This window comes from Hermetia illucens, chromosome 5 (assembly GCF_905115235.1).
Source record: "Hermetia illucens chromosome 5, iHerIll2.2.curated.20191125, whole genome shotgun sequence".
NCBI classification, from domain to species: domain Eukaryota; kingdom Metazoa; phylum Arthropoda; class Insecta; order Diptera; family Stratiomyidae; genus Hermetia; species Hermetia illucens.
The window spans coordinates 84,098,630-84,386,987 of NC_051853.1; the positions used below are offsets into that span (position 1 = coordinate 84,098,630).

General features: G+C 43.1%; 5 protein-coding genes and 1 long non-coding RNA gene across 13 annotated transcripts; 3 read left to right on the forward strand and 3 right to left on the reverse strand.

Annotated features, from left to right (window-relative positions):
• Positions 1 to 9,702: 9,702 nt before the first annotated feature.
• Positions 9,703 to 18,154, reverse strand: LOC119656599 (protein ALP1-like). Its single transcript, XM_038063026.1, has 3 exons — positions 18,066 to 18,154; positions 17,575 to 17,989; positions 9,703 to 10,712 (listed from the first exon to the last, which is right to left on the reverse strand). The coding sequence occupies exons 2-3, from the start codon at positions 17,959 to 17,961 to the stop codon at positions 9,858 to 9,860; spliced, it is 1,242 nt and encodes a 413-aa protein (XP_037918954.1). The 5' UTR covers positions 17,962 to 17,989; positions 18,066 to 18,154; the 3' UTR covers positions 9,703 to 9,857.
• Positions 18,131 to 38,992, forward strand: LOC119656600 (double-stranded RNA-specific editase 1-like). Of its 4 annotated transcripts, none has more exons than XM_038063028.1 (4): positions 18,131 to 18,321; positions 37,058 to 37,655; positions 37,716 to 38,008; positions 38,067 to 38,992. In XM_038063028.1, exons 1-4 carry the CDS (start codon positions 18,268 to 18,270, stop codon positions 38,253 to 38,255), a joined length of 1,134 nt encoding a protein of 377 aa, XP_037918956.1. In that variant the 5' UTR covers positions 18,131 to 18,267; the 3' UTR covers positions 38,256 to 38,992. The 4 variants fall into 4 exon arrangements, with proteins under 4 accessions (XP_037918956.1, XP_037918957.1, XP_037918955.1 ...); XM_038063029.1 differs by lacking the exon at positions 18,131 to 18,321 and adding an exon at positions 28,572 to 28,903; XM_038063027.1 differs by lacking the exon at positions 18,131 to 18,321 and adding an exon at positions 36,765 to 36,910.
• A 4,709-nt stretch (positions 38,993 to 43,701) lies between these two features.
• On the reverse strand, positions 43,702 to 44,248 carry LOC119657849. The gene is made up of 3 exons (XR_005250176.1): positions 44,045 to 44,248; positions 43,856 to 43,966; positions 43,702 to 43,790 (listed from the first exon to the last, which is right to left on the reverse strand). It is a non-coding gene; the product is annotated as an uncharacterized LOC119657849 (long non-coding RNA).
• Positions 44,249 to 46,344: 2,096 nt separating this feature from the next.
• Positions 46,345 to 53,613, forward strand: LOC119657134 (probable ATP-dependent RNA helicase DDX52). Its single transcript, XM_038063905.1, has 6 exons — positions 46,345 to 46,471; positions 46,527 to 46,943; positions 47,000 to 47,328; positions 47,389 to 47,722; positions 52,920 to 53,230; positions 53,291 to 53,613. Exons 1-6 carry the CDS (start codon positions 46,391 to 46,393, stop codon positions 53,607 to 53,609), a joined length of 1,791 nt encoding a protein of 596 aa, XP_037919833.1. The 5' UTR covers positions 46,345 to 46,390; the 3' UTR covers positions 53,610 to 53,613.
• On the reverse strand, positions 53,601 to 99,145 carry LOC119657135 (protein halfway). The gene is made up of 7 exons (XM_038063906.1): positions 98,703 to 99,145; positions 68,068 to 68,720; positions 67,540 to 67,774; positions 67,353 to 67,475; positions 54,363 to 54,524; positions 54,196 to 54,309; positions 53,601 to 54,126 (listed from the first exon to the last, which is right to left on the reverse strand). The coding sequence occupies exons 1-7, from the start codon at positions 98,718 to 98,720 to the stop codon at positions 53,845 to 53,847; spliced, it is 1,587 nt and encodes a 528-aa protein (XP_037919834.1). The 5' UTR covers positions 98,721 to 99,145; the 3' UTR covers positions 53,601 to 53,844.
• Positions 99,146 to 107,036: 7,891 nt separating this feature from the next.
• LOC119657192 (BTB/POZ domain-containing protein 9) lies at positions 107,037 to 118,461 on the forward strand. 5 transcript variants are annotated; one of them, XR_005250121.1, is made up of 12 exons: positions 107,037 to 107,505; positions 107,572 to 107,799; positions 107,920 to 108,076; positions 116,163 to 116,262; positions 116,323 to 116,581; positions 116,642 to 116,749; positions 116,896 to 117,164; positions 117,226 to 117,457; positions 117,556 to 117,770; positions 117,835 to 118,051; positions 118,109 to 118,156; positions 118,296 to 118,461. XR_005250121.1 is itself a non-coding variant. In XM_038063997.1 (11 exons), exons 1-10 carry the CDS (start codon positions 107,436 to 107,438, stop codon positions 118,003 to 118,005), a joined length of 1,809 nt encoding a protein of 602 aa, XP_037919925.1. In that variant the 5' UTR covers positions 107,037 to 107,435; the 3' UTR covers positions 118,006 to 118,037; positions 118,296 to 118,461. The 5 variants fall into 5 exon arrangements, 3 of the variants coding, with proteins under 3 accessions (XP_037919925.1, XP_037919924.1, XP_037919923.1); XM_038063997.1 differs by lacking the exon at positions 118,109 to 118,156 and having other exon boundaries at positions 117,835 to 118,037; XM_038063996.1 differs by having other exon boundaries at positions 118,109 to 118,407.
• The last annotated feature ends 169,897 nt before the right edge of the window (positions 118,462 to 288,358 follow it).

Genomic DNA, 288,358 nt, shown 5'->3' on the forward strand with positions numbered 1-288,358 from the left:
CGTGCTATCAGCGATATTAGTGTTGTGCTCTTCCTTTTCTTCTAGACTAATTAATTCCGGCAAATGGTCTTTGCTTAATTCAAAATATCTTCCTGTCTGAATTTTTTCTAATATTACCGCGTCTTAATCCGTTTTCTCCATTTTCACTACTGCATTCCCTTTGTCCGCTTTTCAATAAAGTACCATACCACTTATACCCCTTTTTCTTCCCTCGATCACTCTGGCGAGTTGTAATGGGAGCTGTATGCCATGAAAGTAACCCCGGCCAGCTGCCATGGAGATATTTGAGCACATTGCTCCACAATGATCCTGTTGGTAGATCTGTTTAATAATCGCGATTTAGCGCAAATACAAGTAATGCTGCGCTATTGCGATGGCATTGCTCCCCATCTACCAAAATCGTAGTCTGGTCTTAGGTAATAATCCTAGCTGTCCAACGTGTAGGCTTTCATTACCGAGTGCATCGTGCCATATGGCCACTGGGATACCGTCAGACATCCTCCTACTCTTATTATTCCGTCGTTTTCTATGAATGATGCAATAGTGGTCTGCGAGCTGTTTTTCGCTAGTTCATTTGTTGTTCGATATCGCAGATAACTCGGTACGAGGAATTGTCTACTTCTTAAGAGATGATGCGGGACCTTGCACATAAACTGCATAACTGGTTGACATCTTCTTGACCAACATATATCTTGGAATGTAAGTATTGCTTGACTGTTTTTTTAATTAGAAATTGTAGAACTTTTATGTAGAATATATTCGAAATATATAGATATGTATAGTATATATAGGAAGGCTTAGTGTTTAGAGCGCTGGACTGCCGTAGTGCAAGTTTGCGGTTCAAATCCTAACAAGACCTAACAAGTGGCAAGGCAGTGACATTTTCAATGGTTTTAGAAGATACCACCTTTGAGGGTAAAGGATAATATTAATCGAAAAACAGCGAAAGGCTTTTTACAAGTCTTTTAATCTGACAGCATACGTATTGAATGATCTTATTCTAACTTATCGAATATAGAGAAAATTTACAATGATTTACTTAGAACAAAATTTAAAACTAGAACACAAAAAGACATGAATCAATCGCTAGAATCAATTTTAGGGCCCGCGACTCATCAATAAAACTCGAACGATCATCCACCCCCACAACTTGGCCACGCATAGAATTACTTAATTAAAAATCAGGAATTTTCTGCATCTAGCGGTTTGTAAAATGCAAATGATTAAAATGAGATTAAAAACTGATTTAATGACAATTGAATCGATGTGTATATTGTATAAACTTATTGATCTAACCTATGTAAGGTTAAATCTAAATGTACGTTAAATAAGTTTAACACCACGGCTGATCCCAAACCAATATTCATCAAAAGAGTAATTAATGGAGGAAACGTGAAGTAATTCGTCAAAAATGAAAGGATTTGTGGGCAAACAACTCATGGATTTTCCTCCACGATAACGCAACCGATACCATCTAACAGTCACAGGATTCACCTAATTTAGCTACATGGCATTTCTGCCGACTGAATCAAGTCGAAAGCTCCTATGGGGAACACATTTCAGTAGTCGAGGGGAGGTAAAGAAGAAGTAGAAAATTGAATGAATATCAAAAATATTTCGAAGATCGAAGCGTGGACATAGGTACAATGCAATCAACTGTGATTATTTCGAAACGGACAATGACAAATAATCTTGTATTTTTCATTTTCTGAACAAATTCCATTAACTTTTCGATCGAGGTAGTGAAGTAAAGTATACCACCAAGGAGTGGAGTATATTCCTTATCAGTTGTCTCACACGAGCTATCTACCGAAACCAGCATCTTTCGTCTACTTTTGTGACCTTGGTGGCGCCGATATGAAAGCAAAGATGATTAGTGTAACTCGTTATAGTCAGATCTGCTGCCCATACATTACCGCGACGACTGTAAAGAAATTACAAAAGAAACTTAATACGATCACTTCGTTTATGCTTAACTCAGTGGATCCACAGAATAGGAAATCGTTTGACATGCTAAACAGCATTTCAAAAATCGCTTGGCGCTATCAGAAGAAGTAGCAATTTCGATCCGGATGAGCCGACCGAGTGTGGATCATGGAAAATTATAAAAAAAAAAACAATAACGAACTTAAGGAAGGGAGGCCGAGCGTGAACTAAAAGTCCAGCGTAGGGTAAACGGAAGTTTTTTCCAACCCATAGTTTTTTTGATATTGTACGTAGTGTAGCCCTAAGTTCCTTTCTCGCACCCGTCTCTTTTGGTTTTTGCACTGGTGTGTTCTTATTTTTCCGCGTGTTTTTGTCTAACTGGTTTTTCCTTTGTTTCTAAGTCGTCCGCGGTGACTTTTAACGGAATGCTGAAGCCTGTGCCTGTGCAGACTTCGTGTTTTTTTTTCAACAAGTGCGAATCCGTGAGTTCCCCTAACTGCACACGAGTCACTTTTCTTTCTGTCCTAATAGTGTTCTCCACTGGCTGGAGTCTTGAGGCGGCTTTCCTCGCTCCGGCAGCATGGGAGATGCAGAAGGCGTCCCTCCTGGAGGCCCCCACAGAACATGCAGATGCACGAGGTTGGAGTAAATCTCTTTGCCCCTCAACAAATCAATTTTTATCAAGGTGAAACCTAAAAGTAGATCAATCAGAGTCAGATCTACTTCCCCAAACCACATGCTACCAAAACCCAAACACATACTGGCCCAGAAAAAATAATGTCCCATACTTAAAGGCGATTTTCCTAATATAATAATAATCGTTGGCGGAACAATCCATATTGGATCAGGGCCTTGAAGTGTGTTAGAGCACTTCATTCAAGACCGTAACGGTACACTAGGAGGCAATGTGGTCAGCATTGCGCTCGTCCCTAAGGTTTCAGCTAATAGTACACCCGAAGTCACCCTCTACGACCTAGATATGCCCAGGAAAAACTTCCCTGTTCTAGTTGGTAGAATTGCTCTGGAAAATAATAGAAAGTTGAACCTTGACGGTTTAAAGTAAGCCCGTGTGAAAGCGCTGTTTAACAAGGCAGATCACGCGAATTCCTTTGTCCAAAACACTAAAGTTAACGCTCCTTAAGCCATTCATCCCACAAAACTTTGTATATAGATTTTACATCATAAAAAGAGTGCCTATAGCTTCAACGGAAGAAGAGATCCAGGAGAACGCTGCCTCAGAGGTCAATATTGCCAGGGTTACGAGACTGAACAGAAGAAACCCAAATAACCGCCAAGAATTCATCCACTCACATTTCATGGATCCGGTCTTCCACAACACATTATGTTTGGTTACACCCGCGTGCCGGTGGAATACCTCATACTTAAACCTATAATATGCTTTAAATGTGGCGGCCTAGACCACACCACAAAATTATGCAAAGCCACTGTTGAACGATGCCTGAATTTTGGAAAAGCGGGCAAGTGCGTAAAGACATTTGGTCCAACTGGCCGCCGATCAGAACACTTCAACACACGAAGTAAACAAGTCCTTCACAAACTATTTCAAGCAACTTAACTCAGACGAATCACTTGACTCCCTTTACGGTCGACAACCTGTAGAGGGGTTAAAAACTCTCTCAAATTCTCAGGGGTGCCAAAACATACTCGCATATAATTTCTGCAAAACTCCCGTAGTACTTCGAATAACACTTCACAAAACTAAATTCTTTCGCCAATCTTCGATAATCTGCTCAGACTTCTCAGATAGCCAAGATATACGGAAGTGGCTAACATTCGCAAGGGTAACTTTAATACACTCAATATAAACAGTGATCTGCACTTTGTCAACTTAACCAATGGTCCGGATTCTCCAGTACAACATTCAAAGTCTTCTAAAGAATAAGTCCTCTCTTGAATTTTTTGTTAACTCAAATAATATTGACATCCTCACCCTCCAAGAGACTTTTAGAATCAACCCTCACTCCAGTCACACTTGCCTGTTAAGACATAATCTCATAGCAAAAACCAGGAATGATGGATACGGAGTCGCATTACACTTGGTAAGGGGATCCGTTTCCGTAGAATTCTTTATCCATCTGATATGGACATCATTATTACTGAAACAGCCAACCTAAAATGGAATGGTATATTTTCCCCCTTCGTAAGACAGAAGAGTTTTTTAAACGGAGCTCAACAAGCTTGTCGCGCCACATCGGATGCACGAACCACGAACGCATCGTCGTGATGAATTCGCCTCTGCCGACGCGGTGAGCTGCCGCCGACACGCCGCCCCCCTGACAGCTGCTGACGGGAAAAGTGAAGAGGAACACTTTCTCGATTTGACGGCTGGCGCGACCGGCTCATTTTACGTTGTGTTAGGTGTCTAAGTATGTGAATAATATGATAATTTGGATTTTTTTATGAATATTCCTATTATATATTGGAAATATAGAATAATAAAGAAAAAGTACTTTAGTATAATGAAGAAAATTTTCCAAAAGCTGACCAATTTTCTCGAGGGCAGGCACAATATTCTTCTTACTTACGACCCAGGCCTGTGCCCTCGAGGAGGTTCTTAGCAACTCCAATTTTTGTCTGCTCAACAATGGTAAACCGACCTTTTCCAAATTCCTTGCCGGGCCAAACCCCACAGATTGTCCCTGACATCACAATTTCAAACTCAGTAGAAACCAACTGGTTGTGGGATGCTCTGTAGGGAGAGATCTGAAGCAGACATCGCCGACCTATCTTCATTCAAAACAAACTGTGGGTCCAAAATATGACACATATCTCAGACTCTCAAATATCACCCTCCTCCTAACATTAAAAAAATAGCTGAAGTTATCAGAAAATCAAGTCACTCTTTCCACTTTCAAGTCTAACAGTAGTGGATCAGTTCAGAGACACTTGTGATCTGCATACCTGAAACCTTTCTTCCGGGCAAAACAACAAGCTTTCAGGAACTTTGGAACAATGGCGAATCAGAAAAACTTCAAAACCTTTATCGAGGCAAAATATAACTGATTCCGAGCTATGAGGAAGGCCAAGAGGAAATCCTGGCATAGTACGTAGATGAACATCTCAGACTGCAAATCTACTAAAGATTTGGAGTCGGATCAACTGACATAAACCATTCAGGATTCAAAGGAGCACCTCGATGCTTGGGATGAGAGCAAGTGTCTTCAGTTTCTGAACCTTCTAAAAAGACACTACAACAATGGCCTCGTATCCTTCCCTTTGGTTCAGGCAATCCCTTCGCCTCTCAGTTCCAGAAGGTTTTTGACTGAATCAATCGGCACGAGAAGTTCTTCTGGAAGTGTTCAATGATGTATAGCTAGCTCAAAACACACCAATAACTCACCAGATGATTGGCGTGAGGGGAATTTAGTCCCAATCCCTAAGTTGAATAAATTTCTCCCTCTTCAACATTTTCTCTGAACTAACAAATGCCATGGTTAAATTCAGGCCTGTGCTAGCTCTTGAGATCCTCCCCCTGCTCCCAGAGAAGAGCTTTGCTTATAGGAGACAGAGGTCCACCTCTGCTTGTCTCAATCACTTGCTGCTTCACATCGTCATTGAGAAGAGCTACAAAAAGCATGCCCTTGGCCTATCCCAAGACATCATAAAGCCTACGTAAGGGTGGACTTATCGTTCGTCATAGGAATCATGACTGAAATGAATTTTTCCCCTGACATCATCCTATGGGTATGGAACATCATGCGCAATAGGAAGTTAAGCATCATGTCCTGACAAACAACCGCATTCCCCAAGGGTGTGCCATTAGTCGTTGATGCGACCTCCCTTCACACGAAATGTTCCAGCAAAATGGAAATTTTTCAATATGTCGATAACTTCCCAATTATAGCCTCTGGTACCTCCTGGGAGGATACAGAAAACACCCTAGTACTACAGGCTAATCGCAGTGTAACTTCCTGAAAATTCCTGTTAACCTAGAGAAAGCATGCATGATTGCTTTTGATCATTCTCGGTTCGATGTATTTAGTCTCAATATCAATAACATTTATTTTGAGCATAAAAATTCAATCACCTTCTTGGGAAGAGTCATCGCTGCTTCTCTCACAGCCAAGGAGCACATTGAATACATCTCGGACAAGGCCAAGAAGGCAACCAGGGCTATAAACTTTGCCGCAAGGACCAACTAGGGACTCCGCTCTAGAGGAGTTCTCAAGCTACTTAGAGCGATTATCACACCAATCCTTGACTACGCCTCTTTCTCAGTATTCGCTCCCAATTACAATATCTTGAAAGGAATATTGAAACTCTCACTGCATCTCCCTGAGACGTCATCTTGGCCTCATGGCGAACCTCCTCTTATAGGAAAACCTTACTAGTAGTCAGGAAGATTCTCAAAGCCAAAACGTACAACCCCTCCTTTTATGCCCTCATCAGGGACAATTGCATCACATCTAACACAAAAAACAAAACGCATGTGCAAATCAAACCCCCATTCCATTCAAGCACTTTTCCATATTAAACCTCTATGAGCGTAACGACTCCCCCTCCAAAGCGGAACTTGTATCACATGGTGAAATCAAAACTCAAAAATGGGAAGCTCTTGGATGTGCGGTAGTCTCAAAGGTGCAACAACTCTGTACTATGCCCACGACAGCCACAACCTCTGTTCTTTCAGCTGAGCTTCTAGCCATTGTCCAAGAAATCAAATTGTCAAGTACAGCCAAGCTAAAGCAAATCCCCATTCGTCATTGACTCAATTCAGGCCATTCAAGCTCTAATTAATAAGTCAATTACCTGGCTGCCGGGCCCACGATGAAATGAGAAAAGCTCGAAAGTGTAGAAAGTTTTTTCTACCGTATTCAAATTATAGCCCGACGTGGATCTCTGTCAGACACAGCTATAATAATAATCGTTGGCGCAACAATCCATATTGGGTCAGGGCCTTGAAGTGTGTAAGAGCACTTCATTCAAGGCCGTAACGGTACACCATAGTACACTGTGGGAGGCAATGCGGTCAGCATTGCGCTCGCACGAGATTGTTACCCTCATTTGACTGAGGTACTCATTCACAGCTGAGTCGACTGGCATCCGACGTCAAATCACGATACAAATTCCACTCCCACCAGTGAGATTTGAACCGGACACGTAATATATGCATATATTATGTAAAAATATCCACTTTGAAGTGACTGAGATTCAAAATTTGCACAGAAGCGACAGCTTTGACCAAGTATAACTTTGTTAGTAATAGTGCGATTTTCACCAAATTAGGCAGAATCGTGGTCTATGCTGTAGCTTACATTTCGTGATTCAAGACTGAACTTAAGGGTATTTTGGCGTCCAGGCACCATATAGTGGCAGCCTCTTGATTTTTTCAGATTTTTCGGTGGAGTAGCTTCTGAGACAGGGTTCGTTAAAGAAGTTATCAATTTCAAAATTAAGACTGGCTTCGAGAAGTACTAACCGAGACCTTTAATTTGATACCCCACATGGCTATATTTGATGAAAATTATATCCCCCTTCTGCATGTATGGAGACCCCCCTTAAATTCGACCTAAAAGAATGTAACTCACTGTATGCGTGAGCGTTCACAGTTCTCACACAAAACCTTAAAAATGAGCGAGGAGTCTTGTAAATATACAGGGTAATCTATAGAGGACCACTTTGAGGTATTGAATGGAGTCCTTCTATTAATGGCCGATAATTTATTGAATTCCTTCGTTCAACGACTAGCTATTTTCGTAATAAATAAGTGGTAAAAACTTAAACTTGCAGTTTTTTAGTAATCATGTCCACAGCAAAAACACTTTTAGGAAAACACGATTTTGAGATACGCGTTTAAAGTGTCAAGTTTGTGTTTTTCATTTTAAAAATTAGCTTATTTATTTACATAAAACACTACGCTTACAAGAAAATGTTAAGGATCTTTGGTATAATGACGTTGATTTAAAATCCATGATTAGAAATTTTATTCGCAGTATACTTGATCACATGAGAGATGCAATTAAAATTGGGGGCGGGGCTGCAAAGTATTGAAGTATTAATTCAATAATAATGCATACATATGTTACTCAAGTGATAAAATCGTGTTTTGTTTATCTAAATTGAAAACTTTTGTTTTTATTCCTACTTAAAGTTGAAATTTTGCATATTTTCATAGCGTTCATAATTCAATGGGCAAATGGAATGGGGAAACACACAAAAGGAAACCATCTAAGCGTCATTGACATACCAATACATTAACCACATGGGTAATGGGCCAATTAGCTACCTTGTTCCTACCCCAAAGATATACAATGGTATTCCGTACCCCTTTGGCATTGGATTTGCTCCTCCTATATACAGTCTTCGGTATTCGGATGGCTCAAGTGGTTAGCAAGCTGGATTGTCGTAGCCGAAGGTCGCGGTTTAAATCTCACTAGTAGCAGAGGGATTTCTTATCATGTCTACTAATGAAAAATATAAAAATGGAAATGAACTTGACGAAATAAAATGACGAATCCAGCTCGTAAATAGAACCTTCTGCACGGTCCTAGCGATTTTAAAAGTCAGCTGCATACACAGGAAAGCAAGACTCCGAGCATTCAAAATTATAATAAGACCTGTGATATGCTACAAATGTGAAACATGGTCTCTAACACAAACTCCCAAAAAACTGGTCAATACCTTCGAGAGGAGGGTTTTGAGAAGAATAATAATATGAGCTAGAGGACAACTAATAACGGATCAGATACACCATGAGATGTACCAAATATTTGAAGACCCTGAAATCTCCAAATTAATTATACTTCGGAAGTTGCAATGGATCAGGTACGTTCATCATATGGACGATACTCGGATACATAAAAGGGTATTTGAACGGAGAGCAGAAGGACGAAGGCCAGTAGGATTTGCAGTCATGTCGGGCTCTGGGAATTAAATAAAGGAGCATTCAACATCTGCGAGCCGCTTCGGTCACGCTGCTCTCAGTGCAGAGGTGAGGCATCGTCTGACGATTTGCCTTTGCTCTGGTCAAAAACCGTGAAGACGTCGTCACCTAATATTTTTTGAAAGATATCCTCAAAAATGTATATTCATTTATATACGAAGCAATTTACTCTAGCATGAAAATTTTAAAAAATTTCGGAAACAAGATCAAAGTGTTATTTTGAAATAGCGGGAAGAGACTAAAACACCTATACCATTACATTCTACTTGATGGACTTGATAATGTGACGCCTACATACAGAGTTTTAAATTTTGGTAAGTATTTATATTATCGCCTCCGGTTATATAATTTTAAATTAAGTTAGTTACTATCAGTCTATCAATGGTTCACGAAAGTTTGTTTTTTTGCTCTAATATCCCCTTCAACCTTTCCTAGCTAGAATTTAAAATTTCTCTATGTAATCTCGAAGCTGAAATTCCCCATATTTTTCTGGAATTTACATACGTCGATTCTCTCCTTCTTGATAAATATTTTGCTCTCAAGGAAAATATTCTCTAACAGTAAAGAACGACGCATTGTTGCGGATATCATACTTTAACTTTTAAACAACCAAACTTGCCACTTTGAATACTTTTTCACCATTGTTTATACATACATATTGCAAAATTTATGCTTAACTGCGCTTACACTTTCATACGCTACGCTAGCTTACGTTACCATTTTAGTTAGTGCTCAGCCTAAGATAAAAAGCGAATAGATGAAGAATCTAAGCAATGAAGTTATTGTTAAGTAAAACTGAAACTAAATTTAACGAATCATGTACTGAGTGTTCAAGAACCTAGTTAAAAGGCAAATATCAAAACGGCTTGTAGTTATACAAGAAACAATTTATTTTACTTTTCAGATTTATTAATGGCAAAAAAACGTTTCATAAGTGAACAAGTCTTAAACCTAATTGAGATCATTGAAAATACTGAAAATAAGGTTACTGGAGCGTAAATCAGTCAACGTGTAGCTTAGTTCAGTCTTATGGGCAAATTATCTCAAGCAATTGCTCTCTCCGCCGGATACCGTTTGGATTCGATTCATCCCCTTTCATTGGTAGTTTCACCTCTTGTACTCCCGACTCTGACAACTTCGGAATACAATTATCGTTGAACCTTCGACAAAAATTGTATAAACCGCAAATAGTCTCAATAGTTTTCTTCATTTCTTGTAAGTCCTTAGCTTCCAATGAATACAATGACTGGAATCGATGCATCATCTGAGTAATCGTATTTTGTACAGATTTAGTTTGCATCTCAATATATTGATTGAATTGAATTTTTCTCTGGTCTTTTGCATCAGAATAAGGTGTTATTAATGATGACATCAACGGGAACTTGCTATCACCAACCAGATAACATCCATTTGGTAAAGGCTCAGACGTTGACGCTAGCTTCTTCAAAATCGGGCTATTGTGACATGAGTACTTCGACGCGAGTTCCAAATAGCAGTCAATGATGATCAAATCACTTGTACATACCAGTTGAAGAATAACATCAACTTCATCGTCTTCACTTTCCAAAAATACATCCAAGTGTTTGGTCCCGATTGCACCAAGCATTTGTGTTTGTTTGTATGTAGTCAAACCAATGATGTGTTGCATGTTGGGCCAGCTTACAAATGTATTGATGAAACTTGAAATTAATCCACAAAAATTTCCTGAGATCTGATGGCATACTTTGGCGGGGATTTTGAATCGTTGGGAAATTTCTTCAAAGTGTTGACTTGTGCTTAGCTTCCATAGTGCTAGCGAAAGAAAAGTATCCTTGGATATAAGTGAGTTGTCGATTTCACGAAGCTGATTTTTCATGAGTGGACTGAGCACTTCGAGTAAAGCCTGCAATAGAAATAAACGATTGCATTCACAATTAGTAAAATGAAATGTACTCTGCGTTACGCAAATATATTAATGTGAGGAGAAGCCATAATACAATATATTGCAATAAATTGGTAGTAAATGAACACATTGAATCGTTGTCCACTATATTCTCAGAACAAGTTTCGAACGGGTAATTTAACTATTATTTCAAAGTAAGTTAGGGAAAACAACTCTAAAGGTTGTTTTCAATGGTGACCGACATGACAATACTCGAAAACTAAAACCAGTGCCACGATTAGCAGCGCTGATTTCTTAAATGAAATGCATCCACTGCCTTGTGCGCTTTCTAAGCGATAAATTTGGTACTGCTTAATGTTAGATTGATATTTACAAGACAGAACATTTTGTTGACGTTCAGAGGTAAACAAATATCTAAGATTTTCAAGCGATGATAGTCTTGATGTGTCGCTCGGAGGGGTACCTCTGGGATAACTTCCTACAACAACTTCTAAAGTTACTTAAAAATGACCGTGACCCTTTTATTACATAAGTTTCTGTCGTACTCAAATACATTTTTAAATATTTGTTGGTTCATATAAATAGAGAAAGTGTGATGAGCCGTCAGACTACTATTGATGTGTATGTTAGCTTCGTTTTGATGCCATACAGAAATTACATAACGATTAAATAACTGAGAATCATAAAAACTTCATGATGAATTAAATTAAATCAGATCCATTCTGTCAATGGTGATCCAGGAGTTCATGCATATAAAGAGGGACGCGCTCCGTCCTCCAACACAAGGCGATTACAAGATGCTGTCGTCGTTCGTTAGGAGGCAAACTATCTCGCTACATAGACGATAAAGATTTTGAACAATCCACCCACGTTTCGCTCTATCAAGTATTTTGTTGATGAACAATTTTATTTCCCCCCGACTTTGAAAGTGGTATCAAGTAAAGGCTTGATTCTATAGCGAACGAATGAATAAGAATCCCTTCGTTCGCCTGTTCAGCAAGGTAGGAGAGAGGAGTACTTTGTATCAATAATCGTTTTTCTCGAAGTAGACGACTGACTCCCTGAAGATACTTTATCGTCTCAACTAGACACAAATTCCTGACTTTCTGGTAGATTTTGAAGTTTTGGCCATCTGCAAAATACCAATTATGCGAAGCCAACAACATAAGTAACCCGTCTTTTCTTGGATTATTTCCAATGCTGTTGTGAACTTATCACTTGCACAGCTTTAAGTGTGACGATAATGGAATTGAAGCGCAGTCTGACTGAAAAATGGAGGAAAAGAAAAAATACTTCAGTAAAGAGTAAATAGGAAGCACTAAAATTTACAATTACCTGGTGTGTTATGAAAGAGACTCATCGATCGCATGATCAAGGTATTTCCCCTGGCAACAAGCACCTTAAGACCCTTCGTGAAAATGAATTTCCATGCCTCTAAAAGAATTCACTGACATCACCTTTCACAAAAAATTACAATTTGTGCACCCAGAAAACGAACATTTTGAAGCGAATTTAGTGAGTTTCAGCTAGTCCTCTCTTCAAACAAGTCGGAATATTAGAAATTCCACGCTCGGGTATAAAGGTTTTGTGTTCAACTTGTAAACGAAACTTTCTGCGCACGTTTTTCTACTCATACAGGGCTAGACATTGAAAACATTACTTGATATGTCTCCAAATTCCAACTCCGCCGTTCATATGAGTTCATTTTATTTGATGATTACGTCATACACATCATGGAGTGCAATAATAACTGAGTAGATATCGTAATAGGAGGTATTTTGAGACCTAGTTTTTGTATAGATATATCACTGTGATTTTTTCAGATTTTTCAGTTGGATAGGTTCTGGGAACGAGAACTATTTCTCTTTTGGGCACACATTTCGAGCCCTCACTCCCCTATCTTTCACCCAACATCAGAAATAGGATTTTTCTTTCTAATACTACCCTTTCACTTCATACCACACAAAATGCGCTTTTACATACTTTTTAATAAGGTTTTGTTACACACAAAATCTTAAAAACGGAAAATAGCGCCTTTGTGCGGACTACCGAAAACAACATTGTTAGAGTACCGAATAACCATTTTGTCACAATTGTATCTTCCGAAAACATTCTTAAAACTTGCGTAATTTGACCATATATTTCTCTTTGCCTCCAAGTCACCAAAGTGACAACAGGTGACTTGAGAGCCATTTTCTAGTTCCCTCGGAAGAGTGCAGCATCAAACCATCGCCGAATGCAATTTGAGTGAGAAAGAAGTGGAAGTGGATCGATAAGAATTTCGACTTATAACTGAGTACGTCGATACCATCGGATATTGCCGCAATACTCAAAATGTCTCCGGTTACAGAAACGGGAAAACCAAATTTCTCCTGAAAGTTCTTCTGTGAATTAACTGAAACGCAAAATCCCCTCCATGATTTCCTAAAAGACATGATTGACAAACATTGATTCTTTGGACACCAGACTCCGAGAAAGTTTTCCAACGTAATCTTAAACATCCAGTGTTTTTTATGGTATTCCGTAGTATATCTTGGGCTGATACAGGGCAGTGTTCACTAGACCACCCTACCCGGTAAGCGTGCTGACATGGACTAGTTCTAATATAATTGTCTATAAACTTCTTTGAGTACGAAAGATTTCAGGCAAATTGGTCTGAAAGATTTAAATAGTAGGGCTACGGGATGTGGGTTCTGAGAGGCAGCTGCAGCACTCCCATTCTTGGTAAATACCCCACCTTCCTTCTTCAGAAACACAGAAGATATCAAGTGCTACCTCGTGAACAGCGTAATAACAACTTCCCTTTCGTCACGGCGCACGATGTGCTGTACTTTCCAAGATTTGTCGCGGTATAGGAACTCACTTTCGATTCCGTTCACAAAGGCAATAAGAGTTTTCAGTTCGTTAGTCTCATCGATCCTTTTTTTTCTGCCGACAAACAAATCGAGCTAAAAAAGTTAATTGTTTACCATTCACCGCTTGATGGAATATGGCGCGTCAACCAAAACTGGATTTGCTGTTGAGATAACTGTATTTCCAAATTATTAATGCGTCGGCCGACATCCAGTTTTGTGCCACCGCTGGCAGAAACCACTAGATGCACTTTGCCTGTTAATTCAAATAGAAAAATTACAATGACCTGTCAGAGCTTTGGTTACCTGGTTTTTATCTTCAGCCCAACTCTACTTGCCTCGCTTCCCAAATTCAAAACTGTTTGTCCAAAGTCCGTGACCCGGTAAGAGAACAAACAGATGTAATCAGCGTAGTCGAGGTGTTTGAGTAAAGATATAATCTTCCGTTGAACTCCTTTACGTCCTCCGGACAGGGTTGCATAAAGAACATCACCGATAACAAGGAGAAATAATGTCGATGACAAGATGCAATGCTGGCGGACTTCACTTTGGCCCTCAAATTCTTCTGAGATTTCACATCGATGCAGCGCGTAGCATTTTACGCCATCATATGTCGTGCTGATAATATAATACTTATAAGTTTCTCCGGAATCCCCCTCCTGCGTAGAGCACGTCAGATACATTCCCTCTTCACACTGTCGATAGCTTTCTCCGAACCGTTGAAGAGTAAGTGAAATGAAAAACTTAAGACCGCGCACTATTCCGAAATGTTCCGTCGACTAAGGTGTGGTCAATGCCGGAGGACCCGGTGCGAATGCTTTTCTCTGTCGATCAAGCTCTTTGACCCGTTCTAGGATTATTTCGGCTATTATCTTCGCAATGGCATGGACCACGCAGATACCCCTTCAATGGTCACACACAAAACGGGTACCCTTCTTTGGAATTTTAAAGATTACCCGCTTCTTCCACTCTCTCTTTCGCGTTCTGCGGCATCTTCAGCTCCCCTGATCAGCCCAATAACAAATCCCCTTTTGTCAAGGTATACACTACGTTTAACTTCCCGGGATTTAGCACAGTATCGGAATTCGAGCGAGACACACCCGCCATCACTCGCAGCCATCAATATAGCTTTCAAACCCTTCCGTTCAGCGATCCGCTCCCTCGATTCCGCAGTCATCCATATTATATGCCGCCCCTATCGACCGATAACTTGGGTAGCACCCGAGAAATAGCATTTTTTATGGTGGTCCAATGTTTATCGATATTCTCACGCGGATTACTCAGCAAAATAGTTGTTATACTGTCGAATGACAGCTGGATCACCCAAGTGGTCGATTTTAGGGGGTCGCAGCTCTTCAATCATGCGAGAAATCGCGGACGAAACATGCAAGCGAACGTAAGCTAACATCAGATGGTGAACCCTTTCGAGACCGAAGTCAGCGCTTCTCTTGTTACGCACATCTAAGAGACAACACCTAAATCTACTAGTCGATCTTATTGCTCGGACGCCACGGTCAGTTGAAACCCAACTGAACTTACTCTGTCCACAAACACTGTGCCACCAATGACGAGGCGGTGGAAATTGCATCCACAAACCTCCTATCATTATGATTACAAGCTGTTGTCAAAACCCACCTTGGTATTTAAATCACCCATCTCGATCACAATGTCACCTTTAGAAAGCCTCTCCTTAATTACTTCTAATTACTCGTGGGAACCATTCTTCTCCTCTATTTCGAAAGTCTCCATTGACGAATAGCATTGTTCAATTGTGGTCCTCCTTAATTTGGACCGCGATTTTGCACTCAGAAGCCTGTTAGTAACAGGTTTCCAGGTCAAGAGAACGCGCCTTGCGGTAGCCATCAGAAACAACCCGACGCCAGATTCATGTCTGCTACAATTTGAATTTCCAGAGGACAAAAGCATATTGCTGCAATAGAAAGAGAAATACTCTCCAGAGGCCCAGAATATACAGCTTATATCGTTGGAATTCCCGCCCGAATTAAAGAAAGCGACCATTCTGGAGACCCTTGATATCGTTGCGGAGGAACGTGCGCAAATTCCGTTTTCGATAGCCAAAGGTCGCAGTCAAGGCGTTTCGTTATCAACAAAGTTTCGAAATTTGCAGGCTGCTAGCCCACGAATTTCTCTTTAAGTCGCCTTTTGCAAATAGGAAGACTTTGAGTATATTTCTAAGCCCCAACACACAGGGTTACCAGAATTTAACTTGCAAATTAAAACGCGGTTTTTATGGCGGCTTGTACACTATTGTTTAACCAACGTGGAATGATAGTTAAATCACGGAGGCGAGCCGTGTTGAGCTTAGAGAGTTGAGGCTATCCACCCTTGCACCTCTCTGTTGCCCACAACCAGAGGCAACTCCCTAACCTATTAATGCTATCGATCTGATCTGTATGCAGCCATCATCCGTTGAAAGTCAATTGACATTATCTCTGCGCTAAGTAATGGGAAACCAATGGTGAAGTAATGGAAGCCGCAGAAAACACAAACCTCTGACCATTGTCATTGCAATTGGCAAGATTGTGTGCCTCTCCCGTAGAGAGCCCCCTCCTCTGCATCAAAAGTCTCACCCGGTCATCGAGGAGCGTTCGCATAGTACCAAATTCAATCTAAATCCGTTGTGGAAAGTAAAAGGTCGTAAACGAAAAATGAGTGCAACCTGCAGCTGTTTGTGAAGCATAGTCATTCTATCCTAAACAAAGTAGTAGTTGCTTATGCTCAGACCAATCAAGGTTGCAAACCGGTGGTTACGGAATTGATATGTACAGAACCGTGGCCATCAGTCAACATAAAAGTATTTTCTGGATTGAGAATTGCAAATCTCTATCCATTTTATTTGGAATTAACGGCATGCGGGGAATACTTTACGTGAATTGTCAATCCGCAACTGACTGAGCAGTCACTACCTCAGTTCCCCCGCCTATATCCTAAGATGTCTTTCAGAGTATATCTAATAGCCAGGACCTACACTCAATGGCGTGGTCCTAACATCCAGCGGTATCTACCTGTGGTTTAGTGCCTATGGTATGCGTGGATATGCTTCCCTAATGCAGTCCCAAGTCCGAGATCACTGTGTGTGGGTAGTACTTATTAGATATACTATTTCAGACGGATATCGGGCAACTTGCCCAAAAATGGAATGATTGCCTCATGCAACACGGTCTCACATTGAATCTAAACAAAACTGAATTTTTGACGACCGAACCCAACGAAACAGGCAGGCTCACTGTCAATGGCAGTGATCTGCCCAGAACAGAGCGATTTAAATACCTAGAGTCAACGCTATCAGTCAATGGAGAACTGCTTTATGAAATTTCTTCACGTATTAACGCAACCTGGATGAAGTGGCGTTCCATAACTGATGTTCTTTGTGATCGACATGTCAACGAATGTCTCAAATCTAAAATTTATCGAAATATCGTCCGTCCTGTCGCTCGCTATGGTGTTGGGTGTTGGGGAACTATAAAAGACAATGAACGGCATCTAGCAGTAATGGAAACGGGGATATTGCATTGAACTAGTCACGTAATACGCCTTGATCCTATCCGAAATGAAGATATCCGCGATCGATATGGAGTTGCACCGATCGTGGAAAAATTGCGAGACAGGCGTCTTCGATAGTATGGTCACGCAATTCGTGCTAACGAGAATTCACTTGCCAAGATTGGTCTGAACATCGAAGTCGATAGTAAACGACCAAAGGGCAGGCCTTAACAACGGTGGCTTGATACGCTGTATGGGGATTTAAAAGCCTCGAGATTGCACCCAGATCAGGCATTCGATAGAACCAAATGGCGAAACCGATCACGACGGGCCGACCCCGCTTGTGAACGGGACAAAGGCTGAAGAAAAATTTCAGACGGAGGAAGGAATCACTCCTACTGAAACGGCTGAAACTTGATTTATATGTCCGGCAGGAGAGCGATGACGACCATATACTTGCATTTTATGAATTAACATCATTCGAAATCTTAACTATTGCTACTTACGTTGAAAGTTCCTTTTTTCATATGAAAATTCCCCTCAAAATCCTTAGGAGGCAAAAGTTGAGAAATTCGCAAATTGACCTCTAATTTCTGCGTCTGGCTTTTAACTAGCGGAACCGGTGTAATTGTGGTGTCTGGCATAGATCTACTCCCTTCGGTAGATTCCGAATCCAAAGGAACTTTGCTCGTTCGGCCATTTCTGCACGTTCGCACCTTCCTTTTCCGCAACATGTTGTACACGAAATAGTCCATTCCTTCGTCATTATCTTCTAAGAAGTTCCAAAACTGCTGCACGGGATATGGAATTGGGCGAAACTTCAAATTTCGATCTAATAACAAATCCTTAGCTAAAATTGTGGCAACGTTCGTTACAACTGCGCTTTCGTCCATTGCTTTAAGCTTGTAAATACAACAAATCCTAAAAATGTCATCACACGATCTTCTTCTTCATTATGTAGGAAACCATTAAGCCTGGAATATGCTTGGTTACTCACTCTTCCGACCACTGAACACAATTTTGACAACTGCACTAGCGAGAGCTGCTGATATTTAGAATTTTGGTGCATCGTGGGGAGCAAGTTTGTCGACCGGCTTTCGCGATTCCGTGGGTGTTTTTGCTAGGATTTGTTGTCGCTTGGTTTATTCAATTCGACTCGTTCGGTTTTCTAGATTTCGAGCAATAAAAGAAAAGCTAAGATGCGTCGCCAAAGAGTGCCAACTACGAATTTCGTCCCCGGCGGTGTTATCAACGTAAGTACGAACTGAATGGTTTTGTTAGGAATTTTGCAAATGCTTTACATGTGGCCGCCATTGTGGCGGCATATTCAGAGAAAATCAATATGAATTGTCCGTTTGGAGGTGATTTGTGATTTTGATAAGAGTTAGTTTTATACTTCTCAGTGATAATAAGAAGCACTTGGAGCCGATGTGAAATACAGTTCATATTTTTTATACGTAGAAGGTGGAAAATAGTGCAGTTAGTGCTCTTATTGATTCCCCACCAATTATGTCAAATTACTAGCTTTGCTAATGCAGCTGAAGATATTCCACCTTCAGTTCGGCCTGCCACCCGGCCCCCAGTTGAACTGAGAGAACCACTCACGTACCGACAAGCTGCAACGTCGTTAGTTCAACTCTGGGAATTTGGTTGACTTGAAACAAGAATTTGAGATATTTTTGTGTGTTGTTCACCATCGATAAAGATGCCAATGAAATTTTCGCCCACAGCCTAAACAAACATGTCTGGCGGGTTGGGAGATTCATTTTTAAATCGATCATTGGCCGCCTGAACAGTTAAAACTGACAGACCAACTGCATCCCATTCACGTTATGGCCATCGGCGGAATGCCGACTCTTTAGGCGTAGCTGACAGGCCGAACTGAATGTGGATGGCGGGCTTGGCACATCATGCGTGCATACTACATTTAGTCCGGATAGTACAGGATTTGTGAGTAATTTTCGTAGTTGCAAACGTTTCGTGCCGGTGAAGCACATTTTAGCAGGTATTTTAGGCAAATCTCAGAATCATCTCTGGTACTAGAATAATCGAAAAATTACTTCCCAAGGACCGTACTGTTTTGCGGTAGTTTATTGTTTTATTTTTGTGGCGAAAATATCGTTGCGGTGTTGCATACTTGGTGTATACAGTGCACGCTTCAATTCCAAGAATCCTAACTAGATCTGAGTGCCACCTTCACAGTATCTTCTTACAAATGTATTTCATTGTTTACCAAATCGGTTGCGCAATTCACCTTCGTTAGTCACTTTAGCGAGAGGTTTGTTTAAGAAAAGTGCCAAGTTGAGCGCGCATTTCGCGCGCACTTTAAAAATTTGAAATTGCATTCAATAACTTTTTATTTCTAATAATTGAATGCTGAGCCAATATTCTGAATCATATTAAAAAATCGCTTGAGCATTGATGAAACTAAATTGTGAGCATCTTCCATCTCTATTTCCACCCAGTTTGTGAAGATTTCGTGTTTGAGTTCGGGAACTGTGGCAAACTGTCGGTTGTTCGCGTAAACTCGCCTTGCTTTTATCTCAATTGAATGCGGGTCTGCTCTCCTTATATATGCGAAAGGGGATGTATTTTTTTTCACGAATATAGTCATGTGGGGTACCAAAATAAGAGTCTCGATTAGTATTTTCCAAATTCAGTATTAGTTTTGACAGTCATTGGAAAGGGGAGGAGAGCGGGGATCCGAAAGAGTCTGTTATTTCAAGGACTCGTTTTCAGAAGCTACCCAATCCAAATATTTGAAAAGAGATATGGTACTCCATGAACTCCCTCCATACCGACACATGTTTAAATCAAATTAATAATAGTATAATACCATATTTTTTAGAAATGGCTTGAGAGCCCCCTTAACTTATCCTATCATCAACTTACAATAATAAAGGCTATACAATTTCCATATTTTGCCAAACCCGAAGATTCACATATGTACATACATACAAATCAACGACATAAACCTAATGTTCACCCTAAATAAGTAAACATTATATTTGGCTTTGACGGTTTCGATCGCAGGGCCGAGGCGATCTCATCAGACGCTGCCTCAGTGCGGGTTTTGAATTCAATAAAAATGACCTAAATGCCACCCGTTGCCGCTTTCGGTCACGGTGCTCTGCAGGGTAGATGCGCTAAGGCAGCGTCTGATGAGATCGCCTCTACCTTGCGATCGAAACCGTCAAAGCCAAATATAATTTTTGAAAGTACTGGGCGCTTGCCCACGAACAGAGCAGTCCGTGCACTTAACAGAAGGAGTAACTTGCTTCTCGACCAAGTGCAGCCCGCCATTAAGTGGATGGTGGGCTCAGGACAACTCATTCCCAAACAAAATTTTCATTTCATAAACAAACATCGTCTATTACCGCGTGAAAATGCATGCATATATGCCCATCTAAATTTTCCCTTTACTCCTTGCACAAAAGCATACATATACATATATGTCAGGTACATAAATTAAAAACCGCTGATAACCTAAACACACATGTCAATATATTATTATTAACTTTATTTATGGAGATATCGGAATGCGATGTATTTTGAGACCTAGATTTCGTTTACGGTACACCATTGTGATGTTATTTTTCGGTTCTGAGAACGAGACTTTTTCCACATTTTGTGCCCTTTCTCCTCTAGGTTTCACCCAATTTCAGAAAAAAGAAGTACTAATTGAGCCCTTTCATTTGATACCCCACATGACCCTGTTCTGTGAAAAAGAAAAAAATTACATCTTGCTTTGGCATGTATGGGGAATCCCCTTGAAAATTCAATACCAAATGGCGCTACTGGCTGCATTTTAAGAGACACACAGACCACATGTTCTCACCAAATTTCGTAACAATTGGTTCAGCCGTTTCTGAATATAAACGTAGATCTGAACCGATTTTAATAAGGCTTTTCGTTTACACAAAACCTTAAAAACACTTTCTTTTAAAACGATTGATTCTGAAGGAAATAAGAAAACACACCAGTCGTACGATGAAACACAGAAAAAAACAATAAAATTCACTCGATTTACCACTTTTCTTGAACAAACCTTTCGCTAGAACGACTGACGAAGGTAAACTGCATTATGAATATGGAAAACAATACAATACAGTAATAAGAAGGTACTGTGGCAATAACATCTGTTAACAATTGTCTAATTCAGAGCGTTTTAAAATAAAATTTTCTGGTGCGCCTATAGGAATTGCGCGTATTTTCTGTAATAAAAGTTTTGAATCATCTGCAAGAGTCGATTAATGCCATTGGTTCCAAGTTATTCAATAGAAAAAGTGGAATCCTGGTCAGGATATCCGTAGCTATCTGTGAAATTTGTGCCTCACTGATAGAGCCACTGTATATTGCGTTACTTTTATTAGTTCTAGATACTCAATCCACTTAACACAGAATCTGTGGCTAGCAAGAATCTATTTCAAAGGCATTCTTTTCATAGTTGCCTTTTGTTTCCATGTATTCCCATCGTTTATAAGCTCCTATTCTTAAACACCTGAAGTGCGGCCAAAGAAGTAACCCTCGCTGTTGTTGATGTAGTGGATTAGTTCATTCTCAGAAGTCCTCCTGTTTAGTTCGATTACTTTTACGGCATGCACTGGCGTTATGGCTTCTTATTCCTTAGCCTTCATCCCGTTCACAGGCGGGGCCGGATCGTCGTGATCGGTGAGACTTTCAAATCACTATTCAGCGTATCAAGCCACTGTTGTTCCGGCTGCGTTTTTGGTCGCTTGCCATCGACTTCGATTTTCAGACCAATCTTGGCAAGTGAATTCTCGTTAGCGCAAATCACATGACCATACCATCGAAGGCCGCAAGATGCGGACTCCGCATAAACCCAAACAAAACGAACTGATGCTATTCACCAACAAGACAAGGGTACTTGAATTCCACCTACCGCAGCTGAATGAACAAAGCTTGGTTTTTTCCTCCAATGTAAAGTATCTGTAATCCTGGATTGAACATAGAATTGAAGGTTAAGAAGGCCTGCATAACCATCTATACTTGCAAAAGAACCTTTGCAAAGAAATGGGGTCTTCGGCCGGGAAGGGGGATAGTTCTCTGGATGTACACCGCTTTGGTCCAATCCTCACATACGGCTCTATTATATGGTGGCATATTTTGAGCAAAAAATACAATAGAGCTAAATTTATTAGGATTAAAAAAATCGGGTGTGCAAGGGGGGGGAGGGCAAATGTACTCCTGCATCGCCTCCGTCTAGACCTCCACATTAAATACATTGTAGCGTGCAATGCCGCCAGGCTAGGTGAGTCCGGATACGGAACAGCGAAGCCCTACGGCAATAATAACATCCTAGACGAAGTATCTGGGGAAATCTAAGTATTCCGCACGGACTATCCCACACCCACGCTGAACTTCACGAGAAACTTTGCTTTGGACTTCAGCCAAAATACAGTGGAAGACCGGCGACGTGTTGCAAGGCTATGACACAGTATTCTTCACCGATGGATCAAAGATGGTCTGTGGAGTCGGTGTACAAATTTCTTTAATAGAGATAGCTTCTCGCGAACCACAATTCTTTTCACACCAATTCCTAAGGCAGCTTTTTCGAGTCTGGATCTTTCCTGGAAATGTTTCCACTTAGGTGATCAACTCGTGTTCATGGTCCCATTAATCTCCAGCTAAAATTTCTAGGGGAAATTATTAGTTATGATATTGCACTCGGCCCAGATTTCACTTTAATAAATATTATATCTTTGTAATTTATTTGATTCAAAGTGTCAGCATGTAACGTTCGTTTCGTGGCTGACAGCAGATACCCGAGTGGCTGTTAGAAGAGAACCAAAATGAAACCCTCCTTAACTTGATCTGGACCATGAGAATGGTGCAATATCTACCAAAAAATGTCATAGGAGGAAAATAAACGTTTCGTGAATTTAGTCAATAAACAGTTTAATCATCCACGTCGGGGTTTGATTAACGTAGCCAATAGGCTCGCGATGGTGATCAGATGAAATTTTCCATGCAATGTCAATTTCCGGATAGCTAACTGATTAGAGCGTAAGGTCGCGATTCAAATTTCACTGGCGGCAGTAGAGTTTGTATCGTGATTTGACGTCGGATCCCAGTCGACTCAGCTGTGAATGAGTACCTGAGTCAAATCAGGGTAACAATCTCTGGCGAGCGCAATGCTGACCACATTACTTCCTACAGGGTACTGTAGTGTATCGTTGCGGTCTTGAATGAAGTGCTCTAAAGGCCCGGATGCAATTAGATTGTTGAATGATTATTATTATTAATGTCCACTTCTCCCTGGTGAACGTACTTGCGCTCATGGAAAATTCTCCAAAACAACTCGCTCTTATTGGCATTGTAAAGCTGCTCAGTTATAAGGCCATGGAACTATGGGATGGACCAACTAAAAAGTGGCGAATTAGCGCGACTTTATAGTAATTGCTTTGAATATGTTGTGGAATACCCCAATCAAACCAAAATCATTTGCTCTACATTCATTTGTTAGACTTTCCAATTCCTCCCTTCTTCCATCGCACTAATGACATGAAAACATTAAATATGAAGTTCAATGGGTGGCTCATATACAATGGAGTTTTTTTTACTTGGTAATTTTAAGTTTGTCAGGAACAGACTTGAAGTGGTCTGAATTGACAAAGCTTTCCGATGTTAATGCTTCGCGATTGTAATGCACCACTAGATTCCATTCGGATATTGATAATCCAGTGTTTTTTAAATTTGACAATTTTGATTTGACTTGCCATTACAATTCGTGGAAGGAACAAAATAGGGACACCAGCTATTTTCTACGTTTAGCTGATTTATGAGGTTCTTCTTGAACCGGTCGACTTTGAAGAAAAGCTATTGGCTGAAGGACGCGTTTGCATGATCCGCATACTCTTCTTACATTGTGAACTCATACTGTTCCATCTTCGCGTGTGGATGCCATGGCAATGCCACCAAGTGGCTATTTCAAAACTTTGCTTCCTTTATGTCAATCATTTTACACCTTAAAAGGTTAGAGCTGATTCTTTTCATTAACATTTCTGGTTGGAACTCATTCAAATATTCTTTTGAACACTGTTTCTAAAATGCCTGCCTGTCACTATTTTTCATTGCATTAAAAGCGAATGCTTTGTTTGTGAAGCATCGGATCCGTCCAGATAGTAACCTACGCTCCGATACCGTTCCAGTCGGTATATATTTATGTTATAGGCTTTCAATACATGAATAATAAAAGCTGTTGGCACACTCTTGAACAACAAATGTTTTGCCGATTCAACCGTTGTTTCCGAGAATCTTTCGAAATGAGGAGCTCTTGAAGGATAGATCAAAACTTGAATCTCTTAATGCTGCACTCTTTCATGATTTTCTCATAGGCTTGCTCTGAATAAGTTATTGTTGAAAGTTCCGAAATTTAGATCTAGCTGAGATGAAGCTATGATGCCCTCCACGGCCAATGAAGGTGTCTATTGTAAGATCTGCAACTTTCTCCAGGTGGGCTGTTTGACGGCAAAACAGCAGAGCACGACGATGCCAATTTTGTGTGGATTTGAACATGAAACTTAAAGTGTACGTAGAAAGGCCTACAAGAATCTACTAAATTTGTATATGGTGTCGACAGTGAGATTTCCTCCGGGCCCGAATTTTCTACATAATTTTCACCCCTGGGACAAAGTGGTCGTTTCTCATCATCCGGGTTTGGTTGGTTCTCTAAACTAAGCGTTTGATGTAAAATTGGTCAACAAACTGGTTTTTACCTTGCAGGCAACTCGTCGGGGAAAAGTAATGAGACTCACATTTGGGGGGAAAGGTCAATTCGCTTAAATTTCCACCAAACAACGCCATTTTCTCGTCCTACGAACCCAGCGCTTTTCAACGTGGGCCATTAATAGCTGTCCTGCAAATCGTAGAAAAAACTTGAAGAGAGAATTGGTGTGTTGTCAATTTCGCGAAAATCATCATCAACGGTGCAACAACCTTTATCCAGTCTAGGCCTGCCTTAACTCTAGATTCCCGGTTTTGCGCCGAGGTCCACTAATTCGATATCCCTAAAGCTGGCTGGCGTCCTGTTCTACGTCGTCGCTCCATCTCAAGCAGGGTCTGCCACGTCTCCTTGTTCTATCATAGATATTGCCCTTATAGACTTTCCGGGATGCATCGTCCTCATCCATGCGGATTAAGTGACCCGCCCACCGCAATCTATTGAGCCGGATTTTATCCACAACCAAACGGGCATGGTATCGTTCATAGATTTCATCGCTATGTGGGCTACGGGATCGTCCATCCTCCGGAGGATTCTTCCCTCGAACGCGATCAAGAGGTCTCGTTGTTGATGTCGAATGGTCTGCAAAGTGATTCTGTTGCTTTTATCTGGCTTCGCAACTGATGATCATATTCCAACAGTTTTTCCATCGCTGGTCGCAGAGAGAAAATCTAATCTAGTACTGTTTTATCTGGAATGGAGTCTTTTTGATATGGGCCAATGAAGTTCTAGGCGTATGGAGCTATCCGACCTAGCAAGATAGCTGAGAATATCTTATAGATGGTAATTAGCGACATGATACCTCTATAATTGGTGCACTACATGATATCTCCCTTTTTATGTATGGGACAGGTAATGTCTCATTGCCAATCGCCAGGCATTGGTTCGCTGTCCCACACCTTGAGTATTAAGTTAATGATTTCATCAATCGAGATATCTGCCTGGCACGCAATATTCTGGCTCAGTGAATTCTTCATTCGTGTTATTGAGGAGAGTTGAAGATCATCTAATTTGCAACAAAGCATGACTATAAAACAACATTCAGAACTGCGGAGCTTCTCACGCAATGCACGCTGCGCCGTTACTCGTTGCAAAGCACCGTAACGAGTATCGCCTCTCTACATTGTGTATTTCTAGACCTAGAGAAGACATTTCATCTTGTACCATACAAACTCATATGGCATGTGCGACAACAATTAATGCCAGAGGAACTTGGGCGATGGGCTAAATTGTTCTATTGCGATTTGAAAAGTAAAGATCGAAGTGTGTGTGGCTGGTATATTCAAAGCGTCTCATGTCATAAACACTGTTACGCGGGATATCCAACGTCCAGCGCCCTCTACATCGCCTTATGCTGACAATGTTTTCTTAGCTTCTAATAATAAAGTTGACTTTGTAAAAGTGACTGAAACGGGCACTATCATTGTTAGTAAAAGTAACTAACCTAGAACTGAGCGATTTACTTATGAATTGGAATTTCTTCACATATCAGAGCAACCTAGATGAAATAGCGTCCCATGACTGGCGTCCTTAGCGCAATCGACGTTTTAATGACCATCTTAAATTCCGGAGTCTGGATAGCTGAGTGGTTAGAGCACATGGCTGTCGTACGGACGATCGACGTCGGATACCAGTCGACTCAGCTGTGAACGAGTTCCTGAGTCAAATCAGGTTAATAATCTCGGGCGAGCGCAATACTGACCACATTGCCTCCTACAGGGTACTGTACCGGGTGGTGTACCGTTACGGTCTTGAATGAAGTGCTCCAATACACTTCAAAGCCCTGATCCAATTGGGTTATTGTGCCTACGATTATTATTATTATCAAATTCAAAATCTATCGCAGTATTGTGATGTGCCACCTTATGTGGTTGTTGCCAGTCGACTTGGCAATCCCTTACTCTTCTTTCTTTGTAAATTAGTTTATGGTTAGTCGGAGCAGCTAAATGCCAAAACTCCAGACTAACCAGCTATGGGAGCAGCAATTGCCTGAACTCCACAATGATCTAGTCAAGCAGTGTAAATTTTGGGAGCAGCAAATTGCCTGGACTCCACAGAATAAAACACGTTAGGCTTGTGTTCGATAGTTCCAACGAACTACATATTTTTAATTCATGTTTCCTATTTTATACAATTTTTACCTATACTTAGTAGGCCGGTACATATGAATTTACAGTATTTTAGAGAAAATATTACATAGTAGGCAATGATAATGTGGATAAGTTTACAGTATTTTAAAGTATCGTACGTCCTGTTACTAAGATCTATGAACGCCACATCGCAGTATTGGTATAAAGATGTCACGATTATTCATTTCTGAAAAAAACTATAAGAGGAGGCTCTGAGTGGTCACAGAATTAGCACTGACGAGCTCACTAGTTAAGTTTGATCTAGAGTTGGTGGGAAAAGGTAGATGGTGATTTGAGAACCATTCGATTTCACCCGAGTCAAGACTATGTGGACGGGCGGACAGCACCACTAAACGGGAGGAAGTTTAAAAATTTGGAAGATATGGAGTATAATGTCAACCCCATTCATATTCTAATGCAATACTCCTCAATAAAGTCAGTTTTTTTCGGCGGATATTGCCACGATAACTGTCTATTGATTCTTTGCAATCATTGAGTAAATACTGGACAACACGCAGATTCCTTTAGTCTTTGATTTTTCAATACTAAGGAGATACTTTCTAAACCCATGGAAGATAATCACGGACTCCTTGGACGTGATCCGTATTTAAAAAATCTAAAGGTATTTACGTCATATGCTGCTTGAAAGAGATCCTAATCTATTTTGAATTACACTTTTGATCGATGCCTTGCTAATGCATACTTCATCGTAAACAGAGCAATATTATTATTCTCAATAGATTGCGAATTTCCTGTAAATATGAAATTCCTCATTCGAGTGACGAAATACGGTTATTACAGTAGAATCCCGATGATTCGTATGTTCAAGGGATTGACGATTTGGTACGAAATATCACAAGCAAAACAATAAAGAAAATTAACTCTTGGGACCGGCAAATTTGTACGAATTAGCTCGAAATATGAATGATCGGGATTCCACTGTATTAATTCCATTATTATCTTAATTTGAGTAGATGAACAACGGGCTGAGTTTCATGATTTTCCTCGTAGGGGTTATCTTGGATCTACCTCGTGTTGACTCAGATTTTTACTTCAATCCATTTTTTAACACGTTTTGGCTATAAATACTCCTTTTACGTAGCTTCTAAATAAAAAAGGACCTTTAATTTGATTGTTTGCATTTATGTTACATATTAGACGAGACGTCTGATGGCAGGTACCGGCAAAGATAACTACAGCATGTACCTATCCAGTGTATATGCGTATATGTCTATACTAGAAACAGAATAATGTCTAGAATATTATTCTGTTCAATATAATTTGAATATTTTTTGGAGTAACATTATTCGGAATTTATACATTTATTATTTCAAAATTAACTTAACAGCGCCTAGTTGGGACATTGCAAATGATTTGTTTCAGGAAAAAAACATGCCAGGCTTGATTACGCTAATCTGTATACACTAAGTTTGACAGATTGCACATAATAACACGGGGAACTTTTATGTACACTCTACCAGAGATTGTCCAAATTGACGATATTCAAGCCATATCAATTCAGAACAAGATATCTTTCGATCGTACGTTGATTGCGATTGTTATGAAATAGAATTTCGCAATGAAGACATTCATCTTTGTGTCTTAAAATTTTCTTTAGTGTTTACCAAGCATTGTGGCTGCTGAAGATTAAAATTTGTTCTTTTCCATGAAAGCAATGCATAAGATTTTTCACATGAGTGCAATCTTGTGGATGTAGTTAAATGAATTGCAGATCGCATCTATTTTGAGAATCCATAAGTGCGGTGCCATTCCTACGTACTACGTATTTGTATTTTGTTGTGTAATAATTTGAAGAAATTAGACCAGTGATATCAACAGGATTTAAATAACGCAACCAGCAATTTTGGGCATCAGTTTCGTGTTTGAAGTTGTATAGTTTGAACGAAAATGGCAAAACCATTCGGGAAAAATGCAGCTCCGGCTTGCCAATGTTTGAATCAGGTAATTCAAATATGAACTATGTTTCTAGCCATTGCAGGACGGATATAAGTGGGCAGTGCATGGTAGTTGAAGGATACCATGGTACCGGCTTTTGTTCTTTGTTATTTGTTAGTTTCTAAACATTTTCTAAGCAGCTTATATTCTTATAATGTTGCATCGGATTCGGGAAGAAGACAAAATTGTTTAAACGATTATTATTGTTTACCGACATAACTCCTCTGTGAATATTTAAAGGAAATTTATTAGAAATCGGGAGAAGTTATTTTTATTTTATTTTAGAGTGTTTGACTTGGCTTGTGCAAGCGCTTGCCATCGATCCGATCTAGTATCGGTTTTTTGGACAAATCTGCGGGAATTTGCTTGCCTGCTCAGAAAACACTAACGCACTTGCAAACGTGTGGATTGATCTGTTTAGTCCACCAATAGTTTTTGGAAGTTTGTAGTTTGCAGCAATCGGCAAAAATATGTGGAATCGGCATTAGAAACCGGCTGCATTATCATCTTTACGGCATACCTGGTTTAACTTGAGCCAGACACGAAGCTCACCTTTGCAAATATGTTTTCGCTTCAGTCCTTTGTGGAGTATAGGGCAACCACACAGCCTGTTTTTCTGATTGTTATTTTCGGCAGCATGAGATAAGCAGTGTAATTTCAATTTGTTTAACTCATCTAATATACTTGACACTACAGAAAAACTTTGGGTCGCAAATTAATTTACGTGTGGTTTGTTATATATATCATTGGGGCTACACTTTATGGTGGCGGATCTAAACAGGTTTTTTTTTTTAAGTTTTTCTTTTTGCGAGACTAGTATCATTATTCAGATAAGGTGAAACCCCTTGACAACTTCCCTGTCCAATGAGTCATATATAACTCATTTCATTACCAATATTCGTACGTAGTTTCTAAAATCAAAATGGTGCAGTGCTTCAGTTTTTAAGGTTTTGTTTACATAAATCTGTAGCAACAATTCTTCTATTGTGAAGGTTGGGTAATTTATCTTTATTTTATTCGCATTTGGCCTATCCTATACAAAAGCAAGTGGTATATGGCATATAATGACGGGGGACGTTGGGTGGCAAGCAATGGGAAATATATTGTGTGTTGAATAGTGTCGAAATTGCGTTTATCTGAAAAAATACATATAATATGGCAATGGTTTAATATGACTGCTGTTTCCTCATTTTAGAATCTTTTAAAATTTATTACACATTATGCCGAATCCCATGACCGATTATGATTAAACGGGATGATAATGAAATTGAAACGAATTTTTAAGAAAAGTGGAGAAGGAACAAAAACAATATGAAATATGCTTTACAAAGAAGTTAACATAAAGCTGTCTGACACAAAATTTGAAAATAAAGTGATCGCAATTACATTCTGTGCATACAGTATTTCCAACCAACTACCACAATTCTCATCCTAGTCCAGAGACTCACTTCAAAGGCACTTTTCACACTCAGAGCCCAATTAGTAGTGTTTTCAAAATTGTGACATCTCATAAACGAAATTACACATTGAAAAGGAAAGTGTAAATGCAGTTTTGTTTAGAACGCTTGTAGTTATGACCCAAACTAAAACTATCGAGATCAGGTGAAACAGAGTTTTGGCAGCTTTTAAAAAATTAAATTTCAAAATCGCATAAATTGTTTTAACCTAAAACATAAAACAAAGAAAGAATCAACCAAATTGAATATTAGCTCGACCAATCTCAAAAAATATCCGGAAAAACCTAGTGCCACAAACCCAATTTATATGAAAAATGTGCTGTTTTGTGTTCTTGTTAGTGACTGGTATGAAATTCCGTAACTTCACAAACAAAATTCAAATAAAATTATTGTTGGACATGTTTTTCAGATTTTGATAACACCCCATACAGCGCCGTATACTTGTCTTTAAGTTTTGCATAGAAAAGTTTTCGTTTTCTGGTGAAAACTGGGGGGCCTGTGATTACTATGTGGTTTTTGTATTGATTGAGGATATGAGCCCTTCGTTTACTATAAAATGTATTAAGTAGTCTGCGACCAATATTTCGATTTTCTTTAACCCTGAGTAGGTGAACCGCTCGACCAGAGAGCCAAAATAAAGTGGAGGAACGTTTCCTTGACTTCTCTACGAGCTGAGCGTAGGGTCGCCTTGTAAATCAGACCATCCCTATTGAGATATGGAAAAGTGGACTTATGCAATTTTATTCCCACGAACATGAGCGAATAGCATAGCTGGGGCCGTTTTTCGTCATCAAGTTCTCTGAACATGGTTTCAACTTTCTCCTTCTATGATTCATCGAAATGTTGGACAAGTCAGGCTTTTAGCGCTAGATACCTGCTTACTGGGAGCGGGCAGGTATGAGTTTAATAGCCACACTGTCCAGACCGCCTACAGTTAAGGGAACATTCCTATATGGCGCTCTATATTTCTACCTATTTTTAGATTTTTTAGGCAATAAAAAACGTGCAATCTTTTTATCGTTGGGTTTTTTATGTGATTTATTTGTGCCTAGAAAGCGGCCTCCATTTCATACAACCATAAATGTGTTCTGTCTTCTGATGAAGATTTTTGGTCGATCGGCATGCGACCTGTTGACGAGGTCTTAAGTTTGTGCAAAGTAAACAATAACAGTTTGCATTTGTCGCTGCAAATCGACCGGGCGAAATAGGAAGTCGATGTTGCCCAGACGGAATCAACTTTGTCGCCTAAATCGCTTTCTGAGCCGCGTCCCTAAAGTAGAAAGCTTACACGCATTTCTGATAGCGGCGTGGACATTTTAGTCAACAGAGGCTAGTCGTAATCGGTGACCTTTTTGAGAGTGTTTTCTTTGTGACGCATTCAAAGAACGTGTGGGGTTGAGTTAGCTTTGCCCTCGATGTTTATCATGAGCTTCGCATATGATGCTGTTCTTCTCACGCGAGAGGGTAAAAAGAACAGAAACTTCTGATTTGAATCAGAAGTCGGTAAGAAATTTAACTTTTAGATAGTTCTCCACTTCGCTTTCTCGATGCGGGCTAAAAAAGCGTTGTGGGTTAATACTTGTAAATATTTAAATTACGGATTAACGCACTGGCCACAAAAATTAAAATTTTTATTCTCATTGAAAAAGAAATAAAGTTCAAGAATTAGAGATAGAGGGGTGGAAATGAGTATTGCAACTAACGAAATATTTTCCTGTTAGAGAATTAGAGAAGAGGGGCAGGGTTCAAAGTTAAGCGTCTACATGAGTCTTTTGACTCAAACCCTTTCTGCACTCAGCTAAATTTATTCCCTGAAATTATGTACATTTACAGTTACCACACTCATGTGATTTCCTCATACGATAGATGTACCACTAGAACCGATTTATACAATTTATACGAATTTTACATCTAAGCGTGTACGTTTGGTGTACAATTCCCATTCCCCATAAAAATAATCTAATTGACAAAGTTGTCATTTTCACAATTTTCATTGGATGTAGTCCCCTGCTCATTATAAATTCTCAACTTACGGTATAAATCCTCGACAAGAGTACAAGTTAGTCCTCTTCTTAAAAAAATACTTTAAGAATTTAAAAAAATGCAGAATGTTTAACAAACTGAGGGTGCAGCCATATTAGTGTGCTTTTATCTCTTAAAATCAGTAAAACATTACTCATTTTTAGTGAGCTATCTCAGGAAGAATTCCTAGTAAAATTTCCGGACACCTCGCTAAGGCTATCGTATCGGAAGGACACGGTTCAAATCTCATTGATGTCACTCGACTCAGCTGTGAACCGAGTATCTGAGCCAAATCAGGGTGATAATCACGGACGAGCGCAATGTTGATGACATTACCTCCTACAGTGTACTTTTACATTGAATGAAGTGCACGAACACCCTTCAAGACATGAATTGTCGCGTCAACGATTATTATAAAAAATAGTAATCAATATAAAAAGTATTGTATTTAGATTGTCGGTAGAGAAAATGTTCAGTAACCGCTAATTTTTTGCAACAGTTCCCTGAAAATGAAATTTTACGATGTATTTTGATAAGAACTCACATAAAATGTAAAAATCATAGTCATCATATCACAATCTCACATGTCTGCGAAGGAAATATTTACAAACCTCGATAAGGTATCAAACGAAGTGCGGCTACGAATCAACGAAAACAAAACAAAATAGTCACGCAAACGAGTAAAATGGCGCCCATCAAACAAAACATCATAATCGGCGGATTGATATAATATGGACAATGTATACTTTATTTACTTAGGCATAAAAGTGATGAGAAATTTTAGCGAGTTAAACGAAATTAGGGGACAAGTTCAGCTCGCAAATAAAGTATCCTACATTGTGCTGATGATTTTGAAAGCCAGTTGCAAACAGGAGTGCGAAGTTTCGTGTAGACGCGTAGTTGTGCATAGTGGACTGTCGTTCAAGCATTTGAGAAAATGTGCATGTGCATTTTAAAAGAGTCCTGAGAAACGTTAGTCAGAAGTTTCTACGAACATTAAGATACATAATTTATGTTGGGCGTCCGAATGATTGAGACTTTTGGAGGCATTACATTTTGAATGCCAACGCCCGAAAAGGGCTGTAGATTCGTAACAAGGCCGTCGAAAATGAATTGGAAAAGCGTTCTATGGAAATTCAATGTACTATCAAAAATTAAAATGTTAGTTCAAATTCAAGTAAAGAGTACATTTTTTTCATGCCCCAGTATTGGTTTCCAATTTAATTTTTTTTTTGGCAAAATTGATATCGTCGAAATCGTTTGAAGGAAAAGGGTTTCCGATTGTATTTGAATCAAGTATGGTTCTGGTGAATTTTCGCGAAAAAATGTTAATATTTCATACGATTGTTAACTTTGAACAGATATCGGAATTGAACGTAATTTAGATGCTATGTGAAGGTAGATGATTGATGATGATTTTTATCCGATTTTTCGGTCGGCTAGTTTCTATTTAATTCCATTTAATATATTGATATTGATAATTTGGTACGTCCAGCAGTATAAACAGTATATTGTCAGAATGGTGCGACACAATCTTTTCAGTCTTTGTCTCGCTCAGAATCGGGGTCGGCTCGTCTTGATCGATTGCGTCCTTTGTTCTGCCAAAGATCTGATCTGGATACAGTCGCGAGACTAGGATGCAACCCCATATCGATCGCCAATATTCTCAATTGGATGCGGTCCAACGCCACATTTTCGTCTCCATTACCGAGAAACGCCGTTCATTGTCTTTTATAGTCAGCCAACATGCAAAATCATAGAGGCAAATGACACTGGGGTAAATTTTCGACCTGAAATATTCGTTTATACGTCGATCACAAAGAACGTCAGTGGTGGAACGCCTCTTCACTCAGGGTACGCTAATGCGTGAAGCAATTTCATAACCCAGTTCACCATTGGCTGATAGCATTGATAATTAAATCGCTCAGTTCTTAGCAGGTCATTGCCACCAACAGTGATAGTGTTTATTTCATGGAGATTGGTCGGTTATATTCAGATTCAATTTGAAACTGTGTGACATGAGGCGATCATTTCATTTTTGAACAAGTTTCTCAATCTCAGATTTGCTATGCGACGCCAGTGAAACATCGCCTGTATAAATCACTGGGCGCTGAATGTCCTGTACGTTAGTGTCTATAACAAGAACAAAGAGGAGTGATGAAATTGCGCTTTCTTGATGAACACCAACAGAGACACACAGTTTTGATATGCCCGCCACAACCTGCATTTGACTTTTTGGATCGTGGTAGAGAAATTTAACGTAACGTAGGAGTTCTTCTTTTACTAGGTGTTGCCACAGAGCATACCAGATAAGTCGTATGGCACACGGGAAATGCCTACTATAGATCTAGAAATGGAACATAACCGGGGCATGTTTCTTCATGAGTAACCGCGCAACGTGTATTGCGTCAATATTTCCACAGTTCTTGGCAAATCCGGCTTGATTCCAGGCTAATTTCCTCAATAACTAGATTGAAGAACTCACTTAGCCACAATATTGGGTTTCAACTTTTTGCTTTCCGGAGCTCAGATGCGATGTCATCAGTTCGTGTTGCTCATCGAAAAGATCTTTGGCATTTTTGTAAGCTTGCCAATTCGTCACCGTTTTATCGTCGAGACATTTGGGGAAGATGCGTTTCTTTTCAAGCAAGACAACCATCAACGGCCGATGTTTAGGTGCGATGGTCTAATGGGGGGGGGCGATTTTCCAGTCAGCGGCGGTGAAAAAATGCCGGCGTCTATTTTACGTTTATTTTACTGTTTCCACCATAAAATGTAGGAAGAAGAGCCGGTCGTTTGATGAATCATTCACAGGTACAAGGTCATGAGTGTCCGCAAAATCGACTATACGCTCGCCACTCTCATTGCGTGCTTCCAACCCTTTTCCCCCACGGCATCGGTTGGCATTTGCCTTTTCATCGACATGACCATTAAGGTCACCCGCAATGACGATATAGTCAACAGCAGGCACGTTACAGGTCTTTTTCATCAAGAAGTTGCTAGAAGGCATCTTTCTCCGTATCAGATCGAACGGTTTTTGGTGCGTATGCGGTGAAGAAGTGAATCGTACGATCGGTTGATATAATAGTGAGCTTCATCAGCCGGTCATCAAATCGTGCCACTTCTCTAATGGCATCACGGAAACCCTCTGAGGTCGCAATGACGAGATCATATTCAGTGTTGTTTATTGCCATGTCACGTTCAATATAGTAGCTTCTGGCACCGAGTTTCTTGTAGAGTGCAAATATGAATGCAGCTTTTCCGAAGGACACTTGCGAGTTCCTCCGCCTTTCCAGTGAAGGTGACAATATTTAATCACTTCCCCCTGACGCCGTGCATGTATCAGGAACCCTTGCCCATTTCTTGACAGGACCGGGGCCTGTTCTGCTCGTCGGCAGAGATGAACGTCCTAGCATTTCTTGGAGGCTTTGGACATCTCAACGTGATCATTTTTGTTTTTAACGATATTTAATGCGATCGGATTGTCGCAGGACTTGTGTCACCAAGAGTGGTCAGGTAGGATTTAGCATAGTGGAGTAACTCCAACTGTACTTTATCAATTTCCCTGATCTCAGCATTTCATTTTTATTTTACTGAGGATAGTACAAATCATGGTACCTCTAACCCTCCTCCCTCATCTCGACTTGGGACCAGCATATAAAAAAAGCTGAAAAAAATGGAGGACATAACATTCTGGTTCGTAGCGTCTTAAAGAATCCCTTAGCATATGAGAATAAGACTCAGTAAATCAGTCGGCATTCTATTATGAAGAATGGCTATTTTTTATTTGATTTTTTTAATAAGATTTCATTCACTATTTTGATTATCTCAATTGGTATTTTAACTTACAGCATCTGTCTATATGCACCCATGGGCGGATTCCCCCATGTCTTGCTCCCGGAACATGAATTTAAAGATCCCTTTAATGGCAGTTATGTCTACCAATTGACAAATTACCTTCCAATACTCTGAATCAGTATCAGATTTTCCTATTCTTATTGTTCCCGCAAAAAGCATTTGCAAATAGAATTAGATATTAGATATTATTTTGTAATTGCAGTAACTTGTATAAAACTATTTTAACCAAATTAATTTAGTGTTTATCAATATTAATGAGCATATTTTGATTTTAGCAAAAACGGTCGAGTTGGATGCAGTATTCTCTCGTACCAACTTAATTCTTATAGTTATGTTCATTACTTGCGAACCTCTAACGAAATTCCACCAAATATATAATTTTAGGCAGTTATTTACCTAATTAAACGTCCGCTCGAAAAACCATTCCCCCCAACTATTCGTTTTTATTCAATAAAAACCAGTGTTTTATTGAATTTGCATCGAATAGTGAACGAGTATGTGCAATATCGAACGTGTTAATAGGTAAATAAGTTCATAACATTATATGTACTGAACAAACTACGTTCGTTAGGGCATAGCTATAGAAATGTCCATAGCTATTCCTAAGTTCGGCGGCGACAATGACAAAGGTCCCCTATTCGCTTCTCTAGCAGCCGGGCAGAAATGGAGACTGACTGTAAGGGGTAACGGAATGTTTAATTTTAGCTAATGTAAGGTGTTGAGACATATTTCTCCTGTCAAATTGTAATGTGTAAAGTTCAGTCAAAACTCATAATAAATTTAGTGTTGCTGCGAAATTATAATATTCTGTTCATTTTTTAAGAATTCTCCAATGCAAACCAGGAAATCTCAAGCCCAAGGTGTAACTGCACAACCTGTGCAGCGACCGGTTGCTCCGCCTACACCAGTAGCAGCCACTAAAATACCCGAAGCAGTTGCGGCAAATAACACGCAAACACCAACCATTGAAAACGAGAATAATCAACAAACTCAGCAGTCGCAAGCATTGACCCAAAACACAACAGAAAGCGAGCTGATGCAATCAAATGTAAGTGAGTCTGGGGATGATGCAAATAGCGAAGGAAAAGGCAGGAAATTCCGCTGGTTCTCGTCCACTAAAAAGACATCAGTTAGAATCAGAGAACGCAAAATACGTCAAAATCGACGTCTCCGTAAAATTCTGATCCCAAAAAATGCCCTCATGGCTTTGCATGAAGTGAAAGGCATCAAAATGACAGAGTTCTCTATCACCAATCGAACTGAAGGCGGATTTTCCGCAAAAGTCTCCGTCAACAATATTCAGTACGAAGGAATTGGAAATTCTAAAGTGGCTGCCAAAAATGCTGCATGCGAGAAAGCTTTGCGTGACCACATTATATTCAAGATGATGCAGAGCAATACTAAGCCTAAACAAGAAACCGGTTAGTAACTTTCTGCCTCTATAAAAGGTGGTCCAATTTCATCTTTCTATCCAATTTCAGAGAGTGAACCAGTTTCAGAAATGACCCAAAGCGAGGAGGCCGACGTCGAAATGAAGGAAAGCGAAGGCGATAAGACAACTGAGGAGGAGGACGTTCCAATGCTAAATCTAGCATCCTTTGCGCTATACAAACTCTTCTCAGAATGGGAAGATCAAGGATTTGTGATTCCCGAATTTCGCCCCTCAACAAATAACACCAATACGAATGGGGCAACCACACCGCCACCGCCTACTATCAAGCGCGACCTCCCACCGAATTGGACAACTTTACATCCAGCTACACTTTTAAGCATGGTAAGTTAAATGCTTGCCTAGTTGTTGGCAATTTTCAACATTTATCTTTTTATTTTAGATGCGACCTGGAATCCAGTTCACTTATCTTGGAGGTGAGGGCCAACCCCCAAACACAAAACAACGTGTGGGAGTTTGTGTTGATGGTGAGAATTTCATTGGTGAGGGTCGGTCACAAAAGCTGGCACGACGAAATGCCTCTGTGGACGCTTGTAATAAGCTATTCAACACTAATTACACGAAGGAGTAAACTAGGATTCAAAGCGAATATTTTGAATTTTTTTAAGGACTTCGTTCTATTTTATTGAATCTATCAATCACAATCTTTCCCGTAAAATGAGAATTATATTAGGTTTTAGAGCGTAGTGGTATTAAAATAGTGTAGCGGTATCCAATTCAACGTTAAATGAATGACACACAGCTACTGTAGGTTTTATGAAACCCGCAGTAGAACCCGTGCAAATTTTAATACTTAGTCTGTTAAATATTTTAGAATTGTGTGAAGAGCACGAAAGTTTTTCATAAATGTCAGGCAGTGTTGGCATTAATCCATTTCTCTACTTAACCATGATCAATTGTATTCGTTAATTGTTAATTGAAGTCATTCAAATATATGTATTTGAAATTGGTAATTTTTCGGAAGATTTTAGATAGTTGCTTTGTTCAACACGCAATTTCAGTCATCAACTTCTCAACGATAGTCATCATTAAAGTTTGACGACTAAATTGCGATTAACGATCGATGGTTAATATAAGCTAATCGGTCATTGGGGTTAAAACTTAATCCTGATTAGCTTTTTGCCAACACTGTGTTTATACGATCGACGACTGACAAATGGCATCTTTGTCCATAAGCAACCTGATTGCAATTGTATTTTATCTTAGTACACTTTCTGGTGTATAATCTCTTCTAATTTTGCATTATTTCTTGAATTTAGTCTGTAAAGTGCATGTACGCAGTTTTAAAAATATATATTGATGTGTAAATGGTTTTTCATTTAATTAATTCATTTACAGCTTCCTAAATCAGGATGTTCTTGTTGACATGGGACTTGTTGTTTGGCCACAAGTTTCCGTTTAATGTTCGTGTTGTCCAAATTTGAAACGAATTCGTCAGTCTGGGATGCCAGGTGTGGGACGACAGCCCCCTGTCGTTGACAATAAAAGTGCCGGTCTTTACGCGTCGACTTGTTTCATTTTTTTTTCTCAAATTTAGCCACAGCTCTTACCGCTTGAGACTACCATTAAGGCGAGATGCACTAGATTAGCTTTATTGTAATAGCTATGTAGAGCGTTGGCCGTTATGTGTACCACATTGTTCGACAAGAACGAATCCGTTGTGAATACAGACAGAAGCGCAGAGTAGTTTAGTTACATCCTTTGCACTTCGGGCTACACAACTTTAACTTGATGCTGATGTTGTGTACGTGGACTTCCGGATTTTAGACAAAACAGCGGATTCATATCTGGCGCTGTTAATGCGCGAGTTTAGTGCCACAATCACTAGAAAAAAGGCTACCAGAAGAGAATTCATCAACGCTTTCAATGATCTGCGTATTAAGGCAAATACAATACAAATACAAATCTGGAACAGGCAGATCTTATCAGCGAAATTGAAGAATGCTACCGATGGCAGTATAAGATCGCTTTCACTTCTAATTCCTCCAAAATTTTACCGCAATGAAAAACATGAAATTTTGCACAGTGTTTTGTCGCTCTTTCTTTGCAATGCGTCCTGTTGACACTGTCGAAAGTCACCTCGGAACCAGTAAAGAGCAGGTGTAGCGGAAATTTCATATTTACCGTCCATTGCCTTCGACTTCCAATCATCTATCTGCTCCTGGCTTGACTTCACCCCATTCAGAGGATTGAAACATCGACCATTCAAGTTAAGTGGAGTCAGTCCCTAATCTGCCTTACAAACAATCGCATGCAAGGCTCGCCTTCTCTTTGCGGTAAAAATAAGCGTGTACCGAGACTTGGCAGTGATATTGAACCGCAATCAATGACACTCCTGCCTCCGATGTCACGTGACATGTTCACCAGCTTCAGGGCAGAATTTAGGTGGTGCATTCGAAATTTTGAGATCTGTAGTTGTCGCTGGCTTCCTTTCAGACTTCCTAAGTACTTGTAGAAATCTGTATCGGTCATAATTTGGATATAGCTACGACTGGAGATGAGCTTTGCGGATGGCTTGGATTCGACACTTGTATAAATCAAATTCCATCCGAATATGACTTTTACTATACGGAAAAAGCTGCGATGATCAACAGTATCGGCATACAACGATGTCATCTAAATACATCAAGTGTTGCAGCTCCCACTTAGCACGAAGGTTATATTTTATTGCGAAACCATTCCCTTTAGCATCATTCAGTAACAGTGAAAGGCGTTTAGTGCCATACAAAACAGAAGGGCACTCAGCGGATCCCCCTGGAAGATGCCTCTCCGGATGGGCTCTGAGGTGTTGATACCCTCAGATGAATGCGCAAGGTGGTATGCCACCCTTTCATAACTGTTGACAAAAACTTTATTAGTTTCGGATTAAAGCGATGCAGATGTAGGACATCGATTAACCAGGTGTGCAGAATGCTATCAAAAGCCTTGACATAATCGATATAGCAACTAAAGAGATTTCTTTGGCTATTAGTTGCCTGTCCTATAACTATCGAGTCGGTAATGAATTACTGTTTGCCACCCCTTGATCCAAGTCGACAGCCCCTAGGACAGAATGTTTTTGGTCTCGGAAGTGTGTATTGACCCTTCCATTAATAATGGACGTATTGAACTTCGAAGAGGGCTGACAAACAAGTAATCGATCTTATGTTTGCGGAATTCTGTAACCTGTCATTTTTTTCCGATAGGTAATCCGCGCAGTGAGGATATTTATATATTCTTCAAGCCAATTAATAACTTGATTTATGCTACATGTCAACCGACAGTGTATACTGATAAACTTTTTGTACCAGAAATGCTGCACCCGGTCCAGACTAGGCCCCTTCTGATCTTCGATCTGTTTGTGGCTCGTCGAACCGCCTCTTCGGCAATATCCACAAAATTCCTCCCTGACATAAAACCATAGCGGGTGCCTTTGGCGGTGATCCAAACAACATGCTGAGCGGGTAACCTGCGAAGCCCAGATCAATATCCGTCAGTTATCGAAAACTGTACTATCTGGTCGCTCTGTTTGGATACGTTAGTGATCCGAAAAAAATCAGCTGGGTCGTCGCATACGTTCCATTTTAAATACGTCTGGAGTGACTTTCGCCATACCGTCCTAACCAACTGCATTCGATAGATGGTTTCTGATTTAGCGTGTCCAGAATTTCAACTGTGGGTGTCTTACTGGGTTCCGGTAAACCCTTTGCACTTTGTCGCCGCCGACTCTGCTCCCATCGACTCTTGGTCAATAATTCCCGCGATGACCTCCAGTATTGCGGAAAATGCTCGCAGAACCTCTGGTGCAACAGCAGTAAGATGTCCTACCTGCCTCCGCCGTTTTTATTTCGTAATGGGAGCGGATGATAAAGAGGTTCATATCTTCAGTCATCGTGGTGCCTAGATGCCAAACCGCCCCACGATTGGCGGTTTCGACGCCATGCTGTCCATTACGGGAGCCCGACCCACTCACCAAATCAGATCACCCTCGCCGGTTATCCGTACTGCAGCTGCCATTTCTTCTTCTCCTCATTGGATGGGTTTGCATTTTATACTTACTGCTAGGTATGATGAAAGCTTTCTCAGCGAGTAATCTGCAAGACTACATAGTTCCTGCATTTTTCTCACCTACCCCCTGAGACGTTGCGGTGGCCTATAGCCATTCAGACTGAAGCTATCCATCTCTCCTCCTTACACAACCAGGCTTGGGACCGACTACGGTTATTATTATGTAGAATTGGCCAAAGTAACCTTCTGGTGAAATAATTTCACTCTAAGACATAGGATGAGAGTGAATTACTTAATGAATGTTCCCTCCCACTTATGTATAAATGGAACCATCAAAATCCCAATCTTCTTCCTATAAAAACCCACAATCTTCTGGAACCCGACTTGTTTAATAATAATAATGATCGTTGGTGCAACAATCCATATGGAATTAGGGCCTTGAAGTATGTTAGAACATTTCATTCAAGATCGCAACAGTACACTGTAGGAGGCAATGTGGTCAGCATTGCGCTCGCCCGAGATTATTACCCTGATTTGACTCAGGCACTCATTCATAGCTGAGTCGACTGGTATCCGACATCCAGTGAGATTTAAACCGCGACCTTCCGCTACGACAGCCTAGCGCTCTAATCACTTGAGACATCCGGGCACTGATTTGTTTGGAAATTTTTATTTTTTTATTTTATTACAATTATGCCTTTGCCAAGGAACAAATGTTACGGGATTTAAGCATGAAGGATCTTATTAAAATTAAAAGAATGAAGCTGAACTAATTATCTTTAATTTAAGGTCCCTGCCTCTCTACCTTCCCTAGCGAACTCAACTTTTTTAAAGAGGCATCTCCATAGTATAGGGCTGGCAGCTGCTGAAGCGAAGCAAGAATTTCCCGCCTCCCCTAATGCAATGGAAGTGTTGGATAAGAATATAAGCGCAGGTCGATGGGATACTGCAGAGAAATTCCGCTTAGTTTTCGACGGAGCTGCAAGTTTAATTTTCATCACTTTTAAGGTTTTTGGGACAGCTCATCTCTCATGTTGACCCTCCCGTAAATCCGGGTGATCACCTTGGCCGTCCCAACATTGATGTTTATTTCACGTTTCAATGGTGTCTTCACGTTCTCAATGCTGATTTTTGGAAATGTGTCTTATTTTCTTCAGGACCTGAAAAGCCTGCATTTCTCCTCTACTACTTGTCAACCATTCTGAGACAGTGAATTCCTCCGGAAGGGTTAGGCAGCAAAGGAGTTCTCATCCGTTCTTAAAGTATGACCTATTCGTTGCCACTAGTGCCATCTAATCAACACGTCTAAGGGCATCTGGGCAATACCCGGACTGCTATTATTGGGTTAAATGACATCGAGTTCTATGTGACCATCGGCAGAAGCAGCATGACGCAGATATACAAATTGTTCGAAGCGTTCGATGATCTATCCTTTCATAGATATATGGTTGCTATAAAGCCCTATGTAGCGCATGATACGTTCACCAGTTTTGGCAATGTATCCCCCACCCCCTTATTGGCTATCTTCGATTGTTGGGCTCCATTGCATGGTATGGCCCGAAATAGCAGGGTCGTGGAAAAGAAACGGACCCGATGTAAAATTATGCAGACCTTCCAGAAATTTCACAGTTCCAAAATCGGGGGCAATACCCCGTTTTTGTGATAGAGTTACCAACCATTCTTAAAGTGCGTCCTATCCTCTGCGATTACCGTTGTTAATGCGTCGGGGAACATCGAGCCCAATGTCCACATCGGCAGAAATAATGTAACCCACATAGTATATATATAAATGGTACGAAATCTACTATGACCTGGCCATTGAAGACGATAGGAAGACGACATCTAGTTAAAGTAAAAACTTTGGTTTTGTTGGCGATTATCCTCAGTTCGACTCTTTCTGCCCCTTTCAGTTGCAAACAAAATCGCAGAATTCCTCTTTTCCGGCTTACATGGTCATATTATGCGAATTTGAGCTTATGAATAGGTTTTTTCTTTGTTATCTTATTATGAAAATACTTTAAAAAACTCAATTTCGGGTTGCAATTATCAATAAAAATTTTATTGATATTTTCTTGAACATTCATGCATTTTGTGTTCTCCTTATAGTTGCATGGTGCCTCTATAAAGTGATTTAAAAATTAATTCAAATTAACCAATTTTGGTAAATAAATATTTCAAGTTTACCGAAGATCGCCTGTTTCAAATCAGTGTCATCAAAAACTCTTCAGAAAAACAAAATGGCAAACATTTGCTGATAAGTTCCAAACACACGAAATTTGTGGAATACAAGTTGCTCTGTAATGAGAAATTAAAAGTACTTCTAAATATAATTTCCCCTTTTGCTTCTTTGAGAGAGAAGATGCCGTTTGATACCATTCATGATTTGTTAGCGAAATTCAAATCGTTTCACAGCTGACCACTTCCTAAAGCATCCTACATTTCTTTAATCACCTAAAAACTTATTTTCACACTTTCACTACGAAAAATTCTTTATGTCCATTTCACCAAAAACACATTTCAAAAATTTGACATTTCTCTTATAACGAATTATGGGGATAGAATGATCAGAGCAATCATCCTAAGTGGCCGGCAACGACCTAGAGGGCAGAGCTATCCCAGAAACCTAAAAAAAAATGGCTAAGTTGACCGTGCAGGTCCGCCCGCAAAGATTGAAGCTCCATCAAAGTGCTCGCTCGACACTTTCTTGCACGCCTCTGTGCTAGCCAGGCTCGGAAATGTGGGGGGGAGGTTCCTTTGAGAGCTTTGATTCCTAACGCTTCATTACTACCATCAACGTGTCTATTCCGATGCGTGGGTCCGCAACGGCTCAAACGCGCGCGTGGAGCCGTAAGTCGCCGGACCCGAATGCCGCGATCCAGGAGGGGAAGATCCACGACGGATCAAAGTCCCAATTATTGCCTCTTTCGCCTCAGATCTTGAAAGAGGCGCGACCCCTGAGGCTCCCACCCTTCCTTGACATCCTCAGGCCAGTTTGTCATTTTTGAGGATGTCCCTTGAATACAGGTTCTGTGGGAGCAAGGAGGAAAAGAGAGGGAGGAAGTCCTCAAATTACGTCAGACTTATTTGCAATTCATAGTGTATTAAAGATAAAAAAAAAACAAATATATAAATATATAATGAAAACAAAATAGGAAAAAAATTAACTTAAATTAAAGAAATGTAAGGAAAAAGATAAAAAAAAAACTAAAAGAAAAAAAAACAGATAATTTAAAAAAAAACTTACTTCGGCGTCACTCCGAGCTCGAAGGATGCTTCGGTGTTAATACGAATTTCATTACTCTATGATTTGCTATAATCTGAAAAATAAAATAAATTTTAATTAAGTAGTTGGATTGTCTCTTCTTTTTGTTCCCACTTTCCCCGTATCTTCCTTTCCAAATCCTTTCCAAAGCCTCCACAAAAATTTCATCTCCACTGGAGCCGCCTCTTCTCCTTTCTTCTGCTGTTTTCTGATGCAGTCTCGAAGGCTTCCTTTGTCCGGAACAAAGACGACAAAGGGTCCGTGCTATTCACGTCCCCGCAAACAGTTCACAAACAAACAGCCCTCCTGGTCTTAGGCCTCTCCTTTTTGTTTTAAATCACTGTGTATTTATCATTTGTTACTCTTGTCAACGATTTGAACTTATTCTCGGAATCTTTCGTTTAAAATACACTTGAGTTATGGTTCAGCACGATGTAGTGTCAGTTTTCTTGATCGAATTCTTTTTTCTTGTCCCGAAAATCTTCACACATTTTGAAACGATTCCCCACTTCCACCCAAAACTCTCACCTTCTTCCTCTCCAAACAAAAACAACGATCCTCCCACCTTTTTTCCCCAGCACCGCTTCACTTGCCGCTACATTGCCTTGAACTCTGTCTAGTCAATGTTGCGGCAACATGCGCATGCGCCTGTGGATGCGGCAAATCATTCGCCTCTGTCAAGATTAATTCGCCCGAATGCATTCAATAATGTGCAATCTGCGGTGAACATTAGGGTAATTGCATATTATTAAAGGCATTATTTAAGCAAATTAATTAAGAAAGAGCCGAATGAGATTCCGCTCCCGTCGCGCAGCTGGAAAGCGTGTGGAATGTTAACGATAAATGATGCTTGACAAGCAAGTAAATGCTTCCTAGGGACAATATTTGAATATGGACGTGAAGCGCATCCACTTGGCTTTTTAAGAAGCACTTTAGACATTGGTTGGAAGCGCTTTCATTTCACTTTCAAAGGAATCGCTTCCGATTTTTCCTGTTATCAGGAAGTATGACAGGAGTGATGACGTAGATTTAACATATGGCATTTTGCGACATCATACTCCCTCTTCAAACTAATAAACTTTTTGGATGACAAACCGAAGCAGGTGGAACGAGATCTAAAATGCACGCACTTTGTCGACCAAAATTTCCAACTGTTTTCATACAATTCATTTATTTAATATTGGTAAAATCATAACACTCAAAAGTTTAAACATTTCTGTATGTTTTTAATTTCATTAAAACAGTTTGAATATTCTTGCCCCTAAGAAAATTAATAAACTATGGATTTTGAAAAATTAAAATTGCAGACTTTGAAGCTTATCTAGGGTATTAATTTTCTGTAAGAAAATGGATGAGACGCCTTATTTTTTAATATATTCAAGAAGAAGGCATGTAAACAAATGAGGTAACACGTGCCGTGTACGTTCATATGTCAAGAGTGGAATAGCCAAGTCGCGATGGATGCTCACGATATTTTCAAAAAATTAACAAGAGGTGTATATTTTTCAAGGAAAAATGTCAACAATAATGCATTGAAGGTGGGTATTATGTTGTCTTGAAAATGTCTTTTTGTCTAATCGTTTTCTCTAACAGAAAGAAGTTATTGAGGCTCCGGTGCAAAACGATTTGGCGGCGGAATTCTCTCAATCAGATGAAGAAGGCAACGATAGTGATGTGGAACAGGCGAGTGAGGCTGAAAGTGAAGAGGACACTGCAAAGTTTTCATACATTAACGACGATGCAACAAAATCTACAGAACCCAAAAAGAAAAAGAAGAAATTAAACGATTTAGAGGCGAAAAGGAAACTTCTGGAGCAAGAAGAGTTGAATCACTTTCGGAATGTCCAGCGAATATCGGTAACAGGAAAGCGAGTTGCAGACCCCATAAGGACCTTCGATGAACTCGGAGAGAAGTATAAAGTGCCAGACAAACTGGTCGAAAACCTCGCTGTCTGCGGTTATCCGCTCCCAACCCCGATTCAAATGCAGGCCGTTCCCATCATGCTGCAGGTAGTCTTGGGTGCTGGAATTCTTTTCGAATAGCTTTTAATCGCTTGATATTCTAGGGGCGATCATTAATGGCCTGTGCCCCCACTGGTTCCGGCAAGACAGTAGCGTTTCTTCTTCCGGTCCTGCGAGATTTGAAAGGTCCTCAACGGAAAGGATTTCGAGCTATGATTCTGGCGCCAACACGAGAATTGGCACAACAGATTTATCGTGAATGCCTTCGACTTAGCGAGAAGACCGGTCTGAAGATTCATCTGATTAACAAGGTGAGCCAAGCGGAGCAGAAATTCGGGGAGAAAAGCAGTAAAAAGTACGACATTCTCGTATCAACCCCAAATAGGATTTGCTATTTGCTGAGTCGCGATCCACCTGTTTTGGACTTTTCACAGTGAGTGCATATTACAGAAAAACATTGCTTGAATTGTCCCTAAAGCGTCTCAATCTTTAGAATCGAATGGTTTATCGTCGACGAGGCGGATAAGCTAATGGAAGAGGGTGCCAACAGCTTCAAGGAGCAGTTCGACCAGATTTTGGGCGCATGCACCAGCTCCAGTCGGAAGGTTGCATTATTCAGCGCGACGTACACAGTACCTGTGGCCAAATGGGCAATACGAAACCTGAAGGGGTTAGTGCGAGTGACTGTTGGTGAGAGGAATGCAGCAACGGATACCGTACAGCAGGACCTGTTGTTCGTGGGATCGGAATCTGGAAAGTTATTGGCGTTCCGTGATTTGGTGCGAGGTGGACTTCAACCGCCTGTGCTAGTATTCGTGCAGAGTAAAGTAAGTAGAAAATAATGACCGCTAGGTTCGGTTTTCTTTGAGTAAAAATAATTTTGCTTTTTGGTAAAACTCTCTTGAGGGCGTTTTTAAGAAGGAAACAGCAAAGGCGCTGGTAATGTGTCAAGTAATATAAAGTTTGGTGCCAACGCTACCAAGAGAAAGAGAGAAATTTATCGGCGCCTTCAGTGCTCTACCGATTAATATAAGTAGGAAGAGTATGATGATTCACCAGACTGAGACCTTTGGCTTTGTTGATATTTATTTTCAGTTCGATTTTGCTTGTTTCCTCGACTTTCAGAGCAATTTATCTGTTATCTGGGTAAAAGCGTTTCAGATCATTACGTCTTGACGCTAACAAAAGTGTTCTTGAAATCTATGAAGAGCAGGTGAAGTGAAGTGGTGGTCTGAACCCTGCACACTACCCCAAAGTTATCCCAAGGTAGTTGATAGCCTGCTCTCTACCAAGTTGTTCCTTAATGCGTTCGAGGATAATGTTATTATTTTTGCGACGACTGGAAGCACGTAAATATCCTCTAATTGTCCGAAAGTGAAATGTTCCGTCAGCCTCTCGTTTCGAGGATGAGAAGTCGAACAGAATACAAAGTCGGCTTGGAATAAATGTAGCTCAAGGTCAATCAGGACAAGTAATTATCTGGGCAATTTTATTGATAAACTAATATAGAAGTTTCTATCTTACTCAGTTCTGAGTAGAGTGTATCCAGGATTCTGAAAATCTTCAAGGGCATTGCCTCTACCTCATTTTGGAATTTGCCGAAATAAAAGAAAATTCGAAATTACGCTTACATAAATTCCTCCCTATGAACATAATCTCGGTGGAATCTATCAAATTCTTGAAACCGTTTGAAGTACGTAGCAGCTGGTGTCATAAAGAAAATATTTGTGAGAGGAAGCGCTCGTGCAGCCCAAAGAGTATCTTCTTTTAAATTTTATAAGAAGTCATAATATGCAGGAAGTAGCACAGATCAGCTCCGATGGAACTCAATCTCTACCATCCATTCGATCGAATTTACGTGAAGGGTCTGTATAGCTCTATAGCCATTTAATGCTTTATGAGAAAAGAAAAACTTTTTTAGAATCGGTCCTTTGTCTGTCTTTTTTTGCATTATCGGTATATGGAAAGGTTCAAAACCTCCTACTATGCCGGAATGTGAGTCTCTTATTCATTGAAACCGCCTCCTATACTGTTGAACGCAGGGCTATATCAGTTCCCAATTGCGCTTTGTTGTCGTCCCAATCCTTTCTTGTTTTCATGTGGTTCTTAGCCCCCATTGACTTCAGCATGAACTCCATCTTTCTCCAAAATTCAGCCGCTAAGCAATGTAACTTGGTCCATATTCTCATCCGAACAGTATGATGAATCGTCATGAGCAAATTGAGGTATCCTCCATGTCCACTCAAGCATTGTTCCACCCCAGAGTCTATTTCCCTGAAACTTCGTTCAATCCATCTTCGGATATCCTCAATTATGTACTATGTCCTACGACCAGTTGCGTTCCGCATTTTTTGCCATTGTGCGATAGATTTGTATGATGTATTTCTGAATGGTTTGAACTAGATTGTGTGAGAGTTCCAGGACATCAAGGGAATTTAGGTACAATACCTGTAGCTGACAATATTATGGGACCTACAACCACTCGCTCGAGGCGCCAAATTTCTTTGATTTCCCGAGCCAGTTGCTCATGGTTCACCTTCTTCTCCTTGTATTTTCGTTCGATGTTCCTATTATGGGGATAGCAACATCAAAAACATACGCGGAGCGACCCGTTTTGTCAATTAACAGCACGTCAGGCTTAGAACTTACCGGCCCCAATACGTGCTGTAAGCAGAACTATCGAATACTGCTTACGGCTCATATCGGTAAACCGGACATGTTCCCGTGATTAGCTCGTGCTTGTATGCAAGGTTTTGATGGATTACCTTACAAACAGTATTATGCCTGTTCTTGTATTGTATCGGTGCCATAACAGTGCAGTCGGAAATGAGATGGTCCAATATCTCTAACGCCGAACCACACATTCTGCACTGGTCGTTTTCCACTGTACTTACTTGTACAAGTCTGTTTCGGTCACAGCTTGGATGTAGAGACCAACCAATGTTATGTTTGGCATGCAGCTCGTGCTGACTTCTGCGAATGACTTCGATTTGATACTTGTCTAATCCGAATTCCATCCAAATATCACGGCTCAATATGTCTGCTATTCGCAAGAGATTTCTAAGGTGGTCATCAGTACCATCAGATAGCTTGCTGTCGTCTAAGTACATCAAGTGTGTCAATACTTAGAACGATTGCAACACCATGCCCTCAAGCATCATTCAGTAGTCCTGAACGAGGGTTCATACAAAACCAAAAGGGACTCAACAAATAGGGTCTGAGGTGTTGGTACCCTCAGATGGCGGGACAGAGTGGGTAAGCAAGTAGTCGGTCTTTTGTCTGTGGGGTCCTGCATTGTGTTCTTAGGGATAAGGTAGGTAATCCCCGCAGTAAGGAAGGGTGAAAATTCCTTCGGCCGACTTATGATTTGATTTATGCCGTTTGCCAACGAACTATAATATATATGTTGGTGAATTTTTTGTACCAGAAGTTGTGCACCCGATCCAGACTTAGGCCTCTCCAGTTCTTTGAGCTGTTTATGGCTCGTCGAACTTTCTCTTCAGTAACATCTGCAAAATTCATACCCGGCATAATGGCATGACGGGTGCCTTCAGCGATAATCGACTCAGCATGCTCAGCATACTACATGGGTAACCCCCATACTCAACTCCAATATTGTTTTGTTTTATTATCGAAAAATGTACTGGGAATGGCATAATTCCGGTAAACCTTCTGCACTTTATTCTTCATCCATCTGCTGGCACTGTCAGTGCTGATTTGCGTTAGCCTGTCAGTGCCCTGCTTAGTGAGTCCCGTCGGGTTCCAGAAGCATTTTCCATGGTGGAGGTCTTCGGTCGCTTATACTAATAGCGTGAAAGCGAATTTTCTGAACGTCCAATCTGACAGCCATAATATACAAGTGATTGTAGTTGCGGTAGCAACACACAGTCGAGATGCAATCTCATCATTGATTTGAGATAGAATTCCCGGAGTTGCTGGAGATGCATAGATACTAGGAATACCTGGTCTATGCAAAGGATCCATTATTGAGAATTCTACACATGTTCTTTGGAACTCGTCCCGAATCCCAGCGGAGGTTCATTTTCTCAGTCCATTTCATCCGCTGCTTACGCGACCACAGATTGTGGTGAAACAGCTTGAGCAGTCGGAGTCATGCTCCTCGTCATCCTGGCGCCTAGGCGTCGAACTGACCCTCGATTCGACTCCATTCTTCTCACTTTTGGTAGTGCATTTGATAGCTAACTGCTAGGTGTGGTGATAGTTTCCTCAGTGAGTAATCATTCAGATTGAAACTATCCATTCCTTCTCCTTTAACAGCGTAATTGTCCACTTGAAGTCAGATGCGGACTTAGGACTCTTCAATCCAAACACAAAAATTTTCCAGCTACGGTCAAGCTTTGGCCTCATGTGTAGGCTGATTTACGTTCATGTTTTGTTTTGCGAATTATAAAAAGGAACGTATAACACCTGCGAACCCCTTCGGTCATGCTGCTCCCCAGAGGTGAGGCAGAGCGTCTGATGAGTTGTCTCTGCCTTGGTACGAAACTGTCAGCCAGCCGCCTTCGTCCTCTTTTAGCTTCTATAAGGATCACTTGGGAGATGGTCTGAAAATGCAAATCCTGTGCAACTCTTCAAAGGTTGACCGCGAATTAATTTATTTCGCCGTTTTAAGTTTCTATCGCAGTTCTGAGTATTTGGTGCTAGCAGAAATCATGTAGGAAAGGAAGTAAACTTTTCTCTCCCACGAATTGAATTTGAGGCCGTACTCTTTGGCAATGATCTTTCATCCCCGATCAATACTGTTTTTGAGCCTTCTAAAACAATCATACATGAGTAGGATTGTAGAGAGAATATCCGGGCCTGGGAAGAATAGGGGTCCTTCTTTATTACCAAAATATCTATTTTATTAAAGTCTTTATTCCGGACCCAACAAAATTTCGGGCTTGGTGGGGAACTATTCGCTTCCGTCCCCTCTCATTAGGTCTTCAATTTATTCCAGTTGGTAGCTTAGGGAGCCGTGTCCTCACTGAAATGAGAATGCCGGTTTCATTTTTACATGATCCTTAACTCTCTATTTTCTACTCCTCTTACAATGAATGTGGGCCTTGTTAGCTGTCATATACTAAGCCTCAGTCATTGATGAGGCAGCGTTAAATTGTCTAATGCTTCTCCAGCTCCGTCCAATTGCCTCTTTCTTTAAATTTGAAATTCAAACCGAATAAGTCCTGGTCACTTTCCATATGTTGCTCCTATATAGCAGCATAGATTGAACATTGGTCCACAGATATACACACGTACTTGATTTTCTGCTCATTAATGTAAATAGGAAGAGTGGGATGTCCTGTCGAACTGTGAATTTTGGTCTTACTGGTGTACCATGTATCTTCAGTCCGGATCTGCTTGTCTCCCCCACCAAATCCAGAGTTATTTCGCGAAAGTCAATGATTGAGTGACAGAGCAAACAGATGTCGTCAGATCACCTCGAAAACCGTTCAGGAATGTAGAAACCGACTGAACTCTGTTTCAAGATTCAATACGGTGGAGCTATTCTGGGTGCCCAGTCATTGTGGTGTACAGGGAAATGAAATCTCGGAGACCTTAGCAAAAGAAAGGTCAATTTCCACCATGCCAAAACCGGAACCAGCAATTGGAGTGTCAGTAGCATTAGCTAATGTTGCAATCAAGAAGTGGGAACAACCTTCCCATAATGGCAAGGGAGCGGGATCAACGGAATATCTTCTATGTGGGCGCCCTGCCTATGGACGCAGCCACGATATTATTAACGTCGCTATGCTCCAGTTGCAGCGAGTGCAATAAAATTCACTAGCGGAAATGCTGCGATACATAAAAGAATCCGGGATATGCCGTTAGATGGGAAAATCTAGTACACTAGAGTCCGAATGTTCAGAGGCTTTGCCTCTCCTGCATCTCATACTCACATCCACAGCCAAGAGTTTTATTCAGAATGCCGGACTAGCTTGTAATACCCATTGTGTGATCTGACCGGAAGGGCACTAGGTTCTATATTCTGAAATTATTTGATTGATTCTTTATCTCTTGCAGGACAGAGCTAAACAGTTATTCAGCGAACTCATTTACGATGGCATAAATGTGGATGTAATTCACGCCGATCGAACCCAAAAACAGCGAGACAATGTGGTCAAAGCGTTCCGGGAAGGAAAAATTTGGGTATTGATTTGTACCGAGCTTATGGGTCGCGGTATTGATTTCAAAGGCGTCAACCTTGTCGTTAACTATGATTTTCCGCCAACGCCGATATCATACATCCATCGAATCGGTCGAACTGGACGAGCCGGTCGGCCGGGCCGTGCCATCACATATTTCACACAGGACGACACTCCGAATCTGAGGAGGTAAGGCTCATTTTGCCCAGAAGTTTATTGCTGTAAATTTCAAAATTAATCCCCTTCTAGTATTGCACATATAATCAAGAATTCAGGCGGCAAAGTTCCGGACTTCATGCTTACACTAAAGAAGCCGAAAAAGTCAGAAAGGAAAAACCTGGCCAAACGAGCACCAGAACGAGAGGATATATTAACAGTACCCAAATTCCAAATGAAGCGGAAGGAGAAGCTGAAAAAAATGGAAGAACTCAAGAAGCGGAAAGGTAAAGGGGAAAAAGGAAGTGCAGATAAAGCAGAAAATGTTGACGATCCTGTGATATCGACTACTATGAAGAAAAAACCTAAGAAGAAAACTTTTTCGAAGAAAAATAAAAAACCGTTAGCATGATCAATTTCGTTTATTCGTTTCAATATAATCCATGATTGCACAAATGATAAAAATATATATGATGTAGAAATATGCAAATTATCACAATATTCTCCTCTAATCTCCCTTTCAACTTACGAACTAGGTTAGACACAGCTAGAAAAGAGGCACAAAAACGCATGCGTTACAAGTTTCACTTACAAACTAAAGGGAAACGGAGTCTACATAAGAAGGCACAACATCAAGTAATCTCTTATTAGGACTCACATAACCAGTCACATGGCAATTTGGGCATTTTGCTTGCAGGCCAGGGTAGGTAGCCAGCCGTTTTGAATACCCAATAATCATAAGATACTTTTAGAACTAACGCCATCAGAAGCAGCACTTCTGACGCGATTAAATAGTAAATGTAGTCGGTCCAGTCGTGTTGCGATTGACACAATTTCACTTCAGATAACTCGTAGACTTTTTGCGGTAAATTACGACACAAGATTTGATCATAATCCGGTATGTTGTTGTGGCGAGCCAGCAGCCACATCTGAATATGAAATATGAGAGAAAAACGAGTGAAATGATGGTAAAAATTAACTTTTAAGTATCGCATTACCCTTAGGACCTTCGCTGAGTTGCAGTCACAAATCAGTTTATTTCCGCCGAGGTAGAGAACTCTTCCGTCGGGGTTGTTGTCTAATATGTAATTTGACAGTAAATAGTCTGGAATCTGGAAGTAAATATAATGAGAGAACTGTTGGTACCATTGATTACTCGACGTACCTTGTCAATGTTATTTTTACGTAGATGAAGCGCTTCGAATGCTCCGATGAATGTTGATCCCTCGAATTCATCCATTTTAGATATCTGATTGTTATCAGCATAAAAGCGTCGAACTTCGAAATAGCTTGGAACATCTTGGAAGTAATTTGATATGCTTGTTATCTGTAATGACAAGTTAAGAGTTTTATGTTTATCTTCGTCCTGTGAAATAAAAATTCTGTGAGGGGAAACTAAGGGCAACAATTTTTCGTGGATTATAGTAACTTCCCATATATATATAGAGTACTTTTTCCCGTATGTGAGAACTTATTGGGCAGATCGAAAGTCAAGCCCACAAAGAAGTACCTTCCCCTAATGTAACCCAAAATTGTTTATTCGTAATAATTATCTATGGCACAACAATCACAACGCGAATCGTATTAAAGTATTTCAAGATCGTCATGGTGCACTAGAAGTTGGTGGCTTCAGCATTGCGAATTCAGATAGTTTTCGTCCTCTTTACCACTGGGTCAACTAGTATCCGCATTTGGTGACGATACAAATCCTTCTGCCACCGTTGAGATTTACAGCACAATCATTCTTTGCGGCAGTTTAGTGTTCTAAAGAGAACTACTCTTTTATGGTAAGTAAGGAGACAGATTCAGTGGATGGTCCTGTGGAGGACGTTAACGGTTGACTACTCCACGACGACGATCAGTTCAAGAGATGGAAGCAACACTTCATCACGGTTCTTGACAGTATCACCAGATGTGATGTTCCGCCTCTCGTGAATGAAATGGCTAATCACTGTAACATCAATACACTTAAACGGAGTAAAGCGGCTGTGTTTGGATCTCTCTCCGCAGTTATTCATCGTTGCAACTGAAATTTCACATATCGGTAATCCTGGGAATCCAAGACTTTTCCTAGAGAGTGGAAGAAACGGGTAATCGTTAAGATTCCAAAGAAGGGCACATTCCTTCAGTGCGACAATTGGAGGGGTATCTGCGTCCTCCTTGTCGTCGCAAAGATAATAGTTAAAATAGTCCTGGAACACATCAAGAAACGTCAGAATTCACCAGGGATATATCTTATCACTGATATTATTTCTTCTTGTCAGGACATGGAGGGTTTCAATGGACTGCGCTGATGCTTTGCTCTCTCATCAAGTCATGGATATTGGCCAAATGGCTCAGGATTTGGAAAGAAAGGCAAATGGACGGACCAAAGATAAACACCAACAAAATCAAGGTTATTAGGTTAATGGGTTATCGCATTTTCCTTACCAGTAGGATCTAGGAAGCCTGGTTTCTGCCATGTCGCTTTGTCTAAAATCTAGAAATGCAATTATCTCAACACTCAAGTTGAGACTATTCTTTCTGGGTTACTATATAAAAAGTGACCATTTGTTATTATGCAAAACTTCCAGCTTGTCGTCAACACTTATCTGCAACGTTTTATCGTCAGCCCACAGGCCAGTGGCCCGTGGCTATGTTGATCAGGAAGTGGCAATGGATAGGTCAGACATTAATCCACTCTCTCAAGATAGCCGGCGAGTGTATGGCTTTAGGAGTACTTGGCATAGAACGGTAGAAGAGTGTAGTGTCCTCGTGAAGTCCTAACCGTGTACGACAGTGCGTAGGAGCAGTTGACGCGCTATGTCTCACTAAAGGGTAAGTACCAAAGAGATAGATAATTATGCTGTCTTTATTGTTGAATACTATGCCTATAGTTCAAATTAAGCGTTTTGATCAAATATGTTTTGTTCCTTGAGGAAACCAGCCATCACGGAATCAAATTAGCGCATCACCAGCTATTTCCTTATTGAGCTTACTTATAGAGACAGACGTATTCTTTCAAAGGAGATTAATACTTACAACATCAGCAAGGCTCATCCTCATTTTGAGAACCGATACAGGCAGACAGAATATTGACTACAAGTTTCTGGTACGAACTCACTAATATCTCATTAGTAATGTTAAGAATGAGCAGAGATTCCCGATACAGATGAAAAGGAGGCTTTCTATGGGCAATTAATGCGGTCCAGGAGAGGTTATCCAAAGGTGACATTGCAATCTTGATGGACGATCTGAATGTTCAGGTTGGCTCCAATGCTCGGTCATTTAGTGGGGAAACATGCCATTGAGAGCTATAATGAGAGGTTATTGGCTTTCTGCAATTATTGGTGTCATATTGTTTCTGCACAAAGCCTGCTACAAACTCGGATTACAACTAACTGGCAACATACGAACAAATATATCGACTATATTAGGATCATCAGTAGATTTAGGAGCTGTCTTCTGGATATAATTAGCAAGATTCGCTGACATTGACCTTGTCTGCTTGCGTGTTGCGTCTGCTGCATATCACGGGGTTGAAGAACTTGGACACCTAAACTTCCAGATCGGTCGTTTACACAATCCTGCTTTCGTTCGATAGTGGCAAAATTATGTTTCCAATCAGACGGCAGATATCTTGAATAGTCAGTTTGACGGCTGTCGGGGGCCGAGTCTACTCGCACTACCTAGCAGCCGCGGGCCTGAGATGGCGAAGGCTTACAAGCTGTGCCAAATCAAGGAGAATTTGGCCCGCTTATAACATAGCCCGATCACGAGAGCTCCTGTGCCAGACGCGTGCAAATGCATTCAAGATTACGGCGGTCTGCACGGGGACTGGCCCATAGGGGACCATGCCGCTAGGCTCGGCTTACCCTACAACTCGCATTGCCGAAGCTGCGGAGAAGGAAGGGAAACCCTCATGCACTTTCTCTGCGATTGCCCGGCTCTAGCTCGAGTCAGGCTGCGGACACTGGGTAAACCATTCTTTGGGTGAGATTTCTAGTTACAGGGTCGGAGAGCTGCTTTCCTTCGTGAATGCTACGGGCTGGCTCTGAGGATCCGAGCCAGCTGGACTCCGCTTCCCTGTTCCTATAATAACAGTCACGGTCTTGGGAGTTTGTGGCATCAAAACGACGCACCAAAGCGCTAATTGGGCTCCTCGGAGCGGCCACTGATACCTACCCTACCTACCCCAGTTTGAGAATATTAATGATGGGTCGTCCCTGAAATGCCCTTTTACGGATGCTATTCAGCTCATCGGGCACGTCCCGAAGGGATAGTGGAAGCGAATGGATGAACGTAGACAATTGAAGGCTAAATTGATCGGTGTGTGTGCTGAGAAATCTCATGGCATACAGAATAGCGTACCGTAACAAAAGGGAATTTGCTATTTCGCAGATCAGGGAAGCTAACTCTGTCGCAAATTATAACAATTTCAGAGTCATACCCCGCGGCTCTTCTCAGGGAGTGGAAGAAGGGGATAGTCATTAAAATTTTGAAAAATGCATCTATTTTAAGTGGGATAGTTGAAGAGGTATTTGCGTTTTGCCATCGCAAAGATGATAGCCAAAATTATCCTGGATTGCATCATAGACACCTGGAAAGCGCCATCGACAGTGAGCAGGCTCTTTTCCGCTCTGGATTCTATTGCGCTGGTCACATTAGCCTTGCGGATCATTTTGGAGTAGTGCACGCAGCAAGAAAATTTAGACCGATTGATTGGGTTATGATTGTCAGTTAACAACGAAACGAAAGAATGCCGCACATCGGGTAAAGCAATCTCAAAGAGTGTGAGTAGCGCGAATTTCGCCGAGCACAGAAGGGACATCACAGAGAGAAAAAGAAGATTTAAGAAAGCTAACAAGTCTGTGAAACCGAGATATACAAGGAGGCATTTCATAAACCGCAAAAATGTTCGGTGCAATTTATCGATTTAAGAACTATAACTCATCGGGATCCGGTGGAATTACTGCCGAACTTAACGATTGACGCGACCAACTAGTTGTCCTCTTCTTCAATGAGTTTTAGTCTGACCTGCTTATGAACCAGCTTGTCCCTTAAATACCTACCCAGATCTAGGTATTTATTTTATTTATGAGAAATAAAAATTCTTATTCGGCATTTAAAGAAAAATTTAGTCTACTATTTTGTTTTTTCTCACTAAAAGACAAGCCGAACAAAACGACATACATAGCAGCAAAATTAGTCTTCATGTATTCTCCGGAGACTTGGGTTCTTAACTAGAAAAGTCGGGAGTTCTCAGCCGTGTTTAGGAGGATAATTCTAAGAAGCTTTTTTGATCCCTTCCGGGTATCAAGTACATCTACTAGAGCTAACATTATTGTTTAGTTGTGGATAAAATTCGGCTCAATTAGCTGTGTCATCTAATCCGTAAGGGGCAATATCTATGGTAAAAAAAAGACTTCTCTAAGATGGTGCTGCTGGGATATGGAAATTGTGGATATCGGCGTAAAAACCGGCATGCTTGGAATTATTTACTAAGGCATGCCTAGACCGCAGATGAATTTTAAAGAAACGGAAAACTGACTTTTTCTTGCCACCCTGGGAAAACATCGTAGTCCGGAATAAAACAATCGGATGAATTGCACTAACGTTACACTGTATTCCAACGACTATCATCCAAATACCTTTCCTACCTTTTGTAGGAAACAATGGATTACTGAAACTCTGTTGTAGAAATGATTGTTTTCCCATTGGATTCAATTAAATCTTTTTAATGGGTAATTCGTTTAGTTAATTGAACTTGTTATTTAAAATGTCTTCCATTACCTAAAAGATTCTTCTATTTGATGTTAAACCATCCTACTAAAGGGCACAGAAAAGAACTTATAATCGATGCAGTAGTGAAAACATGCATTCAGGAGCGATACCAATCAACCGTGGAATACACCAAGGCGATTCTTTAAGCACGCTGGAGTTTTATTTGGCAATCAATCTGTGCTCTCAAATTTTGCATGAAAGCAAATTAATGAGCCAAGACAAGGACCGAGTTTAAATCTGACCTCAGAAATTGAGCTGTTCGTGAGGGTATATAAAAAAAACAACATTCGTGACCTTTGCATTGTTTCTTTTTCTTGTTACTCTAGACATTGGTAGTATGGTGATAAGTATGAGTAAAATAATGGGACGAATAAACTGTTCTATGTTATTATCTGTATTTGCTGTTTTAAATACAACTTATCCGCTTCTTAGCTTTAATGCTATCTAGTCAGTTATTTTTCAAACGTTCTTTAATGAGCACCTTGCCCAATTTTAGAATTTCCTTATCTGAAATGACTGTTAAGTGTAAATATTACAGGTTAGTTAAGTTTAACTTAGCCTCGAGTGTCTTCAAAATTTGCTTTGTTGAATATTTGACATTGTCCATTGCATAAATGACGGAAAATTTCAGATAATGTAATCTAACAATGATAATGCCCAATTATAACAAACGCCTGAGGGTTACAAGTAATACATTAGTCATTTGCAGTTACTAATTGGAGAATATCCAGCTATGCAGTTGGCGGGAAGATGATATTAGACTATATATTTTCTCACGGTTAAAGGTAGAATCACAATTTATATTAATATTATCGACTGCACGGGTGCACTTCGCAGTGCTATAGGACCAACCCTTGGCTGGAGATTATTGGATCGGGAGTGCACTTCAGCTGCATATACTGACATAACCGAAATGTCAAAAAAAGCGAATGAATAAATGAGGGAATCCGAAACTGTCACGAAGGTCGAAGGATAATAGATGCTATTTTGAAGAAAAGAAAATGTTCATTATTTATGTAAATATCATTTCAATTATGATCAGATCATTCTTCGGTAATAGTCTGTATAAACAAGATCCTGCAATATGAAAAGATTTCTAGCAATCTGGCTACAATACCACAAATACTTGAGCTCTTAAGTCAGATTCTATTTAAAAGTGAAAAAGATCTTGAAGATGCTATCTAAGCATTCAGCACACTTTTGATAGACGCGCCAATTCAGGTAACTCCTTCACTCCGCTTTGAGGTTCACTCAGCATCAAACCCGAGAAGAACTTTGTCCTGAAACGAACATGCAGTGAATGAAAAGAGAAGGTTGCGACGCGGGTTGCAGAAATACAGAGCTCCGTCCTATAAGTTGAAATTATCCGCTGCGATAAAACATTTAAGGGGACTATACAACACAAAATGGATAATACGATGAAAAACTGCATTGCAAACCTGGAACACATTCGAATAATCACTGGTTATAATTGAGAAACTGAAACGCCTCAAGATGATGTCATCCCTTATTCGATTGCTAAATGGAGAGTGGACAAAATGGAACGAAGACCCTTGCGTTCGCTCAACATGTGCAAAGTGGCTTCCAGCCCATTTCTTAAAATTCAATTTTTCATCCACCAAAATTACCGTAAGAAATCAACAAGTCGCTTGTTAACAAGGTCATCTCAACCACAGAAGAGCGTCTATGCGTACAGTCACTGTGTTACTGGTTAAAGAGTTTTTCCACCTTGCTCAAATTCAGTTTTATTCAGATTCAATCTGAGACTTATTGAATGAGGCGATCAGTTCATTTCAAGTTGTTGAGGTCATTATTGTTATGAAACACCAGGAAAACATCATCTGCATAAAACAGTATGTTGGAATAGCTCCAGATGTCGACAATGTTTGTGGAAGTGGAGCATGGACAAATTCTTCCGTTGAAATCTACTCGAAATATTCTGGCCATCTATCCGTCGCGGCTTGTTGAGCAAAGTACCGTTCTTGTCATTAACGCAACGGAAGTGTTTGATGTCCTGCGTGCATTCCTGTCGGCGTTTAAACGTCGATACAGATCTTTCTCGCTCTCCCAAGTGTCCAGTTTATCGTAAAGATGTAATAGCCTGCTCGGGTAACGGCGATCGCTTTCTTTGCTTCCCAGTTGGCGTTCTTGTAAAATTTGCCAATTGTTCGACGTTTTATCGTCGAGAAATTTGTGGTAGTGGCGTTTCTTTTCACGGACCTTTATTTCAACATCGTCATTCCTAAGCCAGATATCTTGGTTGACGAACCACTTACCTGGTTTAATGACCCCAAGGGTTGCGTAGGTTGCTTTGTGGATCGTGTCTTTGACTTAGTTCCGTGATTCTTCCACATTCGTAATTGTTGATAATCGCGTCTTCTTCTTTTTCTTCAGTCTTTGTCCCGTTCACAAGCGGGGTCGGCTCGAATTGTTAATATTTTCATGAAATCGTCACCATGTAAGGCTCGGGGATAGTGCGTTCCTCACGTTATTTCATAGGTGGCTTGATTCGCATTCATCGGCTGATGTGGTGGTCTCATAGCAGTCAGTGGAGGTAAAATGTCGGCGCCTCTATAGTCGCCTTTTACAGTTCCCACTAAAAAATGTAGGAAGATGAGACAATCGTTTGATAATCATATATTCATAATTACCATCATTAGTTTGCCAATGGTCATGACCTTGTAATTATGAAAATATGATGATATGATGCAGTGAAGATATAGTCATCAGCAGGCTTTGCATCGAGAAGTTGCCACACGATCATAACTCTTACTTTTCATAGCTTACTTTCAATATATTTATTGCAGTTTATTTTTGTTCCACCTATTCTATGCTTAACCAGAATACGGACTTTTGCCAACTGTATTATATTTATCTTGAAAATTTTGTGTTTTCATTGATCCTCAAAGGCTTTTAGTGGGATTAAGTTCCGGTGAACGGTCTGTCTAGTGAGAGTGCCAGCACGTGCAGACACATATTTGATTTTTTCGGACTTGCCCATTTTTCGACAGGATCGAGGCCCGTTCTGCCACAATCATTTTGTTAGCCGGCTATAAAAGATAATGGGCGTCTTCTCACAATAATGGAGAGGAAAACTAGATGGGAAACACCAATTGTATTAGAGCAACCTAACACGGTCAGTTTCTCATCAGTAAGCCATAAGTCAGTCCACCAAAAATTAACTGATGAGAAACTGATGGGCTGATTTGTTTAGTATAAATAAGATGACAAAAAAAGAGAAGCGAGCGCTTGGGTTCGTATCCCCTCCAGTGCGTTTAGTATGTTATGTCATTCTCATAGATTAGCAATGTTTTGCTCCCTACAATTCCTTTCGGGGTTGAAGGAGGCACATCTATTTATACAATATATTTCCATCTGGAAGATGCTGGTGTGCTTACCCATTATTTCAAAGTACGTTTGCCTTGGCCCAATTAACCCAGCGCCTGGTCCCTCTGCTGTAAGGGATCCGTCCGAACATCACGTAATCAGTTGCTAATTTATGCCGTATGTCAAGCTATCCTTTCCCAGTTTACCTTGCTGCTCCAACGTATTGCTAATTTCTTATCGAACGGAAATCTTAGTAATTTGCCTCCCCGCCTCACTTGTACTCCTGGACATTCTGACCTGCATCTGTATATGCAGATGAAAAGGATTCAATATCAGAATGACCAACAGGGATGTTGTTGGGCATACCCTCACTGCCCCATTGATACACACGCAAGCCAGTTTTTGAAGTTTTTGTTACTCCTTAGTTGTTGTGCTGAGTTCAATTCTGTCTGCCAAGATAACCGCTCCATAGATAATCTGGCCTTTGTTAAGGTCTATGAGTCGGTGAGAAAGCAAACAGATGTCATCGATATTGTCCGGGTTTTTGAGGCAAAATGTCATTGTCCATTAAAGCCCTCAATGTCCTCCGTTAAAAGACAGCATGAAGGACGTGACCGATATCAAGAACAGATAGTATCGGTGACAATACGATAAAGAGCTGATCTAAATGTCGCGCACTGCTCTAAAATGATCCCCATAATGTTGTTGGGGTCAGTGCGCGGAAACTAACCTGCCCTCTGTCGATCACACTTTTGCTATCTTCCGTTATTAGAAAATGAATATGAGATCCATCTATCACCAATTTATGTGTGAAGTTTCAGGCTTTCTATTAATTCGTTTGCAGCTACAATCATTTGAGTGTCGCTACCTTCGGCTTCGCAAAGGAAATAGAAAACGGAAATATCGAATTTTTTTAATTTTTTTTCTCAACAATCAATGAAATGCTTGAAGAAATGTTATTTCTCATTTGCTCTTTCGAGAACAATAGTTTATCGGGGGTTTTGTGGAATTAAAATAGTTCGAAAAGCACCGATGACACAAGCCCGAAAGAGGCTACGAATGTGAAAATCGTAAAGCAAATGCAGCGAATCGTTTTGAATGATCGTAAAATGAAATTGCGCGAATTGGCTGAGGCCAATATTAATTCGAAAGAATGGTTTGGTTACATTTTGCACAATATTTTGGAAATGGAAAAGCTATCTGTGGATTCATTACTATACACCTGAGTCCAATAGGCAGTACGTAGTAGTTGGAAAGCCACGAAAGCCTACTAAAGTAGGCGAAAGACCAACGCAGTCGTGAAGGTTTTTTGGGGTGCGCATGTCATGATCTCCCTTGATTACTTGCAGAAGAGAAGAACAGCTACTGGAGAGTACTACGTAACGTTATTGGACAAACTGAACGACGAAATAAAGAAATAAGTCGGAATACCGGAAGCTGGACACTTCGGGTATAAAGGTTTTGTGTTCATCTTGTGTGGGAAATTTCCCTTTAACATTTTCCCATTCGCATATACTTCCTATTCAAAATATTCCTTGATATACATATGTATTTCCAAACTCAAACTACGCCGTTCACATGAATTCACTTTATATGATGATGATGGCGTCATAAATTCACATGGAATACGTAATTTTGACCTGCCATAATAATAGTAATAATATTTTTGTCAAACATTCCAAAATTATTCATTATTTTATTACTTATAAACGCACCCAATTTTGTACTTCTCGGATGAACCTAATTGGGGCTTTTCGGGAAAATTTCTGAAATTTGGTAACATAATATTTGATATTTGGATGGGATGTGTTTTGAGGCCTAGATTTCGTATGGATGCACAATTGCAATTTTTTCAGATTTTTTAGTAGGGTAGCTTCTGAGAGCGAGACCTATTACACTGTTTGGGGCACATATTTTGAACCCTCACTCCGCTATGTTTCACCCAGTATCAAGAATATCACCAGTTTCGAAAAATACTAATTGAGCCCTTTCATTCGATGCCCCACAGGACTGTATGCAGTGAAAAAAATTCCACCCCCTTTCACATGTATGGGGAGTCCCCCTTAAACGCAGTGCAAAATAATGCCAACCGTTGTATTTCTCTTATCAAATTTCGAGACAATTGGTTTAGCCGTTTCAGAGTAAATTGGGTGTAACCGAAAGACAGACGGATATCGAATCGAATATAGTGAGGTTTTGTTTTTCACAAAACTTTCAAAACGACCCCAAATATCAGAAAAAAAATTCTGTGCCAAGTTTTTGAAGCGATGGCCAAATTGGACCAATTCCAATTTGAATTGGTTGTTCCCCCGACACATTCATTTAGAGTCTAGAGATTTATCCTTCAACTATGTTGAGGAATAATTCAACTTTTTCATTAAATATTCTGGCACTTTTGAGCTCATGCAGTATTAAATATTTTAAATCCGAAAAACCGAATTAGTTCATTCTTAAAAAGAGCATAACAATTGGTGAAGATCAAAGGCAAAATCAGATTATACATAATATGTAGCTTCATATTTAGGGGACGCTTTGTATTGGATAAAGCTTTGGATATTTAACTGTAGAGTTTTAACCATTAATGGAATTAATTGTATTTAAATCGTCCAAAGTGACAAAATAATTAGCAGCCTTCCTAAGGGAAATGCAATTTCCAAATAGTTCATTGTTGGTTGCACTGATTTACTAGTTGGTAGAATATACCGGGACATTGCTGTTAAAAGAAAAAGCTGGGCTTCTGTGAATTATTTTTTTTTGCAAACGCATGGAGACTGTTTTTCCATAAATGCCCCAAAGTACGACCCACGGCATTTGAGGAGTTTTGCGGAAATTGTATTCCTAAACAGTTGCTCTTCTGAAAAAAATGTCGAATGAGGACTCCGTACCGGAAAACGAAATTTTGGGGCACGGAAGATTTGAAATATCTATTTTTCATTTTATCGTTATAAACAAAAATCTTTATCGGATCAAATAGAACTTTAAATTTCGAAAAACCAAAAAAGTCCGTCGAGCGGAGAAGCGACTTCACAGACGGAAAAAGGAATCCTAGGAGAACCAACAAGTCTGTGAACTCGAAAAGTACAAGGAGCAACCGCACCTGGCGCGCAAGTTTTACCAACAAGTCAGCAGGATGAAGCCTTATACACCTCGATGCTCATCCTGCCGAGACAAAGAGGGAAATCTGATTTCCAACAGAATGGGCATATTGGAGCGATGGGTTGAGTACTTTGATGAGCTACTGAACAACCAGAACATCGGCGAGTTGGAGGTCCCGCCAACTGAAGACGACGTACAAATACAGCCACCACCAAGTATAGGAGAAACAGTTCGTGCAAATCACAAGTCGCCAGGAACCGATGAAATTACAGCCGAATTGGTTAAATATGGAGGCGACCAGTTACACCAAGTGGCTCATCAACTTGTGCTCAAGGTATGGGACAGCGAATCAATGCTTGACGATTGGCATTATCTGTCTCATACATCTCACACAGTGCAGCAATTACAGAGGTATCACGTTGCTGAGTACCATGTATAAGATACTCTCCGCTATCTTGCTAGGCCGGATAGCCCCATACCCCAGAACATCATTGGCCCATACCAAAGAGGCTTCAGTCCAGGCATATCAGCAACAGATCAGATTTTCTCTCTGCAGCAGGCGATGGAAAAACTGTTGCAATATGGACACCAGTTGCACCATCCATCCATCAATTTTAAAGCCGCCTATGATAGCATAGCCAGGATAAAACTGTACACGGCCATGGGAGAATTCGGTATCCCGACGAAATTGATAAGACTGACTAGGCTGACCCTGACCAATGTGCGAGGCCAGATAAAAGCAGCAGGATCACTCTCAAGACCATTCGACATCAACAACGGTCTACGACAAGGAGATGCCCTATCATGCGTCCTCTTTAACTGGCCCTCGAGAAAGTGATCCGTGATTCTGAGGTGAATGCGAGAGGTACGATCCTCTTTAAGTCCACCCAACTACTGGCCTATGCTGACGATATCGACATCATGGGAAGAACGACTCGAGACGTACAAACTGCCTTCATCCAGATCGAGCAGGCGGCGATGAGTGCGAGATTTTGGGCTGCACATCAATAAAGCAAGACAAAATATATGGTGGTAACGTCAGCACCAAAAACCAATCAACCAACAACATCGAACCGCACAGGTCAAACGGGAAGAATAAAGATAGGAGAATACAACTTTGAGACGTTGATAATTTCTCCTATCTAGGGTCGAAAATCACAACCGATAACAGCTATGATGATGAAATCCGCGTACGGTTGTTGCCAGCCAACCGAGCTTTCAAAAACCGTTCCGCTCGAAACGTCTCATCATAGGGTCAAAGCTCTCACTGTACAAGACAATGATCTTGCCAGCCCTCATGTATTCGTCGGAGACTTGGGCTCTTAGCAAGAAGAATTGCTAACTCTTGGCCGCGTTCGAGAGAAGAATCCTCCGAAGAATTTTTGGCCCCCTACATGAGGATGGACGATTCCGTAGCCTACATAACGACGAAATATATGAGCGATACCATAACCGTCAGGTTGTGGAAAAATCCGGCTCAATAGGTTACGATGGGCGGGTCACTTAATTCGTATGGAGGAGGATGATCCAGCCCGGAAAGTCTATAAGGGCGATATCTATGGTAGAAAAAGAAGACGAGGCAGACTCTGCCTAAGATGAAGTGATGGCGTAGGCCAGGACGCCAGATAGGTTTTAGGGATATCGAATTGGTGGACCTCGGCGCAAAACCGGGATGTCTGGAGTTCCTTATTAAAGCAGCAGCCTAGACCGGATACCGGTTGTTGCGCCGTTGATGATGATGAAAAAAGTGGATTGAGATGGAAAATTTTGATTGACAGCATTTCAACTTTGTCAAGCTGAGTTGGTGTTGAAAAGAGTGCCGCCCTAGAAGTAGATAAAGCCAAAGTCACATGGAAATTGGAAGCAAATATCTCCTAATTGTAGGACTATTTATGTATATCAAATTCAGAGATTGTATTGGGGTTTCCTCAATCATCAACTAGGAAAGAGTAAAGTCAGTAGTACTTACATTATTATTCGATACATTCAACATGATCGTGTTTGCTGGGAGTACTTTAGGTAGCTCTGTCAAGCCAAGTCCAGAACAGTCTACCTTAGCACGAAACTTTAGCTTCCCTTCACTGCCTTTCAACTGAAATGAGGTGAAAAAGAAAATCAACAAATTACTAGCGCATGTTGATAGTATGGTAACTTACTTCATATGTCATTTGGTCCTTTTCGCAGGTACACTTGCCATGACCCGGTATAACAGGGCATTCCGAATTCAGCTGCTTCATAGATAACAGTTGGGTCAAAGGCACGTTTTCGGTTGTGTTGAACCATATAAATGATTGGTTCATAAGGCAAGAGGTTGAATCAGGCTCGATATAGGTTAAGGCACTGCGTTCTATTGATTCCAAAACAGATGCGCATAGAACACCTGTATTTCCCCTAGAAGAAAGGAGAACTGACTTTTCATCGTTTGAAGCTACAATAATTATACAATCTGAAGTCGAAGGCAACTCGCCGAAGCCATGTCGGTAAAATGTTGCATAAAAGTATCTAAAATGTTATTTTACGATTTGCTGAAATGCTTTTCTATTAGAAATCGTCCCTGATAAGAAATCAAAATATTTGACATATCAAAAGCAAAATATTATCCAAGTGATCTCTCGACTTAAAAAAATATAAATATTGCAAAATCAATATTTGACCAAGAACAACAACTGTGCGTATATACTTACTTAATATTAACCGTCAAATTCGTCTGCACGCTTAAATTCGGGATCCGAGATAAATTGTTAAAAGATATGTCTAGAACTTGCAACTGTGTTAAATTCGTAAATGCTCTGGGGTAGATTTCAGTTAAGTTGTTATTCGAAACATTGAGGCATTTTGGCATCGAAAACTTCGTAAATTCGTTTGTTATCTTCTTGATATTGCCGTCCGTAATCGACAGCGAACGCAGCAGTTTCCACGCATTATGCGAAACGTCCAATTCGTTGAATGTCGCATTACGGACATGAATATTTTGCCACAATGTGGCATTGGTGTCTTTGGACGGATTCGACGTGCAGGAGACAATCCTTGAGATATCGGTGACATTGCAGCAAACCAGAAAATTTGCAATGCTAGGATGCGGCTGGCACTGGCATGGTGCCTGAGGATCTAAGGTCGCAGCAAGGGCCACGCATAGCTCTTCTTCGGCATACAGACAAGGACTAACCGGCAGCGTGGCGTTGCTTCTCTCTGTCGATGACTCAATTATTGCGGGTGGGGTGGATATAGGAATCGCCTCTTCCGATAGATTCTGCTTCACAGCAAACAGCAGGATAATTAATAATAAAACCCTATGCTTGATAGCTGCCGGCTCCCCTGCCGCTTTAATAATATTTGTCTGGAAAAACAGAAACAATAAAAACAACGTTAACCTTCAGTTGAGCGCAATTTTTCGTGATAAACTGGGAGGAACGAATTAAGGCAGAATCTAGCTTGAGCATGAATTACAAGCCATAATTTTGTTTACCGCCAGCAAATATTTGCTTCGTAAATTAGAGCTTGGAATTGGTTCATTAGTGATAACTGGACTATAAAGCGCTTATTTTCCTAAATAACTTGAAAAGCTTTTATTTACTTTAATAGTTAGATTCCATTTAAGACCGACATGATCTAGAATGCTAGTAGGCTGGCTGCGAGGTTCACTTAGAAGAAAACATTGTAGAAATGTGTGTCGCACAGGTGTAGAGTGATCGTAATGGCGTAATTAGAGCAGCGTTGTGAATTATAATTTAGATACTTACTTTGCACGAAGGTCAGGTGCAGTTTGTATGATAGTTCTACTGCGAAATTATCCACGTATATGCACCAGAAGCTATTTGCGGAAGAGCATGGTGTAAATATTTGAACTGCAAATGACTTCACCAGTGCAAAAGACGAATCCAATTAGTCTGAATATACGAATTGAGTCTTTACGAATGTTTTGCAATTGGCGTGCATATTTAACCTCCCAGTCCACCATTATTCTTCTTATTATAAGATAACAGAATGAATCGTCGAAATTCTTTTGTTCGAGATGATTTCAATGTATGTTAGCCAGCGGAATTGAGTCATAATTGAAACAAGGCGACACGCAGTGTTAACCATGTTTGTATTCGCAAATCTAAATATGAATAAATTCCGAAGATGATTTTCTATGAATACGAACACGAATATATTCGTATTCGCACAAGTGAATATTTCCGTATTTACAAGTGAATACGGATACGGCTGTATTCTTACGTCCGTGATTACTTGATACACTGGCGGATCCTTCACAGCAGAGGGAGCGGGTGGCGGTGTCATTGGTCTAAGGAAAATGCAAGGTCAAGGCACTTAGGTCCAATCAGGTGAACTCTAAACTGGCATAGGAATGCCTTGAGAGACTGAATACGCTCGGCCCATCCAACAAGGTCTGGATACTATGGGCCATGTTGGGTTGGAAGCGGACGAACTACTCAAGAAGGGAGCAGGGACGGCTTTGCACGGGCCAGAACCCTTCTGCGGAATTGGAAATGACATTAAAAAATGGAGAGGAATGGTTGGGGGAACTATACTAGGCGCGCCTACCAGGAATGGTCCAGGGAACTCATGCACACAAAGGATTGCTTAAACCTCACCAAAAAGAACCTCCGAATCACAGTGGGAATCCTCACTGGTCACTGTCGGCTAAACTATCACCTAGGGAAGCTAGAGATATCTACGGACACTGCCTGCAGGTTCAGTGCGGAGTGTGATGAAACCTCTATTCACGCTCTAGGACACTTGTGCAAAGTAAGTCGAGGCATCTGGGAGAACACTTAATACCAGATGCAAAGTTGAAAGATTTGGAAGTAGAGAATATACTAAAGTTCCTGAGGGTTGTAGGCTTGCTTGAGATACTATGATTAATAGGTACCCTATAGTTCTTTAAGGACGAGGTGCGACTTTCCCTTAACAGAATAATAACAATACGTTCAAAAGTGAATGCAGACATATTCGTATTTACAGTTTATTTTACTGGGGGGAGCCGCAGCTCCGAGCACTCAGGCCATTATTAGTACCATTGTACTCTCCCCGTAAATCGCCTATTCAATGGCTTCCCGCCGACGGTGTTCGAAGGCTTTAGCGAATCTGAGAACATTCTCCAGAGGCAGAGAGTGTGCAGACTCTTTATTGAAGAAAACCTTGCCAAGGTGTCTTCGTCTGAGATCTGAGGATGCCGGGCAGCTGCATAAAAGGTGCAGGGTTGTCTCCTCCTCCTCCTCATATTGGCTGCACATAGCCGAAGCCACTACCCCAATCTTTTCTACATGGTAGTTTCAGGAGCAGTGTCCCGTTAAAAGCCCTACTAGGGTATTCATGTCCCATTTCTTAAGGGACAACAAAAATGCCGCTCTAGTGGCCCTAGGCTCTTTCACAAGGATTTTCGCTTGCCGGCAAGAGTCCAAATTTCTCTACTTGGTTGCGTGAATTCTCGCAATTTCACCCTTGACAGCAGATGATCGGATTCCAAGAGTTGGTTCTGGCCCCACCATTGTGGATCCGTATTTACAAGTGTGAATACGAATTCTGTTGGATGAATATTTCCAAGTGCGAATACGAATTTTTTGTATTGAAATGTTAGTATTTCCCTGGTAGCGAATTTTAACTTCTTAATAATGTGATCAAGCTGTACATACAGTGGCGGGAAAATCTTTATGTTATATATGATTTTTTAGCAAATATAGAATTAGATAGAAGAAGATGTGGTTTCGATTTTTGAAAAAAAGTTGTCCTAAAGTAACCACTTTCGTTATTACCATTTTTGTTTATTTTTGGGCGAAAAAAAACATTTGTTCGAGGTTCAGCTCCTCACCTTTTATCGTTAAAATGGTACAAAAAGTTCCAGTCAGAGAGTACTTGCTGTGGAACTCAATATTTCGCAGTCCGATTCCGTAACACGAGCCGCGTTTTAAGAAACAAGGGAAGCGGACACCCGAGGAAATCAACTGAGATCTGGGTTTGCATGTTCGTATTGTGTGAAAAGATCCGTTTAAAATTGTGTCTTCATGTCTCAGATTAGGAAAATTAGTAGAAATTGGGAGTCACGACGGGCACGGCTAGAAATATTTTACGGTGGAAAATGTTATTTGTTTATGTCTTATTTATGTTACATTATTTCGCCGTAGGGCTAGGCAAGCAAAACCGATTGCTTTCCGACCCACTGATTAACATTATAAAAGAACTGTTACGCAAGATTATGATTCGCGAAAGAGCACGTTGAATGGAGTGTCAAGAATTTATACTTCGGCTAACAAAATTCATGTCCTTTGCAACAGAAGGGGTTCGTTATGTTCAACTACCTTTTGGAAAACATTAGGACGTTAAACACCAAGGTCCCGCGGTTAAACATGACGGTGGATCTGTGATGGAGTGTCTTGTTTTTAAGTTTTCGTGTAGAATAAAACCTTATTAAAATCGGTTAACTATCTGTCTGTCCGTTACATGCATTTTTCTCGGAGACGGTTGTAGCGATTGACACCAAATTTGGTGGAAAGGTGGGAACTGTGAACGCTCACGCATACCGGGAGTTACAACATTATAGGTCAAATTTAAGGGGGGTCTCCATATATGCAAAATTCTTTTTTCATGAAATATAGTCATGTGAGGTATCAAATGAAAGGTCTCGATCAGTACTTTCCGAAGCCGGTCTTAATTTTGACATTTCCTGCAAAGGTGGGGAGTGAAGGGGGCTGAAAGTGATCATTTCTTTAACGGGGCTATTCTCAGAAACTAGCCGACGGAAAATTTTTTAAAAAAATCAAGACGGTGTCACTAGGCTCCGAAACACAGTCCATATCCATATCTGTCCAAATAAAGTTAATAATAGTATATTACAATAATTTTCAGTAATTCATCCTTGCACCACGAAATCTTGCAGCAATGTAGGCTAGGATATAGAACATGATCCTACCAAGTTTGAATTGCAGTATTACTAACAAAGTTATAATAGGTGAAAGTTGCCACTTCTTTGCAAATTGAAGACTTTGAGTATCAATATCACTTAAAATTGGATATTCTCACATAATATATGCATATATTAGTGCTACATAGTAATGAGACAAATACACACTCAAATGTCTCTATAAAAGAAATATACAAAACCTTTCATACCTAAAGCGTCCAATTTCCGGTTTCCCGGCTGGTTTCGTGATGCAGTTGGCCCAATGTTTAAGATCGTGGATATAATAACTGCAGCTAGATACTGTACTTTATTACCGGGATCTATGCTACTTCATTCTCGTGGAAAATTTTGAACGATTGGCTTTTGATTCAGGATAATAATCCGAAACTTTCCGCTCGAATGGCGAAGAACATTAATTGATATATTGATAACCATGTGAATGCTCTTCACTGTACTGCACAAACCGCTGAATCTGATCGAACATCTTTGGAAATTCATTGACGAAAAGGTAAGGGAAGGTAATTTCACAAAAATAAACTGACCTATACGCCACCAATGAGTAAGAGCATGTGAGATTTCCAATGGGTCTGATTTCTTGGCTTGTTCACTCCACACTTCACTTATTGCGAAACGGGGGAAAGCAATGGAAAGGTTCCTTGACATACGAGATAATGTAACATAACATCCACCGCAAAGTAATTCTTGCCATACGTGCCGTGACTCCAAAATTCCACCTTTTGTGAAGAGAAAGCACTTGAAAGCAAGGACATCTTCTTCTCTTATTCTGGTGTTAGGTAAATGTCCATTTCAGATAAATGTCGTACTCATAACCACAAATACGTTTGTATTCACTTTCGGATGTAAAAATTTAGCCGTTTATGTATTCACTTGAAACGAAAATACGAAAATACTCACTTTCCTGAATATATTCATATTTGTATTCATAGGAAGTCATCGTATTCGTATTTATAAATACGAATATGCACAACACTGGCGACACGCTAGTGTACAGTGCTCTATAAGGAACGTCCAGAGAATAAGGGTACTCAAGTTGCGTATGCTTAAAAACAATTTATTTAAAGAAGAAGTACATCTATTCCGATGCAGGTGGTGAGACGGGGAATCAATCTTTTGATGCCTTCTCGAAAAAATATAGCGCCAGTTCCTTCACCCACTTGCTCATCTTTCCCCTTCACTTCGTCGTTCGTGAAAACTTATTTCCTCTCATGTGCACCTTTGGTGAAGTGGAGGCATCTGGAGGCACCAAGTGAAACAAAACCTTATAAGAATCGAGTCGATGTCTATCTGTCACACTCGATTTATTCGGAAACGGCTGGACCAATTGTCACGAAAATTGGTGAAAGCATATGGTCTGTTGCTTTCCTTTGCATACAACAAGTGACGCCATTTCGTGGGGCTCCCCATACATCTGAATGGAAGGTGCAACATTTTTTGACAGAATGTGGCCATGTAGGGTATCAAATGAAAGCGCTCGATTAGTACTTTACGAAACTATCTTTCTTTCCCACGTTTTTTTTTAATTTTCACATATGCTATATATACGTAGATAATCGTCGAGCGGCAAGCGATGAAAAAACTCCATCCATTCAAAAATATGGACATCAGTTGCACCATCTCTTCATCGACTTTAAAGCCGCCTATGATAGCATAGCCAGGGTAAAACTGTACACGGCCATGAGAGAATTCGGTATCCCGACAAAATTGATAAAACTGACTAGGCTGACCCTGACCCTACCAGATAAAAGCAGTAAGATCACTCTGAAGACCATTCGACTTCAACAACGGTCTACGACAAGGGGAAGCCCTATTATGCATCCTCTTTAACCGCGCCCTCGAGAAAGTGATCCGTGATGCTGAGGTAAATCCAAGGGGTACGATCCTCTTTAAGTCCACTCAACTACTGGCCTATGCTGACCATATCGACATCATGGGAAAAACGACCCGAGACGGACAAACTGCCTTCATCCAGATCGAGCAATCGGCTCGAGATCTTGGGCTGCACATCAATGAAGGCAAGACAAAGCATATGGTGGCAACGTTAGCACCAAAAACCAACCAACCAACAACATCAAACCGCACTGATCAAACGGGAAGAATACATTTTTGGCACCCTACATGAGGATTGACGATTCCATAGCCTACATAACGACGAAATCTATGAGCGATACTATGGCCGTCAGGTTGTGGATAAAATCCGGCTCAATAGGTTACGGTGGGTGGATCACTTGATACGTATGGATGAGGATGATCCAGCCCGGAAAGTCTATAAGGGCAATATCTATGGTAGAAAAAGAAGGCGAGGCAGACCCTGCCTGAGATGGAACGATGGCGTGGGTCAGGACGCTAGACAGCTTTTAGGGATATCGAATTGGTGGACCTCGGCCCATATTTTTATTCTGGTTACTTGCCTCTATGGTCCAAAGGCCGATTATAATTTTACCTTACTAAAATAGCGGAGTTGTAAAGAAAAAAATTTTACAAATTGCGTCTGTTTGTTATTGAGAGAATAAAAATTAGAAATTATTAACGAAAATACATAACCGTGATTCGGGTAATAACTATCGATGCGTATTGTGTAAAATTTTTCCTGAGAAAGGTCGTGAGATCTTTATTCTGGTTGTCATAACGTGTGTTGATAGGCAGCAGGTACATATATATATCGAAGTTTAATTTTGGGGTGTTTCCAGCGATTACATTATTTGAAATAATTAAGACTTGCTTTTTTCTTATCGCTGTTTGTAAACAAATTAATTAGAATAGTATTATAGACTTAGGATAGTATATAAGTAGTTAATAAACCCACTTAAGAGCAGACTTGTTAGCACTGATGAAGGATTAAGTGGTTTCCGCAAGATCGGTATTTGCAACCATAATAAATATAATAAGCGATTCTTTTTAAGTCTGTGAGCGATTTATTGTTCCAAATGTACTTGGCAACAGGTAGATCTTGCACAAGCAAGCACGATAGGTCTGGCTGATGCAGGCGGTGTGGCGAAAAGGACACATTTGTCAGAAAGACCCGGAATGCATGTTGTGCAAAGATGCAGATTTTGATGATAAAGACCACACCGCAGGAAGCGGAAAATGCCTGCTGTCTAGGGGGGAACATCCATTCTTTGAGCCAGTCAGTCAAAGAGCTCGATGTGCACATGGCGATTATAATCGATCCATATAGAGAAAAAGATAACGTGGTATGGGTCACCGACAAAAATGGAATTTGGACGACAGGACGATACCCAATCGAAAACTAACCGCAATACCGAACAGGTTCGTAAGTTCTAAAATTAAAGGTGTACACGTCTGTAGTTGTTACGCTCCCCCAAGTGCAACAAGCATGCGAATGTTACATGAACTGGCGTTAGATGCAAGTGTACGATCCCCCATTGACATCGTAGGAAATTCCAACGCATGGTCTACCGAGTGGGGAAGCAAGATTTTTAACAACAGGGGGATGATATTGCTGGAAGCCTTTTTTACGTTGGACACTGTCGGAAGGATAGGTTGAGTGATAGATATTACCTTCGTAAGTAGTGCAAATTACCTGATAAATTAGTGAACACTATATGCATCTGAGAGAGAGTTCAAAGATATTTGACCACTTTAACAGGTATAGCGAAAGAAAAATCTGAGCAAATTGTCAGAAGCGTGGTCTTGGGTGTGGTGTGCTGCCAAATACTGTAATTTATTATCGGATCTATAAGATAAAAACATTGACTTGAATTTCATCTAACATCTCTGAGAAATCATTAATGGTAAGATTAGGGAACACAAGCTGACAAAAATAACTGACTTATTCATCCCCAATGAGTAAAAGTGGACGTGACTTCCAATAGATCTGATTTCTTGGCTTGTTGGTTCCATTCTTCATGTACAGTTATTACTGCGAAATGAATTGCGACAAACTAATGAACTTTTAATTCGCATACTTATTAATTTTTTGATCTTTGTTAAGGTTTTTGGTGAAAAAATGGAATTTTAAATGATGAGCACGTTTTTTCTGCTCAAAATTTTCCCAAAACCGGCAATAATAAAAGTGGTTACTTTATGGATACTCTTTTCAAAAATTGAAATTACACATCTTCTTCTATATATATATAATACGCGAATAAAAATAAAAAATACATTTGTTCTCGAATGAAAAGCATCTCTGAAAACTTTTAGTGCCTTTTTTCCGGCACTGTACATGCGATAATTAAGTAATTCGTCAAACATCGAAAATTCTTAGACAAAACTAGGCTGTTAATGGAATGGTTTGCTAGTTTCTTGTGAGTCTTGGCCCGTTACCATGTCAGCAAAACTTAAACTTGCTGGTCACGTTATTCGCATATTTTATTCAAAACGTTCACGTACTTTTCAATTTGATGATACACGAAATATCAACAACATATGCAACTAATTTTTGCGGGTTAGATATTTGGGTAATAGTTGTTATAAAATTAAATAAGAGTTTCTTCATGTATCTAATTTTAGGATTTCGTATGCTCAGAGGAGCAATATATTAAATAGAAGTTGCAGTGGTATACATACATATATGCGTTCTTTTAATCTTATTTATTATATACTCTACAACGTGCCCAGATGTTTTAGGTTGATCATAACAGATAGGTTTATAACAATGTTATGCCAATTGAAAACATAAAAATAACAATGAAGTGATCAATAAGGCCTTTACTCCTTTGTAGACTTTCTGTGTTTCTGTGGTATTTTGACGTATTTCTCTCTAAGCTTCACGGACGACTAATTCCAGCTCGTTGGCCGTAAGAAACTGTTGGACATCATTATAGATGCTCTTACCTTAAAAATCCCAGCCTTTTCTATCGTATTTATATCAGGCGAAATAGCAGCCCATTCCAGAATAGAAATGTTTGACACTGGTTGACTTGTTGCGATAAACTGCTACATTTTTCTGCATAAAATTTAGCCGAGCGGCTCGTAAACATTCGAAATGTGGTTTCGTAATGATCTTGTAGGAAATGCTGGTAGTGTTTTTTCATTTTATTGGAAACCACCGCTACAACCTGCACTAATCATTGATGATCCTCCTCCAAAGCACATTTTGAAAATATGCGAGGTTCACACTGTAGACCTCGCTAGTAAAACCTAAAGTAAAGGCAAAGTTTAGGTGTGTTTCTTCATGGTGAGATTTTAGCGGCGATGCCTTTTGTATTCGCTCTCTAACAGAATAGACGGTTGATTTGCCAATTGTACAACTTCCGCAGCATTAGTAAGAGAACTGTATTGCCAACTGCATCTAAAATCTCCAGACACCGTGCTTTTTAAAGAAAACACCATGTATAAACAGGCGAATGCACACAGTTTTGTAAGTAGGGAATATTTAAAAAGAATAGGCAGTAACTGTGCCCTGTCAGGTAGGGTTTAACAATTAACTCACAGTATACGCCGCTTGTCGTAAAAGGCGAGTAAAGTGCAATCTGCAATTTTTTGAAATTAATTTACTATTGAAAGATCTAGGATGACCTAAATACACGGCGCTGGCTATCGAAAGCGCCTTATGATTGGCTTCAGGAATGTGCACATACTCTTCGAAAATTATATTGAGAGCCTCCAACTTTCTCTTGCGCACCCTGGAAAGTCAACTGGTAGCAGACGGGCGAGAATCCTATGTCGGAATGTTGCTGACGGATGCCGCTGGGTGCGCTTCTTGGCTGCAAGATTCCGGTCCAAGTTACACACCAATGGCGATTTCTATGAGCAATTACACGCACTTCACGAGAGACTTCTTAACGGTGATGGAGGATTTGAATGCGAAGGTGGGCTCCGACAACACCTTACTTGGACATGTGATGGGGTTGCATAGTTTAGGTGTCCGCAACAGCAACTGTGTTTTGTTTGCAAACTTTTGAAACTTTCATTGCCCCTTAATTGGCACCACAATGTTTAAGCACAGGGTTTCGACTAACCTACTAGGAACATCGAATCAAATTAATCATTTAGGAATCAAATTAATCATTTAGGAATTGTCTTCTGAATGTGTATAACAAAAGAAGTGCTGACATAGGCTTCGAAAGGGATTATCACCTGATGGTCGCTTATATTCGCTTGAGTGTCGTTACAAGACTTGATTGATTGCGGAAGCGCAGAGGTGAATCGATTGACGTGAGGAGCAAAGATCTCTGTTAAGGGCTGCAAGCGAAGGAGAGTGCTTTCAAGCGAAAAATTACAAGAAATGCAGCATAGTATACGCCGTGACAAAAGAAGCATGCAGGTGGTGGTAAGTCTTTCGATGATCCTGTGAGATACGTTAACTGTAGGCTTCTCATGGCAAGCAATTGAAGAGTTGGAAGGAGCACTTCACCACAATTCTGAATCAACACGCTTACGCAGAGTAAATCCGCCTTAACAGTATCATTGCGGAACTTCAATTCGGAAGATGGGCACCTGCCATGAGAGCGGCAACTATCAAGATATTAACTAAAATCAATCTGGAACCTATCAGCTTGACCAGTAGAAAGTAGGCTAGTTCCCGTTCAAGATCCTCCTATACCAATTACGCTATTCGGAACATTGTGGAGCAGAGTTTAGATTGCCGCTCCATCTGCTCTTCACCGATGTCGAAAAAGCTTTCGATATCATGAAAAGCGAGCGCATATGGGATGGTCTACACTGGGGGACACATTATGGCCAAAATGTCATATGCGAAGACGAAGTAGTCTCAATTTGAATTTGAAAGCACAGCCCGCTAGGGTTGCATTTTGTCAGCGATACTGTTTCTTCTCGTTATCGGTGACGTTTTTCTTGGTGTCTTGCCGAGAGGACGTGGAGGGGTTGAATGCTGCTTGGATCGTGATCAAATGGCTCGGATTTGGAACAGGAGCAGAGTCGGACTGAAGACAAATTACAACAAAACGAAGGTTCTCAGTTTGTAGGGTTATGATACCCTTCGTATTTTCATTTACGATCGTGCTGATAAATTTGCATATCTATGAAGCTTTGTTTCTGCCGACGATGACACGAAACTTGCTTGCAAAATCCGTTTTTACTAATTTGTGGAAAGAAGAATACTATGTGGAAAGCGACCAAAAGTTCCAAGCTATACATGTCTGCATCTAGTATTCGTGGTGTTCTGGCCTGAGACAATAACTGTCGGCGTATGAGCCAGATACTCAAAAATGTGTTGATTAGAAAGCAAGACTATGTGGATATGTCACACATTAACATTAACTCTATCTCAAGATGGTCGGCGAAGGGGTGCTTTAGAACTACGCGTCGTAGAACAGTGGAGGAGGAGTATATAGCTCACTAGACAGCGATGGCGGCTAGATGTGGTTAACGGGCTTGTTCCACATAGGGATATATGGCCACGATATACTAAAGTCAAGGCGATCATGGAATTCAATGAATTTTAGGCCTTGGTTATAACCACTCAGAAAAATGATGAGAAAATTTTTCAACACGATAAAAGTAAATTCAGCCAACCGTGTCTTGTTAAATATCAATCGAAATACAATCGAACATCTCTAAGTCGAATTATTCTCTAACTCTACCTTTTTAACCTTTCGTTGGCGTCCCCGTAGATCTTCCACAGAAAAATTCAACCTCTAGGTCGAAAATTCTTCTTAGTCGAAAGAAATTTTTGCGACTTTGGAGAAATATTTCATACATTATAATTCATTTAAATCGAAATCGAAGGGTCGATTCTACGGTGCAAATCAGAAATCTTTTTGTATTCATCTATGTAGGTGCATATTCACAAGCCAACATGCAGCACTATTTTCACTTCGTGCGCCGTTTCTGTGCATAATTTGCACCCCAGGCCCAGATTTTCTCCGTATGGTCCAGTATCCCTCATTCTACGAAATATAAGCGTAAAGTGTCTCTATTTAGAGTGTTTTTATCCAAAATATGCACATACACAAGGTGCTAAAACAGGCAAGTCTGTTGTTAATACTTAGTACATTCTTCATTTCCTATTTGGGTAGATAAGGGCAGGAGATTTGGAAGTGCTAGTTCTAGTGGAATTGTTAAAGAGAAGGGAGGGGAACAGAGAAAGCAATCTCGCCATAAGTCGGCCGATATTGGAGGAAGAGGCGCTAGAATTGACCTGCTTTCACAGAACGCGTCGACGGTTAGCCACAGCTGGTTTAAAAATATGTTAGATATGGGATCTATGAAAAAAATATTGCCGGAAAAAGTGCAGCAATCCAGAAGCGATGGATCACTGGCTTAAAGGAATTTCTTCAAATTGTGCTGAAATTCAACTGCTGAAGATATAAACGAAAACGTTATTCTTCACAAGTGCTTACCAAACGACACTTTAGTGCTAAAAGGAGGTAAATGTTTCGTCCGATAGCTTAGCAAAAAAAGGCTAACTTCCTTGATTGGAGCTAACATGAGCGGGTCAAACAAGTTGAAGACTCAAATAATACGAAGAAGTAATAGGTACCATGGTTTTTGACGAATAAATTACCTACTCGTCAATTATATAGCAAACAGACCGTCATGGATGACAGATGATCTTTCTATTAGTTGGTTGATAGGTGAAGACAAGAATATAATGGGTAAAGTTCAACCAAAGGACATAGGAATTATTCAAAATGCACACGTGATTTAAAGAAAGTTCTAAAACTTTTGGAGAATCAAAAAGATTTAAATCGTACTCAACATATGAGGTCTACCATAATTATAATTTGTTTAAAAGAACAGAGATTACTACTACTTCGTTCAGGACAGAGGCAATTCATCAGACGCTTACCTTTACTTTGCGAACAACAAAGATGAGTTAGCTCTAGTGAGTAGCCTCTTCCCTCGAGGAAATCGTAGTCGTCTGTGCTTTTTCAACTTTGGGTGTTAGAATCTAAATAAAAATCAGTTGATTCGCAAGTTGTGTGTGTAGAAATTGAAATTGGTCTGAAATAATAAAAAAACTTGTTGTTTCTTTTTCGTTGGTGTGGATATTTATTCTTGCAAACAGCGATATTTCGGGAACCACTTATTCCCTTCATCAGTGCTAACAAGTTTGGGTGTTGGCCCAAAAAAAGGGCCTATGGATGAAAAACGTGGGAATAAATGTCTGTTCAGTTAACTCAGGGCCTCCTCAGTTTCACATAAAAATTATATTGGAAGTTTGCAGAAATTTGATTGGAATGATAATGATGAACGTATCACAGTTTTTTTTCCAATGTATGGCAGAGAACAACTTTAAAGTTTTTAATGATTCCTTGGTCTAAAGGCTGATAAGAGGCAGTCGTGTTTGGCGAGAGAAAAATTGTTTCTATGTTTGATAACTCAAATCAACTCAAATATGGATGTAAAGAGGCGTTATCCATAAATGAAATAATATTCCTCCCTTGTCGTTGTATTCTGTTATTAAAATTAATCAGCCATTCTAACATAATTTGGCAGGTCATCCACGCTGTTTTATTTGCTTGCCATCTCACCTTAAAAATGTTACCCTTGAAGCATCTGGGCATTTTTCTTTTCTTGTAAAAAGTGGAATTCCCAGCACACTCTTCATGTTTGTGGACAAACAAATTCTGACCATTCCTTCGAAATTTTGCTTTCTTTAAAAGTCTCTGCTTTCAACGCCATAGTTTTGTCTGTTAATGCTCGAAAAAAGGGCGGTTTCATCACACCTTCGATGTCCAATCACCAACTAGAGGAAAATCAACGGAAACGCCCTCACCGCTTAAGGTTCTGGATCTTATTCCATGTCTCATTTTAAATTTGCCCAGCCAACCAACACTAGTTTTAAAATTGTCATTTCCCTAACTTTTTGCATTTTTTAATGCCTTCTCCGCATTAGGCATAGCCAAAAATAAGTAACTTGATCAATCATCAGCTCTCTTTTGCGATTTTTCACGTTCACTCGCGTGTATAATCTCTACTTTTCCTTTAATGGTTAGCTCTTTTTGTTTGGAAGACTTGTTCTCGGATTCAAAGAGAAAGTTCATAAACTGAAAAACAATCATAGCGAAGCGAACACGAACTCGAACTCATCGAATTCGAAAAATTAAGCACAACTGGCGGAGTTCCGTTCGCGGGAATTGTGGCCTACTGTCCGCGTATTGGAAGCTTTTACGTCAAACTATTGATAAAATCGGACCGCGCAAAAATATGCATCATTTTATAAAAAAAGTTGTAATTTGCACTTTTTTAACCTTTTGAAGGGCTGTAAAAATAGAACAAATCAAAATTTTCAAAATCTGGCTCTCTGGCTGAAAAAAAATTATTGAATTCGATAAATATTCCTAGTAGATCAGATGCCCAAAGGCTTACAAAAGGCGACTTTCGGGAAAACGCGTTTAACATGATTGCAGAAACTTACGTTTCAATCTGCAATGGCAGGGTCGGACTCTACGGCCTCTCCTCATTAAGAAAATATTCTCAGTTGGCTGCACTTTCCTCCTTTTTGCAGTGACCCTACTACGTTCGGATCGGTCGATGAATTCCTTGTCTCCCAAAGTAATCCCCAACAAGTCCATGATTTGCAAAATGGAGACGAAGATGTTGCGTTGGATTAGCGGCGTGACACGTTTTGATCACATTTGAAATGAGGATATCCGTGATCGTTATGGGGTTGCACCGATCGTGGAAAAATTGTGAGAGAGGCGTCTTCGATGGTATGGTCGCAATTCGCGCTAACGAGAATTCATTCGCCATGGTTGGTCTGAACCTCGAAGTCGATGGTAAATGACCAAAAGGCAGGCGGAAACAACGGTTGCTTGGTACGCTGCATGGTAATTTAAAAGTCTCGAGGTTGCATCTAGATCAGGCATTTGATAAGAGCCAAATGGCGAAACCGATCACGACGAACCGACCCCACTTGCGAACGGGACAAAGGCTGAAGAAAAAGAAAGAAGATCATTACTGATAAGTGGGTAGCAATTTCAATCACAGGTTTTCCCGAGTGCAAATGTTTTAGACTCAAAATCAAAATACAGCTTCTGACTGATTCGTTGCTGCCTTGAGTATTTGGACCCAACCATCTTTCTAATAAACTATCAGAAAATAGGATCTCGTATATCGGTTTCGGTTTCTGTACAACCTGAGATCGATGGGAATTCTGTCATGCAGAAACCTTGTGAAAGTCCTTTGGTCCGCAGCCTAACGCCATTTGATGAGCGGAGCGGTCGCATGCCAGTAAGCGTTCGAAAAAATTCAGAGCTGTTCATATTCCGCCTCCGAAATACCCATGAAGAAGTGTTTGTTAAAACCAGCCCCTTAAAAAATTTTAAGCATATCGCAAGTGATCTAATGAATCCATTTTAATTTTAGCTTTGATAGGACTATTGCGATATGTGGAAAGGAAAGTATTATTTTGATTGATTTTTCAATAAATAAATTCCTCTGCCAGCTAGACACAAGCCATGAGCCAGAAACTGCTAATTTCGGTCCCGAAGAAGTCATTCGTCTTGAGCGCGGCAATTGAATTGCATGTTTTCTGATATCGTAAAGACAGTAGTCCTGAAGCACATCACTTCGAAAGTCTAATTGATGTGGGAGAGGCTGATTTCCGCTCTCCATCTTGCTGTATTGACACACACCAATACCTTTTGGGTTATTGTGAAATAGTTTGTTGAGTTCCACTTGCACTGCTGGTACTGATGTGGAGTATGGTAGTGGATGAACTCCTGGAGGTGTTAACAAATACTGGAATACAAGTCCAGGATTACACAGACGACATTATTTTAATCTATAGGGGCAAATATGAAGATACCCTATGTGATAGAATCCAAACTGGACTAAGGGTTACTAGTGCCTGGTGCAGGAAGGTGGGACTGCGGATCAACCCAGGCAAAACCACCATAGTACCATTCACGAGGAGGCGTAAGCTTGATCACCTGAGAAACATAACGTAACATGATATGGAGGTGAAACGAGAAACAGAAAATATTTGGGAATTACGCTAGATCAAAAATTACTCTGGAAGACACATGTCGGAAAGCCACGAGGGCTCTGATGACTTGTAGATCCATAGCAGGAAAAAATGGGGTTGCAGCCCGAAGATACTACTTTGGATATATATTGCAATAGTAAGGCCAATGATTACCTATGGAGCGGTAATCTGGGCAGAAACAACCGAACTCAGCGCACAAGCCAGGGAATTACATAAGCTCCAAAGGCTGGCTTGCGAACTTTCCTTTACCAGAATATTTCCATCGATTTTGAGACGGCGTTTGACAGCATCTCCGTGCGTTCTATGTAGCAGGGGCATTCCAGATTCCATTACAAAGTGTCATTTGTTATATGAGTGCAGAACATCGGAAGTTACTGTTACTTGAAAACTCTAAACTTTCATCACCTTCTGCCTGCATTGTGTCATCGGAATACTCATACTCTGACACAATATCCAACGAAGAATTTGGTCTGCGTAGGCTCTAGAGACCTCTAGACTTGGATCAACACAGAATGCGGAAGTTATAATGAGCAGATCACACACTGAGCAAGGTGAATATCTTATTGTTAGTAATGCTTTCTTCGGAGGAGCTAAAGCTCTTTACCGGAAACCTACAACGACAGCATGTGTATAGGTATGGTTAATGCGCTATGCCGCACATAGAGGTTTACAGCGAAGATGAAAGTGGAAAAAAGTAATAACCATTCAATATGGGTTAATAACATTTTCGTGGCTTTATTTTCACTCAGTAGCATCATTCTCAAAAATTCGGTCTTCTGTTTTATATAGATGGTAATTACGTAGTGATCAGTGAAAATTTGAAGGAGTAATAGAGAGGAACTAACTCATTTTTAGCAGCCATAACGATAAACCGAAGGTTAAGTCGTGCGGACCATAAAATATCCAAGCTATTATATTGTTTTTCAACCGGTAGACGGAGAACGGTGCATTTTGCTAATGAAACTACGATTAGTATCCTTTCTAATAAAGTAACAGAAGATATCTTCACCCCGTTCCCTGTCCATCCTCCCTACGATCTTATTTATTTTAACTGCTGTGAACTTGTTGATGCTATTCTAAGGAACTGTGTAGGCTGCCCAATAAATAAAAAAAATTATTACCTTTGATACCCAAGGTTTACCCGCACAATTCTCCACACCTTAATTCTATTGGTAATGCCGGCAGCTTCTTAAAATCAAAACTTTTGTTCTTATTCCTACCCTAGATGTTCTCAAAGAAAATATCATAAATCTGTATATGAGAATCTAATGATGAAATGGGGACAGTTATAAAGTAAACGAGGCCCCACCAACTACTAACATTAAGCAAGAAATTAATAAACAAAGGAAGAATACATAAACTAACATTTAATTTTTTTATTTACCTTCTAAAAATAGTGTTTTAATAAGGAAAAACGAAATCTCGGCAAATCCTTCCTTCATAGTGCTATTTCAATGAACAGGGACTGTACTTAAGTTCTAATGTATATTTTGGTTTACCGATGAGGCGGCCTCAATATATGCGAATATTTCAACAGTTTGCTTTGACTAAGCTCAAACTGAAGTGTAAACAGCGGTTGGAATGTAGGAGATGTACTCAGATACATTAAATGTAGATAACACGTAAGTTAAATTGCAGATTCTGATAACAATCTGAGCTGGCGGAAAGATTGTAGCATCAGAGTTCTTTGTTTATATTAGATTTTAAAAAGCAAATTTAAAAAACGTTGTTAGCTATATATGCAGAATTAAACATAATTGATAAGAGGTAGACCCCACTCGAGTTGTTTATTTGTTTTAGTGAAAAAGAAACAGGTCTTCCTTTTTTGGCCACAATTTACTTTAGTTAAATAAATACGGAATTTCCGGAATTAGTTGTCCCCCTCTCTGATGTTGAAATTTCCGCTAATGGGATTAGAATTTATTATCCGAGTTATCACAATCTCGGCAGATGCCGGATTTGACCTCATACTAGCATTAAGCGCTAAGCATTTAGGTTCGGACGATCCTACCTACTTAAAAGATAAAGGGGCGTTGGTGGTGGTGCTCAGTGGTAGGTTAGTGAGAGAATCCGTCAAGAAATCGTCGCAACATCGAACACGTATGCAGAATGGTATACTTCTGCAAGGGTTGAACCAGACTGTATGAGAGTCCCAGGACATCAAGTGAACAGTGAGGGATTTAGGTACAATAGCTATAGCTGACAATATTGTGGGAACTATAACCACCCGGTCGAGATGCCAAATTTCTTTGATTTTCCGAGCCAGTGGCTGATAGTTCACCTTCTTCTCCTCGTGTTTCCGTTCAAGGTTGCCATTAAGGGGGATACCAACATCAAAAATATATGCGGAGCGACTCGTCTTGCCAACTAACAGCACGTCAGGATTTTTGTGTGGTGTGGCTTATATCGATAAACCGGATATGTTCCCGTAATCAGTCCATGCTTGTATGCAAGGTTTTGGTGATTCACCTTACATACAGCATCGTGCCTGTTCGTGTACTGCACTGATACTATTACAGTGATGCCAGTAATGAGATGGTCCAATGCCTCTAGCGCCGAACCACGCATTTTGCACTGGCCATTCTCCACCCGCTCTGTCACTATGAGCTTTTTAGAAGCGGGTCGCGATCACGCCGTCCTGAATGAATCGTCACATGAGGGATCTGACAGGTTCAATCCCACTTTGAATTTTCCGCTTTAGATCTGCAAATTTAGTAATTATCTGTTGTCCATGTTACGAGCTACTTTTCAATGGATCAACTGAATGTGACATCAAGTTCAAAAAGTTAAAGTGAAAAGCTATAACCTTAACCCAACGACCCTCAGTATAGCGATTACCTCGATATAACAAATTTTTCGAAATCCCCTGGAACTGTCCGTAAGGGGTAGGAGGAGGAAAAGCAGGAGGACTTGCAGATGTATTGTGGACATTCTGACAGGCCATAATTCACTAGCTGGGCATATGTTCAGAATAGGAATAACTCAAGATGATACGTGTCCCTCCTGTAATGAGGAAGCGGATCCTCGCCTAGGGCCGCATCAGGCATCAGATCTTGTGACGGGTAGCATCACATCACGTTAACGAATCCGGAATATTCCGTTAGACGGGGTGGCGAGTACAATGGGCCAACACGGCCTGTTTGCTCAGAAGCTGTAGCTTCTCCCCCACCATACACACACACACATACAAGGGTTAATGCAAAATATACCTTTCTGTTACGAATACGTCAAAAAATCTTTATAATGAATTTTCAATCATTGCTGAATATAAATAGAAAGTGCAATATATGTAATTTACTTCTTGAATTTTTTCATCTTATAATTAATTAATTAATCACACACAATTTCACAAAAACAACAATTTATGTGGGGAAAGGTTCAGATACGTTAAATATTTCGCCACTCATTGTTTGAACTTTGTTAAAACGAACCGTAGACCAACATAGTCTCTATATAACAAACTTCACTATAAGAAGCTTAAATTCCTCCTTTACTGATCTGCGTCCTGTATTCCAGGGGTTACTTACTTTCGGCCATCATGGGGGGTTGCCACTATTCCTTAATGTGTAACCTATTTAACGCCACATCCGCCTTCTGATGAACAACGTTAGACATTGTATCAGGCCAGCCGATGACACATCGCAGACACGTATTGAGGAAGGTTTGGAACTTCTGAGTAAAAATCCTAGTCAGTTTCTATGTGCTGCTCCCATATAGAAACATAGAAAGAACATTAGCACAGAACAGGATGGAGATTAAGATAATTGCATTTCCAGATTTTAGACAAAGCAACGAAGGCGCCGTTAAAGCGTTGAGCGATATCAAGTTCGATGCCCACCGTGGACAGAAAACCTACTTCCTAGATGTAAAAATTAATCACCGCTTTTGATGTTCTGCCCATTAATGCAAATAGGAAGGGTACAATGACCCGTCAGATTGAGGACCTTGGCGTTGATCTTCAGTCCGATTCCACTTGCCTCTGCCAGCGTAGTCTAGGTGTTTGAGGAATATAAACCCTGGTGATAGGTATAAAACACTGTTGGACGCATGCACAGCGTTAGGATGTAAGTAAATTAGCCCCAGCACAATAAATATTGTCTGCACGCTAAATATTGGTACCCTCACTGGACAGACCCGCAAGAGCCCTTCAGCAGAGGCGCACTGATATTTGCGCTTTACAAGAAACATACTCAATATGGTATGGCATGGATGGCATCGCCATCTTTGAGGGTTTCTGCAATGCTCTTAAGGGGGTCATCCCGTGTGAAGGCCGTTTTTTTTGCCTTTCTTTGAAAAATTATTTTGAAGGACTGGATAAAGATAGAAACGTGATTTTTTCACCATATGTTTATTGATATCTCTAGTATATGCGATAAATTTTTCAGCTGGATATCTTAGCTAGCTTTTGGAATACATGTCAATTTATGCACCCATCTCCAAAAAAAGGTGTTTTTCTGCTGCCACGCTGGAGGGCGCTGTGTTCAACTCAGGAAAAAAAAAACTAAGTGGCATTTTAATATGGACAATATTCCACGATCCGCAGACTAGGATAACTAGAAAATATTAAAAGGCAAATTTTTGGTGGGCTTTTAGACTTATTTTTTTGAATTTTGGTGTTTTTTTACGGCTTTTTTTATGAATAAAAAAAAAACTACCCGTCCGATTGCAATTATCCTAGTTTGCGGACCGTAGAAATGTGAATTAAAAAAGTCGTGAAAATTTCAAAGAATTTGGTTGGATAGATTTTGAGCTATGGTGGCAGCCGATTTTCAAGATGCAGTTTCGAGAAAAACGCATTTGAAAATTTAAATGTGATTACCAATAGTAAAATTTTAACTTATCGTTAATCTGCTATACCTGGTCTATAGAGAGCACCCTCCGTTTCTTTAAAAAAGTCTTGTAAGGCCGATTGTTGCTCTCTGGTTTCAATTATGGCTCTTTTAGCGAGGTCAGTCGACCGTCGTTCGGACCGCCAAATTCGCGCTTCATTACGTCGGTCGGTCGACATAAACCTGACATATGTGACCAACTTGACATCCCATTGTCTCTAGGATTTTGAGAATACCATTGAATCCTTCATTGAATATAATTACAGTCAGAAAAGTGGCTATTTCTACGACCTTGGCCCCAGAATGAAGGTGTTTAAGAGCGAAAGTCCAGATCAATGCATTTAGTGACTCATTGTTATCCTGGGTCTCTGCTCCTACACACCTGCTGAGATCATCTCGTAACAAATCTTTGTAGATTGGTTTGATGACTGTTTGAACTTCCTCTGTCAAAGGTGCTTTCTCGTGGTGGAAACTATCCAGTTCTCCTTTAGCTTCCGCTTTGCGCCATTTGCACCAACTCTCTTCGCCTGCTGGACAATTTTGATGCTGAGGATTTTCGTCTGTAGAACATTTATGGAAGAAAGTTGCCCAAATTCCTTGTTTCACTCCTTCTATCGAATTTGCGTGTCGGCGAATAGCTAGCCCAAAAAATGTAGTGAGGTCGTTAATGACCGTATCAGTAAGTTTTCCAGTCCCTTTTCCACCAATGCCTTTGTGATTCTTCTTTGCATTTCTAAGCCGCGTTCCCATTCTTTTCTCGACATGTCCTACGCATTCCTTTTTTACTACTACGTATATTTTATTATTTGCAGAAATTCGCAGAAATACCGAAGGAAATTCCAGCAAAATCCAATATACAATATACAAAACTTGCGCAATTAGAACATCCATATTCATGCTGGTGGTGGCTGGTTGGTGGTCAAAGGGTAGTATAGGTCCCGGGGCGAAACGTGGATTGGTACCCACGATGGAGCATAAAACCTGGGAAATGCCTGCTGAACCAACACCAACAGCTCTACTACCAAACCCTATCTCCACCTCCACGTGGTGACCGCTGGGAGCTCTTTCTTGACGAAAAGCTGCAGACGGAGAAGGATGAAGGCGAGTCTCCCGCGCCTAAAAACGGGACAAATTGTACCAACTGGTCCTCCAGGTTGGGGGTTAGGTAGGGCTGACAACCCTACACGGAAAACAACCGTTACGAAGCCACAACAGGAGCCTCGGATAGGACGGATATTAAAACGACGGACCCGGCAACGACAAAGGAACAACGATTTGCGCATTTTCTCATGGAACGTGCGCTCCCTGTACAGAGATGAAGCTGATAAGCAGCTAGCCGATACCCTGTCACAATATAGGGCTGATGTAACTGCGTTGCAAGAGATGCGATGGACAGGGACCGGTTTCCTGGAGAAGAGCCACTACACCATATATTATAGCGGCCATCCAGTAAACCATGTGCTCGGAGTAGGTTTCTTAGTCAGCCAAAAAATGAAACCTGCTGTTATCGGCTTTGAAAGTATAAGCGAACGGCTATGCACTCTGCGCTTGCGAGGCAAGTTTAGAAATATAAGCCTCATAAACGTTCACGCCCCTACAGAGGAGACTGCAGAGTCGGAGAAGGATACCTTCTACGAGGCAGCAGAAAGAACCCTCGAAGCCTGTCCCAGATATGATATCAAAATCATACTTGGGGATTTTAACAGCCAAGTAGGGAAGGAGCCCGTATTCAGGCGATACGTTGGCTCCCATAGCTTACACGAAAAAACAAATGATAACGGACTGCGGACTATTCAATTAGCAGGGTCACACGAAATGGTTGTTGGAAGTACCTGGTTTGCGCGGAAAGCGGTCCACAAACATACGTGGGCCTCTCCAGACGGGACCACTTTCAACCAAATTGACCACGTGTTGATCGAACGCCGCCACCTCTCAGCCTTGATGAATGTCAGAACATATAGGGGGGCCAATATAGACTCGGATCACTATCTCGTTGGCATGGTGCTCCGAGCTCGAATAACAATACCACCTAGAATCCCCTCTGACAATCAGGTGAGAGTGAACACTGAAGCCATCCACAACACAACCCTCCGCGACACCTATAAGAGGGAAATGGATGCCGCAATAACCGCAGTCAATAGAGGACCTGGAGATGAAGCATCAACTAATGATCTTCACAACCACCTGAAGAACGTTATCATGGATACGGCCACAAATATACTTGGCCCCAGCCGCAAAAGGAGTCGGAACGGCTGGTTTGACGATGAATGTAAGCTAGCAACGGAACGGAAGAATGCCGCATACCGAGTAATGTTGCATTCTCAAAGAACGCGGGCACGCGCAGAGACTTATCACGAACTCCGTCGAGCGGAGAAGCGACTTCACAGACGGAAAAAGGAAGCCTGGGAGAACCAACAAGTCTGTGAACTAGAAAAGTACAGGGAGCAACCGCACCAGGCGCGGAAGTTTTACCAACAAGTCAGCAGGATGAAGCCTTATACACCTCGATGCTCATCTTGCCGAGACAAAGAGGGAAATCTGATTTCCGACAGAATGGGCATATTAGAGCGATGGGTTGAGTACTTTGATGAGCTACTGAACAACTAGAACATCGGCGAGTTGGAGGTCCCGCCAACTGAAGACGACGGACAAATACTGCCACCACCAAGTTTAGGAGAAACAGTCCGTGCAATTCATCGGCTAAAAAATCATAAGTCGCCAGGAGCCGATGGAATTACAGCCGAATTGGTTAAATATGGAGGCGACCAGTTACACCAAGTGGTTCATCAACTTGTGCTCAAGGTATGGGACAGCGAATCAATGCCTGACGATTGGCAGCGAGGCATAATCTGTCTCATACATAAAAAGGGAGATATCACACAGTGCAGCAATTATAGAGGTATCACGTTGCTGAGTACCATCTATAAGGTATTCTCCACTATCTTGCTAGGCCGGATAGCCCCATACGCCCAGAACATCATTGGCCCATACCAAAGAGGCTTCACTCCAGGCAAATCAGCAACAGATCAGATTTTCTCTCTGCGGCAGGCGATGGAAAAACTGTTGGAATATGGACAACAGTTGCACCATCTGTTCATCGACTTTAAAGCCGCCTATGATAGCATAGCCAGGGTAAAACTGTACACGGCCATGGGGGAATTCGGTATCCCGACGAAATTAATAAGACTGACTAGGCTGACCCTGACCAATGTGCGAGGCCAGATAAAAGCAGCAGTGCGAGGCCAGATAAAAGCAGCAGACCATTCGACATCAACAACGGTCTACGACAAGGGGATGCGCTATCATGCGTCCTCTTTAACCTGGCCCTCGAGAAGGTGATCCGTGATGCTGAGGTGAATGCAAGAGGTACGATCCTCTTCAAGTCCACCCAACTACTGGCCTATGCTGACGATATCGACATCATGGGAAGAACCACCCGAGACGTTCAAACTGCCTTCATCCAGATCGAGCAGGCGGCGCGAGATCTTGGGCTGCACATCAATGAAGGCAAGACAAAATACATGGTGGCAACGTCAGCACCGAAGACGAATCAACCAACAACATCAAACCGCACTGGTCAAACACAAACACGAACAAGAATAAGGATAGGGGAATACAACTTTGAGACCGTTGACAATTTCTCCTATCTAGGGTCGAAAATCACAACCGATAACAACTACGATGATGAAATCCGCGCACGGTTGTTGTCAGCCAACAGAGCCTACTTCAGCTTACAAAGACTGTTCCGCTCGAAACGTCTCACCATAGGGTCAAGGCTCTTACTGTACAAGACTATGATCTTGCCAGTCCTCATGTATTCCTCGGAAACTTGGGTTCTTAGCAAGAAAAATTGCGAACTCTTGGCCGCGTTCGAGAGAAGAATCATCCGAAGAATTTTTGGCCCCCTACATGAGGATGGACGATTCCGTAGCCTACACAATGACGAAATCTATGAGCGATACCATGACCGTCCGGTTGTGGATAAAATCCGGCTCAATAGGTTACGGTGGGCGGGTCACTTAATCCGTATGGATGAAGATGATCCCACCCGGAAAGTCTATAAGGGCAATATCTATGGTAGGAAAAGAAGACGAGGCAGACCCTGCCTAAGATGGAGCGATGGCGTGGGCCAGGACGCCAGACAGCTTTTAGGGATATCGAATTGGTGGACCTCGGCGCAAAACCGGGATGTCTGGAGTTCCTTATTAAGGCAGGCCTAGACCGGATACCGGTTATTGCGCCGTTGATGATGATGATATTCATGCTTGCTAAAAGTTTCTTTGCTGATGTTGATGCGAAGTCCTTTTTCTTCTCTGATAAGTATCGATTCCCATGAAATACTCGTTTTTTAGTGCGAGCACGACGTTGAACGTTAAAGCGATCTCCCTTCGTACGATCCATTTAAAAAAATCACTGAACACACAAACAGCACAATACTTACAACAAAATATAACTGAGTATAACTTGAACCCCTTTCAGTGCTCACTCTAGGCTGCATTATCCTTTTTATTCCAAACAGCAAATAAGTTTAGACAATTGATTGGTTTTTTATCTTTTTATATTTATATCTGTGTTCAAATTTATAAGGCTCAGGTAAAAAACTAACAGGTAAAAAAAGATTCGATGCTCTTTCTCATCGAGTATTCTAGCCGCGGCTGCAAACTCTTTACCTGTTTAACCCTGTAATTTCTCAAGGGCTCGGAATATCGGAAAATCCCTTTGCCCACATATTCTCCACTATATATAGATACAATTCATGCAAAAAAATAAAATCGATTTCTCCAACCCGACACACGGGATGACCCCCTTAAATAAGACGAACGATTTAATGACCGCCTGATGTCTGCATCAGTGATGAAGTTCACCATATTATCAGCTGATTGTATGAGGAAGAAATAAAAAGAATAAAATAGGGGAACCTTGACGACATTGCTTTTCATTTTCCAAATATGAAAAGCTGAAATCTAACACTGTGACACAGTGAGTTCTTCAATCGGGTTATTAAGGAAGATAGAATGCTATCTGACAGGCAAGGAGGCACCCTGTTCACAAGCGGGGTCGATTCGCTGATAGTGATTGTGTCTGGGGATCTGGTTGAAAAACTCAGTTTTATTCAGATTCAATCTAAGACCGGAGTTAAACGTTAGTTGCTCGAGATCATTTTTGCTATTAGACGCTAGGAAAACATCATCTACATAAAGCAGTGTGTTGGGCTTTGCATGTCTTGAAAAATTCGGCTTGATTCAGGGTTATTTCAACGATTTCGCGAATACGGTTGTCAAGAATGCGTTCAAAAATATTCATGGTATGGGAAAGTAACCGGATCGGACTGTAATTTGAAGATTCTGCTGGAAAACCTTTTTTTTCTTTTTTGGGGACTGTGGTAGTTTATTGCCAGTCAGATGGTGTTCTACCTTCCTGAGTAACCCGATTAAGGAATTCACTGAGCCACAGTGTTGGGCCCCAGCTCTTCGCTTTCCATGTCGTCAGGTCCCGTTACTTTCCCCGATTTCATTCATTTTATTGTTCCCTCGACTTCAGTTGCGCTGTCAGGTGGAACTGCTTCAAATGCCGGCAATGATTCTAGAAGTGGAGGATGAACCAATACTTCAGTTGAAATCTGCTCGAAATATTCTCGTCATCTATCCGCGACGGTTGGTAAGCAAAGTACCGTTCTTGTCATTAACGCAACATAAGTGTTCAATATCCTGTGTGCATTCGTGCCGGCTTTTCGCAAGTCGATACAGATCTCTCTCACCACGCCAACTGGCCAGTTTATCGTAAAGATTTTTGTAATGGACCTCTCGGGTGACAACCCTCGCTTTCTTTGCATCCCGGTTAGCATTCTTATGAATTTGCCAATTTCACAGCGTTTTATCGTCGAGAAACTTGTAATAGAGGCGTTCTTTTTACGGATCTTCATTTGGACATTGTCATTCCAAAGCCAAGCATCTCGGTTGATGCACCGCTTAGCTGGCTTGGTGACGTCGAGGGTTACAGAGGCCGCTTTGTGGATCGCGTCTTTAATTTGGTTCCACGGTTCTTCCACATTCGTAATGGTTGGTAATCGCGTAAGTGAGATCATTTTTTCTTTCTTCTCATGGAACCGCCACCATTTAATGCACGGCGGGCTAGTGCGTTCCTCACGCTGTTTTATCGGTGGCTTAATTCGAGGGACGGCAATCAACAGCCGATGTTGAGGTACGATGGTTTCATAAGGAACGGCTTTGTAATATATCCGTATAAACGTGGAGAAATGAAGGTATAGACTCTACCCGCAAACACATTTTCACTTTCACTCGATAATATAATGATTGGACAATTACCTAACTTGCCAGTGTTTGGTATGGTTGACAATGATTCATATACAAACAGTTCATACAACTTTAAACACAATAATCTGACAAGGTTCAACTTATCAGTTCAGGGAGTACAAGTACCAACCTCAAGAGTTTGACTTTTCAAATGAGACTCCCGATAGTACGCGAGGATATCTAAGCTTGTTCAAGGGTACTGGAATACATTATTCCGACAAGGAATGTTTTCACGAGCTATTAGAATCTATATATAGTAGCAGCCCTCCAACATTCCTCTACATTTAATCAAAAGTGAGCTGTTTAGCGAATGTTAATTATCTCCCTGAAGGTGATTTTGCCTTCCTTAAAAAGGTGTCATTTGCTGGTATTACTGCGGATAATAAGAGTGTATTGTATTAGATTCTAAAAGTACTGATTGTTAGAAGTAAGAACTGAGCGGATATTTACATTCATTTCTTATAGTCATAGCCATGAAACCGTTTCCGATTCCACAGAAGGGTTTTGGCCCGTGTAAAGACGTCCTTGCTCCCTTCTTGGCTAGTTTGTCCGCTGCTTCGTTGCCTTCCAACCCAGTATGGCCTGGAACCCAAAGTATCCAGACCTTGTTGGACGAGCCGAGTAGATTCAGTTTCTCAAGGCATTCCCACACCAGTTTAGAGTTCACCTGCCCCCTGTAGTTCCTTTGCAGATTAAAGGAGGCACATTTATCTAAGGCGTATATTTCCGCCTGGAATATGCTAGTGTACCTGCCAATTGGCTCAAAGTACATTTCCCTTGGACCAATGACATCGCCACCCGCTCCCTCTGCTGTGAGGGATCCGTCAGTGTACCAAGTAATCAGTTGCCGGTTTAAACTGTATGTCGCAGCCACGCTCTCCCAGTTTGCCTTGTTACTCCAACGTGTTTCAAACTTCTTATCGAAGTGAAACCTCGTTGTCATGTGTTGATATTCGTAATTCGGGATACCGCATAGAAATAATATAGGCATGTCCTCATTGCCCCACTGATACACACGCAAGCCAGCCTTTAGAGATTATGTAATTCCCTGGCTAGTGTGCTGAGTTCGGTTCTTTCTGCCCAGATTACCGCTCCATAGGTAATCATTGGCCTTACTATTGCAGTATATATCCAAAGTAGTATCTTCGGGCTGCAGCCCCATTTTTTTCCTGCTATAGATCTGCAAGTCATCAGAGCCCTCGTGGCTTTCCGGCAAGTGTCTTCCAGAATAATTTTTGGTCTAGCGTAATTCCCAAATATTTGACCTCTGTTTCTCGCTTCACCTCCATATCATGTAATCTTATGGCTCTCAGGTGATCAAGCTTACGCCTCCTAATGAATGCTACTATGGTGGTTTTGGCTGGGTTGATCTGAAGTCCCATCTTCTTGCGCCAGGCACTAGTAACCTTTAGTCCAGTTTGGATTCTATCACATAGGGTATCGTCATATTTGCCCCTACAGATTAAAACAATGTCGCCCGCGTAACCCTGGACTTGTATTCCAGTATTTATTAACACGTCCAGGAGTTCATCCACTACCATACTCCACATCAGCGGCGATAGTACCCCACCCACAATAGAATTTGTACCTGTCGGTACTTTTATTTGCCTGCTTTCTAGCATTTTGCTCATCCAGAAAGCCAGGGTGTTTCCCACTCCCTTGCGGCTCAGGGCATCTTGTATCTCTGTGTGCGATGTGTTGTGAAATGCATCCCGTAGTACCTCTGTCAGCTGATACAGAACAGTTTTAGTTGACCGTCCTGCCCGGTAAGCGTGTTGATAGTGATGTAGGGGATTACGCTTTAGAACGTTAGTTCTAATATAGTTGTTTATGACCTTCTCCACCGTTTTGAGTACGAACGATGTTAGGCTAATTGGTCTGAAAGATTTAGGGAGAAAAGGATCCTTTTACTCGCTTTCGGAATAAAGACCACTTTTGCCCGTCTCCATACCCTTGGTATGTATCCCAGTGCTATGCTCCACCTTACTACCCTCAGAAGAGACTCTAAGATAATTCCTAGGCCTCTCTGGATAAGTGCTGGGAAAATGCAATCTACTCCGGTAGATTTCAGTGGTTTAAAAGTTCCCATTGCCCATCTTAGCCTAGCTTCTGAGCATAATTCTTTTGCTAGTCTCCAGTTCTCCTTTCTTCCCCTTTTATTCGTTGCTGGGGTGTCAGGCAGAATTTCGTCGCCTGCCACCGTGGGGTAGGACCCCGGGAAATGAGTTCTGACAAGCAGGTGTACCTTGTCCTCCCCATTCTTGGTAAATGTTCAATCTTCCTTCTTCAAATAGACAGAGGATACTTCCCCGTCTTGGGCTACAGCCTTGTACAGCCTGCTTGCTTCTGTGATCTGTTCGATCCCTTCACAGAATTCCCTGAAGCTGTTCCGTTTCGCTTCCCTGATCGCGTTGCTGTACGTAGTCAGTGCATTTTTGTACTTCTGCCAGCCCCCGGTTTGTTTTGCCCGGTTGAAGAGTGTTCGTGCCTCTGTTCTCATTCTGGCCAGGTTCCTGCTCCGCCATAGTACATCCCTTAATGACTTATGTGGATGTATTGGTGAAGGAGGTTAATAAATAAATAAACAAATCCCCGACAAGGGACTTGGATACCAAGTTAACTACAGTTTTATTTGCTCACTGCGATCACGGGAAGGCTGACTAGGCTTTGTGTAACAAGCATGAAGATTTTATCAAGTAAATAAAAATAAAATGGCATTTTTTCAAATAGAATGCTTTCGGCATAACCATATTTGTTTAATCATACCTTGGCAAAAAAGTCAACTAAACGACAAATTATCACATTAGACTCTAATGACTCTCGTCAACAGCATCTGACATATTAAGAAAAGTAGAAGAGAATGTGCCATTTTTAATCCATGTTCAGACGGGAGGCATGAAACTGCTGATTGCATCCAAAAGGCGGAGCAGAAACCGCGCCGTTTCCTTGCCCTCTTGACCACACATCGTGTAATTCCAAAAACCCAGCGCGTTTTTTCAGAACATAAATATATTTTTCGCGGTCTAAAAATAGACACTTTGACGCTTGCAGAGCCAAGAAGGAAAACAAAACGGCACAGAATTCTTATCTTATCTGTGGCTTGTAATCGATGGAATATCGCGAATAAGTGCGAGCAAATTCGAGATTTTCGGGACTAAAGGTGGGCAGGACGTTAAGTTTTGGAAAGGCCGCCGATTTATGAGCTTATAGGGTTTCAGGCCCGTTGGGTGCGGCAGAAATGACGGAGCTCAAGGCAATTATTTCGATGCGATCACCTGCCCAACAAGTGGTTCTCGCAGTTTTGTCAGGGCGCCAAGTAGCAAAACAATAATTTTAATTGCCTTCGGAACACTCGCTCTAAAAATATAATCACATGCGGGACAATGAGAACACGAACCTTTGATAAACTCGTCATGGTGCCAAGCGCGCTCCACGTTCGGGATCAATTTCTACTTCGCTGCAGCGCTCGTCTGCTCCCCACTAACGATAAATGCATCGATCACTCGAATATCACCACATTCCAGAGCACATTTGCATTGTGTTCGTCACTTCACCTAAAAATCACAAAACTCGGCTCGCAATTCCACATAAAACACAGAAATCACTTTGCGATCGGCCACTCACTATCTGCATTTGCTCATTAGCTTCGCATTACAAGAGATAAACGACCGATAATTTGGCAGATTAGCCAACAGATACTGCGGTATACGTCGATAATCGCGGGAATAACAGTACGGACCGCGGCAGCTGATAAGATGATAGCGGAATCCCCAATAGAAATCACCACACGAAACGCATCCCGAGCCACCAGCAAGAAACAACTCACCTCGTCCACCCACTCAAAGCAACTGTCACTTTTCAGTGCGGGGAATGTGTTGCTGTGCTCATTTCAACATGTGGCTGGTCGGGTCAAGCAGCAAATGCGCAGACCGATTTGTGAGTTGCGCAACTTTGGGTTAGTTGGGGATATGTTGCAAAGGAGTGGTTGGTGATTGTGGGGTAGTTTTCGTGTGGAATGAATTTTTGGAAATTTTATACACTCGAGTGTACACAAAAGTTTATACGAACAGGTTTACTGTTTTTCTGTCCGTCAAACGCAATTGCGAAGAAACTGTGGAGTATGGTATCTGCAAACCCCACATTCGCATTGAATGGCACATAGTATGTTGAACTATTCAGAATTGTGCGGAACCTTTACTATCTTTTAAGGTTTTATGAAAACTCCAACGTCACTAAAATCGGAACACTATTTGTATACCTTTTTCTTGTTAAAGATGTGAAAATCTTCAAAAGATTTGGATGCCCCAGTGTGTTAGATCTTTACCGACTTAAATCACTCCCGACTCCTCCACTGCCCCGTGGAACCACTAGGCATGATAAGAGAGGGGGGGATCTCTTTTGTTTCTACGGTCGGCGTTCATAACCATGCCTTCCTAACCTCTTCCACCTTTCGCAATTTACGCTGCAATAATGGAATTGATCGCAACTCAATCCACCTGTTGTCCTAGCATTCTCGGGCAAAATTTGCCGGTGATAGTCTTTTACCTAGACTTTCCTCAAAGTTACTCCTTTCTTCCACGAACCTATTGCATTGGAAGAATACGCACGCTGGGGTCCCATGGCTATTACCATCTACTTATGGACCCCCTCCCTTCGAATTTTTTCACCTGTGATAGAGGGAAGATGGATCATGTTATATATGCTTGCCATCTCGTCTGCCCAGATGTCAATCGACAACATTCCCCAGATGACGAACGCCTCATCATCCGAGATGACTCCCTTCTTTTGTAGATGGCACTCAGTTTATATGCGTTACAAAAACTTTCAACGCTGTCCTCCAAACTGGGACTCCAAACTGCATACAGCAAAGTGGAGCTTAGCACGCTGGCTATAATCAGCCTACACGTATCCCGCGACCCTCCTATATTCGGCATCATTCTTGCTATTCAGGCGATACGTTGGCTCCCATAGCTTACACGAAAAAAACAAATGATAACGGACTACGGATTATTCAGTTAGCAGGGTCACACGAGTTGTTGGAAGTACCTGGTTTGCGCGGAAAGTGGTCCATGGCTCATACATGGGCCTCTCCAGACGGGACCATTTTCAACCAAATTGACCACGTGTTGATCGAACGCCGCCACCTCTCAGCCTTGATGAATGTCAGAACATATAGGGGGGCCAATATTGACTCGGATCACTATCTTTTTGGCATGGTGCTTTGAGCTCGAAAAACAATACCACCTAGAATCCCCTCTGACAATCAGGTGAGAGTTAACATTGAAGCCATCCACAACACAACCCTCCGCGACACCTATAAGAGGGAAATGGATGCCGCAATAACCGCAGTCAACAGAGGATCTGGAGATGAAACATCTACAAATGATCTTCACAGCCAAATGAAGAACGTTATACCGCCACAAACATACTTGGCCCCAGCAATGGAACGGAAGAATGCCGCATACCGAGTAATGTTGCATTCTCAAAGAACGCGGCCACGCGCAGAGACTTATCACGAACTCCGTCGAGCGCAGAAGCGACTTCACAGACGGAAAAAAGATGCCTGGGAGAACCAACAAGTCTGTGAACTAGAAAAGTACAGGGAGCAACTGCACCAGGCGCGGAAGTTTTACCAACAAGTCAGCAGGATGAAGCCTTATACACCTCGATGCTCATCCTGCCGAGACAAAGAGACAAATCTGATTTCCGACAGAATGGGCATATTAGAGCGATGGGTTGAGTACTTTAATGAGCTACTGAACAACCAGAACATCGGCGAGTTGGAGGTCCCGCCAACTGAAGACGACGGACAAATACTACCACCACCAAGTTTAGGAGAAACAGTACGTGCAATTCATCGGCTAAAAAATCATAAGTCGCCAGGAGCCGATGGAATTACAGCCGAATTGGTTAAATATGGGTGTAACCAGTTACACCAAGTAGTTCATCAACTTGTGCTCAGGGTATGGGACAGCGAATCAATGCCTGACGATTGGCAACGAGGCATTATCTGTCTCATACATAAAAAGGGAGATATCACACAGTGCAGCAATTATAGAGGTATCACGTTGCTGAGTACCATCTATAAGATATTCTTCGCTATCTTGCTAGGCCGGATAGCGCCATACGCCAAGGACATCATTGGTCCATACCAAGGAGCCGCCTATGATAGCATAGCCAGGGTAAAACTGTACACGGTATGAGAGAATTCGGTATCCCGACGAAATTAATAAGACTGACTAGGTTGACCCTGACCAATGTGCGAGGCCAGATAAAAGCAGTAGAATCACTCTGAAGACCATTCGACATTAACAACGGGCTATGGCAAGGGGATGCCCTCTCATGCGTCCTCTTTAACCTGGCCCTCGAGAAGGTGATCCGTGATGCTGAGGTGAATGCAAGAGGTACAATCTTCTTTAAGTCCACCCAACTACTGACCTATGCTAACGATATCGACATCATGGGAAGAAGGACCCGAGACGTACAAACTGCCTTCATCCAGATCAAGCAGGCGGCGCGAGACCTTTGGCTGCACATCAATGAATGCAAGACAAAATATATGGTGACAACGTCAGCCCCGAAAACCAACCAATCAGCAACATCGAACCGCACTGGTCAAACAGGAAGAATAAAGATAGGAGAATACAACTTTGAGACCGTTGATAATTTCTCCTATCTAGGGTTGAAAATCACAACCGATAACAACTACGATGTTGAAATTCGCGCACGGTTGTTGTCAGCCAACAGAGCCTATTTCAGCTTGCAAAAACTATTCCGCCCGAAACGTCTCACCATAGGGTCAAAGCTCTTACTGTACAAGACTATGATCTTGCCAGTCCTCATGTATTTCTCGGAGACTTGGGTTCTTAGCAAGAAGAATTGCGAACTCTTGGCCGCGTTCGAGAGAAGAATCCTCCGAAGAATTTTTGGCACCCTACATGAGGATGGACGATTCCGTAGCCTACACAATGACGAAATCTATGAGCGATACCATGACCGTCCGGTTGTGGATAAAATCCGGCACAATGGGTTACGGTGGGCGGGTCACTTAATCCGTATGGGTGAGGATGATCCCACCCGGAAAGTCTATAAGGGCAATATCTAGACCCTGCCTAAGATGGAGCGATGGCGTAGGTCAGGACGCCAGACAACTTTTAGGGATATCGAATTGGTGGACCTCGGCGCAAAACCGGGATGTCTGGAGTTCCTTACTAAGGCAGGCCTAGACCGTGCGGCTTAAAATTGAGCTTTTGCATTTATCATCATTCTCAAGTATTTGATTCAGTTCTTTCCGCAGCAAGTGCCAGTACAGCGCTAGCCAACCAGGACTTACCAGCATTGATTGTTTCGCATGAGTGCAATTCAGTATCTTCGGGATGCTTTCCCACCGCAACTAGTTCATGTCGTCAGCGTAATTCACCATCGTGGCCTCCTCCAGAAATGGAAGAATTACTACATAATTGTTCATGATGCTTTATCGCAGTGGTCTCACTACGGAAACCTGTAGGACACCCGCGGGGATATGTGATATGCGTAGAGCACCACGGGAACTGGGATAGCCCTCTGAATTTTCATGTGTGAGGAGAATTCCTGGGGTATGTACTTTCAGCCCGGTTATTAATGGTTAATACCTTAGTGAGGGTTTCGTGGATGTGTGGTTACGTTCAAGCAGGGATGAGAGTTGGGTTTCAATTCGGATACCATACTCTTTAGTTTGGAAGAGATTTGGAGAGGTCTTGACTCCACCAGCATGAATGTTGAGCCATGCACTCAGTATAGATTAGCATCCTTGTTGCTTGTCCCAGAGGGGTTCTGATTGTGGTCACAAAATCAATTCGTGCTTTAAGAAGATAGTGAGATTAAGTCTAAACGATAGGTACTCGCGTTAGACAACCAGAACTTAACTGTGGTTATTGCAGGAATTCCGGACACATCTCTCCCCTTAGGGAATAACACCTGGATGATTTTCAACAAGAGGTGAGGGCACGTGATCTGTGAGGACGACCTCTGAACCGTCCCTTCACAACTCTATAGGGGCTTCCCCACGGGTTTATAACCGCCTCAGGGTAGAGTTATTTAAAACATCCGCCCTTACTCCACCAGTAGTTGGGTTTTCTACTGGCTAATGTGCATCTCCTAGTATGCATGCATCACATGTTTTGGCGATGCATTGTGTCATATGGACATCTCTTTCCGTGGTTCCGTGAACCTTACTAGGTTGGTCTAACCACACTACCACAAAGTTTTGCTCATCCTTTGCTTTCGTAGACAAGCCCGACAGCCTCTCGGATTTGGGTATGCTCTCTCTATAGTTAGAGGATAACTGCCTATTGATGCGGTGAATGTAGTTCTCACTTGCCTGCCAGGACATACCACGCACCAGTGCAGGGCTAACAAAGGCCTTGTAGACTACTGAGCCCTCTTTTCGAAACGAGTTTACATTACTCTCGTGTCTATCTAACTGCCTTAAAGCCTTTAATAGACTTTGACTCTTTGCGTTATTCCCCCATTGGAGAGATCACACATTCACCGGCACTCACCTTTGCACTTCGGCTCGTTGTATAGTGAACAAGGTTTTCCAACATGTCTTCAAACTCAATGTAATCGCTTGTTTTCGCTTACACAAAATCATTCGCTTGTCGGCCACCAGCCTATATCGCCGCTCCACCGGCCGAATCTAGGCCCATACTCCCCCGTGACGGTTTCTGGATGCTTCACTTATAGTGGCAATATCAATCTCAGATTCGTCGGTGATCATCCAGTAAATCCTGACCGACCCTGCAATGGTTGGAGTTTATTTGAATAAACCTATTTTTTTCATTGAAGCGGACGCTTTCCTATATTCGGGACATTTACCATTAACTGCAATATTCCGGTTATCTCATCCTTCCTTTTCTTTACAAAACATTCACTCCTTGGAAATATCTTTCTTACCACTCCTTCTGCTTGATCAATGCCGCTAGTGCATGCCTGCGCAAAGTGTCCGAACGTGAAGCACTTGAAGCATTTTATTAATGAAATTTACTCTCTCAGACGGTAGACAACCAATCCGATAATTCATCAAATTTATCTTTTGGAGCCTGTTGGCCATCGCACTTTTGTTCACGGTCCATTCACCATTTTCGTTTCGCTTAGGTTGCCAAGGGTCGCACTTGAGACACAGGCTTCTTCCTTCCCATACTTTTAGTTCCGTTCTTCTAGTATGCCCTTTTTGCTCTTAGGCGTCTGCTGAATGGCTAGAGGATCACCTTCTTTTTATCGCACTCTTTTATTTGGTGACACGTCGATAACAAAACAGTCAGGTGCCACTCAGATTTCTAGTGACATTGTTGGGACGGCAGATGTCGGCTTTTTTTTGGTACCTTTTTCTTCCTCTTCCGGCCCATCATAAAGGACCCTAATGGTTTTCAATATGTTTTTGATCGCTTGGTGCATGCTGTGCTTGTCATGGATAAACTCGAGCAGATCACTATTTTTGCTCCCAGCTGCATGAAAGATAATTCCTCCGGGTCAGGGCTCCGTCCTGTATGAGCCTTGACCCGATTACTCCTTCCAAGCACTTTCATTTTTTGCCACTTTTGGCATTGGTGGGGATCTCCTGAATCTGCCAATTCTCAGATTTTGAATTATCTCTTTCGTTCGTCCCTCTTGGACACATGCGGTGGGTAATGAAACCGCCTTGGTTGACCAGCCTATCGTTTTCGCCTTGCTTCGCTTGAACACCTCCTTCTCTATATTTAAACCAATTTTAATATTAAATTCTACGATGGCCAAGTTATCCACCACCAAAGCGCTGCAGTCGAGCGATATTGATGGCGGAGAACCTGCTTGTTTACTACCAACACTCGCTGGCAGTGAGGTAGCCGCTGCACCGTATCTTTTTGGCCATATCGGCTTTATGTTCTGGGTATCTTTCCCATATCCATGTTGATCCACGCGCCAGAAATGAGCGAAAACTTGCATAGTTTAAAAAGAAAATACATGAACACATATTCACACATCAATAGGTATGCCTTGGCTTAAGTGGGGGTTCCTAAACAACCAAAAGGGGATGTAAACTTTTTTTCATGAGATATAGGCTTCAGGGGTATCAAACGAAAGGTCGTTCTTAATCCAGTATTAGTTTTGAAATTATTTGTAAAGGGGTAGTGCAAGGGATAAAAAGTGGTCAGTTATTTCACAGGGCCATTCCCAGAAATTACCCACCCCAAAAATCTAAAAAAAATAGGAAGCTACCCCTATACTAGGCCTCAAAATACCCTATATATGGATATCTATCTTGCACCGCATTCATCATGGAAAAGTTGGGCGAAAAGCGTCTTTGCCATCGAATTGATGAGAATTTGCTAGCTAAGAGAGGGGACATATGATTTAAAGGCTATAAATGGCGATGGCTTGCATGTTAGGCAGTGATTGGAAAGCTTCCCCATTCAATTTATTCCTAGCCACCACTGAGAGAGGTGTGAAATTCGGTGCAGATGAACCGAATCCGCTCCAGCAAGGACACGGGAGGTATAGACTAGTGTCGAGGTCGGGCCGCGTTTATTACATAATAGCATGCGAGGACCTACCAGGACTTTCTTAGTTCGTGCGAGAAGGTTATGATTATCCATACGACGAAATTCCCGCATCTGATTGCAGACGATCAGCATGGATAAGGACGAGTTTGTCCAATCTCTGTGTCTTCAAAACCTCAAGATATCCACGGACAACTGGATGATATTCAAAGAGAAGGAAGTCATAAGCTAGCCTTTACTATTCTTTATAAATAGAGTGAGCTTGGAGGCTTTAAAATGTATTAGAGTGCGCAGTAAGAAACGCAAAGATCAAAGCATTCCCGATTGCGAAATCGGAAGAAAGATCTGTGTTCAATCGATGCCACTTACGAATTGTTAGGGGAGAGTTCGACGATCTGACGGGGACCAACGGTCCTGTACGCAAACAGATGACGCTGAGGGTAGCGCAGATAAATCTGCAGTCCTCGAAATGTGCCTTAGTTGACCTGCTGGTCTTCCTCCGGAAGGATATTTTTCTTTCTTTTTAGTTTGCACGTTTCGCATTTTAATTTTATCAGGAATAAACCTTTCCTCGTAGATTCGTAGATATATGGAACCTGAAACATGGCACCCGCTTGTGCTCGAGTGGGTGGAAACTTCGTCACTTTTTAGGTATAATATAAACTAAGAACAACCCTTCGACGAAGAAGGAGAAGGTCTGAATTCTAGCGTTTTTAAAAGCCATTGCGTTTTAAAAAGTTTTAAAATAAAAGTCTTTTTTAAACGTTGCCTACGAAACATAAATTAGAAATATATTTTATTTGTGCGCCTTAGAGCAAGTCAGATGCACAAAGTCTTACTTCAAAGTCGCCTATCACCCTACTGCAATGAAGAAGGCAAGGACGTGCCACAGTCGCAGGAGCGATTGCTATTAATTTTCCAAAATATTTTTTTAAAGATGAAGCATGCATCAGCAAAATTTAAAAAAAAAATTGGGTTATCTGCGATAGTTCCAATGTAATTCATCCCTAAAAAAGACTTGAATTGCCGATTCAAAAGTAGGCGACCTCCGTATTTTTCCTGCTCCGGATATCAGCTGATTTTTTTCCGATTCTCACATCGATACTCATTCTATCATTACAGCATGACTGCCCCTGCTTCCAGTAGGAACCAATTGGAAGTAGTGGCCGCCATCAGCACACAGATGTCAGCACACGGCTCACGCGTACAGCCCTGACATTCCTTTCCAGCGCCAGTCAAAACAAAGTTGCGAAGACTCTTCGTCGCCGCATATTTGCAGTCTGTCACCGTGAGCGGATTTTAAACGCGTAATAAAGTCGTTCAAGGCTTCAATCGTGTCGGCTAGTGCATTTCCGTGCTCTCCGGGAACGTGTGTGTCGAGCCATTCGTGAATAATTGGAATTCGGGCGCTAGCGTGCGACCGCCGCTTCTGACAACTCCAACCGCGGGGTCTGGTCGGGGTGCCCTGCTTGATATGTGCGAGGGGTGCCCTGCTTGATATGTGCGAGGGGCGCCCGTTCGGGTCTTTTGGAATCCTTTGCGAAATCGAGCCCTCAACAGAATAATCTGTTGGATCACAACGAAAGGACGAGGGCTGCGCTCGTCGGTCGGAAATGAGCAGTCAAAGTCACAAAATGTCCGGAGTTGGTTCAAAAAGTAGAACGGGAGAAATTGAACTGACAGGTGAGTGTTTGGGGCGGGATTCCGCACCCCGGCCGACTCGGGACCTAACAATGTGCTCCTTTGCAGAACGTTTTTCGGACCAAATGGCAAAACTGTGCATAAACGACGACTACTCGGACGTGACGTTCATCGTGGAGAACCAGAGGCTGCCCGCGCACCGGGTCGTGCTGGCTGCTCGCAGCGAGTACTTCCGGGCTCTGCTCTACGGCGGCCTGTCCGAGACCAACCAATCCGAGATCCAGCTGAAGATCCCGCTGGAGGCCTTCAAGGCGCTGCTCCGCTACATTTACTCAGGTGCGCATCGGCCCCGCTGCGTCGCCGTCTCGCTAAAAATAGAGATGAGCTCACGTCCTTGCGGGCGGCCGCCAAGTGATCTTCCGATTTGCAATTGAAATTAATGGAATACCTTCGCAGGTCACATGTCGCTGTCGCAGATGAAGGAGGAGAACATTTTGGACACTTTGGGCCTGGCCAACCAGTACGGCTTCACCGAGCTGGAACTCGCAATCTCGGACTATCTGCGCCAGGTTCTGTCCTTGAACAACGTTTGCGCCATTCTGGATGCCGCCAGGTGACTATTTGGCTTCTCGTTTTTGCTTTCAGCTGATTTCATTGTAAAATTTACACATCGTGACGTCGCGACCTTCAGCGTATTTGTCGAGCTGGATTGCGTCAGCGGATTATGATAAGTCGCTCGACTTTGATAAGATTTTGCTTCGAGATTTGACTTAATAATAACTTTCTGGTCGACAGATCGGTTCATCTCTCAATGATAAGATAAGCTTGGAAGAAATCGTTCGTGGATTTTCTTGACCTTTTTGTTGTTCGGGGGGGAGAGCTTCGAATTATCTGTTTTTGGGACATTTGTGGTTATATTCCGTTTACAAGTAAGGTATTTGGGAACAGCTAGAAAATTGCTATGAATTTGCGTTAAATTTGAAATGCCACGCATGCCACGAAATGAGCTGGAATGGACTTCGCCGGATGCATCAACATTTTCCATGGAACAATTATTTTTTTGGGATTTTTTACTACTATCCCGTGAATATTTTTTTTAACCGTAAAATAGGAAGTTGAATTGCCGTCTTCGCTCCGAAGGGTACTATATTCTGCAGCACTGCAGGTCAGGCTTGTTTGAACTTGAAGGAAGGGGTGGAGTTTGTTTTGTTAGAACAAATTTACATTTTACCCAAGTTTCCGTAGAACAAATGAGGACTGAAAAGATAATTTTCTTGTACAGTAAGAATCCTGTGATGAGACGTTTCGAGCGGAACAGTTTTTGTAAGCTGAAATAGGCTCTGTTGGCTGACAACAACCGTGCACGGATATCATCATCGTAACTGGTATCGGTTGTGATTTTCGACCCTAGATTGAGAAATTGTCAACGGTCTCAAAGTTGTATTCCTCCCTATCTTTATTGTTCTTTTTTGACCAGTGCAATTTAATGTTGCTCCTCCTTTGGTATTTGGCGCTGGCCATATATTTCTGCTTTTTAAAAAGTGTCGAGTGTCGAGGTCGGAAAGTTCACTGAATATGTCACAGTGATTGGCGGTCCAATTTCTATCAAAGCCAGGAAGACCCTTTTCAAGGTGTGATTGATGTTTTCCTGGTACTCATAACAAAAATGATATCGAGCAACTTGTCCAAAAGTGGAATTATCGCTTTATGCAACACGGTCTTAAATTGAATGTGAATAAAACTAAATTTTTGACGACCGATCCGCATGAAACAGGTACAATCACTGTCAACGGCAATGGCCTGGCCAGAACTGAACGATTTAAATATCCTGGCTCAATGTTATCACCTAATGGAGACCTGCATTCTGAAATTGCTCCACGCGTTAGTGCAACTTGGACGAAGTGGCGTTCCACAACTGGAGTTTTTTGTGATCAACGAACGTCTCAAATCTAAAATTTGTTCATATTCGCAATAAAGATATCCCTAATAAAGATGGGGTTGCATTGTTCGTGGAAAAATTGCGAGAGGCGTCTTCGATGGCCTTGATAAAATAAAGTGGTGCAATCGATCACGATGGGCCTACCCCGCTTCTGAATGGGACAACGGCTAAAGGAAAAGAAGAAGAACGGGTAATTGATGAAAAGGCTCTTTCTGAGCCAAAAGCAATTGAATTTAAAATTACAGAATTTATTCCCGAAAAATATAAAATAAAATGACTTCAATTGAAAACGAACGAGGTTGAATGTCCCACTGCTACTCCAGATTTCCGCACTCGATGCCACCACGTGTGAAATTATTCGGGCATTAAACTGACGCAACGATGGTGCTCGACACAAAGTTGCATATGTCACAAATTGGCGTCTGGTGCACTTGCAAAGTGCAAGTCCTCGCAATGAAGCGTCGAGTTGTTGAAACGGACTAAATGACATGATTTACGGCTGTAGTGGTTCTCCGTGATGGTGCTATCTTGCTGATTTCATACTTTCAATTTCGAAGAAAATTCCCTCGGGACATGCAGCGTCGTTTCGAATACCATCTCAGCTATAACTGTTGAAAGGTTTTTCTTCAAAGCTGATCGTAAGCCAAGAAGTACCACTGGTGTTGGAGCGGTTACCCATTTACTGGAGGTGCGGCAACGGATTATGGCTTTTACTGTACGATGTCACCGTAAAATTATGCCCTTTGCTGGTGGATGAGACGGGGTTGTTCGGCGAGGAACTGCGTCGAGGATTTTGTTGAGCTCTCGAACTGGCGTCCAAGATTGGTAGTAATTTTGGCGGATACTTCGAGTTGGCTAATCCAGACGTCTATTCAGGGCCTCGGCTATCATGCTGGCAGTAATGCTTAGAAACGGAATCGCTTCAGTTCGTTATGGCCCGGCAGTAGCGGATCGATGTAGAAGTGTGAGAATTGCCTAACTGGCTTGCATTTGCGCGCCGGTGATTTGGTGCAAGCTCGACAGGCAAAGCAACTGCGGACAAATCCACAAATGTTGTTCATTTTTAGTGGGGAAGGAGGAGGAGGTATTTATGCGCTTATCTCGGTGAGACTATCGACTAAAAAACCTCGCTATTGTGTTTAGGACAGCAATCTGGACCTGTTTGACAAATTATCCCAGCGTAGGCTTATTCAGTACGGGAACCTCAGCTATTCTGTCGTTCTCTTCTATATTATCTCGCTCTGGCAGGCATCATCCACTGCATCCCGATTGTGTGCAAGTAAGATTGAAAATACCCATGTTCGCTGAGTAGCTGACTCGCACACCTTTGATGAAATGTGCGGGCCATCTACCCCTCGATTCTCTGTGCTAAGATCGCTGTTATGTGCAGAGAGTACGGGCTCTCCACTCACAAGCGACGGTTATCTTATTTCTAATTTCCTTCATCTTTTCTGCGGTATATAAACCTCCGCTCGGCAGCATGAAGGCGATCCGGGAGTCAGTCCATACTTTGGAACCGTAAAGAACTTCCCGCATCGCACATCAGCCGGAAATCGCAAACATTTCAGTGGCAGCTTTGTCTGTGGTCTTGGCGAGGTATTTCACCGCCGGCTTCGCCAAGATCAGGGTTTCACCAACCTGAATAGCGAGGAGTGTGGGAACTCTCTTCTTGGTCAGGATAACGACTTCGCTTTTTTCCAGAACTAGGGAGAATCCATGTTTAGCCATCAATCCCCTTACTCGCCGCATCACTATTCCCATTGTACGTTGAGAATCCCGAGTCGTACAAGTCTATCGTATAAGGCATTTCAAATATCGATATCCGCAATAGGTAACCCGAAGTATGAAAACAATTTCCAGTGCCTGAAGCATGTGTCACCACTTCGCAGAATTGAAGACTTTTCTTTCGTTCGGGGATCACAAAGGGTACGACCCGTCGACAGTGGCGACTGCGCACCTCAGTCAGTTTCACCGCTTGGACCACTTCCTCAATCGCATCAATTGTAGATCCCTGCGCCGTAGTAAGTATTGCTTCAGTAAATAATCAGTTTCTCAAATAGTTTCCCCGTTGTGCCCAACATACTGAGAGGAGAATACGGTGATGGCACTTTGACTTTGATTATCAGCATGACCCTCGCAATCTTTCAGCGGAATGGAAAAATATCCGATGTTAAACGTGCGTTGAATGTGCTGAGCGTCAAGTGTCACGTCCGGCTTATACTTGAATACAAGTTCCAGCGATGGGCAACACCGGCTTTTCCAGTATCTTTGCAGTGAAGAGTGATGATTCCTCAGTATTCTCCCTTTCATTGACAACGTCGGGTCGAATAGGATGAACAGGAAAAACTGCCTGTACGCTTTCTTCCATCTTTACTGCTTCCAATTAACCTATGCTCAAGACTAGTCTTGCCAGCAGTGTTCAATTGGGCTGTTGATTTCGTAGCGGAGTTCACTTTTTGATACCTTGTATTCTACGGATGTAAGGATTACCCCAGTTTGGCTTCTTGCGTGCTGCGCAATCCACCGAAGTCTGAAGCAATTTCTTCGTACACCCACAATTTCTGGGGTCGATTATCATTCCTTTTGGATGCCGATGAATTGCAGCTGCGGTGATAAGACTCATTGTTGAGTTCGCATCGCGTTTTGCACAGTTAGGGTCTGCGCTAGGAGTTTCGTTGGTATGTGGTAAGATCTGGAAGTTCCTCTGTCTCCATTGTGTCATTTTTGACATCTATAGAAATGTTTCGGTAGACGACCATAGTCTTTTATTCCCTGATACCGCCCCCACTACTTGAGTAGTATTTCTTCCTCTGCTCTTGGCTTCCGGATGAGGTCCATCCTCTCCGGTGAGATTACTTGCGCCTGGTTGTCTTCTTTCCCCACAAGAAAGTGTCGTGTCGCTCATAGCTGGCCGTCTTTTTTCGTGGTCGTTTTTCCGATTTCAAATTCGACGCCGTCCTCTCCTTTTTGCTTGCCAGAACTATTTATTACTTCATTGGTGCTTCTCTCACTTCTAGCTCCTTTTTCCACTAGACAATGAGCCTTGCTACCTTTTCAGTAGCTGACTCTCATAGTGAAGTGATTTTGAATATTTTAATTGCGAGAAGCGGGGAACGCGGTGTATTTCCGCTCCTATTTTTCGATCATTTCCGCTCTTGTTCTTCGACCATTGCCTTTTGTAATTGTTGTTAGTTTTGTTACCACCCAATGCTAAAGTGATATGAAGTGATGCGGACAAACCTGCTAACGCAGGGATGCTGTTCGCTACAAATTTGCACATATCGGTCAGCTATGGTGCGCGATATAAAGTTGCTACAAATATCATCATTTGTATGTATGTTAGCACATATCGGTCGACCGATTGTGCTGACAAAGTTGATTATCATGCTGCACGGATTAGTTTCAGGTCTAGTATAGGAAATTAGGTTTAGGATGAAATTTGCGGGGTGATATTAGCGAAAAATTTTCCCTTTTTTTGAGAGGATTGTGGGTATTTTTCGTTGCAGGCATTCTTGCCGTTTAAGTAATTCGAAGATGAGAGGAGATCAGCGAAAGCGATGAATAAAGCACTTAGGCACAAGGCGACCAAGAAAACTCAATGTTTTTCGTAACGAAAGATGATCTTTTGACAAACCCTGGAAAGGCGCTATCGGGTATACTTCAGTCGATACGGCAAGATGAGCCTCGGTACTATCAAGAAATGATCAGGCAAAAAGAAAGTTATATAAAAGGAACGTCAATTCTATTAGGTGTGTGCATGAGCTTTTTCGGTTAAGTCACGACGATCTTCTCTACCTGGTAGCTCCGTCGGATCTAGGACGGGAAAAGTGGGGAGAAGTAGGTAAAATTCATTTAAGGCATTATTGACTGTATGAGTTCGATATTGACATTTTGTGTACAACTGACGCCATCAATGTTGTAACTGAATATGTGTGTCAGCAGTGGTTCAGACGATTTCGTGATGGAAAAAGATGCTTCTTTGCTTGTTTGTAGGCTAGTGATTTGCAAACTTCGATAATATGTTGTTATCCACGGCAATAACTTTTCAGATAGGGACTGATCTTATTCCTATGAATTTTGGCTAGTATGCTTAGTATGCTTGCTTTCGCCAAATCGACCAAAAAAGTCCAGTGATTTAAGTTGGATGTTCTGGGTCTAAGCGAAGTGAGATAGTTGCACTCTAGAGAGGACCCCTCTCCCTCTTGTGGCGTTGCGGTACTTTTATACTCTGGAAAGCCGAACGGTAACAGACGTGAATCCAATGTCGGGTTAAATAGTATCATAATTCTGCAGCGCAATGTACTATGGTAGCTTTCCGGCATAATGGAGAATGATGCTTTTTACGAGCAGCTACACGCTGAAGTTCAGAAGGGGCTTCGAAAAACATCTGGTGAAACTTCATCTCTTCTGGATGATATGGCAAGCTACTGTAACATGAGAATACGCTTGGCTTGGCTTTGTTATTAATGCGTCCAAACGGAGTTAAAACGTCAGCTTTGACGGCCTCCTTATGGAAGTTTGCGGTGCAATTTATGCAGTCTCTGCAGAGCTGCTACACTCCACTCATTCGTAAATGCTGGGTATCTGAGATCTCTCAGGACAAAGGAATGGTCATCAAGTTTATATCTTTATAAGTTAAATTTATATGTAGGGAGCAAAATCCCAGTGGTCTCAAGGGCAGAGGGGGCTAGCTAGCTTCCTCTAGTTGGAGAAAGCGAGTATTGTTTGGGCCCTTGATATCGTTGATAGGGGGGTATGCACATTTCAGAAACTAATTATAAACCATTTCGATAGGCAAATTTGTTGGTTGTTAGACCACACACATGTCTCTCCGTCAATTTTAGTAATATTCTATGACAAGTAGGGAAAACTGTATCGTAGGTCCTACACGACTTTTGGTGAAAGAAAATTTCATATTCTTCGTTTGCGTGTGACCAAGGCCCACCTTAAACTTAACGTAATCACCGTATGCATGTGGGTTCGCGGTTCCAACATCTCTACCAAATTTCATATCAATCTCCGAAAAAAATGCGTATGATAGACAGACAGACGGGCAGATGGACTTCGGGGGAGCATTTATGGATTGTTATGGGGGGACTCAGGGGTAGATCACAAGCCCAACTCTCCTGGTTAAAATAATCCACGGGTTATTGCCCTAGCAGGAGGGGTCCCTGGCGGCTTGCGAAGATCTTTCTTCTGGCAGCTACCAGAGACGAGCTACTAGAATTTGGCAGTAGAAATGCAGTAGAATAGCTCAGGGTCTTGAAGGAATACCGAATAAGCTCGTGGAGAAGTCTAGGCAGGAAATGTTCATTGAGTTGTCGGAGGTGTGCATGTCCGAGGAGACATTTCTCCCGTCACGGAAGCGGTAGAGACTGGTCCTCGTATGGCTCTTGAGGGGGTAATCTTCAAAATATTGCTTCCTTTTGCAGTGGGCGAAAGTAGTTTTCAACCATTGATGCCATTTCAACCATTGATACCACCAAATAGGTTACTGGTTTTACCAAGAACACAGTGCATGAAAAGGGTAGTACCAATAAATATTACGTGGTAGTGATCCTGAGCGTGATTAATGCATTTAATAAGGCGGTTTGGAGCCTCATGTGGAAGTCGCTGCCAACAATTGGTGCTCACACTCATCTTGTTATTATTGTCAATAGCTAGTTGTAAGGCTCTGATATGACGTTGCTGATGGATCCAAGAAGTTCGTTGCTGCGGAAATTCGTTGAAGAAATGAGGAATCTAGGGGAAACTCTTACTGAAATGCCATTACTGGGAAATGTTGTGCGGAGAATGCTAACATGGGGGGTTGGGATACGATCAATTCGATGATAGGATCTACCGAGTGTCAACTGTGAACAGTGGAAGAGTTCTTAAAAAAAGACAGACAGACAAAATAAAAGCTTAAAAACGGCTAACACCCATCTTCATAATTTATGCAGGGAAAGGGCTTTTCTAATATTAGCGAAAGTTGAAAGAAATGCATCCAATTAAGGAGAACTAATGTAGATTAGGTGAACAATTTAAAGAATAAATTGTTTTGCCCTTAATATGCTAGTAGTTTTTTGTAGGGTGAAATTAGATGTCATTTCCTGAATTATCTTTGGAAATAGATATGCATGTAAATAAATAAAAATCAGCCAAGGCTTTCAAATTTTTGTTTGAGGATTAAGAATTTTGTATCCACTTTACGTCGGACCGGGCCAAAGGGAGAGTTCCTTGCTCCCACTTTTTATGGTCCATGGACTCCTCTTTTTGGGTTTAACACTCAAAGTTCAAAAATTAAAAGAGGGACGAAGACGGTTACGGTTTCGTACCTCATCTCTGCCCTGGGAGTATCGTGACCGAAGCAGCTTGGGGGCAAGTTGCTCCCCATTTGGCCTGGTCCGACATCAAGTGGATGCGAAGCTTTGGTCCGAACTGTGGGCGGATTTACGTTCGATGTAATTCTCACTCTCATTGTGTTTTGCGAAATATAACACCTGCGAGCCGTTTCGGTCACGATATTTCCAGGGCAGAGGTGAGACTGCGTCTGATGAGTTGTCTCTGCTCTGGTAAGAAAACGTAGTCGTCTTCGCCCCTCTTTTAATTTTTGGCTTTCAAATGTTTTTGACACTGATTGTCGTTGTGCCGACTTCAGCGGCTATGTCTGACATAGGAGTCTAAGAATTCAACGCTCATTTGCTGTATTTTGAGAGATTAATACCTTCTCACTTGATTGATGGATTTCAGTTATTTTTGAACATCTCAATTTTTTCAGACTCTACAATCTCGAAACTCTCACAAATGTCTGTTACACATTTATGGATCGTAATGCATCTGAAATACTTGCACATTCTACATTCAAACATCTATCAAAGGTAAGTTCTCCTTATCGAGAAATGACTCGTAAAAGAACATTGTTCTACACATTCCCCCAGGAATCACTTGAAGAGGTACTTCGTCGTGACTCTTTTTTTGCGCCCGAAGTTCAAATATTCGTCGCTGTGAGTGAATGGTGTAAGCACAATTCCAATGTTGACATCGAATCCGTTGTGTCGTATGTTCGCCTGCCGCTGATGAACTTCGATCATCTTTTCGAGGTTGTACGCCGCTCCGGAATTCTGGATCCCAATAGACTTTTGGATGCCATCGAAGAGAAAACAACATCAAAATGTCTACCGTATCGTGGTGCATTATGTAAATATTTCTCCATGAGTGTTTGGGTGGGGAGTTTGCTTAATTATGTTTAAATTTCAGGGCCTGAAGAAAATGTTGCTGCAGTGAAATTTAACTCGAGAACGATACAAGGGGAATGGGGGTCGGCACTACTGGATGGGGATATAGAGTCATATGACATGGAAAAAGGTAGTTTTGCGTGCGTTTAATTGAGATGTTACCTACCTTACGGTGTTAAAATGTTGAGACGACAATAGGGCAACAGAAATGCATGTAGTTCGTGCCGTCTTTTAAGAATTTGTCTTTTAAAACCTCCTTCATCTATTCATGCGCAGGATATACTCGCCACTCGATCGACAGTTTAGATACTGGTATCATTGTCGAATTGGGTACAATCAGCATCATAAATCACATCAAAATTTTATTGTGGGATAAGGACACTCGGTCGTATTCATACTACGTAGAAGTCTCTGTCAACCAAGAGCAGTGGGATCGCGTTGTGGATTATTCAACATATCATTGTCGATCGTGGCAATTTCTGTATTTTCCATCCCGTGCCGTTCGTTACATTAAACTGGTTGGTACGCATAATAGTGTGAATAAGGTATGTTTGTGCATTTCTTTGGTTATCGAGAGTGAATTGTTTGTCATCTTTACATTTCCAGGTGTTCCATGCAGTGGCGCTAGAGGCAATGTATACAGCCAATGTACCAAAACTTGTTGATGGATTCGTCGCTCCTACGAACAACGTGGCAACAGTTGCCCTAAGCGCAACTGTAATTGAGGGAGTCAGTCGAACACGAAATGCGCTTTTGAATGGAGACTATACCAACTATGATTGGGATTACGGATATACTTGCCATCAGTTGGGGAGCGGAGTAATATTGGTTCGCCTCGGTTAGTAATTGTAATTCATATTTTAATTATTGAAGCACTAAACGATCCTATTTGAATTGAAAACTATTCACTGACACTTCAAATATTTTCCCTCCCAGGTCAACCTTATTATATTGGTTCGCTCCGCCTTCTTCTGTGGGATTGTGATGCGCGAACATATTGCTTCTATATAGAAACATCAAACAATCAAAAAGATTGGGAAATGGTTGTGGACAAACGGAGCGAGCCGGTTCGCTCTTGGCAGAATTTTTCCTTTACACCCCGTCCGATTACATTCATAAAGATCGTTGGTACAAATAATACTGCGAACGAAGTAGGTGTCCGACCACATTTCCCAGCTAGCATTACTTACCGATCTCTATTTGTTTCTCATACAGATATTCCATTGTGTACACTTTGAATGTCCGTCACAAGATCAAAACTTCCTACACTCGGAGAAGGCCAGAGGCAAGGAAAAGGAGAAGGTGAAACAACTGAATACGGAGCGATCGGCCGACCAACAATCGTTACAAACTAAAACGCAATGTGATGAGGACAGCATAAACTAGACGTTCATCTCGGAGAAACATTACATAGAAAAGTATTACTTACAATGTATGCGCAATCAAAACAATCCATTCAGAACACTCAATAATTCTAATGAAACTCTAGTGATGAAGATTATGGTTATAAGGATCTGTTCAAACTCCTTGAAGGAATGTATGTAGTAATCAAAATTCGATATTTATTAGATTGGCTTCAGGAAATTAGACGTTGAACTGTGTTGCTTGATTGCCAAATGAAATTCACGTGGGCTTCTTTCGCTTCGGGGAGAGCTAATTGAGTTTTTATTTTGCAGTGAATAAATCACACGAAACGGAAACGAATATTCCAATTAAGAGAGATTTGAAAATGATATATTTTAGTATTATCAAAATACTTGTTGTAATTATTTAAAGAGTTGAAAGATATTTTATTGTTCGTTTTATTTTCTTTTAGTTTAAATAGAATTTATAGAAAAGAAATTTGTGTTTTTATTGGGAATTGAAGGAGTAAGGCCAGGGACATAGTTCACAGCAATGTATTTGTGAGTGCGTGTGTTTGGGCACAGCTTGTGGGCACTCAGACCGTGGTGGTTTATTGTACTCAACGAAATATCCCGGATTCGTTTATGTATCGCAGAATATTCGTTAGTGAATTTGTTGCTTCCCGCTGCAACTGGATCTGATGCCTGATGGCGGAGGGACATGTATCATGAACAATTCCTATTTTGAATATATGCCCAGCTAGTGAATTATGGTTAGTCAGAATGCCCACAATACTCCTGTAAGTTCTCTAGTTTTTCGACAGGATATGGTAAAAACTTTGCATTAAACTTGTTGGGTTTTGACAGGAAAAGTTTATTTGTGTAAAGCTTGTTCTCAGTTTTTGGAGAAAGCTTTTGCCAACGTTACTGATGCTCCAATTGCTGGTTTCGACCCCAAAATAGAGGAAATTGAACCCTCTTTTGCTAAGGCATCCGATTGAATCTAGAAATAGAACTCAAAACGACTTCTACATTTCTGAACAATTTTCGAGGTGATCGCAAGACTACTCGCCGCCCTCAGTGCAGACTGGCTATCGTTGCAGATGGCAATGCGACTGCCATTCCACCGCTCCTCAGAGCCTGAAATAATGTTGCACATTGTTCTAACTTTTCGTTTTTATTCGAGAGGTAGACTTTGGCTCCAGAGCCCTATTCTGTTTTTGAACCATCGGTGTAGAAGACTTCCGTATATCCCACCACGGATTGCTGTGGGACTTCCAGGTTCTCTCTACGTTTCAGGTAGCTTCATATCTTCTACCAAGCAGAAGACATTGTAAGAACTGGATTCAGTGTTCCCAATAACTCTTGCTTTGCTCTGTGCTCCTCATAGATCTAATCGAATTGCTCTCATTGCAGTGCTTCGAATAATAATATCCAGGGGATACAAATTGAGTAATGCAAACCCACCCCACTACAGTGGGCATAAGCGAACATCGTGAACAGCAACGTGGACATTACCACATGAGACTTGAGTCCTCATGTCGAAGCAAAGGTCCGTCTGAACAGCCCATAGGCTGTGAGAGCTCATTTCATCTCTACCTCCGTATATTTGTTTTAAAGAAGCGTTTTCTCTAGAATGACTTCGTAGAGTTGAAGGGTTATACCCCTCATCTCTGAGAGTCCGCCCAGTTTTCTTCTTTTGGTAAATAATACTATTTTGGTTTTATTTAGATTTACTGAAAGTTCATGTCTGAGGTACCACCACACCGTTCCGAGATCCTGATCAACAACTAGGACAGCCCTCAGACGTTATCCGCATAAGATTGAGGGTGTATTGGCAAATTTTGCAGATCGCATAGTAATGAGTCATTCTCCACGTTATTTCTTCTGTTAGGCAGTGATCGATACCCACTTCAGCACACAGCACTCTGCGTCAGCATAACATAGATTCACTTAATGAAAGTATCATCCACACCATGCGCTCTGTTGGCATCGCAAAGTAGTCGCTTTAGGTGCTCTACACCCCCCTTTAACATTGCTGGGTAGATGTCATCTGTGCCAGGCGCTTTGAAGTGTTCAAAGGATAGTATAGAAGCTCTCACTTCCTCATTGGGAACAATGGCTCTTGTAATGCTTATGCGTCGAAGGAGTTGCAGGAACCGCCAACTCTCTTCTTTCCACTTCCCTCACCAGCTCTTGCAGGTGATCTATAATACTTCCATTTTGAAGGAGAGTACGACTTGTCTTACTCATCACTTTTAAGGACTCTGCACTCTACGCTCTAAAGGATTCTTGCTACGAGCACTTAACGAGAATCTTATATTCATGCTGTGAATTCTGGAAGTTTAAGTAGGCTTTACTGCTTTTACAACGACGATTCAGAAGGCGTCTGGTTGATTTCCTGAGTTTTTGTTGTTCGCGGTTCCACTAAGGAGCCGTTCTACCGCTTTTGCCTCGGGAAATAGGGCACTCTTGCATTCTAAAGGTGTATAATTCACAGTTTCCAATTCATCTTCTAATGCCAGAGGAGTCTTTAGTTGCCTAGGGAGCTGCACTTTATTGCCCAGAAGTTCATTGAACTTTGTCCAATTCGTTTTTCTAGGATTCCGTCTTTGTGGTACAGATTGTTCGCCTGCAATAGACAGAATTTTAGGCATCGGTGATCTGATAGTGAGACCTTCTCTAGCACCCTTCTTCTTCTTGTGGCCTCGAACGTAGGGGTGCATCCTACGTTTGTAGTCATGAGACCAGCTGAAGTGATGCCATCAAATAGCTTCTCTCCTCTGGGATTGCATTTACTAACAGTTCTCCGAGTTGGGGAAATGGAAGGTTGGTATACTGCTCCTGTTACACAACGATAGGTTTCTAGTAATAATATTTCCGAACTGCCCTATGTCTTGCATTGTCATTACAGCGTATCAACAGGTTGGTTTTTTTTTGTTGCTATGGTGCTAGTCAAATGGTTTTGCTGAGCGGAACACTTTCGTCCTGTTTTGCAGAGCGGAAAACTTTTCACCTTTACTTTTCTAACTCCGTATCGCACTTTATAGTGTACCTTTTCCAATGCCTCCAGGCGCTATTCGTTTATACGGAGCAGAAAAAGTTGGTTTTTGTCTGGGGTTTCTCCTCCTTGATACCTACCCAATCAACCATGAGAATTCTGGTGTTTTGAAGGCGGAGGAGTTGGGTGTCCTTATCCATGTGTCCTTATCCATGTGGATCTTCGGCAACCAAATGCGACCGACTGGTCTCCTGGGAATCTCGTCGTAGGGGATGATTTCGAGCTTTACGCCTCTCAGGCGCCGCTAATCTTAGCGACGCACGAATCGAGAAAGTCCCTGGAGAATTGGTCCTCGCAAGCTATAACGTGGAATATATGGACCATCTGAGAGGAATCGAAACAGGGGATGGATCCCGCGTGTTCGCCTTTAGCGTCCAGGAGATGCTCAATGGCCATCATCCGACAGCCTGGGATCAACACTGGTCCACACCTTCGGCGCTAGTTTGCTGCTAGTGGAAATGCCATTCGCCACACGTAAGTGGCTCTTGGCTACATCGCTGAAGCTTTTCACAGATCGTGGCCCGTCGTCTGGCTGTTGCTGCTTACTTTTTTCCAGAGGTTGCTTAGCGTCCGAGCTCTTCCCCATTCTGTTTTGCTTGTGTTTTTTTCGACCTCGTCTTGAGATCGATTACGTTTAAGAGTGGTGGGCATCGCCTTCTCCTCGTTTGCCAGGTGTTTGCTGTTATATTCTTCAACAATCGCCCGGTATTTAGCGAGCTCCTTTTCATCCCGCTCGTCGACAGTACAGGGCTCTCTATTCTTAGCAATCTTGCATGGCATGCCTTTCTGGTATTGGCTCTTGAGCAGGACACCAGAGCTCCTTAGCGGGTTTCCAGTGATCGACGTTTTTGTCGGTCTTTACTTTTGAGGGATCCCTCGACGTGAGGGTTTCGGGTTAGGAGTACTATGTCTGGTACTCGCTACATCTAGCTTGACGCCATCGGATCTCAGGCTGGAAACCACTAGTCCGCCTGCCGCCTCGCTCCAGGAGGTCCCTGCGCTTGGTTTAAGCACAGCGGTGTTACGGCTAGCATCGAGTGTGCTGCTCTCGCGGGCTACTGTCTCTTGGCTGGATGCTAGCAGCTCGTCCCCCGATGATGTGCCTGGCATCATCACCTTTTCCTCTATCGCCGGTTTGTTTTTTTTAATAGTTGAGGCCATGTCTTGGTCACACGAGTAGTTCTGGAAGAATGTCCTCCTTGGTTAACCCGGCCACCAAGGTAAGGGTCTTATTTGAAACAGTTCGCATACTAAAGACCAAGCTCCCCATTGGCCACGCAGCCCTCGGCGTATGCTACTCCACCTTGGTTTGGGGTTCTATTAGCCACTTCTTCAGTGCAGGAAGGACGAGGGAGTAGACAGGAAGATCTTCGTCAGTTAGATGAACCTACTCCCAGCGGTTTCCAGCGGCCACCGCAAGGGAGTCGTGTGAGGGCTGCCGAATTATGCAACTGCAACTTGAAGCATAATCAGACCAGACCGTCTACTAATATTACCAACTATTTGAATTTGCCTGGCAAACCCCTCTTAAGAGGGCAGCATCATACATAATACTGCCAAGTTCCATGGAAATCCGGCGATTACTATCAAAGGTATAGCAATTTAAACTTATAAATTTCATGTGATTTCACTGCATATTAAGCAAATAAGATGCTGACGTCATAATCAACGAGAATAGTTGACATCCGAGTGAAATATTAAAATTCCATTCATGAAGAATCTACTTTTCCCCAGCCATTTTTTTTATCTGTCCGGATAGCTGAGTGGTTAGAGCGCAAGGCTGTCGTACGGAAGGTCGCGGTTCAAATCTCACTGGTGGCAGTGGAATTTGTATCGTGATTTGACGTCGGATACCAGTCGACTCAGCTGCGAATGAGTACCTGAGTCAAAATCAGGGTAATAATCTCGGGCAAGCGCAATGCTGACCACATTGCCTCCTAGTGTACCGTTACGGTCTTGAATGAAGTGCTCTAACACACTTCAAGGCCCTGATCCAACATGGATTGTTGCGCCAACGATTATTATTATTATTTTTTTTATCTGTTGTAGGTTAACTTCTTCATATTTGCTAATATTATTGAATTCTTAATAAGCCAATAGAGGACTAATGATTTTTCAACTTACGACACATCGTTCCTCACATAGATACCACACAAAACCTTTTGTACCTGAAGCGTCTAGCTTCCGGTTATCCCGAATTGCTAATTTATTAAAATCAACACGCATTTTTCTCAGAAACAGTTATATTTATTATCACCAAATTGGTGAAAAGTTTGAATTGTGAAACCCTGTACATACGGTGAATTAAATCATATCATAGCTCTCCCAAGGTGGTAGTTGCGACGTGTATCGGGACCCTGGTCGGGAAGTGTGCATTGAACCGGTGTTAGTAGACCGCGTTGCCTCGAGCGAGCGCTGATCCGTCCGTGAATTCCGGGATCAGCTAAGCGTAGGGCAGGCCTCAGGGAACTGGGGTAGGGGCTGTGTCCCCGAGGGTATACCCGTTCCTGACTATTGCGGCCCGCTCCCTTGCACACGATGCGCTGGTTACTTTTTCATGGAGAATATTCAGAAAATTATAAAACAAGTCGGGAAACCGGAAGCTTGACGCTTCAGCTATAAAAGGTTTTGTGTTTCCCTATGTGAGGAGCATAACGTAGTTCTCCATTGGCTTTTAGCATTGACCCGAGATATTGAAATCGTTCAGTTCTGGGCAGGTTACTGCCATTGCCAGAACTTAGCAATTTAAATATTTCGAAGGGCAGGTTACCGACATTGCCAAAACTCAGCGATTTAAATATCTCGAGGGGCAGGTTACTGCCATTGCCAGAACTCAGCGATTTAAATATCTCGAGTCTATGCTATCTGCCAATGGAGAACTGCGTAATGAAATTATTTCACACATTAACGCAACCTGGATGAAGTGGCATTCCCCAACTGGTGTTCTTTGTGATCGACGTATCAGCGCATGTCCCAAATCTAAAATTTACTGCAATGTTGTCCGTCTGCCGCTGTCTATAGTTCTCAGTATTGGCCGACTATAAAGGTCAATGAACGGCATCTTGCGGTAATGGGGACGAAGATGTTGCATTGCACTGGTGGCGTGACACGTTTTGATTACGTCTGAAATGAGAATATCCGCGATCGAACGGGTTTGCACCGATCGTGGAAAAACTGCAAGAGAGACGTTTTCGATGGTGTGGTCACGTAATTCACACTAACGAGAATTCAACAACCAGTATTGGTCAGAACATCCAAAGCACTGCTAAGCAACCAAAAAGCCGGCCAAAACAATGGTGGGTTGATATGCTGGATGTGGATTTAAAGGTCTCAAGATTACATCCTGATCAGGCATTTGATAATACAATTTAACCAACATCAAATATAAAAAAGGGCTAGGGAGAATTAGATTCTTCTTGAATGGAATTTTAATATTTCACTCGAATTTCAATTATTCTCGTTAATTATGACGTCAGCATCTTATTTCTATGGCTTAGGATGCTGTTAATTAGCACGAAATTGATAAGTTTGAACTGCTATAACTTTCCCACTAATAGTTGGATTTTCATGAAACCTGGCATGTGTATGCACGAGGCTATCCTCTATGTCGGTGCAAAATTTAGTACACCTAGGATGAACTTAAGGGGAGTTTCTTAGTCTATTTCTAAAAGTTGATAGTATACTATTAGTAAATTTAATATTTTGAGGCCTAGATTTCATCTAGGCGCACTACCCTGATTTTTTTCGGATTTTTAGGTTGGGTAGTTTCCGAAAATGAGTCCTGTCTCACTTCAAGTGCGTACATTTTGACTCTTTGCTCACGCACTTTGCAATTTATGCCAAAATTAAGGTCAGTTTGGGAAAGTACAAATCGAGACCTTTCATTTGATACCCTACACAACTATATCTGGTGAAAAAAATTTTTGCATCCCTCTTTTGCATGTATGGGGAGCCCCCCTTTAAACTCCACCTGAATTTATGCCACTCGCTGTATGCGTGGGATTTCATAGTTCCCATCTGTCCACCAAATTTCGTTCGGATCGGTTTAGCCGTTTTGGAGAAAAATGCGTGTGACAGACAGACAGACATTGAATCGATTTTAATAAGGTTTTGCTTTACACAAAACCTTAAAAAACGACGAAACAATAGACAAGGAGGAAGAGCTGAGTGCGTTTGGGCGGAGCACAAAAATGCGTCGAGGCAACGAGGGCTGACATACCCGATGAGACACCGGGGCGCCCAAATGAAGAGGAAGCCTCATCAAGTGGCGCGACTGACCGTGTGGAGATGGCAACTCCATTACCTTGCAGTGCCCCTGTTCTGGAAGTTTGCTCAGTGAGAAACGCTAGTCCTGGTCAGATGGATTTGGACACAAATCGAGTGGAAGTGCATTCGACCGTCCTCGCTAGAGCCGTATGCCGGAGATGCGGCCAAGTGGGTCATCAAGCGAAGACTTGCAAGGAAAGCGAGAGTTGTGTTCTCTGCAGGGATCGTGGCGCGTCTGGTAAAAGCGTCGCACACACGCATTTTGCAAATTAACATGCACCGGAGTGCAACCGCCCACCAGTTACTAGCACAGTTCGCTGCGGAAGTAAATGCTGATTTAGTGCTTATTAGCGAACAATACCGAAACAAGGACCCGTCCTCATGGTATCTCGACTTATCGGGCACCGCTGCCATCTGGGTTCGGGACAACGTTCGACTTCGTGTTCTTACCGAAGGCCGGGGGGACGGGTTTGTCTGGATTCGGTGTTCATGGATAACGTTTTTTAACGATGCCGGACTTTCGGTGCCGGCTTGATGCTCTGGAGGACGCCGTTTCGAGCACGGAGAGACGAATCCTGGTTGGCGGTGATTTCAATGCTAGGGTTCTTGAATGTGGCATGCCTCAGTCAGACCCCAGAGGGAAACGGATCCTGGAAATGGCGGCCAGAACCGGGCTCGTAGTTTTAAACACCGGATCCACGCCAACGTTTCGGCGCCCAGGTTGTGAAGGAAGCATTCCTGACATCACTTTTGCGTCGTAATCTCTGGCATCATCGGTGGACGGGTGGCGAGTCCTAGAAGACTTCTCGGCAAGTGATCATCAGTACATTGCGTTCTTGCCGGCGAGCACCAACACGACGTTCCCCCTGCGTGTGGAATGTCGCGAGGGTGAACATCGGAAAGTTTGTCGAAGCTCTTGGAGCAGCGCTGGGGGGCACTCCGGGGGGTGGTAGTGTAGCAGCTGGCACCGTCGTAAATTCAGTGACGAATATGATAACGACGGCGTGTGAGGCTTCCATGCCCCGGAGAGGCCCCAGGCGCGACAAGCCTTCTATGTACTGGTGGACGGCAGAAATTGCCGAACTACGGAAGGAGTGTCATAACCTCCGCCGTTTGGCACAACGTTTGCACGTCAACGAGGAGGCATGTGCCATAAAGGCACAATATAGATCAGCAAAAAGGAGACTCCACAGCTCTATAAATAAAAACAAAGCTCGCGGCTGGCAAAATCTTGTTAACGAGGTGAATGAGGACCCGTGGGGACTTGGCTATAAGCTTGTCGCTCGGAAAATCGGGGCTCTGCGGAAGCCCTGCATACTGAGCACCGACCAGATGGACCGCATTGTGCGGGCATTGTTCCCCAAACACCCTGTACGGGTTGATGTAAATAGCGCGGAAAGCGTCGTGGATTGCCCCCTTTTTACAATGAGAGAGCTCGAAGAAGCGGTTCTCACTATGAAAAACAGGAAGGCGCCAGGTCCTGATGGCATCCCGGCGGAAGTTTACAAACTGATGTTCAACGCGTGCTTGAAGGAGGGCATTTTTCCGTGTCGCTGGAAAGTGGCCAGACTCGCGTTGATCAGTAAGGGTAAAGGAGACCCGGAGCTCCCGTCTGCATACCGACCGCTGTGTATGCTTGACACGGCCGGAAAAAATCGAGCCGGGGCCCACAGCCGTCGATCTCGACGGATAATGCTCCTCATAACGCTTGATGTCAGAAATGCCTTCAATTCCGTAAGATGGACAGATATATTAAGCACACTAGAGAACTCCTTTCACCTGCCAAGCTATCTTGCGGATATTGAAGGATTATCTGAAAGACCGCTCCCTGTTCTATGAGACGTTAGAGGGCCAGAGGAGGATGGAAATCACGTCGGGAGTAGCAGATCCACCCTACGGCCGGACCTCTGGAACGTTTCCTACGATAGTCTGCTGAGACTCGATATGCCCGAAGAGTCGCGCCTGGTCGGTTATGCAGAAGACGTTGCGGCACTTGTTGCTGGACGCCCTGTTGAACAGGCGCAAAGCAGTCTTGGCATATTGATGCGACGGGTAAGCGGATGGATGACTGCTCACGGTTTCAACCTTCCCGAGAGAATCCCGACCCTGCGTCCCATATCGATCGGCGAGTTGACTATAGAGTCAAAACCAGCGATTAAATACCTTGGTTTAATGCTCAACTCGAAGATGAACTTCTTCGAGCAAATCAAAGCAGCAGTGGACAGGGCTGCAGCTGGAGTCGCAGCCTTGAATCGGCTAATGACAAATGTCGGGGGCCCTATATCAACTAGGAGACGCCTCCTCATGGGAGAAACGCAGTCCGTTCTTCTCTATGGTGCGGAGGTATGGGTTGGTGCCCTTGACAAGGAGGTGCATCGTAAACGCCTCGCTCAAGTGCAGAGGCGGGGAGCTTTGCGAGAGGCGTCTGCTTATCGCACCGTTTCCGAACCGGCTGTAATGGTGATTGCGGGAGTGATCCCCGTTGCCCCCCTTGCCAAGGAGCGCAAAGATATCTATCGCCGTAAGGGTGAAAACTTAAGAGAAGTGGTTGCCTGTGAAGAACGTCAACGCACCCTTAGCGAGTGGCAACTTTCTTGGCAAAATGAGCCAAGGGGCAAGTGGACTGCGCGGCTCATCGACAAATTAGACCCATGGTTGAACAGAACACACGGTGAGATTGATTACTTCCTTACCCAAATTCTAAGTGGGCATGGAGGTTTTCAGTCTTACCTGCACAGGATTGGGAAGGCGCGATCCCCTGATTGTGTGTTTTGCAATGGAGTGGCGGATGACGCTGAGCACACCTTTTTCGCTTGCGAGAGGTGGGACGGCCTCCGCCAGCAGCTTTATGCAGACGCAGGGGAGCTCTCTCCAGACAACAGAGAGATGCTGAAGAGCGCTGGCAGCTGGAATCGTTTTGCGCATTATGTTCGGTCTCTTCTTATTACGAAGAAGATTGAACTCAACCGGCGGAGGGATCGGACGGTAAGGGGTTCCCTGAACTAACAACAACTCCCTTCCTCCCCTCCCCTCCCGTTGGTGAAAGGAATTCCATGACTTGAAGGCTCCCAAAGCCGGGAGAGCGGGAGGGCTAGCCCGAAGTAATGTGTCAAACGATTCCAGGCTAGTTCTCTGATGACAGGGAGGTGTTTGGTTGGTAGTCCGCCAGCGTGCTGTTGTGGGAGTCCAACACTCAGTGCGTAAACGCATTCACCTACCCTACTCTCAAAAAAAATAAAAAATATAGATTTTTCTATATAGCAGCATACTGGAAAGTTTCGTGTAAATCCTATTATTATTAATAACGTTTTTGTAGCTCAAATTACTACCTCAAAGGCATCGACAAAGGCACGACATCGAATTGAATATCGGGTATATTCAATGTATCAACACTACGAGCTACATATATATAAATGGAACCATTGTGTACCCAAATATTATTTCATAAAAATAAAAAAAAACCTTCCATACCTGAAGCTTCGAGCTTCCACTTTCCACCTTGTTTCCATATATATTTTAGGATCCCGAGAAAACTCGGGAGGAATCATCCCTCTCCCTTCTATTGACACTTTTTCTGTATACATTGATGCTTGATTTCCGCTTATCATTGGGAATTTGTCCCTTTAAAACGGATTACAGCATTAGTTGTGAAAATTCATTTCGTAGCCTCATTTATAATACCACACCTTCACATAAACGTTAACAAAAGGGAGAATATGTTTTGTTTTTATGTTTTGCTCGAATTATCCCTTGGAATGTGAAAAGATGATACTTTCGTAAATAAGAACGGATACAATAGCTCTTAACTTACTTAAGACATTTTTCACGTTTGATAAGTATTTAAAGATTACTCGTCATGGAAAGTTTATCTGAAATGTTGATATTCCTCTGTCTCTTTGAAATACCTGTAATACAACAGGTATGCCTGCTGAATTGCTTCAACTAGCCATGCTCACATGACAAGGATGAAGATTTAATACCAGTTTATCTTTGTAAACATCAAAAGTGAAACCGATTGTGTTCACAATATTTGACTGCCTTTCGAATAATTCCCTTTCTCCACGGACGACACAACAAACAGGGGCAGAATCGGAAAACAACAAACAAATAGTGCAACAAATCTCCCTTAGCCTAAGCTAATTCTTGTTCACTGTCATCGTATCATCGCCTAGTAGGGCAGACATTTTAACTGGGGGTGGAAATCTAGAGTAAACTCCTGGGCGGATCGTTGCTATTAATAAAATATTTCAACTTTGATTGCAGACAGATACAATTCAAATAGATGTAGGACCTAAACGATTTTCCTTGCTTTATTCTCGCGTGTATACAAAGCGGCCGTGGATATCCAGTGGTTTATAACTATTTTCTTGGGGGTGGTTTCTGCGTGAGTGCTACCAGGAAGGAATTATTTGTAAGTTTTTATGCTTTCCTAAGTTAACAAGAGAGCAAGAGAGCGTATATCATGGTAGATTGTATGATATTTGGCTTTTGTAAGTCTCTTGATGTTTCTATTAATCTCAGTTTATTATAATATCATAATATCCTGCAATATTTAAGAACACTTTTCGTAAGTGCGGCGGTCGAATGGATTGCTGTCCGATCTTCTCTCCTGTTATGTCCCTTCTTCCCCTGCATGCCCACGTTCCTACCGAACTTGGTGCACAACGAAGATTCTTATTAACTTTCCCCTGAAACATGCAGGGCGGAAGAAGTCTTGGGCCTCTAAGAATGACGCCAATCTTGCTCGCTTCAAGGCCATGCGATTTACTACGAAGTAAATAATTAAAAAAGCGCATAAAAGGTACGAATTGAGCGTCGAAGCTGACCTTGTCCGCGGTAGCTTTAAGCTCTTTTGGTCTCACACTCGCAATTCTCGTAATACTACTCAATCTCTCCCTTCTTCTATCAGTTTTGCTGCCAAATCCCGACAACAATTCTGCGACTTTCTCTGCACCTACTTCTCTTCAGTGTTTTCTCTCCCGACCCCCCCCCCCCACCCACTACGCCTCTTCTAACTGCAGGCTGCTCCGAATCTCTGGCCATTCCTTTCCTTACGCCCTCCTTGGTTGAGTTCCTCATTGATAATCTTGACTTGGCCCCGATGGGCTTCCGAACCTCTTCCTTCTTAACTATAGAAAACACATTTCCCTCCTCCTGTGTATAATCTACAACAAAAATCTAGAAGAATGCTACGTTCCCCGTCTCTAGAAAGAGACCCTTATCATCCCTGTCCTCAAGAGCGGAGATCCTTCTCTTGCTGTGAATTGCCGCCCCATTTTTCTTCTGTTCTGCTGCTCCAAAATCCTGGAAAGATACATCAAAAACTGTTGGCGCACTTCGGTCACCTCATTGTCAAAGACCAGCATGGTTTCATGAAACAAAGATTTACGTCTTAGAACTTTCTGATCTTTACCAATTTCGTTGCTAATTGATTCAATTCACGACAGGAGGTAGAAGCTATTTATACTGATTTCTTCAAAGCCTTTGATACCATTGACCATAATATTCTTTTCTCTAGACTCTCATTAATCAACTTCCCTCCTTCAATCAATTCCTGGCTTTCCTCCTATTTCTTATACCGTCCCAGCAAAGTTTTTTTTCATGGTTACTCATTTTGTTCTTTTTCTCCTTCTTCTGGTGTTCCATAAGGCTCTATACTTGGCCCCCAACTCTTCCTGTTTTTTATCAATGACCTCGCCTCTATCCTCACCTGCCCGCGTTTGGTTTATACAGATGACCTTAAATTATTTGCCTCTGTTTCATCTCCGCTGGACTGTTGCAGTTCAACCTTGACAATTTGGCCCGTTGGTGTTCGGTCAACAAGCTAGCACAGAATGTCAGCAAATGCCACTGGATGTGCTATTCGCTTAAACCCTCCCCCATATTCTTTTCCTATTTTGTTAGTGGACATCCTTTTTCACTCCCTAATCCTGCGGATATGCCGTTCCTACAATACTGTGCAGCTTGGGTCCTTTAACTCTGTCTACTTCTCTAGTTTTAAGCGAAAGGTAAGCCATCTTCTTGCTCCTCCCTCTGAGGACAATATGTAGTAAGCAATTTGTTTTGTGTTTGTTTTTATTAAATAAATAAGTAAATAAATTAGCCTATAACGGTCTAAGACAAGGGGATTGTCTATCATGCATGCTTTTTATCTAGTTCTGGAAAAAGTGATCTGCGATACTGATATGTGAGAGGCACCATCCTCTTCAAGTCCACCCAACGCCTGGTCTGTGCTGGCAATGTCGAAATTATGGGAAGAACAACTCGAGATGTATAATCTACCTTCATCCAGATCAAGTAGGCAACTAACATAACGGCTACCTTATTAGTTAAACTTAATCGCTTCTGGGGGGCTACTTACTTACTTACACTCTGTACGAGGTGACCCTAATGCAAAACGTGACAGATTTATACTAGGCAATCTCCCAAAATTCAGTGTTTTATGTGGCCGCTGGATAATTTGGAGTCTAGTTATCCGAATGAGCTCCACTGATACCTGCCCGCTTCATTGAGTAAGTCTCATCTTGAACCCTGTGTTCGAGGGAGTCATATAATTAAAGCAAAAATAGGAAAAGCAATAAACAGGCAGGATCACATTCCACACCCAACAGGTGCATCAGACATGTGAATTTATGATGCCTGAGTCTGAAAGAAAACTGGAAAGTGAAACCAGAAGTGGCCCTTAAGAACGCTAACGATAGAACTAAGCCTTCACCAACGGGACCGAAGAAGAAGGGAGCAGCAGCGATCAGCTCACACCAGGAGAGCGTTCCTAAGAAACCTAAAGGAGGAAGTCTCGAGTAAGTCAGGAGGAGCCAGGAGACCTGGGGTTAGCTATGCTACTGCAGTGAAGAACATTAGGATAGTCATTCTATTTAATCACTTTCGGAACAAATATTCAGTCGCGGGAAGTAGAAAATCAATTAGATTCGCCGGACAGGTGCATAAGGGACGAAGTGGCAAGCTTGTGCTTAGCGGCATACGCTTTCGAGTAGACTTGACACTGGTAGATTGTGCGGCGGAGATCATGGCCAAATGGCTTGGGACCACAGCCCCATATTGCCAGGCTGGAACGGAACAGAATTGTTGTCATTTATTGAAGATGATATACCAGGAACCTAAATACAGCACTCTTTCCCAAAGCCGATGCGAAGGGTCCCCACACACGAGTTTAGAAATAAAGTGGAGGGTGAAGGTAAACTCCTTACGACCGGGATGGATCATGGATCCATAGAAGCAATAAAAAGCATCAAGTACCACATAAATTTTAGAATCGGCAATAGCCTGGTGCAAGTGAACAATGAGAAACCGATGGAGGATACTCCGGGTGGAAAATCCATCAAAATTTCTAAAGGAATTGTACAAACAACCTGTGCTAAAAAGGCGAGTAAGGAAGTGGACATGCTGCTTATTGAGGAGGAGCGGTTGAAGGAACTAGACCTGGATCTCCTAAGGCTCAAGGCGGACAACGGGCAATTGACACAAAAAATGTATTTGCAGTAATTTGCTCAAGAGCTTTGAGTGTGTCGGGGGCAGATTGCTGATTTGCAAGGAGTAGGCAGATAATGTGGGTGTGAAAAAGCAAGAGCTTGCAACATTTAATTCTGGGGAAGCAGCGATACCAATCGAAGAGGCGAGTACCTTTTTGAATTTATCCTTAGCAATCAGTTGGAAGTATACAACGTAGGAACCACGGCAACATCTGTGACTAGCACGAGGTAAGAACTCGTGACATAACCCTAAGAAATACTCTTATCAATGGGTTAGTCGTAAACTGGAGGATTTTCGAGGAACCCTCTCTGTCAGATGTCAGAATAATTAAGGTTGGGCGTTGGGGGCAACAAATAGGGAAATTAGTAAAAAATTCTAGGAGAACAAATTGGGACATCTGGGTAATGCAATGGCTTGAGGTAGGTGGTGACATCAAGAACGAACTGCAACTGGAGACAGTGGAAGCCCTCTAGTTAGGACAGTTAAATTCTGTCTAATACAGAGAGAGGAAAAAAGAGAGATCGGAAAATAGCAAAAGATGTTTGGAAACTAGAGTAAGTCGGCTAGGGGTGGTACAGACCGGTAGATCATCCTTACACTGCCTAGAAATCATTTTGGGTTTCCCCTAAGTGGTCTTCACTCCGAAAGCGGGTAAAAGAGATCATAGTCAGAGTAATCACGAGTTATTGCGAAGGCGGGTTATCTGCGAACACTGCTTGCAGATTTTATAGAGAGATCGATGAAACCTCCATACGTAGATATTCTAGGTAGATTTTCAATGATCTTGATCTGTATGACTGACATTTGACCAAGAAGTTTAAGCATGGCGAGCTCAAACAGTCTTTATGTGTGGGGCCTTCCAGGAATCAAATAGAGTCTGATTGGAAATATATTTGGGGCGATTTAGTTTTTGAAAATGTTGGAAAATTGGAGAAGGATTTTACGTTCTTTCAAAAATGAGAAGTAGTCTGCAAAACTGTTTGTAGCAGAACAGCGTAGATATTTTTGTTTAAGGATAGTTTCTTTCGCACTGGACGAATTCGTCAGCTACCTTCGTCTTTTAAGTAGAATAGCCTAATTTTCCGAGGAGTTGGCATGATATATTTTATAACAGGGAACAGGGGCACCGTTTGCAAGATTCAGACTCTTCGAAATATGAGGAGTGTAAAGACCCAAACAGCAGTGATTGTTGAAAACGGAGCAATGCGAATTTTAACAACGAAGGTGATTGTTTTACATGTTTGAGGATTTAGGATTCGGAGCAAGGAGAGTGCTGGTTAAGGCATCTCTGCAGTGAGCACCGAGGAGAGGGTTACTGAGAGGGTAGAATTTTGGGGAATGCTCGCGAGGTATGTAAGAAAGGTGAAAGGTGTTGATGGGTATTTCCGTTTACAGGAGATTTTGGAAAGCTTACTAAGTGTGGTCCTATTTTTATATTTGGAAACTCTTCTTAGTTCGAATTTGCAACTTTTGGTAAATGTAATCCGTTTGATATCCAGGAGAATATTTGTTGACAAGAAGTGTATGCTCAGCAGAGTGCTTAGCTCGGTTGGTGAATTGGAATTCAGGAAGAGGTGTATTGCAGTCACTGTGCTTCTGGGTGATGTAGTCAGCATTGGGCTCACCCGTGATTATTGCCCTGAGTTGACTCAGGTACTCATTTGCAGCTGAGTCGACTGGTATCTGACACCCAGTGACAATACAAACTCCTGAGTCCTTAGTCTCACTATTATTAAAAATAAATGCCTCCATACCCACCTATGAAGACTACTGATATGTAAAGAGGGGAGCAAACGTAATTTGCTCACGATCTGGATGGATGTCTAATCGGTTAAGGCAATTAAGAAGAATAATTTTTGTTATCGGATATAAGTTTGGCTGCATCCAAGAGTATATGCAAAAAGGGCATATAGTTGATCTCATCCCAATCGTCTTGGTATGCTATTGTTCTCTGCACTAGATTTCCCGGTGCTAGCACTTCGGTTAGACAGGGGTTAAAGAGTATGTGTCAGAGAAGGGAAGGCGTTTGCAGATTCGGCACTGCAACACTTAACGAATACCTAGGTAATGCGCTATTTTATAAGACCTACAGTTCTACTATTAAATTATAATCTCAACCCCTGGGCAATGCAAAGCAACAGACGAGAGAGAACGATAGCCATGTGGTAAGACAGAGACCTGTAGGTGAGACTGACAGCCTGTTCGTAGTAAAATTTTGTCTTGGAACTCGAAACTGGATCTCGAAAAAAGGACAGCGAATTTGGAACCTAGAATGTGAGCTCCTCGTTCAGAGCTGACGTCCTTAGAACATTCATCGAACAGATCGAATAGGTAAAAATAGATGTCTTAGCGATCAAGGGGAGGATTTATTAGTTTGAGGTATTTGACTCTCGAGTGTAGGCTATTTTTAAAAGCGAAAAAGTCTGGAACCTGATAATGCTGCATAGTTTCTATATAAACTCTCCCCTTAAAGAGCATACGCTCCAAACCAATAAGAACTGGCGCGTTTTCCAACTTTCCAACATTTGGCTAACCAACATCCATATATATGTGGTGTAACGAAAGACAAGGACGACTCATGATTTTAGGTGTTGAATATTTAGGTTGTCCTGAGTATATATTTATATAGAAAGAGCAGATTTTTTCTTAATTAGAGGCAACCCTAGTATATTTAATAGCATATTTGAAATCTGGAAGATTATAAGCACTGAGGAAGGGAGCAATTGGCTCCCTAAATATTGATATGTGCAATTAAATATATTAAGGGTTGTCTCTAATTAAAAAGCAATTTGCTCCCCTTTTCGCTCAAGCACGACTAAGTAAAAGACGAATTTTATAGCCCCCTTAAGTCAGTGTTTGATTTACTGTCTTCGTACAATGTGCTCGATTTCAATGCAGAGATCGGAAAAGAGTACCGTCTCCACGATGTGACTAATCAGAATGGAAGCAGGCTCATGCAAATTGAATGGGTCGAATATTTTGATAAGCTACTCAGGGTGCACCTTTTCTTGAAAAATGTTTTTGGCAAATACCAGGGAGGATTACAACGTGGGAATTTAATGGTTAATTAGACATTCTCAGTGAACTACATACTAGAGAAACGCTTGGAATATAACATTGACATCCATCAAAGACCTGTTGACCTTAAAGGCATAAAATAGCAATGACCGTTTGGTAGTGTATAGAATATTGTCTAAATTTAAAGTTTCAGCGAAATTGATAACACTCTTGAAAATGACAATGAATCAGTCTAGCTCTCATATAAAGCTACAAAACCAGATAACAAGATACTTCGCCTCAGACCTTGCGATGAATTGGTCCGAACATTCAACGTACCACGGAGTAAATATAATAATTAGAAAGAAGCCAGTGGACGTAAATGCTACCTTGATGTAGAAATCAAATTAGATAGTGGCCTATGCCTATGACCGGTTTGAAAAAATACGAAAGAGACCCTGTTGATATAGCCTCTCTCCCAAATTTTCCACGATCCATGCAACTCCATATCGATCGCGAATATCCACTGGTCCTACGTAACATCTTCGTCTCCATTACCGCAAGACGTTGTTAATTGTCTCTTATGGTGCGCCAACACTCAAAACCATAAAGGCGACAGGGCGGATGACACCGTGTAAATTTTAGACTTGAGGCGTTCGTTAATATGTCGATCACAGAGAACGCCATTTGCGAAACGCCACTTTATCCAGTTCACCATTGACTGATAGCATTTATATGTGCAGTTACGTGAGATTATTATGATTTCCTCACACTTTCTCTTTAAGCAGCCTGTGTGTCATCATCAGGTCCACCAATTCGATATCCCTAGAAATGGTATCCAGACCTACGCTATCGCTCCATCTTAGGCATAGTCTTCCGTATATTTTCTTGGCCCTTATAAATTTTCTGGGCTAGATCATCTTCATTCATACGGATTAAGTAACCCGCCCACCGCAACCTGTTGAGCCGAACTTTATGCACAACCAGACGGTCGTGGTATCGTTCACAGATTTCGTCCTTACGTAGGCTACAGATTTGTCTATCCTCATGTTGGGGGCTAAAAATTCTTCGGAGGATTCTTCTCTCGAACGCGGCCAAGAGTTCGCAGTTTTTTTGGTAAAAACCCAGGTTTCCGAGGAATACATTAGGACTGGCAAGATCATAGTCTTATACAGTAAGACCTTCGACCCTATCGTGAGACGTTTGGAGCGAAACAGTTTTTGTAAGCTGAAATAGCCAACAACTATACGCAATGTGTGGCACCGATCCTTTTTTGAGTGTTCTAATTGCTGCTGCTATCTACTTATAAATCTCGCCCTTTCAACATTCTCCGGCTGCGATGAAGAGGATGTTGGTCACCTCGTTAGCGAGAGGCCGCTTTCTGTAAATTACATTTTCGGCCCAGCCAGTAACTAATTTGATAGCATCAATGGTTAATCTGGTTTTGCAAAATCGATTTTAAAGGCATCCTTGGCTCTTAAAAACTGGAAGCAATCTATTATAGATAATCTACTCCAGTGGTTTCTCCATTGTGGGTCATACGCATCTGGGTTTATAGGTTCGTTTGGAGGTTTACTACCTTTAAGTAGTAGTATTAGCTTCAACGGATAGCTGAGTGGTTAGAGCACAAGGCTGTCATACGTGAAGTCACGGTTCAAATCTTACTGGTGGCAGTGAGATTTGAATCGTGATTTGATGTCGGATACGAGTCGACTCGGTTGTGAATGAGTACCTTAGTCAAATCAGGGTAATAATCTCGGGCGAGCGCAATGCTGGTCACAGTGCCTCCTACAGTGTACTGTAGTGTACTTTTACGGTCTTGGATGAAGTGCTCAACACACTTCAAGGCCCTGATCCAATATGGATTGTTGCGCCAAAGATTATTATTATTAGCTTCAACGGCTTCGATGATATGGGAAATATCTCCCCTGACGTGCACGCATCGAATAAATCAGCGAACATGTTTGGTCTAGACTTTACCGTGAGGTGAACAGCATTATCCGTTGTCCTGATAAAACCTGGAATTTTACTGACCCCTATTTTGTTGTGGATTTTCAGCAGCTCGTTCTTGACGGTGGGAACTACTGTGGTATGAGCTCTCTTGATACCGTCGCATTTTTACTAGAAAATAATCTCTGGATATTTTTTTTGTTTGGAGATTGAGGAGTCAGAAGCGACTTGATGACGAACCGAGCGTTGACGAAATCGTCAGTGTTTAACCCAGAAAAGGGGTCCGTGGATCACAAGAATAAAAGTAAGCTGCTTCATAATTAGTGCCGCCCGCTATCAAGGCGATACCGATCGTCTGATAAGTTGCTTAATGTCCTAGGCGAAACGGTCAATCGTCTTTTTGAACCTGTGGATAATTTTCAGCAAAGCAGGTGATCTACGCAGATGAACGGCCTTATATTGGTTCTGTTGTAATTTTACATATGCTTCTCTACGAGTTTGTCCTTCAAGAGGGTTTTATGCATTCCCTCTTGTTTTGCCGGATACCCAACTGGAGGCTTTTGCGGGCTTCCTTATAGGCTTGCTATTTTTGTTTTTAATCGGCCCTATCTACTGTCGTCTGAACTGCCTTTATGGCTCGGTGGCAAGACGACAAAAGGTTAGCTAGTAGTTGGGTCTGCTGCAGGGGGTGCACATCTATTTGATATGAACTCGTCGTATACGCCATTAGCTACACTACCGGTACCGGTTATCTCGTCCTCCCTTTCCTTTGCATAATGTCCATTTGGGAACACTATTGCGCTCTTTGTCAATATGTGCTTTTTCTCAACACCTTCACCATCGAATTTTTCTCTACCTTCCTTCAATTTGGATTGTTGTTCCAACGCGGGGCGGATTTTGGATGTAGATGTCACTTTATCGATATCACTGTAATGTATATAGATCTTTTGTCTTTAAACCCACACCGCGATATTCCTGCTGTCCGGGTGTCCTTAGTGGAGATAACAACTTCTTCTGGCGAATTTCCACTTTGGTTTCCCTCTTCGCCCTTTTGTGTACATGCATTGACATATCCAAATAAGGACTGCCTGAAATCGGCTATCAGGACTTTTAGGAAACGGTGTTGGCTGGATTACTCAGAATATTGAAAGTATCAGTTAGTCTGCGAAACTCGATGCAACTGAGTTAGCACCAGATACTCATAACTCAGCTGCATATGTTACCAAATATCAAAACTACTCGAAAATCAAAACATAAATTGGTTGGTAGTGGAGTGCGAGAAAATAGCAACTCTTCCTCCAAATTATCGTGGTCCTGTTCGCTATATCAGAGGTAAAACACCACTGCTGGGCAAGCTGACCCACTATTCATCTCCATCGTATTTAAGTTTATGGATACGCACTTTCCGGGAGGAAGAAAGTTTCCCTCGGAAAAAGAATTCGGACAAATTCCTGTAGTATCCTCTTCATAACAACACAAAAAGCGAGAAACTTTTTCGCTTTGGGGGAGGGTGGATCCAGTAAAAGAGCCTGCGGGAATTCCGGGTTGTGAAGAACGACCAAGAAAACACTTAAGTTGTCGGTAAGACAATACGTTATGGAATGAGTTTTATAAATAGCTTAGCGTAAACCTTGGGGGCATTTGTCAGTAAAAGGGAGGACGCCGTGGTTTTGCTCTTTGCCGTGCTTTTTGCCCCACTTTGAATACACCTTGCTGTCCTGCTTTAAAAAAACTGTCGAAAACACTGAAACATGGGATAAAGTAATATTGTTTCTACCATGCTTTCATGGCAACCATTATCAGGCAACTATCTGAAAACTTGTGTGTCCTGGTTGTGTTCCGGTTTGATAAATTGGCGCGAAGCAAGGAAGATGTCTATCGATTTATTTATAAATGATAACATCAAAATGTTGAGGCATTAATTGAATTGCTGTGGTTAAATCAGCAGAAAATCGGCTGGCCGAGGGGCGGTAGCAGCAGGCATTCTTCCTTTTCCTGATGGCTTTTCATTAGGCTAATTGCATGTGATACGTCCTTGTATTGTTCGGTCCTCGCAAAGAAACGTATTTGCTTTGTCTCAAATAATTTAGTTGATGGATTGCATTTGTTATTATCTTTTGTTCATGTCTTACACGTTTGGTCGCCCGGTCCGTGGATGGTGAAAAAACATTTCTTTCTTCTTTACGGGGGTTTTTATCAGTGCTCTAGGGTTTAATGAGGCCATGTCGAATATAGATTTTGAGGGGTTATAGTTGCAACTAATGGAATCACACTTCATAATTCCTTAATCAACCATTCTGCATAGTATAGGATTGGATATATGAGTTTTCAACGGCGTGACCAAAGGATGTATTGTTTAAGGCATTTGATTTGCATTTGAGTATTATTATTATTATTCTGTTAAGGGGAAGTCACACCGCGTTCTTAAAGAACTATTGTGCCCCTTTTACTGGTTATAGTGTACCTATTGATCACAGTATCTCAAGCAGGCTTATAACCGTCAGGAACTTTAGTATGTTCCCTACTTCCAGACCTTTTAGCTTTGCATCTGGTATTAAGTGTTTTCCCAAATGCCTCGACCTACTTTGCACAAGTGCCGGACACTGTCCCAGGACGTGTATAGAGGTTTCATCATATTCCTCACAAAACCTGCAGGCAGTGTCCGTAGATATCCCTAGTTTCCCTAGGTGATAGTTCAACCGACAATGACCAGTGAGAATTCCCACTATGATTCGGAGGTTCTTTTTGGTGCGGTTTAAGCAATCCTTTGTGCGTATGGGTTCGTAACCTCCAATATGCACCCTGGACTGCTCCATCCCTAGTAGGCCCGCTCAAGAATAGTTCCCTCAACCGTTCCTCTTCATTTCTTAGATTCTTAGCCATGAAACCATTTCCGATTCCACGGAAGGGTTGTGCCTTGATCGCTGCTTGGCTATCGGTGAGAATAGCTATGCTGCCCCCTGTTGTTCCTTTGCAGGTTAAAGGAGGCACATTTGTCTATGGCGTATATTTCCGCCTGGAATATGCTAGTGTATCTGCCTATTGGCTCCAAGTACATTTTCCTTGGACCAGTGACAACGGCACCCGCTCCCTCTGCTGTGAGGGATCCGTCAGTGTAGCAAGAAATCAGTTGCTGGTTTAAGCCGTATGTCGCAGCCACGCTTTCCCAGTTTGCCTTGTTACTCCAACGTGTTTCAAACTTCTTATCGAAGTGAAACCTCGTTGTTATGTTATTCCTCGGTATCATTAATTCGGAATACCGCCTAGAAAGAATATCAATCTTCCTTCGATTTAGGCAGTTCCCCGCCTCACTCATACTACCGGCCATCCTGAATATTGCCCTCCTTGCCTGCATCTTTATGTGCAGATGGAGAGGGGTTGATCCCAGAAGGACCACCAGAGATGCCTTGGGCATGTCCTTATTGTCTCACTGGTACACACGCAAGCCAGCCTTTGGAGCTTATGTAATTCCCTGGCTTGTGTGCTGAGTTCGGTTCTTTCTGCCCAGATTACTGCTCCATAGGTAATTATTGGCCTTACTATTGCAATATATGTCCAAAGTAGTATCTTCGGGCTGCAACCCCATTTTTTTCCTGCTATGGATCTAGAAGTCATCAGGGCCCTCGTGGCTTTCCAGCAAGTGATTCCTACATGCGTTTTCCAGAGTAATTTTTGGTCTAGCGTAATTCCCAAATATTTGACCTCTGTTTCCCGTTTCACCTCTATATCATGTAATGTTATGGTTCTCAGGTGATCAAGCTTACGCCTCCTAGTGAATGGTACTATGGTGGTTTTGGCAGGGTTGATCCGCAATGCCACCTTCCTGAACCATGTACTAGCAACCCTTAGTTCAGTTTGGATTCTATCACATAGGGTATCTTCATATTTGCCCCTACAGATTAAAACAATGTTAGCCGCGTAACCCTGGACTTGTATTCCAGTATTTGTTAACACGTCCAGGAGTTGACGACCACTACCATACTCCACATCAGCGGCGATAGTACTGCACCCTGTGGACAGCCTTGAGTGGTGTTCATGACAATAGAATCTTTACCTGTCGGAATTTCTATTTGCCTGCTTTCTAGCATTTTGCCCATCCAGAACGCCAGGTTGTTTCCCACACCTTTCCGGCTCAGGGCATCTTGTATCTCGGTGTGCGATGTGTTGTCGAATGCTCCTTCGATATCCAAAAACGCGCATAGTGCAATTTCTTTTGTTTCTATGGCCTCTCGTAGTACATCTGTCAGCTGATACAGAACAGTTTCAGTTGACCGTCCTGCCCGGTAAGCGTGTTCACAGTGATGTACGGGATTACGCTTTAGAACGTTAGTTCTAATATAGTTGTCTATGACCTTCTCCACCGTTTTGAGTACGAACGATGTTAGGCAAATTGGTCTGGAAGATTTAGTGTGAAAAGGATCCTTTTTACCCGCTTTCGGAATAAAGACCACTTTTGCCCGCCTTCATACCCTTGGTATGTATCCCAGTGCTATGCTCCCCCTTACCACCCTCAGAAGCGACTCTCAGATAATTCCTAGGCCTCTCTGGATAAGTGCTGCGAAAATGCCATCCGGGAGATTTCATTAGTTCCCACTGCCCATCTTAGCCTAGCTTCTGAGCATACCTCTTTTGCTAGTTTCCAGCTCTCCTTCCTTCCTCTTTTATTTGTTGTTGGGGTGTCAAGCAGAATGTACATTACTCAATTTTTAAGAAAAATTGTAGTTTAAGTCATTAGCCTCATTCTTTGGAATTCTTTGATTTTAAATAGTTTTCGAATTAAATTTACCCTATTAAATTCTTTTAAGAAATTGGCTGAGAAAGAAAGACTGCAAGAGCAGAAAGTTTTTCAAACGGGTCAAAAAAGTGCAATATGTAACAGCTTGTAGTGTTACTCAAAATGTGAGGCGAGAGTTGATAACAAGCGAGCCGTGCAATGAGCTGTTTTCAGACTACTCGAAATTAGCAACCACATCAACGAATTGGTTGAATTTCAAGTATACAAGCGCTCATCTAGAAATCAATACTCCTTTGAAAACAAGGTGAAATAGACAAAGCCCTGTTGAAATTCAACGATATAATGACGGCGGCCGCACAACTTTCTAACCCCGCCCATGTATCGCCAATCTTCCAAAAAAAAGTACACCACATAGAACACTACAGCTGGTCCAAGTAAAGTGAAAGTTGAGAAGACAATCCCAGGTTCACAGATCTCCAGATCTAAAAGACAATTGGCCAGAATAAATCGATCGTTCCATGAAGCCCTTAAGGCTCAACGCTAGAAGAAAGTTGAAGACACCTGCTCAAACCGAATTGCCTCTAAGATCCGCAGCAGCTGGGCAAGAAGTGATGCGAGAAAAGAGGCGGCATTTATAAAACACCTCGAAAAGGTATTTCTCCCCCACTTGCCGAAGATATATCCATCCAGCTTCTCATTTAGAGCCAAACAAATGGCTCAAGTTTTTAGGGAACAAGTGGACCCAAAGAAAGATTCAGGATATGACTTAATGATGGGAAAAATGTTGAAGGAACTTCAACGTATCGTAATCATTCACGTGATTGACAATTTCAACGCAATTACATGTCTCGTCTATTTCTCCAAGGATTGGAAGTTACAATGATTGCTAAATGTGGGAAGGACCAAACGCAGGTGCTCCTAATCTAACTTCAATGTTTGCAGATGATACTGCCATTTTAAGTATCCACGCTAGTCCTCAAACTTATAAATCCATCTAAGACGAATTGAAAAGTGATTTATGAAAAAGAAAACGCGCGTAAGCGAAACGAAGCATGTGGTCAGCATTAAGCTTTCCAAGTGGGACTCCTTGCATCCTCAGCGAAACGAAGTTTTGCCACGTCACTAGCACCTTGAACCGGCAAAGCCGCGTTAAGGTCTTAACGAATGGTGTAATGATTCTCAAGAGAATGAGGTTTCAGGTGCAAACATATTGAGACGAAGGCAATGCAAATAAAGCGAATGAGAACTAAAAATATGTTTTGACTTCGAAACAAAAGCTTTAATTGGATTGTCCCTTCAACGATTATTATTAAGGGCCCACGCGTAACAGTTCATCAACTTCTCCATATTCTTCACTGCACTTCAGCTCCCTCCAGGACTTCCCGAAATGACCGCATTCCTTCTTTACTGTTCCACGTTATGTGCTCTTGGGGCGACCCATTCAGCGGCTATCCTGTGAGAGCTGATTCTACTGTATGGTGCAGCCAGTAATGCAATTGTCGCCTCTTCTTAATGTGTGACAGTGTGCAGTCGATTAGACTGCCAATTCTGCATTTTGATCATATCGTATACGGGTCTATGGCCTGTGCACCGACCAAGTGGTGCTCACTAAGGCTTGGATCCTTCGAGTGACAGTTGGGGTTACTTATCGCGTGCTACTACCATATAGCAATACAGGAAGGACACTAGCACCGAACAATTCAATTTCAAGATTTTGAACAAGGCAACGAACGCGGATCTAGCGCTGCTAACGCGTCGGGCAACATCCAGTTCGGTGCCACTGTCCGAAACCATTCTTGCTAGATAGACAAATTGATCGACCCCTTCGGAGATATACCTATTGATACAGATAGGGAGAATAAGGTGACCCATCAGGCTGAGAACCCTCCTTTTTGTTGGTGTTTATCTTAAGTCCAACTCTATCTGCATTTCTTTCCAAATCCAGAGCCATTTGGCCGATCCGACGAGAAAGCAAATAGATGTGATCAGCGTCGTTGAGGTGCCTAATGAAGGATGTCCCGATTCATTGAAGTTATCTACGTCCTCTGGAGAAAGCAGCATGAAGAACGGTAAGAAGAAATAATATCGGTGACAACGTGCAACCCTGGCGAACCTTGCTTTCGTCCTCAAATTCCTCTGAGATCCCGGTGTAGTGTTGACGCTGTCGAAAGGTTTCTCGAAATCGATAAAGTGTAGGTAAAGTCAATATCTAAATTCCGGGCATTGTTCCAGAATGATCCGTAGGAAGTTGATGCGGTCAATGTAGGAGGATCCGGGGCAAAAACAAGAATTATTTTAGCTATTATCTTTGCAAGGGTACTGAACATGCAGATATCCCTCGATTGTCACAGTGAAAACGGATGCCATTCTTTGGAATCTTAATCACCATCTCCTTTTTCCACTCTCTGGGAAATGTCTCTACGATTTTCGTAAAAGTGAAAGGAAGTTGTGCCAAGGTAGAGTGAAAAGGATCGCCCGGTCGACTGTAATTAAGGGCAAACTGAACCGGTAGCGACTCCGATGATCTCAATTGATTAACCTAAATGGCAGCAAAGAACTCTCGGTTGGCAATGGCTTAACTCATTCATTTTCATTCAAGGCTATCGAAGCCGATGGAAGTGTTCTGTATAAAAGGACTAACTCAATACATTACTATAGCGAGCGGTGCGAATAGTTCAGGAAAAATTTTCCCTAACTGTATGGACTGTATCATGCAAGGTATAAGGCTTTGTTTTGAGTTGCTAGGTGTATAGCTCAAAGTGATATGCCTGGAACTTTCCTTTCCATCTACGTTCTCGAACCGGATGTTAGAAAGGTTCAAGGACAAACGGTCTTCCGACTCTGTTACTAGTTTGGGCTAATGCGAATACGACTCTTATGGTCAGTGAAGGGCGGCATTAGCTAAAGCATAGACGAGGTGCAATATTTCTCAAATAAATTTGTTGCATTGTACAATGGTCATTGTAGGAATCAATCGTCGGATCAATTGGTTCTTCGTGGGGAAATTATGATCAGAAACTCTCAACATGTTGACCTACACTGTCGATAAAAAGTCAACTGGAAGGCAAAAAGATTCTCTGGTGGTCTGTTTATTTCCTCAACGACAAGTACGAAGTTCCTAGTGGAATATTCACAAGCGATAACCAACATGCGAAGAGTAAGGGCATGAGGTTAATAGTAGGCGGGGAAGTTAACATCGGCATATCTGTTGCGGAAGTTTCAACACTATCATGAGGGTGTCCAAACTATTAGCACATCTAATAGGGATCGAACTGTAGATCCCCAAATTGGTTAATGAATATCAATTCAGTACAGATTCAAAGACTTTGGATGTCTGTAGCACTCGCAAGTGAATATTCTGACATAATATATTCAATATATTACGTGCCGAATGTTTCTCAAATGTTAGTATTTAGGAAAACCACAAAACCCTTCATACTTCAAGCGTTCAGCTTCCGGTTTCCCGACTTGTAATGCTTCTGTCTTTTTTTTTATTTTGGTTTGGCTTTATTTTGTTCCATTTCATATTATTTTCTGAGTTGCCGCAACACCGACAGGTGCCGGATTTAACCTATTAGAATACCAGCACTAAGTGCCAAGCTTTTCAGCTCGGACGATTCTAGCTACTTAAAAGATAAAGGGCCTTTGGTGTCGGTGGCTGTTGGTATGTTAATGGGAGAATTCGTCGAGAACTCCCACAACATCGAGCACGTATGCAGAATGGAATATTTCTGTATGGTTTGAACCAGACTTTGGGAGACTCCTAGGACATCCAGGGAGAGATTTGGGAATAGCTGACAATATTATGGGAATTATACCTTCTCGAAACGCCAAATTTTTTGATTCCAAGAGCCAGTGTTTTAGAGTTCACCTGCTTCTTCACGAATTTTCGTTCAATGTTGCAGGATAGTAACATTGATAACATACGCGGAGCGACCCGTCTTGTCAACTAACAAGATGTCAGGCTTGTCGTGTGGTATATGGCGATCAGCAATATATACTGTAAGCAGAACTATCAAGTGCGGCTCATACCGGTAAACCAGACATGTTCTCGTGATTACCCACGCTAGGATGCTAGGTTTTGATGGATCACCTTACATACAATATTGTGTCTGATCGTATACTGCACAATCTGCCTTACAATAATTCGCCTGCTCTTTGCTGCAAAAATAAAGGCGTAGCGAGTCGACTTGACGGTGATGGTTGGCCGCAATATCAACCACAGCAGAATTTTGGTGATGCCCTCGAAATTTTGACATAGCGGTCCATGTCTGCCGCTGGATATTTTCCAGATCGGTCTTCGTTCACGACAATATTTCGAATGTGTATGCCAGTGAAGGGATGGCGAATTATTCAGGGTGTTTATTTTATTTTTTCGCGAGAGATGCGATTTCAGCGCTAACTTCATGTGTCGCAGGAATTCATACAGCAGAGCATCTTTTAAATCACCAACTCAGCTATGGGTTCCTTATAGAGTTCCTAGGAATTTGCAGGATAGATGGTCACTAGTATCAGCATATAACTTGATGTCATTTAAGTATGTACATCAAGTGTCTCAGCTCGCATTTAGCATGCAGATCATATTTTATTGCAAAACTATGCCCTCCACCATCATCTATTAGCCATGAAAAGGGGTTCAGTGCAATACAGAAAGGGGGACCCGATAAGTCCCTCTGAAAGATGCGCATACACATGGGCTCTGCAGTACTCTAACCAACAAGGTGGTACGACATTCCTCCATGATTTTCGTCGAAAACTTCATTAGTTTCATAGCAACTAAAGAGCTTTCTTTGTTCTATAACTGCCTGCCCTTGCATTGCCGTCGACAATGAGTTACTCGTCGCAACCCCTCGGACCTAGTCACCAGGTCAGACGACTTCTGCCTGTTATCGGCACAGGACCTCGAATTTCTTATTTCCTCATTTGATGGATTTGCATTTTATACCTAACTGCAGGGTGTAGTGATAGCTTCCTCAGTAAGTCCTCGTTAAGACTAGAAAGTTCTGCAATTTACTTGCCTACTATCCATCTCTCCGCCTTTGACGAGTGGACTTTTTTTAGAGTAGGGGGTGAATGCATTTACCCACAGATTGTTGGACTCCGTAACAGTACGCCGTCAGACTACCAATTAAACACTTCTCTGTCATCAGAGAAGTAGCCTGGAATCGTTTGACACTTTACTTCGGGCTTGCCCTCCCGTTCTCTCGGCTTTGGCACCTTTCAAGTCAGGGAATTTCCTTCACGAACGGGAGAGAAGAGGAGGAAGGGAGTTTTTAGTTAAGGGGGGGAGTTAGGGAGCCTATTGCCATCCGATTCCTCTGCCTGTCGAGTTGCTCCTCGCAACCCCTTGATCCAACTCAGCAGCCCTTCTGCTACTTGGATAGAATGTTGTTCGTCACGAGGTGCGCCTTGACCCCCTTCTAACAGTAGGCGTTATAAATTTCTAGACGGTTGGTAAGCCGCAGTGAGCAAAGGTGGAGGTGCTTCAGACTAACTAATGACCTGGTTTATACTATGTGCCAATCGACCATGTATACTGGTAAAATTTTTATACCAGGAATTCTGCAGCCGACCCAGATCAGAGCTCCTTCAGTTCTTCGAGCTGTTTATAGAGCGTCGGATCTCTTGCTCAGTATGCTGGGCAGGTAACCTCCGCATTTCGACCCTTTTTTGCTTTCATTGCCCACAACTGTACTATCTGGACACACCGTTGGAATTTATTGAGTGCACTGAAAAATTTCGCTGGTTCCTCCGGTACGTTACATTCTGAAAACCTCTGCTAAACCCTCTCCCTCTCTCTCTTTACCTATCTGCCAGCATTGCTAGTACTGATTTGTATCCTTAGTGAGTCCCGCCGACATTCCTGACAAAATTTCCATGTTGGTTCTTTTCGGTTACTCAGACCAGTGAGCGACAGAGCAGAGACGGAATCTCATCATTGATTTGAGATAGAATTCTCAGAGAGGCTGCAGATGTATAGAGTCTGGGAATATCTGGTCTATGCAAAGGATCCATTTTCGAAATGTTATACACGAACATCTCCCAAACCTCAACAGAGACTTTAGCGGGACGATGGAGAAGAGTGCTTCGGCGAGTACTGAAACTATTGCCTGCAGTTAGGCGTGGTGCTGTTGAGTTCGCCGCTTCTGCCCTATTGTATTACGGCGAATAGTGGAGTAGTACTGGTCTACGACCCGCTTCACCGTCACATCGACGTATTGCGGGGACCGCTCGTCGAATCTCGAGTTATCTGAAATGATAAAAACTTGTTTTTCCTATTCGCTAGTGTTGATTTATTGTTCTTGCAAATGTAACAAGGTCGGCAAGTTGTTGTACTTGCCCCGCCGTTGTTATTTCGTAGTAGGAGACTACATAGGTTCATATCCTCAGTCTATTACGCGAACTTGCTGAAGTGATTGTCACAGATTGCTGTACAGTTGCAGCAGGCAGAGTCATGTGGCACCTAGACATCGATCCCCTTCCGGATTCAGCGGTTTCGACGCCGTGCGGCCCATTCAGGGAGCCCGACCAATGTCAGAGGACTCCTGCCTGTTATCGATACCAGACCTCGAATTTCTTTTTCTCCTCATTTGATAGATTTGCATTTTATATCTAACTGCCGGGTGTAGTGATGGCTTCCCCTTCTTGCACAATTCTTGCAATTCTTGCACTTTACTCGCCTACTACGTGAGACGACGCGGTGGCCCACACCCATTTAGACTGAAGCTCCATATCCCTCCTCCTTTCACAACTGGGCTTTTTTTGGAGTAGGGGGTGAACGCATTTACGCACAGATTGTTGGACTCCACAACAGAATGCCGTCAGACTACCAACTAAACACCGGAGAAGCAGCCTGGAACTGTTTGACACGTTACTTTGGGGTTGTCCTTCCATTCTCTCGACTTTGGGAGCCTTCAAGGCAGGGAATTTCCAACACCAACGGGAAAGAAGAGGAGGAAGGGAGTTGTTAGTTTAGGGAGGCCATTGCCAGCCGGTCCCTCTGCCTGTCGAGTTCAATCTTTTCCGCAATAAGAACAGCTCGAACATAATGCGCAACACGACTCCAGCTGCCAGCGCTCCGCGGCATCTCTCTGACAATGTGGTCTGGAGAGAGCTCCGTTACGTCTGGATAAAGTTGCTAACGAAAGCCGTTGCACCTTTCATAAGAGAAAAAGGTGTGCTCAGCGTCACTCACCACTCTTTTGCAGAACACAAAATCACGAGGTTGCGCTTTCCCAATCTTATGCAACTGGGACTGAAAACTTCCATGTCCACTTGAATTTGGGTAAGGAAGTAATCAATCTCACCGTGGTTCAGCCATGGATCTAAATTGCCGGCAACCACCTCTTTTAAATTTTTGCCCCTGCGATTGTAGATAGCTTTACGTTCCTTGGCAAGGAGGATAACGGGGATCAATCCTGCGAACACCATTACGGCGGGTTCTGAGACAGTGCGGCAAACAGACACCACTCGCAAAGCTCCCCGTCTTACGATGCACCTTCTTGTCAAGGGCATCAGCCCATACCTCCGCGCCATAAAGCAGAACGGACAGTGTTGCTCCCATAAGAAGATGTTTCCTAGTAGACATAGGACCTCCAACATTTGCAGTTTAGACGACTCCAGCTGCAGCCTTGTTCGCCGCAACTTTGATATGTTTGAAGAAGCTCATCTTCAGTCGAGCATTAAACCGAGGTATTTAACCTCTGGTTTCGATTCTATAGTCAGCTCGCCGATCAAAATCGGACGCCTGGTCGGGATTCCCTTTCTGGTCAAGCTGTTTTTTCCAGCACAAGGTTGAAACGATGGGTAGTCATTCATCCGCTTACCCGTCGCATCAATATGCCAACTCTGCTTTGCGCCTGTTCAACAGTGCGTCCGGCAACAAATGCCACAACGTCGTCTGCATAACCGACGAGGCGCGACCCTTTGGGCATATCAGCAGACTATCGTACGAAGCGTTCCAGAGGTCTGGCCCTAGGATGGATCCCTGTACTACTCCCGACGTGATCTCCATCCTCCTCTGGCCCTTTAGCATCTCAACTGGGCTTTGGACCGACCACGGTGCAGTTATTTTATCGAATTGTATGAATCCGCATAATATCTTGGTATGAAGGTGAGTCCTCCCAACGAAGAATTGTAAAAGTAACAATTGAATTTTAAGAGATAAAGGCAGCTTACGGTTTCGGGGTCTTAGAATTCCTCAATTTCTAAACAAAAAGAAATGAAACTTATCTAAACCTTAGACTATGTTGAGGACATCTATGTTCAACAAAAACTAATTATTTTGTTTGGTTTAGTGGACAGAATTCCGTTTTCGAATCCCGGCAAGCATCTTACTTTCTGACGGTACCAAAAGGAAATATTCCTTCCGGCACCTGGTCTTGGCTGATGCTGCCCCGAAAGTTGGTAACAGGGAAACGCGTCGATCAGTTGAAGTTGTCCGTACGAGTTTCTGGAAGGAGTGGGATCACTATTTTGAAAGGTGGTTATAGATTATAGCGGGCTATTACGAATGCTAAAACCTCCTGTTGACGGGCAGTGCCAGTAAGGAGGAGAGAGGAGGATTGGAGGTAAGGACGATTAAAGGCCATCTATTACTGGCGACATTTTACCTGCGGCCTACAGTACTTAAACTAATTTAACAGCAACAATTAACTGTGTGTGTGTGTGTGTGTGTGGTGGGGAGAAGCTACAGCCTCTGAGCACTCAGGCCGTGTTGGCCCATTGTACTAATTAACTACAATTAACTACTAAACTTAATTTCATAAAACTTCATATAAGACACATCCAAAACTAATTTCATTTGATATATTCATTTTGACAACATAAGTTTGCCTGTAATTGCTGCAAACTCCATAATTACACTAAATAATTAATGGACTGGTCACGGGCAGCTATTCAACTATGAAATTCTATATTAATTGGTCATAACAGCATCCTGGCCGATATGAAGGATACCCAAAGCTCGGGTGCAGCTCCTACAACGCCCGCCTACACCTGATCCCCAGATTATGTATTTCCCATTAAAAGTTTTTAAAAACGATTTTTAATTGCTTTTAATTTAATTGAACGTTTAGACGTAGTCAATATTAAAGTCTATTGAGAGCAATTGTGCTGGAACGGCAGGAGCAGGACTGAGCATAGGCAGTAGTAGCAAAGTCAATATTGTTTTATGATAATTAATTTCGTTAGATTGATGACATATGCATACAATCTGTGGTGTCGTTTGCGAATCAATGAGTATTGAATGTTGAACATTTATTTAAGGCCGACAGTATCGATCTAATTGCTGCCGATTTCAATGGAACAGGATGCGAATTAATTGTTGAACACATGCCATATAAGTGGTGGTAATTAATAACTACAATGAGATAGGTTGTAATTATTTATTGCATGCACCATAGAACTCGCTCCATGGAGCAAAAGTCCGGTCCAGTCCCATAAATCCTTTTACGTTTGAAGCTCGTTAAATACTTAACAGGTGCAATAACGGGTACTTGGAATGTGTATATCATATGCCGGCATATGTACGGATGTATATGCATAAGAAGGGTAGCAGATGCGGCCTTGAAAACCCATACACAATGCTTGAGCGTCCCATGAACCTGCTGTAAATGAATCTTCCCTTTCCAAAACAGAATTTCCAATTATGTTATATTGTTGGTCTGCAGGAGCTTCGAATCTCGATATATTTATTTCTGAGAGCGAATTTAATTAATTTTCTATAAATTAAACTCTCGAAATATTGTATAAAAGGGAGAGCAAATAAATTGAAAGAAGTTAAGCCACAATGGAATAGAATATGCCACTATGTACGATGACCAGTCCAGTCTGGGGTTGGCCGCGGAAGGGTTGCACTCAAAAATACCCGAATAACCAGTAGGAAGACCTGTTTTCAATTAGTGGTAGGCTAGACAGCTTATAGTGTACCCTTTGCGAGTCAGTAGAAGTGACGATACTTCAGGATCAATTGGCATATCAAGCATGTTTTCAGTCTATGTGTAACACAGGAAACCCAAGGTTATTCATAGGGCGGGATTCTAACGCCGCTTATGTGCAGTATGAGGATACTCTATGTGATAGAATCCAAACTGGATTAAGGGTTACTAGTGCCTATCAATCCAATCAAAACCACCATAATACGATTCACTAGGATGCACACAAATTTACATGGCATGGAGGTGAAAGGAGAAACAGAGGTCAAATGTTTAGGAATTACATTAGACCAAAAAATACTTTGGACGAGCTACGAGGGCTCTGAGGACTTGTAGGTCGATAGCAGAAAAGAATGAGGTTCCAACCCGAACATACTTCTTTGGATATATACTGCAATAGTAAGGCCAATGATTACCTATGGGACGATAATCTGGCCAGAAAGAGCTAAACTCAGCACATAAGGCAGGGAGTTACACAAACTCCAAAGACTGGCTTGTGTGTGTATCTGTGGGCCAATGAGGACATACCCAATGTCATCCCTGGCGCAACAATCCATATTGGATCAGGGCCTTGAAGTGCAATGTGGTTAGCATTGCGCTTGCGTGAGATTATTACCATGATTTGACTCAGGTACTCATTCACAGCTGAGTCGACTGGCATCCAACATCAGATCACGATACAAATCCCACTGCCACCAGGGAGATTTGAACCGCGACGTTTCATATGATAGCCTTGTGCTCTAACCACTCAGTTATCCGGACACTACCTGCACATCTAGATGCTGGTAAAAAGGGCAATCTTCAGGATGGCCGCGAGTATCAATGCGGCGGTGAGCTGCCTAAACTGAAGGAAAATAGATATTCTTTCTAGGCGCCGCGCCACCCCGAATTATTGACACCAAGGGATAACATGACAACGAGGTTTCACTTTGGTAAAAAGTTTGAAAACTGTTGGAGTAACAAGGCAAACTGGGAGGACCAGCAACTGATTACAGAGTACACTGACGGATCCCTCGCAGCAAGGAGACCGGCATCCGCTTCCTTATTGGCCATTGTGTGGCGGAGCGAACAACTTGCGTGTCGCACGCCTGCAAGTGCGAATCGAGTTGACCACGACATCGAAAAACAGTTTTTGACAGCGCGGATTTTCTGTGCCACTATGGTATGCTAGTGGATATTCATAACAAGTCCCTCATTGACCCCACAATTTCCCTTAGGTGATCAGGAAAAATCATCATCCTAATCACCCATCACTCTTTCTATCGTTTTTGAAGACATTGCTGACGCATGTATTCCTCCGCAACGTCACTATCGAGCGTAGTCTCTGTAGCCCCGTTAAGCATGATATTCAGCACTACATCAACACTACTGGCTCCCCTTTTTGTTCCAAGGTGTGTCGATTGCCACCGCAGAAGCTCGCATTTGCGCGGAAAGAATTCGAAGAACCTCATAAGCAGCATATTTGCAGACCTTTAAACAGTAAGTTGTTTTCTTAGTAGTCCAGTCCGCCATCAAGTGGATGTGGACTCAGGACTCCCAGTATCCTCAAACAAAATATTCATTTCGGTCTGGCTTATGTCTGAACATACCACCGATTTTACTTCAATATAATTCGCAGTCATGTTGTGTTTACGATTATACATAAATGGAGCGAGTACCACCTGTCGCCACTTTCGCCCACGATGCTCCCAGGGCAGAAGTGAGGCAGCGTCTGATGAGTTGTCCCTGCCCTGGACGAAACCATCAGTCAACCTTTTTTAAAAGCTTGGGTGTTAAACTCAAAAAGAGGAATCCGTGGACCACAAGAAGAAGTAAGTTGCTTTCCAAGTGGTCCGGTCCGCCATCAAGTGGATGCGGACTCAGGACTCCCAACAAAAAAAGTATTTTTAATTACAATTGGTTTAAGGAAGATGTACTTGAAACCAATGGGTAAGGACATTAGCATTCTGCAGGCGGAAATATACGCCATAGGCAGATATGTCTCCTTTAATCTCCAAAGGAACTACAGGGGGCAGAAAATTTCTATTCTACTGACAGTCGAACAGCGATTAAGGCACTAAGGTCCAACCAGGTGAACTCTAAACTGTAATAGTATGGGAATGCCTTGAGTGATTGAATGAGTAAGTATTCTCCGCTGCCTTGCCTAAAGTTCGGAAATACTGTTATCTCAGCATCACATGGAAACTCACTCAATAGCTCCAAGCCTTCGTGAACATCTGCTGCGTCGTTTCGTCGTGGTCCGCAGGCCTGATAATATTTCAAACAAAGAACTTGATCTGCGCGGAGTCCCACGTGGATAATGTGAGTGGCAATGGGTAGTTCACAAATTAAGGAGGGCCGACAATTCTACTGCATTTTCCCCAGATGGCTGACTAATAGATCGGCCCAAGAGAACTTGGCGCAGAACAGTAGAGGAAGAGTCCGACCAGACCGAGTTGGTGTTCGTAGCGTATATATGTACTAGGTGTGTTGGACTATATATTTTGAAGGAATACTAAATTCTATGATGTGCTTTAGGGTGCACTAAATTTACAGAAACAGACAACTTTCACCTAGTATAACTTGGAACCAACTGGTCCTCTGGGGTTGGGTAGGGCTGACAACCCTACACGGAAAACCAAAGTTACGAAGCCACGGAAGGAGCTTCGGAACACGACAACGAAATAACGATTTGTGTATTTTCTCATGGAACGTGCGCTCCTTGTACAGACCAAATGCTGCTGAGCAGCTAGCCGATACCCTGCCCCAATATAAGGCTGATGTAACAGCGTTGCAAGAGATGCGCTGGATAGGGATGGGTTTCCTGGAGAAGAGCCGCAATACCATATATTGTAGCGGCCATCCAGTAAATCATGTGCTCGGAGTAGGTTTCTTAGTCAGCCAAAAAATGAAACCTGCTGTTATAGGCTTTGCGCTTGCGGGGAAAATTTAGAAATATAAGCCTCATAAACGTTTACACCCCTACAGAGGAGACTGCAGAGTCGCAGGATAGGAGAAGGATACCTTCAATGAGGCAGTTGAGTGAAGCTTGTCCCAAGTATGATATCCAAATCATACTTGGAGATTTGAACAGTCAAGTAGGGACGGACTCCTACTCAGGCAACACGTCGGCTCCCATAGTTTACAGAGGGATACCAATGATAACGGACTGCGAATTATTCAGTTAGTAGTATCGCACGAAATGGTTGTTGGAAGTAGCTGGTTTGCGTGGAAAGCGTTCCACAAACATAAGTGGGCCTCTCCAGATGGGACCACTTTCAATCAAATTGACCAGGCGCTGATCGAACGCCGCCCCTCTCAGCCTTGATGAATGCAAGAACATAAAGGGGGCCAATGTAGACTCGGACCGCTATCTGGTTGGCATAGTGCTCCGAGCTCGAAATACGACACCACCTACAATCCCCTCTGAGAATCAGGTGAGAGTGAGAGTGAAGCCATTCACAACAAAGCACTCCGTAACACCTATAAGGGAGAAATGGATGCCACAATAACCGCAGCTAACAGATGTTCTGGTGATGAAGCATCAACAAATGATCTTCACAACCACCTGAAGAACGTTATCATTGATACGGCCACAAAGATACTTGGCTTCAGCCGCAAGAAAAGTCGGAACCGCTGGTTTGACGATGAATGTAAGTTAGCAATGCAACGGAAGAATTCTGCATACCGAGTAATGTTGCATTCTCAAAGAACGCGGGCACACGCAGAGTTGCCACGAACTTCGTCGAGCGATTTCATGGACGGAAGAACAAAGCCTGGGAGAACCAAGTCTGTGAACTAGAAAACTATAGGGAACAATGGTACCAGGCGCGGAAGTTTTACCAACAAGTCAGCAGGATGAAGCTCTATACACCTCGATGCTCATCCTGCCGAGACAAAGAGGGAAATCTGATTTCCGACAGAATGGGCACATTGGAGCGATGGGTTGAGTATTTTGATGAACTCCTCAACAACCAAAATATTGGCGAGTTGGAGGTCTCGCCAATTGAAGACGGTGGACAAATGCTCCTACTACCAAGCATAGAAGAAACAGTCCGTCGAATTCATCGGCTTAAAAATCATAAGTCGCCAGGAGCCGCTGAATTTGACCAAATGTTCGACAATGTTGTTTTCAATGTATGGGAACGAAGCCCAAAGGTTTTTTCTGGCGATTTAAACGTTTGGGCTCTAGGCTGGGGTAGACAAGCAAAGGCAAGACGCGTAGCTTATTAGAAGCGTTTGCTCAATTAGGTTTAGGTTACGCCAAAGAAGGTGATGTAAACATTTGCCGGAAAGGTAGAGCTAGCAACTGCTACACCGACAGCGGCCACCAAGAAATCTTCTTTCAACTACGAGCAAGCCACTGGGTACGGTAGAATGCTTGAAATCATGAAAGACGTGAGGCCTGGATACGCCAGAGTGTAGGGTTTTTACCCACTAAAACCATCCCCGATTCCCCCTGTCCTGCGGAACCACCATAAGGTATTATATCACGGGCGAATTTAGCTCAGTTTTGCTATATCTTCTATCTTCTATACGCGACGTTCGTAATTGCGCCTTCCTGTGTGATCATTGAGTTGATCGCATCCCCGTCGTCCTGCGATGTTAACATTCTACTCACCACATTATCCGGTATCAGCGCTTTCCCTACAGCTTCCTCTAGGTTTGCCCTCCCGTCCCTGAACCTCCGGCATTGGAAGAAAAATATGTGTTGTGGGTCCCCGGAGACTCCCTCGCAGCTTGGACAATTGTCTAATTTGAACCTATAGAAGTACTGTCGATATCCCAGACGCCCCGTCAGAAACTAGGTCAAATTATAATTTATCAGGTTGTCCACAAAGTTTTCGCACAAATATTAATGTGACAATTAAAAAGCAATTAGCAGACAAACCAAAACAGCAGGTACAACATGTGATATCCCAATGGAAAGGTCAGAGTCCTAACTATAAAATGCATGGTAAATTATCCTTGAAGGATCAGTGTTGTGAAGGATATTCAAGGATAAACATGGAATTCGACAAAGTACATTTTCGTCATTGCATTTTGTACGAGTTTCAAATGGGGACGAAGGTGCCGAAGGCGATTGAAAATTTGTCGAAGGTATTCGGTGAAGGAAAGGTAAAGCGCAGGACAGTTTACGATTGGTTCGAAAAATTCTACAGCGGAGACCTGACACTTGAAGATGAACCTCGCTCAGGAAGACCCTATACGATTGACGACGATATCCTGCGCAACAAACTGGAAGCGAATCCTTTTCTTTCGACACGTGTGCTTGCAGAGGATCTCGGTGTATCAAAATCAGGAGTAGCAGTAGCCATTACGCGTCTTGGATATGTTTTGAAGAGCACAAAGTGGGTACCGCACGAACTGACTGAGCGAAATCTGGCCGATAGAGTGAGAATCTGCTCCGCTAACCTTTTACGGAACGAAAACGACCCTTTTTTGAATCGATTGGTAACTGGCGATGAGAAATGGATTGTGTACGAAAACGTAGCGAAGAAACGAGCCTACACTCATCGAGATCAACCGGGTCCATCGGTAGCAAAGCCGTCTATTCATCAGCAGAAGCGAATGCTCAGTATATGGTGGGACGTTCGTGGCCCCATACACTACGAGCTTTTGGGACCAAACGAGACCATTACCGCCGATAAGTACTGCGAGCAGCTCGACAGATTGAACACCCAGCTACGTTCGAAACGACCAGCATTGGTCAACAGGCGAAATATTGTCTTTCATCATGATAACGCCCGGCCGCATACATCTTTAACTACTCAGCGAAAATTGAGTGAGCTTGGCTGGGAAGTTTTGAGTCATCCTGCGTATAGTCCCGACCTTGCTCCTTCTGATTACCATTTGTTCAGGTCCCTCCAACATTTTCTGGATGGTAAAAAAATGACTTCTGAAGCTGACCTCCAAAGTGCACTTCGCACGTACTTTGAGGGGAAGGGGGAAGAGTTTTATAGAGGGGGGATTTTGAAGTTGCCCGATAGATGGAGGGAAGTCGTATCTAATGGAGGCAATTATATATTAGATTAAATAATTAAAGGTTTTTATAAACTTATCTGCTGAATTCTGTCTTTGATTTGTGCGAAAACTTTGTGGACAACCTGATATCCCCCCATGCTGTCTCCCCAGCCACTCCTAGATGGTAGGGATCAGCCTAAGTGCCCGGTCCTTTCTCGAGTGGTCCCAACGCTCCTGCCATCTATTTACAGATCTCTCTCTTTTGGCGTTTTTCGTTTGCGACAAAGGAGAGACTGACTTCAGATTGTATATACTCGTCATCTTATCTGCCAAGATGTTAATTGGCATCATTTCAGGGATGAAGACCGAACACACTCTTAGGCTGTTCTCCTATAGACCGCACTCAGTTCATGAGCATTACATGATATGCGAAATGCTTTTACCCAAATAGGGGTGGCATAAAGCAAGACCGAGCTCACCACCATTGCAATAAGTAACCTACAAGTATACCGTGGCTACGTTCGGCATTATCGTTACCAGGGCTATACTCGCCGTGGATCCCTTGTCACAAACATATTGCTCGTGTTGTTTCAAACTTAGCTTCGTATCTATCATCACTCTCAAGTATTTGATGTGTATAACTTAGCATCTTCGAGAAAGAAGATTAAGCGTTGTACATTATCTTCCACAGTAGTGGGCCCAGTAAGAAACCTTGTGGGACACTCGCGGAGACAACGCACTTCTTGGGTCCATCATCGGTATCATACCAAAATCCCCTCGGATATGCACGCTACGAACAATTCAGCGAACCTGTCCTGTTTGGATTTTACGACGAACTTAAGGGTATGTTCGGTATGCAGTCCAGGCCAGGAGCTTTGTTATCACCCATTCTGCTGCAGATCTCCAATAGCTCGTCCATGGTTATTGCAGAAATTGTCGTCACATTGAGAGATATCTGCTCTTTTGCTGGGGGAATAACCTCTGGATGATTTTCAGCAAGAGAGTAGGGGACGTGATCTGAGGCGATGACCGGTTCCTCAACCGTCACAACACAACACAACACTCAGCTATCCGGACACTAAATCAGTAGTTGGGCCTTTTATTGGGGAATGAACATCTGCTAGGCATGGACGCGTTACTTGCCTTGGTGATGCATTCTACGACATGGAGAGTTCTCTCCTCAGGATTGTCTGCCATAGCAGGTTGGCCTATCCACAGTTCTAAGTAGCTTCCCTCATCCAATGTTTTGCAGACCATCCTGATGCCCTTCTTGGCTTTAGGTATCCAGTTTCCCTGGCCCTTGGCTCCCTCCTTAGTTCAAATATGATTGCAGGATGATCGCTGCCGGTGTAGTCCTCGCTAACGTGCCAGGACATACCACGTACCAGTGCAGGGCTGACAAAGGCTAGGTCTACGATTGAGGAAGGAGGAGACCCCTTTGCGAAAGGTGTTTGCATCATCTTCATTGGCCAAAACTAAATCTAACTGGGCGAAAGCCTCTAATAGACTTCGGACGCTTACGCTACTCCCCCTACTTCCCCACTAGAGGGCTTAAGCGTTGGAATCACCGGCAATCACCTTTGGACTTCGTCTCCTTGTATCAAGAAGAAGCTTGTCTAACATGTTTTTAAATTCTGCTGTACATGTACCCACCGCTTATTTTCGCCCACACGAAACCGCTCGCCGACTGACTCATGAAGCTTGACGACCGTTCGCCCATATTGCCGCTCTACCAGTCGACTTAGTGATCAATACACCACCGTCACAGTTTCTGTAGGGTTCACATATGATGGCAATTTTCATCTGAAATAAGCGGTCGGCTCAAGTAAGTTCAGAGCGACCCTACAATGTTTGAGGTTTAGTTGAATAAATTTAATTTTTTCATTGCAGTCAACGCCTTCTTGGATTCCAGACATTTACCACTTCCGGCAATATGCCGGTTATCCCTTCCTTCCTCTCCTTCGCATAATAGGCATTTGGGGTCCCTATTGCATTCGTTGGCAATATGTTCTTTCTCCCCACACTTTTTGCATCGATCGAATCGATCAATGCACCTGGTGCACCTTTTTAATGAAACTTCCTCTCGCAGGCGGCCAACAACCCATTCAAGTCGAACCTTTTCAGCCGACAATAATTTCTGAGCTGCCCCCACTGGTGGTCGCATTGTGGCCGTTTAAGTGTTACCGTAAATCTTTCTCAAGCTCACCATGGATTTTTCTTCCAGTTCCTTCAAACTAAAATTGTTCTTTCAACGCATTGCATATTTCTTCACTGGGTGTCACTACGTCAAGATCTTTGCACTATATGTAAATCTCATGCTTTTGGGCCCGGATTTTGACATTCTCCCCTAGCGAGTTGTTCACTTGGGTGCGAAAGCCTACAGTTTCGCCCAAGCTGGATTTTTTCAGCTCAAACATCAGATCGTCTTTCAGGGTCAGAATTCACCTATTTTAGAATATCCGCGTACGGCAAATTGTCCTAAGTGGAGATAAGAATTACCTCTGGGCGAATTAAGGATTTTATTAACGATTTTCGTCCATTTACCATTTTTGTTCCCCTTAGGTTTTACTTCGGTTGCTGAAACTTGCACTGGGGCACAGGATTTTCACCTTCCGTGCTTTTAGGTCCGTTCTTCGGAACTACTAGTGTATTTTTTACCATTTAGGTGCCTGTTGATTCTCTTTCTATGTTGGCAGGTCTGAGGCACTGTTGCAATGGCAGGTTTCGACTTTTCCCAAGGAAACTTGGGACCTCTTTCCTTCTCCTGTGGCCCTAATGGCTCTTGGCATGTTTTTAATAGCTTGTTGTGCTTTTCCTTGATGAATTCGCACAACTGCTTGAAAGGTAGTTCCTCAAGGATCAAGGCTTTGTTCTCTATGAGTCTTGGCCGGAGAACTCCTTCTAAACGCACCTTCACCCATAGCATTTAACGTGCTTTCCTGGTGAAGATTGGAGAATTGAGGAGCTTCTCCTGAGTGGATAATTTTCTTGATCTCGGAGTGCCTTCTGTGGTTGTCCCTCTTGGACAAATGGCGATGAATTCTGCGACTCTGGTGTCGAAACCGCCTAACTTGGGCAAGGATCTCCGTTCAACCCATCACTTTTTGCCTTCGTTATTGGTGTTCTTGGCAAGGTCATGCTTCGCTTGAATACCTTCTTCTCCAACTCTAAATCACTTGGCCAAATTGTCCACCACCGAGGCACTGAAGGAGAGGGATATTGACGACCGGGAGCTCGCTTTCTCACTCCCGAAAGCTGGCGGTACTGAGGTTCCGAGCCCCTACACTGTAAGTTTCCTCTTTCTCTCTTCTGGGATGTTGGTTTTATTTCCAGGGTGTCCTTCCCATAGCACTTTGGGGCCATGCACCAGAGATGAGCAAACACTAGCCCATGCACAGTCAGAAAAGAAAGTGCATGAACACATATTTACACATCAATAGGCACTCCCCTATCCGACACCTGGGGTCGCACCTGATGAGCGATCTGGCAACAAGTTAGTGGAGGCTGGTCTGCAAAAGCTTTTAATGAGCAGACATTCAAAGATTCTTAAAGATCCGTATGTCTTCGAGACACTATGAGGAAATACATACATTGCTCCTGATTGTTAAGAGCTAAGGAGGCCTTTTAAATCGACAGTGTGGGTCCTGGAAAACAAGGTCAACTATTGATGCCACCAAATGGGTTACTGGGCCGGGGAAGAACATATCCATGAGAGTTGTACAAGCGAATATTCAATTCGGCCAATAGGAGCTGAATATGGAAATTCTTGGCGAGGATTAGTATTCTCACTTATCTCGTTTTTAAGGTTTTGTTTGTAAAACAAAACCTTATTAAAATCGGTTCAATGTCTGTCTGTCCGTCTTTTTTTTTTCCCGATGGAAGTTGGAAAGCTTCAAAAGCTACCGCAGGCTCCTGCCACACGGTTATGTCGGACTCTTACCCACTAAAACCACCTCCTTCTCCTTCCACTCTCCCCGCGGGACTCCCATTTGGTATTACGTCGCGGGGCTGGATCAGAATTTATTCTGCGCTCATGTCAACATTCGTGTTCCTCTCGCGTTCATTCTTTCGGATGACTTCCTCCTGCCTAAGCTTCTTTCCGATGGCTGTAATCACTTTTTCAACTTTGGTCCATATCCCCTTGGCTTTTACCATAAGCTCCATGATATTTTCGGGTGTAAAGTGCTTCCCGGTTGTAGCTTCTAATGTAGCCCTTTGGGTTTCGAATCTGGGGCAGTGAAAAAAGACGTGTTCTTCGTCCTCTGGAATGTTTGCACACTGTGGGCAATATGGCGAATCATCACATCCAAATCGATACAGATATGCTCGATAGCCTCCGTGTCCGCTCAAGAATTGAGTTAGGTCGAAATCTACTTCGCCGTGAGGTCACTCGATCCATTTCCGGATATCCCATATTATTTTGAGAGTCCAACGGCCTTTTTCTGACTCGTCCCACTTCTCTTGCCATTCCGCGACAGTTTCAGCTCGTGCGAACTGTCGCCGACGAGCAGGAGATTCTTCGGTGAGGTACGTTCGATCGTAAAGTCGTTGTATTTCTTTCGCCAGAATCTCAATCGGGACCATTCCTGCTATCACGCAAGCTGCTTCATTGGAAATTGTTCTGTAAGCGCAACATGTTCGGAGTACACTTATGCGTATACGCAGCTCCAATCTTGCTCTTATTTATTATATTTTCCAGTGCATCTGCCCATACTGGGACTGCATACAGTAGGATCGAACTGACCACTCTTGAAATAAGGAGTCGACGGCTCGGGCTTGGGCCACCTATATTTGGTAGCATTTTCACAACCAGCGCTCCGATATTATATGCCTTGGTTGCTGCACCGTCCACATGCAATCTGAAATTAAACCTCTGGTCAATCATTACACCAACAAATTGTTTGCGTTCCAACTTTGATCTTCATAGAAGTGCACTTACCCCGCTTGGTAATAAGTACTACTTCCGTCTTATGCTTTGCGAGCTGTAGACCAGCATTCTCTAACCAGGATTTAATCTCATAGACTGCTTCATTTGCATGGAGCTCGACTTCTTCGAGAAGGCGTGCAACAACCGTCACACCAATATCGTCCGCGAAACCAATGGAGGCCACACCAGTAGGAAGGTCTAGGGTCAGTACCCCGTTATACATAATAATCCACAAGAGTGGCCCTAGGACAGACCCTTGTGGAACTCCGCATGTCGTTTGGTATGATTTCATTCCTTCATCTGATTCGCAGCACAGAATCCTATCGATTAGGAAGTCGGCAACGATACGCACCAGGTACTTCGCCACGCCTAAGTTAATTAGGGACTCAAGTATCTTGCTCCATCTAGCGGAATTGAAGGCATTCTTCACATCAAGTGTAATCACTGCACAACATTTGCCCTCGTCAAGTGCGGTCTTAGCTGTGTTACGTTCTACGTTTCTACGATCAGACGGACAGACAGATTGACAATGAAGCGGCTATCATCTCCAGAAAAGCTTTAAAACAGGAAAGACTGGACTATTATCTCAAATACAGATTTCAGGTAAAATTTTCAACCACAAAATACCTCCATTTGTCCTGTTCTCCTCTACCCAAGGTGAAATAAATGTGATTTGGCAAGTTTAAAGAGAAGGTTGTACTTTAGTTTAAGCAGTTAAATTATTTTATTTTCCTGCCTTCCAGCAGTAAATGCTCCTTAATCATTGTCTATTTAATTCCACGTCGGAGTTTCCTCTTACGATTAAAAAGTTGTCGGATACCATCTCCAAGCGAGTATTTGGAACTATCAAAATTTCGACTCGAAATATCAAAGCGTTATGGCAAACTCCGTTCCCTATGAACGAAGTAACTTTCGCTATGATGGAATGTTTGTGAAATTTCCATTTATAAAATTTATTATTCGAAGGGTAACTTTCAATTCAAACTCAACTAAATATTTGACTCTGCTGACTAGGGATCTGGGTGGAGGCTCTGTGAGTTCTGAACAGCAACTTTTATTAAATTACTGAACTGGGGGTGGGAACATCTCCATGGAAACTACAATCTCCACCACCCTCATTACGATAGAACCGAACTTTTCTCCATTAACAAATATTTAGCCGGTCATAACTCTAAGATAATATTGTTCCTCCGAATGCGCGAATCCGAAGTGCATCTGGATGGTCTCCCCAAGCAAACATGAAAAGTTCAACTTGAAAAATCAAAGTAAATCTGGGCACGTGATGTGTCCTGAGCAGGAACATCCCCCTTAACAAGTGAACCCTTATCGGAGGGAGCGAGTGTTGTTGATGCCTCTATTTCCGAAATTAGCCCTCACACGTGAGGTATAATAAGTTTCAATCCACGTCCAGGTAAACATTTGACCGACTATTTTCCAGCCTATCTGCGCCCCAGGGATTGGAAAAAATAGAAGTTTTCCTGTGAAATTTTATCGTCTTTTCGCTCGTCCCCGCAGACCATGCACACACATCGGAGCCAGGATCACAGAGGATTCGCTGGCATTTTGCCATAATAAAAGTATTTTGTAAAGTAGAAACGTTTACTTTAGTAAATTCTATCTTTTGCCCTGCATGGTATTGTTACATCGCATTCTTCCTGTGAATAATAAAATGAAAAATGCGCGGGGCTTAAAGACTAAATTTAATTAAATTCTTTTGTTACTAATTTCTGGCCAGCGAGAATAAAATTCTGATATGGTCGCGAAACGGAATGCCGTTTCGGTATTTGATTGAGCAACCCTTGGAATTTTTCGTTAATTAAATAGCGTCCTTTACAATGAGTTTTTCCTCATCCTAGATTTCACTTTTGCAATTGGGAAATGCATCGGACGCTGGCTTTGATTTGGAATCAAGCACCAGCAATATGACGGCAGTGGTGGTTACCGGACGGCCAATAGGTAAATGCCAAGTATTTTACGCTGAATGATTTTCAAGTGACGACTATTAAAAAACGGAAAGTTGATTTCACAGCCATTTCCATGTGCATGTGTGGTTTTACCTATATAAGAGCACCGATTGAGTTTTGAAAAGGGGGTCCTGATGTTTGCACGTTCGCAGCAATTTGTGTGAAAGCACTTTAGTCCTGGTGCGAAATTTATATGTGGAGCCTATATTCGAGGTCGTCAAATTTGGTCCCGACAGTTCTCCGTCTAAATTAATAAGGATTACTCAACAAATTGGTTGCCTCAGGCCTGCACGATTTAAGAAAAACTCGTTGAGCCTGCGAATTGCACTTTTAGGGGGTTTGAAGAAAAAGAACGAATAATGGAGGATGCAAATGCAAATTCATCGAATGAGAAGAAAGAGAAATATGAGGTCCGGTGGGTTAACCACATCAACTGCAGGCAATACTCGCCGAAGCACTCTTTTCTACCGTCTGGCTAAAGTCTCCGCTGAAGTTCGGCAGGGATTCCAAAGAGCGTGTATAGCATTTTCAGAAATGGATCCGTTGCGTAGACCAGGTGTTCTCAAGCTCGATGCATCCCCAGTCACTCCGAGCATTCTATCTTAAATCAATTATGAGATTTCATCACGACAGCGTGCTGATATGCTGCTACTGCAACTACAATCACTTGGCTATTGTGGTGTAGTTAGATTGCGCCGTCATAAGATTCGTCATCGCGTTATTGGTTTAAGTGACCGAAAAGATCCAAAATGGAATGTCGATGGTATGGCGACAGCCACTTCAGACCTGTTCAGAATGTAACGTACGCGTTCCACCGAAGGTGCACGCCATGCCCGTACGCCGGGCATGAATTTTGCGGATGTACTGGATACTGAAGAAGAGGTTTGACGAGCTATAAACAGCTCGAAGAATTGGAGGGGTCCTGATCTAGATCGGGTGCAGAATTTCTGGTATACAAAGTTTACTAGTGTTCATACATGGTTGGTTGGTAGACAGCATAAACAAATGCAATGCATTAACCAGCAGGCACAAGATCGATTATTTGCCTACTAACCCTCTACAAGTTCATAAAGTCCATTATTAGTGGAAGGGTCAATGCAAAGCTCGAGACCAACAATATTCTGTGCGAGGAAAAGAAGGGATGCCAAGTTGGATCAAGGGATTGCAAAGAACAACTCATTATCGACTCGGTAGTTGTAGGATAGGTAAATAGAGGACAAAGAAATCTTTTTAGTTGCAATATTGATTACGACAAGGTTTTTGACAGCGTCCCGCATACTTGGCTAATTGTAGTGCTACAATCTGTTTTGCATTGATTCGGAACTAATAAAATTTTTGGTGACAGTCATGGAAGGGTGCACCTCAGAGATCATTCGTATACGGAGAGGTATTTTTCAAGTTATCATCATCATCATCAACGGCTCAAGGAACTCCAGACATCCCGGTTTTGCGCCGAAGTCCACCAATTCGTCATGGTATCGCTCATAGATTTCGTCGTTATGTAGGCTCGTCAATCCTCATGTAGGGGGCCAAAAATTCTTCGGAGGATACTTCTCTCGAACGCGGCCAAGAGTTCGCAATTCTTCTTGCTAAGAACCCAAGTATTTTTCAAGTGGACTCTTTGAATTCTCTCTGGTTTTGTATGCCACTGAACCCTTTTTCATGGCTTCTGAATAGGGGTAAAGTGCCAAACCATTGGCAATAAAATATGCCCCACATGCTAAGTGGGAGTAGACACACTTGATGTAGTTAGATCACATGTTGTATGCTGGTACTGATTACCATATTAGAAGTTTCTTGCGGATAGTGGACATGTTTACTCGTGACATTCGGATGAAATTTGGTTTGGACAAATGTCGAACCCAAGTCATCTACAAAGGTCATCACGAGCCACATGCCGAACATAGCATTCTCGACGTCCACATCCAAGCTATGATAGAGGCAGAATTCCTCAAATTCCTTGGAATTATGCAAGGAACCCATGCTCGGGTTAGTGATTTGAAGGGTGTTTTGTTGTCCGAATTCCTGCGATGCGTAAACCTGGTGCTGAAATTACATCTCTCATGAAGGAACAAAATAAGCACACTGACTATCTTCGCTTTGCTTTCACTGGCATATGCATTCCAGATATTGCTATGGCCAAAGATGCATCTTCAAAACGTCCAGCAGCGGATAAGGGTAACTATGTCCAAATTCCGAATTAATTATCCAAACTTGTGCCTTGGCGCGGATGAACCTGGCTTTTGTGTTGTGTGGTCTTGACGCTGCGGCACAGGTTTTCTAATATGGCAAAAAGTATGCTATTATCGGCTTTGAAAACACAAGTAAAAGGCAATGTACTCTGCGTTTGCGAGACCAATTCCGAAATATAAGTCTCATTAGCGTTCACACCCGTACAGAGGGGACTACAGAGTTAGAAAAGGATAATTTCTATGGTTCTGATTGTTGGCCGACTATAAAAGACAATGAATGACGTCTTGCGGTAATGGAAACGAAGATGTTACGTTGGGCTAGTGCCGTGAAATGGTTTGATCACATCTGAAATAAGGATATCCGCAATCGTTATAGTGTTGCACCGATCGTGGAAAAATTGCGAGAGAAGCGTTTTCGATGATATGGTCATGTAATTCGTGATAACGAGAATTCACTTGCCAAGATTGGTCTGAACGTCGAGGTCGATGGTAAACGACCATAAGGTAGGCCGAAACAACGGTGGCTTGATATGCTGGATGGGGATTTAAAAGCCTCGAGATTGCACTCAGCAAAGTAGGGATGGACGAGTCGGCTCTCTTAGCATAAAAACCCCCAATTATCATAGGGGTTTTTATAACAGGTGTCCGGATAACTGAGTGGTTAGAGCACAATGCTGTCGTACGGAAGGTCGCGGTTCAAATCTCACTGGTGGCTGTGGAATTTGTATCGTGATTTGACGTCAGATACCAGTCGAATTAGCCGTGAATGAGTACCTGAGTCAAATCAGGGTAATAATCTCGGGCAAGCGCAATGCTGACCACATTGCCTCCTATAGGGTACTGTAATCCTGCAGTGCGCCGTTACCGTCTTGAATGAAGTGCTCTAACATATTTCAAGGCCCTGATCCATTTGGATTGTTGCCCTAATTATTATCTTTTTTTATAACAGGTTGCAGATTATTCAGTTGGCAGTATCGCGCGGGATGGTTGTTGAAAGTACCTTATATGCGCGGAAAGCGGTCCACAAACCAACGTGGGTCTCTCCAAACGGGACCGCTTTCAACCAAATTGACCACGTGTTGGTTGAACGCCGCCACCTCTCAGTCATTTATCATTCGCGGGGACACGCAGAGACGTATCACGAACTACGTCGAGTGAAGAAGCAAATTCACTGACGGGAAAAGGAAGTTTGAGGGTACTAAAAGGTCTGTGAAATAGAAAATTTACAAAGAGCGGCGCTCAAGTGGGATAACGCCTTATATTGTATATCTCGATGCTCATCCTGCCGCGACAGAGATGAAAATCTGATTTCGCACCATATTGCATTTTCAAGCGCCACCGATAAGCATTGAAGAAATATTCCGTGCAATCCATCGGTTTAAAAATGATAAGGCGCCAGGAGCCGATGGAATTACAAGCGAACTCGCTACAAAGGTGACCAACTACATTAAGACGCTCATCAACTAATGCTCAAGCTGTAGGACAAGCAATCAATGCTGGACGATTGGCAACGAGGCATTATCCGTCCCATACATAAAAAGGGAGATATCACGCAGTGCAGTGATAATAGAGGTATTGTATCATGTTGCTGAGTACCACCTATAATATATTCTTTGCTATCTTGGTAGGCCGGATAGCCCCATATGCCCAGAACATGATTGGCCCATACAAAAGAGGTTTCGTTCAAGGCATATCAGGAAGAGATCAGATTTGGGGATATGACCATCAGATGCACCATCTTTTCATCGACTTCAAGGTCGTCTTTGACAGCATAGCCAGGTTAGAAATGTATACAAGCATGCGAGCATTCGATATCCCGAAAAAAATTATAAAACTGACTAGACTGACCCTGACCAATGTGTAGTTTAACCTGACACTGGAAAAATAATTCGCGATGCTGATGTCTCCTAGTTACTAGTTTGTGCTGACGATATCGACATCATGGGAAGGGCAACCAGAGATGTGCAAACTATCTTCATCCAAATCGAGTGGGCGGCGCGAAATTTGGGGGCTGGACACTAATGCTGGCAAGATGAAGTACGTGGCAACGTCAGTACCAAAAACGAAATAGCAACTGCCGCAAATGGCACTGGTCAAATGGAAGTAATGAAGATAGAAACTACCACTTTGAGACCATTGGTAATTTCTCCTATATAGGGTCGAAAATCACAATCGATAAAAGCTACGACGATAAAATCTATGTATCGCTGTTGATAACGAACAGAGCCTATTTCGGCTTACGAAAACTGTTCCACTCGAAACATCTTAACATAGGGACAAAGCTTCCACTGTACAAGACAATGATCTTGCAGTATTCCTTATGTATTCCTCGGAGAGTTACATTGCAAGCAAGATAAATTGCGAACTCTTAGCCGCGTTCGAGGGAAGAAGCCTCGGAAAAATGTTTGCCCCCTTCAAGAAGATGGACTATTTCGTAGTCTAAATAACGATGAAATTTATGAGCGATACCCCTAGCTTCTGGATAAATTCCAGCTCAATAGGTTGCGGTGGGCAGGTCACTTCGTCCGTATGGATGAGGACGATCCAACCCGGAAAGTCTATAAAGGAAATATCTATGGTAAAAGAAAGAAGAAGACGATGCAGACCCTCCCTGAGGTGGAGTGGTGGCGTAGGCTACGACGTCAAATAGGATTTAGGGATATCAAATTGGTGGACCTCAGCACAAATCTGAGTCTATTGCACGACTGATGATGATGATCAATGCCAAGTCAACTTGCTGTGCATTTTTACAGCAAGGATCAGATTAGTCCTCTGAAGGGCCGATTTGTAAGGTAAGGTTGACTCCACTTTATTTGAAGGATTGATCTTTCAATTCTTTGAGCGGAGTGAAGTCAGATCAGGAGCAAAGCAATGAATGAAAGTCGAAGGCAATGCAATTGTTGATCTGCATTTGTCGAACCCATGGCTGTGCGCTGGGGAGATCTTTGGATGGAGAGATTTATATGTTCCATTTAGGATAAAGGATGAAGGCGAGACTCCCGCGCCTAAAAACGAGACAAATTGTACCAATCGGTCCTTCAGATTGGGGGTTGGGTAGGGTTGACAACCCTACACGGGAAACAACCTGTTACGAAGCCATAAAAGAAGTTTCGGGCTGGGTTGACTACACAACGGCGAACCCGGCAACGACAAAGGAATAACGATTTGCGCGATTTGCGATTTGCGTTGCAGGAGATGCGTTGGACAATGATCGGTTTCCTGGAGAAGAGTCACTACATCATATATTATAGTGGCCATCCAGTAAACCATGTGGTCGGGGTAGGTTTCTTAGTCAACCAAAAAATGAAATCTGCTGTTATCGGCTGTGAAAACATGAACGAAAGGCTATGCACTCTGCGCTTGCGAGGCAAATTTAGAACGTTATCGTTCACGCCCCCACAGAGTAGACTGCAGAGTCGGAGAAGGATACCTTCTACAAGGCAGTAGAACGAACTGTCGAAGCCTGTCGCAGGTATGATATCAAAATCATACTTGGGGATTTTAACAGCCAAGTAGGGACGTCATGGTTTTCGCCAGTGCTTATGAAAAGCTCATACTGACAGAGAGCGTGGAGTGCAAAATGTGTGGTTCCGCATTAGAGACGTTGGACCTTCTCATTCTTGGCTGCACTGCTATGGTGCCGGTGCTATATAGGAATAGGCATAATGCTGCGTGTAAGGTGATTCGTCAAAATTTTGCAAATAAGCATGGGCTAATCATGAGAATATCTTCGGTTTACCGATATGACCTGCAGACAGTACTCGATAATTCTGCCTACAGGATGTGTTGAAACTGGCGAGTTTTAACTGATGGTCATATAGTACATAACAAACCTGACGTGCTGAAGTTGACAAGACCGGTCGCTCTGCGTATATTATTGATGTTGCTATCTCCTATAATAGGAACGTTTAACGGAAATACGTGGAGAAGAAAGTAAACTATTAGTCATTGGCGCCGGAAATTTAAAAAACTCCGCGTTTCGAGAGGGTCATTACAGGTTTTGCGCTTAAATACTTTACGACTAACCTAGATTTTCTTTCCTTCCTTACGTGGGGAGTAGCGCGTCAACCACATATATGTGTTATTGTTCGTGATTATTTGAAATGTGCTTTAGTGTCCGCCAGGGCTTCCCGAGGCGTATGCATTGATTCTCTACTGTTCTGTGCCAAGTCTTTTTGGGCGCCCCACTAATCGGCCATCTTGGGAAAGTAGATTCCACTGCATAGCGTAGCCAGCAATACAGTGACTTGTCCACAGTCGCTCCCGTTTCCGATCACACCGCTTACGGGTGCCAGGTCAGGCTTCTGCGTCCACCAAGTTCCCATATAGCAAAATAGAAAGAATACCAGCACGGAATAGTCTCAATTTGATCTTGGTGTTGGGATAACTGTATTGCCAGATTTTAGACAAAACAGTGAAGCCGGAAATAACACGCTTAATGCGTCGCGCGACATTCACTTTGACGCCACTGTCGGCAGACTCCTGTTAATTCTGACATGGCAAGTACGTTGATCCGCCAGACTGAGAGCCTCAGTTTTGTTGTTGTCAGTTCAATCCAGTGTTTATGGTCAGTGCCTTTCCAGAGCCATTTGGCCAAGGTCCACGATCCGGTGAGAGAGCGAACAGATCTAATCAGCGTAGTCGAGGTGTTTGAGAAAATATGTTATGGTCCATTGAACTTCTCGAGAGTCTCCGGACAAGGCAGCATGAAAATGTCACCGATAACAAGCAGAAATAATATCGGTGATAGTAATTTTTCTTAGATTTTACTTTGGTGTAGCACATGACATTTAGTGCCATCATATGTCGTTCTGATAATAGCAATTAATTTCTCCGGAATGCCCCTTCTCCTTGAGCATCAATACATTTCTGCAAGCGATTTTTTCATGCTGAATACACTCTTTGAAAGTCAGAGAGTGAAACATCCTTCACAGCTTCTTGCGTGCAAGCCATTTTAACAGCGTCCAGGGTTTCGTGCTGGTGTCTTCTGCAGATAGGCTGGGGAATTGTTGTGACACCATTTCTTGTCAGGTGATTGGTAACCACGAACCACTGGGGCAAGGCACTCTTCGGTACCATGGGCTTTGTGGATGAAACGCGGATTACTACTGGGATGCGAGTGCATATCATTGAGCACCGGACTAAAAGTGATGAAATATAATTACGAATTATTCAACGAAGCTTGTCGCACAACGCGTTTTTACCATCAGCTTTACATTCCACTGTGAATAGAGTAGACCTCGAGGAACGACGAAGCTATACCGAGTAATTGTGTCATTCTGGCGAACTTAGAAGTAGGCTTCTAATACCATGCAATTGAAGACAAAAGATCTCCCCAGATTGTGCCGATTATTAATAATAATAATCGTTGCCGCGACAATCCAATTATATCAGCGCCCTGAAGGGTGTTAGAACACTTCATTCAAGACCGACATTAAGGATTAAAGACACTGTGGTCAGCATTGGTCAGCAGTATGTTTGCCCGTGATTATTTCCTTGATTTGACTTCGTTACTCATTCACAGTTGAGTCGACTGGTATCCGCCGATGGTTGACGGGAGAAAATACCAGTCGTTATGTCCTGTGATAGGATGTGTATGACAGGTATTTTTGCCAAGATTGGTAGAAAATGGTGCTGGTGCATGGATGAATCTTGAAGGTACAATGACTAAGATGGATACATGCACTCGTCCCCTTTTTATCCTAAGTAGTACGGTGTCAGATTAGACCCACTGCTTAGGATCGTACATTAAGTGGAATTGTTGAGGTTGTATTTTGAGTTCAGCGCGTTTGCAAGTTTTTTTATTAATGACATATTTATAATAACATTTCGGTTAAGGATGAGTTATCCTGAGCCTGCTATCTACTTCATGGCGAGCCGCACTTATTTGCAACACGCTTCTTCTATTTAGTGAACGGACCACTCTTTTCTTGGGCTTACGTCCAATACTTTCAAAAAATTGTTTGTTTTTTTGGCTTGGTCAGTTTCGGTCGAAGGGTAAAGGTGATTGATCTCATCAGACGCTGCCTCAGGGTCCCTACCCTGCGGAGTAGCGTAATCGAAAGCGGCTACAGGTGACATTTACCTCTTTTTGTTTAATTTAAAACCCGACAAAGGTATGAATTATATTGATTGAAACCGCCTGTTTTGTAACTAGGCTGGTTATGACGTCTTTGGAGAGCGGACGTTTGTAGTCGAGTCCCAGATTAGAGACAACTCATCAGATGCTACCTTATCTCAGCCCTGGTTACTAGGTGTTTGCATTTTGTATATAATTCATAACACTGTGGCGCGGCAGGATTCGCAGCATTCGAAATTTATTTCGAATGTTGCGAATGCGAACGAATAGATGGCGCGGATCTATCCACTTTGCGGAGCTCGCCACGGGAGTGGAGGACCGGCGAGAAAAGTGTGCTATGAGTTAGGGGCAGAAAAGAAACACATGAAGCGAGACTCTCTTCTGCCTCTAACGAGCATACAGTCACACAAATTATTTAATAAAGTCTAATGCTTAAATATATCGAGTATTGATTGTAAAAACCCAGTCTATGTTCCGGTGTACCTAAAAGTGTGGTTTACAAAGAAATTAATATTAAAGTTAAATTGGTGACCCCGAAGAGCACAAAGCCCTAATACTATCAGTATCCAAAGTGAAGAAAGAGAGGCTGGACCCTCACCTGTAAACATAACTATTGAACAACCTGTGCAGCCGATACCTCAGATGACTCGTTCTGTTCCTCTGATCTCGAGCGCGTTTTATCAAGTTAACCAAACATCAGCACCGCAGCCCCAGACGCCAGCACCGCAGCGCTAGACGTTAGCATCACTGCCGCAGCCACCATCGTTGCCGCCGCAGCCGCAGCCATCACCATCTCAAACGTAGCTGACACCAGCATTATTGCCGCATCAGAAATTCAACGAGCGCGACCACCTTTCAACATTGGCAGCAGCAACTTAGGTTATAGATTATTTGGCAATCAATCTTCATATTTAATTGTTAAAAGTTAAAATTGTGATAATATTTCAATAATAATAATTGAAAATCGCTGCAAGAGACGGCGTTAGGTGTTTCACATCGCGGGTTCTCCGTTTCCTTGGTGGTGTTTTTGGTCTGCGCTGGAGAGCGTCCGCTTCGGTCGTCATTTCCCTGTTCGTGCGTGCATTTGTGGGTGCGGCCTGCCGTGTCGGAGCAAAATTCACCGCGTTTCATCATAAGCTCACCGGGTGTTCATTGAAAACTATTACTTTTTTTTTTTTGTTGTCACTCGAGATGTCGTTTGACAGTAAAGACGCGGCAGGCCCATTGGAACCGCAAGTGACCGCCCTCGCCGTACGCGTTCCTCCGTTTTGGCGGCGGAACCCGGAGCTGTGGTTCGTGCATTTGGAAGCGCAGTTCCAAATGTCCGGCATCACATCGGACGCGACCCGCTTCAACTACGCGGTGGTCGGCCTGGACGAGGAGTCTATTCTTCTGGTGTCCGACGTAGTGAAGTCGGCATCGTATACACAGCTCAAGAGCGAGTTGATCAGGCGCCTGTCGGCAAGCGAGTCGGCAAAATTAGACCACTTGCTGGCGGGTTTAACGTTGGGTGATCGAACTCCCAGCCAATTGCTTCGCGAAATGAGGCAATTGGGTGGGAGCAAGATTGGCGATGACCTGATCAAGTCGCTCTGGCTGCGACGGCTCCCGGAGGGCACCCAGGCGATCCTCGCTTGCGTCTCCGGTTCCTTGGAGGAACTGGCAGCGACGGCTGACCAGGTGCAGGAGGTGTACGTACGCCCATCCTTGGCGGCCGTTCAACCACCGTCGGATGAGGTGGGTGACTTGAGGCGCGAGATAGCCGCTTTAACAGCCAGTGTGGCCGAGATGCGGGCGACGTTGTACGCTCAGCGTTCGGGCGCCAGATCGCGAGCACGCTCGCGGTTTGCCACCCGAAAAGGGCGATCAGGTAGCAGGTCGTCGGGACAGTCCGCGGACGGAGGGATTTGCTGGTACCACCGCAGATTCGGCGATAAAGCCACTGAATGTACAATCTCTTGTAAATTCACGTCTGCCGCAAAAATCTAGTTCCGCGGGGGGTCCTGGCGACGGCCACCCAGAACGCAGCGCCACGTCGCCTAACAATTCACGACCCTCTCAGCAGACGCAACTACCTCGTGGATACTGGTGCGGAAGTTTCGGTTCTTCCCGTACCTCAACACCATAAACTATTTCCACAATCCCTGAAACTAGCAGCGGCAAATTCCTCCTGTATCAACACCTACGGGTATAGACAAGTGGACGTGAGTCTTGGCTTGCGTAGGACATTTTCGAGGCGTTTCATCCTGGCGGATGTCAGCTTCCCCATACTAGGCGCAGACTTCTTGTGTCACTATGGATTGCTGGTGGACTTGCAAAACAAGTTTCTTATAGATTCCATGACCAACCTTAATTCGTCGGGACAAATGGTATCTCACCCAGGCAATAATCTTTCCGTTCTTTCAGAAGACATTACCGACACTCGTGTTCGGGCACTTCTCCAAAAGTTCAGCCAGATTACTACCAAGTGTAGTCTCTCCAAACCAGTGAAGCACAATGTGCAGCACCACATTATCACTACTGGTTCCCCGATCTTCTCGAAGGTGCGTCCTCTACCATCCCAGAAGCTGGCTATTGCACGGAAAGAGTTTGAACAACTCGTTCAACAGGGTATCTGCAGGCCCTCAAACAGCTGTTGGTCTTCCCCACTGCATATGTTCCCTAAGCCAAACGGCGAATGGCGCCCATGTGGGGATTACAGAAGGCTAAATGCACAGACTGTTCCTGACCGATATCCAATTCCACTCATCCACGACTTTGCGCATCACCTCGCGAATTGCCGCATCTTTTCGACCTTGGACTTAACCAAGGCTTATCACCAAATCCCAGTAGCTCCTGAAGACATTCTAAAGACGGCAATATGCACACGCGTACTTGTCTGGCCCCAAAACTAAGGACACACGAGAGATCGTGTGGTCTGAAGAGGCTATCTGCGCGTTTGACAGATCCCGTCAACAATTGGCCGACGCTACACTCTTGGCATTCCCTCTGCAAGATGCACCCCTAGCCGTTTTTGTTGATGCCTCTGACATCGCAGTAGGTGCTGCCCTTCACCAAAAGGTGGATCAAGTTTGGCAGCCGTTGAGCTTCTTCTCGAAGCAGTTGAATTCCGCTCGACGGAACTACAGTACCTACGATCGCGAACTGCTCGCCGCGTATTTGAGCATCAAATACTTCCGTTTCTCCCTAGAAGGTAGGCCGTTCACAGTGTTCACGGACCATAAGCCTCTCACGTATGCTTTGAAACAGAAGTCCGACAAAGCGTCCCCTCGTCAGCTTCGTCATCTGAGCTTTATAAGCCAGTTTACGTCAGACATCCAGCACGTGTCCGGCAAGGACAACATAGTTGCTGACGCTTTGTCTCGTGTCTTCGAGGTTAACATCCCCGCCTCACTCGATTTCTCGGCTATTGCCAAGGCGCAGGAGGATGACGCAGCATTTCAGAGCCTCAAATCCAACCCCAAATACAAATTTCGGGAGTTGCCCATCTTCGGCTCAATCCTCTCTCTCTGCTGCGAAGACTCGGAAAAGGGACCTCGGCCATACATTCCGGCCACATTTCGCAAGGAAGTGTTCCACGCAGTTCACGACTTGGCGCATCCCGGCATCAGGACAACAAATCGGATAGTCACCGGAAAATACTTCTGGCCCTCCATGAACAAGGATATCAATTCCTGGGCCAGAGAGTGCATTGCATGCCAAAAGTGTAAAGTCTCCAGGCATGTAAGGAAAGAAGTGGGCTCATTCCCCCGCACTACCAAGCGTTTCCACACGATACACCTCGACATAGTAGGGCCTTTGCGAGACTCGCACGGTTATAGGTATTGTCTCACAATCATCGACAGGTTTACGCGGTGGCCTGAGGCAATACCTCTGAAAGATATTACGGCGAAGCCGAAGCCCTCTGTCGAGAGTGGATACCTCGCTTTGGCGTCCCTGCAGTGGTCATCACTGACCAGGGAATGCAATTTGAGTCCACCCTTTTCTCCGAGTTAGGCAAACTCCTTGGTTTTAAACGCCAGCGGATTACTGCATACCACCCGCAATCCAATGGGATGCTAGAACGTTGGCACCGGACGCTGAAAGCCGCCATTATGGCACGTGACGATCCGTCTTGGTCCCAAGTCTTGCCTCTCGTCCTACTCGGCCTACGTACAACCCGACGAGAGGAATTTGCTGCCAGCCCCGCAGAGCTGGTATACGGGGAGAACCCAAGACTCCCAAGCGATCCGGTCTTCGACAAGAGATCGGGTCTCACGGAGTCGGGGTTGGTGCGTCTGCTGAGGGACAATCTCCGACGCATCAAAGCGCCACCACCCACTCGACACTCGTCCATACCTGCTTGTTCGCCCAAGGAACTGGACACATGCACGCACGTGCTGATCAGGACGGATGCCGTCCGGAAGCCGCTGCAGCCTCCATATGAGGGCCCGTACCGCGTTCTCGAGCGGGGAGAACATTTCTTCCAGCTCGAGATCGGTGGACGCAGGAAGGCGGTCTCTCTGTCCAGGCTGAAACCCGTGTCCGCCCCGAAGCAGCGTCGTGTCCGTTTTGTGGATTGACGGCGAACGAAGTTCCGGTATCAGTCGCCGAAACCCCTAGGTTTCATCTGGGGGCGGAATGATGTGGCGCGGCAGGATTCGCAGCATTCGAAATTTATTTCGAATGTTGCGAATGCGAACGAATAGATGGCGCGGATCTATTCACTTTGCGGAGCTCGCCACGGGAGTGGAGGACCGGCGAGAAAAGTGTGCCATGAGTTAGGGGCAGAAAAGAAACACATGAAGCGAGACTCTCTTCTGCCTCTAACGAGCGTACAGTCACAGTCACACAAATTATTTAATAAAGTCACACAAATTATTTAAGTATTGATTGTAAAAATCCAGTCTATGTTCCGGTGTACCGAAAAGTGTGGTTTACAAAGAAATTAATATTAAAGTTAAAACACGTCACGGGTATGGATTATTTTCATGTCAAAAAGCGCCAGGTAAGTTTAGACTTAAGGCGATCGGGGCCGATATAAATTATTGATAAGGGTATGAGGAAGTCCAGAGTCCACTATCCACTTCATGGCTGACCGGATTAATTAGAAAAAAACTTCCTTGGTTTCTGGGCCGCAGACCTCTCTGTTCTGGGCTAGAACCTAAATGTACAAAAGTAGACAACATGCGGTTCCGTTAATCAAGTGGTTGGCGACACAGGACTTCTTCATATCGTTCCCTTCTATCCTGAAACAAAAATTTACATGTTTATTCTTCTCAGCTTCATTTGCATTGCGTTCGTCTCAATATGGGTTCTCCACGTTAGTCGTCTATCCAGGTGTAAACCGAGACACGTTAGCTCATTCTGTTCGGGGATCATTTTACCACTGATTGACACCTTAGCGCAGTTTTTCCGGTTTAGATGACGTGACCGCAATTGGTTTCGCTTACTCGAATTTTCCATTTTGTAAGCCACTTTTCAATTCGTCTTTGGTGTGTTTGCAAGTTTTTTGATGCAACTTGAGGGTACGGTCAGTTGGTAGATCCGAAGTATAGGTGACGTAGAATGTGGGTCCAAGGACATTGCCTTGAGGGACTCCAGCTAACATGTTGTATTCGTGAGATGTGAAGTTTCTATATTCCACCCTGAATTTGCGCTACAATATTCTGCCATGGATTTTCGTGTGACACTTTGCCAAATTGGGCCACATCCAAAAAGACTGCTGAGCAATACTTTTTATTATTTAGTGCACTCCCTATCTCGGAGACGATTCTGTGAACTTGTTTGGGCAGTAGACTTAAAAGCCTGTAGGGTACAACCCGCACTTAGTCGTTTCCATATTCCAGGTGTTTTGCAAAAGCCGCACCTTTTTCGGCATCACTTTTTGCTCAGCTGCCGTCTGCTGATATCAGTGGCGGTTCGCATTGAGCCGGTCGTTTCAATTTTCTTGCAGCTATCTACTCGGAAAAATCAATTAATGTAGTAAGCGATAAACTGCTTAAGTAGTTTCCTCTCCTCTTATGTTCCCGTTGATTCTTCAGGGTTTCGTGGTGCCATCTATTTGTAGTGGCTAATTGTTTTTCTAGGTCTGGAGATCTATGAGTTTGCCAAAGTCTTCTCAACTTGCGCTTTACTTAGTCCAGCTGTAGTAGGCTATGCGGTGTACTATGCTTTGGAAGGTTGACGATACACGAGCGTGGGGTATAGAGGTGTGCAGCCACGGTCATTACTTCGTTGAATTTCAATAGGTCTTTGACTATTTCACCCCTGATTTACAATGTTGCGTTCATTTGCAGATGAGTGCTTATATACTTACGAAAATGCAACCACTCCCTTCATTTGGTTGTTAATTTCTTACTTGCATCGTTCTTTATAGGAAGTGCGATCGCAAATGTCATAAATAAATAAAATAGGTCGCAGTAATGGTTATCTCGCCGGTCGACGCCTGTAATCGGATTGAAGCTGTTTAGAGGTAGCTTTTGGAATAATCTTCTAGAAAATAGTGATTAATGCGAAATTTCACAAGTATTCCGGTACCGCCATGGGCTTTCCCTTTCGGATGATTGGCTTCATAGAAGCAATACCAATTAATTTGAAAACTGTTTCTGGGAGTAAAATGCGTTTCGTATACGGATACGGATCAAAAGACAATTTGCATCTGCACAGGGAAGAGCTGCGGAAAGATACTTCGGAGGAGACATCGGGTGGAAAACGAGTCTCGGAAGCCAAAGAAGCGGAAAGGATAGGTTCAAACAGGGAAGTAGACCTGTTGACCAGCGAAGAAGAGAAACTGGATGACATAGACTTGGATCTTCTACAACTTAGGATGGACATGAAAGTCCTGGGGTTTAACGTGAGTACCTGCCGTGTAGGCATAATCCCACGGTCCTCTTCGGACACGGATTGATTTTGGGACCACAATCAGAGCCCCGCCATGACTAGCACAGCGGTACTGGTTTATAGTGAGTGCAGGCTCAGCATTCATACCAGTGGATGCGAGGCCTATCCAACACCTCTGCCGCAACTAAGGGGAACGGCTCCCGAGTTGTACAGCGCAACTCCACGCTTGAGCTCCGAGGAGCTCTGCCCGCGATGTAGGCATAACCACAACCACCATGAAACTCCCACTAGGGGGCCAACCGCAAATAATCCGGTCGAGAACACATACTCCAGGAATTCTCCTGGAGCATATGCTCTCAGACGGCTATCCCGGTTCCCGTGATACCAGATAAGTCCCTTGCAGATTCGGGTCTGATCACGCTCCTCCAGTACGTGGAGACGGAACTCCCCAACGGGTTAACTGGAATCAGCCCGAGGAACTTGGGATGGACAGCGATTCGCAATGAAACGCCATGTTGGAGGAGGAGAGTAATACTGCGACAGTGGGGAAGAGGTCCAAACATTAACGAAGCTAATGGCCAGCACTAAGATAGCCCAAGTAAATTTTCACCATGCAAGAGCAGCATCTGCAGCGTTTGTAAGGGCAATTTTCCAGGAACAACATTAGAATAGTACTGACCCAAAACCCCGGGTGTACCGAGGGCAGATTCGTGGCCTACAAGAACGAAGTAGGCAGGTAATTTGGGACTCTTCTTGCGAAAAACCAAGAGCTTGCATCATTCTTAATCGTAATTCAAAATATATATGAGTTCTTGAGCTCCTGACCGGAGACCGTCTGTTTCACCGGAACCCGGAGGGAACTCGATAGGCAGTCATCGCATCAGGTTATTGGAGATGATGATGATCAGGAGATGACATCTGGATCCCACCGAAGCTAGTCGCTAGGCTGATGAAGTTTAGTGAGAGGAAGACGCTACTACTTCTTCTCGGCTGCGGCTGCAGGAAGTCTGGGAAAGCAGCGACACGATTCTAAGTGGTGAGTGCCTTCTGGAATTTATTCCTAGCTATAAGTTAGAAATATATAACGTAGGAGTTAGTCCAACATGTGTGACCAGCTCTAAACAAGAGGTGCTAAACATAACTCTGCAGAATACTCTGACGAACGGGCTGATCAGGAATTGGAGAGTGTCAGATGACACAGAATAATCGAATCACAAAGAAGATCAAAAAGAATAATAAGGAATCTTAGGAGAACAGATTGGGACTTCTGTGCAACATGGTTTATCTACAAAGGGGCGGTGATATCAGGAATGAACTGGAACTAGAAACAATCGTGGAAGGCAAAATGGTCATTGACACATATGAGGTCAGCTGTCCGAATAAGGCAGTTAAGTCGACGGATATATTCCAGTGGGGCAGGAACCTGGCCAGGACGAGAACAGAGGTTCGAAAATTTTTCGGCTGTGCGAAACAAAAACGAGAAACAGAGGTCAAATATTTGGGAATTACGTTAGGCCAAAAATTACTGTGGAATATGGGGGGCCCTGATGACCTGTAGTTTTATAGCAGGGAATAAATGAAGTTGCATAACGAAGATACTACCTTGGGATATAAACTGAATTATTAAGGCTTATGATTACCTACCGGTAATCAAGACAGAAAGAACTAAATACAGCACAGCACGTTAAACGGGCGATTTCCCGCATGGACGGAGTTTTCAGTGGGGCAGAGAACTGCTAAAACATTGCTATTCTGACAGACAGCTAAATGGCGATCATGGCACATAGGTCCAATCCGGTTTAATCTCCAAACCGGTATGGAAATGCCTTGAACGACTGAGCGCGCTCGGCTTGTACAATAAGGGTCTGGATATTCTGGGTTCCAGCTATGTTGGGGCAGCAGGCAGACTCTACACGAACTAGAACCTTTCTGTGGTATCGGAAACGGTTCAAGGTTATAGCATTGAGAAATGACGAGAAACGGCTGAGGGAACTATACTGGGCGAATCTAAAAGGAATGGAGCAGTCAAAGCTGCTTATGGGGGGGTAGCGCTCAAAGGACTCTTTAAACATCACCAAGACGAGCATCCGGATTATAGTGGCAATACTGACTAGGGAAGCTAGGGATATCCACGGACACTGCCTACACGTTTTGTGCGGAGTATGACTAAACCTCCATATACCTTTTAGGTCAGAGCCCAGCACTTGTGCTAAGCAGGTCGAGGCACCACCAGATGCTAAGTTGAAATATTTGGAAGTACATACTATAGTTAATAGGTACACCAAAACCAGTACAAGGGGCATAATAGTTTTTTAAGGACATAGTTCAACTTCCCTTCACAGAATAATAATAATGCATTAGCCATTGTTGACCGAGACTACTTTGTTGCTAATTGTGAGTCGGAATGGTCTGGGGAGAGGGCTAACTCATGCTAACATATGCATTGAAATATCGTCCCGGTATGACCTGAGGATGCCGTTCTACGCAAGGCGATTTGCTCTGAAACAGTTTCTCGAAGGTTTTATTTTTTTTTTGCGGAAAGGTTTGTGTTGATAGTACCCGCATGTCAGCTGGTTCTTGTTACCTGGTACCGTAGGATTCAGGATGGGCCTCTGAGAGCATGTGCTTTAGGAGAATTCCGAGTTAGTTACGGTTGGTCCCTTTGTGGAAGTTTCATGGTGGATGTGCCCATATTGGGGGTAAAGCTCCTTGTGGGCTCAATGCGTTGAGTGTCGCTTTGCTATTTAGGAACGGTATCCTTCCTTTGCTTTAGTCGCAGCAGAGGTGTTAGATAAGGCCAACATTCACTAAAATGAATGCTGAGCCCATATTCGCAAAGGGGCTTTGATTCGTATTCCTGCACAGCAAGTATTCACATTAAAACCCCAGGGCCCTCAGTCAGGAGACTGTAAAAAAGTTTTTCAAGATTCTGATTAACTTGGGATTATCTCATTTCATTAACCTTAAGTCATTTGTTACTTTTTTTGTAAAGTGGCTCACGGGGAATATATACATACAGGTGCATGTCTTCATTAATGGAAACAAAGGCCTCAGTCAGATTCTTTGTTCAAAATGCTGTCGTATGTGGAATTGACACAAACTGAAAAACCATCGAATGCGCAAACTATGAATTCTGAATTAACTAAATTGAAAACTGGGACACTGTTTCCCCAAAATATAAACTTCTTACAATGGAATTTTCTCCGCTTGAGGATTTACGTGCAAGAAGTGTGATTGATCAGGAATATGGGAGAACAAAGGCTTGGCATTAGTTGCTGAACTGCCTTCAACTACTTGGTTTCACACAGTATACAGACGAGGCATACATTCAAGAGGAAGAGGGCTCAATTTAATGCACATTATAAGTGCTCTTCAAACGGGAAACACCTATGTGTCTCCTATGATTGAATACTCTCAAGGACCTATGGCGGCGTTTAAGCAAGGACTTCCGGCTTTGTATGGAAGGCAGAACCGAAGAAAAGAGAAAGTATGTCCTACTTTTTAATCCCATTGTTGCTAATCGTTGACAAGTACGACATTGTTCGAGTTGAGAAGAGGTCTATCGACCCCGATATCTTTGTATCGGGGCAAGTGAAAGTAGCTCATTTTGTTTCCAATAAAGCGCTTTTATTCGATTTTCAACGACTGTGTACGTACACAGTATGTATCGACTATGAGCATCGCTATATGCATATCCTTCTCAGTATTCATTCCCTTTTTTTCTTTTTATCAATTTTCACTTCATTTCACAATCGTTCTACAACCCGAACGTAATTCCCACGGAATGTATGTAAAACAACAGTCTCCTCCGCATCGATGGTTTTCTTTTATTATTCTCGCACATATCACTTCCTTGCAGGTTTTATGCGGGAAGAGGCGAAGTCCCCATTATACATTTTTTTCTGTTCTCGGTTATCCTGGGAAAAATTCTGAAACGTAAAGGGGAGAAATTGCTGTGTTGTTTCAAGAGCGCTTCCAGGGATTTACGGTAGAATTGAATGTGCTTCGGAAAGGAGGAAAAAACGATGGAAGCATTCACTGTACTAGAAGTACGTATGCATACGTATTTATGTAAATGCAAAATGTATATCTAAATGACATATTTATAGAGAATGGGAAGCCGGGCGGAGTCCTGTGTTCTTTTACGGAGCGACGACGATCCTATGCATTGAGAAAGTTTATGAATTTCAATTCCAATTGTCTTCGTAATCGTACCCTTTGCCCGGTTTAGAATCCAGATCAAAATTTTGAATCGATATTGTGTGTTAACATGTTTAGATTCATGTATCTATCGCATTAGGAAGGCTTGATTGAAAACATGTAAAATACAGAATCTAAGATTTTCGGGAAGAGACGTGAATATTTTGGCAAGATTTCTTTGGAATGAGGTTGTTTACACACTTGTAGCAAATTAATTTTGCTTAATTGCGTCGAGTTTCGTTTTTATGGTTTTATGCAGAACAAAATTTTATTAAAATCGGTTCAAAGATTCTTACATAAAAAAACCAAAACTTAGTGGTAATTTGGGATGTGATCAGCGAAATTTTTGGCATGGTATGATTTTTTTCTTCAGTTTAAGAAGCATCTGGGGTGTTGTGGTGGGGCACTGTGTAATAGCTTAGCACTACAATAGGAGTGTGCAAAACATGCATATGGAATCTGTGGATAAGAACATTCCAAGTGATAACAAGTCCCAAACTTCAATGGTTAGTCCGTTGGCGGTGTTACTGTCTAAGTCTTCTACGAAACAGAAGAAGACAGTGCAATAGAAGGGAACTTCTCCGCCATTAAGCAGAGGAAAGGGATACAGGCTAAATCCTGCCTGTGCACCACCTCCATCGGGATGTGCGGAAGAGAGGAGGAGGAAATGCGCGATGTTGCATTACAGCAGATATGACAATATTCAGTGAAATCGGACACGAGGAAGCAGAATGTTCGGCGGAAGATGGGATCTGGTAAGCCCGATGAGTCCTACCAATCTTGCAGCAGACTTGTTTCAGCGGTAACGAGCGCAAATAGTATAATACCAATCTAACAGTGATGATTACCATTTTAAAGTGCTCCTTATCGGGTCTTATTTCTACGGCTTCCGTAGGGGTTTGGATTGGTTTCTTAGGAATTTATCAAATCAGCGAGAGAGATCTTGATCTATTCGGTTGCTCCCATAAGGAAAATCACACGAAAGTAGGATAGAAGGTTAGTAGAAATAGTATGTCCAACGGATATACGGATGGATTAAAGTTGAAGCAAGTGAGGAAACTGCAACGTTATTTTTGAAGAGTGCAGATCAGCAGTGGGTATTGATTGGAAGAAACTAGAGTAAACTGCAAAATCTTCATTAAGGTTTTTCAAAATGGATTTGCGTATGAAAGATGGAAGATACTTTGTGTGAGGAGATATTCAAACCTTCATTGCCTAACTGAGTCATGAGTGAGAAATCAAGTAGATATCAGCGGTGTGATATTCGAAAAAGATGTCACCTGTACTGTCTGGAAGCTCCAACGGAATTCGCTGAGTGTTTTGAAAAATTTCAACTGCACACGACCGAAAGTTCCTGTTTGATAAGACCCTCCTTGGATATTTGATAGAGAAACCTCGTCTTGGTGACGGCAAGGATGGCGATGAAAAGCTTGTGGATTTCTGCAGTTCGAGTACCGAGGTTCAGTTACACAAGGTAAAGTTCCTGATCGCCTGATCACACCTCCAAGCCCTGGATAACCTTGAGGCAACCGTTGTGTGGTGAACAAACGTGAGTGACGCCCAGGTGCACACTTTAATATACAGACCGCTGAACCTGGCAAGAGGAATAAATTGCACCCTCCCATATGCATTGGGAAAAAATAATGGAACATATACCCCAGGTGGCACACTATTTGTACTGGAAAATCCACCCTCTCAGGAGTTGATCCTATGGATTCTGCGGAGGACCTTTTATTGCATTTGATCGACCCTTTTAGTAGGAGTTCGAGGGTTACAAGATCACTACCATCGATTGAAAACGTAATTAAAATAACAAAAAAAAAAAATCGATGGCACCAATTGAAGGAAAACCTAAAATTATAAAACTAACTAGTAATGTAGCGAAAACACCACAGGAAATCGAAAATGAGGAACTTCGCGAAAGCTCAACATTCTAGAGAAACTCACACTATAGCTACAGTAGGAAAACGAAATCCGAAAGAAAACAACTCAGGCTAGGTCATTCCCTCCATCACACAGATGAAGAAGAATTGGCCAGAGAAACTGACTGGATTTTGAAATAAGAAGAGTGTCTAAGGAAAAAAGGCAGACTCGTCACCAACAACATACAGAGGCAGAGCATTACTTGAAGCTGGAAGAGCACAAAAGTGCAATTTCCATTCCACCGGGAAGCCTACCTAATGGCCGACTCACGTAACAAAAACACCTGACGTAATTTATTTCTTCGTATCTTGGATCTCAAACGAATACATCCATGTTCTCAATAATGAAAATAAAATGGCCAATAAATTGTCTGTTATTATGCTGGTTAGCGAAAAAGTGGGGAGGAGAGACTATCCTCGCTGGTCAGCTTGCGAAAACAAAGTGGACAGTATTCACAAGCACATTCAAGAGAACCTTCTCATAAATGACGAAATCAACACTGTTTATCAACTCGAGGAGGAGGTCCATCTGCTAATAATGAAGATACAACACGCGGCTTGAAAAAGCATTCCTGCTCATCATGGACTGAATAAAAAATATACTGACTGTTCTGCAGAGGTTAGCGAACTAATTGCAGAGAAACGTAGATCACGCAAACTACAGCAAAGAAACCGCACAACGGAAAGGAAAAAAAACCCTAAACTTTCTGACAAACAAGCTACATAAAGGCCTTAATTGACAAATATAGAAATGAGTCCTTCAGCAGATATACTTCAAATCTTACAGCACAAAAAGACACTGGCTACTCTCTGTGGAAGGCCGCGAAAGATCTAAAATGATCCAGACAACAAATTCCAACAGGCAGATCTGTTCGCGAAGCATCTAGAAAGTACCTTCCAGCCTCTAGATGTACAAGCTCCTGGTTATGAACTTAATACAGGGAGAATTTTAAAAAAAACCCCAGAAAAAGGTCAAGTCAAATTATTGGAAAGTGGCCGAAGTTATAGTGGTCTTCAAACCAGGGAAGCAGCCAAGTAGAGTTGATTCGTGTCGAGCAATATCGCTACTCCCCACTACAGCTAAGCTATTTGAAAGGCTTCTTCTTAAGACACTGAAGTAAATGATTCTGAATCTAAATCTAATATCACCGCACCAATTCGATTTCCGCGAAAAGCATTCCACAATCCAACAGGATGCACAGGATCACGAATCCGATAGAAAATATAATGGAAAAATAGCAGGTGTGCTCAGCCATTTTCCTCTATATCGCCCAGGCGCTTGACAAGGTGTGGCCCCAAGGTCTGTTCTAAAAATTGCATAGGGACTTCCCAGAAGAATTTTTCGATATCTTAAAATCATACGGATCTGAGCGTCTATTTAGAGTGAAATACGAAGGAAACCACTTTGAACTGCAAAAAAATGTAGTGTCTTGGGCTAAACACTGTTTCTTCTGTACACCAATGATATGCCATGCTGTGAAGAAGACAAAATAGCGACGACTTACTACGGGAAAAACTACGGAAGAACCAGTAATAAAGGTTCAAACAGCTATTGACACCATTGTGGAATAGACCAGGAAATGGAAGACAAATTTAAACGGAACCAAATCAACGTACATTAACTTCACAAACCAAAAAGACAATCCAGCTAAAGTCATTATAAACAGACAAGATGTGCCACAGGCGAGCGAGGTTAGATATTTAGGTACGGCACTCAATGCCGACCTAAGTTGGAAAAGACACATCCTAAAAAGAAGGATACCAACAGATCTACTGGCTGTTGGGGAGGAATTCCCAGCTGGCCATCGACAACAAGCCACTAATTTATAAGCAGATCCTAAGGCCTATATGCACGAACGGAATGCAAAGAATGTGTCAAAGAATCAAACCAAAAGGTAATACAAAGGTTCTAAAATAAAGTGCTTAGAAGCATAGACGCTCCCTGGTTCATTCGTAATGAGGATCTCTCTTGATGGCACGACAATAACGAAGTTCGAAAATTGACTGATATCGCTTATATAATGATGATCTCCGTACGCGATTATGGAGAGTCTTCAGAAGCAATGTAGAGGGAAAGGGTAAACTCAACATGATCGGGGTAGATGACCGACCCCTGGAGGCAATCAAGCGTCGGAGTTAGTTACATACCCGTGCATGTGCATAGGGAAAAGCCGAGGACAGACACCTCGGAGGAGACAACGGGTGAAAAGCATACCGAGGTCCCCGAACAAGTCTCGAAAGCCATAGAGGCGGAAAGGACTGGATCAACCAGGGAAGTAGACCTGCTGCCCAGTGAAGAGTAGAAGCTGGACGACATCGACCTAGGACTCTTAGGGCTCAGGGTGGATAGCGACGCGCAGGAAAGCGTCATCTCGGAGGAGGCGGGCAATATCCCGACAGTGGAGAAGAGCTCCAAACAATAACGGAGCCAATGGCCAGCACTAAGGTAGCCCAGATAAACCTCCACCATGCGAAAGCTGCGGTAATTGCAAGGGCAAGTTCCAAGGAGAATATTGAAATAGTGCTGGCTCAGGAGGCCTGGGTGTACCGGGGGCAGATTCGCGCGCTGCAAAGAGGAAGCATGCAGGTAATTTGGGACTCCTCTTGTGAAAAACCAAGAGTTGCATAATTCTTAAGCATAATTTAAAATACAAATGTCTTTCAGAGTTCCTGACCGGGGACCTTGTGACTATCCAAGTCTCATTGGAAGCCGGGAGGAGCACTCGAGGGGCAGTCGTGACATCGGGATACTTTCCAGGAGTCGAAATCCGGGCTTCACCGGAACAAATCGCAAAACTGGTAAAGTATTGTGAGAAGAGGACGTTACCACTTCTCCTCGGCTGCGATGCCAATGCACACTACGAAGTCTGGCGAAGCAGCGGCACCAATCGAAGAGGTGAGTACCTTCTTGAATTTATTTTATTGTTAGCAATAATTTAGAAATATATAACTTAGGGAACACTTCAACATTTGTGATCAGCGTTAAACAAGAGGTACTAGACATAACTCTAGGAGATACTCTAATGAACGGGATGGTCAGAAATTGGAGGGTGTCGGATGAACCCTCTATGTCTGATCACAGGATAATCAGATTCGACATAGAGGGTAACTCCGAAATAAAAAGAATAATAAGGAATCCCAAAAGAACGGATTGGGAATCGTACGAAACATATTTGAGCGGCAACATTGCCCACATTCAAGGGGGCGATGACATCAGGAGCGAACTGGAACTAGAAACAGTGGTGGAAAACCTCAACCCAGTCGTCTTTGACGCCTATGAGGCCAGCTGTCCGGCTAAGACAGTTAAGTCATCAAGGGGTGTAACATGGTGCAACAGGAATCTGGCCAGAATGAGAATAGAGGCACGAAAACTCTTCAACTGGACCTGGACAAAACAAACCGGGTATTGGCAGAGGTACAAAAATGCACTGACTGCGTATAGCAACGCGATCAGAGAAGCAAAACGAAACAGCTTTAGGGAATTCTGTGAAGAGATCGAACAGATCACAAAAGCAATCAGGCTTTACAAAGCTGTAGCCAAAGACGAGGCAATATCCTCTGTCTGTTTGAAGAAGGAAGGTGGGACATTTACCGAGAATGAGGAGGACCGAGTACACCTGCTTCTCAGAACTCATTTCCCGGGGTCCTACCCCACGGTGGCAGGCGACAGTATTCTGGCTGACAACAAGGAATAAAAGGAGGAGAAAGTAGAGTTGGAAACTAGCAAAAGAGGTATGCTTAGAAGTGAGGCTAAGGTGGCAGTGGGAACTTTTAAACAATTGAAATCACCCGGAGTAGATGGCATTTTCCCAGACTAATCCAAAAAGGCGTAGGAATTATCCTAGGGTCTCTTCTGCGGGTGGTAAGGGGGAGCATAGCACTGGGATACATACCAAGGGCATGGAGATGGGCAAAAGCGATCTTTATTCCGAAAGCGGGCAAACAGGATTCTTTTCACCCTAAATCTTTCAGACCAATTTGCTTAACATCGTTCGCATTCAACACGGTGGGGAAGGTCATAGCCAACTATATTAGAACTAACGTTCTAAAGCGTAATAATTGTACACTGTCAACACGCTTATCGGGCAGGACGGTCAACTGAAACTGCTCTGTATCAACTGACAGAGATACTACGGGATGCCATAGAAACAAAAAAAATTGCACTGTGCGCTTTTTCGATATCGAAGGAGCATTCGACAACACATCGCACACAGAGGTACAAGATGCCCTGAGCCGCAAGAGAGTGGGAAACACCTAGGCATTCTGGATGGGCAAAATGCTAGAAAGCAGGCAAATAGAAGTACCGACAGGTACAAATTCTATTCTCATGAACACCACACAAGGCTGTCCACAGGGTGGGGTACTATCGTCGCTGCTGGGGAGTATGGTAGTGGATGAACTCTTGGACATGTTAACAAATACTGGAATACAAGTCCAGGATTACGCGGACGACATTGTTTTAATCTGTAGGGGCAAATATGAAGATATCCTGTGTGATAGAATTCAAACTGGACTAGGGGTTACTAGTGCCAGGTGCAGGAAGATGGGACTGCGGATCAACCCAAATTACTCTGGAAGACACACGTCGGAAATACTTCTCGGAAAGACACGAGGGTTCTAATGACTTTTAGGTCCATAGTAGGAAAAAAATGGGGTTGCAGCTAGAAGATACTACTTTGGATATATATATATATATATAATAGTAAGGCCAATGATTACCTATGGAGCGGTAATCTGGGCAGAAAGAACCCAACTCAGCACACAAGCCAGGGAATTACACAAGCTCCAAAGTCTGACTTGCGTGTGTATCAACGGACCAATGAGGACATGCCCAACGGCATCCCTGGAGGTCCTTCTGGGATTAACCCCTCTCCATCTGCACGTTCAGATGCAGGCGAGGAGGGCAATATTCAAGACGGGCGGGAGTACCAGTGAGGCGAGGAGCTGCCTCACTGAAGGAAGATTGATATTCTTTCTAGGCGGAATTACTGATACCAAGGAATAATATGACAACGAGGTTTCACTTCAATAAGAAGTTTGAAACACGTTGGAGTCACAAGGCAAATTGGGAGAGCGTGCTGCGACATACGGTTTAAACCAGCAACTGATTACTTGGTACACTGACGGATCCCTCACAGCAGAGGGAGCGGGTGCCAGTGTCATTGGTCCAAGGAGAATCTATTAGGTTGTTGCAAATGAAATGTCGGATATTTGAGTAAAATTTCAAAAAACTATAACTTTTATGAAAATTAATTTTATTAGTCAAAATAAGAACCAGCAGCTTCAATGCACTTCTCCCAACGAGATACAAGGGCATTTATTCCAGTTTCGTAAAAGTCTGGGTTTCTAGTTTCTTCTTCAAAAACGAATAATGAATAATTCCAGATGCAGACCACCAAATAGTTACCATTACCTTCTTCGGGTGAAGGCTCGGTTTTGGCATGTGTTGTGGAGGCTGATCGGCATCTAGCCATTGCGCTGATCTGCGACGGTTGTCGTACAATATCCACTTTTCATCGCATGTCACTATTCTGCGCAAAAAGGGATTGTTCCTGTTGCGGTTGAGTAGAGAACTGGATATTTCCATTCGCAGCGCCATGTTTTGCTCGTTGAGTTCATGCGGAACCCACTTATCAAGCTTCTTCACCTTTCCAAGCTGTTGTAAGTGCCGAGATACTGTCGAATAGTGTACGCCTATTTTCTCTGCAATGTCACGAATCGATGATCGGGGATCAGATTCCACTATCAAACGCAACTCGTCGTTGTCGATCGATGGTCCTGGGTGTCCACGAGGTTCACTTTGGAGGGTCATGTCGCCTGATCGGAATTTTTCGAACCACCGCTGTGTCGTTCGTTCGTTTGCTGCGTCAGCTCCAAATGCTCTGCAAATGTTTCTGGTTGCCTCCGCTGCGTTGTGACCAAGTTTAAATTCATATAGAAAAAGTAGACGTTTTTGACTCCCTTCCATGCTTTTTTCTTTGAGTTTTACTTGGAACTTCAATGACGATTCAAACTGAAATGACTCCTTGATCGAACGAACGACTATTTATACTCAATTATCCCATACCACCAGAGTCACCTTGCGGCAGTTTTAAACATTAAAATCATAACTAACTTCACTTCATTGAAAAATCCGACATTTCATTTGCAACAACCTAATACTTCGAACCAATGGGCAGATACACTAGAATATGCTAGGCGGAAATATACGCCATAGATAGATGTGCCTCCTTTAATCTCCAAAGGAACAATAAGGGGCGGAACATTGCTATTCTCACTGTAGCCAAGCAGCAATCAAGGCACTTAGGCCCAACTAAGTGAATTCTAAACTGGTATGGGAATGTCTTGAGAGACTGAATACACTCGGCTCGTCCAACAAGGTTTCATGGCTGTGACACTAAAAAATGAAGAGGAACGGTTGAGGGAACTATACTGCGCGGGCCTATCAGGGATGGAGCAGTCCCGGGTGCTTTATTGGGGGATACGAACCCATGTGCACAAAGGATTGCTTAAACCGCACCAAAAAGAACCTCCGTAAACACTGCAGGTATTGTACGGAGGATGATGAAACCTCTCTAAAGTAGGTCGATACATCTGGGAGAACACTTAATAGCAGATGCAAAGCTGAAACATCTGGAAGTGGGGAACATACTAAAGTTCCTAACGGTTACAGGCCTGCTTGAGATACTATGATCAACAGGTACACTATAACCAGTAAAAAGGGCACAATAGTTCTTTAAGGACGCGGTGCGACTTTCCCTTGACAGAATACTAATGTAATGAGACGAGTTAAAAGAGTTAAGCCAAACGACTCGACTAATGATATAAGCTACTGATGAACAACCTAAATATGCGGCCAGAGGTGGTTTTAGTGGGTAAAAATTGCACACTTTCAAGAATTGTGAACTCTGAGTTTCCACCTCTTAAGTTCGGGTTCCGAGTTTGGAGAGTTAGAAAGGGCACCCACGATTCTTAACCGTACAACATCCGGTGAAGTTCAACTTTCCACGGTCCCTTGGTAATTGGGCATCACAGTTTTTGTAGAGCTACTGTTTCGGCCTACTCGGAAATCCTGCAAATCGAAGATCTTTCGGAGGGAGCGGAAAAAAAGCAAAAGATAATAGCTAAAATAATTCTGGCGTGCATTAAAAAACAGCTTGAAAGTTTTTTTGGAACAGTGTACTGGGTTCAAATCTCCGCTTTACCTGCACTTCATCGATTCTGGAAGTGCTTTTGACACCATATATCTGGAATGTTTTACGCAAGGAAGGGAAACTAATAACTATTAACAGAGCGGCAAAATGTCACGTGATGAACCAAAGTAAAATCTCAAAGGACTCTGATATTCGCGCACAGGCTAGTTAGCCGTGGACGTGTTGATGAGAAGGCAGAAGTGGCAATGGATAGGTTACACATTAGGGAAGGGTGCCATATCCATCGCCGACCACACCATCTCGTTCAACCCACTATCCCTAGATGACCTACGAACGTGTTATCCAAGGAGCACATAGCGCAAAAGCGTAGAGTAGTAAAGGATGTCAGGCAAATTGTTGTGAAAGATTTAGGATGGAAATGAAGGTCGCTTTGGCCGCCTCTACGTCCTTCTCCCAAGGCTATTCTGCCCCTTTGGGTGAGTTCAGCAGCGTAAAAGCCTCCGCTATCTATTTTACGCAAGCGTTATCAGTTTTCTTTTTCTTCCCTTTGTCTTTCTGTTACTGTCCTCCGCCTTTGAGTGGGGCGTGTGTGTCTCAATTACAATGGTGTTGCGTGAGCATGCACTGTCCTTCAGATGACGTGGAGCAAAATATAACGCACCTGATCCGTCTTCTAGGAACACCAGAAGCAAGATTGCCCAGTGGTATAGGTAGAAGGGAAGCATTGTCTGAAACACTGTTGAAGCACAATTTGTTTTCTTCAAATATGCCTTGGAGATTGTTGGCTGGGTGTAATATTAGTGACCACACTCAAATTGAGGTCGTGCTGATTGATAGGAAAGTGAATTGGAGTGTTGATCCACCAGTTACGCCGATTGGTTGGAATACGCGCGGTTGTCATAGAGGGTAATATGTGGCTAAATTCTACCTGATTTCTCTTGGTGGTAGGTCCCGCGAAAAGAAAATGCATTCAATGTCGTTAAAAGTATTGCTTTATGCAGATGATTTTTTCTTAGCATTTAACACCTCGAGTCAATAATATCAGCTAATGGAGAACTGCGCTATGAAATTGCTTCATGCATAAGCATCACCTGGATGAAGTGGCGTTCCACAATTGGTTTTTTTTATGATTGACGCATTAACGAACGTTTAAGTCGGTCTAAAATTTAGCGAAGTGTCGTCCGCCCTGTTATCCTCTATGGTTCTGAAAGTTGGCCGACTATGAAAGACAATGAACGAAGTCTCACGCTAATGGAGGGAAAGATTTTACGTTGAACTAGTGGCGTAACATGCTTTGACCACATCTGAAATGACGATATCCGCGGTCGATGCAGGGTTGCGCCAATCGTGGAAAAATTGCGAGAGAGGCGCCTTTGTTGTTATGGTCACCTAATTCACGCTAACGAGAATTCACTTGTCAAGATTGTTTTGAACATCGAAGTCGATAGTAAGCGACCAAAAGGCCTGTCTCAAAAAGGTGGGATTGATACGATGGATGGATATTTTAAAACCTCGTAACTGTATGCAGATCAGGCTTTCGACAGAACAAAGTGGCGCAACCGATAACAGCGAGCCGACCTCGCTTGTGAAAGGGACAAAGGCTAAAGAAAATGAAAAGGATGGAAAAGATGGAGAAGGTAGCTGACCATTGACCCTCTCTGAAGGAATTCACTCCTCTGAAGAAGGGTTTCCAAGGGACGCACCGACAATGTGATGTTGACCTCTCTTTTGATGTTAAGCAAGTTACGCACGCTTACAGATGAGGTGTATCATTTGCAAGAAGCTGTTAAAGTAGTTTGAAGAAGAAGAGTGGGAATCTTTCATCAGTGAGCATAGCGATGACCATTGGGGAAAGGTCTACTAAATATGGAGATCCTAAGTTGAGGTCGCATGCTTGTGTTTTGCTGGATGAATTGTTGACGAGGTCTGATTTTTCAGTGCCTGGCGATTGTCCTAAAGGGGGGGGGGGAATTTCTGCTCTGCACTATTGCGAGATCAAAGAGAGCAATGACTCGGATAGAATGATTGGCGAATTGTGCAAAACCATCTGGCGGGCTGTCAAATCTCGTGTCTAGTTTACGAAAGAGCTATTTCCCTGTTTTTCGAAAAACTAACAGGGTTGTTGTGAGCATGAAGCAGCCAGAAAAAGATAAAAGCAATCTCCGGTTCTGCAGGGCGATATCTCGTCTCCCTGGTTCTGGCAAGGTCATAGAGATAATGTTGCTCAAGCGACGGGGTGAAAATATTCCATCTGGTATCGGACAGGCAGTATGACTTCTGAAATGGCACGCCCACCGACGAAGCCATGCAAATACATGTTTGGAATCTTTGTAGATTTCAACGGTATTTGATTACCATCAAAAGAAAGCATTCGTCCAAGGTATTAATGAACATTTGTTGGTTAATGCGGAGCGCATAGTGATCTATCGACGATCTATATGGAAGCTGATGTTGGGTGAGCCTACTTCGGTAGTTGTATGCTTTGCTTGAAGGGATGAACTTGCTCGCAGTTGGCGGAACCTAGTCAACGAGGTGTTAAGTATGTGAAGTACCTCCTTGACTGACCAGATGGATCGAATTGTACGAGCATTAACGTTTAACGATTGCCTGACATTTTTGTTTGTCGCTGGAAGGTGGCGAGACTCGCGCTAATCAGCCAATGAAAAAGAGACTCTGAGCGCGGTGTGTGCGTGATACAGCCCGGAAAGTGCTCGAAAAACTCACCGAGCCGAGGCATGTAGCGGCAATGTAGGCCGATAGTACTTCTCCTAGAAAATTCTTATTTCCCAGTTCGGGCGAGGACATTGAGGGGCTATCTGAGAGAGCGCTCCCTGCTCTATAAGACAGTAGAGGGCCAGAGAGGAATAAAGATTACGCCCGGAGTAGCACAGGGATCCATCCTAGGCCGAACCTCTGGGACTGTTGAACAGGTGCAAAGCAAACTTGGCATATTAATGCGATGCGTAAGCGGTTTAAAAATAACGTTTCAGTGAGTTAACTATAGAATCAAAACCAATGGTTAAATACTTTGAATTGATGCTCAACACAAAGATAAGCTTCTTTGAGCAAATCAAAGCAGTGGAAAGATTGCAGCCGCATTCTCGGCTTTGAGTCAGCTAATGGTGAACGTTGGGGACCGTACCTACCGGAAGACATCTTTTTATGGGAGCAACGCAACACGATCTTCTCTACGGCGCGGAAGTATGCGCTGATGCCTTTGGCAAGGGGGTATATCGCAAGCATCTTGCCCAATACAAAGAGGGAAGTTCTGCGATTGGCGTCTGCCTAAGACTTAAGAGAGGTGGTTCTATTTCTTTAGCCGACTTCTGTGTGGGCTACAATGACGACGATGAACATAACCTTTTTTACTTGTGGAAGGTGGGGTGGGTTTCGTCAATAACCTTCAGTCCAACATTCTGTGCGACAACGCATTCACCTACCTTACTCCCAAAAAGAAGCTCACCTTTTGAGCTACTCGAGGTGTCCTTAATTTTGGATTCATAGTTGTTTTTCGTGCTCTATGTATTCCGATATTGGCGGTAAGGTAAGTAGGTGCTCCCCAAAGTACGTGAAACGTTTCGGAGAAGAATGCTCTCAAACAGCTTTCAGCAAAGGTCGCCTTTACTACTACTGGAGGGGGGTAGAAATGAACTTCATTTTGCAGCGCTGTTTTGCACTATGTATCAGAAAACATTTATGGAAACGTGTCCTTTGGAATAGTAGTCGTGGAGAGTCTATCTCTTCAGCAGCTGCTGTAGTAGCCAAATGTTCGAGGGTAATTTGGAAAACGGGAAGACACCAGCATGTTAGCCGTTGTGTCGAGGGATTGCGCCAGTACGTAGTGCAGAATTGGAAAGTTTAATGAGTTTCAAACCAACCATCCTATTGTGTGTTGCGAAACCCCGACCCGCCCGCCGTTTTAGATAACCATTGTATGATTCCATAGTATAATTAGGGTATATAGCACAGCAAAACAAACCAGAAACGGGACCGCCACCTCGACTCCAGACCAAAGCTGTCGACCAAGTGAGTAAGACACGTTAAATTCAAACTTTCCACACTTTAAAGTTTTCCTCGTACAATTTTCGGGTTTGAGAGGCAGAGCAAAAACATTTTACACGAAATCCCAAACATCCTTGAAGGCTATCGTGGTCCCATAAATCTCGCTGTGAAGCCAATGCATATGCAATTTATGCATGTTAATATTGTACAGCTAAGCAAATTCTGTGCTACATTAAGCCATTCCTGGCCAGATCCAGGATATATAGAGCAGCACGTATGGACACACTTGCTGGTTATAATGTATGGCTTCGTATTGGCGAAACAGAGTCCTAAAAATCGTTGGAAGCCGCCTGAGAGCGGAGGCAAAGAAGGGCGTGCAGGATTACGTTGCGAATCAAATATAAAATTCTCCACTCTACTCTCCATGCAGCCAGAAGCTGGAAGCTAGCACGTCGAAATGCTATCCTGTGGGAAATAATGCAACAAATCAACTATGAAAATCGATACTTAGGCCAGAGACCGCACCAAGGACAGGGAGCGAGTGGCACAAGGACGGGAGGCGAGAGCGAAAACACTGGGAAATTTGCAAGTATATCACTTTATCTGCTTGCGCTTTCCCGTGGCGGAAAAACCGTGCCGGGCGTAGGGAAATCTAAGAATTTTTCATTTCGCTGTTTTGTCGTCGATTGAACTCCTGCGATATTAGACACCATATCAATGAATTGAACGGCTAAATCGCAATCCTTAAAACATTCGCCTCCATTTTGGTTTGCATATGCGGAGACGGATGTACTTGGGATGACTGATCTCAACATGGCAAGGAGAAATGTTGGGGGATTTCTGGGAAAACCATCACTGACAATGCTCCCGTTTCAGCCTCAAGTGATATCGCTGAAATATTCATGGAGCAAAAGGAATTTCGCTCTCATTTATATTTTTCCGTGAATACATTTTACGCTTGGTTAATATTTTCACTTGTGCACACATATTGTGACTGACGAGCAGATTCAGGAATTGTTTTTGTAGCTTGAGTTCTTTGTGAAAATTGTTTGTTTAATGTGTTTTATGGAGATTTAGTTGGCTTTACCATTATTTTCTTATGCAAGCAAATACGGCAAAGTAAATTTCCTCAAAGAGAGCTTGCCAGGCGAAGTTCGGAATCGCGGCAAGTCGTGGTATGAGTCGGAGGATAAATAAGGATGATCCTATTATGAGGGCTGAAACCAAGACACAACCTCCGCGAGTGTGGAGAAGGTAATAAAATGAATACAATTGAAGAGACCATTCGAAGGGCGAGCTTACAGGTGAAAATCGCATGAGAATTGGTTTCTTCGTGTAAGTATTATACTACTGTTGGGTGTCTTCTATGAATATGCCATTCCTAGGCAAACTGTGCGTCTTCATCCAAGTGATTATGCGAATGCTGGAATTCATTCAAACAAGAGATGAGTCGTGGTAAAAAAATACTTATGACGCCATTTGAGCCATATTCATAGGCAGGAAAGGGATGCATCAGGGGGAGTTGAAACTTCGGAAGCATCCAAGAAGTGAAAAGTGTGAAGAGTGGGGACTGGGTTAATTGCCGATGACTCTAGGTGCTAATGAAGTGCAATATGCAAGGTGATTTAGACTTTAACCGTGAAAGCTATCGGAAAACCTCGAGCGCTGATCCGTCAGTGAGTTCCGGTATCAGCTAAGCGTACGCCAGTCCTTAGGGAATTGGGGTAGAGGCTTTGTCACCGAGGGTGCACCCGTTTCTAACTATTGCGGCCCGCTCCTTTGCACACGTTGCTCTTGTAAAAACTTTTATAGAGAATAGAGACGACATAACTGAGGAGGGGGAGTGAAGAAAGAGTTAGCTACGTTTGTGCGAAGCACGAAAATACGTCGTTCGCTGCGGCGCCCAAGGAAGAACGCATAAAGGGCTGAAATACTCCACGAGACATTGGGCTGCGCAAATAAAGGAGAGGACTCGCAAAGTGATGCAGCACCTGGAACGGAGATAGCAACCCAGACAGTACAACATAGTGCTGCTGTTGCGGAACGAGGCACTGTGGAAACTGCTGAAACTAAGCAGATGACTTCGAATATAAGCCAAGTGGCGGCGCAGTCCACTGTGAAAGCCGAAAAGGGAAGACGCATGGCTGGAGGAGCTTCTGGATCATATAACGAACTACAGGCGTACGTGGAGAGCAACAGAAGAAGCTCGAAAAACAGAGGTAGTCGCGCCTCCCGCTGAGAGCACCGCAAGCACCAAACAGATCGCAGAGCGAATTAGAGAGAAAACGAAAAGAGGAAAATACTTGACCTAGGTACTCTTCAGTCCTCCAAACAAGAAGGTAAGGAAGAACAAGAGGGAAAAACAGACCGCGTTGTTAGAAAACCCTCTTCTTAAAATCAAGGCGGATTCGAATTGTCGAACATCGAAAGAAAAGGTGGGAGGCGAAGGACGACTAGACCGCCAGCTCTACTTATTAAGCCAACGAAAGGCAAGATCTTTACGGAAGTTCTCAGCGACATCCGTTTTAGGATCAAGCCTGAAGATAGCGGAGCTGAAGTGTCTTTCATTCGGAAAACAAAGGGTGGTGGACCCCTGGTCGAATTACGTCCGAAGACACCAGATTAAGGTACGTTCTGAGAAGCGGTCATTAAGTTATTGGGAGAGAAAACTTTGGTTTCTAGCCTAGAACACATGTGCTCTTTGGAAATTGACTGTCTCACAGAAATGAGTATCACCTTTGCAAACTTTCGAGGACAAAAACTAACTGTTTCGGTAGCTGTCGAGTTATACGCAAGGAAACTTCGTAACAGCAGGAAAATAAGAATTGGTTTGGTAATATGTAGGGTACGAATTCCACCAAATATTACAGATACGGTCAGGTAGGCCATAAAGTGAATTGCGCACCCTGCGGTCTCGAACCATGTCCAGTCTTCAGAGCACAACTGCAAAGAGCTAGGACGTGCTTTGTCAATAGCCATCGGAGTGCACTCGCTCGTGAGTTGCTGGCACAGTTCGCTTTGGAGGAGAGCTCATCAATGAACAATACTGAAACAATGACCCAGATTCATGGAACTCCGACATATACAGTATTTCTGCCTATTAGGTTCCAGAAGGGGCCCAACTTTGGGATAACGTTGTCTAGATTCGGTGTTTATTGGTAACGTTAGTTATGAATGGGGCATGGGTTGATCCGACTCCATAGGGAAACGAATTCACCAGATTCATTCCAACGTTCCGGCGCCAGACTGCGACGGAAGAATTCCTGGCGTAACCTTCGCGTCGGAATCGCTGGTGTCGCTAGTGGACGAGTGGCGAGTTCCTGAAAACTTTCGGTATGTCCTGCCGCGGGGCTCTTTATGTGCGTGGATTGTCGCGAAGGTTAACACCGAAAAAATTGTCGAAGCTTTTGAAGCAAGTGAAGCCGCGCTGGAAAGCCCTCCTGAGGGTGGTGATGCTGTAACTGACACTGTCATAAATTGGGTTTTGAACCTGATAACGATAGCCTGCGCAGCGTTCATGCTCAGGAGGGCATCAAGAAGTGGCAAGCTTTATATGTATTGGTGAGCACCAGAAAACGCAGAGCTCCGCAAGGAGTGTTGTAAACTTCGCAGCATGACATAACGTCTAAACGACCGGGGGACATGTACCACAATGACAGTGTACAGATTAGCCAAAAAGAGATTCCACAGCGCAATAAACAGAAGCAAAGCTCGCCGTCCGAAGGACCCGTCGATGAAATGAACTTGTGCCCGTGGGGACTCGGTTACAAACTGGTACCCCGAAAAATCATGGCTCTGATGAAACCCATGGGATATTGATGCGACGTGTAAACGAATGAATCACTGGTCATTCTTTCAAATTTTCAGTGGAAAAATCTAAGTGGTGATCTTCACTAAAAAGGGAATTTCAACCCCGCATCCCATATCAATCGACGAGTCGATAATCGAGTTAAAACGGTTAAGTACTTCGCACTGACGGTTGACTCAAAAGTGAGCTTTTTCGAGAAAATCAAAGCAGGCGCAGACACAGCAGCAGCTGGAATTTTTGCCTTAAGTCATCTAGCAGGCGACGTCTTCTAATGAATATAACGCAGTCTGTTGTGCTCTGCACATCACAATTTTTTTTTTTTGGAAGGTGGGATGGGGTTCGTCAACGATTTTATTTAAATACAGGATCATTCTTCATACAACATTGTCGGTGAGATGCTGAGGAGCGCTGACAAGTGGAGCAGTGTTCTGCATTACTTTCGGTTTCTTCTTGTTGCAAAGAAAATCGAGGTCGACCGGTGGAGGGGCCGGATCGCAGGGGGTTCCTTGGACTATCAGTTCTCTTCTTCATCTCTCCTCCCTTTGGTGAAAGAAGTTCTCTGATTTGAAGGTCTCCAAGGCGGGAGAGCTCGTGGGTTAGCGTGAAGTAAAGTGACAAGCGATTGCAGGCTAGCTCTCTGACAATGGGGAAGTGTTTAATTGATAGTTCGACGGCGGGAGTCCAACATTCTGTGTGTAAACCCTCAATTTCGATATCCCCTTTACAGACAACCTTTGTTTTATTGATGTTTATCTTCCGTTCAATTCTGTGTGGCTTGTTCTATAACTTCAGATACATTTGACCAAAGCGAGACTCGGTAAGAGAGCAACAAAATGTCATCAGCATAGTGAGTGGTTTGAGCAAATATGTCATGGTCCATTGAAGCGTTCTTTGGATTGGGCAGCATGTGGGACATCACCAAGATCAAGAAATAACAGTATCAGCGGCGGAATGTAACCTTGCTAGTTTCCAGATTTCCCTCAGATTTTATCTCGATGCGGCACGTAGAATGAATATAGAATGTGAAGTGTAGGGGGAACTTCGTATACCGTTCCACAATGATATGAAACTTGCTAATGTTTGGTTGGCGTAGGAGAATCCAGAGCGGAAGTCGACGTGCTCTCTATCGATTCAGCTTCTGCTTTTCTGATCAAGGTAATTGTGGAATTCTTTTTGTCACGCACACATTTTCCACACGGGGACGGGGCTCTAGTGCATCGTCACTTGCTGCTACTTATAGAGTTGCGTAGTTATCCAGGTCTTGAAACGTCCGTTCAGAACGGTTTCGACAACTTCCTCCGTACCAAAGAAAGTCACTTTTGTTGGCGGTTGAGTGGAATGCTTGAACATTGTTCCGGCGATGACGAAGCTGTGAAGATTGTTAAAGTGTTGTTTTTGTTCATCGTTATTCTTAGGGTCATAAAGGCTATGCCTCCTCATTATATTTCTGAATAACCTAGCCAGCTGTTCTCAGGCCTCTCACCTTGGCATTCACGTTTAGAGAGTCTGTCTTGAACTGCGAACAGCGAACTCCTCATAGAAAGTGCTCTCACTTAACAGGAATTTTGAGATATTTTCTACTAAGTCTTCCAGTCTAGCATCTAGTATTAAATATTCCCATAGGTGCTTTAACCTGCTTTGTACAATTGCTGGATATTCTCCCAGGATATTTATGGAGATTGTGTACTTATTCGTATATTTTGTTCTTCAAAACTCTAACTAATTATATTTTATTTTAACATTTACAATAAATATTACTTAAATTAATCTTTTTAAGACTTGTTTGATTTCCTCCAGGACGAAAGGGTCTCTTCAGCATGTCCTTGACGTGGAAGCTAAAATGGTATAGGTCTCGCTCGAAGATTTCGGAGGAACTCTCGTTAGGGTTAATTAAACCATGTGTGCAAGCGTCAAGATCCTAGAATCACCTTTCGCACAGCTACCACTGAGATTTCTCTAACCAGCTTTCTTTGCATATTTTAATTTGGTTTTTATTAGGAGAAGACTCTGTGGTCAACTCCACATTTCGCTTGGCTTTGCTGAGGATCTGGCTGTTCCTCAGTAGATTATATCATTAGGCATCCTCCTCAATGTTTTATATCATTATGCATTCTCCGATGGCGATTGAAGCCGAGGAGTTTCCCTGATTTCGTGGAAAGGGAAGACTCGAACAGCATTCCCTGGTCGGTGATTATATGCCGGCACACCAATCTTTTTCGTAAGTATCGTTCTTTCATACGTATCGTTTCAGGCCCACGCGTCAACCTATCGACGATTGTTAGTAAAAGCCAGAAACCGTGATTGTTTGTAAGCGCTTGATGGACCGAGGGAATGCGCTTATCTCTTCTCTCACATTTTTTGTCGTCTTGCACTTTTGGCACGCGATGCACTGTCTAGGCCAAAAATTAATGTCCTCATGGGCGGCCAGAATAATACAATTCTATCTGTGTGTCACAAGTGCGGTACACAAACTTTCCATTTTACCTGCTCAGAGAACTGTGACGGTTAGGTGGAGGTAGTGATATTACCCTACTAACCGAAAATGGAATTCTTAGCGAAGTGAACTGGAGAGTGTCTGACCTGAGATCCTTCTGAAATCATAGTTAGGAGGATACTCTTCAGTCAAGATCCCGCCGCAGATGCCTCGAAACTTTTCAGGGACCACAGGAGAAGGATTGGAGCAAGTTTGGTCAAGTTATCACGAACATACTCCCCGGTGCGCAAATTAGTAAGATTGGCAAGACAGATGAGCTGGAGTTAAAGGTCGAGGCTTTTTGAAAGGCATTCGAAACCGCCTTTAAAGTCCCGTCGCCTGCTAAACACAGCCTGGTGGAATGATCTTCAACATCTTCTACTGACACAAATATTGGCAACCATAAAAGGACTGTCTAAAGAAGTATAAGTTGGTTATCAAGATGGCCGAAAGACTTTTGTTAGAAGATTGAAAGCATCCAGATCGAGCAGGCGGTGCGAGATCTTGGGTTGCACATCAATGAAGGCAAGACAAAATATATGGTGGCAATGTCAGCACCGAAAACCAACCAACCAACAACATCAAGCCGCACTGGTCAAACGTGAAGAATAAAGATAGGAGAATACAACTTTGAGACCGTTGATAATTTCTCCTATCTAGGATCGAAAATCACAACCGATAACAACTACGATGATGAAATCCGCGCACGGTTGTTGCCAGCCAACAGAGCCTATTTCAGCTTACAAAGAATGTTCCGTTCGAAACGTCTAACCATAGGGTCAAAGCTCTTACTGTACAAGACAATGATCTTGCCAATTCTCATGTATTCCTCGGAAAGTTGGGTTCTTAGCAAGAAAAATTGCGAACTCTTGGCCGCGTTCCAGAGAAGAATCCTCCGAAGAATTTTTGGCCCCCTACATGAGGATGGACGATTCTGTAGCCTACATAATGACAAAATCTATGAGCGATACCATGACCGTTCGGTTGTGGATAAAATCCGGCTCAATAGGTTACGGTGGGCGGGTCACTTAATCCGTATGGATGAGGATGATCCAGCCCGGAAAGTCTATAAGGGCGGTATCTATGGTAGAAAAAGAAGACTAGGCAGACCCTACCTAAGATGGAGCGATGGCGTAGGTCAGGACGCCAGACAGCTTTTAGGGATATCGAATTGGTGGTGGTGGACCTCGGCACAAAACCGGGACGTCTGGAGTTCCTTATTAAGGCAGGCCTAGACCGAAAACCGGTTGTTGCACCGTTGATGATGATGATGATGATTGAAAGCAGCAATAGATCAGCGAGACTCAGAAAGATTCTTTGTATAGAACATAGGAGCTCGTCCTTTCTAAAAAATCGGAAGGCCCCGCCAGCGAAGAGGCCTGTGATTTAGAGCCTTGCATGCAGGGTATGCAGCTCCAGTTGTGTGAGGATCGAGGATAAGATCGTCGTCTATAAACAGCTTTTCGGCATATAAATCTCCGGGCTCAGGATACTACAAAAAAAAAGCAAGAAAGGGTTGTTTCGTGGTTTGGTACTGGAACTGAATCTCATTGGGCTACGTACCACATTCCTGGCGACATGCACACATGGTTTTCATACCGGAAGTTGGTAGGCGCGACCATTAACCGCAAGGGACTTTCGACCAATAAGCCTCATTTCTTTTGTGTGGAAAACCTCAGAGCGCATCTTGAAAATGCACTTAAGGACGGTTACCTCAAAAGCAAATCCATAGAAAGCCCTATTCACGGGGTAATTGACACGGTTGAGCGGTCACAAGAGTACAAGCAGTACACTCTAGCTAACAACGTTAGTATCAACGACATTGAGGAAACCTTAACCAGGATTGGTTTGGAAGGATATTTTACGCATTGGATGATATCTATGTTAAGAACTAGGATACTTCAGTCGGATCTGGGAGGCAGCCACTTGCTCAGAGTTGTGATTAGAGGTACTCCCCAGGATGGCGCTATCACTCCGGTGCTGGTGATAGTGATGGACAAAATGCTACAGTATACTGGATAGGAGTGGGGTGACGATTTAGTAAGATTGGTTTCAGAGATGTTTTCTTCCATTACGAGTTACATCATGGAAGGAGCTTTGGGAAAGGTATGCCTGTGGGCCGCAAGTTGCGAACTTGGCATAAACCCAACCAAAACGGAACTGACGCTATTTACCACCAAGAAAAGGGTACCCAAATTCCACCTTCCGTGACTAAATGAGCTAAAATCGGTTCTTTCCTCCAATGTAAAATATCAGCGTGTAATCCTGGATTCGAGGTTAAATTAGAGACATAGAACTCAGGGTTAGGAATGCCTGCGTAGCCTTCTATGCACACAAGAGGACCTTTGCAGGGAAAAGGGGTCTCCGGCCAAGGATGGTTCTCTGGATGTACACGTGGTGCGTTCCATCCTAATGTATGGTTCTATTGTGTGGTGGCAGGCACTGAGCTAAGAGTAGAATGGAATAAAGCTTAATAGGATCCAGAAAACTGCGCGCGTAGACGGCCCCGAGCTTAGCCATCCTGCCTGGTAGATGCTCTCAATGTATTAGGTGTACAAATAAGTTTCCGCGGTTTTTTATAAAAAATTAGGAATTTATTGTGAAGGAACAGTACATTAATAATAATAATAATCGTTGGCACAACAATCCATATTGGATCAGGGCTTTGAAGTGTGTTAGAGTACATTACGTTTTATTTAAAGTATTACGTTTTATTTAAAGTATTTTCCATCATTTGCCACTACTTTTCCCCATCTTTCTGGCAACATTCGGATACCCCGTCGAAAAAACTCTTCATCTTTTGACGCTATCCACAAATCTACCCAATTTTTGGTGTCTTCATATGATGTGAAGCGCTGCTCAGACAGACCATGTGCCATCGACCGGAACAGGTGATAATCGGAAGGGGCTAAGTCTGGTGAATACGGCGGGTGGGGTAAAACTTCCCAGTTGAGTGTTTCCAAGTATGTTTTTACCGGCGCCGCAACATGTGGACGAGCATTATCGTGTAAAAGAATAATTTTGTCGTGTCTGGAGTAGTAATGGGCGCGTTTTTCCTTAAGTGCCCGACTCAATCTCATCAATTGTGTTCGGTAGAGAGCTCCAGTAATGGTTTCGCTTGGTTTCAGCAATTCATAATACACGACACCAAGCCGATCCCACCAAATACACAGCATAAGTTTTTTTCCATGAATATTCGGCTTAGCTGTCGATGTTGATGGTTCGCCGGGCTTAACCCATGACTTTCTCTTCTTTGGATTATCGTAGTGAATCCATTTTTCGTCACCAGTGACTATACGATGCAAAAAACTCTTTTTTTTATTCCTGGCAAGCAGCATTTCACTCATGCATAATCGGCGTTCAACGTCTCTCGGCTTTAGTTCATATGGAACCCAATTTCCTTGTTTTTGAATCATTTCTAACGATTTTAAACGATGTGAAATTGCTTGTTGAGTCACTTGTAATGTAAGTGCAAGTTCTTTTTGCGTTTGGGACGAATCTTCCTCCAATAGTACTTCTAATTCCATGTCTTCGTACACTTTCGGCCTTCCACTGCGTTCTTTGTCCTTCACGTAAAACTCACCGTTCTTAAACTTTTGAAACCATTCCTGACAACTTCTCTCACTTAAAGCAGCTTCACCATATGCTTCTAGAAGCAATCGATGCGCCTCAGCTGCAGATTTTTTCAAATTAAAGAAGTAAATCAAAAGTTCCCGCAAATGATGCTTATTCGGCACAAAACTTGACATTTTTGCACGAAAAAAATTACGTGATGCTGATACGGAATCACTAGTACTTTAAGGTTATGGTGTTGCCGGATGACGAAACTTGGGATATTACGTTTTACATCTGACAATTTCTCCATAACCTTCTGGTGGGGCAATCTTTTGACAAACCGCGAAAACTTATTTGTACACCTAATAGTATATAGTGCTACCCCATACTAAGATCCTAGACGAAGTACTTCGGTATTTCTGGGTTGTACTCAGTGTGACATCGTCCAGACTGGTGTGGAAGTGCAGCAACCCGCTGAACATTGTGGGCGCCATGCTCACAGTCACCCACCTCTGTGCTCCATTCATAGGAACATCGAGGGTATTGAGCGAGCTGAAGGATTGGCCAGGCGGAGCTCTGCGGTACAAAGTATGTCTCACTAGTGACTGTCGAGGGTGGAATCTACTCGCGCTACTTAGCACCCGCAGGCCTCAGATGGCGAAGGCTCCCCATCTGTGCCAAGGGAAGGAGGATTTGAGTCGTCTACAACAAAACCTGGTCTCGAGAGCTCATGTGCCAGAAGCGTGCAAAGGCATACGATATTCGTCGGACTACCAACTAAACACCTCTCCATCGTTAGAAAGCTAGCCTGGAATCGTTTGTCGCATTACTTCGGGCTAGTCCCCGAACTCTCCCGCCTTGCGGAGCCTTCAAATTAGGGAATTCCTTTCACCAACGGGAGGGGAGAGGAGGAAGGGAACTGTCAGTTCAAGGAACCCGCTGCCATCCGGCTCCTCCATCGGTCGAGTTCTATCTTCTTAGCAACGAGAAGGGCCCCCTGTATTTAAATAGAGCTGCTGACGGACCCCATCCTACCTTCCACAAGAAAAAAAAGTGTGGTGGGCGTCGTCCACAACTCCATTGCAAAACACACAATCGCGCTTTTCCAATCTTGTGTAGGTAAGACTGAAAACTTTCATGCCCACTTAAAAATTGGGTAAGAAAATAGTCAGTCTCACCATGCTCCCGGTTCAGCCACGCACCTAAGTTGCCGATGAGCCGCGCAGTCCATCTGCCTCTAGCTTCGTTTTGCCACGAGAACTGCCACTCGTCTAGAGTGCGTTGCCGTTCTTCGGGAGCAACCACCTCCCTTGGCTCATCTCCCTTGCGCTTGTATATGGTCTGACACTCCTTAGCAGTAAGGGCAACGGGGATCACTCCCACGATCACCATCACGGCCGGTTCAGAGACAGTGCGGTACGCAGACGCCACCCGCAAAGCTTCCCGTCTCTGTACTTGCGTGAGGCGTTTACGATATACATCCTTGTTAAGAGCGCCAGCCCATACCTCTGTGTCGTAGAGCAGGACTACTTCGGTTTTTTCCAGTGCAAGGTTGAAACCATGAGTAGTCATCCATCCGCTTACCCGTCGCATCACTATGCCGAATCTGCTTTGCGCCTGTTCGACAGTGCGTCCAGCAACAAGCGCTGCGACATCATCTGCATAGCTGACCAGGCGTGACTCCTCCGGCATGTCGAGTTTAAGTTGACGGCATACGATATTACGGCGGTCTCCGCGGGCCACGCTGACTTATAGGGGACCATGCTGTCAGACTCGGCATACCCTACAATTGGCATTGTCAAAGTTGCACAGAAGAGTGAGAAACCCTTAGGCACTTCCGTTGTGACTGCCCGGCTCTACTTAAAGTCAGGATACGAGGTAAATTGTTCTTTGAGGACCTGAGAGAAATTTCTAGCTACACGGTGGGAGAGCTGCTTTCCTTCGTGAACATTACGGGCTGGCTTTTCAGATCTAAGCCGGTTGAATTCTCCCCCTTCCTCTTACTGTAACAATCGAGGTCTTAGGAGTTTGTATCATCAAAACGGCGCTCTATAGCACTAATTGAGTACCTCGGAGCAGTCACTACCTATCTGCCTCCATGGATATCGAACTCTGTCAAAAACTTTTCCCATTATGAGCCTCACCGCGACTTACCAATTTGTGACTCGCATGCCAGCTTGTTACGGGTCAAAGCGAACGAAGTCTCTCTAATGACATCAAGCCGCGGACACTGTAAAGCTTGTCTTCTACATACCCATATTGCAGGGTTACCAAATGTACCCTTCGCCCAAGTAGTGGTATCATAATTTCGATATGGTTTGTATATTACCCTCACGCCCAAATTTGGCTTTTGGTTGAGGTTGATTTATTGATACAGCCCTCTTCTGATAACTGCCACTATCTGTAACGTGTCCATTATCCACACCATCTTTTCGCTTGTACAACATACATATATCATGGACCTCCATAGACCTGGCCATGATGCCGTTTCCAACATATTATCTTCCTTAAAGACACGTTTGAATTATTTTAGGAAGGATTTTCATCGCAGATTTGTGGTAGGATAAGTATATAAGCATCTTCTATTCTGAAGAAGAGTATCATTCGAACGGTCATCACTGGTGTAGGACGACCCTTACCTGTTAAAACCGTTTTTTCTCGAAATTATTCACTCGCCGTTACCGGGAAATTGGATTTATTTGAATTCTATGGCTCCAAATGAACGCATATTATCTACTAATCTGCGAGGTATCTGTTTTTCATTTCCAAGTCAATTTCTTTGCTGGTTCTCTCGAATTTCAATCAATTCCTTTGATAGCGTCGTCCGATACAATTCGACACAAGTCACAATGTCTGGCAATCCACGCGTAACTTCTTTAAGAAAAATAATTAATTTTCTTTTGAAGTGTATCAGTTGGGAAAATTAAAATTTTACCCACCAAACCCTTTCCGAAAGAATGGTGTATCCTTTAAGAGGATTTCTGCCCTGAAGCTTGTATTTATCAGTTAAGCCATTATAAGTGGTGCGATTTTTGGATACGCCTTAGCAACCAGTCCTTGCATCAGATCAAAGGAATCTTTTCTTTTTATCTGTAGCTTCCTCAGTGTGTTGACACTTAAATGATCATTTTAGAGGTTTTTTTTTTTATATTTAGTAAGTATTTTCAAGCCATAGATACAGAACCTTTAAAATATGAACCCAGATACATTGTGAGGGAATAAATTCATTAAGCTTCCATTATCTCCTGGGAACCAGCCAACGTCACGCCACGTATGGCTGACCCTTCTTGAGTTTCCGCCACGCGTATTCTCGTTGAACGTTTTCGAAGCATTCAAAGCCATTTAAAATTCAATTTCGACGCTAATTTATATTTTAAAAGAATTAAGGGCGAAAATGAATTCTGACTGGTAAAAAACGGAGCAGGCCAAATCATATAAATGCGTGGATGGAAAAATGGAAATTCGGAAGGAGGATTTCCTCTAAATTATGCCTAATCCGTGCATAAGGGCCCACCGGGTGAAGTGGTTGGGCTCTCACTGGTAAGAGTTGAAGGTGCTACGCAGTCATCTTTAATTTAGGGATGATACACGCTCAAGTTATTTATTGCAAATGAAAACATTTTTCCCAATTAGGTCGCAAATGGACCACTTTGTGTCTAAAAAAGCTTCGCCATCATTAATTCTGCTTCCTTGTCTGTTTTTACCTCATTTTTTCGGTGTTAGCGAAGGAGGATGCCTTCCAGCTGGCTTCTTGCCTTTCTCGCTGTATCTGTAGTGGCGCGTTATGCTTTCACGCGCGTCTTATTGTTCAAGGAGAACTACTTTGAGAGTAATAATTGTTATTGATGGTTTTAGTTATATCTTCCACGTTTCTTTTAAGTGAATAACGAAGGTTAATGGTTGTCTCGAGCTTCTGTGTTTATTATCAATGATGAATTTTGGGGAGTTTAAAAGTTTTCAACCATACAAAGGCCGCTTTTCCATATCTTATAGTCAACAAAGGTTTGCTTATTTTGAAGTCCTATGTGAAGTTGGCAAATACAATCAGGCGCGTCCCTTTGTCCTGATCAAGGAAAGCTCGGGGGATGCGTTGTGAGCGCTGACATGCATGAATCCGGAGGTGTGCGTTCATGGGCACACTTATACGTAGGCTGGGTAGGTGGGAACAAAGTGGACACTCGTGGATTAAAATTGGTTACGGGAGGGATGTCAAGAAAACAAATCAAATGTGAATGGGGAGAAACTTTTTACGGTGCTGGGTTTCCGAAACCGGGAGTCGGCAAGCGAGTTTTTGACCGTCAATATCCATTGACCGCGTGCTTCAGTAGTGGGAAACTTATCTATTGAAGAATCTAATACTATTATACAAGAGATAGAAGTGGAATGAAAATTAGATTTACTTCAGATCCCTTTCGAAGGGGGGGTTGTCGGAGACAACGATGTTTGGCAGCCGAGGCTCGTTGAGGGACTCGGAAAGGAATGCATATAGTCCCCGCATCGAAACCGTTGTTTTTGGTGGTAAAACGCGTGAGCATAAAAGTGACGAACCGGAATGAACGTCACGGTGGCAGTGAGAGTCTCTGGATTTCTGCAACAAATCTCGTCGTTGGTGGCACATTGTTCGACCAATAAAGCCATCATCATCAATGGCGCAACAACCGGTATCCGGTTTAGGCCTGCTTTAATAAGGAACTCCAGACATCCCGGTTTTGCGCCGAGGTCCACCAGTTCGATATCCCTAAAAACTGTCTGGCGTCCTGACCTACGCCATCGCTCCATCGTAGGCAGGATCTGCCTCGTCTTCTTTTTCTACCATAGATATTGCCCTTACAGACTTTCCGGGTTGGGTCATCCTCATCCATACGGATTAACTGACCCGCCCACCGTAACCGTCATGGTATTGCTTATAGATTTCATCGTTATGTAGGCTACGGAATAGTCCATCCTCATGTAGGAGGCCAAAAATTCTTCGTAGGATTCTTCTCTCGAACGCGGAAAAGAGTTCGCAATTCTTCTTGCTAAGAACCCAAGTCTCCGAGGAATACCTGAGAACTGGCGAGATCATTGTCTTGTACAGTAAGAGCTTTGACCCTATGGTGAGACGTTTCGAGCGGAACAGTTTTTGTAAGGTGAAATAGGCTCTGTTGGCTGACAACAACTGTGCGCGGATTTCATCATCGTAGCTGTTATCGGTTGTGATTTTCGACCCTAGATAGGAGAAATTATCAACAGTCTCAACGTTGTATTCTCCTGTCTTTATTCTTCTCGTTTGATCAGTGCGGTTTGATGTTGTTGGTTGGTTGATTTTCGGTGCTGATGTTGCCACCATATACTTTGTCTTGCCTTCATTGATGTGCAGCCCAAGATCTCGTGCCACCTGCTGGATCTGGATGACTTCACTTTCTCGGGGGCCAGGTTAAAGAGGACGCATGATAGAGCATCCCCTTGTCGTAGACCGTTGTTGACGTCGCATGGTCTTGAGAGTGATCCTGCTACTTTTATCTGACCTCGCACATTGATCAAGGTCAGCCTAGTCAGTCTTAGTTAGTCTCAATAAAGTCAGTTGGGTTTAACTGACCGATACCGTACGGCAATAAGGTTAACGACTTTGCGATCAGTAGTAGATTTAGGGGTTGTCTTCTGAACAAAGGCGCTGACATAGGCTCCGAAACGAATCACCACCTGGTGGCTTACCTTCGCTTTTGTGTTGCATCCGTCGCTTCACACAGAGTTGGAGAACTGCGGCTCCCCAAGTTGAACATCGACCACTTTTATGATCCGGCTGTTGTAACTTGTCACAGAATACCGATAAACTTTGGCTGTCATTGGCTTTTCTCTGGGGTGTTATGCGGGACCGGTTTTAAGTGTGATAATGGGAAGGGGGTCAATGTGCTCCCTGTTGTTGCAAAGATAATAGCTAATAGTGATCCTGGAAAGCATAAAAAACATTTCGAAAGCTTGATCTACAGAGGGGCGGGCTAGTTTCCGTTTGGGATCTGCGTTGCGCACTACGCACTATTTTGGAATTTAAATCTTCGCTTCACCTCGTCCTCTTTGACTTCGGGAAAGCTTTCGACAGCGTGAATAGCGTGAGTGTATCTTGCATGCTCGATGCAGAAGGGATATTCCGGAGAAACTAATAGCTATTTATTTATTTATTATCGAAAAGTAAACAGAGTAAACTCCAGTTACTTATTGGCCTTCGGAGGTGGAGAAAGTAAGAACCTTAACCTTTGCTTCAAACTACTTAAAGAAGAGGAGTTTAAAGTTTAGGAATCGGGGAATGGAAATAGTGTTCAAGCTCCGCGAAGGGCTCGTCGAAAATGCCTGTGTTGCGCGTATTGTAAGACACAGGACGACAGGTGATGTCGTTACAAGAGCAGCGATCCATTAGACTCCAGGGAAGGTGAAACAATGTGCATAACTCTAGATAGATTCCACGCTAATGTAGGAAGGGGAGGTTCAGCAAGCAGAAGCGCGAGAGTTAGTCCACACGAGCAAAGTTTTTCTTAAAGAAGAGGAAGGAAGGAGTTGAAGGAGGCTGGCCAGATGACGAAACAGCATGAGGGTATTTCTAAGAAGGGAGTTGAAGAGAGCTAAGGATGGTTGGATGAAGTCAATATCAGAGCAGGAGCTTATACTTCGCTCTTCCTGGCAATTTTGCTGTTCGATTGGGAACTTCGGGGCAGTGAGTGTCGAAGCGGAGCTTATCATCGAAAGTGGTTCCGAAGTTTTGAGTGGAGTTCTGATATGATAAGGAGTGTGCGTTAAGCGAGTAGGAGAAAGGAGTGCGTGAGGATTTAAGCGAGTTGTTAACAGAGTGACACTTTCTGACGTTTAGCTCTAAACCGTTAGCAGAGAACCAAGGAGTCAGAGTGGGATGTGGGGGTTTGATTGTAGGGAGACACAGTTCATAGGCGACGATATAACGCAAAACAGTTTAGGGTCGTCGTGATAAAACATAAAACAGAGTCAAGGAAGGAGGAGGGGGGGGGGGGGGAGTGAAAGGGGGTCGTTGATAGAAAATAAAAATAATAAAGGTCCAGAGTAGACCCCTGTGGAGGAGAGAAGGAACGGTATGTGCAGTCATCAAAAGAGGCGTGGCAGTAATTGTTAGGAAAAGTAAGAGGTGAGCGAGAAAAAAGTGGTATGGGAGAGTTTGGACAGAAATATATTGTGATTTACAAAGTCGGTGTAGATAGTGTGCATTTTTTTCTGTGAATTTACACATGTGGCGACAAAATTGGTGAAGTTGAGCAGATTGGAGGTGGTGGACATACAAACAAACAAAGGTGTGTGGCACTTTCACTATGAGGTGGCTAAAGCGGGAGGACGCCCTTTGAAACTTTTGTTGAAAATAATGAATAATGGATAGAAGAAGGGAGATGGACTCATCAGTTGTAATCAGAAAGATTTTTGGTAGACCGTCGTAACAAGGGTTGAGCCTGAGGAGGGGAAAAGTAGACTGAGGAGTTTGCAGAGGAGCCAGTGAATTTAATGGACAGAGGAGAAAGCTAGGCGGGGTTGCGGGAGTTGGGCATGTAGGACAACAAAGGTTTGAGGTGAGTCTTCAATATTGGCCTTCCTTCCTCCTTTCCTTTCTGTAGTTAAGTCTTAATGATTTGACCGAGGAGCACATAGTTCTGAAAAAAAAAGATGAATTCAGCATAGATTCTAGATGACTTTAGTGGTGAACCATATAGGGTAAGACGGCATTGACTTGGAAGAGGAGGGGACGTAACAGGGAAAAAGATTTTGAGTGGTTGGTCACATGTTAATGGAGAGAGGAGGGGAACCCAGTTGACTGTCGTCAGCGGTGAGTTCAGACCTTCGAAGTTTACCTTACGAAAGTTAAACTTGCCAAGCTTGCGCACGGCAGGGGAGTGGAGTCGGGGCATCTAAGTACTAAACTCGAGAGCAGGATGATGGGCATCAGAAGTAACGTAAGTGGAGGCATGAGGGGATTACAAAAGCAACGCAGTTTAAAGAGGACAAAATCAAGCGTGAGATTTAAGTGTTTTCTGGAGGGCAGTGCAAGTGTCCATGAAAAAGGATGAAGGAAGGGTGGTTGGAGTTATTGGGTAGGGAAGAAAGGTCGGGAAAAGTAGGCGAAGAGAGCAAAGTAAGGTTACTGTCGCAACAGAAGATGAAAGGAAGATAGGGAATAGAACGCTTCTTATAATCTGTCGAAGAACTCTTCGTACAGAGAAGTGAGGTTGAGACAGGAGAAATATACGCAGGATATGATAAAGGGGCATAAGTTTGGCGAAGGAAGAGATAGTTTCGGCACAGAGAGGGGACTAAACAAGTAATAGGGCACCTCAGTCGGCTGTCTTGCCAAGAGCAGAGCAGTCTTTGTCATAACGAAAGTCAGAGTAACCTTTGAGGAGCTCGGAATCTAAAATCCTGTCATCAAACTAGGTTTCAGAAATGCAGATAACGTGATGTTGTAATGCTAAGGCAGATAACTTGGCAGCTTAGTCGTTAGATCCCTTACATTTTGGTAAACGAGTCTATAATTGGGACCATTAAGTTCGGCAAGACTGGTAGGCGGGCCGGAAATTTGCTCAAAGCTTAGTCCTCTGATAAGGCTTGACGAGGAGCATTTGTGGTCAAAAGGAAGATTGACCGATAGAATCTATGTCGTGCTGGTACGTCACTTTGAAGGAAGCTATCACCCGATCAGTTTCACACATGAGAGAGGTAAAAGAGTTTAGTTGGCCTTGCTTCTGATGTAGGCCAGAATTTCTTCGAAAGTGGCGGAATACACTAGCCTAGACACGAAAATATATAGTGGTGTGGTAACGTTCAGCAGAGGGCGGCTGGAGGGACATGAGATCGAGATGCTCGCAGGCGTGGTTTGCGGTTCAGTAGTGGCGGGAATAGATGAAGCACTGCAGGGAGCTTACGGTGGCGCTAATGCTGCGGCAGTAGGACGATCATCAGAGGAGCGTAGCGCAGCCGATGCGGAGTAGTGAACTTGTCTTTCGGATGGAGGGCGATTATGAATTTGGCTGGGGACATCGTCCAGCTTTTGTGATCTTTTATAGACGCACTGGGATACTGCGTGCAAATAAAAGTGGGGGATTAGTTGGCCGGGCTGGCTTAGGTATGGCGCCAGTATTGTTAGCTGTAGTCGCCAGCAGGCTACCATGTAAGCAGCCAGGCAACGCGTCTTACGAGGCGAGGCTACACTGGCGCCCGATAAAGCGGTAACTTGAACAAGTGGATTAGATGGTAACCTTGAGACGGCATGTTGAATCGACGCTAAAGTTGCCATGTGTTGATGCAGCAGTTGCATCGCAGGTAGTGCAGCAAGCGTTACAGCGATAGATAACGTTCGGAGAAAATTTTTGGTCGAATGTCTAGGAATGCACAGGGGCATTTGACGTGGAAAGTCATGTCATAGTACCCATTGCAGTCCGAAAAGTTGAAGTGAATAGACTCCGACTTCTTCCAAATAACACACAGTGTGCCATAAATCGGCGTGGAAGGTATCATAATGGATATGAAGATGAGTATGAATACACTTAGCTACGGGAAGGGCAAATTCTTCTTCTTTTTCTTCAGCCTTTATCCCGTTCACAAGTGGGGTCAGCTTGTCGTGATCGGTTTCGCCATTCGGCTCTATGGAGTGTCTGATCTGGGTGTAATCTTGAAGCTTTTAAACCCCCATCCAGCGTATCAAGCCACCGTTGTTTCGGCCTGCCTTTTGGTCGTTTACCATCGACTTCGATGTTCGGACCAATCTTGGCAAGTGAATTCTCGTTAGCACGAATTGCGGGACTATATCATCGAAGACGCCTCTCTCGCAATTTTTCCACAATCGTTGCAATCCCATAACGATCGCGGATATCCTCATTTCGGATGTGTTCAAAACGTATCACGCCACTAGTCCAACACAACGTCTTCGTCTCCATTACCGCAAGACGGCGTCCATTGTCTTTTATAGTTGGCCAACACTCAAAACCATAGAGGGCGACTGGACGGATGACATTGTGGTAAATTTTAGATTTGAGACGTTCATTAATACGTCGATTACGCACACGTTGTGGAACGCACCTTCATCCAGGTTGCGTTAATGCGTGATAACGCAATTCTCCATTGGCTGATAGCGTTGATCCGAGGGCATTTAAATCGCTCAGTTCTGCGCACACAAAAAGCACGAAAATTAGTAGTTATACTTCTGTGAGGTATTGGGGAAAGCACGAGACTAGCTTTATTGTGGCTTTAAGAGGCTCCAAGAAGAAGATAAAAGGAAACTGAAGAATAGTTGCGACGAAAGTGCATCTAACACGTCCGTTCGATTCGATTCACTAGCTACATTGCTATGACGGCGCAAAATGTCACGTGTTGCATCAAAGTAAAATTTAAGAGGAATTCAGTCCATCAGGGTCGCATTTTCTCGTCTATATTATTTTTTCTTGTTGTTGATGACGTCCTTAATTTTGCCTTTTCTGGCAGTCACGACTCCGCGGTCAGGCAAATCCTGTGACTTCACTTTGGCGGCCGGAGTAGCGCCCGAGAAAATACCATTTACAATAGCGGGTTAATGGTTATCAATATTCTCTTGCGGACGATTCAAATTATCTGACGTATCACGCAACCGAAGGTAAGCGCCTATTAGATGATGATATCTTTTGAGTCGAATGTCAGAGCTCTCACCAAGGCCTTGTTTCCCCATCACACGACTGAGCAGGGTGCTTTCAGAGTTAATCTTGCAGTTTACGGCCGAACTTCTGCGCAGAGTCTCACTCCTGAATATCCAGTCTATATTGGTGAACTTTTCGCTGGAGGTGGATACCATCCTTGAGGGGCGTTCGCATATTTATATTGAGAAGACAACCCTCAACACTATTGTCAATCGCTAACTTGACCATCTAATTAAATGTTCTCTGCTGGCCATTCCAGGCCCAACTGAGCTTATGGCACGCCTTGTGCTTAAAGGAAGTCTACAAACTTTTCATCGTTTTTATTGTGGTCACCTTGATCAAACCAAACTGATGTTATTCTTTTCAAACATTGTAATTGCTATAGTAGTTAATAAGCCGGCTATGCCAAGAATGACAATTTATAACTCCACAATGGAGCATTATGCCTGAGAAACGCCTGCGGAGCCAACACCTTTCGCTTTCGGACCAAAGCCTACCTCCATCTTCACGTGATGATCGCTGGGATTGACCATTTCACTATAGAGTTTTTCGGTGGGTATGGCGGTCTAGATAATTGAGCGCCAGCCGATTAATGTCAGTACACCAGGTTTGAATTCCGGTCATCATGGATGATTTAGTTCATTTTTGTGCTGCTCCACTGGTTAGGCTTATTACTTGCACAATCTCATTGAAAGCGGGGACTGATTGAATTTCCTTTATTCCACAAAGCTGCAGGAGATACATATATAATTGCTCCGCTAATTCTACGTCGAGCAGCAGACCAAATGGCTGGCATACATAAACAAGGGCCTTCTTAAGATTTTTTACGGTACGTTAGTAGAAAAGGCCTAATTGTGTCTTGAATTGGGTGCCCATCTTATAGCGCTGAAACTGTAAAGACAATTTGGAACAAACAATGGCCGTCTGAATTTTACTCTTGAACAACCAGATTTGGTAAAGGGTCGAAAAAATTGATCATTGTCAATTTTTGAATAGACTGTCAATGAAATAGTTGAGCCTTCAAAATGCCTCACATAAGAAATCTATAATGCCTCTCATACTTGAAGTACTCTGTTTCCGGCTTTTGCCTTTCTTGACTTTTAATCCACCAATTAATAAATAGCTTCCCATATGAAGAGTAATGAACGCCGACAATCCGGGAGGGTGAATTTAGAACAGAATCATGAGTGCACTTCGGAAATACATATTTCACGATTGCAATTCCAAGGGTTCTCTGGCCGGGAAATTGCTGAACCCGATGCGACTTTTTCCCGATTATTAAATTGCGACATAGACTAATGTCATTGTCACTTGTCTGAAAGATACTCTTGGATGGGTTAGGAGAGAAACGATAAAAGCATAAAATTGGTCTTCAGCTCTGGAGAGGTTTCAGATAAATTTTCACTCCGCTGGCAATTTTTCGATTCGTTTCTATCAATGGCGTTAGCAATTCGAAAAGCAGTGGAGCACGACAGTTGGAAGCACAAGCTAAAGTTGTAGCCAGAAGTATTTAATCATTTAAGGACATTGTCATAAATTGCATCTGTTCGATCTCGCTTTTATTGAAAATATTCTTATCGCTAACTTTATTTATTTCAGCTAAGAACAGTTTTATCAAGTCCCAAAAATAATCCTAACCAAAAGAAAGGTTTCCGTGTATCCTTCGGAATATGCAAACGGTGATTTGTGCCACTATGGAAATCCCTTGTGTTCATTGAGTCCTTGCATACTTCTGCGATCCCCACACAAATCCGAAACCACGAAGTACTGCGACCATATCAATAGGATACAACATTCCATCATTTAGGCATATAAATGTAGGCGGGTATTTGTATATGAAAGTACAGACCAATTTGCAGGACATCGTGTGCCCCAACAAGGGTTGGATACTTTACATATTTACTGCGCCAAAGTTGCAATGTTTGCGGGTTTTGCTGTACGTGCAATAATGCTCAATCTTTATCACGATAAAATCGAGTACGAAGCAACATTAAAAAAGGATTAATGATAATTAAAGTTGGGATTATTATACGTATTACCAACAATTGGATATTACATGCAGGCGAAATTAGTGCTGCTGGAACACTATATTTTTAATGCAAGCAATACATGCAAAACTGTTATTATTTTCGACTTTGCGACATATTTCATTGTGATAAAAGGGATTTTATGGCATCGTTATGCGCTTTTTCAGAAGAAATTGCGCACCATTGTGTAGAGTTATCAGATTCATTTCGCCGATTTATTCAGACATATCTAGGGTGAAGCTTGGGGGAAAATATTGTTCACTTTTTGCTTCGTCCTATGAAGATATTTCTAATGATTGCACTATGCATGTAGGCATGAGTGGGTGCAGCAAGTCAAGTATAATCGTTTCGTTACAGTGGTCTGGAAATATTTGACTAATATTATCTCATGATTGCGACTTTGTAGGTAAGAGCCAATAGCCAATAGTAAAAAGACCTATTTAAATTGGCGGGAAAGCTCATAAGCATCTTGAATTGGGCGGGGGTTTTTGCGATGCATTGCAACTGTTTAGGAAATGGCCAAAGGAACATCTGGATTGACGAAGATCAACCACAAAGGATGAGCTCCAACCAAAAACCTAAAAAACTGGCCAAATTGACCTTAAAGATCCGTTCATGGTTTAGTGCAGCTCTACTGAAATATCTCATCGACAAGCGTTTGCACCCGTCTGTGTTAGCCTGGCAAAGGGGCTTTCTGACTCTTCAGCTCCTCTATTGTCAATTACATGGGCCTCCCCTTCGGACACCACCTTGTCGTGGTGGGGGAGCTTGTGGTAGTTTACTACCACACTAAGGGTGTCCAAAAGCACATGAAGATGGATTGTAACTCTCCAAGTCGTAAGAAGTCACAGAGTTCGAATCCACCTGCGACTCTAAGAAATCAGGTCGTGGCCGAGGCACGGATTTTGGAGGCCTCTAATTCAGCTCCCTCACGGAGAAATAGATCCATGCACCCCGGCCTCCGTGAACTTGGGAGGGCTTCTAGCCGACGACAACGGAAGGCACTGCGAAAGAAGACGAAGTTTCTTGGGAATGAGAACATGAACGTTGCTACACTACCAAGTTTGGCGATATCCAAAGCCATCGGACGCAAGAAAGCGGAACTTTCGGTGGAACGTGAGGACAAGCTGGTAACGCCGGTGAGATCCACACTGAACGCAGCAGGGTTTTCAGTTAGCGGTGGTTTTCATATTAGACTGCACTTGTCGCTAAAAACATAAGGGTTAGTTAAATCAACCTGTAGCATGTCAAAGCTTCTTCTTATCTACTGGCGGCAAAACTGGGAAGTTGCAGGACTGTCCTTATATATTTCTGGTTCAAAAGCCATCTAACAGAATCTGTGGTATTGGATCAGTCAAGGGGACTAGGATCTTCTCCGATGAAAGACCGAGTGCGTGCGTTCTGATGTCGAAATTGTTAGAGACAACCTTGCTGGGACAATTCTGTTCCCAGGACCTTGTTGCGGTCAACTTACAATACTAGGTTAATGGTACGAGAAGAAACGTTATAGTTGCCTCTGCCTACTTACCCTATGATTCTTCGTGCCCTCCGCCGACGCAAGAACTAAGGGATCTGGTAGTGAATGCAGAATCCTTCAACTTTTAATAGGTTGTGATGCGAACGCTCAGCAGTGCTTTCCTCTTGGGAGAAGGTGAAGGTAGTCTTCATACCAAAGTTTGGGAAAGATGACTATTCTAATCCACAGAACTTCAGGGAAATCAGCCTAACATCATTTTCGCTGAAATGTCTGGAGAGACTGGTTGAGCCTCATATTCGCGACAAGGCGCTAAAGTCTCAGCCCCTAAATGAAAACCAACATGCTTACCAACGTGGAAAGTCCTGTGAGTCTGCTCTTCATTCTTTGGTTTCAAAATTAGAGGATGTAGCTCTGAAGTGTGAGTACGCGATGGGGGTGTTCGTGGACATTCAAGGGCCTTTTGACTGTGCGCCCTTCCAAAAGCTCTATGATGCCGCCAGAGAGCATGGTGTTGACGGAACTCTACGGATCTACGCTATGGTAACGCAGAGATTGTTGTGTGCTGAAGTGGCCGTTGATCGCTACTTAACAACGGAAGCGCCGAAAGGCTGCGCCAAGGCGGTGTCCTATCGCCACTTCTGTGGAGTATGCTGATCAACTCACTACTATGCGAACTGCAAAATCTGCCAATACATGTTCAAGCTTATGCGGATGACGTGGCTGTGCTGGGCGTTGGTTGAGATTTTGAAATGGCGTGTAGAAATACACAACATGCCATTGATTTGATTGACAGTTGGTTTCTCAGGCGTGGACTTTCAGTAAATCCAAATAAAACCACAATGTTATTATTTGTAAAAAGGAGGAAACTGAATGGTCTTTGTCTTCCAGACATGAAGGGTACAACCCTCCAACTCTCCGAAGAAGTAAAATATATGGGAGTTATCCTAAACAAGAAGGTTCTTTGGAACAAACATGTAGAGGTAAGGATGAAACGAGCTCTCGCAAATTATGTGCTGTGTAGACGGACCTTTGCCTCGACAATTTAGGTCTACCTCTCGAATAAAAACGAGAAGTGGGCTTTTCCTTTGTGATAATACACAACTGTCTTTCAGGCTGAAGTGTATGCGATCCTAAGGGCGGCAATCTGATTAATTCAAAAATCATTCAGGAATGTAGAAACCGATTGAATTCTGTTTCTAGATCCAATACGATGGATTTACTCTGGGTTGTGTGTAGAGGGAAATGAAATCTCGGATGCATTATCAAAAAAGGCTTAACTTTCCCCATGCCCAGACCGGAACCAGCAATTATGGTCTCGGTAGCATTGGCTGATGCTGTTATCAAAAATTGGGAACAAGCTTCCCATAATGACAGGTGGCGATGGCGAAGCGTTAATGCTGTTAGACAGACGAAACTCTTCCTGTCAGAACCAAACAAATATACTGCAAAGTTTATTCTGTCGAAAAGCAGGAAGACTTGCAGAAGTATTGTGGGCATTCTGACTGGCAATGATTCAATAGCTGGGCATATGTTCAGAATAGGAATTATCCAAAATTATAAGTGTCCATCCTGCAATGAGGAAGCGGAAGCGGAACATTTTCTATGTGAGTGCCCCGGTTACGGACGTATCAGACATCAGATTTTTGGTGCTGATGTGCTCCAACTGCAGCAGATATCACATCTGCTGACGGAAGTCCTGCGATAGATAAACGAATCCGGGATATTCCGTTAGCCGGGGGAATCGAGGACAATGGACCATTGTCATGATACTTAATAATGATAATAATTTACAAATTATAAACTTATTAACAAAATATGAATTTACAGTACAATTGTACAAATAAAATTTACTATAGCAATGCACAATGATCCATGCACTTGCACTTATGACACCGACCCAATATTTTGTAAACTAGAAATAATAATTTAGGTAGGTAAGAAATTAGTCCCGTAAGAATTTGAAATTGTATAAAAGGCGAGAATTTACAAATAAAATTCATTCCATATCTAACTGAGCTCCAGCAATTTTTGCTACTCAAAAGGAGTATAGCTTTTCAGCTTCTCCTAGATTGGAATTGGAGGATAGCTTCCTAGCTTCTCCACATTGCCCACGGGTCAGGCTAGTGCTACAGCGCCCACGCTGCACTGGAAGCCGAGTTAAAGCTATCTAGCTGCTCGCCCCTGATCCCGTGTATACCACTGCACCTGGCTAGAGCTACAGCGCCTCACGCTGCTCTAGCCCGTAAATCGGGATCAACCAGCTGCGGCAAGGATCCCATAACACCACTAAGGTCTGAGTGCTCATAGGCTTTACCTCTCCCTCACCTCAAACACACACACACATGAGTCTGCATGGGAACCTGAAAACTTGAGAACCAACTGCCGTGATCGAAAAGGAGGAAAGACCACGGATTACACCAATAATTTATATCACTTCGGTCTTAAATTTTCAGGAAGCGCTTGCTTTGGGGTTTTCACCGTGTCGTGACAATCAGAGGCCACATTAATGGATGATTCCCCTTTTTTGGTGGGAGTTTCGCAGTGGTTAGGGAGAAAGAACCCCTGCAAACCACGGAGCAGCGTTGGCCGACTTATGAAGTACACGCTGCAAAACCCTTCAGCGAAGTAGCCAGAAGTATTTATGTCGGGCGATGACGGATAGTAATTCCGCTTGTGGGGAACTGGCGCCAGGGGAGGGGACCAACGTTTAGCCCAGGCCATTGGAAATTGCCATCAATTCGGCTCTTGCATCGCTAAGACATCGCTGAATGGAGATTTGTCCAACCTTAGGTAGGTATTCAAGACCTTCTACAAATATAAATACTAGCATCCTTACAAGGGCTACTACAAGATTCATAAGTTGGCCATCAAGACTGTCAAGAAGCGGATCTTGCTGTACATTTTCAGAACACCAGCAAATCTGCGAGACTCATTAAGATTTTGTTGTCCGAAAGCATTTCCCTGCCAGCGAGGTCTATGAAACCCTAGTCATGTGAGAAAATCGAATCAGTGATCATCGATCATAAAATGAGCTGGGTTATAAACAGCTTCTCCGCGTATAAATCTCCGAATCCAAACTCTATAATGCGAGTCATGATCCAAAACAGCAAGAAGGTGTTGTGCCGTGGCTTCTAGAGATTTACCTGGGCAGCCCGTAAGATATCCTGTTTGAATAGACTTTCTTCGTCATAAATCTCTATGAACGGAGTCTATTTGAATGTGTCATCGTTCATGGATGTGCATCTTCCTGTTAGGATATTGCCATCTAAGCTGTGTAAGCTCGTTGAGTGTTGCCTGTATGAATTTGCCTTTCCCTGTGCCTCATGCAGGCAAATGACTGTTGGCATTGGAATAAATATTACACTTACATCAATATGTATACCCGGGGCATTCATTTCCCCTATTACTGGGACAGGAACGATACCATTTGACCCCGGAGTTTTGTATCGAAGGAACGAGTTAAATGCTCATTTGACTGCATGGGAAAATTTGATTCGTTACCCAAGTTGAGAATCTGCAATTCAGTTCTTATTAGACAGTTCAACTGTCTCAATTCCTCCTAAAATTGCATCCTGCCTTTGCTCTCTACCATTACCGGATTAAGCGGAGCAAAGAATCTCTTTATCTTCCTGCTTTGACTTTTGATAGTTAATTTGATCGTTGTTATGTTGCCATCACATAGGTTGTTGACCAAGATAGCTTGGAGGTTCTAATCGGTTCTTTCTGTTGATCTGTTGTCTAACAATTTCCAGGTAGTGTTTTGAGGTTGTTGTGAAGATAAAATTATTCCAAAACCTCAGCGTCATTGCACTCTTCATTTGCAAGTCAGTGAAACCACTTTTCAAACGATGGTAGCTCATGAGCATCTTTTAGGGTTAGTAGTCTACCCCAACAGCCCCAACTAATCGTCCTTTCTTTCGTCTGCAAAGTTTAGTCGTAATATTTTAAGGTGTGAGGGTGTAGCCCAAATAACTAGGAGAAGTTTCTTCCTGAGTTATTCGTTCTGCTCACAATCATAATCTGATGGAGACCCATTTATTGGCTTGTTTCGATAGCTATAAGTAGAAACTACTCGTAGGTAAAACTTTGGGCTGAGCATGCGGCGTCAACTGGAGTCCAGGGTCGAAAGCACTGCCAGGAGAGGACTGCCATGGCTCGTTCATCAGGTATTGGGTCCAAATTGGATTGGTTACAAATTGAATAAAAAATAAATCTGAGTCTAAACTCAAGATCTCTATCGCTGAGTTCAGGGTTGCTTCCTCACTCAGGGCTGGATTGAATGTTCACGAATTTAATTTAAACTCTGGATTTTGTTGTATGGCGTTCACTGCTTCATGATTAACAGCCATGCTTTTTGTTGTACAGGGGAAGATCTAATCAGAATCCGTTTTGCCGAGAAAAGGCTAGTTAAAATTGAGAGTCGCCATCCCCGGTACGTTAGCCATTCTTTGGATTCGGGTTTGATCATCGGTTTGCTTCAGTATTTGCCGGGTGAGAAAAAATATTTCTGCCTTTCAGCACTGCACATTCGGAAAAAACCTTGTTCTAGGTGGCATCTGCCTTTTAAGAAAGATCAATTTCAAGACGGTACGCGTCTTAAGTACGATAATTGGAGAGGTACCTGCGTGCTCCCTGCCGCCGTAAAGTTATTAACTAAGATAATCCTGGAACGCAAAGAGCAGGTTGTTTTCCGTTCAGGGTCATACTCTATTGACCATATCAACATCCCGTTGATCATTTTTGAACAGTCCGTATATCTCCGTTTCACCTGTGCTTCATGGATTCCACACGAAAAAGGACAAGTTTGCTGGCGTCACGCTCACCGCTTTCGAGCCGTACCAGAACGGAGCCGATTGACCATTTGACCAAGCTGAAGAAAGTGTTGTAATAATGCCCGTTAGGTTGGCTTCACTGAAAACTACGGAGAGTGAATGTTAAAGAGCACGTCACCATTTTACGTACCGATCGGACCCTCCAATACATTGTATCCGAGCTCCATAAATGGGAAGGCGAGGAATTCTATCGTCTCAAGAAGACCCAATACAAAAGGATAAAAACGCATTGCCAGAAAAAGGATTAGCTACTCAAAGAAGAGCTGCTGGCGAAGAGCATCGATATTCGCGGCCAAGTCAACAGCTAGACGAAGGAGATGATATTTTATTGTTCTACCTATTTTTGTTAAGGTGTTTGTCCACATGGTTAGATGTTGTCCTTCCTAACATATAACCCTAAAACGATAATTATATGTTACATAGTTGGAATTGACCGGAATCAATTCGGCTTAAGTCTAAGGCTTAACCCGTAAACAGTTTAACCTATAAGTTTTGAAGAAATTTACACGAAGAAGTCTCGTATTTGCTCGATTCAATCTTACAAGTGGTTTTGCTCTGTCAAGGCACCCTGTTCTAGTTAGTTTGCTGCCCTAATTGTCGTTTCGGTAAAGGTACCACCGTTTTCCGACGCCGCAGCCTAAGCTAGCTTTGTACTGATGAAGGGAGTAAGTTGCTCCCGAAATATATATATACATAATAAAATAAAATTGTAGTTTGGAGTAAGCTACTGGTCTATCAATTTTTTACTTTTTTGGTCGTCAGGAAAAAAACCTGCGCAAACAACACTCTTTCCATTATTTTGAGGACATTTCTGACCCACGCACTCGCGCGCTTCTCCTAAAATATCGCAACATTGGATGTAATGTCGTAGTATATCTCAACCAGCTTAGCATCAACATTACTGACTCTGCAATCTTCGCGAAGATGCGTCCTTTACCACCCCAGAAGCTCACTGTTGCGCGGAAAGAGTTTGAACAACTGCTTAAGCAGGCTATGTGCAGATCTTTCAACAGCAGATGATCGTCACCACTCCATCGGGTTCCCAAGCCCAATCGTGTGTAGCGACTTTGTGAATGTTATAGATGGTTGAATGATTTCGGACCGGTACCCCATCCTTCTCATTCAAGATTTTGCGCTTTTTTTAGCAAATTGGTCTTTGTATCTCACCAAGGCTTACCATCTAATCCCTATAGCTCCTGAAGATATTCCAAAGACAACAATTTGCACATCTTTCGGACTCTCGAGTTCGCACGGATGACTTTTGCCTTGTGCAATGCCGTTCAAACCTTTCAGAGATGCATCCACTGCACAACAAAACTTGGACTTCTGTTTGGCATTCTTTTTAAAAGAATGTTTGATAACCTTCTCATTCCTAACGTTGAAAAGTGCATATTTCTCTAACAGTAGTTGGAATTTCCATGCTATTTCATCACCCCTGGCGACATACAACCCTACTCAGATAAGGTACAAGCGATTGCAAGTTCTCCTTGCTTTCCGCGATCTTAGAAAGTCCTTGGGAATAGTAAACTTCTACCATCCTTTTCTGTTCAAAGCCACTCACCACGAAGCCAGTTAGCCCAACGAATCGCGGCAGGTGGGTGGAGTCTCAAGAAGCCGTGCAAGCGTTTGAAACAACCAAATGTTCACCAAAATTGGAGAGGTCATGCTCTGCACTATCATCATCATGAACGGCGTAACAACCGATATCCGATCTGAGCGTGCTTTAATAAGGAACTCCACACAACCCGGTTTTGCGCCGAGGTCCACCAATTCAATATCCCTAAAAGCTGTCTGGCGTCCTGACCTACGCCTACGCTCCATCTCAGACAGGGTCTGTCTCGCCTTTCTTTTCTACAATAGATATTGCTCTTATAGACTTTCCAGGCTGGATCATCCTCACCCATACGGACTAATTGATCCGACCACCGTAGCCTACTGAGCCGGATTTTATCCACAACCTGATGGTCATAATATCGCTCATAGATTTCGCCATTGTGTAGGCTACGGAATCGTCCTTCGCAGGATTCTTCTCTCGAACGCCGCCAAGAGTTCGCAATTTTTCTTGCTAAGAACCCAAGTTTCCGAGGAATACATGAAGACTGGCAAGATCATAGTCTTGTACAGTAAGAGCTTTGATCCTATGGTGAGACGTTTCGAGCGGAACAGTCTTTGTAAGCTGAAATAGGCTCTGTTGGCTAAAAACAACCGTGTGCGGATTTCATCATCGTAGTTGTTATCGGTTGTGATTTTCGACCCTAGATAGGAGAAATTGTGAACGGTCTCAAAGTTGTATTCACCTATCCTTATTCTTCTTCGTGTTTGACCAGTACGGTTTGATGTTGTCGGTTGATTCGTCTTCGGTGACGACGTTGCCACCATATATTTTGTCTTGCCTTCATTGATGTGCAGCCCAAGATCTCACGCCGCCTGCTTGATCTGGATGAAGGCAGTTTGTACGTCTCGGGTGGTTCTTTTCATGATGTCGATATCGTCAGCATAGGCCAGTAGTTGGGTGGACTTAAAGAGGATCGTACCTCTTGCATTTACCTCAGCATCACGGATCACTTTCTCGGAGGCTAGGTTAAAGAGGACGCATGATACCGTTGTTGATGTCGAATGGTCTTGAGAGTGGTCCTGCTGCTTTTATCTGGCCTCGCACATTGGTCAGGGTCAGCTAGTCAGTCTTATTAGTTTCGTCGGGATGCCGAATTCTCTCATGGCTGTGTACAGTTTTACCCTGGTCATGCTATTATAGGCGGCTTTAAAGTCGATGAATAGATGGTGCAACTGTTGTCCATATTCCAACAGTTTTTCCATCGCTTGCCGCAGAGAGAAAATCTGACCTGTTGCTGATTTGCCTGGAGCGAAGCCTCTTTGGTATGGGCCAATGATGTTCTGGGCGTATGGGGCTATCCGGCCTAGCAAGATAGCGGAGAATATCTTATAGATGGTACTCAACAACGTGATACTTCTATAATTGCTGCACTGTGTGATATCTCCCTTTTTATGTATGAGACAGATAATGCCTCGTTGTCAATCGTCAGGCATTGATTCGCTGTCCCATACCTTGAGCACAAGTTGATGAACCACTTGGTGTAACTGGTCGCCTCCATATTTAACCACTTCGGCTATAATTCCATCGGCTCCCGACGACTTATGATTTTTTAGCCGATGAATTGCACGGACTGTTTCTCCTATACTTGGTGGTGGCAGTATTTGCCGGTCGTCTTCTGTTGGCGGGACCTCCAACTCGCGGGTGTTCTGGTTATTCAGTAGCTTATCAAAGTACAAAGTACCTATCGCTCCAATGTGCCCATTCTGTCGGAAATCAGATTTCCCTCTTTGTCTCGGAAGGATGAGCATCGAGGTGTATAAGGCTTCATCATGCTGACTTGTTGGTAAAACGCAGCTGATGGTGATCCAAAATTCTCAAAACAGTTGAATCCGGCTCAACGGAATTACAGCGTCCACGATCGTGAATTATTAGCCGCGAAGCTGAGCATCAAGTACTTCTGTTTTTTCCTAGAAGGCAGCCTTCACTGAGTTTATGGATCATAAGCCCGTAATTTTTGCCTTAAGGCAGAAGCCCGGCAAAGCATGTCCTTGTCAATTTCGCAACCTAACTTACATCTGCTAGCTTACCTCCCTCAGGCTTTGTCTCGAATGTCCAAAAAGGGACTTAGGTCATATATTCCCACCACTTTCTGTGAGGTCGCACCTGGCTAGTCCCTAGCAGATAAGTACGCTAGAAGTCCATGAGCAAGGACGAGAGCTATCGGACCAGAGAGTATATCACATGCAAAAGTGTAAGGTCACTAGTTCTGCTTGAAAGGAAGTAGGTAAATTGAGAAAGCGCTTCCAAACATACTCCTAGACATTGCATTGCCTTACGATCATTGATCGACTTAGATGGTGGCCTGGGGCAATACCTCTGAAGGACATTACAGCACAGTAATGTGCTGAGGTTCTCTGTTGAGAGTGCACTTGCTATTTCCGCGGGAATCATCACAGACCAGCGAATGCAATACGAATGTACTCTCTTCTCGGAGCTGGGAAAACACCTTGGATTAAAACACTAGCAGACAACCGCATACCATCCCCAGTCAAATCGAATGGAAGAACGTTGGCACCGGACAATGAAGGTAGCAATTTCACGCGGGATGAGTTGTCTTGGTTCCGGGTCTTGACTTTCGTTCCGCTTGACCTCCGTACAGCTGTCTGAGAAGTGTTTTGCGACTCCCCGGTGACCTGGTTCTCGACAAGAGAGGCGTGCTTGGAGAGACCGGATTGTTGTCTCCTCCATCTCGCCCCGCGCAGCCAGCGGTCCACAGCTCTAGGGAGCTTGAAATTTGCACCTACGTTCTGGTGAGGACTGATGTTATCCAGAATATGAATCCCTATAAGGTTTTTCGAACATGAAAAGCACGCATTCAGCCTGGATGTCTTCGGTGGCAAGCCCAAGACAATCTCCTTGGGTAGCCAGAAGCTCTTCCTCCAGAAGGCAGACGACACTGTAAAGCGTGAATACCGCGTACGTTTTGACGTCTGCTAGTCGGCTGCAGCCCAGTAGCCCCGCCACAGGCTCCCTCCCTGAAATCCCTCGGTTTCAACTGGGAGTGAAGGGCTGTGCGGAGTCATATTCGTGTTGTCATGTAAAGAAAAAAGAAAGAACATAATTTTTAAGGGTGTGCCTTATGTATATGTATCTATGTATACAAAAATCATAAATTCCGGACTTTTGAATCATATTCTGATGAAATGTCGACAAAGTTTCATTTCACTTTAACCGGGCTTTAATTTTGTGGTTAGGAGAGGAGTCACGAGGTAAGTGCGTTCAAGTGCCTCTGATGAGTTCGCTGCTTGTGGAACTATTTTTAGATTCGCATACGGAAAAGTTGCCACCTGCAGAAATAGCAATTCTATACTTTTTCATATTTTCCCAACAATTACTCGCTCGCAGTTCGGCATTCATGACAGAGCAGCAGTTGGGTTCCACGTAATTGCAAACGAAATTGCCCTAAGCAAACGTCCTGGCCAAACATGCATACAAACAACTTTAACGCGATTCCAGAGCCCAAGTGCAACCTTTGATTCAATTCAAATTCGCAGATACACTTCTGCATAAAGTTCAGATATTCGTAAATAGTCAAACCGGAAAATTACACCGCCATTTAGTCTTTATGGCAATTTAACTTCTTCCTTTTTATCAAATTTGAATAGGGGCTAGTTGCTCCTTTATTTCGACTCGCGGCTACCTTTTGAAACTTTTGCTCGCTCGTTTTCCACTTTTATTTTCCTGTGAATATCTGCTAGTGAGCATAAAAGCCAGAGCGATTGTAACTCAATTAAAAGTTATGTAAATAAATACCCGTTTGAAAATACTTTTTCCGAAAAGGGAAAAATAAAATGCTTTCATACTTCACTGAATAAGAGCAAGGCTGCAGTTCACGGGGCTGAAATTGTGCTGCGTGGGGGACGCTTCGGCAGCATCGTCACTTGTAATATTCATAGCGGGGCAAGAAGCTGAAATGGAGTTTTGGGTTAAAAGCTGAATTTAAATGCAGTGCAAGCAACGTCTGAACGATTCATATCCTTTCTTCTTTCTTCGCCATTTCCGTTCTCACTTTTATCCAAGCCCCAAACTTTTCCAGGAGCTCCGTGAAATCCGGCGTGGAAATGTGGACGTGAAAATTTTTATTCATTAGGGAAATGAAAACGGATGAAAGAAAAAAAACAATAGAATCATTTCCTAGCTTGAAAATTTTAATTCACTTCCGGCATTATCCTTAGTCCGATGTCGATTGATTGTAAAGTTTTCAACAGCTCTTCATTTTTGCGGCAGATTTGACTGGGAAAGAACGTAACAAAGAGGAAAAATTGGCATTCATGTTTGCAAACAGGACATCGAGAGGGCGAACTTTCCTACCAACTTTTCCATTATTTTACAAAATAATGAATTGTAGACGGACGTCGTTCAATCAAATCAGAAGATAAGTTGGTGTTGAAATCGATGTCCGTGAGGAGGAAATATCTGATTTAAAGATTTAAAGGTTTCGAACATTAGGGGATAGTGAAGGATTTATCTGCAAAACTGTAGTGTGTTAAGTACGCACTTTTGGTGTCAGTTTTTGGGTACATACTTTAGTTTACCAGGGGATAGCCCTTTACACCCTCTTCTTTCTTCTTTCATCTATCTCTACAATATGACAACTCGCGCTGAACTTTTTCGAGTATTTTGTCAGATTAATGGCTTTTAAGTATTGTGTAAAAGTACCATTTCTTAAAATCCGTCTGCTGTTATTCAATAGAAGGTCGAAATCTAGAAAAGCTACTGGCGTAATTACGCCAGAGAATGGTGTTTTTAACCTACAGAAACTATTCAAACATTTGTTCCATGGAATCAATACAACACAGCTTGGATAATAAGGTGAAGCGTCAACTTTGAAGCTGTGGAGGCAGGGATTATGTCTACTCCGACCATTTTCTGAATCTTCAGAATAATTTAAAGGTCCTCCCTTTTCGGCGTTCTTCGTTACCAATAAAGGAAAGATAGACTTTATGTTGCAAATGTTTCATCCCTTACCTTGTTCGCTTTCGGTTTTTCTTCGTAACTGCCGGTGTATTGCTCTCTAACTAAGCCTTAATAACACTGATTGCTTAGTGTTGACGAAGGCTTGGGGGGTTTTGTGTGTTTATTTTTTATGTGCTACTCCGCAACCCCTACACAATATGACACAACATCTTGCCATTCACTTAATTCATCATGATCACAATGCCACCTTTAGGAAGCAACTCTTTGACTGCCTATAATTGCTCATGTATCCTTCTCCACTCCACCTCAAACCCTACGTATTCGAGGGGGGCGGTCAGACTCCCTTTGGACTACGATTGGCTTCTGGAATGTGGACCCTCCTACAACGATAGCGATGATATTTCCCAGCTTGATGGGAAAATCCAGTGATATAAGCTGGATATTCTGGGCCTAAGTCAAGTAAGGTGGGACTCTGGAGAGTACTCCTCTCCCTCTTGAGGCAATGTGTTTTTATATTTTGGAAAGCCAAATGGTGGCAGACGAGAATCCGATGTTGGGTTGCTTCTGACGGCTAATGTAAGGCGTGCTCTCTTGATCTGAAAGCCGGTTTCTGACAGACTTCTAATTGCTAGATTCTAGTCCAGGTTCGAGAGCATCGCAAGTGGACAATGCTATACACCAAAGGAGCCTTCGGATGCATGTAATGCAGAAGGATGTTTTCCCTATACAATTAAAAGTAGTTCAGGTGAAGCTTCCTAAAGGTGATATTGTGATCGTGACCTGAATGCCCAAGTGGGATCTGACAACACCTTGCTCGGACTCAACTTCCATTGCCTCGTCATTGGTGGCATACTATTCGCGCATGGAGTCTGCGATAAGGTCAGTTGGATTTCAACTCACACCGTACGAGAAATCAGATTGACCACTTCGCGGTCAGTAGTAGATTTAGAAGTTGCCTCTCGGATGTGCGCAACAAGAGAGACGCCGACATCGGCCTCGAAAAGGATGATCGGATATGTTCGCTATGTTACGTCCGCCACTTCTCACAGGGTTGGGGAGCTGCGGCCCCCTAAGTTCAACATCGACCTTGTATAACTTGCTGTTGCTCGACAGTGGAGAGCTATCTTGTTGATCGGACTGCAGATATATTGAGTAACTCGCATGAGAATATCAATAATGTTGTACAGGTCATCGGTCATGTCCTGAAGGGGCGTCATAAGATGCAAGCGAGGTTGCAGCAGATCTGATGCTTCCACTCGTACGGAGATCTTAGGACTTCGACACTTGTCCCAGAGGATGGAATGCGGGAATGATCGGCTAGATGCTAAAAAAGGAACCCGTTGGCGATTAGAGCGGTATCTGCGTGCTCCTTACCGTCAGGAAGATAATAGTTAAAATAATCCTGTTACGCATCAAGGAACATTTCGAAAGTTTAATGGGCAGAGAACAGAGAGAATCGTCGGAGTTAAGATCTTCGCTGCATAGCATGAACAGGGAATGTATCTGTGCTCTACGCAGGCATTCCCCGAGGGTTGTCATCAATATTATTTTTTCTTGTTATCGGTGACGTTTTTTATGCTGGCTTGTACGGACGACGTGGAGGAATTCAATGGGCTACATCTTCCCTCAATCACCTCGACCACGCTGATGACTTCTGTTTGCTCTCTCACCGGGTCACAGACCTTGGACAAATGGCTCTGGATTTGGAAAGAGAGGGAAGTAGAGTCGGACTGAAGATAAACACCAACAAAACAAGGGTTCAGAGTCTGATGGGTCATCTCACTCTCTCTGTGTGCAATAATGGGAAGAGCATTGAAGGCATCGATCAATTTGTAAATTTAGGACATATGATTTCTGCCGATGATAGAGCCGAACTGGATGTTGCCCGACACATTAACAGTGCTAGATCGGCTTTCGCTGCCCTGCCTTAAACCTAGAAATGCAATTATCTCAACATCAAGGTCAAGTTGAGATTGTTCTGTACTAGTGTTCTTTCTGCGTTGCTATATGGGAGTAGCATATGCAAACTGAACTTCACTGTCACCCAAAAGCTTATACTTATCTGTCTGCGTCGTATCACTGGAGTACACTGGCCTGACACTATCTTAAACGAAGAACTTGGTCGGCGCATAGGCCTGGCACTTGTACGGAAGGCGAAAGTGGCTGTGGATAGGTGACATATTTAGGAGGGGCAACAATTGCATTGCGAGCTATGCCATGCAGTGGAATCAACACTCCTAAGATGGCCGACGAGTGGGCCACTTCAAAGACACATGGCACAGAACAGTAGAGGAGGAATGCGGGCATCTCTGGAAGTCGTGGGGGGAGGAGGAGAATATATATATATATTCTTATGGGAGTTTTATGGCGATTGTGGTTGTTTCTACATCACGGACAGAGTCGTGTGAGCTCAAGCGGGGAGTTGCGCTATTGAACTCGAGCGCCATACCCTTTGGTTGTGCCAGAGGTATTAGATAGGTCTTGCATCCAATGGTATGGCAGGTTGAGCCTGCACTCGGTATAAAACAGTGTGCTTATGCTATCATGGCGGGCTTTTGATTGTGGCCTCCAAATAAATACGATTCTGAAAAAGACTGTGGAATTATGGCAGGCAGTGGAGTTAAACCCCCTGAAGCTTCCATTATATTAGAAATCTCCGTTGGTGCATAACATTGAACAATTGTGATGTTCCTTTCTCTGGGTCTAGACCTGCCTTAATAAGGAACTCTAGACATCCCGGTTTTGCGCCGAGGTCCACCAATTCGATATCCCTAAAAGCTGTCTGGCATCCTGACCTACGCCATCGCTCCATCTTAGGCAGGGTCTGCCTTATCTTCTTTTTCTACCATAGATATTGCCCTTATAGACTTTCCGGGTGGGATCATCTTCATCCATACGGATTAAGTGACCCGTCCACCGTAACCTATTGAGCCGGATTTTATCCACAACCGGACGGTCTTGGTATCGCTCATAGATTTCGTCATTGTGTAGGCTACGGAATCGTCCATCCTCATGTAGGGGGCCAAAAATTCTACGGATGATTCTTCTCTCGAACGCGGTCAAGAGTTCGCAATTTTTCTTGCTAAGAACCCAAGTTTTCGAGGAATACATGAGGACTGGCAAGATCATAGTCTTTATATATGATAGTAAGAGCTTTGACCCTATGGTGAGACGTTTCGAGCGGAACAGTCTTTGTAAGCTGAAATAGGCTCTGTTGGCTGACAACAACCGTGCGCGGATTTCATCATCGTAGCTGTTATCGGTTGTGATTTTTGATCCTAGATGGGAGAAATTATCAACGGTTTTAAAGTTGTATTCTCCTATCCTTATTCTTCTTCGTGTTTGTGTTTGACCAGTGCGGCTTGATGTTGTTGGTTGATTCGTCTTGGGTGCTGACGTTGCCACCATATATTTTGTTTTGCCTTCATTGATGTGCAGCCCAAGATCTCGCGCCGCCTGCTCGATCTGGATGAAGGCTTTTTTAGTTTTTACCTCTCTGGTGGTACTTCCCATGATGTCGATATCGTCAGCATAGGCCAGTAGTTGGGTGGACTTGAAGAGCATCGTACCTCTTGTATTTACCTCAGCATCACGGATCACCTTCTCGAGGGCCAGGTTAAAGAGGACGCATGATAGGGCGTCCCTTTGTCGTAGACCGTTGTTGATGTCGAATGGTCTTGAGAGTGATCCTGCTGCTTTTATCTGGCATCACACATTGGTCAGGGTCAGCTTAGTCAGTCTTATTAATTTCGTCGGGATACCGAATTCTCTCTCGCTATGCTATCATAGGCGGCTTTAAAGTCGATGAACCGATGGTGCAACTGTTACTTCGATTAGGCGCAGAAAATGCAGCTTATATGGCTGAGATTCTCTCTTAAGTTGCTTTAAATGAGAATAATTTAACAGTGTCAGCATTGCTTTGTCAACAGTGTAACCCACCACAGCAGCTTCCTTCAAAATGAGATGATCAGGTCCTTCATTGCACATAATATTTCTCTTCATCGGATACAGTACGGGGTCCCACCGGTTTCCTGCAGAAACAACGTTCTTCTTGACACCCTTTCTTCTGAAAGACAATCGACAGTAGCAGCTATATAGATGGGAATGCCAATTGTCAGCAGGTGCTTCAATACAAGACTTTGATTGGCCGCATTAAACACGTTTCTCACGTTCAGGGTCACCACTACGTGATATCTGCTGGTACTGTTCTTTTTGTGAATTGCATTTTCCGCAAAACCAGTAATCAATTTCATGGCATTAGTGTCGATCTGAAAGGCACCCTCGTCTCTCAGCAACTGGGAGTAATCTATTGTAGATGACACCAACATTTTCCTAATATCTAGTATCCACGCTTAGGTCGGATATGTTCACTAAGTTGTTCGAAGTATGTGTGTCAAAAGGATACTTGATACCGCTGCTTTGGAGTGATAAACCTCAAGGCGAGCTATCCTCTTATGAACCCATCTGATTACCATAAATAGCTCAACGAGGATTTTCCGCTTAGATTTCACCAGTAGCTCAAAGGCATTATTTAGTTTCCCGTCCAGGCCCAGGACTTTGTTGTTCTCTCTTATATTGTAGATATCTAGCGGGTCGTCTCTAGTTACTGTAGAAATTGATGGTGTATCTAGAAGTCTTCAGAAGTCGTCCATGGTTCTCTCTTGTTGGGTGAGTTACCCCTTTGTGATTTTGAAAGGAGGCTAGGGCTATACCCCCTGCAGAAGCTGGGGATATCTAGGGCATTTGTTTGTAGATTTCGAAGGGAGCGCAATGAAACCTCTAGACATCTTCTGTGTAAAGTAAGAAAACACACTTGGTAGAATAATACCAGACGCGAGGTTAAAATGCACAGAAGTTTAAAATATCCTTCAGCTTTTGCCGGTTATAGGACTGATCCCATAACAATCAAAATGGAATAACAGTTCTTCAGGTCGAAGTTTTACCTCCCTTGATATTATTATCATTTCTATTATTAAATTCCAACAATTTTTTATTTTAATTAGGACAATTTTCCCAATCTCCGGGTCGACTACCAGTGTGCAAGAAGCCCAACCCTCTACCATATTCCGTTATAAAATCATTTCTAATTAGACTTCATTATATCATAAGCAAAAACGGAAAAGCAAAAAATTCCAAACCCGTTTTCTGCAATCGACAATTAATCTAGGGTTGGAAAAAGTATGCTATTGACAATAGGGTTTCAGAATTTATTGTTCCTTCGCCCTTTGACTTTAAAGAAATGAACCGCGGAGAATCAGGAAAAACGGTGAACAAAGTCAAGCATTTTTGAAAGATGAAAGGAATTGTTAATGATTGGCCTGAGGTGAATGGATTCGTACGAGTGGATGAAGGTTAGAAAAAAGTTAAACGGTTGGCGATCATTTTGGATTAGGACGTTTTTAATGCAAATGAGTTCACCCCCTTTAATGATAATTGGTTCATCATAACGTTAGTTGACTAGTATTTGATTCTAGCAATTAAATGGAGAGAAGCGCTTTTGGGGTTTCAAATAGTTGCGTTTGTTACAAGGGTCTTATGGCATGTGAAATTTTCTGTCATACTAAATGTATGTTCAAACTTACCCCAAATGATACGTTCATGATAGTACATCCCTTACAGAATGTATTTCTGTTTTCCTTTGCGATAGTTTCTCTGCCCTCTCGGATTAATACTCTATGCAAATTCGAGTTTTGGAGAGCAGCTTATTTCCGAAGGTACACTTTATGAATAAGGTATCTTGTCTTAATTCCATAGACTTTTGCAACTGTCACAATTTGGTTCAAAGCATATCAATCAACACATGAATCTACTTATCTAACTTTAGCTTCCTCGGTTGAGTATCGTATGTAGGAATGCACTAGATACCATTCTTCAAAATTTTCTTAATACCGTATTTAGTTTTATTTCATGCCCAATTTCGTTTTCTTGCCTTTCCCGAATTCGCGGTCAGTATACTAAGTATTTATCGATAGTTGTATTGTATTGTATTGCTATTTGAATTTATATCCTTGCAAGATAGGCCTAGCATAGAGTGCGCAGGTTCTCAGTCGGAGAAAATCTTACGGAGGTATATTCGTCTGAGGAGGCCTAGCAGCTGCACGTGAAGCGCGGAGCCGTCTCTTATCAGAGTTTTAATTTCCCACTTCTTAACAGATAATCAGTCCCGGTCTAGAGAGCCCGGGTTAACAAATGTTTTCGCCTGCCAGCAGAAATTCAAATTTGTCCATTGGACATTGCATTAGGCCATGCACTGTGCAGAACAAACTCAACAGTGTATCGCTTAATGCAAAGTGCTGGGACTGGCCCCACTATTGTTAAGCCAGACGCTTGGCGGAACCCACACTAGGGACGTTTCATTCAGTCGGTCATGTTTTAGCAGCAATTGGTGGCAACTCCATATTAATTGGTTTGATGTGGTGCCGCTAATCAGTACTGGACCCCGTTCCTTTTATCATAAACATTTTCTGCTGCCAATAAACTATTCCTTCTGGCGACCTTATTTTTTCGAGTGGTTGGCCCAGCTATGTACTCGGTATCGTACACTTCTTTCCAATTCACCTAGGTTAGATTTGGGGCAGTTCCGAATGCCGCGGTCGGCGAACTCAACGCTCCAGTGGTACTTAGGCCACCGAGGCTTCCGATCTCGGCCGGCCTCAGTAAGAAACTATAGACATTCCGGCTTTGCGCCGATTTCCACCAATTGGAAATCCCCAAAAGTTGCCTTCCTGGCCTGCACCATCGCACCACTTCAAGTAGGGTCTGCTACCTATTCTTTTTCTTTCATAGATATTGCCGCAACCTATTGAGCAGGATTTTATCCACAACCACGCGGTCGTGGTATCGGTCATAAATCTCGTTGTTATGTAGACTACCATGCACTTCGTCTTGCCTTTATTGACGTACAGCCCAAGATCTCGGGCCGCCTGCTCGATCTGGATTGTTTTTGCCTAATGTCAATATCGTCAGCATCGACAGTAGGTGAGCTTGAAGAGGATGATGTCTCTTGCATTAACATCACCATTGCGGGTCACTTCTTCCAGGGTCAGGTTGAAAAGGATGCATGATAGTGCATTCGTTTGTCTTAGACTGTTGTTGATGCGATCCTGCTGCTTTTATTTAGGTTCGTACTATGTTTCCATGGTAGCTTTGATGTCGATGAAAATATAGGGTAACGGGTGACCACATTTCAACAGTTTTCCCATCGCTTGCCGCGGAGTGAAAATCTGATCTGTTGCTTATTCGTCTGTTTGTTATGGCCGATGATGTTTTGGGCGTATGGAGTTATCCGGATTAACAAGATAGCGGAGAATATCTTATGGATGATACTCAACAACGTAATATCTCTATAATTGTTGCACTGCGTGATATATATATTTTTTATGCATGGAACATGAAAGCCCTGAGGGTTTAACGTGAGTACCTGCCGTGTAGGCATAATCCCACGGTCCTCTTTGGACACGGATTGATTTTGAGACCACAATCAGAGCCCCGCCATGCAAGCACAGAGATCCTGGTTTATACTCAGTGCAGGCTCAGCATTCATACCGGTGGATGCGAGGCCTATTTAACAACTCTGCCGCAACTAAGGTGTACGGAACCCAAGTTGTACAGCGCAACTCCACGCTTGAGCTCCGAGGAGCTCTGTCCGCGATGTAGGCATAACAACAACCACCATGAAACTCCCACTAGGGGGCCAACCGCAAATAACCGGGCCGAGAACACATCCTCCAGGAATTCTCCTGGAGCATATGCTCTCAGAGGGCCATCCCGGTTCCCATGGTACCAGATAACCTCCGGTGAGGCTTCGTGGCCGAAGCCACTTCAGATGAGTTCCTTGCAGATTCGAGTCTGATCGCCCTCCTCAAGCACGTGGGGACGGAATTATGCATGGGGCAGATAATACCTCGTTGCCAGTCGTCAGGCATTGTTCATTCGCTGCCCGCATCTGGTGCATAAGTTGATGAACTGCTTGGTGCATTTGGCCACCTCCTTATTTAACCAATTCGATCGTAAATCCGTTGAATTGCTCGGGCTCTTTCTTCCATGCTTGGTGGTGGCAGTGTTTGTCCGTCGTCTTCAGTTGGCTATAAAAAACCTGATTTTAATATCATCCTCCTTTGTAGAGGCGTGAATGTCAATAAGGCTGATAATTCTCGCACGCGCAGAGCATAGGCTTTTGCTTACTTTTTCAAAGCCGATAACAGCAGGTTTCGTTTTTTGGGTGACTAGGAAAGCTACTGCGAGCACATGCGTTATTGGATGACCACTATAAAATATGGTGTAGTGGCTCTTCTCATAGAAACTGCACCTGTCCAGAGTACCTCTCGCGAAACTGTTACATTTGCCTTAAATTGGGACAGCGTATTGGTCAGTGCAGGGAGCGCAAGTTCCAGAAAAAATGCGCAAATCCTTGGTCCGTTTTCGTTGGCGGGTTCATCGTTGTAATATCCATGCAGGCTCTTTTCTTGGTTTCGTGACAATGTGCTTTTCGTGTAGGGCTATCAGCCCTACCCAACCCCGTATCTAGAGGACCAGTTACAGGTACAATATGCCCCGTTTTCATGCCCGGGCAGTCCGTTGCCGTCGGCAGTTTTTCATTAAGAAGGAACTCCCAGCGAGGCATATTGGTTCTAACAAATGTGTACCAAACTTTTGGTTGAATTATGAAAGCCGGAAGACGCATTCAGCAAATCAGAAATCGATCTGGATACGAGGAGTTACATGAGAAATACCAAGAGGAGCGGGAAAAAATTGTATCTAGCTACAATCGCGAAAATCAAAGGCAAACACTCTCCACCGATTACTTTCCCTAACCTGCTACACGGGATGGTGACGAATCTTAAGTATAATCGTAATTGACGAATCTCGTTCCACAAATGTGAATACCACTAACTTTCCCATTGTTCAGATAGACCCCATCAAAATTCCAATGGTAAGTGAGGAAAAGGTGCTGGACAGTGCAAAAAAAATGGTGGAAAGTAAAGCTCCTGGACTAGTATTCCTAATAAACCGCTTAAGGCAGCAGCCACGATAGTGTCCAATATGTTCGCGGAGGTGTTTATCGCATGTTTCAATCGGACGAAGAGGAGGCTAATTTTCATTCACAAACTAACCAAACCATTAGGTGAACCTACGTCCTACAGGCCGATATGGCTCCTAAATTATTCGAACGGATTATATACAGCAGATTACTTCAGATTGCCAAAAAAGGAAGGTAGTATCTCTGAAAATCAGTACAAATTTCAATTTCAAATCAATGCCTTGCAGTGATAAAACTTGATCTGAAAAATACCTTCGATTTCGCAAGACGGGGTAAAATACTTGCGACACCAATTAAATTGGCCGGGCCGGGTGCGCATCATTGCTGACTCTTTAACCGATAGGTTTCTGTGCTACTATTCAGATGAAAGACCGAAAAGTTCACAAAGGTTCGCCCTAGGACTATTTTTGTGGATAATTATGTGCAAAGGAATATTAATGACAGATCTCCCTATTTGTTGAAATACAAACAAGTCATTTCTAGCCTGCCCTCCGGTATTTAGGCATAATGATCGACCAAAGGCTAAATTTCAAATTTCAAGAGGAACATGGCACAACCAAGGCTTATAATACAGGAGCATTGATAGCATTGATGGTGTGTCCGGATAGCTGAGTGGTTTGAGCACAAGGCTATCATGCGGAAGGTCACCGTTCAAATCTCACTGGTCGCAGTGGGATTATGGATCGTGAGTTGACGTTGGATATCAGTCGACTCAGGTGTGAATAAATACCTGAGTCAAATCAGGGTAATAACCTCGGGCGAGCACAATGCTAACCACATTGCCTACTACAATGTACTGTAGTGTACCGTTATGGTCTTGAATGAAGTGCTCTATCACACTTCAAGGCTCTGATCCAATATGGATTGTTGCGCCGACGCTTATTATATTATTGATGGCAAGAATGCTACCAAATATAGGTAACTCAAGGCTGAGCGGTCGCCCCCTTGTTCAAGGGTGGTCAGCTCAATCCTACCATATTCTAGTGGCGAGAATGGGGCTCGTAGTTTTAAATAACGGATCTGTGGTGACTCGTTTCTGTACTTGTCACTCGGAAAATGGGGGCTTAGCGATACTTAATATCGACCGGATGGACTGCGTTTTACGGGCGTTATTTACCAGACTTCCCGTGCGGATTGATGGCAATAGCGCGGAAGGGGACGAGGACTTCTCGCTTTTCATTATAAAAGAGGACGAAAAGGCATCTGCCGTTACAAAAAATAAGAACGCACCAGTTGCTGATAGTATTCCGGCAGAAGTATATAGACTGGTGTTGCACCAATGGCCAAATTTGCTACACAACGCGTTCAACGTTTGCCTGAACGAGGACATTTTTTAAAAAACTCGCTGAAGCCACAAGTGCTGCCCAGGACTTACCTCCAAGGCAGCTCGGGTTCAGAGCAGGAAGATCCACGGTGCATAATGTTATCGAGATGATGGGTGGTATTCATCGAGCTGAGGCACATCCGACCTTGACGTGTAGTGCTCCTTGTAATACTTGATGTCAGGAACGCCTTCAATTCCGTGGACAGATATAATAGGAACTTTAGAAAAATTATTCTACGCGCTGAGCTATCTCTTGCAGATATTGGAGGATTATCTGAGAGACTGTTCCCTGGGCTACAAGACGCTACAGGGTCAGAGGAGGATAGAGATTACTTAGTCTAATATGCTAAAACTCAACATCCTAGAAAAGTCGCGTCTGACTTTGCGACCTTTGTTGCCGGGAGCCCTGTTGAACAAGCGCAAAGCAGGCTTAGCACGTTGATGTGAGGAGTAATTAGATGGAGAAAGCGAATCCCGAACCTACGTCCAGTATTGGTTGACGAGTTGTGTGTGTGTGTGCATAGTGGGGGAGAAGCTATAGCTTCTGAGCACTCAGGCCATGATCCATTGTACTCGACACCCCCATCTAACGGAATATTCTGAATTCGTAAACCTATCGCAGGAGTTTGGTTAGTGGGTGTGATGTTACCCGTCGCAACTGGAGAACATCGACACCGAACATCTAATTCCTGATGCGTTCATAGGCGGGGCATGTACATAGGAAATGCTTTGTGGATTTCGCCTCCTCATTACAGGAGAGACATGTATTGTCTTGAATAATTCCTATTTAAACGTATGTCCAGCTAGTGATTTATGGCCAGTCAGAATGCCTACAATACTTCTGCAAGTCCTGCTGCTTTTCGACAGAATAAACTTAGCGGTATCCATGTTCGGTTTTGACAGGAAATATTTGGTGTGTGTAGCAGCAATGCTACTTATGCTCCAATTGCTGGTTTCGGTCCTGGCATGGGAGAGATTGAACCTTCTTTTACTTAAGCATCCGAGATCTCATTTCCCTCTACGGCCCAGTGACCAGGTAGACCAAGTAGTTTCACCGTATTGAATCTAGACATAGAGTTCAAACGGTTTCTGCATTCCTGAACGATTTTCACGGTGTTCCAAGGACTACACCACGCCTTCAATTCAGCCTGCCTATCACTGCAGATTGCGATGCGCCTGCCCTGATGAGTAGACTACAGAGTCTGACCGAGCGGTTATATAGCTTGACTTAATTCTCGACTCGAAGATGAGCTTTTTTAAGAAAACTAAAGAAGCAGTGGACAGGCATGTAAAGTCTCGCCCTTAAGTACGCCAATGACAAATTCTGGGCCACGATATCTTTCAGGGGATGTCTTATGGGGGCAGTGCGCAGCTATGAGGTTATACTCTTGGCAGGGAGATGCATCGTAAGTGCCTTGGCCAAGTGATCCATGTTATCCTCCTCGTTAAGAAACGTAAACCCATCTACAGTCGCAAGCGAGAAAACTTGAGAGAGGTAGTTGCCGCGAAGAACGGCCATTCACACTAACCGGGTGGTAAATCTCTTTCTCGTCGATAGTGAATCGAAAGCATAGTGAGACCGACTATTTCGTTAAACAGCTTTTCTCTCTCCAATCCAAGAGAATTTCTGAGCAGTGCTTCCAGATGGTTTAGTGTTGTGCGTCACGTTTGCTGCCTTTTTGTTGCGAAGAATTTGTGCTCGACTGGTGAATAGCGAGGGGGTGATTGAACATATTGTGGCGTGGCAGGATTCGCGGCATTGCAATGTTGCGAATGCGAGCGGACAGATAACGCCACCGGCGCTCTCCACTCAGTTTAGACCTTGTCGCAGGAGTGGGGAGCAGAGTGCCATGATTTGACGGCATGGCGTAAAAAAAGGAATTTAGGGAGTCGTCCGTCAGCCGTCGGATATAAGTAGTTTTATAAGTTTTATAAGCATTAAGTGAGGTTAAATATTGCAGTAATTTTGTATTGAACTTGCTTTCAAATAATCGGAGAACGGAAAGTCGGGAAAATTGAGGAGGTCTTGAGAAGCCTTTCGTGGTGCCAGGAAGATTCCGTGATGCAAATTCTGAGTATGTGATGTGCATTTTATCGCAGCCGTCGTCGCCGTCGCCGCCACGTCTGTTGTCATAGAAGCAGCAGCCGCCACCAGCACAGCACAGCCGCCAGACGCCATCATCGCAGGCCCAGACGCCATCACTGCTGCCCCAGCCGTCAACACTAACCCAACTAAACGTCATCATCACGGACACCACCAACACTACCGCTATCGCCGCAGGAGCATCGGGCCCGCAAGTGACCGCCCTCGCAGTGCGTGTCCCTCCGTTTTGGCGGCGGAACACGGAACTGTGGTTCGTGCTTTTAGAAGCACAGTTCAAGATGTCTGGGATCACAGCGGAGGCGACCCGTTTCAATCACGCGGTGGTCGGCCTGGACGAGGAGTCCATCGTGTTGGTGTCCGACGTAGTGAAATCGGCTTCGTACTCACTGCTCAAGTCCGAATTACTCAGGTGCCTATCAGTAGGTGAGTTAGCAAAACTGGATCATTTGCTGGCAGGCCTAACGTTGGGAGATCGAACTCCCAGCCAATTGCTGCGCGAAATGAAGCAATTGGGTGGGAGTAAGATCGGGTAAGGCGGTCCTCGCGTGCGTCTCAGGTTCTTGGAGGCACTGGCAGCTGCGGCCGACAGAGTGCACGAGGTGCACGTACGCCCGACAATAGCGGCCGTTCAACAGCCGTCGGACGAGGTGGGCGACTTAAGGCGCGAAATAGCCGCCTTAACAGCCAGTGTGGCTGAGATGCGGGCGACGCTGGACGCTCAGCGTTCGGGCGCCAGATCACGAGCTCATTCGCGGTCTGCCACTCGAAAAGGGCGATCAGGTAGCAGGTCGTCAGGACAGTCCACGGACCGAAGGATTTGCTGGTACCACCGCAGATTCGGCGATAAAGCCACTGAATGTACAATCTCTTGTAAATTCACGTCTGCCGCAAAAATCTAGTTCCGCGGGGGGTCCTGGCGACGGCCACCCAGAACGCAGCGCCACGTCGCCTAACAATTTACGACCCTCTTAGCAGACGCAACTACCTCGTGGATACTGGTGCGGAAGTTTCGGTTCTTCCCGTACCTCAACACCATAAACTATTTCCACAATCCCTGAAACTAGCAGCGGCAAATTCCTCCCGTATCAACACCTACGGGTATAGGCAAGTGGACGTGAGTCTTGGCTTGCGTAGGACATTTTCGAGGCGTTTCATCCTGGCGGATGTCAGCTTCCCCATACTAGGCGCAGACTTCTTGTGTCACTATGGATTGCTGGTAGACTTGCAAAACAAGTCTCTTATAGATTCCATGACCAACCTTAATTCGTCGGGACAAATGGTATCTCACCCAGGCAATAATCTTTCCGTTCTTTCAGAAGACATTACCAACTCTCGTGTTCGGGCACTTCTCCAAAAGTTCAGCCAGATTACTAACGAGTGTAGTCTCTCCAAATCAGTGAAGCACAATGTGCAGCACCACATTAACTCTACTGATTCCCGGATCTTCTCGAAGGTGCGTCCTTTACCCTCCCAGAAACTGGCTATTGCACGGAAAGAGTTTGAACAACTCGTTCAACAGAGTATCTGTAGGCCCTCAAACAGCTGTTGGTCTTCCCCACTGCATATAGTCCCTAAGCCAAACGGCGGATGGCGCCCATGTGGGGATTACAGAAGGCTAAATGTACAGACTGTTCCTGACCGATATCCAATTCCACTCATCAACGACTTTGCGCGTCACCTCGCGAATTGCCGCATCTTTTCGACCTTGGACTTAACCAAGGCTTATCATCAAATCATAAGTGGGGGACAGCATCTTTATGGCCGAGCACATCTCACCGGAGAATCTTCTGCCCGTTAACGGCAGCTTTGTTGATAAGGGTTGACCAATCTATTTGTAGTTGTCCGGATAGCTGAGTGGTTAGAGCGCAAGGCTGTCGTACGGAAGGTCGCGGTTGAAATCTCGCTGGTGGCAGTGGGATTTGTATCGTGATTTGACGTCGGATACCAGTCGACTCAGCTGTGAATGAGTACCTGAGTCAAATCAGGGTAATAATCTCGGGCGAGCACAATGCTGACCACATTGCCTCCTAGTGTACCGTTACGGTCTTGAATGAAGTGCTCTAACACACTTCAAGGCCCTGATCCAACATGGATTGTTGCGCCAATGGTTATTATTATTATTAATCTATTTTCCGATTACAGAGGAAATGACTTCTAATCCATGTAGATAACTCAGCATTTGGGAAGATGCAAATTACATCTTTGGAGTTGGTATTCTTCCTTCATAAAAGGGGTGGTAGTCACAAGTCAGCCAACCGTTTGAAGTTGTGTATATGTAGATGAGACTAGCACTTACCAGTTGATTATGATGGCAAATTGATTGCTATCTTCCTAACCGCCAACTTGAACCGATCTTCTTGTTGCTCCTTCCGCTGAAAGAAAAATTCAAGGTTTTGCAACAGCGACGTGATCTTGGCTGAAAATGAGTGATAATCCAGCTAGTTGGCTTCAAGATTAGTTAACTAAAATCTTTGAATATTTCCAACTGCATAGGATTCTATTGAGAGATGAGCTACTGGAAGTGTGCGGTACTATGCAATTTTAACCTTATCTGGGTTCTCCTTCAGAAGACTATCAAACTTAATTGATACTTGTGTAGGCCTCGCAGTTTTTAGTGTCATAACTAATTTCTAAATAGGTTTACATCATCTTTTTCTGGAGCGCAAGGAAATTAATCGCGATGCAGAAATAGGGCAGACAAAACGGATAGTCCTTTTGCCGTTGTGAATGTCAATGACTTGCCCTTTATTTCAGACAATTTCATTTTAAGATGCAAGGATGTTGATGAAAGTTTCAATTTCCAATTTATTATCCAGAGGGATCTTAATGGATGGTGCAGTTTAACGGAGGGTATCCATTTCTATCCGATCCACCTCTGTCTTTTCGATAAAAGGATCATTAGCCACTTAAACGGACTTGTCCTAAAGGTTGCGAAGTGAAATTCCGTTTTGTTGAGGGTAGGATACCCTCTTAGTTATATTTTCAGGAAATGTAACGCCAGCTTGCATAGTATTTCCAATATGAATGTTGCTGGTCAAGTTATCATGCTCAGCTTTACGACAGTTATGTCAACTGAAATTCTATATTCGAAATTCGTTTTTAATTAGGAACCCAACATTTCGGCAGTAGTTTTTATCGAACTGTAAATTGTCCCCATTATTTTATTGGAATTTTATTTGAAATGTTCTATTTCATAAATAATAAAACTTCTCCGTAAAATTATTATTTTTGAGTCAAACTTTTAGGTGTTCGGAAATCGGAAATTTGAGGTCATGTTCCCGTTCATTCCAATGATATATGACACATATCCAGGAGAAATTGCAGAGAAGGTCTGTTGCGAGCTCCATCATCACCAGAATAAGGAGTTAAATATATTGAATAAGCCACCCGTCCTGTTGGGAGCATTTGCAGCGTCGGTGATGTTGTTGTTTCTGTTACAAGCCGGATATATTTCATGGTCAAAAACTTCAAACAAAGAACCCGAAAAGAAAGTCACGAAACAAAGGAAATTTCGAAGTCGAATTCCAGAGCGACAAGTATCGCGGGAGCGGAAGAAGAAGGCGCCAACGTGGTTGGAAGCTGCAAATTCGCTTGGAAGTATTGAATAGGATAGACTACAATAGCAACTCGTCGACTAACTAAGTCCTAAGGCAACTATCGTATAGTAAGTTGTTAAGAATATGAAATAAGGGTAGCTTATCTAACAAGCATTTTGACTGGAAATTTTATAGAATGTATTAATAAATAAAAAAAATCTTCATAGAAATATATTCTGCCTTAAATATTTACGCAAGTTTTGAAAAAGATGTTTTTATGTTTCGAGTGGTTGGAACTGGTGACAAAGGGGTGATGTTCTTCCATGGCATCTTATACGAACAATTCGATGAAAATGCATTAAACCCTACGGATCTATATTGGGGGGTCGAAAATACCTCTGCCAATGCAAGATGTTATATAAACCGTGTCCACTGGGTAGTTTGCAGTCGGTGGTAGTTGACTGTATTTGAACGGAGCCTGACTGACACCTGGTCACGTCAGTAAGCTTGACCTTACTGGGCCACTGCAATCATGCAGCATCACGGTGGATCACCTAACCCGGTTGCATTGAATAAACAAATTGAAAACATAAAAAAAAACAACAAACAAACGGGACCCCATACAGCATACCAACTGTTCCATTAGGCAGGGCCACTGCGGATGTCCGTGTACTGAGAGCCAGGTGACTATATTTAAGAAGAAGGACAACTAGTGGAGTGAACATCGTTGCCAACTTACGTCCTTGATCTAAGGCAGAGGCCAGCGAAAATACGTCCGAATTCAATATGTCAAACTTTAGGAAAAAGACATGCCTTAGTGGGGCATGTGCTAAGTGGTATTTGCGTTATCTGATGCGTGGAGAGCAGGAATCATCGAAAACCTTGTTATCATGAAGATGTACTATGGCTACACTCCAACCATAGTAGCTAGTGTTCACGAGCATACGCTTTCGGTCGAGTTTTATACGGGTAGACTATGTCAGGGAGGGCATGGGAGAATGACTTAGCACTCCCCTATATTGCCAAGCTGGAAGAGACAAGAACTGTCAACATGTACACAGGATCATATACCAAGGACACACATGGTGACATTATACCTTTCTAAAACCGCAGCGATGCTCCCTGTGGAACTTCTGGGCCCCTTAACTGCTCAGAATAAGATCTCAACACGCGGTTGTAGAGAGTCTTTAGAAGTAAGATGGGGGGCAAATGCAAACTTCTGACGGTCAGAGTAGATCACCGATCTCCGAAGATAGATAAACTTGGTGATAGCCTCATCAAATGTAGACTTGGCAATATTCCTTAGATATCTTCAAGAACAGCGAGATACAAGGAAGTGCCATTCGGAGGAGGGTTTGGAGGGCGAAACTCCAGATTGAAGAGTTGCAAGCCTTAATGAAGCCAATAGTCAGCGATAACATAGCCGAAGAAAATGTCTACCATTCAAAAGCTGTATCACTCCCCAGTGGAGTTATTGTTTTCCTTCCATTTTTCAATAAGACTATGCTTCAGTTTCATTATCACACTTAACGCCATGCAAGTGTTAAGTTCACAGCAGCGTGCTCTGAAGCAATTAATTAAAAAAGTGATTTACAATGGAATAGTGCTCGCATAAGAACCTTGGCGGGTTCTAATTTTTAAACTCAGTTTAAGGTGCACATGTTCTCAAGAGTTAGACTGAAGGCCTTGTGGTTGCTCGAATTCCATTGGAAGCCGGGGTGAAGGAGGGGAACTCTGGAGGCAGCGGTAGTATCGGGTTACTTCCCGGAGGAAAAAACTCACTTCTCCTCGCCTGCGAAGCCAATGCGCATAATGAAATCTGTGGAAGCAGTGATAAAGTAGTTCTGCTTAGTTTTGACCAACAACATGGCTCATCTGGAGAAGGGCGTCACTGCCCTCATTCATGAACGAATTGGAACTGGAGACAGTGATGGAAGACTTCAGAATCTTTGACGCACATGATCCTAGCTGGCCGGCTAAGTTAGTCAGGTCAGGTGGATGTACCCTGGTGAATCGGGACCTACCCAAAATGAAAACCGAGGTCCAAAAAGCCTTCAAATAGACGGCACAAACTGGGAACTCATTGAAGTGCAAAAACGCACTGGGAGTAGGGCAATACCCTCTGTCTCTCTGAAAAAGGAAGATAATACATTAATAAATGAGGAGGAGAGCATTCATTTGCTTCCCAAAACTCATTTCCTAGCGTTCTATTCCATGGCAGAAGATAACAAAATTCTGCCTGATGCCTGATGCAGAAGGACGAAAAAGGAAAATAGGAAGCGAGCAAAAGGGGTATGCTCGGAAGCTAGAGTAAGATGTGAATGGGAGCATTTAAGCCACTGAAATCATCTAGAGTAGATGCTATTTTTCTAGCAATACTCTAGAGGGGCTTAGCATAGCCTTGGAATATATAGCAAGGGCGTAGAGGAGGCTTAAGGTGGTTTTAGTTCAGAAAGTTGGTAAAAAGGATCCTTTTTGTGCTAAATCTTTCAGACCGATTTGCCAAAGGTTCAAAAGCGTTATCTTCTACATGCACTGTAGGGAAGCGCAATCAACCAAAACTACTCTGAATCGTGTATTACGCGATACTATAGCAACCGGGGAAATAGCATTGTGTTTTTAAGTGTCGAAGGGTCTTTCGACAATACATTGAATGCAGAGGTACGAAATGTCTTAATTCATAAGGAAGTGGGGAACATCCTGGCTTTCTGGATATTAAAAAGTTGGCGTCGAACAGATTGCCACACAGATTGTTCACAGTGTGGGCTACTATCGCTTATGTGTAGTGTAGTACTTAAGAAACTCCTAGTAGAACAAACAAGTATCCGAATACAGGGTTCCGATGACAACATTACATTAACTTTTAGGAGCAAATATAGTATGATAGAATCCAAATTGGATTGAGAATTACTAGTACCTGGCGCAGGAGAGCGGGGCTACTCATCAATCCAACTGTGGTCATCACCAAAAACTGCTACTGGAAAACGGATTCGGGGACCATACGTCATACAAGGCCCTTGTGGCAAATGATTAACATGGAGCGGTAATATGAACAGATAGAACCGAACACAGCATAATAGTCCGGGAGTTGCACAAATTTCAAAGATTAGGTGAGAAGAGGACATGCCAAAGAGGATCCCTGGAGTTCCTTATGGCATTGACTCATGTCGACCTGCATATACAAAATTAGGCAAGGAAGGTGGTCTTCAAAATGTCCGGGAGCATCAACGAGGGTGAGGGGCCGTCTAATTTTGATTGACATTCTAAGTGATTTCCAAATTGGCAGTCTTCATTTCGGCAAGAAATTTGAAACACGATGATGCTGCATGATAAACTGGGTAAGCGTGGCAGTCCCCTACTCCTAAATCAGCAACTAATTACTTGGTCTCTCACAGCAGAGGAAGCGGCCCCCGCGTTAATTGTACAAAGAAAACATACTTTTATTTCCTTTTTGCGTTTTTGAAGCACGATAGGTGAATGCGTTTACGCACCGAGTGTTGGATTCCTGAAAAGGTCGTTCTACCACCTTAATACCTCCTCGTCATCAGAGAATTAGCTTGGAACTGTTTGAGACATTACTTCGAGCTAACCCTCCGGCTCTTCCGGCTTAGGAAACCTTCAAGTCAGGGAATTCCTTTCGTCAACGACAGTGAAGAGGGGGAAGCCATGTTGTTAGTTCAAGGAATCGCTAGACGTCCGCTATCTGCCTGTTAGCAACGGGGATCACTTTCTTCCTGGACAAGGTTTTCTCCAGGGCAAGGCTGAAACCATGAGCAGTCATCCACTCGGTCACTCATGGCATCAATACGCCAAATCTGCTTTGCGCCTGTTCAACAGTTCGTCCGACAACAAGTGTCGCAAAGTCGTCTGCATAACCGACTAGGTGCGACACTTATGGCGAGTCTTATCAAACTATGGCGCTTCAGAGGTCTGGCCACATGATAGGTCAAGTTGATATCCGTCCCCCTCTGGGCCGCTAGCATCTCATAGAGTAGAGACCGGTCTTTCAGATAATCCCTCAATATCCGTAACAGATAGCTCGGCACGTGGAGTTTTCTAATGTGCCTAGCATGTCAGTTCGTCTTATGGAATTGAAGGGATTCCTGACATTAAGCGTTATTACGGGGACTATTTGTCAAGATCGGTGGCTGAGTGCCTCGGCTCAATGAATCGCATCCACGACCTGCCGTGAGTGTAGGTTCCCAGCAGGATGGACCACTTCCACCAGTCTATTCATGATGAATTTTTTGAGTACTTTTCCCGCCGTGGTAAGCACACACTGCGCTCGGTATGCAGACGATAGATCTCCTTTTCCTTTGCATATTAGGCACAGTCTCGCCACTTTTTCGCGACAAGGGAAATGGCCTCTTTAAGGCAAGCATTGAATGCCCTAGCCGCAACTCTAACTGTTGGCGGAACCCAAGTTTGTAAACTTCCGCCGGGCTACCATCAGGACATGGCGATTTCTTATTTTTCATGGCGAGAACTGCCTTTTCAAGCCCTTTTGTGGAGAAAAGTGGGTAGTCCTCAACGCCTGCCGCTGTTGGTATCAATTTGTACAAGATGGCTTGGGGACCATACAATGTCGCATTTTCTGCCGTCTACCTCCAGCGTGATTCTACCTATTCTAAGATTTTTGACGAATCTCTCGATGTTCACATTCACGACGTTCCACGCGCGTTGGGTTGGTCCCCGTCGACAAATAGTGTGGCGCAGCGGGATTCGCGGCATTCGAAATTTATTTCGAATGTTGCGAATGCGAGCAAATAGATGGCGCGCTGAACTCTCCACTATTTAGAACTCGCCACGGGTGTGGAGGACTAGCGGGGAGAAGGTGCCGTTGGTTAGGACAGGAAAAGACCGTATGGAGATGAGCCGCTCTATCCTGTCTTGCCCACCGGCAAGTGCACACAGCACGTTTTTCTTTTTTGAACAAAATTCATCGATTATCCAAATTGAAGTATTCTTTTAATGTATAGTGGTTTTATAAAATCAAGTTCAATTAAAATTAGTGACTAGCTAAATTCGGTGTATCGTTTTATTTAAACCGAGGAAAAACAGACGTAGAACTAAATTGAAATTGTGTAACAATTGATCCCAACTATAACTAAGCAGACAACGTGAAACTTTGTTTTGCCTAGCATTAACCGTAAAGGTTCAGGAAAGATATTTTGGAAACTACGACCAAAGCGGTGAAATTACCAGCTGCGCTCGATACGGAAGTGGAATGTATCCGGCTATCGTCTGATTTTAGGTGGAACAACGATTCACAACTCAGACAGTGTGTTAAACGAAGTGGCGCACGCAACAAACGGTGCAACCGGAACATACAAAGTTGCAGCAATTTTATTCGCCGGACTCGATTGGAATAGGAGTCAGTGCAACGCATCAAAACAAACTTTGACTGCGCGTTTCGTGCACACCAAGTCGAATAAAAGTTAAATAACTAAAATAGCATCAACCAATTCGAACGCGATGTAGTGTGCCAAGAAGTGTGCTAGAATTTGCCACCAAACGTCAGCCTGGGCGTTGGAATATGGGTATAATTCCGGTGTTTAGCACTACGAGCTCGGTTCTTGCCGCCATTTCCAAGATCCGTTTCTCTCTGGAGTGTGAGTGAGATATGCCTCATTCCAGTGCGCTAACATTACACTCTCCTCATTTCATGATTCGCCCTACCGTGACCAAAACGACATCCTCCAGGGCATCGAGCCTGGGTGGAAAGTCTCTCATTGCGAATTAGGTTAATACTAAAAAATGTTATCACTAAACACCGAATCCAGATAAAGTCATTCCCTCGGCCTTTGGTAAGAAATCGTAGTGGAATGCCAACCTAAGACTCCGATAAATTGAAATGCTAGGAAGCCGGGTCCTTGTTCAGATATTGCACACTGATTAGCACTAGGTCAGCTTTTACCTTCACAGTGAACTGTGCTAGTAACTCTTGAGGGCGCGGGGTACCCTGGTGCATCTTAATTTGTTAGATGCGAATCATGTTACTCGCATCCTATCCCTTTCTAATTCACTGACTGAACTCCTCTTTACCTACAGTGTGTGCAACGCTTTCACCAGACACGTCACGACTCTTGCAGAAAACACCTGGTGACCTACTTGAGCGCATCTATGGCATGCTGTCCTCCAGTCGGGTTCCTGGCAAGTTACATAGTCCACACCCCCTATAACACTTGGTGACGGTTATCCGTATTCGTACCCTGCACACTACCCACCCAATTTTGATTTACCCGCTGTCAAGGAATTTCCTCGTGTGCTCGGCGACTTTCACTACAGCAAGTTTTTAGCCTCAAGCTCTTACAAAGGTGACACCTATCCATGCATTGGTTATTTTTTGACATTCACGCTTTATGGCCAATATATCGAGATTTTCAGTGAGGCAGATATCGGATTTATAGAGAGCAGATAAGCTCTAGACGAGAAACTAGAGCCTTCCCCCCCAGTAGCCCCGGGTTCGCAGAACATATTCTTGCTAGTTGTATTTGGGTCTAAGTCAACGAGGACTCCGCCACCCTTCGTTTTGTGTATCGAAGACACTTCTGCCACACTGTTTTCGAGGTTCGTCTTGTTATGAGAACTTCCGCAAATGTCTTGTCTTCCATTGCCTTAATGAGCAGAGCCGTCATACTGGGTTAGAAGGGAATGAAGCAGGTGATTAGGAAAGGTGCAGGAATGCCGCTGTAGGGACCAGAACCACTTATTGGGATCTGAAAAGGGCTATGACGTTAAGAAGTGAAGAGGAACGGTATTGAGAACTATTCCGCCGGCATCAACTATGATATAAATGTAAGAATAGATGCCTAAGGCCACTTCCTTTTCTTTACGTTTTGTCTTGTGTGGTAGGAGCATCAGCAGGGACAAAAATCAACTGAGGAGGACGTAGGATTAAATCATCATCTTAGGGCTCGTACATGAAGCCGAGTTCGATTAAAGAAGATGGATAAGAAAAATGAAGAAATTAATGGAAAACAAACAAAAGTGGTATACGTCCTGGAAATAAAAATTGTTTTTCTATTTGTGAAGAAAAACCTACCCTTTTTCTACGAGTAAAGAAAGGAGCGTGAATTGCAAATACTCGAGTAAGTTCCTCCGAGATTGCGAAGGCCGTCATTGGTACATTCATTGTGGCGATATTTGCGGCAATTGGCAGGGGCTCCATAACTAGAATGGAAGAAAAAAATAATTGTTAATGAAGTTTAAACATCTTAATTGCGTAATTATACTATTAACCTAAGTATTCAAATAAAAAAACTACAATTCCCGGAATATTCCCGAAAAACTGGGTATGTGTTTGATAACAAAAATTTTTTAGGAGGTACTCTCTACAACCTACTCTTATTTAAACTTAGGCTAACAGATTAGTCCAACTCAAACGTTAATGTTTCGAAAATATTGTGTGGAGTGTGGATGTGTGAAGTGCGGGGATACCATGTGTATAACTTACATCAGTGTCAAAACGCTTACCGGGCAGGAAGCTCCACCAAAACGTATGTAGTACAGGATGCCATAGAAATAAAGGAAATAACACTATGTGCATTTTTGGACATCGAAGGAGCGTTTGATAACAGATCCCATAGAGATACAAGATGCTTTGATCCGCAATGGAGTAGGACCAATTTGTTAGAGAATAGGCAAATAGAAGCACTGGCCGGCATAAATCGTTTTGTCATGAATGCTACTCAAGGCTGTCTGCACCGCTTACGTGGAGTATGGTAATGGATGAACTCCTAGGAGAGCAAAAAATGCTCCAGTGTTACGCTGACGACATTGTATTAATCTGTAGGGGCAAATATGAGGACATCTCATGTGATAAATCTAAACTGGATCAAGGATTACAAGTGCTGGTGCAGGAAAGCGGGGCTGAGTATCAATCCAGCCAAAACCACGATAGTACCATTCACTAGGAAGCGTAGGCTAATTACCTGAGTGCCATAACGTTACTTGACATGGAAGTGAAACGAAAAACAGAGGTCAAATATTTGGGAATTACACTAGATCAAAAATTACTCGTGAAGTCACATGTCGGAAAGCTTCGATGGGATCCCTGGAGGTCCTTCTGGGAATGACTCCTCTCCATCTGCACACAGCGATGCAGACAAGATCTTCAGAGTGGCCGAGAGTATTGATATTCTTTCCTGGTGCCACCCTGAAATGCTAATACTTGGTACTGATACTGGATACTTGGGATAACCGGACAACGGGATTTGATTTCGATAAGATGTTTGAAACATGTTGGGATAACCGGAAAAAGTGGAAGAGCGCGGCAGTGCTACACGACTTAAATCAGTAATTAATCAAGGAAGGAAGTAATTACAAGGAAAATTACTTCGAACAAATGCGTAAGCACACTAGTATATTCCAGGCGGAAACATATGCTATAGACAGATATGCCTCCTTCAACCTCTAAAGGAACTATAGAGGGCAGAACATTGCTATTCTGACGGACAGCTAACCGGCGATGAAGGCACTTATGGTGAACTTCAAACTAGTATTGGAATAATTTGAGAAACTGAATACGCTCGATTTAAGGTATAAGGTCTGGATACTCTTGTATTTTAAACCACATTGGGTTAGGAGGCAATGATTCAGTGGACAAGCTGGCCAGGAGGAAGCAGGGATGCCTCTACATGGACCACAGCTCTTTTGTGTAGTCGGAAAAATGAAGTGGAACGGCCGGGGGAACTATACTGGTTGAACTTTCCAGGAATAGAGCAGGCTAGATTGCTCATGAGAAGATACGAATCCGACCCCTGAAAGGACTTTTTAAATATCATCACGAAGAACCTCCGGATTAAAGTGAGAATACTCACTGGCCACTACTGACTACACTATCAAGTAGGGCAGCTAGTGATTTCTATGGACACTGCTTGCAGGTTCTGAGAGTAGCAACGAAACCTCCATAAACGGTCTGGGACAGTGTTCGGCACTTGAGAAAAGTAGGTCGGGACATCTGGGAGAATGCTTACTTGTAATACCAGATGCAAAGTACAAATATTTGGAAGTTGGGAATATACATATGTATTAAAATTCCTGTTGGTGATAGGCTTGCTTGACATACTACAGAGTCATTAGGTTTACTATAATCAGTAAGAGTTCACAATACATTAATTAGAACGCAGTGCAACTTCTCTTAATAGAATAATAATAATCAGTAATAATAACTCCGCAGTCAGGAAGCTATCACCACACCCGGTAGTTAGGTGTAAAATGCAAACCCAAAAATTAGGAGAAGGAGAAGTTTGAGGTCCGGTACGGATAACCGGCGGGAGTCCTCTGACTCGGTCACTGGATCGGGCTTCCGTAGTGGACAGCACTTCGTCGAAACCGTTAATCGTGGGGTGGTTCGACATCTAGGCGCCACAGTTACTAGGAACATTGCTCCGCCATTTGTCGATTTGCATTAGTCAAACAGTGTGTGTGCTGGGAGGCTCTTTCCTGAGACAGAGGGATTCATGTGTGCCATTCAGGACGGCATGGTCGCCACCCGAACTCATAAAAATTTCTTAATGAGCGGGTGGAAAACGACCAGTGCAGAATGTGTTTTTCGGCGTTAGAGACGTTGGACCATCTCATTTCTGGTTGTACTGTTATGGCACCGGTGCAATACATCACCAGGCATAATGCTGTATGTAAGGTTATCCATAAAAACCTTGCATAAAAGCATGGGCTGATCCGGCCTACCAATATGAGCCGCGAGCAGTACTTGGTAGTTCTGCTTACAGTATGTATTGGGACCGGAAACTTCTAACTATCCGGCATATTGCACACAACAAGCCTGACGTACTGTTAGTTGACAAGACGGGTCGCTCCGCGTATATGTTGATGTTGCTATCCCCCATAATAGGAACATTGAACGGAAATACGTGGAGAAGAAGGTGAACTATGAGCCATTGGCTCGGGAAATCAAAGAAATTTGGCGTTTCGAGCGGGTGGTTGTAGTTCCCATATTATTGTCAGCAGTAGGTATTGCAACTAAATCCCTCACGGTTTCCCTTGACGTCCTGGGACTCTCACACAGTCTGGTTTAAACCATCCAGAAATATACCATTCTGCATACGTGCCCGATGTTGCGGGGAGGTCTCGACGGATTCTCCCATTAACCAGCGCCCCTTTAGTTTTTAAGTAGGTAAGATCGCCCGAGCCTGTAATGCTAGTATTAGGTGAAATCCGACATCTGCCGAAATTGTGACAAATGAGAATTTGCAGGAGCATGAGCTCTCCTAGACACTTTGTCGAACAAAGGTTGGCATCTTTATGATAAAATGTATACAATCGGGGAGTCTAGCGCAATTCGACGGCAACTGGCATGGTGGAAATCTATTGCAGAATAGCAAAAGATGCGGAACTTAATTGGGGACATCTGAAGGGAGAAGCTTCAGGAAATTAGACTATGGAGTGGCACATTTCTTGAGTGGACATCGAGGTTGTTGTGCATACCTATCACGATTCCCCATACAATGTGGACCAAGTGGAGTTCATGCTGAAGTCAATTGAGGGTTAGAACGACACGAAAATAAGAGAGGAAGGGAGCGACAACAAAGCGCAGTTGGGAACTGATATAGCCTTGCGTTCAACACTGTAGGAGGCACTTTTAATGAGTAAGAGCCTCATATAGCAGTATAGCTGGAGTATATGATCCTTTCTACATTCCGAAAATGAATAGAAAAACAGACAGAGGACCGATTTTAACCAGGTTTTTTTCCACACAAAGCGTTAAAAGACTATGTAACCATTCGACATCAACAACGGTCTACGACAAGCTCTTACAGTACAAGACAATGATCTTGCCAGTCCTCATGTATTCCTCAGCGACTTTGGTTCTTAGCAAGAAGAATTGCGAACTCTTGGCTGCGTTCGAGAGACGAATCTTTTAAAGAATTTTTGGTCCCTTACATAAGGATGGACGATTCCGTAGCCTGCATAACGACGAAATCTATGAGCGGTACCATGACCGTTAAGTTGTGGATAAAATCCGACTCAATGGGTTACGGTGGGCAGGTCACTTAATCCGTATGGATGAGGATGATCCCACCCAGAAAGTGTATAAGGGCAATATCTATGTTAGGAAAAGAAGTCGAGGCAGACCCTGCCTGAGATGGAGCGATGGCGTAGGTCAGGACGCCAGGCAGCTATTATGGATATTGAATTGGTGGACCTCGGCGCAAAACCGGGATGTCTGGAGTTGCTTATTAAGGCAGGCCTAGACCGGATACCGGTTGTTGATGATCATGATGAACATATCGGCCCCTCACGTACACTCGATCAAACGAATGTGAGGGTTTGAGTTCCATAGAATGCTTAATTCAAGAGTTTAAAGAACACTTACAGATGCCCAGAGGATTTCATATACTCGTATAAAGATAAGTTAAGTGATCTATGCTACTTCCCGCATATTATGACATCTTAAAAAATTTAAAGGAAGACACTCTTTGGGCTGCACGAGCGCTTCCTTTCAAAAATATTTTCTTTATGGCACCAGCTGCTACGTACTTCAAACGCTTTCAAAAATTTGATAGATTCCACCGAGATTATGTTCATAGGAAGGAATTTATGTAAGCGTAATTTCGAATTTTCTTTTATTTCGGCAAATTCCAAAGTGAGGTACAGGCAATGCTTTTGAAGATTATCAGAATCCTGGATACACCCTACTTAGAACTGAGTAAAATGGAAATTTGTATATTCAGTTTATCAATAAAATTGCTCAGATGATTACTTGTCCTGAATTACCTTGAGCTACATTTATTCCAAGCTGACTTTGTATTATGTTCTACAACTTTAGCATGAGTGGCGGGATTGTTCGGTGTGAAGCTTAACAGCAACATCAAATTTGCATAGCATATCATCTTTGTTACACCATTCTGTGCTGCGCTGTAACTTCCCTGACATTATCTCCCTTCCGATAACGAAACGATGTCAGTGCATGCAATGCATGTAATCATAGCATGCATGAAAGTTCGCTCCCAGCAATAGCATTAGCTTAACAGCACGCTGGATATGAAAAATTAAATGCAGGAACAAATGGTGGCTCGAAAGGTGGCAATGTCGTAATCGGAATCCATTAAATTCCTATTAAGTTTCCCACCCGCGTCCATGCAGCCAAGGGTCGAAAGATTTGTTAGTTTTCCAGGTGAATCCGTTCACTGTGGTTTCGTCCTACCATTTGCCATATTGATGTATCGTTCGAATGTCACCGCTGGCCTAAAGTCCTGACGGAAGTCACTGCTGTTCTGCACCGAACTGCTCCGGGCAGAATCTAGATTGATCCGGGGCCGGATTCGAGCAAGACTCCTTCGCATTCAATGACTATTATGGAGTCGGTTTCAAGTTTCCATTATGTGGTAAGCAAGGCTTTGTTGTGCGGATTTATGTGAATCAATTATGCTAATATCGTGTACGACGCCGCCAGCCACAACTGCACACGCTACTCCAATGAAATTCTTATCAACATCGTTTGAATGGGATGACGGCGAAAAATGGAACATTTTAATGTCCCTACATGTAGCACAGGGTGTAAACTAATCTGAGGGGAACATGCTTATTTTTAGTATTTTAGATGTAAGTACTAACAAGTCGGAACCCGGAAGCTCGGCGCTTCAGATATGAGAGGTTTTGTTTGTTTCTTCGGGAAGCATATTGTATGCAGGACTATTTAAACATGTCAAACTACTCACTTTACTTAGTATCTTAAGTTGTAGTAAATTTGTAAAGTTAACTTCGTCAGTACGGTTTGGAACAAGCTTAGGGATATCATGCTTCATACTATGGTCTATACTAGTGAGGATCTCTACAATAAATTCAAGGGGGGTTTCTAGTCAATTTCCAAAAAACATAGTAATGTATTATTGTTCACTTAATTTGAGTACATATCGATACGGATTGCGGAGGCCTGCACACCACAGAGAGGCAGCTTCATAATTCTTTTTTCAAACTTTTCCGTTGGGTGGTTTTGAGAATGTTAAAGAAAACATCACTGTCGACTCCCCGCCTTTCCAAGTAATGTCAAAACGAAGACTGGATTCGAAAGGCACTAACCGATATCTTCCATTTGATACCCATACCCCTCTCCTCCTCCTTAAACTTAGCGTATAAAGATGTTCACAGTTCCCACATTGTTACTAAATTTCGTGCCAATCGGTATAGCCGTTTCTGAGAAAAGTGCTTTGCTGAGACCGACAAACAGACAGACCTGTGAGAAGTTGCCAGATTGCCCATTAGCTGCGACCCAGGTTGGCGAATTGGGGCATACCTATTGATGTGTAAATATGTGGTCATGTACTTTGATTTTCTAACTGTGCATGGGCTAGTGTTCATCTCTGGTACGTAGACAAAAATGGCTATGGAAAACCCCAGGAAACCTCAGTACTGGCAGTTTTTGGAAGCGAACAAGCGGGCTCCCCGTCGTCGATATCACTTGACCGCAGTGTCTCGATGGTGGACAACTTGGTCACCGTGCCATCAAATGCCACAAGTGATTTAAATTTGGAGAAGGAGTTGTTCAAACGAAGCAAGACCTTAGCAAAAATACCAATAATGAAGGCGAAAAATGATGGGCTGAAAGTATATGGCAGGCCACAAAGGCGGTTTCAGGAGGAGCTCTTCAATTCTCCGATTTCCACCAATGCCAAAGGCGGCAAAAAGCCTGAAAAGAACATTAAATGCTAAAGGTGACGAAGTGTTTAAAAAGGCTGATCCGGCCAGGACTCATAGAGAACAGAGCCCTGACATGGAAGAACTACCACTCTTCACGCAGCTTGGAGCAAAAATGGTTGAGCTGCTCCAATTCATCAAGGATAACCACAACGTGCACCATGTTATTAAATCCGTGGTGAGAGCCATCAGGGTCCTTTATAATAGGTCGCAGCAAGAGGAAACACCCAAGCAAAACCCGAAACCAGCGAAAACAGTGCCGCAGATGACCCAAATGACACCTAACCATAATGCTTTCGACCTGCCACCAAATAAACGGGTGTGGGAAAAACATGGTGATCCTCTGGGGAACTAGCAGGCGCCTGAGGAAAACAGACACACTAGTAGTTCCGCACAACGAAGCTAAAAGTAAGGAAACGACGGAGCCTGAGCCATTAGCATACTCGACGGTAACTGATGTGAAACCTAACGGAACTGAAAATGATGGGTGGACCACGGTCACTAACAAAAAGGAGAAGAAGAAATCGAAGCTGCGAATTTGCCTTGAGGCAATTGTTATCTCCAGCAAAGGCAATCAGCACGCGGATCTAAAAGATCTAGCCGGAAAAATACGCAAAATCATAAAGACCTGGAAAGGCGGTCTCATGTTTAAGCTGAAAGAAATCCACCTTGCGCAAAACAAATGGCTTTCGTAACTAAGTTCAAAATTTACTTGGGGAGAATGTTAAGGTACGGGCCTAAAAACGTGAGATCTATATACAGTGCAAGGATCTCGACGAGGTCACATCCAGAGGGGAAATTTGAACGGTATTGAAAGAGTAATTTCAGGGGAAGAAACTGGGGGAAGAATTTATTGTGAGTCTGAGGAAAGTTTATGGTAGTACTCAAATGGGCACAATACTACTACCAGTAGAGGCAGTGTAGAAACTATAAACGGCATATTACGGCATAGCATATTGCTGTAAGGCTATATTGCCAAGGAATGCAGTAGGGACCCTAAATGCCTATTGTAGGAAGAAAAGAAAAGATGGGATAACCGACATATTGCCGGAAGTAGTAAAGCCCTGGGAAGGCTTTGACTGCAATGGAAAAATAAGGCTCATTCAAATAAACCCAATCATTGCAGGGTCGCTGAGGATTTACTTGAGCATACCACCCACGAGTCTGAGATGAAAGTTGCCATCGTAAACCAACCATACAGAAATCGTCTCAGGGGCGTATGGATAACAGATTCGACCGGTGCAGCAGCGAATGGGCTTGCGGTAGGTATGCCGAGAAGAACATCAGGCTGGTCCGCGAAAGCCCTCGATGAACAGACTTTCATGGAAATGCGGTTGAGTGGCAGAGCTGTGATGGGACATTTCCGCAGATCATGTGTCCTACTCTCCTTTTCAAAATCATCCAGGGGTTATTTCTCCAGCAAGAGAAAGGCGCTGACACCATGCGGAGAACTTTGGCGGTAATTCCGGCAACAACCACAGACGAGTCGTTGAAGATCTGCAGCAGAATAGGTGACAACAAAACTTCAGGCCAGGATGGAATACTAAATAGGGCCCTCAAACTCGCCGTAAAATCCAGACCGGGTATATTCGCCAAGTTGTTTGAGACGTGCATGTTGAAAGGGATATTCCCGGCAGAAGTTAGTACTGTTGCCTAAGGCTGACAAACCTCCAGGTGATCCATCCTCCTATAGGTCGATATGTCTTCTAGATACTACGGAGCGAGCGGGTAACCTGCAAGGGATCGCTTCCGGTCGTTGAGATGCAAGGAGGCCTCTGAGATGGGCAGTATGTATCCGTAAAACCAGATTAATCATTGATATCACTAAATTGGTTACTGAATTGGACGAAAGTGCAATTCATGGAAAGCGTGGTACCAGCAAATATTGCTTGGTAGTAACCGTGGACGTGAAAAATACATTCAATTCAGCCAATTGGAGCTGTATACAGAAGTCACTGGTGACGATTGGTGTTTCTACCTATCCATGCTGTTTTATTTTACAAACAAAACCTTGAAAACCATACATTTTACCATTTCGGCATAAATGAAATCGTTTTGGGCACATAAGTTGCTTTCGTAAATTTGTTGACTAATGAAAATAAAGTTGCCTACTTATCCAGGGTGGGGGCCTTGAGTACTTCGATCAATGTCCTAACGGTTGCGCTCAGCAAAACTTGCCAGTTTATGTGTAGAGCGTTGGTATTGATGATGATGATGGTGGTCAAAGGGTAGTATAGGTCCCGGGGCGAAACGTGGATTGGTACCCACGATGGAGCATAAAACCTGGGAAATGCCTGCTGAACCAACACCAACAGCTCTACTACCAAACCCTATCTCCACCTCCACGTGCTGACCGCTGGGAGCTCTTTCTTGACGAAAAGCTGCAGACGGAGAAGGATGAAGGCGAGTCTCTCGCGCCTAAAAAACGGGACAAATTGTACCAACTGGTCCTCCAGGTTGGGGGTTGGGTAGGGCTGACAACCCTACACGGAAAACAACCTGTTACGAAGCCACAACAGGAGCCTCGGATAGGACGGATGTTAAAACGACGGACCCGGCAACGACAAAGGAACAACGATTTGCGCATTTTCTCATGGAACGTGCGCTCCCTGTACAGAGATGAAGCTGATAAGCAGCTAGCCGATACCCTGTCCCAATATAGGGCTGATGTAACAGCGTTGCAAGAGATGCGATGGACAGGGACCGGTTTCCTGGAGAAGAGCCACTACACCATATATTATAGCGGCCATCCAGTAAACCATGTGCTCGGAGTAGGTTTCTTAGTCAGCCAAAAAATGAAACCTGCTGTTATCGGCTTTGAAAGTATAAGCGAACGGCTATGCACTCTGCGCTTGCGAGGCAAGTTTAGAAATATAAGCCTCATAAACGTTCACGCCCCTACAGAGGAGACTGCAGAGTCGGAGAAGGATACCTTCTACGAGGCAGTAGAAAGAGCCCTCGAAGCCTGTCCCAGATATGATATCAAAATCATACTTGGGGATTTTAACAGCCAAGTAGGGAAGGAGCCCGTATTCAGGCGATACGTTGGCTCCCATAGCTTACACGAAAAAACAAATGATAACGGACTGCGGACTATTCAATTAGCAGGGTCACACGAAATGGTTGTTGGAAGTACCTGGTTTGCGCGGAAAGCGGTCCACAAACATACGTGGGCCTCTCCAGACGGGACCACTTTCAACCAAATTGACCACGTGTTGATCGAACGCCGCCACCTTTCAGCCTTGATGAATGTCAGAACATATAGGGGGGCCAATATAGACTCGGATCACTATCTCGTTGGCATGGTGCTCCGAGCTCGAATAACAATACCACCTAGAATCCCCTCTGACAATCAGGTGAGAGTGAACACTGAAGCCATCCACAACACAACCCTCCGCGACACCTATAAGAGGGAAATGGATGCCGCAATAACCGCAGTCAATAGAGGACCTGGAGATGAAGCATCAACTAATGATCTTCACAACCACCTGAAGAACGTTATCATGGATACGGCCACAAATATACTTGGCCCCAGCCGCAAAAGGAGTCGGAACGGCTGGTTTGACGATGAATGTAAGCTAGCAACGGAACGGAAGAATGCCGCATACCGAGTAATGTTGCATTCTCAAAGAACGCGGGCACGCGCAGAGACTTATCACGAACTCCGTCGATCGGAGAAGCGACTTCACAGACGGAAAAAGGAAGCCTGGGAGAACCAACAAGTCTGTGATCTAGAAAAGTACAGGGAGCAACCGCACCAGGCGCGGAAGTTTTACCAACAAGTCAGCAGGATGAAGCCTTATACACCTCGATGCTCATCCTGCCGAGACAAAGAGGGAAATCTGATTTCCGACAGAATGGGCATATTAGAGCGATGGGTTGAGTACTTTGATGAGCTACTGAACAACCAGAACATCGGCGAGTTGGAGGTCCCGCCAACTGAAGACGACGGACAAATACTGCCACCACCAAGTTTAGGAGAAACAGTCCGTGCAATTCATCGGCTAAAAAATCATAAGTCGCCAGGAGCCGATGGAATTACAGCCGAATTGGTTAAATATGGAGGCGACCAGTTACACCAAGTGATTCATCAACTTGTGCTCAAGGTATGGGACAGCGAATCAATGCCTGACGATTGGCAGCGAGGCATAATCTGTCTCATACATAAAAAGGGAGATATCACACAGTGCAGCAATTATAGAGGTATCACGTTGCTGAGTACCATCTATAAGATATTCTCCACTATCTTGCTAGGCCGGATAGCCCTATACGCCCAGAACATCATTGGCCCATACCAAAGAGGCTTCACTCCAGGCAAATCAGCAACAGATCAGATTTTCTCTCTGCGGCAGGCGATGGAAAAACTGTTGGAATATGGACAACAGTTGCACCATCTGTTCGTCGACTTTAAAGCCGCCTATGATAGCATAGCCAGGGTAAAACTGTACACGGCCATGAGAGAATTCGGTATCCCGACGAAATTAATAAGACTGACTAGGCTGACCTTGACCAATGTGCGAGGCCAGATAAAAGCAGCAGGATCACTCTCAAGACCATTCGACATCAACAACGGTCTACGACAAGAGGATGCGCTATCATGCGTCCTCTTTAACCTGGCCCTCGAGAAGGTGATCCGTGATGCTGAGGTGAATGCAAGAGGTACGATCCTCTTCAAGTCCACCCAACTACTGGCCTATGCTGACGATATCGACATCATGGGAAGAACCACCCGAGACGTTCAAACTGCCTTCATCCAGATCGAGCAGGCGGCGCGAGATCTTGGGCTGCACATCAATGAAGGCAAGACAAAATACATGGTGGCAACGTCAGCACCGAAGACGAATCAACCAACAACATCAAACCGCACTGGTCAAACACAAGCACGAACAAGAATAAGGATAGGGGAATACAACTTTGAGACCGTTGACAATTTCTCCTATCTAGGGTCGAAAATCACAACCGATAACAACTACGATGATGAAATCCGCGCACGGTTGTTATCAGCCAACAGAGCCTATTTCAGCTTACAAAGACTGTTCCGCTCGAAACGTCTCACCATAGGGTCAAAGCTCTTACTGTACAAGACTATGATCTTGCCAGTCCTCATGTATTCCTCGGAGACTTGGGTTCTTAGCAAGAAAAATTGCGAACTCTTGGCCGCGTTCGAGAGAAGAATCCTCCGAAGAATTTTTGGCCCCCTACATGAGGATGGACGATTCCGTAGCCTACACAATGACGAAATCTATGAGCGATACCATGACCGTCCGGTTGTGGATAAAATCCGGCTCAATAGGTTACGGTGGGCGGGTCACTTAATCCGTATGGATGAAGATGATCCCACCCGGAAAGTCTATAAGGGCAATATCTATGGTAGGAAAAGAAGACGAGGCAGACCCTGCCTAAGATGGAGCGATGGCGTAGGCCAGGACGCCAGACAGCTTTTAGGGATATCGAATTGCAAAACCGGGATGTCTGGAGTTCCTTATTAAGGCAGGCCTAGACCGGATACCGGTTGTTGCGCCGTTGATGATGATGATGTTGGTATTGATGGTGGTTCATACTAGCGGAGACATCTCCCTCAGCAGCTGCGACAAATTCTGATTGCCAAGGTCTACCTCGGTTGATGTTTGCCGTCTGGATTCTCGTGTTATTATCAGTCTATGTTGCTGGTTGCGTTTAACCTTCTTTTCTTGATTTTCTTCCAATTGAGATATTTCCTTCATTATCCTTCTTTGTAATTTTCCTTTATTATGGCCTGTATCGTCCCTTGTGTATGAAAGAGCGTAAGGATTCTGCTTTTGAAAAATTCTAAAATATGCTAGTATACCATTATTAACTTCATTTGGAGGTTTAGTGGATGGCTAGAAGAGCATCTTCTGTGGTCGAAGATGACCAAGTAGGGAAAACTTTCGAAAACCCTAAGAATTGGCGAAACTGATCGTGAAGGTCCGCCCGCAAAAATTGAAGCCCTCCCGAAATATTCCATCGACACGCGTGCGTGTCTCTTTGCTAGCTAGGTTTTGGAATAGGAGGGGAGAGGGTGGGCTGCTTAGAACCTTAAAGTCATTCACTCCCTTGCATAATCTCATCAAGTATCCAATTTTATTTCTCAACAAGACTAATTGCAGTTCTTTTCTCAGCTTTTTTTATTGATTGCCCACTATGACTATGGGTTTCCAACGGAAACTAGTTTTTGTACCATTGATATAACTTTATCGATGGTGAGGTTTGGCGTAGTATTAACAGCTGAATGTGAATGCCACCTACTCTGACTCATGGTTAATCGGGGGTTTGATCTTAACAGCTAGGTTAACCAGGAGATTTATTATTCCCGATTCGCCGAGAGAACAAGGTCTCCTCTTTGCGGGGAAAGAACTGCAACATTACACTGACAAGATACGGGTAGGCCAGTTTCTTTATAATGACTCTGTAAGCTGTTTCTCAGAGATTTAGAACTGCTTCCGGGCAAAGTTCTTGGAAGCATTTTCGACTGCTGATGTGTATAGCTTGCTTAGGTCTATTTCAAAAGTTCGAAAATGTCTTTTGCTTCTCGCTGAAGCCCGGATTTCCTCTGCTTCGCTGGCAGGAGGCATACATCCTTCAATCCTAATTTCCATCTACCCCGGATACTGAAGACATCATATACAGAAATACAGAATGCTCTAATCCGCAGAGGGCTCAAGAAAAATGAAGTACTATCACTGCTACTCGATATTAGCAGTGATAGTACTCCAACTTAATAGTTGACGAACTCCGGGGAAGCTAACAAATGCTAGAATAAAGGTCCTGGGGTTACACTGACGACATGGTATCAATTTATAATAAGTATGAGGAGGGCCTATGTATAATAACAGAATCAACCCTAGTACCTGATGCAGGAGGGCCAGGCTGTACATTGATCTAGCCAAAGGTACCACTGAAGACATCCACAGCACAGCCCTCCGCAACACCTATACGACGGAAATGGATGCCGCAATAACCGCAGTCAACAGAGATCCTGGAGATGAAGCATCAACAAATGATCTTCACAATCACCTGAAGAACGTTATCATAAATACGGCCACAAAGGTACTTGGCCCCAGCCCCAAAAGGAATCGGAACGACTGGTTTGACGATGAATGTAAGCTAGCCACAGAACGGAAGAATGCTGCATACTGAGTATTTCTGGATTCTCAAAGAACGCACGCGCGGAGACTTATCATGAACTACGGCGAGCGGAGAAGCGACTTCACAGACGGAAAAGGAAGCCTGGGAGAACCAACAGATCTGTGAACTCGAAAAGTACAGGATGCAACCGCACCAGCTGCGAAAGTTTTACCAACAAGTCAGCAGGATGAAGCCTTACACATCCCACAAAGAGGGAAATCTGATTTCCCACAGAATGTGCTTATTGGAGAAATGGTTGAGTACTTTGATAAACTACTGAACAACCAGAACATGGGCGAGTTGGAGGTCCCACCAACTGAAGACGACGGACAAATGCTGCCACCACGAAGTTTAGGAGAAACAGTCCGTGCAATTCATTGGCTTAAAAATTATAAGTCGCCAGGGGCCGATGGAATTACAGCCGAATTAGTTAAATTTGGAGGCGACCAGTTACAGTACAGTAACTGTACAGTGTGCTCAAGGTATAGGACAGCGAATCAATACCTGACGATTGGCAACGAGGCATTATCTGTCTCATACATGAACATACATGCTGAGTGGGGGATGCCCTATCATGCGTCCTCTTTAGCCTGGCTCTCAAGATCCAAGATCCATGATGTCGGGATAAATGCAAGAGGTACGATCTTCTTTAAGTCCACCCAACTACTGGCCTATGATGACGATATCGACATCATGTGAAGAACGACCCGAGACGTACAAACTGCCTTCATCCAGATCGAGCAGGCGGCGCGGAATCTTGAGCTGCACATCAATGAAGGCAAGACAAAGTATATGGTTGTAATGTCAGCACCGAAATCCAACAAAACAACAACATCAAACCACACTGGTCAAACGGGAAGAATAAAAATAGGAGACTAAAACTTTGAGACCGTTGATAATTTCTCTTATCTAGGATCGAAAATCACAACCGATAACAGCTACGATGATGAAATCGCCGCACGGTTGTTGTCAGCCAACAGAGCCTATTTCAGTTTGCAAAATCTGTTTTGTTCGAAATGTCTCACCATAGGGTCAAAGCTCTTAATGTACAAGACAATGATCTTGCCAGTCCTCATGTATTTCTCGGAGATTTGGGTTAGCAAGAAGAATTGCGAACTCTTGGCCGCGTTCGAGAGAAGAATCCTCCGAAGAATTTTTGGCCCCCTACATGAGGATGGACGATTCTGTAGCCTACATAACAACGAAATCTATCTATCCGGCTAAATAGGTTACGGGGGGCGGGTCACTTAATCCGTATAGATGAGGATGATCCAGCCCGGAAAGTCTATAAGGGCAATATCTATGGTAGAAAAAGAAGACGAGGCAGACCCTGCCTAAGATGGAGCGATGGTGTAGGTGAGGACGCCAGACAGCTTTTAGGGATATCGAATTCGTGGGCCTCGGCGCCAAACCGCGAAAGGGAACCTGGAGTTCCGTTTTAAGACAGGCCTAGACGGGATACCGGTTGTTGCTCTGTCGATGATGATGATGATGATGAAGGGCACCATTGCACCATTCAGTTTACGGTCATCCGTGTAAGCTTGATCACTTTAGAGTCATCAGACTGCATGGCTAAGAAATTAAACAGGAGCCAGAGTTCAAGCAGAGGCCTAATGATTTGCAAGTCCATAGTAGATAGCACAATGGCGGGTCCCTAAAAGCAGAAAAATCAGGCGGCCCCAGCAAAATTTACTTCGATTCATTAGGTAAATGTGCCAGTATATTTCAGAGATAAATGTAAACTTTAGAGGCTGTGCCTGCTGTAACCTCAAAAATAATTATAGGGGACGCACTATTGCAACTGCTCACCCACTTGAGTACTTTTAGCGGCAAATATCTGCCTGCTCTCTAGAATTCGGTTGAGAAAACCAATTGAAAATATAATTTTCCTTTGGGACATTTCCTTCAAGTCAAGAGCATCATTTTCCGTTCCTAATTGATAAACACCCTGCATCCGATAGAAAAATAACACAAACAGTACTTTCACGCTAAAGAGATGTAACATCGCGAATATACCCAGCAAAATGGAGGCGACCAACGACGAAGAGATGCCAGCCAAGATTAGAGAGATGTCAGGACGAAGGCGAAAATCAGTCAGGCCTGATATACTTTTAACTACTATTGGGAAATTTATGCGGCTGACTTAGAGGCATTGTGTAGGCGCTGGCTGAAGTTTTCATCCCTTGTCTGTTTTGTTTGGGGACAGCTGTCCGTTGTTGTTGCTTCTGTCGCCATTGTTGCTGTTGCTGCCGCGAATGGCCGACACTTCTACAGAGCAACCAATTTGTTTTGTATAAAAGGCAGATTCTGTGAGCTTTATGGCTTATGTTTGGGGTCCGTGTAAAACGATGGTTCGATTGATTATTTGATGCGTAATTGGATAGAGTGGACATGTTGCGGTCGGGATTCTGGAGAGGAGACAATAGAATAATGTTGGTGGAATGTGTAACAGTCATTACACTATCCAAGCTCATTTTCCTGGTGGAACACAGCATTGTGCGGTGCTGAATAAGTTGGATGTTGGCTTTCCGAGTAATGTCAATGCCGGCGTTCGGTGGCAAAGTCCTCTGATTAGGGATTCGAATTGCATGTTTTGCCTGATCTGCATACACAGCATTTTTGAATAGAGTGTGCCCTCCCGAAGACCATATCTTTACCAGAGAACGACTAGTGGCCAATGTTAGTTCGAACGCCATTACGAAAACTAGTGACTCTTAGCAATTCATTAAGTAGGATTTTGTGAATCAAAGGATGCTGGATATTTTCATGCTACAACCAATTCCCTTTTGATCACAATTTATAGCGTCCAAATGCAAAGCGTATGCACATGGCTCGGTTGCACCTGTAGCCATTTATATCCATTAGCTCGCCAAATGTGAGGAACGGTTGCTTGCAGACGCATATTGCGGGCGTCAAAGCAAAGTGAAAAAGTGGAAAGTTCTCAAAGCTACAATTGTCCTGGCACGCTGGCTCGAAGTGACGATTTAGCTTTAGTTTAATCTGCAAACGGAAAAGTATGATGTAGAGGCGAGACTACTCTGAATTGCAAATACCCGCAGGAGTTAAAGAATTGAAGTCGGAAGTGTTTGTTCATTGCAAATTTATTCTAGTAAGTCAGTCTACGTTGGGGTATCATGGGAAGTTATTGAATCAAGGATCCTCAGAACGTATTCGAATTTCCTTATTTAGTGAAGATATTCTGTTTCTGAACAAATAGATTGGATACGTACTGGTTCGTCAATGGATTTTTCCGGATCATAAGTGAAAGTAAGGAATTCAATATCGTTGTGCATAGTCGTGTTCCAGTATCACATATTGTTTTACTATAGTAAATGACGCCATCTCACATATGCTGTCAGCAATCTTTTTGCTGGTATGATCTCGTTTTTCGCCTGTTTAAATTGGTTACTCAATGGTTACCAAATCTCTTGTGCTGCATATAGATCGCATAATCGCTGCGGGAGTTCCATTCCTTATATGTGTAAGGAGACAGAACTGTCGACATGTTCAGGGGACCATACGCCAGGGGCACACAAGGTTACAGTCTAGCCTCTAAAACACACAGCGATGGAGACGAAGGATCCTCTGTCCTAGTAATTGCTCAAAATGAATGTAAAATTCGGTTGTGGAGACTCTTTAGAAGCAAGGTGGAGGACTAAGGTAAACTCGTTATAATCAGGGTTGTGATCCATCACTAGAGGGAATTAAATGTCGCAAATGCTTAATAAACTATAAATTTCGTTACAACCAAGGAAACCGAGGCAAATGCTCGAAGGAGTGGTGGAGGTCGTAGATGCCGAAAGGGCAGGCGCGAACAGGGAAATGGACCTGCTGCCTGCATTGAGGAGGAGAAGCTGGGAGGCCTATACCTAGATGTTCTAGGGCTCAAGGCGAATATTGAGACACAGGTGTGTCATGTCGGAGGAAGAAGAGTTCCAAGCATTAATGGAGCTAATGACCAGTAGTAAAATAGCCCTTGGAAGGGCGATTTCATCTCGAAGGCTGACATTGGAATAGTGCTGGCTCAAGAGCCCTGGGCCTATCGGAGTCAAGTTAATGGTCTACAAGCATGAAGTATGCGGGTAATTTGAGATTTACCGTGTAAAAACAAAGAGTTTGAATTGTCCTTAAATCTGATTTCAAATATATATGTCGTTCGGAGTTCCTAAATTTAGACCTTGTGGTTGTCAAAATTTTATTTGAAGAAGGGTATTTCATTTTATAAATGGGGTGGTCATGAATTGGAGGGTTTCCGGTGAACCCTCTATGTCGTATCACAAAATTGGAAGATTTGAGGTGGTCGGTGATGTTAGGAACACGTGGTGGTGGTGCTAGAAAACCAAATCTTAACGTACATATGCGCCAATGACAGGCGCATATAACGCCAGGTGTACTGCTAAGACAATCACGTCCTCAAAGGTTGCATCCTGGTAGAACAGGAACCTAGCCAGAATGAGAAGCTAGTTGTGGAAACTTTACAATCGCGGAAAATAAACCGGGGGTTGGCTGAACTAAAAGAACAAATTCTGTGAAGGGATTGGGCAATCCGTGGAAGCATTCAGGCTTTACAAAGCTATAGTAATTGAAAGGGCAATGTTCTCCGGATGCCTGAAAAATGAACATAAGATATTTGCCGCACTGTTTCTTAAAACTCATTTATCGTGATCTCATCCCATAATGGAAGAAAACATTCCACCTGACACTCCTTTAGCAGGCGGAGCGAGTTCAGAGGAGAAATTAGAGACTAGCAAAAGACCTCAAAATTACAGAGAGGTGGGTAGCAGGAACCTTTAAATCACTGAAATCACCAGGACAGAATGGCATTTTCCCAGCGCTACCCCAAAAAGGGGCCTAGAAATGGGCAAAAATGTTTTTTATTTCGAAAGCTGGCAAAAAGGACCCTCTCCCAAGTAAATTTTTCCAATCAATGTGCTTGACAAAATTTGTACAGAAAACAGTGTAGGAGGTCTTAGACAACTAGATTAGAACTAACGTTCCAACATATGGTTCTTTACATCCATATCCACATGCTTATTAGGTAGGACGATAAAAGGAAGGTTATGAAACAAAAGAAGCAGCGTTTTTGGATATAGAAGAATCTTCTGATATGCAGAGATACGAGATGTCCTTATCTGTAAGGGACTCGGTAACATCCCGCCCCTTTAGACCCGGCAAATGCTAGTTCTACAGTCCTGAACGCTACTTAACGTTAACATTCTTGTTGTAGGCGGTATCCCGACATAAAGGGAAACACGATAGAGCAGTAGGACAAACTGCGACAACCTGGCAGTACGGGTGGTTTATGGGCCATCGATCCACATGAACGTATTTTGAAACAGGGGGTACGCACGCTAGCATATTTCAGGCGGACAAATATGCCATAGATAAGTGCGCCTTCTTCAAGAACTATAGGGTGCAGAACATTGCTTTTTTGACCAACAGCCAGGGGGCTATTAAGGCAGTTAGAGAAACAGGCTGTCGGCTCGCAGGTTATGGATCAGGAGCTGGAACGCGCTAGACGGTCTGTTGAATTAGAAAGGGGTTCGTACCTATGCTGGAATGAAGAGGCACTGCTGGGGGGACTATAGAGAAGATCGTACTAGGAATATTCACCGGTCATTGTGCGCTAAATTACTACCCGTGCACAGCAGACTAGGGATATCTGTGGATTCTATGAGGAGAGTGATGAAATTTCCACATTATGGGGCAATTGTGCAAAGTAGATTAAGGCAACTTGGGGAAAAGTTAATACCAGATGCCAAGCTTAAGCACTTGAAGGGTTAATAGGTATACTATAAAATAAAGGCTTGTGGAGGTATTATACTAAGTCGAAGTTGTCCTTATTGTTAACAGACTGTGCTGCCAGTGCAATTGAAACAGTCTTTCTACTCTCGCGGCGTTTGATTTGGACTGTTTTCGATGATATTTTGGGTTGCTCTGACTCTTCCAATTCATTTATAACCGAAGTGGTTATTTCTTGGTTGGACAGGATATATTATACTCTTCAGTCTTTCCTGGAATGAGTCCACCCCGCAATGTGTCACCCGGGGTTTGTTTTGTTTGTGTACGCCATTGGTGTGTGCTTTCTTTCAGTCTAATCTGTAATGACATTTATAAACCTGCATAACACTCCAAAACCTTTTAAATTCTCTGAGATTATTGCAGAGTTTAAAGACGGTGTGAATATAAAGAATGATTTATATTGTTGCAGTTGAGGAAAATTGTGAGAGCTCAGGCGACTACGATAATCGAGAAAGTGGGACTTACCTTAAAGAAAAAAATTGGGGACCAATAAAGCCCAGTTTATAGTCAGAGGTCGCGGCGAAATATTGGAAAATGTTCGGCTGTCCGGCATAACACCGGAATCAGAGAATTTGAGAGGTTTTGAGTGTTATGCAGGTTTATAAATGTCATTACAGATTAGATTGAAAAAAAGCACAATCCACTGGCGATGAGACAGGCCGAAACAATTTAAGATAATGAGTACAAAGGAAGCTCTGGCAAAGGATGGATGAGTGTAGGTCGCTGACGGATGACAAAACTAGGCCAGAATTAATTCTTGTGGTATTCCAAAGGGTGGAGGAAACGAATGTTATGCAATATAACAGCAAACTATACTCTGCAGGATCGATTAGAAATGTACGAGGAGAGGCGTATTATACGCCGGGGAAAGGTTGAGTAAAGCGAGTTTTAACAGAAGTATTAATTTACAGGCATCAAATCGAATACGTACAGAATAGTTAGAAGTGGACAAGACAGTTAAGTGAGAAAACATTATTCGAGAAGTAAAAGTCCTGAAGGAAACCATCCTTAAGTTGCAAAATAGCGATAGAGAGAGGCGTTCCAGGAAATGTCGAACCAGAAGAAACGGCAGTTAACTACAAAGAGACCTAGGACCCAGCAGAGCAGAGATAGCAGAGTCGTATGGTGCAAGAAACATACGAATAATAAATAACGTCCATGGCAACCGAAAAATGAAGACACCAAGCCAGTAAATCGGCGAAGCAATCCGTGCATTTTGCGATCATAATGGAGGAAGTTATGTCATTTGATACTTACAAGAATCAATTGACACGGAATTTGGTGTGAACTGTAAACGTCAACACATGCAGTAAGTTACATCTTTCGACATTGAGTTTAAGGGGCCCTGATACATGGAAAAGGGGGGTGTAAAGTTTTTTCACTGAATATAGTCATGTTGGCTATCAAATGAAAGGATTGGCACTTTTCGAAACGGGTATTACTTTTGACATTTTTTGGACAGACAGGGAGTGCGAGGTGTCGAAAGTGATGATTTCTTTAACGGACCCATTCTCAGAAACCGAGAAACTAACCGAAAAATCTGGAAAATAATCATGAAGTTGCCGCTATACGGTATCCAGGCCTGAAAATACTCTCTATGTCGATATCTACTCAAATTAGATTAATAGTATATTACTACGTTTTTGGGGAAATTGATTAGAAACCCTCCTTAAGTTTATTCTAGAGTTACAAAAATTTGCAGCAATGTAAACTATAATACGAAGCATTATATCCCCATGATCAGAATCGTACTATTACTAATAGAGTTACAGTAGGTCAAAGTTGTCTTTTCCGTGTAAATTCACTGCAACCGAAAATACTAAATATCAATTTCACATTAAAGTGAGTAGTTTGACTTGCTTAATATACATATACATTAAGGGCTACTTAAAAATGGGATAGCTGTACACTCAAATATATCTACATAAAAAAACAAACAAAAAGTTTGATACCTGAAGCATCTAGTTTCCGATGTCCTGACCTGTTAACGTCAAGGTGGCCAATATGGCAAAAGCAGGAAGGCAAAAGCAAGTCAAGTAGAAATAATTAACTTAACGGAGCGACTTCGACTAGCATGAAATCAAATGTCAGATGAAAGTCAAATGCAGGGGCCCGAAGCTAGTTTGATGATGCTCAGTTTTTCCTAAATGGAGTATAACGTGTCCACCACATCTACGCGGCATCGTTACCGGTTCGACGAAATGCGGTTGAGCTCTCCTCCGGTTTTCCCAAGAAGCTTACATTCTTCTTCAATTGCCTTGCAGCATGTATTTCGCAGGCGATGCACATGTGGGCTACTTTGGGAGAGTGGAATCCATTGCATGGCACAGCCAACTGTGATCTATTTGATACACTGCTTTTTCCGCCGCTACATCTACTGCTATCTGACCCATAGGCCGAATAAGCTCATTGTTCGAGGCTTTCTCAGCGAAGCGCACTCTTGTCAAGAGTTTGGCAAAGTCAAAATAGCAAAGTCATACAAAAGTTGTTCGTGATACTCAACGTCGAAAGGGACGGTCGAAAGTTCTACTGGATCAGATGCCAGTGGTTGACGATAGGGTGGGTAAGACCATGCAAATACCATATGTGTACCCGGAAATGGGCTGAAAACATTAAGGAATATATTGAATTGTGTCCCGGTGGCTTAATGCTTACAGTGCTACGTTGTCAGACGAAAGTAGTGACTCAAATCTTATTTGTGGGTGAGGGATTTGTGGCGGGCTGGATGTCGGATACGAATCGTCTCAGCTGTGAAGAGTACCTGAGTTGAATTAGGATAATAATCATGGGTGAGCGCAATGCTGACGACATTGCTTGCGACAGAGGTCGGTAGTCCTGTAGCATAGTTACGGCCTCGAATGAAGTGCTTTAACAGGCTTTAACTATATCTATCATAACGTGAATAAAGGAAAGCAGTCTACAATGAATGGGTGTGGTGAATGATTCACTAATTAACTTGAGTTAGATATGGTCAAACAACGTAAAAACTGGCGGCGCTCGCTACTCAGATCCCACTTTACTTATGGGATTATCTTAGCATTTCCGGGCCTACTCAAAATGAAATACCCTATTCAGAGTTCTTGTGGAAACTATGAGAGGGACGAAAAGCTTCAGACATTTAAAAAAAAATAATTAGTCAAATAAATGCAAACTAATTAGCCGTCATTATACAATCAGCCAAATAATCGGTTTCACCCGAGGGAACTGGGAGATAAAGTGAATCTCGATACCCCATTCAAGAATAAAATCAATAGATTCAATTTCAATCGCCGAAAATCATTTATTTCTGGCGCTAAGTCATCTAGAAAAGGAAGTTGTTAATAAACATTTGACAACGTATCTATGTAGACTTTGAATTTATGGAGATTTATGCAGCCAATATCAATCAAATCAGAAATGTAAAAAGGACCAATATTCGCCCAGGTACATGGTTTAACAATTTGAATGCAAATGAGATAACCCTGCTTCGTCCAGAAGTGAGTCCGTAAAGGCTCTTGAAAATTGAAAATGAAAATATGAGATTTGTATTATGTGGTCGACAATGATGGCAATTCAAACGGATAAATGATTTATAATGAAATGAAACGTATACTTTGAACAGTAGTTTCTAATATGAGACCCTATTCTTTTGGTTTCAGGCAGTTTAGTCATAAATAATCGTTGATTGAAGCGTCATCGACTTCCCTTTCTAAACTGGGATACTGTCACGTATTGTTAAATCATTATTTGCTAATATATGCCATAGTGGTGAAAATTAAATTTTTGTGTAAAACAAGGTTACATCTGTTTATCTGTTTGGCTCAGCCACTTATTTTAAGGCGATTGGCAACCTACAGCATTAAATTAGGTGTAAACTATCAAATTCCACGCTTATAATGAATGGTATGATTGCGAATTGAATTCAAGGCAGGGGCTCCATTTTTGCAAAAGGGGGTACGGGTCAAGCAGTGGACTGCAGGATAGACTGGCGCGGAATGTAGCTCACTGGGAACCAACCTATCTCTCTAAGAAGTCAATAAATGACTCCTCAACCGTGTTGCCCATTACGTTCGGGCCCTTCTTGTTGCTAAGAAGATAGAACCCAACCCCAACGCAACCCAACCTCCCGTTGGTGAAAGGAATTCTCTGATTTGAAGGCTCCGCAAGGCGGGAGAGTTCGGAGACTAGCCCGAAGTAATGTGATAACCGGTTCCAGGCTAGCGCTCTGACGATGGGGAGGTGTTTAGTTGGTAGTCCGACGACGTACCGAATCGGGAGTCCAACACTGTGTGCGTAAATGCATTCACCTACTCAACCCAAAAAAATGTATAGTTTGCAGTCGGGGCCAACAAACTGTATTCGAACGGCACCTTACTGATACCTGGTCGCCGCAGTGAGTAAGTTTGGCGTTATCATGCTACGGGGGCAGATCTCCTAGCCACTATACTCGTGGGAATCATATGAGTGTGACTACAAAAAAAAAAAAAATAAACGGCTAACAAGCTGGATTTCGTACTGCTTACAAACTGGGCTACAAGTAAGCACACATTTCCGCAATATCGAGTTGCTTAGGAAGGTTCAGAACAGACTCAAGCTTTCAATGTTGAAGCCAAGAAAGCCGGGAGCAGCAAATGGGGAATACTTCCAAGAAACCCAACCCCAAATCTAAAATCCCGGGCAGATGAAGAATTTTCAACTGGCCATGCATATCTGGAGCAAATACTTATTCGTGAGGAACAGAAAATTATTGAAGACATTGTCGCAGGGCAGATGTGCAAGGGATGTAGTGTACCTTCTTAAAGCCGCAGCTCTAGAGACGCCTTAATTGAGAGCTTTCCGAAGCATGGCGGAGGACAAAGTCAAACTCGTCTCGATTGGGCTAGATGACCGATCGCTGAAGGCAATCAAATGACCAAACTGGATTCATTCCAAGGGCGGTATGGGCAGAATAGCTTTGAGATGTGTATTAAGGCACAGAGGTAAACAAAAGTGGTCTTAATTTCGAAAGCGAAGAAAAAGAATTCTTTCCACTCTAAGTCTTTCAGACCAATATGCCTAATATCATTCGTATTTAAAATAATGAAGAAGGTCACACACAGCTCTATTTGAACTAACGTGCGAATGCGTAGTTCTCTACATCAATGTCAATACGTTTACTGTGCGGACGTTAACCGAAACTGCCCTGTATCAGTTAAAGGATACCATAGAAATAAAAGAAATAGCACTGTGTGCGTTTTTGAGGTCCTTCCAGGAGTAACTCCTCGCCATCTTCTACAATAAGCTCTGGATATCCTGGGTTCCAGCCTAGTTAGGTGAGAGGGCAATGAGGCAGCGGACCAACTGGCCAGGAAAGGGCCAGAGCTTTTCTGGGGAGCCGGAAATGGGTTCGTGACAACGCGTTGGAAAATGAAGAGGAACGGGTGGGGGAATTATTCTGGATAACCTATCAGGAATGGAATAGTCCAGGGGGATACGAACCTAAGCAATGAAGGGATTGTTTAAACCTCACCAAGAAGTACCCAGGGATCATAATAAGAATGCGCGCTTGTCACTGCCGACTAAACTATCTCTGTGGAAGTTGGGGGTATCTACGGACACTGTCTGCAGATTCTGTGCATAGAATGATGAAACCTCCATACATGTTATGGGACAGTGTTTGGCACTTGGACAAAGTAGGTTCAGGTATCTGGGAGAATATTTAATGCCAGATGCCAAGTTGAAATACTTGGAAGTAGAGAATATATTAAAATTCCAGTCGACTATCGTCTTGCTTGACATACTATAGTTAATTGGTATCGTATAGCCTGCAAAATTAACACAATAGTTCTTCTAGGACACACTGCAACTTCTCTTCAAATAATTTATTAATATCAAATTATTGAAAAAAATTCAAAATTTTTCGAAACAGGTCAAAAATTGTTCCATTGTGCTCTATGAGTGTTTTTTCGTTTGGCGGGTACCTACCAATCGTCTAATCTACGCATTTCCAACCCTACCCCTCTTAACGGATCCTTGAGTCACCCCGCTGGTTACCATATATTTAACAGGAGGGAGGGGAGCGTATAGAATTTCGCCTGCAGGGATCTCAAAGAGTCGACTGCATAGACAATTCCTTTCATAATTCAATTTAGGTGCTTTTAACCGAGGTCGACTCATCTTTGGGTTGTAACAATGTGGCGTGTTGAATTCTGAAACCCGTGAGGAGGAATGTGAGGCCCCACTGACAACGCGGTTGAGAAATCCACTTATAAGGTATACATATGGTTATTGTGTCAGCTTACATCAGTAACTGGTGCGTTGTTGCGTGCCTAGGAGGTAATCCCTGGTAGCCAGACTTCACACACCAACTACTTTCGGATTTTCTGTCCTGGGTGTCCTTCATCCACTTCTAGACGAAAGAATGGAAGCGCTTGATGGGGGATCTGGAACCATGCTGGTTTTAATTTAAGATTTTGTGTGAAATAGTTTGCTTGCCGCCTGGCGTAATATATTATACTTTAAATGAGAGTAGTTATTGTCATGTATTTTTGAGTTGAACTATGTCTATGCAACAGCGAGTGTATTTTCTTTTCGATACCATAAGTCCCGACGAGCATTTTACGAAATATGTTTTAGTTTTGATGTCGGTTGTAACTTTGGAAAGTCGAGGGGCAAAAAGTGCAGACCAAAGGATCGGACCAATTCCTAGGAACTACCTACCCCAAAAATTTGAAACATGGTGATGCCTCTATCTAACATCTATGACAGAAACTATCAAATACCGTGATAAGATCAAATTAAATTATTTACACATAGTACATTATAATAATTCGCAAATTTTGGTAAAGGCCTTATTTTTTATGTTAGAAGTAGGGGACGGAGGACAAAATTTTCAATTCATTTATTATATATAAAATCTAGACCTCAAAATACAAGACATGCAGATATCTGGCCAAAGAAAGTTAAGAATATTATACATTTTCAATTTGGAAATTTGCTAGAAAGCCGTCCTTTGAGCCATATAGCGTTGGACTCCCGAAACGGTGCGTCGAAGGGCTACCAACTAAATACCCTTCGTTATCAAGGAACTAGCCTCGACTCGCTTGACATGTCATCGGGTTAGCTTTCTCACTCTCCCGCTCCCCTGGGTCTGCATAAAATTGCTGACGAAACCCATCCTAATTGACGGAAAAGAGGAAGAAAAAGGTGTGTTCGGCGTCGTCGCCACTCCATTAAAGAACATACAATCAGGAGATCGTGCCTTCTCAATCTTGTGCAGGTAAGACTGAAAATCTAGATGCCCATGTCCACTTAGAAGTTGGGTAAGAAAATATTTAGTTTGGACCTCTGAGGAACAATGCCAGCACAATGTGGTCCATCTGGTCGATTCTAAGTATGCAGGGTTTCCGTAGAGCCCCGATTTTCCTGATGTTGAGTTTATAACCAAGTTGCACGGCTCCCCGTTTGCCTCCTCTTTGCGGCCATGGAAGCGTTGTGCCACACGGAGAAGCTTATGTCACTTCTGATGTAGATTGACAATTTTTACCGTCCACTTGTTACGGCTGGCGGTAAGGCTACCCGATAAGTCGAGATGCCATGAAGTATTGGTCGTTGATTAGCACTAGATCAGATTTTACCTCCGCAACGAACTCGTGAACGGTTGAACTCCGGTGCATATTAATTTGCATGATACGGATCATGTTGCGGGGCTTGCCCTTTCCAGTTCTGGTCTGAAAACTGAACACCGTCCCGAATCCGCAGTGTGTGCAACGCTTCCATCAGACGTGCCACTATCTTTGCAGAGAACAGAATTTTGGCTTTTATTACAAGTCTTCACTTGGTGACCTGCCTCACCGCATCTAAGCATGTTGTCCTCTGGTCGGGTCCCTCACAAGTTGCAGACATGTGCTTATAGTCCAGCTACCTGTAATATTATAGTTGGCGGGGGCTATCCGCACTAGTACCGTACATGCTATCAATCCAATTTTGATTTTCCGGCTGCTAGTCGGTGACTTTCACTGCAGCGAGTTTTTGCTTCAAGTATTGGTTGCCTGTGGACATTCGTGCTTTATAGCGTTTTCCACTCCGGCGTTTTCTGTGACTCACAAAGGCTCTAGGCTGGAAAGTAGATCCTTCTTGTCCAGTAACCCCTTGTCTGCTTCCGCGGATGCTCATACTCTTGCGATTTGTCTTCCGACCTAATTCAACGAGGATTCCGCCACTTTTCGTTTTCTATATGGAAGACATTTCCCTTCAATGTATCGATTTCTGATTTTTTTTTATTTTATTTCTCGATGGCGCTTTTGCCAACATATCGTGTATAAGGGAGCGGGTTGCAATAGCCAGGAACGGGTGTACCCTCGGGGGCAAACCCTCTACTCCAAACCCCTTAAGTCTTCTCTTACACTTAGTTGCTTGGAACTCACGAATAAATAGGTTTTATACAAACTAACCGACCAAAGTTCTGAAGGGGTCGGCTCCTGATACACATCAAAATTACCGCCTTGGCAAGGCTAGGCTCGCATCAGCTCATCGAAATCGGCCGAGAGTTATCCACGGCTCCCGTTTCCCGATATGTACCGGTCATTCTTGGTTCGCTCTTCGCCGATAGGCTTTCTTAAGGCTATAACCTTGGACGTAGGTATATTGTATACTGTCAGTGACACCTAATCATACTGCAATCAACCTGCCACCAAACAAGAGAGTGCGGGAAAGAGATGTGGATCCTCTGGGAAATCAGCAGGCTCCTAAGAGGAAAAAGGGAATACAAATAGCTCCGAAAAACACAATTAAAAGTACCAAAGAGAGAAAGCAGGTCCTCCAAGCGCGAGCTCCGGCAAAATCCAAGGGGAATGAAAACGGTGGATGGACCAAAATAGTTAAGAAAAAGGCAAAAGTAAGAATTCGCCCAGAAGCGATTGTAATCCCCAGTAATGGAAGTAGGATAAACGGCGGTACTGAAAAAGGTCAAAGCTGACCCCGACGATCTAGGCGGAAATGTCAGCAAGATTCGAAGGACCCAAAAGCTTGCTGTGAAATCCAGACCGGACATGTTTACTGAGTTGTTCGAAGCGTGTATGTCCGAGGGAATATTCCCTGCATCATGGAAACGACAAAAGTTGGTGCTACTGTCTAAGGCCAACCTCCTATAGACCTATTTGTTTTTGGACACTGTGGGCAAAATGCTAGAGCGAGTAATCTATAACAGATTACTCCCGGTTGTTGGGAGGCAGGGAGGTCTCTCAGATCGGCAGTATGGGTTCCGTAAAGCCAGATCAACCATTGATGCCATCAAAATGGTTACTGGCTTGGCCGAAGATGCAATCCACGGAAAGTGTAGTACTGGCAAATATTGCATAGTATGGATGTGAGAAATGCATTCAATTCGGCCAATTGGAGCCTAATACGGGAATCTCTGGCGAATATTGGTATTCCCGCTTATCTTGCAGCCATTGTCAACAGTTATTTACAAGAACGGAGCCTTTGGTATTGCACCGATGATGGACCCCAGGAGTACGTTGTCTCCCAGGGTGTCCCACAGGGCCCACTGCTGTGGAACATCATGTACAGCGATGTACTTAATCTTCCCCTTCCGGAGGAAGCCACGGTGGTGGGCTACGCTGACGATATTGCGCTGGTCGTGATCGCACTTCTAAACCCGCCATCGAATACTTGGGAGTGGTGATAGACGGGAAGCTTAGCTATAACCAACACGTGCAGTATGTTTATGATAAAGCATCCACTGCAAGTGTGGCCCTGGCAAGAATGATGCCGAACGTGGGAGGGCCACGGCATGCTTCCAGGTTGCTTATAGCTAGGGTAGTGTGTTCGATCCTGCTCTATGTAGCTCCAGTTTGGGGAAAAGCATTTCAGGTTGCATTTAACACTAACAAGTTGAGTTCAGTCTACAGAAGAACTCTAAGGGTGTCATCTCTGGAATGAATATATATAATGCGAAGTCTATTTCTCCTTTATCGCAGACGAAAAACGTCGAAAGGGAGACATCTCTAAATAGATGGCAAGAGCGTTGGGAACGCGCGGGAAAGGGTCGGTGGACATACAGGCTCATCCCTGCCATCAAGGAGTGGTTGGACAGATGGCACGGTGAGATAAATTATAATCTTATTCAGTTTCTCACGGGCATAGAGGATAACGTCAGTACCTGTTCAGGTTCAAACCAGATACCTCACCCGATTGTCCAAACTGCGATGGAGTCCCAGAAGACCCAGAGCATGTATTCTTCCCTTGTCCAAGGTTTGTGGAGGAAAGGAAGAACCTAGAGGAGACTCCAGGAGGGGTGCTCGTACCAGAGGATCTGGTGCGAAGAATATTAGCATGTCAGGAAGACCGGGATGCGATCAACTCCATAGTTGTATCTATCCAGAGTAAACTGCGAAAGGCAGAGGAGAGCAGAAAAACGCGGTTACGTACGCCGCGTAGAGTCGAAAGGGGACTAAGCTAAAATGAGTTGACTCCGCCCCGTGATGTAATACGGTATGCTGGAGTCGGGGGTGGTTTTAGTGGGTAAGATACACAAGCAACACATACACAAGGGATAATATAGGCCGCGATACTAGAAATTTCCACGAAAATCTTTCTATTATATAATTAGCGAAGGCATAGTAGGTACCTTTCAATCACTCCCATTCTACAACATCAAACGCGTGACATGTCAAATATGACTATACTTTCCATACATACTCGTAGTCCTTAAATTTTAGGAATTCTACTAGAATTCTGAGGTGTGCACGTTTTTATTGCCCCCTTAGCTGCAATGTAGATGGATGTAACTTTTCGTTAGGTGCTTCTGTTGACTTCCTGGGCGCCATGCCGAATTTGGGCCAGTATTTTACATTTTAATTATCTCTGTTGCTTTACATTCATCTCCTTCTCCTAAAGAAGTAATTCCTGCTTACTTCTTGTAGTACCGACCTGGTCTTACGGTCCACGTCCTTTTTCTTCGTCCTTCCGTCCTTTTTCTTCGTTTTTGGATGTTTACTTTACTCCTGCTGCTCAGCAGAGGTTCGCAATCTTACAGTTTTCGATTTATCTATTCACTTCACTCGAAGCAAAATTACTTCTTGTTTTTCGATTGTTTCTTTTTCCTTTTCTTTAAGTGGACTCCGACCAACTTCCTTCATCTTCGAAAACCAAATCCTTTGTTTAAATTCACAAAAAAAAAGTTCTTTTGTTTTGGTTTCATCAAGTGGGGTTTGTATTGGCCGCAAGTAGGCTGGAAATTTTTGGGAGATGTGAGGAAGGGAAAGAAAACTAGGTCACGAAGGTAGAATATAGTGTGCGATAGTAAATAATAAAATGAAATAGACAAAAATGTAACTGATAGTTTTTCAAGGACTAAACAATAGTAACCGGAAATTATGGGTTTGAACGTTAAAAGAGATGATGAGATGAACAGACAAAGTAATTTCAATAAAATTGGCTGGAAGGAAAAAGTAGCTCGAGGGGAACGGACATAGAGACGCTACTAAAGGGAGAAGTATATTGAGTGTCGGCACACTCCGAATTAGTTGCGAGGAAGTCTACCAAGCTTTTGTTAGTGGATTCAGCCGCCCATGTCGTCTATCTAACGTTGAACTTATCGATTCTTATCGTTAAGTAATTTGGATTTTACCTTGACTGAATAGCCGCTTGAATATGATAGTTCTGACCAGGAATTCACGAACTTCTATTCCTCCATTATGCACTACTGAACTAACGCGTGAGAAACGCCAGCTTGAGCTCGAAATTATAATAGTTACTTTACCTAAATACAATGTAATAGGATAAAACTAAAAAGCCCAGTTAGTGGAAACTATTTGTCATCTCCATCTCTTTAATGAGGGCCTATGAAAATGCGTAGTCAGTAGTGAGCGGTTTATCGTCCCGGGAGTTTTTTATTGATTTTCTATTCTGAATGAATGTTCTCATGAACGAAAATTTCAAGATAGGATTAAGACCTACCATTATCCTAATATTACCATCTCCGCCATGCTATTAATATAGTATGCTGGTCCCAAGCCCAGGTAAAGGAGGAAGGTTTGAGGCAACATACTCTGTACTATCCTCAGTAAAAACAAAAATAAAATGCTGAGATCAGGGAAAGAGATAAACAAAGTATAGCTGGAGTTATTCTACTATGCTAAATCCTACCTGATCTCTCTTGGTGACAGGCCCCGCGACAGGTCGACCAAGAAAATGCATACAATGTCATTACAAACATGATGATCGGATTGAGCCACAAGCCTCGGAGAATTGCTAAGGCGTCCACGTCAGTCGACGCGGCAGGACGGGCCCCGGTCCGGCAAGGGTTCTTGACGCATGGACAGCGTCAGGACGTAAGCAAGTTAGTCCGAACACAACGAACAAAACAAACACGTGTCTGCACGCTAAATGTTGGTACCCTAACTGGAAAGATAGAGGAACTCACTAGAGCCCTTCGGAAAAGGCGCATTGATATCTGCGCTCTGCAAGAAACCCGATGGTCTGGTGCCAAAAACTGCGACATTGAACGCGAACGCGGTAAAAATGGCTACAAACTTCTCTATTTTGGTAACCCACACACTCAATATGGTGTTGGCATTGCCATCTCAGAGGGTTTCCGTGATGCCATTAAAGAAGTCGAACGATTTGATGATCGGCTGATGAAGCTCACCATTATATCAGCTGATCACACTATTCACTTCTTCACTGCGTATACAACACAAACAGGTCGACCTGATGCCGAAAAAGATGCCTTCTGGCAACTTCTCGATGTCACGTGCCTGCTGACGATTATATAATCATTGCCGGCGACCTTAATGGTCATGTGGGTGAAAAGGCAGACAGTAACAG

Coding starts and splice junctions, on each gene's coding strand:
- LOC119657192 (XM_038063997.1), top strand. CDS start 107,436: ATGAGCAGTCAAAGTCACAAAATGTCCGGAGTTGGTTCAAAAAGTAGA. Junction 117,165..117,225: donor CGCATAATAGTGTGAATAAG/GTATGTTTGTGC, acceptor TTACATTTCCAG/GTGTTCCATGCAGTGGCGCT. Junction 117,771..117,834: donor CAAATAATACTGCGAACGAA/GTAGGTGTCCGA, acceptor TTTCTCATACAG/ATATTCCATTGTGTACACTT.
- LOC119657135 (XM_038063906.1), bottom strand. Junction 67,476..67,539: donor AGGACCAAATGACATATGAA/GTAAGTTACCAT, acceptor ACCTCATTTCAG/TTGAAAGGCAGTGAAGGGAA. Junction 54,310..54,362: donor GTAAAAATAACATTGACAAG/GTACGTCGAGTA, acceptor ATTTACTTCCAG/ATTCCAGACTATTTACTGTC.
- LOC119657134 (XM_038063905.1), top strand. CDS start 46,391: ATGGATGCTCACGATATTTTCAAAAAATTAACAAGAGGTGTATATTTT. Junction 46,944..46,999: donor CCGTTCCCATCATGCTGCAG/GTAGTCTTGGGT, acceptor TTGATATTCTAG/GGGCGATCATTAATGGCCTG. Junction 47,723..52,919: donor TAGTATTCGTGCAGAGTAAA/GTAAGTAGAAAA, acceptor TATCTCTTGCAG/GACAGAGCTAAACAGTTATT.
- LOC119656600 (XM_038063027.1), top strand. CDS start 36,821: ATGTCCATAGCTATTCCTAAGTTCGGCGGCGACAATGACAAAGGTCCC. Junction 36,911..37,057: donor GGCAGAAATGGAGACTGACT/GTAAGGGGTAAC, acceptor TCATTTTTTAAG/AATTCTCCAATGCAAACCAG. Junction 37,656..37,715: donor TAAGCCTAAACAAGAAACCG/GTTAGTAACTTT, acceptor ATCCAATTTCAG/AGAGTGAACCAGTTTCAGAA.
- LOC119656599 (XM_038063026.1), bottom strand. CDS start 17,961: ATGGACGAAAGCGCAGTTGTAACGAACGTTGCCACAATTTTAGCTAAG. Junction 10,713..17,574: donor TGAAAAAAGGAACTTTCAAC/GTAAGTAGCAAT, acceptor TTTCTATTGCAG/GCTTTACTCGAAGTGCTCAG.